This window comes from Vicugna pacos, chromosome 21 (genome assembly GCF_048564905.1).
Source record: "Vicugna pacos chromosome 21, VicPac4, whole genome shotgun sequence".
NCBI lineage: Eukaryota > Metazoa > Chordata > Mammalia > Artiodactyla > Camelidae > Vicugna > Vicugna pacos.
This window is the reverse complement of record NC_133007.1, coordinates 23,161,137-23,408,319: the sequence shown is the minus strand read 5'-3', so window position 1 is coordinate 23,408,319 and position 247,183 is coordinate 23,161,137. Positions and strand designations below refer to the sequence as shown.

General features: G+C 40.2%; 13 protein-coding genes and 1 long non-coding RNA gene across 27 annotated transcripts; 11 read left to right on the top strand and 3 right to left on the bottom strand.

Moving 5' to 3' along the window:
• Nucleotides 1-21,999: 21,999 nt before the first annotated feature.
• CD1D (CD1d molecule) lies at nt 22,000-40,877 on the top strand. 2 transcript variants are annotated; one of them, XR_012062788.1, is made up of 8 exons: nt 22,000-22,124; nt 22,437-22,703; nt 23,193-23,471; nt 23,995-24,273; nt 25,019-25,118; nt 25,212-25,575; nt 39,320-39,375; nt 40,743-40,877. XR_012062788.1 is itself a non-coding variant. In XM_015249076.3 (6 exons), the coding sequence occupies exons 1-6, from the start codon at nt 22,064-22,066 to the stop codon at nt 25,231-25,233; spliced, it is 1,008 nt and encodes a 335-aa protein (XP_015104562.1). In that variant the 5' UTR covers nt 22,000-22,063; the 3' UTR covers nt 25,234-25,655. The 2 variants fall into 2 exon arrangements, 1 of the variants encoding a protein (XP_015104562.1); XM_015249076.3 differs by lacking the exons at nt 39,320-39,375; nt 40,743-40,877 and having other exon boundaries at nt 25,212-25,655.
• A 5,786-nt stretch (nt 40,878-46,663) lies between these two features.
• LOC140688074 (T-cell surface glycoprotein CD1a-like) lies at nt 46,664-50,622 on the top strand. 2 transcript variants are annotated; one of them, XM_072946313.1, is made up of 7 exons: nt 46,664-46,760; nt 47,340-47,534; nt 47,843-48,109; nt 48,724-49,002; nt 49,208-49,486; nt 49,801-49,891; nt 50,062-50,622. In XM_072946313.1, exons 2-7 carry the CDS (start codon nt 47,474-47,476, stop codon nt 50,102-50,104), a joined length of 1,020 nt encoding a protein of 339 aa, XP_072802414.1. In that variant the 5' UTR covers nt 46,664-46,760; nt 47,340-47,473; the 3' UTR covers nt 50,105-50,622. The 2 variants fall into 2 exon arrangements, with proteins under 2 accessions (XP_072802414.1, XP_072802415.1); XM_072946314.1 differs by lacking the exon at nt 46,664-46,760 and having other exon boundaries at nt 47,334-47,534.
• Nucleotides 50,623-55,010: 4,388 nt separating this feature from the next.
• LOC140688075 (T-cell surface glycoprotein CD1a-like) lies at nt 55,011-62,771 on the top strand. Of its 4 annotated transcripts, XR_012062786.1 has the most exons (8): nt 55,011-55,205; nt 55,514-55,780; nt 56,395-56,673; nt 56,879-57,157; nt 57,491-57,581; nt 57,753-57,865; nt 59,164-59,735; nt 60,848-62,771. XR_012062786.1 is itself a non-coding variant. In XM_072946315.1 (6 exons), the coding sequence occupies exons 1-6, from the start codon at nt 55,145-55,147 to the stop codon at nt 57,793-57,795; spliced, it is 1,020 nt and encodes a 339-aa protein (XP_072802416.1). In that variant the 5' UTR covers nt 55,011-55,144; the 3' UTR covers nt 57,796-58,323. The 4 variants fall into 4 exon arrangements, 1 of the variants encoding a protein (XP_072802416.1); XR_012062787.1 differs by lacking the exon at nt 59,164-59,735 and having other exon boundaries at nt 60,848-61,788; XR_012062785.1 differs by lacking the exon at nt 60,848-62,771 and having other exon boundaries at nt 59,164-60,841.
• A 2,933-nt stretch (nt 62,772-65,704) lies between these two features.
• LOC116277639 (T-cell surface glycoprotein CD1a-like) lies at nt 65,705-73,236 on the top strand. Of its 4 annotated transcripts, XR_012062783.1 has the most exons (8): nt 65,705-65,879; nt 66,212-66,478; nt 67,104-67,376; nt 67,583-67,861; nt 68,196-68,286; nt 68,458-68,570; nt 69,869-70,440; nt 71,553-73,236. XR_012062783.1 is itself a non-coding variant. In XM_072946311.1 (6 exons), exons 1-6 carry the CDS (start codon nt 65,819-65,821, stop codon nt 68,498-68,500), a joined length of 1,014 nt encoding a protein of 337 aa, XP_072802412.1. In that variant the 5' UTR covers nt 65,705-65,818; the 3' UTR covers nt 68,501-69,028. The 4 variants fall into 4 exon arrangements, 1 of the variants encoding a protein (XP_072802412.1); XR_012062784.1 differs by lacking the exon at nt 69,869-70,440 and having other exon boundaries at nt 71,553-73,234; XR_012062782.1 differs by lacking the exon at nt 71,553-73,236 and having other exon boundaries at nt 69,869-71,546.
• Nucleotides 73,237-76,376: 3,140 nt separating this feature from the next.
• Nucleotides 76,377-79,725, top strand: LOC140688073 (T-cell surface glycoprotein CD1a-like). Its single transcript, XM_072946312.1, has 6 exons — nt 76,377-76,602; nt 76,913-77,179; nt 77,797-78,075; nt 78,281-78,559; nt 78,893-78,983; nt 79,155-79,725. The coding sequence occupies exons 1-6, from the start codon at nt 76,542-76,544 to the stop codon at nt 79,195-79,197; spliced, it is 1,020 nt and encodes a 339-aa protein (XP_072802413.1). The 5' UTR covers nt 76,377-76,541; the 3' UTR covers nt 79,198-79,725.
• A 12,181-nt stretch (nt 79,726-91,906) lies between these two features.
• On the top strand, nt 91,907-97,765 carry LOC102534798 (T-cell surface glycoprotein CD1b-1-like). Of its 2 annotated transcripts, none has more exons than XM_015249077.3 (6): nt 91,907-92,127; nt 92,371-92,637; nt 93,320-93,502; nt 94,214-94,492; nt 94,887-94,980; nt 95,620-97,765. In XM_015249077.3, exons 1-6 carry the CDS (start codon nt 92,067-92,069, stop codon nt 95,639-95,641), a joined length of 906 nt encoding a protein of 301 aa, XP_015104563.2. In that variant the 5' UTR covers nt 91,907-92,066; the 3' UTR covers nt 95,642-97,765. The 2 variants fall into 2 exon arrangements, with proteins under 2 accessions (XP_015104563.2, XP_006215676.3); XM_006215614.4 differs by having other exon boundaries at nt 93,320-93,598.
• Nucleotides 97,766-108,523: 10,758 nt separating this feature from the next.
• Nucleotides 108,524-112,050, top strand: CD1E (CD1e molecule). Of its 2 annotated transcripts, none has more exons than XM_015249082.3 (6): nt 108,524-108,689; nt 108,978-109,274; nt 109,882-110,160; nt 110,404-110,682; nt 111,071-111,179; nt 111,309-112,050. In XM_015249082.3, the coding sequence occupies exons 1-6, from the start codon at nt 108,539-108,541 to the stop codon at nt 111,475-111,477; spliced, it is 1,284 nt and encodes a 427-aa protein (XP_015104568.3). In that variant the 5' UTR covers nt 108,524-108,538; the 3' UTR covers nt 111,478-112,050. The 2 variants fall into 2 exon arrangements, with proteins under 2 accessions (XP_015104568.3, XP_072801996.1); XM_072945895.1 differs by having other exon boundaries at nt 108,524-108,701.
• Nucleotides 112,051-113,099: 1,049 nt separating this feature from the next.
• On the top strand, nt 113,100-190,326 carry LOC102535553 (T-cell surface glycoprotein CD1a-like). 2 transcript variants are annotated; one of them, XM_072946309.1, is made up of 7 exons: nt 113,100-113,446; nt 114,878-115,033; nt 187,407-187,673; nt 188,381-188,659; nt 188,866-189,144; nt 189,479-189,569; nt 189,740-190,326. In XM_072946309.1, exons 1-7 carry the CDS (start codon nt 113,425-113,427, stop codon nt 189,780-189,782), a joined length of 1,137 nt encoding a protein of 378 aa, XP_072802410.1. In that variant the 5' UTR covers nt 113,100-113,424; the 3' UTR covers nt 189,783-190,326. The 2 variants fall into 2 exon arrangements, with proteins under 2 accessions (XP_072802410.1, XP_072802411.1); XM_072946310.1 differs by lacking the exons at nt 113,100-113,446; nt 114,878-115,033 and adding an exon at nt 186,557-187,086.
• Nucleotides 120,375-121,358, bottom strand: OR10T2 (olfactory receptor family 10 subfamily T member 2). Its single transcript, XM_006215617.2, has one exon. It carries the CDS (start codon nt 121,320-121,322, stop codon nt 120,375-120,377), a length of 948 nt encoding a protein of 315 aa, XP_006215679.1. The 5' UTR covers nt 121,323-121,358.
• LOC102535294 (olfactory receptor 10T2-like) lies at nt 132,469-133,413 on the bottom strand. Its single transcript, XM_006215616.3, has one exon. The coding sequence runs from the start codon at nt 133,411-133,413 to the stop codon at nt 132,469-132,471; it is 945 nt and encodes a 314-aa protein (XP_006215678.2).
• LOC102535050 (olfactory receptor 10K1) lies at nt 144,938-145,879 on the top strand. Its single transcript, XM_006215615.1, has one exon. The coding sequence runs from the start codon at nt 144,938-144,940 to the stop codon at nt 145,877-145,879; it is 942 nt and encodes a 313-aa protein (XP_006215677.1).
• On the top strand, nt 156,249-157,190 carry LOC102535296 (olfactory receptor 10R2-like). Its single transcript, XM_006215708.3, has one exon. It carries the CDS (start codon nt 156,249-156,251, stop codon nt 157,188-157,190), a length of 942 nt encoding a protein of 313 aa, XP_006215770.2.
• A 25,656-nt stretch (nt 190,327-215,982) lies between the features above and the next one.
• Nucleotides 215,983-220,014, bottom strand: LOC140688072 (uncharacterized). Its single transcript, XR_012062781.1, has 2 exons — nt 219,719-220,014; nt 215,983-216,014 (listed from the first exon to the last, which is right to left on the bottom strand). It is a non-coding gene; the product is annotated as an uncharacterized lncRNA (long non-coding RNA).
• Nucleotides 217,212-246,875, top strand: LOC102536045 (T-cell surface glycoprotein CD1c). 3 transcript variants are annotated; one of them, XM_072946306.1, is made up of 9 exons: nt 217,212-217,380; nt 217,642-217,932; nt 218,612-218,890; nt 219,099-219,377; nt 219,721-219,811; nt 241,450-241,542; nt 245,555-245,615; nt 245,824-245,971; nt 246,795-246,875. In XM_072946306.1, exons 1-8 carry the CDS (start codon nt 217,323-217,325, stop codon nt 245,914-245,916), a joined length of 1,245 nt encoding a protein of 414 aa, XP_072802407.1. In that variant the 5' UTR covers nt 217,212-217,322; the 3' UTR covers nt 245,917-245,971; nt 246,795-246,875. The 3 variants fall into 3 exon arrangements, with proteins under 3 accessions (XP_072802407.1, XP_072802409.1, XP_072802408.1); XM_072946308.1 differs by lacking the exons at nt 245,555-245,615; nt 245,824-245,971; nt 246,795-246,875 and adding an exon at nt 229,652-229,790 and having other exon boundaries at nt 241,450-241,544; XM_072946307.1 differs by lacking the exons at nt 241,450-241,542; nt 245,555-245,615; nt 245,824-245,971; nt 246,795-246,875 and adding an exon at nt 219,961-221,434.
• The last annotated feature ends 308 nt before the right edge of the window (nt 246,876-247,183 follow it).

Sequence of the window (247,183 nt, the reverse complement as noted above, 5' to 3'; positions counted from 1 at the left end):
GCCAGAGAGGGGGAATGAAAGAAACTGGATAGAAAAAAAAAGAAGAAAGTGCAGAACTAGGTTTTATAGAAGTCAGGAGGCTATATGGTGAAAGAGGGGGAAGAGAGAACAATCCTTTTCTTTGTGTACCTCAACAAACAGTTTGGTGCTGGCTGTGAGCAGGGCTCTGTGGGCTCTGTGCTGGGGATGCCCTAGCCAAAAACCATCTAGATGCTGGGGGAGCCAGTGTGGGAAGACACAGATATACAGGTAAGCAACAGGGCAGGATGACATCAGCCTCTCTCCCACCTTCCTGTGTTCCTCTGCTTATTCTCATCCCTCCTTCAGCTCATTCCAGAGTACTTTGCCTCTTCACCTCTCCTTCTGTTCCGTACTCTTCTTTCCATTCTCAGGCTCCCTTCTCCCCTTGTTCTGACCCAAGCTGTTTCCTTTGTATCTTGCTATTTTGTTACTTGGCCACCAGATAGTGTTGCAGGGAAAGCTATGTTAGCAGGAGATTTAGTAACACAGAATGCCCCATGCCTGGCCTTCATCCTTGTGTGAAGAAATGTCTGTTAATTGTCATCTTGTTCCAGGACTCTGCAGTCTCTCAACATTTATACGCACTGCTTGTGCTACAGTCACTTGCAGGTCTTTCCTACGCAATGCTTCAGAATCGTGAAACGCCATGCAGCTCAAATTGTCTTAATTATTCTGCTGTCTATTGAGTGATGGGAGGAATCTGAGATTTGAGAAGTTAATCTCATGGTTGGCTCAGTGGTAGAGTGCATGTATGAGGTCCTGGGTTCAATCCCCAGTATTTCCATTAAAAAAATAATAATTTCATGAAAACAGTAGACAGGAGGGACCCACTGATGTGTGATGTGACATAGAACCTTGTGTAACTGGGGAAGATAAGCCTTAGCATCTGTTTTTTTTTTTTTAAGAGTGCCTTAATGGATTGGCTAGGCTAGAGTGGGAATATTACCTTTTCAAAAGATATTTTTGAACTGTTTAATCAGATCTTTTTATTCCCGTAGTCTATTCTCAATTGTCTTATTGGAGGCAATGCAGTTGGTGGGTGGGAGTTGACAGATTTCCAAATAATAAATAATCTAATAACCGTGCTTATTTAGTTTAAGAATGCTTTGCAATGCCTTTGGGCAGTAGATTTACCTCTGAAGGTGTTTATGACTAATACTACTTCATTTGCATCCCCACTTTTGAACTGGCTTCAGTACTGCTCTGTTATCTCTGGGACCACTTCCCACCTTCTTGTGCGGAAGGATGAGACTGACCAGTCAAGGAGCACACAAAAGTTGCTATTGCTTTTGCTTCTGTCTGGTCTCCTGGCTGCCAATCTCACTCCCCTTCCAGGGCATCCGCTTCACTGCCACAGAGGGACTGTCACCAACCACAAATCTGAGCGTGTCTCCCATGTAAAGCCGTTCAGTTGGCAGCTCCCTAGTTGGCATTCCAGGCATCCCTTCTCCACTCCCGACTTTCATTCCACTTTATCTCAACATCTTTATCTTCTCAGTACTCTTCCTGACTTAATGATTCAGAAATACGAAATTTGCAATCCCCTGACTATGTTACTATTTTATTTTTCTCTCTGTTGTTTTCTTTGCCCAGAATGCCCTTTCCCTTAATCCTTGCCTTTCTACATTTGCTGATCTTTCACAACTCGGCCAGAGGAACACGTCTTCCAAGAAGCCCTAACAGCTCTCTTCTTCTGCCCAGGGTAGATGGGTTTCTTCTCCTATGCCCACTCCTTCTATCAGAACAAAATGTATTTTTGTATGTATGACTCTCTACCTACCAGACGGTAGGTCCTTTGAAGCTGGTTATAGGAAGGGCTGTCTGCCTGGCGTTTGAGAGTACGTGCCTTGGAGTCAGTCAGACCCAGGTTTGAATTCCAGCTCTGACGCTTGCTGGCTGTACGTCACAGAACTCACTGGGCCTCCGTCCTCTTCAGTAAAACGGTCTAATCTTGCTCATCTCTTAACTGGGCTTGAGTCTTGCTGCCTGCCTCATACTGGCAGTTCCCCGGGGTTACACACTGTCTCCCCAGGTGACTCATAAACCTACTGAGGGAAGGATTGTTGGGGAAAGACACTGTATAGTGGAAGGGAAAGCAAGAAAGGGAGACAATTTTACTCAAAAGAGGAGGTGGTACTCTTGAGTTAGTTTTATTTTGTAAGAATTCTTGTGGAGCCTAATGTAATTTTTTCCTGTTGCAAATGGAATCATTTTATCCTCTTTTCTTTTAGACCCCAGAATTCTTTTTAGGCCCCTTGAAAGTTTTCCCTGGGTGACCTGTGTGTTTCAAACATAAGTCCATGCAAAGAACTATAATAAGACACAATGATATGATTAGGGACTGTCACGAGCAAGGCTTGGCAGAGGCAGTGTGTGTGTTTGTGTGTGTGTGGAGAGAGATGTAGAAGGTCAGGAGAGTAACTGCCATAAATGTAGGCCCCCCTCTTTTTCCTGACCAAATGAATATTAGGGGACTCCAGAGAGAACAGGGACGAGGGAAGTGAGGGAGAGATCAGAGGGACCCCTAGGAGACCCACCTCACCTAGAATATGCCCTTCCCTACCTAGGAAGCATTCCTGGAAAGTACAAAGCTGCCTCTTAGGGAAGGGGTCCTGACTGGTCTCCCTCCCCCTTGATGCACCGTGACTGCAGCTTTACAGATTGTGAAATAAATAACATGTCTAAAATCTCACCCTTGTAAGTGATAGAGCAGAGTAAAGAACCGAGGTCTGCTTGACTGTTTGGTAGTGGGGGTGACCCTGGAGTAGAGTCCTTGGCATTTCTGGTGTGTTCCCTGAGCTCCATAGGGAAGGGCTGTTGGGATGCAGAAGTGAACATGGACATGGGGGACATACCTGCTCAGTGAGGACACCATGTGCTGCTGTCTCCTGTCCTCCCCTTATGCTGTGACTTGTGATCACTCTGACCCCCCCCCCCCCCCAGTGGTGATAGACTCACTGCAGCACCTTGACCAAAGGGAGGGACACCAAGGCAAGGGAGGCACATTTGGGGCAGAGTAGGACCATCTTGGTCCTTAGGTGTTTTTGAGGACTCTTGTTACTTTTTCTTAAATACCACCCTCTCCCCCTCTTTTTTTTTTTTTTTTTTTTTTTGATCTGGTCATGTGTGTCAGGGATGCAGTGACTGGTGCCTATAGAGGAAGGGATGTGGTGTTCTGGGATCTATGACTTTATCTGCTACTCAGTGCAGGCAGACCTACCCAGGAAATCCTCTCCTGCCTTCTGTTTATTGAATCTGTATTTCCATCTTCAAGAGTCCTAAGCTATCTCCTTCTCTCCCCACTAGGAGCCTTTGCAGGTGGGTCTCCTAAAGATGCTTAAAAAGAATCAGCCAACAGCTTGGCTCATTTCATTTGGTTCTTGGTTTAGCAAAACCCACAGGAAGTCCACTCTTCTCTTCATAAATACAGGCAATAAACATTGCTTTCTGTGCTTTATCAGGCTTGGCTGTTTGATTATAAATTGAAGTTTTTTTTTTCCCCTCCCTTTGATTATAAAAGTAACATATGTATATTGTATGTATTTCAGAAAAATCACGAAACTGTAAAATAAAATGAGCATCACCTGTTTATGTATATACTCAGAGAAAACACTTAACGTTTTAGAGATTTCCAATAGTTTTATGTGCGCATGTATAAAAACTTAAAAATAATATGCACATCTATTTTTAATTAAAATGTTTTTTGATTGTAAACTTAAAAGTTTATAAACAAGGCAATGGAGGAGGAATCAAAGTGTTTGTAATTCTTTAGTTGGCAAGTGAGCAAAATTTTTTTTAGTGCTTTTTTTCTTTTATGAATTCTTAGAGAATAATACCAAACACAACTGGTAAAACAGAGCAGAATTGCCAAAATTGTGAGACTGTGTTATAGAATAAGAAGGCTTGAGTAAGGAGCACAGTTACCGTGAAGCAGTGTTGCTGCCCATGGTTAGGTGTTCTGTGCCCATCATCGCCTGGCTTATGGGAGGGCCAGGAATGTCTAAAAATCAGACACAGGGTGGACAACAGCAGTCAAGGGAAGAAGAAACACATTATTGCTTCAGGCCTGAGGATTGAGTGAGGCCATACACAATATGACTAACCACAAATTTACAAGTTAGAATGGGTCCAGAACAGCATTGTCTAATAAAAATGTAATGGAAGCCATGTATATCACTGAACATTTTCTAGTAGTCATGTTAAAAAGGTAAAAAGAACAAAGTACAGTTAATTTTAACATATTTACCCCAATGTATCTAAAATAAGAACATTTCAGCAAGCAATCAACATTTAAAAAATTGACAGTGAGATTCTTACATTATTTTGTACGTTCAAATTTTTGAAATCTAGTATGCATTTTGCACTGACAACACATCTCAATGCAACTGGTCTGTTTCACATGCTCAGTAGCCACATGGAGGTAATGGCTACCATATTGGATTTGGTAAAGCTAGAAAATGTTGGAGTTTTGTAGTGGGAAAGGGGATAGTGTAAGTGGTTTGGGACTAACGTCAGACATAATGTGAAGGTATTGAAGGTGTGTTTTAATGTGCTGTTGAGCTGTGAGGCATGAGTTGGGTTCATGACTTTAAAAGGGCTGTAAGTTACAGGGATGGACAACATGAGGCAATGCAGAAGGTAGGCTCAAACTGAGTGGCTCAAAACAACCAAATTTGTCAACTTACAGTTCCGGAGGTCTGAAGTCTGAACTGAGTCTCGCTGGGCTGAAGTCCAGGTGTCAGCAGGGCTGTGTGCCTTCTGGAGGCTCTAGGAGAGATTTGCCCTTTTCAGCATCTAAGGTTGTCTGCAAGCCTTGCTCACGACCGCTCCCTCCAGCTCCAAAGCCAGCAATGGTGGGCTGAATCCTCGTGCTGCCATCTCTCTTGACTTTTTTCTTTTTTTTAAATTTGAAGTATAGTCGATTTACAATGTTGTGTTAATTTCTGGTGTACAGCATAGTGATTCATTTGTACATATATATATATTCCTTTTTAAGTCTTTATTATAGGCTATTTCAAGATACGGAGTATAGTTTTGTGTGCTATACCATAGGAACTTGTTGTTTATCTGTTTTCTCTGATGTTTTCTCTGATGTTTTTCTCTGCCTCCCAATTACGTTTAAGCATTCTTGTGATTACCTTGGGCCTATCTGGATAATCCAGGATAATCTCTTTATTTTAAGGCCAGGTGATTAGCAACCTTAATTTTATCTGCAACTTTAATTCCTCTTAGCCATAAAACCTAACATAATCACAGATTCTTGGGACTAGGACATAGATGTCTTTGGAGGGCCATTGGCTGGCTCTGGAAACTAAACCTAAGTTTCTCAGATTTCTATAAACTCCCCATGACCACGAGTTTCATGCATACGATAATACAATGCTTATGTCTGGATTTTTTTCTCATACCAACCAACTACATGGTGTTTTTCCAACACCACATCTCCAACTCTGATACCAACAAGGTGTCCCAAAATTCAATTCAGTTCTGACACTAATTACCTGGAGTTTAAGGACTCAGTCTCCCAAGATGTCCTCACTTCAGACATCAGTTGCAAGTATCAGGTCCTCTGGTTACTTCACACTTCTCTCCTACTTGGATACAAAGTCAGGGGTTCCCACACCCTCTCCCCCTTTCAGATTTGATAATTTGCCAGAATAATTTACAGAACTCAGGAAATGCTATGTTTACAATTACCGTTTATTATAAAGCTTACAAATGAACAATTAGATGAGAAGATACATAAAGCAAGACTTGGAAGGGTCCCAAGGGCAGGAGCTTCTGTCCCCATAGATTTGGGGTGTGCCACCCTCCCAGCGTGTGGGTGTGCTTGCAAACTCGAAAGTTCCCTGAACCCAGCCATTTAGGGGTTTTTATGGAGGTTTCATAACAGGCAAGATTGATAAAATTATTGGCCATTGGCGATTGGCTCAATTTCCAGTCCCTTTCCCCTCCCAGAGGTTGGAACTTCCCCAGAGGTTGGGAGTGGGGCTGAAAGTTGTAAGCTTCTTATCAAGGCTTGGTCTTTCCGGCAGCCAGCCTCCCATCTTAAAGCTATCTAGGAACTTGTCAGGCGTCACCTCATTAGAACAAGAGTCTCCCATCACTCCTGGTATCACTCAGGAAATACCAAGGGTTTAGGAACTCAGTGCCAGGAGCTGGGGACAAAAACCAAATGTCTCTCTTATGCCAAGGAATATAATAATAAAATTGCTATTGTTGGTGTTTAATTTGTACTAGACTTTGTATTAAGCACTTTATATATATTCACATTTTAAAATATTCACAAAAATCCTTCCACTTTAATAAAAAAGAAAAGACATCTACAAAAAAGAAACAGACTCACAGACATAGAAAACAAATTTGTGGTTACCAGGGGAGGCAGGGGGTGGGAAGGGATAAATTGGGAGGTTGAGATTTGCAGATGCTAACTACTATATATAAAATAGATGAACAAGTTTCTACTGTAGAGCACAGGGAACTATATTCACTATCTTGTAGTAACTTATGGCTAAAAAGAATATGAAAACAAATATATGTATGTTCCTTTATGACTGAAGTATTGTGCTGTACACCAGAAATTGATACAACGCTATACACTGACTATACTTCAAAAAAATTTTTTAAAAACCCAAAATAACAGCAACAAAAACAAACAAACAAAAAACCCAACTCTTTTCCAATGAAAAAAAAAATCCTTCCACTTTACAGGTGGGGAAACTGAGACCCAATAAAATTAACTAAGCTTTCTCAATTATCTAGTCCTGTTTATGTTTCTGGCAGAAAAACAAAGTTAATGGCCAATTTAAATAGGAGGTTGATCTGTTTATCTTTATAAAACCAAATTTTAAAAATTGACCTTTTAGGAACTCAAAAGTCACCAACCTGAAAACGTTTGTATAATTCAACTGGACATTTTGTGTCCTGATCACTAGCCAGGTCCTCTCCCTCACCTATACTCTTATTCATTATGTTGCTGTCAAGCAGTAACTGTGACTGGCGTGACATGCTATTGCAAACACATATCATACGGGTTGTCATATCCATTTTAACCATGTGTTTAATTATCTTGACCTAAAACCATAGATCTCCAGATGTTTCTCCGGTAAAGATGGGTTTATTCAGGATCAGACGTGAATTGCAGTTTGGGGTTTGCAACCCACGTGCAAATGCCCCATGGCAGAGAAAGGGAATGCTTTTATAGAGGGGAAAAGGAAGTTGGGGGGAGGCTAAAGTAAACAAAGAGTCCATGGCTTTTCATTGGGTGAGTCCTTTTGTCAGGAAAGAAGATGGATCTTTCCTCTTCCTGTTGAGCTCTGCTGTCCTTGCAGAACTTGAGACCTCCCCATCCAGATCTCTTGTCTCTATTTAATTAAAGTTTCTGTTTGTTAATTTTTCACATTTACTTAATGCTGTGAACCTAAATAAGCCTAGGAAGCAATCATCAAGGACAGCACATTTATTTAGGAACAAAGAATTGCAATTCAGGGTGCAGAGATTCGGGCAGCAACCCAAACTGTCCTGCAAGGGAGTAAGTCAGAGGGTTTTAAAAGCAAAGAAGGGAAGTATGCATTACAAAGAATTTTAATTGGAGTTGGAGGCAGAAGCTAGTCTTGGCTAAACATGATGGATCGCTAAGACTGTCACAGGCGGGAGGTAAAAGTTCATTTCTGTGGCAGGTTACAGGGGTTCTTGCAGAGTCCTTTGAATATGTGTGGTTTGGCCCAGTTCAAAAGTTCATGGTTCCTTCCTGCTGGTGAGAATGTGCTTAAGGTCCCCTCCCCTAATGGCCTCCTGGCTTCTGTTTAGTCTTTTGACATATGTGGCTCCATCTTATTTCACATTTCACAAAGTGACAGCTTTTATTTTCAGCATTTTAACTATTATTTACAGTTAATCAAGGGAAAAAAATCTCACATTTCATTCAGTAAGTTTATTTGACAGACAGCTTATTGACTGCTCAAGACATGCTTTGTAATGTTCTGCGTGTTGAGTGGACAAGAGTGAACACAGCAAAATTCCTAACCTCAAGTTGTGGACATTCTCATGCAGAGTGACAGAAAAGTAAATATGGACTATGACATCAGGTAGTTAAAGATATTCGGAAGAAAATGAAGCAGTGTAGGGAGACAGACAGTGGCAGGGAGGAGGGGTGCTCCCTGTAATGTGGTGTTAATAATTGCTAATATTTGGATGTTAAAAAAAAGAAACCATAGACCCCACGTGAAGTCATTTGTCCCCACAACAGCAAAGCAAGATTTAACTACCTCTCTCAGGAATGTTATCTTTAAACGGACAATCTGAAATTTCCTGATCAGCATGAGTGAATGTGAACAAAGAGGAGCCAAGAGTGTTGTTGCCCACCACCAGCTCTAAAGAATTAAGTCATAACCCGCTGCTGTCGCTGACCAACAGTGCACTTTGAGAGGAAATTAAGATGATACGGGATGTGTACTTTGGACAAGCAGGCTCTTTAGATAGTTAGATGTAAAGCTCAGGATCAATTTGAACGAATCCAGATGCTTGCACCTCCCATATGATGAAATACAATTTGTATTTTCAGGCAGGACAAGAAAATTTAAATGTAAAATCCTCTGTGTCCTTTTGGGTCACCTCCCTCCCTCTCTAATGTGCAGTGTGTGTCTGCATTACACGTTAGCCGGACCTCTTCAAAGATGAGAGAGCGTGCTCAACTGTAAGGATCCATTTTTTTCTTTCTTTCTTCCGATGCTAGCAATGTAAGTTCTTCAAAGAATGGCATTCTTTCCCAACTCTTCAGGGGGTCATGGTGACTTGCTGCTTGCCTTGTATGCACTTACCTGGACTTTATATCTCTGCTGAACTGTATGTAAAATATCACTGTGTCATTTTGATGTAAAATTCTTTGCCTCAAAAGTGTGTCTGACTGTGCCTTCAACTTCTAACAGGTGAGACAGTTCTCAGAGCTTCTGAGAGTCTGTCTCCCAGGTTACAATCCTCAGTTTGGCTCAAGTAAAATTCCCTTCTTTCTTCTTGATTGTTAATTGAATTTTCTTTGATACATACACAGAAAAGCTCTAAAATCATCAATTTGAGATATCTGATCTTTGTGACTAGTCATAATCTGTTACCGAGATGTATTTTTGACTAGACATATTCCCTAGTCAGAAATCATATGTATTTATCTCCTCCCCTACCTCTTTGGAGCAGTTTCCTCAGAGCTACTGAGCTATCTCCCAGGTGATATTTTATTCTGGAAAGACCCTGAATAAAACTGAAACTCACAACTGTCATGTTACGCATATTTCTTTAAGTCAGCATGAGGTAATCTGCATAAGACCCCTGACCTTCCCTAACCTCCTGAAGAGGACGACTGTCTTTTCTTTCGCTAATAACTTTCTTGCCCCTATTTTTTCTGCCTATAGAAACCTGCCATTTTTGCAGCACAACTCCTTGGAATGCATTTCTGTTTACTGGTGGGATGCTGCGTGATTCACGAACCATTGAATAAAGCTAATTAGATCTTCAAATTTACTCAGAGATATATCTATATCTATATCTTTATCTATATATTTTTTGAACAGGGGGATGAGTGTTACAGGCAGAGGGCAACACAGTGCAAAGGTCCTGGGGTGAGAATTTGATTGGTGGTTTTTCAGGAACAGTCAAAAGGCCCATGTGTGGCTATTGCCAAGTGAGGGAGGAGAAAGGGGGCAGGAAATGGAGCCAGAGAGGTAATGATAGGGAATCAGATCCTTCAGGCCCTTGCAAACCATGATCCAGGCTTTTTATTTCACTCTGAGTGAAATTAGAGCCATTGGAGCATGCTGAGCAGATGAGTAATGTGATCTGACATACTTTAAAAGGCTCTCTCTGGCTAACTTAAGAACTTTAGGATGCAAAGTTGAGGCAGAGAGACCAGTGAAGAGGCTATTGCAACAGTCCTAGTGAAAAAAAAATGGTGATATGGACCAGGGTAGTTGTAATGGAGGTGGTGAGAAGTGGCAGGGTGTGAAATATATTTTAAAGGTGGAGTTGATGGATTTCTTGAGGGGCTGGAAAAAAGAAAGGAGTAAAAGGATAATTCTAAGGGTTTTTGTGTGTGTATGTGTGTGTGTGTGTGTGTGTGTGTGTGTTTTGCCTGCGCAACTTTATGAACCACATTGCCACTGATTACAAAGATGAGAAAACTGGTATAGGATGGGTCTGGGGAGAGGGCAAGAATCAGGACCTTGCCTTGGGCAGGTTAGGTACTTTTGTCAAGCTGATGATAATGCACCAAATACGTGCACCATCGTGATCAATCCCAGCATCACAACTCTGTGCGGAGGCTTCACTGCCCATGCTTTCCAGATCAGGAAATCGGGATTCAGGGAAGTTAAGTCTTGTCCAAGGTGGCACAGCTGTTACAAGTTAGATTTGGCGTTGAGACGAGGATTTCCTGTGTGATCTGATATGTTCTCTTAAGCTGTCATATTTGCCTCAGCTTCTCACACTTTGCAACACAACAATAAAGCAAAACAACCACACGACAGACAGTCCTGGCGCTCATGACCTGAATCCCAGACTTTAGCCCCTCCCACACGTCCCAATTTGCTTTTGAGTCTGCTCTCTTTCTCACCTTGTGTTTCGTCCCTTCTTGCCCCTCTGACCTGATTTCTGGGCAGCACTTTTCAGATAATAATTTTTTACCTCATCATAGCTTCTTATAGACCGTGTTCCTTCTGAATCCACTGCAGCTCTTTGATTGGTAACTGGAAATTTTGAAACACAAACTTAATGCCCTTTTTAGTATGGAATACATGTCTCCATTTTCACAATTTGCATGTATAATGCAACTCTGGGTTTTTAAATATTTATAGGTAGCTTTGGAAAAAGCAAAAATAAAAGGTTAATTTTTATACATATTTTGTCCTAGATCCATTTTGCTGGGTTTGTGCTTTGGATGGGAATGTTAACTTTGTTGTGATCATTTTAACTTCCCCTAAACTTAACCACATTAGGAAGCTTAAAATATCAGGCAGTTACCAAACAATTATATTAGGTGGTAATTCTCCACTTTTCCAAAGTGGATGAATCACTAGGTTCCTTTGTACAATTTTTATTTTATTTTTTATTGAAGTGCAGTTGATTTACAATGTTAGTTTCAGGTATACAGCAAAGCATTTCAGCTATATATATACACATTTATTTTCAGATTCTTTTCCATCATAGCTTATTATAAGAAGTTGAATATAGTCCCCTGTGCTGTACAGTAGGTCCTTGTTGTTTATCTCTTTTATATATAATAGTGTGTATCTGTTAATCTCAAACTCCTAACTTATCCCTGTCCTCCTCTTTTATACATTTTTTTCCTCTAAATATGAGTGTTTGCTTCCAGATCATTAGCAACTCGGTAGAGAAACTATATAAGGCATTATAACCTAAAGAGAAAATGAAACTTTTCAACTCAAGGTCAATGTGAAAGTCCCACCATCTTGAAATAGCAACATCAGACAAAGTGAAACTAACACTTAATATTCATTAATTTACTTTTCACTAAGCTGTCTGGAAATATACTTTTTGGTCAATGAGGTACATTTGTTTTTAAATAACAAATAGTAATTGCATTCAACTATTTTTTTTTAAACCAGTAATGCCAGACATTGTTTTGAGTGCTGGGATGTGTAGCAGTGAGCAAAACTGATAAAAAAAAATCTGCCTTCGTGGAACTTAATTTCTAATGAGGAGAGATGTGTTCAGTGAAAAGGTCTGGCGTCAAGAGTGGGGCTTGTCTGACTGTTGTTGGGATTCCATGGTGGAGAGTTTAAAGACAAGGTGAAAGACAGGGAGGGAGTTAAAATGAGAGTTCTGGGGGTGAGACAGGATGTCAAGTTGGAGGGGAGCCAGCCTCTAGGGGTGGGGAGAGGAAGAACTTAGTGTAAAGGCTTTGTCTAGTGGGAAATAGAACTTAAGGTCTGCTCAGTGATCTTTGAGTATTTGTTGAACTGAAAAAAATGATCTGATTCTCTATGTCCAGATAACTTATTTTATGCAGATTTTTGTTTTGTTAAAGACTTAAATAGAATTGTCTATCAAAGGCTGCTGAAACATTGAATCAGAAATATTGAGAGCTAGATATGGCACGGGGGGGAGGTGTTTAGAGACAGCAAATATAGAGTGTGGATAGATGCACACTTTTCTGGACGGAGAAGAATGGACTTCGAGTTCTCCTAGTGGCAGAAGAACACAAGATTTTCAGACTATGACCTTCCTCCTCTGACGGAGGTTGCAAAAGATGCGGTGGGGAAGCCATGACACGGGAGGCATTGGTGTCATGTCAGCTCTTCATCAATAATCTTGTCGGGTTCCCGAGTTCATAGATTACACAAACTGTCCAGTGTTCAGCTGACAAAGTAAGGGCTTCCAAACAGAAGGAAAACCTTGCAAACAGTTTATAGGTTACACAGTGGGAAATGAGCCATTAAGTGGAGAAACATAAAGGTGGCACACTTAGGAAGAAAAGAATGCAAACCATTGTTAATACCAGACATCTCAAAAATGACACTTGAGGTTTTACTAAGAAAATTTAAATAGAAAACTCTACATCGAAAAAAGAAACTTCCCAAGCTAGTGACACACAGACAAGACGACAGCTATGCAATAGCCACATACAGGTTCAGGGTCGGGAGTGATGCAGAGGTTCACGGGTTACCTCCTTCAAAATGACCAGTCACATAGCAGGGAAAGCGATAGATCTCGGATTCAGCAGAGCTGATTTTCTGCAGATACTTAATTTTCTGCTGCTGCAGCTGAAACAATGCCAGGAACCATTAGGAATACCATGCCTTGGAAGTGAAACAATAAACCGAGGTCTATTCTTGGGCAAACTCACGCTTAGCCAGATCAGGGGTGGGAGAGCCAGGGAGAGAGGGGCAGCAGGATCTGGGTGAGAGAGTGGGTAATTCCAAGAAAGGGGAAGGAAACTAGGTATATTTGTTTGGGGAACTAAATAAAGGAAACTGACCTCATGAGAGCAGATGAAAAACTTTCTACATTCCTAGCCTCTGAAGAAGAATATTATGAAAGATTGGGATTCAAGCTATTAATGTATAAAACCAAGAACAATATGGGCCAAGTCTGAAATACTTTTAAAGGAAATTGAGAAAGGAAAAGGAGACAAAAGGAGGCACTGCTACTTTCAATTGGGAAGAGTCAATATAGGGAGTAGAGAGCCGTGGGAGACTTTGTAGAAAACCTGGGCTTTTTTCTCAGGCTGATGTCACAGGCTGATGTCCCCTTTCCTTTCATGGCCCCAGGCTGCAGCCCCCCAGCCTACTTTTTGTGCTTAGGAGTTGCCTCTGATTGCTGTATCCTTTGACCTTCCCTCCCAGGAAGCCTGGCTACCCAAATGGGTGAGATTAATGCAATTTCTTCTTTCCTTTCCACTCCCAAAGACAAGAACAGTGAACCCTCTATTTTTCTATCCCCATGAATTTACTCCTAATCGCTGCGTGGATATATGGGAAAGTTCCAAAGAAGCCAGAATCTTACAAAGATCGTGCAGTCATGGCTTCTGTGCTGTGGTATTTTATTCCCTTATGGCAAGGTATAGGTGTAGGGCAAACTGGTACAGGCAATGGGGGTGATACCTAATTTACCTAATTTGTAGGACTGTCGTAAGAATCCAGATGAAAAATGCATGTGAAGGGCTTAGTATAATCCTGGCATGTGAAAACTGCCCAGTAACTATAAACAATTACAGTTAATACAGTAAAAAGAGACCAGTTTACTTCCCCAAATCTTCCAGCTCACTTGCCCAGTTTCCCACCCCAAAACAGACCCTTAGTGGCAGGACTATTACTCCCTTATGGCCCCTTCTCTCAACAGCCAGGCTTTTACTGCAGGTGCCTTTCAAAATTTTGCCTGGGATTCACGCTAAACAACACGTTTTCCGTCTTGACCTCGTACATACAATTGTTTCACAAAACAATATTTACCCTTTTTATTTGTGAGTCACTCTGATGGTTTCCGTCCTGCGTATCCCAGTCTATTCTGTTTCATTCAAACAGAAATACTTGTAGTGACATAATGAAATTAATGGCACAGCTTTTCATGAGCCTGTCATTCTAGTTTGCAAAACACTGTTTTGGAGGAAATCTGGGCAGAACAAATATTTGCATCCTGAAGACTTTCAGGCTGAGTGAGAACCATGTGACTAGATCTCTGGCCTACAAAAGCAACTGAGTCACCTGAGCAACTCCTTTCACGTTACCACTGAAAACAAAATAGATGTACGTACCAAGTAGAATGGCCAAAATGTGGAACACTGGTAAGGCCAAATGCTGGTGAGAATGTGGATCAGCAGATTTGCTCACGCATTACTGATGGGAATGAAAAATGGAACAGCTGCTTTGGAGGACAGTGTGTAGGTTTCTTTCAAGATTAAATATACTCGTACCATATGACCCAGCAGTTGTGCTCCCTGGAATTTACCCAAAGGAGCTTAAAATTGATTGTCATACAAAACTCTTTACATGGATCATTATGGCAGTTTTATTTGTAATTGTCAGAACTTCAAAGCAATCAAGATGTCTTTAGGTGGTGAATGGGTATGTAAACTTTGGTTCATCCAGACAGTGGAATATTATACGGCACCAAAATGACCTACCAAGTCATGAAAACACATGGAGGAACCTCAAGTGCATGTTACTAAGTGAAAGAAGCCAACCTGAAGAGGTTACATACTATGTGATTCCAACTATATGACATTCTGGAAAAGGCAAAACTGTGGAGATATTAAAAAGATCAGTGGTTACCAGGGGCTGGAGGTGGGGAAAGCAGTGAATAGTCAAAGCACAGAAGATGTTTAGGGCAGTGAAAATACTCTATGATAACATAATGATGGATGCATGTCATTATATATTTGTCCAAACCCACAGAATGTACACCACCAAGAGGGAACCCTAAGGTAAACTATGAACTTTCAATGATAATAACGTGTCAAAGTAGGTTCACCAATTGTAAGAAATGTACCAATCTGATGAGGGATGTTGATAATGGCTATGTATATATGTTGGGGGAGAGGGTGTATGGGAAATCTATAACTGTCTTTCGATTTGACTGTGAAGGTAAAACTACTCTGGAGGTGGAGCATATAGCTCAGTAGTAGAGAACCTGCTTAGCACACGAGGTCCTGGGTTCAATCCCCAGTACCTCCATTAAAAAAAAAAAAAGATTAAAAGATAAAACTACTCTAAAAGAATAAAGTATTAAAACACGAAAACAAAACAAAAAACAAAGTATGTTCAGTTAAATTCACAGTTGGCATATGTTGAAAATAGAAACTTGATCAAAAAACATGTACTGAGCACCTGTGATGTGTCTGACCCTGTGGCTGGCTTTGGGAATACTGAGATAAACGGGAAATCCCCTTCCTCCAGGAACTCAGGTGGAACTGAGTGGAACTCAGCCTAGGTGGGAAGACTGCTAAGTGGACAGTGGTTCCGTGATAAGAACTATAATAAAGGTATGCACACGGGTCTGCAGGGAAAACAGAACCGCCACTAGCTGAGACTGGGTGGTGAGGGGTGCTGGTGAGAGGCATTTCTGGGTGAAACGGCATCAGAATTGATGGATGAGTTGGAATTTGCCTGGAGATGGGACTGGGTAGGTTGGGGAAGGGAAAGTGTTACTAAAAGAAGTTGGATTAAATTCAACTAAAAGATAACAATTATCTACTATGTGCCACACAATTTAAACACATTATCTAATCGCCTACAGAAGCCTCATAGAGGATTCTCATTTCCTAAATAAACTCGTGGGACTCAGAGAGGTTAAATGACTTCCCCTAAAGTGAGGAAGCTGGATTTGAACTTCTCTTTTTAGACTCTCTTAATCCTCTGTGACTCTACATTTAAAAGTGATGTAGGGAAAGCTAATCAGATCTTCCTGCCCAATTTCTCTTAGTGTCATTATGAAAAATAAAACTCTGGGATAAAAAGTACATTATTGCGTGCAGGGAAAGCTGGCCTTCCTCTGAGCACTCCAAACCATTCTGCTTCACGCATAGCACTGGATAGGGACAAAGGAGCTGGAGCCTTCCCTCCCTTTCCCTGCTCTGGGGGGAGACTGAACTCTTGAGTAGTTAAGAACCTGGCTCTGGGCTCAAATCTCATCTCTGCCCACCTCAAACTGCATAACCTTCAAGTTACTTTACATTTTTAACTCTTGGTTTTCTCATCTGTACCATCTTGTTAATCAGGGTACCTAATTTATCAGGCTGCTGTGAGATTCCAAACAGAAAAATAGTGTAGGGCTGGCATGTAGAAACTGCTCAAGAAAAGTTGCACTTTAAGCATTATGCTAAGGAGAGGCAAGTTCACTTCCCTAAACTCAAGTTTCACTCATCGCTTTGAACCTTGGTTGACATGTCATCTTCCCTAAAGCCCGTGGGTGAAACAGAAACTAACCAAAGGGGTCATGGCCAGGGCAGTCATGGTGGATACCCAATTTTTATGCCCTGGATGGTGCTTTGAATTCCTAGGATACTACAGACACATTTAGATTTGCAGTGTGGGCGAGTTCCCCACGGGCCTGAAGCAGAAGGGAAGGCTGGGATAACGGAGTGAGGAAGAGGAGGGGAGGAGAAAGCAGGAAAGGCAAGGAGGAAGGAGATGATTTGGCTGGATGTGGGTATAGATGTTGGGCAGCCAGGAAGAGAAAGAGGGTGAAGGATGAGAGAGGTAGAGGGAGAGGGGGAGGAGGAGGGAGAGAGATAGGGGAAGAAGAAAACAAGAGTAATGAAAGATTCAAGAGATATGGCAACATAAGGTATAAGAAATAAACTCTGGCAGATGTAGCTATGTGTCTGTTACATGTTTACTCTTCAAAGGCATCAGCTTTGAAAATTGTGAGTCACAGAGGGACCATCACAAAAGGGTTGGTGTCCTTTTCTCTCTTGAAGTCAAGTTGGGGATTGGGAGACAGCAGCCATGAAGATGTCTTGTCCTCCATCTTTTGGTTACTCTATGAACCTTGCTCCATTTCACTGGTGGTTAATGTCTCCCTGATACATCTAAGCTATAAGCTTAGATAACCAGGCTACTTGAATCACAGACAATGAAAGGTGAGCCCACAGGATTAGAATTTTGTCACAAAAGCAAAGAATCTTTGAATTACAAGACCCCACTCCTTGCAGTAATCCCTTCAGCATATTCGGTATACTTGGCAGATGGCCATCCAGGTCCAGTAGGGGCATCTTTATTGGCAGAGTTATTTAAAAAAAAAATAATCAGACCATCCTTATTGGATAACTTTAACAGCTGTAAATTTTGTTCACTCTTGTGCTGAGCTCCATTTTGTAGTTTGGTAACTTTCACACACTAGACCTAATGCCACCAGCCAAAGCAAATGAGAAATGAGTGAGTTCCCATTTCTTTAAGAAAGATCTTTAAACACTGGCTGGACATCCACAGTCTCTTAAATTGTTCTTCATTTGATGATTTCAGGCCCTTCCCCATTTTGAATGACCTCTTCTGGACAAGATGCGATTGTAAATGTTCCTCTCCCACCATGGTGCTCAGATCAATTAATTAAACATCATAGTGCGCAATTTCTGGTAACAAGGCAGAGCAAGGCAGTAGAGACTGCCCACTCCTCTAAACACCCACTTCAAAGATTTGTAAATGTTGAGTGAAATGTAACCTAAAGATTCTAAACAACACAGTCCATCTCAAGCCTGCCTATAACAAAGTGAAGCGTTCAATCCATCATAGTAAGAGTGAGGTGACAGAGTGGCAGTCCTTAGCGCCCAAACTCTTGCATCTTCCCATCCATAGAAAAGCACGAAAGTCATTAACTGGAGATGTCTGTTTTTTGGGATTAGCTGCAATCTTTTGATGTTTGACCACATGGTTGCGTTTTTTTGTTTGTTTGTTTGTTTTGAGCAAAAACTCCTATATAGTCTGCCTTCTTACCCCTTTGAAGCAACTCCTCAAAGCTATTTGAAATGCTGTCTCCTAGGCTATTGCCTTCAATAAGGTCCCTGAATAAAATGTGCAACTTTTAGATTGTGCATTTTCCTTCAGTCGACAATAGCCTGTCTTTACATGGTTTAGGTTTGACTCTTTCTCAAGAGGAGGTTTCCCAGGAATCTTCAGTTCTGAGCCTCACCACCCCCCTCCACCCTTCAGCATATTCAGGTGTTCCCTGAGGGCAGTATGAGGGAAGATGCAAAGTGCAGTGCAAAGAACGTGGCATCTGAGAAGAATGCCTACATTCTCCTACAGTCAATATTCACAAGCTGGTGAAAAGTTATGTAAAATCTCTGTACTCAGTATTTTCCCCAGATATAAAATGTGGATTAATACTACCTATGTTCAGTTTTTTTGGAAAAAATACTTGAGTGACTAAACTGTCCCAGGGACCATCCTAGGTACTGAAGACAGCAGTCAACAAAATCAATAAGCTATCTTGTGGGTATTTACCAGGATTAAACAAGACAATGGCTGTAAAGTGCTTAAATAGCTGCGGACCTAGAGAATGTGCTTGGTAATTTTTTTTTGTTCAACAGATATTTACTTAGTACCTACAATATTCTAATCAATGTTGTACCCACTGGGGGTATAGTATTGAAAAAGACCAGGGAAGCAGATCAGAAAAGAAACAGGCAAGACAAATGAGTCATTTGGCTTCAGATAGTGGTGTGTACGATTCACATAAATCAGGAAGAGTGGACCAAAGTACTATGGAGATCAATGGGAAAATTTTATTTCAGAAAATTAAACCAAGCCGGCCAACTGAACAGTCATGTTAGGAGTGAAAAGAGAATCAAGAAGTATTGCCAGGAGTAAAAGGAAAATTGAGCAAATCAACACATGGTGATCAGAACCAATCAGAGAACAGCAGAGAGAGACAGGTGACTCTGAAGCCAGCTTGGGAAAACCAACAATAAGCAGGAAGTGCCCATTGTCTGTCCCACTGGGAAGAGGGGTAAGAGGTTGGGAGGTGGGAATACTCACGAAGCTTTCATGATAACTGGGCTTCTGATAAGGATTCCATAGCCAACTGTATTTGTGGCTATGTGTAGTCAAATCATCTGTGATTCTTGGGTTCCAGGACAACCTCACTCTCATCCAAGCAGTTCCTACTGGGTTTTCTAGCTGTGATGACCTAGAATTATAGACCACCCTAATCCTATCACTCGACCACCTCCTTAGAGTAGGAAGTACAATCTCAGAATGCAGCCATGAGAGAAAAGGAAGTTGTCTGGACCAGGAGCTAGAAGATCAGATTCAGTCAGGGCTCTGAATCATCATCACTGTGTGTTGCACTGGAGAGCCCCATGTGCCCTCTGATTTGGTTTTCTCATTGACAAAGTAAGAATAATGGTCCTTGTCTCTCACAGCTGTAACGGGGATTAAAACAAAATGGCATATGTGAAAGCTCTTTGGAAACCAGAAATACTCTAGAAGCCAAGGACATGATCAATCTAGGGGCATGGATCACAGCCCATTCCTGGGCAAACTGGAAAGTACTGTGCCTGACTTCTCCCTACCATGGGCTGATTTTGAGGCCTCGGGCCAATAAGCACCTCTCTGTGCTTTGGTTTTGTGACCCCCCCCAGTATGTGGGAGCTAGTCTCGCCCCAAAAGTTTCTTCCATGATTCAGTGAATCTCTTCCCATAAGAGAGCAGTGAAAGTTGGAATAGCTAAAAAGCATCTGACTCAACTGACCTTGGGAAAAATATATTTATCTTCAGGTAACCCTAACTTTGGAAAGCTATACTTTCTGGGGTTTCTTGCCTTTGATAAAAAACAGTTTTGGGGTGTGAGTGGGTGTAGCTCAGTGGTAGAGCACGTGCTTAGCCTGCACAAAGTCCTGGGTTCAATCCCCAGTGCTACATAAAAAAAAAAAAAGTAAAAAAAAAGAAAAAGTAATTTCTATTACAAAAAAACTGTTAAAAAACCGTTCTTATCTTTATGTCTGAAAGCATGATAGCACTTGCAAATTATAAGATACAGATAAACTAAACGGAACTGTTCAAGTTTTAAAGGGAAATTTGAAGAGTGCAAAGTTAGATATTTTTTCATGTTTCAGATAACCACTTTTTTTTTTTTAAATATATCCTCATAGCTTCCTTCCTCTCCAGGTGTCTATCTAGTATTTGGGCAATTTGTATCCTGATTTAATCACGCAACCCCTTATTTGTAGCAAAAATAATTTTTCTATGTTATCTCAGACAATTCTGGGGCCATACTAACCACCGTAAGATAGGCTGGGTAAGGGCTGTCTCCAAGAGGCCAGCCTAGAAGCAGAAGCAGGAGCAGGAGGCTGCTCTCTCTGGGGCGCCCTCTACAGCAGAGTTGGCAGAATGGGAAGAAAACAGGATCCTTGAATTCTGGTCACTCTCCAGCACACTGAAGAAGGACACAAAGAGACAGACGCAGAAACGTTTCCATCATTACAAGCTCTGATACATGGAACGAGGAAAGGTTTACCTCTCCGGCTGGCGTACAAGGAGCGGACGTGGGGCTGACCTAATTCTTCTGCCTTTGTTCACACAGTCTGGGAGATCTGGGAAGATGCTCCTGGGAAAATGACTTTTGAGCTGAGGTCTGAGTGGGAAATAACCAGGCATGGAAAGGGGATGAGGGGAGGAGAGGGTCCAGAGCTTTCCAAACAGAGGGGACTGCTTGTGCAAAGAAGCTTTCCTATTAGAGGGACTGAAAGCTATCAGCTGGGCAAGTGAGGTTAGGGAGAGAGATACTCTTAGAGAGCGGACCCAGGGCAGAGCACACACAGTCCTGGAGGCCATATCCTAAGAAAGCTATTTCAGGAGACAGGGCAGAAGCACAGGGTGGTGGTGCAGGGGAAAAAGTCCATAGAGGGACACACGCAGGAGACATTTCAAAAGAGGAGAGTTGCTGATGGACACGATGAAAGAAGTGAGGGTGGGGGGAGATGCCAGGGTGCTGCCCAGGCTCTGACACGCCAAAGAGGGGGCCTTCCGCACTGCGATCTGAAGTGCTGAACCCCTCTGTCCATTGCTCTTATTTTCAGTGTGAGAAGTGGGAAGGTGGCAGTCCAGGTACACACCACAATCTTGTCTCTGTTCTGTAAAACAGAAGCTCCTATTTGAAGAGTGAATGAGTGAGGAGTCAGAGGAGAAAGTGTGCAGGGAGACCCCAGGCAGCAGCGGTGAGAGGAGGAAGAGGGGAGTCTGGGGATATTCCAGCAGAAGGAGAGCGGGCGGACAGCCAGGGAGGAGTGGAGGGTGGCTGGGGGCGGGTTTGGGGGCGGGGTGGGGGGGTGGGAGGTCGGGGAGGAGAGGTGGGATGCTGATAGGAGGAAAGAGGGGCTGGGGACACTTAGATGGAAGAATCTCGGCCTAGTAAACCTGCAAATTATCTCAGCCAACCTCGTCCAATCCTCTCAGTGTAGAACAGAGAAAATTAGTTTTAACGTTATAAGTTTATTATTCTTGTGATATCTGCACTTGGAGAACTTTTGGAAGCCACAAAAAAGGTAAACAAAGTAAAATCACCCATAGTCTCTCTGCCTAGAGAATCCACTGCTAAGACATTGAATTTCCTCCCACTTTAAACATTTTTGGTTTTGTTTTGCAGTTTTAAAACGGTGGGAGTTACACCATAGATGCAACTTTATGTCCTGTTTTAAAACCTTAAATAGCAGTTGTAAAGTGTCCCACACGCTTTCCCTAACGCTTCGATGAAACAGGGGAGTTCGGCAAGCGGGCGGTGAGACAAACCCAAGTGCGTGGCTGAGTCAGGAGTCCCGGGACACCGACCAGGGCTCTTCGCAGCGCAAACACCTAACGGGGAGGCAGACCATCTGGCAGACGGACAAGGGAATCCCTGGACTGGACTGGACTGGAAGCAAGCCAGACGGGAGTTCTGCCTGCGTTCAGGCTTGGAAATTGGCAGCCACAGAGTCCAGGGCGTAGCTTCGGGTGGGTTGGATGGGTGGGCGTGGCGCGGGGAGGAGGGACGGGCCGGGGAGAGGACGTCTCAAGTTCAAGCGCAGCGCCGGGAGCTCCGAGAGGCTCCCACCCTCAGCGGCATGGGCTGCTTGCTGTTTCTGTTGCTCTGGGGGCTCCCCCAGATTAGGGGAAGTTCTGAAGGTGAGTGGAACCGGGGCGCCCGGGTGGAGGCGGGAGGGAGACGGGCTGGGAAAGGGTCCGAGGCCGGCTGCGGGCGGTGGAGACCGATGCACCTCGGAAAGTCGGGAGGAGGCTCGATCCACCAGCCAGAGAAACTGCTGCTCTGCGCTCCGGCTCCCGGGCCCCCAGAAGGGGGAGATCGGCCCAGGGGTGGTAGACCTCACCCGTCCTTCCCAAGCCCATGTGTTTATTTGTTTCTTTCTTCCTTCCTTTTCCTCCCATTCTTTGCCCCCTGCCGCCTCGCTGCGCCCCTCCCGTCTGCGAACTCTCTAGGCCTGCAAAGACATTTCCCCCTCCGGTGCCTGCAGATCTCGTCCTTTGCCAATAGCAGCTGGTCGCGCACGGATGGCCTGGCCTGGCTGGGGGAGCTGCAGGCCTACACTTGGCGCAGTGACTCGGACACCATCCGCTTCCTCAAGCCCTGGTCGCAGGGCAGATTCAGTGATCAGCAGTGGGAGAACCTGCAGCATATATTTCTGGTTTATCGAATCAGCTTCACCAGGGACATCCAGGAATTCGTCACAATGCTGCACGTAGACTGTGAGCTGAGGGATGGGATTCTGGCCGCCGCCGCACCCCCAACCCCCCAACCCCCGCCCCACCGCTGATAAAATTCTTCCATCACCTCACACTTTTTTGGGGCAGTATTTTAAAGAGAAGGCTGCTTTTCATTTTTATTTTTAAATTTATTTATTTTATTGTTCTTTGGGGAGGGGAGGGAGACAATTAGGTTTATTTATTTGTTTAATGGCGATACCAGGGATTGAACTCAGGACCTGGCGCATGCTAAGCATGCGCTCTACCACTTGAGCTCTACCCTTCCAAACTCCACACTCTTCTGATTTCCTCTTCTGCCTGAGAGATCTCAGCTCGATGCCTCAAAACACCCCTCAGTTCCTCCTGCTGCCCGTCGCCTGCTCTCAATTACCTGGACTCTGGGTCCAGTGTAACGGTCACACCAACGTCTTCTCCTCGCCCCCTTCCAGTCGTTCCAGCCCTTCGTTGATCTCTGTCCATTCCTCTCCTCAGATCCCTTTGACATCCAGATGTCTGGTGGATGCGAGGTGCTCCCAGGGAACACCTCAAAAAGCTTCTTGGACATTGCATTTCAAGGAACAGCTATCGTGAGTTTCCAAGGAACTTTTTGGGTGCCAAATCCAGATTCCCCACCCTGGGTGCAGACAGCCTGCAAAGTGGCCAACCAGGATCAAGGGACCAGGGAAACAGTACGGTGGCTCCTGGACTCCGTCTGCCCCAGTCTTGTCAGAGGCCTCCTGGAGACAGGGAAGTCGGAGCTGGAGAAGCCAGGTCAGCCTGCCCCTCCACCGCCCGCCTTCCACTCCACGCTCAGGCTCCATCCGGGCTTTTCTATCCCAGGGTGCCCCTCCCTCTGAGCATCAGGGCAAGAGAAAGACTCAGGTGGGGATGGATAAGGTGTGAGGGTATTTCTTCACTCCACAGACCTTAACTGAGTGCCCTTGGGGGGCCGTGAGCTGAATAAAATAAACACTGAGGGTCAAACAGGATCTCCGCTTCAGGAGGAGGCTGAGAAGTCAGATGAACAATTAAAGCAGCGTTTGAAACACGGCCCTATGTTCCAGCTGAACACAGGGTGCTATAGGAGCACAGAGCAGGAGCACTTCCATGAGGCTGGATCAGGGAATGAGGGTCAGGGAAGGCTTTCTCGGAGAAGCTAACACTAAGGGATGGAAGTTGTGAGAGACTTCATCTCCAGAGGGGAACGTGAAGGACCCAGGAGCCTGCTGTCAGGCCTGGAGCCTCCAGTGCAGAGTCTTCACCTAAAGATCTCTCATTCCCTTGTCGGATGCAGTGCAGCCCGAGGCCTGGCTGTCCAGCGGCCCCACCCCCGGGCCCGGCCGTCTGCTGCTGGTGTGTCACGTGTCAGGATTCTACCCGAACCCCGTGTGGGCGATGTGGATGCGGGGTGAGCAGGAGCAGCCAGGCACTCGGCGAGGTGACGTCCTGCCCCAGGCTGACGGGACGTGGTACCTCCGAGTGACCCTGGATGTGGCGGCCAGGGAGGCGGCGGGCCTGAGCTGCCGGGTGAGACACAGCAGTCTCGGAGACCAGGACATCGTCCTGTACTGGGGTGAGAAAGAACGGGGGCCCAGCTGGGGATGGGAGGACTGGGGAAGGGGAAGGAGGTGACACACCCAGGATGGAGGAGTTTTAGAGTTGAGGCCCCACACCAGGAGGATAGACGGAGGGGATTCTGGATATAGGAAGGAGAGAAATAAAGATCTGAACTCAAAAAGGAGTGAGATAAGATATTTCATATACAAGAAAAAGAAGACTTGGGGGAACCCCACAGATCCAGAAATGGACTAGTGCAGAATCCCAGGAGGATTCATCCCCCAGAAGAGGGAACTGGGGACTTGCAAAAGGCAGGATAACAAAGACAGCTGTGGTTTGCGGAGCGCTGCTTCTGTGCCAGCCAGCACACTGCATGCAGCGTTTCCACTAATCACCCCAATCTCCCTCGAAGCGGGTGCTCTTGTTTCCGCTTTAGAGATGAGAGATTGAGGCTAAGCAAGTAAGTTGGCCAGGGTCTCCTCATTAGAAAGTGGAAGAGCTGGATTTAGACTCAGGTCCGCTTCCCTACAAAACGGCTGCCTTCCCCGTAGGCTGTGTTAGCTTTTGCTGAGGTGAACTGAATTGCGAATGCCCAGACCCCAGAAAAGGTGGGGCAGGCAGACTTCAGAGGAATAGGAGTGGCCAGTGTTAGCCAGGGAGGAAGTAAGAAGCCCCTGGAGCCCTCACATGTGCTCATGCCAGGGCACGTGAGATGGGGCGGGGTCCTGGGCTGAGAGACGCCCTGTTTTCCCCCCAAGCAGGGCGGGGCCAGGCCTCCCCGGGCTTGATCGCTGGGCTGGTGGTGGCGTTCCTCCTGATTCTGAGTTGTGTCGGCTTAGCCTTCTGCTGTCAGCGGCGCCGGTAAGTCTCTTCTTTCCATCTCTTCCTTCCCTCAACCTCTTTCCCCATCACTTCTCTCCCCCTTTCCTTAATGATCTCTGTATTCTCTCACAGCCGCTATCAAGGCATCATGTGACCTGGAACTCAGGATCTCAGGACTTCAGTGCTCCGAAATTGAGGGTGAAAGAGAGTTACTTTGAAGAAGCAGAGAACGGTCGGAAGGCAGCTCTGGTCACACTCTTTGAACACTTTATCGAAGAGGATTGAAGTTCTTTTTCAGTATGCTACAAGTTTGTAAGCCCAAGTGGTCCTGTGAAAAGAGAAGAGCAAGCTCAGATACCTCTCAGGCACAAGCAGATGAGGACTGCGGGGGAAGTGTGTGTGCAGTCCTCGTCTGAATGATGGCTTCTGCAGTGCCCTGGGAAGCACTCCTCCTGTGCAAAGGAAGCAGGCCCCGTTGTTCGTTGTCAAGTACAAAGTAAGACCCTCGCTTGGCTGTAACCCACATTTTTTTTTCAAGAAAAGTGAAAGTCTAGGTTTAAAAGTGAACATGCCTGATATTAATGGGTTGACTCAAACTTTTACGAAATATGCCTCTGCTGGCTGATGACAACCACAGTGGTTCCCAGTTTGTGTCTCTGATATAACAAGTTTATCCTGAATGACATATTGGCAGTTCCAGGACCTAGTTTCTATTGTAAATTTGGATTTATAAAGAGGGACATTTTCTCATTAAAAGAAAATGAGGATGTAAGAAACAGAGATATCTCAAGCAGTTTACTTGAAGTAACTTGATTAAAAGAGAAAAATCATAGTGTATGTGTATTATGGAGTAAAAGCTACTTTCAGTAGGAATATTTCTCTCTAATGGCCAGTCATTTTCTTTTCAGTCTTGAAGGAGACTGGATCCCCCCAGAACAGGCCCTCCTCTTAACAGCTGTTAAGTGAAGCAGTGTATGGAGTGGGCTGGACCGCTCTGGGCAGGCGGGAGCTGTACTGGTGATGTCTGCATCATCCAGCTGTCTTTCTTAGCCTAGAGAAAAGACAGCAGCCGATCAAGAAACGAGAAGGCAAAGTTAAAAGCACCTGTTAGCTATCAGGGAAGTAATCTCTTGGCAGTCAAGGCCCTCAACAATCCCAAAAAAGTGAATCTAAACTTTCGAAGTCTTTGCTTGAGAAAATTAAGATTTGGCATCTTCTATGTTGGGCTTGTAAGTAGAACTCAGGATGTGGGGCCTGCTAGTTTCCAAATCCGTGCTTCTCAAACTGTGGTTTCCTGACCAGTAGCCTCATCATCACCTGGGAACTTGCAAACTATTTTACCAACCCCCCTCAACCTACTGAATGAGAAATCTTGTGAGAGGAGCCCAGTAATCTGTGTTTTAAGAAGCCCTCAGGGGCTTCTGAAATTGAGCTTAAGTTAGAGAACCACTGTTTATAGGCATGTACAATGCTATGCAACAGATTCCTCAGAATGCTAAATGAAAATCTTGGCCTAGGGTTAATCAGGGAAGGCTTCCTGAAGGAAGGGCAATTTGAAGTAGGAATTAGGGAGTGAGGTGAAGCAGCAAATGCACTGTACCAGAGTCTCCTCTGACTCACTTTCTTCCTGTGCTAAATGGAGATAATAATGTCTGTCTTGATTATGCTACAGGTGGAATGTCTGTGTCCTGTGTCCCCTCCTCCAAATTCATATGTTGAAAACCTAATTGGGCATTAGCTGATGGTATTACAAGGTGAGGTCTCTGGGAGGTGATTAAGTCATGAGGTCTGAGCTCATGAATGGGATTAGTGTCCTTATGAAAAGAGGCCCTTATCCCCTCCACCACCAAGTGAAGACACAGCAAGAAGGTTTCCTCACAGAAAGTGGATCCTCACCGAACACTGAATCTACTGGCACCTTGATCTTGGACTTCCCAGCCTCCAGAACTGTGAGAAATAGATTTCTATTGTTTTTTAAGCCACCCAGTTGATGGTATTTTGTTATAACAGCCTGAATGGATTAGGATTATGTCATGAACTTGTTGTGGGGAACAAATGTGTACAAATGTGTGGCAATCTCCAGTGCCTTCAGAAGTGTGGGGCCTGTTACAGTTTTGGGTACCACACTGCCCTCAGGTGATGCTCTTCAGCTTAGCTTCCTCAAGCTGTATCAAGCTTGTGAACCAGTCCCTCTGGCCTCCCACATTCTTAAGGCAAGTCCTTTCTGAAATCTTTTGGGAAATGCTACAGCATGAATTGACAGTAGCTCTGGTGCATTTTAAACAACTTCTATTTATTTTGGAAATAAATGCCTATTTCTCCAGGAAACTGTATCTTCTTCCTTCAAATACTCAGCTCAAGATATCTCAGAAAATCCTAAGATTTCATTTTAGAATGTGTTGATAGTCTCTTTATGGATATCGTGTTCCTTACTGAGTGCTCTCTGAGTGTCAACTTATTGCCACTCAGCTCCAAATTCTCCTTCATTGTGTGCTCAGTGACAATGGATGGAATTCTTCTAATCGTTTCTTCCTTAAAGCAGGTGCACAGAAGACAAAGGAAGGCGCTCTCCTACAGCTTCTGGCTACTGCAGGGTGGGCCAGCAGAGTGGGCGGGAAGGCCTCCTGTGGGATGCCGCCCCAGCCATGTGCCCGAGGCTCCTGGGCACCAGGTAGCCTTGCAGCCTCAGCCCAGCAGTAACCTTCCGATGGAAGCAAGAGGCTTCCTGCCCCTCCCAGTGCCCCATCCCCTCTGCAGACCCTCCCTTCCTTAGACCGTCTGCGGATGGGAAGTTTCCACCGAGTCTCAGTCTCTCTACAGCCCCTCCCTGAGGTCTGGAGGGTTGCTTCCAGCTGGCTCAGTGACTGCTCTGACCTGGACACACCAACAAACTTCTCTGCTACCCAAAGGGCTAAAGCACACCTTCTCCAAGGAGGTCTGTGCTCCAGTCTCGGAGAGGGGTGACCCTTCCAGCTTTATCTGTCTCAGGTAGTCTCCTTCGGCCCTAGGGGTCCATGTAGAGTTTTCTTATACCTTATAGTTCTTTCCCCATTGCAGTTGAATAATTCTATCAAACTTCCTCTGTTTAGCTCTCTGTGAGGTTTCTATTTCCTGATTGGACCCAGGAGGATACATGTGCCGACTTTTGACCATTGACAGGAATCTGTGTGAATTTTCCAAAGCTATTACTTGAATTTATTTTTTTCCCAAGTCTGTGGCATGAAGTTGACCCACTCTGCTGTGTTACTTTACACATATCATAAGAACCATGCCCAATGTAGTTCCATTTCTCCGCTCTTCCTCTCTGTGCATTGTTGTCATAAATTTTACTTTATACATGTGTTTAACTCTACAGTTCATTGTTTTTGTTTGAAAGTTATCTTTAAAATGATTTTAAAAAGAAGAAACAGGGGGAGGGTATAGCTCATGTGGTAGAGAGCGTACTTAGTGTGCACAAGGTCCTGGGTTTAATCCCCAGTACCTCCTCTATAAGTAAATAAATAAACCTAATTACCTCTCTCTTCCGCCTCAAAAATTTTTAGAAAATCCTAAAAAGAAGAAACATGATTGAACATTTCCTGGTGTGTTTACCATTTCTAGCACTCTTCTTTCTTTTCCATAGATCCAAGCTTTTATCTAATGTTTATTTTCTTCAGCCAGAAGAAGTTCCTTTCATATTTCTCATAATGCGATCTTTTGGTGACAGATTCCTCAGCTATTATTTTCTGAAATAGCTTTTACTTTGCTTTCATTTTTGTAAGATATTGGCAGGATATAGAATTCTGATATGATGAGTTGTTTAAGCACCATGAAGATGCTGTTCCACTGCCTTCTGGTTTCCATTGTGACTCTGATTTCTCAGCCTGTAAGATGAGCTTTCCCCTTGTTTGCTTTAAATTCTTTTCTTTCTCTGTCTTGTTTAGAAATTTGAATTTAATGTGCCCTGGGGTGTGTGTGTGTGTGTGTTGGGGGGAGACATGAGAGAGAGACACTTAAGGTTCGTTGAGCTTCGTGAACTTGGGACTCCAGTTGTAGGTGTTTGATCATTTGACCTTTTTACATGGGGTCCCCAAGACCCTTTGAACTTCGACCTCTGTTCTCAACTCAGCGAGATTTCATGCTCTGCTAGGGCTATCCCTCCCTGTGATGTGATTTGAAATTTGCTTCTAAGCAGAAAGAAAGGGGACAGTCGTAGGTTTAACTGAATAATAAGTCACATTTACAGATGAACACTTCTGGGCCCAAACGAGTAACAGAGAAGCTGCTACTGCTGGGTGGAATGCAGCCCCACAAGCACTTGAAGCCCAAAGAGCAGACACTTGCTGCCAGGACCACCACACACCGCCACCTTCTAGGCTGGACACTGGACCAGAGAGAGAGCAGGGGACTTGGGGACTTGCCATCTGATCCCCTCACTATTGTGTTGCAGAACCAGCTGGAAGTTGTGCAACTTTCCCATAAGCTAGAGAAAGTTCTCCTGATTATATTAAGTGAAACTCTCCCCCGTTGTTAACAGTGAGCCAGGGCAATCGCTACAGAAGGGTATCCGCTGATGGACACAGAATGGAGAGAGGCCGTGCCTTTTATCTTTAGTGGCTTGTTTTCAGAACTTGAGGGACACATTTACAACTTCCTTGATCTGCTTGGCAGATGAACATCAACTAGAGGCTTTGTGAAAATTTATTTTAGGAGTTGAAGGGCTGTGGGCTGTGGGCTGTGGTGGAGTAGAACAGAGGTGAGCAACAATTCAAATACACAACTTGCTGTTTGTTGCCAGTACATGTAGGGCCGTCGTAAGGGGCCATTAGACAAGGCCAGTCAACCAAAACTGAAAAAGGGCCAGGTAACAGGACCAACAAGCTCTTCTGCCGAGGAGAAAACAATCCAGTTTGCAAATGAAAGCATGAGGCAGGAAGTCTGTGATGTTTGTGGGGGATGGCTGAGAATCGCCTTGCACTCCATGCCTGCGTCCTGTGTAAACTGCAGCCCGTAGCACTGGGGCCAATGCATTTTGAGTCACTTGCTGTGACCGTATTGGAAAATGTATTTAAAATCTTGAAATGGATTTAACATTTAACACTGGCCTCCGATATCCCATGGACTATAATGAGTTCAGCTGGAAAGATAACTAGAAAATGGTTCAAAATCCATAAGTGAACATACAGTTGTTGGCAGATCGAAGAGACACAAAGCAAAAACAAAAACAAAAACAAAAACAAAACTTAGATTAATGACTGTAATTCCAAACAGAATAGATAGAAATGGAAGAAAGTGGAAAGTTGCAAATATGGTCTGGATTTCAGATTCTAAATTTTAACAGCAGCAATGTCCTCACTGCAACATCCGCCTGACAATCTTTTTGTGAGAGAAGGACACGGACCTGGAGGAACTGCAACTCAAAAATGTGAAGGTGACTTGCAGCGAACAGTTTTTGGTAGCTGCAAAATTGCGTGTGCCGTTACGCATTTTTGACTTTCCAAGTACTGAAGGTGGTAAAAAAGAGACAGGAAGTGGAGGTGAGTCTCACCACCACGATCAAGGGGAGTCCAACACAGATCAGGGGGTCAGCGGCATGAGCCCAGGCAGGGTGAGTGATGCAGGGATGTGGCGGTCGAGTGTCCTGCTGACCTTGCAGCCCTTGGAAAGCTGAGCAAAAGCATCCTTCTGTTGGGCCTGAAAGGCAGCTGAGAAGGCAAAGGGACCCTCAGGGCCCCTACACATGGGAAAAGAAGAGATAAACTTGTATCTTTTCACAGATGATACAACATACACCTAGAAAAGTCAATCAGCCCTGTTTGAAAAAAAACAAAGAACTTGAATTTATAAGGAAATTTTGTCATGTAGAAAAGATAAATATATGAAGATCAAAGGTATTCTTTCTATGAGCAGCTAGAAATAGAAATACAGAGTTCATCCCCAAAAGTGGCAAAAATAGAAGATACTCAGTAATGAATCTCACAGGCATGGTGTAGACCCCCATCTGAAGAAAGCCCTATACGTAGGGTCCTGTGAGTGACAAAAGACATGTTCTGAGTTAATGAAAAGATACACTCTATTCTTGTTTTAGAAGATTTAACTTCATTAAATACCATTTAACTCCCCAGATGTATAAATTAAATGAAATTTTAAGTAGTATTAAAATGGTTAAATTGAAAAAAAAAACAATGGTGGGGGTAAGGAATCTGCCCTTGTAGATATTAAAATTCAGAGTCACTATCATGAAAATGCTATGGTAATAAACTTGACAAAGAGTTGAATAGAGGAGTAGAATAGAAAAGCAAGGGATAGAGCTCAGTATATGGGATTATCTGAGATGTTGTTCTTATCACTGCCAAAAAATTGTTACTGAGTAGGCTGACTGTCCATCTAGAAAAAAATCATATTGGAACTCCACCTTATAGCATAAATATAAATAAATTCCAGATGTATTAAAGATTTATCTCTATTGCTGTAGTTTTATCTAATCTGTTGTTTCTAACTGCTGCATAAGAAGGTGTCTGTCCACCACATGGCATCTGTCACTTTTCCTGCTGAGGGACCAAGTTACCACTGATACCCCACAGTGAAGATCCTCATACTTGTTCCTTTACAGACAAGAACATAAAAGAGCTCTTTAAAAAAGTAATAATCTTTAGGATAAAGAAACCATTTTCTCACAAATGTACTGAGCATTAAATTAAAAGAGATTAAAGACAAGGGGCATAGCCAAGCATCCCCCAATTCAGCAGAGACTAGGAATTGGAGCGTGAAACCAGCAGCACAAATGAGCCCCCATCACTGACAGATCTGGAATGGACCGCCTCAAGGTGGGCTAAATGTTTCACAGTTCGCTTACAAGATAGGAATTAATTTACTCTCCTCTTGTAGCATGGCCATGGAAATGAACCGCTTTGGCATTGGAAGAGCAGCGACCTGTTTCCACCTGGGGGAGGAGGTGGGGATGCCCCATCCCTCCCACCCACACGAGCTACCCTCGGCTGCCACCACAGCAGAGCACAGTCTTGGGGAAGGGAAGACAGGTTGTCTCCCCCAAGAACAACTCATTATTCAGATAAACTAAGTGTAAGAGCTCCATGTGACCAACAATCAGAAACTGGAAGCCCCCCGTGGGGGACCCACCCCCCAGAGGGACAGCGTGCCACTACCTTGTGTGGAGCTGGAGAGCAGGAGGAGGGAAGAAACCAGATCAGTTATAGACAAAATAAACTATAATTTTCTTTGCAATTTGGCAACAATTTAAAGACAATAAGCGATTTTCTGGCTGGGATATAAAAGGATGTAGAAAGATCTTTGTTTCCGTGGTAACGCCCCAAAATTTAGGTATTACTTGTACTTATCTATGAAACCGTTGAAGAGAGGTGGATGTGAGAAAATCCCAGATGGACTGCTTTTCAGAGAGAGGAGCCTTTTACACATGACTGTCAAGCAGTGGCAGTTTCCGAAGGCGATGTTGGAGAAGAAAGCCTGCCAAGACCGAGGCAGAAGAAAGACCGGCAACGTGGGGACGGCTGGAGAGATGGGCATCTAGGAGACTCTTAAAGGCAGCAATGATTTACGTAAACTAATAATTCTTGGTGGCTTCCTGCTCCTGTTTGGCAGAGGAAAGGGCAGTGATGGTGGACCTAGAGAATATATATAAAATATATATAAAAGACTAGTCTCATGCATTCTCACAGTTGCCTAGAAAAAAGGGGCCTTTCTACTATGGATTCAAAAGATGGAACTGAAGTCCAGCCCCCACCAGGATCTGAGATTAAACCTTGACAGGATCACAGAAATTAGTCTTGGACAGGAGCCACTGTGGTGCTGGGAGGAAGGCTAACCAGAAAAAGGTCCATATTAAAAATTGCTGCCTTCAGCCCAGATTAACTTGCAACATGGTGACATCTGAATAATCACTTCCTCACTTTAGCAGCCACTCATTGGACAGAGACTGCACACTCTCATAAACAAAAACAAAGAAAATAGTTGTATCATTAAACCTCCACTGTTATCTATATATAATACAATTCAATATATCATAAAACATTGGGAGATATGTGAAGAAGTGGAACCCATAAAAACAAATCAAAAGACTGCTCTGAAAAATAAAGTCTACTAATTAAAAAAAAATCAAAAGAAACAAATCTACAGAAACCCAGATACCAGAATTAGCAGAAAAGCAGCTTAAAACGAGATTATAAATGTATTTGGCTCGTGGCACTACCTTGGGATGGCTCTGTCCCTCAGGTAAAGATCACTGTCCCTCTTAGAGAGGCTGACTCTGCTGGACTCCTTCTCATCCCGGGCTCCACTAATGACTCCCCCTCCGTGGTCATTAAGGTCTGCAGGTGGTCACAGATGACTGTAATAGGTAAACGATGGCAAAGCTGAGTAACTGAAACAGGAGGAGAAGTCACCTTGACAGGTTCTGATTGGGGAAGCACCTCGAGGCCCCAGAGTGAAGGAGTTCAGTCAGTTTATATCTATTCACCAAACAAAATGTATTTATATAATATTCCAGCTTTGAGACAAATAAAAAAAAATTCCTTTTGGAATTTTTACTACTCTCAATTATAAGAAAATAGGCACACGTTGGAAAATAAAATTAAACTGTAGTTTCTCTATGCGTTATGCAAATTAGTGATGTGACTTTGGGACCTTTTATAAAAGAATGCCACCAAAATAAAAAAATAAATGAAGTACTTGGAAAAAAAAGAATAAAGAAAGGATATTGTCACAGATCCTATTATTAATGGGATAAAGTGGGATTGCTATGAAAAATTTTATGCCAATACATTTAAAAATGTAGATTGAAAGCAAAAACTTTAGAAACAGTTTGCTATAAGAAGAGATAAGAGATAAGAAGAAAAAGAGATAGGATATCCTTTATCTGTTCTTGCGATAAGAAGAAAAAGAACATCTGAATAGCTCAGTGTTAGTAACTTATTATAATAAATGTTAAATATTAAAAATAAAATACAGTTATAAAATATATAATAAACATTAAAATAATTTGTTATTAAAAACCATGCCACAGGAAAACTGGCTCACAAGCCTTGTTGACTTCAATTAAACATTCAAAGAAGAACTACCAATCTTAAATAAAATCTTTCAGAAAACAGAGAACGCAAAACTTCCCAGTTTACTTTGAGGCCAGCATCTCTCTACACGAAAACCTTAGGAAGAAATTACAAGAAAAGAAAATTACACACCAATATTTCTTAAGAACTTTGACACAAAAATCTTTAACAAAACTTAACAAAATCTAGCAATATTATAAAAAGGTTATTATATGTTCACCATGTGGGTTTTATCCTAGGTAAGGAAGATTGGCTTAATATTTGAAAATCAAACATAATTCCCCTCACCATGTTTAACAATATAGGAAAATAATCAACAGATACAAATGAAAAATTGGAAATATTCAATACCTCTTTATGACAAAAACTCACTGTGTTTTTTTTTTTTCCCCTAAAAACCAAGGATAAAAAGAAACTTTCTCGATTTGATAAAGGACATCAACAAAAACCTACAACTATGATTACACTAAATGGTGACATTATATGCTTTTCTTCTAAAGATTGAGAGCAAGGCAAGGATGTCTGTCCTCATCATTTGTATTCAACATCGTAGTGTATGTCTCAGCCTTATTAATTAAAAATTAGTTTTGAAAATTACATCTTGGGGAGTGATGGAAACGTTAGCTATCTTGATTGTGGTGGTGGTTTCATGGGTGTATGCATCTATCAAAATCCATCAAATTGTATGTCTGAAATATGTGTAGTTTACTGTACAGGAGCCATACCACAATAAAGGTGTCTTTAAAAAAGAATTCGTAAGGCAAAAGAAAGAAATTAAAGCTGTAAAGACTGTAAAACAAGAGGCTTTTTTTGTAAAGCTGTAAAGACTGTAAAACAAGATAGCCTATGTAATAGAGAACATTTACTTCTGAGGCCAAAGTCTGAATAGTTAGTATACAGTTTGCAAAGTTTGTGGGAGAAACAAACTAGAAATATAAATAAACCAATCTGGAACAAAGGAATATCAAAGGCTATCTCATTAAAATTATATCAATGAATTAAACTATTTTTGCTTTGCCTAAATTTTAAAATAGATACAAAAGGCAGCAAAACTAACACAAAATAAAATTTATAGTGGAGAAAACTGCATATAGTAACATTTAGATTTGTACAATTCAATCTGAGAAAATTGCATTTTGGTGGAAATAATGGCTACACAGGAAAACTCACAAAAGTAGAACATTCGGAGGTAAAATTCAACATTTGATCTCCCAATTAGTTTATTTAACATGTATAATTTTTTTTCACATGAAAAATAATTGATTCCAATGAATAAGATTTTAATAAAATATACATAAAATTGGGAAAAATAGAATTTCTTTATAGTACTTTTAGAATAATGGAATTAAATTGGTTTAGTGGAATTTACTTGGTATATTTTCTCACAGATATTTTAATTTGAAGATTTAAGTAGAGGAACTCCCAAAAGCTGGCATAAATAGGACTTTTAGACTCCCAAGACATCGTAGGGAACTTATTTAAGGCTGACTGTGACTATGGGAAAAAATATGGGAGAATTAGCCCAGAGTCAGATAAAATCCTTCACTTTCAGCAAAGTCTTATTACAAAGCTGCTATTACAAAGCTGCCCACATCAATGTAGTTTAACTTACAAGGTACCAAAGTGAGTTTGCCTGCTCTTAAAATGACAGGTTAAGATAAGGGCCCAGCAGATGAACAGCTGTTACTGCAGGTGACTGTATATGCACCGCATTTTTGGTTCAGAATGGAGTGAAGCTGAGCCACATAGAATTTTCAGAGCAATTTCTTTTTAGACACCCCTAAAAGGCTGTAACTTGATGCCTGCCAATGTCTATATTTCACCACTAGATGTCACTGGGAGTTAAACAATTACTGAGCAGACCGTGGCATATTGGAAGATTTCCATATTGCTCATAAAACCTGATAGTTTCAGACACCTCTTGTGTCCTGCCTCACATCTTCTCAGCCCACTATTTTCCCTCTAGCCATTGCTAAGGCAGCTGGTTATAGAACCTAACTTCAGCTGTGCTGCGTATTTTTTGCATTTTTGCACTAAGGCTTTTCTCCTGATGTGGTTGGGCCACCTGTGAGAAGCTGCTTATCACATTTGGATGCTTAAAACTGCAACTGTGGAGGAATTAACACACCATGGGGCAATCCTTGACTGTTAGGGGACAGGGGTCATGGCTATGGGCTCCCCTCATATCTCTCAGGCTGACAACACGGGGACTGAATCTGCGTGACTGGTCTGAGGGTTCTAATTGCATCAGATGCTAGTTTTCCATAGTGAAGGTCCCTCTGATAACACATCATTGTGCTGGCTTTCTCTGTTTTCCTGTTGTACCCAGTGTCCCACTCCTAATACCTGGTATCGTGTCCCAGAATAAACTCCTACCTATAAAGCTCCCCGTGTCGGAGTTTACTTTGACTTTCTCTCCTTTCCTATTTTAGATCTGCTTTCTGGAAGGAAGCTAAGAATAACCCACAACCCTGATAAAGAATATTTCCAGCACCCAGAAGTCTCCTTCACGGCTCCACTTCTCAGTCTGTCCTTTTAAAGACAACAAATATTCTGATCTCTGTGACCAGAGTTTAGGTTTTTTTTTTTTTTTAATTACAGTCAGTTTACAGTGTTGTGTCAATTTCTAGTGTACAGCATAATGTTTCAGTCATGCATATACATATGTATATTCCTTTTCATATACTTTTTCATTATAGGTTACTACAAGATATTGAATATAGTTCCCTGTGCTATATGGTAGACACTTGTTTATCTATTTTATATAGAGTAGTTAGTACCTGCAAATCTCGAAACTCCAGTTTATCCCTTCCCACCCACTTTCCCCTGTTGTAACCATAAGTTTGTTTTCTGTGTCTGTGAGTTTGTTTCTATTTTGTAAATAGGTTCATGTGTCTTTTATTTTTTTTTAGGTTCCACATATGAGTAATATCATATGAGTATTTTTCTTTCTTTCTGTCTTACTTCCCTTAGAATGATGATCCCCAGGTCCATTCACATTGATGCAAATGGCATTATGATATTCTTTTTAATTGCTGACTAGTATTCAGTTGTATATATATACCATAATTCTTTATCCAGTCATCTGTTAGTGGACATTTAGGTTGCTTCCATGTCTTGGCTGTTGTAAATAGTGCTGCTGTGAACATTGAGGTGCATGTATCTTTTTGAATTAGAGTTCCCTCTGGATAGATGTCCAGGACTGGGATTGCTGAATCATAGGGTAAGTCTATTTTTAGTTTTTTGATGACTCTCCATACTGTTTTCCATACTGGCTGAACCAAATTACATTCCAACCAGCAGTGTAAGAGGGTTCCCTTTTCTCCACACCCTCTCCAGCATGTATTGTTTGTGGACTTTTTGTTTGTTTGTTTGTTTGTGGATTTTTAAATGATGGCCATTCTGACTGGTGTGAGGTGATACCTCACTGTAGTTTTGATTTGCATTTCTCTGATAATTAGTGATATTGAGCATTTATTCATGTGCCTATTGGCCATTTGTATGTCTTCATTGGAAAAGTGCTTGATTAGCTCTTCTGCCTATTTTTGGATTGGGTTATTTGTTTTTTTTTTTTTGTTATTAAGTTGTATGAACTGTTTATATATCAGAGTTTAGTTTTGATTCTGTTTTTGAATTTTATGTAACTAGAATCATACAATAAGACCTAATTTTGTGTCTGCCTTCTTTCACTCCGTGAGTGTTATTCATGTTATGGCATGTAGCAGTAATTTATTATTTTTCATTGCCATGTAGCATTCCATTGTATGAATATATCACAGCTTATCCATTCTTTGGTGGATGGATATTGGAATTATTTCCAGATTTTAGCTATGTTGAATAATGCTGTTTATTTTTTGTTTGTTTGTTTGTTTGTTTTTGTGGGGGAGGTAATTAGGTTTATTTATTTTTAGAGGAAGCCCTGGGGATTGAACCCAGGTCGTTGTTCATGCTAAGCATGTACTTTACCACTTGAGCTATACCTTCTCCCCAAATAATGCTGTTTAGAACATTTTGTTGTGCATGCCTTTTGTGAACATTAACGCTCATTTGTCTTGGGAATATACATATAAGTGAAATTGTCAGGTCACGGGTTATACATAATTTTTACATTTAATAGATGCTGTCAAATAAGTTATTGTAGTATTTTACCAGTTTACCTTACATCTTCTCCACATCCTTACTCATGTTTGATATTATTAACCCTTTTAATTTTAACCATTCTGACGGAGGTGTGGTGTATTCAAGTGTTATTTTGGTTTGGGTTTCTCTGTTGACTAATGATACTTAACATATTTTTGTGTGCTTATTAGCTGTTTACATACACTCTTTTGTGTAGTACCAGTTTAAGTTTTTAGCTGTTTGTGTGTGTGTGTTTGTGGTAGGGAGGGGAGATCAATCTTTTTCTTACTGAACTGAAGTCCTTTGTAATTTCTATACACTAGTCCCTTGTTGGATATGCGTTGTGGACATTTTCTACCAGTATTTGGTTTACTTTTCACTCTCTTAAAGTGGCATTTTGATGCAAAGAATTTGTTGTTAATGGGATACAGTTTATTGATTTTTTTCATTATGACTATTATTAACTACTCTTGTAAATTATTTACCCCTGCCCCAAAGTCATGAGATTTTCTCCTTATTCCTTGATTCTCAAACTTGAGCAGGCATCAGAATCATCTGGAAGTCTTTTTAAAGCGCTTGCTGTTGGTACACAAACCTCCAGACTTTCTCATTATTTATGTCAGAGAAGAAGCCCAAGAATTTGCATTTCTTACAACTTCCAGATGGTGCTGATGCTGCTGATCTGGGGATCACAGTTTATAAACCGTTGTCCTGTCTTATCTTTGAGAAGCTTAACTATTTTACTTGTTACATTTATATCTACCTGGACTTGATTTTTGTGCATGGTGTGAAAAAGGGGTAAATTTTTATCTTTCCAATGTTAATTAATCGATTAATAACACTGATATGCAGTACCAATTATGTTGTAATTTAAGTGTCCATATATATATATATGTATATGGATGGATCTGTTTCTGGACTACTTATTCTGACCCTTTCTTCTGTAAGTCTATCTTTGTGCCTAATCGATGTACCAAAGTAATCTGAATTATTGTAGGTTTGTAATAAATCTTGATACCCACTAAAGTGACTCTTACCACTTTCTTCTTCTTCTTTAAGTGCATCCTGTGAAAGAAGAGGAAAAACATGTTTATCTTTGGGCTTCATAAAGAAAGGTCAGAATTATTTATACATTTTAGAAAACAGAGATGTCTATTGAAATGTATACACTGGGGCAATGATCATTAATAAGAAAACAGTACAGAATTATAGACTTTTGGGAAGTTAAAGGTTACTTTGATAAGCCATAGCAAGAGTCTCTGAAGTCTAGATATTTATAAGTCCTCTGTTAAGAAGACACATTTGAAAGTCAGTAAGACTTTGAAAAGTAAAAGAGGTAAAATGAAGAAGAGTTTGAAAAGGGAATATTTCCAGTGTTATGGGATGAATTGTGTCTCCATAAAATTCATATGCTGAAGCCCTAATGCCCAGTGTCTCAGAACGCAACTGAATTTAGAGATAGGGCCTTTAAAAAGGTAATTAAATTAAAATGAAGCTGTTAGACTGGCTCCTAAATCTAATCTGAACGATATCCTTATAAGGATCTTGGACTTGTGGCCCCTAGAACTGTGTAAATTTTTGTCGCTTGAGTCTCTCCATCTGTGGTACTTGTTACAGCAACACTAGCAAACTAATACATCTGGTGTTGGCAAAGTTTTCTTCTGAAAGATTCATCAATAAGCAAGATGTCGACTGAAATAAAATCACACAACGTGAGAGTTGTGAGTTAAGTTTTACTTGGGACAGAATGAAGACTAGAGCCGGGAGACAGCACCTCAGATAGCTCTGAGGAAGTGCTCCCAGAGGCAGGTGGGAACTCAGTATTATATGCGATTTTAGTGAAGGAGGTGCGTGCGGTCAAGCACACACTGATGCAGAGGCTTGGTGCTAGTCACGAGGAGCAGATGTCACTATGAATGATTTTAGTGCTTTTTTAGATATGAAGAGATGCAAGAATTAGGGCTCATAAAATCTTCCCATGAAAATATCTAACTATCGGAGGGCCTGTTTTGCCAGTTTCCCCAGAGCACAGAGCACCTCGTTCCTGATCTCCACCCTGAGCGCCTTGCAGGGAGTGATGGAGGTCAGCGGCTGCTGTGGCTCATGATTTAATCCAAGCGGAGGTAGACGGCAAGTGCCAGCGTGATTCAGCCCTTCAATCCTTGTAGAGGCAGAAGGCAAATGTGCCAATTTTTACATGGCAAAGTAAACAAGCGCAAAAGCAGTGCAGGATAGTAATTAAACTTTGAGGCAGCATTTCAGAACATATTAGGGAAAAATCAAAGTCCTCGTAAAGTGGTTTTTGTAAGGGATGCTTTTAAGGAGGACTTTGAGTAAACATAGAGCAAAGAATGTCTTTGCCTACTTTTTATCTGATTATAAGGGTCCTCACAAAATAAACTGAGATTAAAAGGGTATTAAATGCAATTGGTAAAAGAAGAGGCACCTAACTGATGTGTAAACTATTATCCTTATTGTCTAGTGATTCCTGAAACAGGTGAGAACCATGAAGCAGTACGGCCAAGAAAACGTTCTCTGATTGCCCAAGAGTCTCATCAGCATCTCACAGAGGAGCTAGAAGCTGATATCTAACACACAACGTGTTCCGTGTGGGGCTCATCACGTAGGTTCCATTTCAAACCTTCTTGATATCTTTACAAATTTCCAAATTAAAAACTGCTTGAGGTCTTCTCCTGGATGTACACAGTCTCTCTGCCTCAGTCCTGCATGAACTGCAGCCTACATTTTGGAGCTCCAATTGAGCAGGGCCATGTGAGCAGCACGAATACAGGTAAAATAGATTTAAGGAGGCACAGAGCCCCTGTAGTTTCTCTCCCAAGAGAATTATCATACTCTACATTTACAGTTGATTTACAAGTTTCTTTCTCTAGAGTGTGAGCTTTTACCTTCTGCTCTTTCTCATCTCAGTATTTAGCATGCCCCTTGGTATTTATTCAATACTGATTGAATGATTAAGAGAGAACTGAAATCTAAGAGAATTGATTTATATTCTAAGTTACTTGCGTCTTTGAGCTGCTTTCTTTGCTGTGAAGAATGTCGATTATTTCTCAAATTCATTAATTTTCTTTGGAGCTTTTGTCTTTCCTGAACCTAAAGATTAATGGCTTTCATTAATTCTGGAAAATTCTCAGCCATTACTTACTTCTTCAAATGCTTCCTCTTCTCATTATGTGTTTTGTCTTCTAATGAAATTCTTATTAGGCTTCTTTTGGATTTCATTTTAGCTGTCATATCTCTTAACTTCTTTTTTCCATATCCAACAGCTCTGTAGCTCTGTATTGCACTATCGGAAATTCTTCAGATCTCCCAGTTTAGATATATTTAAAAATTGCTATCTCTTTTGGTTGCTTAATCCATGCATTGAGTTTTTAATTACAGTATGTAGAATATTTATTTCTAGAGGCTTCATCTGCCTGGTAGTTTTGGTAATGTCTCTTTCTCTTCTGGTGTTACTTCTTTTTGTATCTCTAAGCTTTTAAGATATCGTTTCCTCTATGAGTGATTTCTTGAGAGAGCTAAGCTATCGTTTGTTTGCTTGCCTCCTTCCATTCACGATGAATCATTTCTGTGTTCTCTAATTTTGGATTGTGGCCTCATATTAGGAAAGACTTTATGTGTGGAATCCTTTGCAGCTTGAGTTGGAGGTGGTTCTCTTTGCTTTAAACTTCACCAAGTATCACAGAGATATCACAAGCTTGGAATCACCTTTTACTTTAACTTATTGGATTGTGTATTCCAGGATCACACAAGTAGAATATTTTTGCGCTCCAATCTCAGACTTGTGATTAATTGTGAGTAATTCTTAGAATGAGAAACAAACAAACAAACAAGCCAATATTCAGTGAATACACAGACAAGCGTGCTTCTTTCCCTGTACAATTAGGTGGATTTTTTTCGAGTCCATTTTGTCACTGAGATGAGAGTATAACAAAAACCTTGGCTGCAAATTTCCCTTTGTTTGCCTGGTCTCGAGGCCTTATCTCTTGATCTAAGTGACCACAATAACCAGACCCCTAGGAAACCCACACAACGTTGTGTGTGCCCAAGTGTTGGTTTCTGTCTGCCTCTCTGGCTTCCTGTTTCGGCTTTCTTTGGTACCCTAGGGGGTTTCCCTTATTTCATCATGAGTGCAGCTCTGTATTCAAAAAAGAGTTGAAAGGCATCTTAAATCTTGCATTTTTGGGTCTTTGTATTACATGTCTTTTCAAGTTATGCAGTGTGCCATCTAGCCAGAAATAGCATCCATAACTGTGTTTTATATATTTACACACGGAAATTCAAGCATTTCATGAGAAGACCATGCTTTAGGTTTGCAAGTGAGTCAGAAAGGAAGGACTGAGATTAGATAGAGTGGGTAGGGACCATGAGAAGATGGAGGGGAGGTCCCGGGGGCTGAGATAGAGGCTAAGTGGAGATGACTGGGAAGACATGGAGGAGTGAGAAAGAAGGAGGGAGAAGCAGGGTGGGGAAAGAGGAGAGCACATGGGGGGAAGGAGCCGCAGGACAGTGAGACACAAGAATGCTGGAGCCAAAAGTCATATTGGAAAATATTCAGTTCTTCAACCCAGCCGTTTTCCAGATAAGGAAACTGAAGCCAGAATGCTGATGTGATTTCTCCAATTCATTGTATCCATCTGGGGGTTCATCTTAACTCTCAGTCAGGAGCTCTTTTTAGAGGAAAAGATTTGCTGGGAGTGAGAGAAGCACACAAACTAGATGCAGGAATTGCTGCTGGAGGCCTGAAAGGTGAGAGACACGCTCGACACAGAGTGGTAGGGAAAATGAGGTCCGTACAAGGCAGACGGTAGAAGAGAGTGGATTTCTCCAGCAGGGGAGATGAGGTTTCTGTGGGTGGGGAAGGAGGATGTCTGGTGAGTGTGTGAGACCCTGTGGGGAGGGGAGCTCACATCTGGGTCCTGAGAAGGGCTTTCCAGGGGAGGGCGGAATTCAAGAGCTGTGAGGGTGTTTGGAGGAGCATCAAGTAAGAGCTGTGAGAGAGAACAAGAGCATGCTGGTGGCCTGAGCACCAGTGAATGGAGAAGAAGAACCCCAGGGAGGTCTGGCGACACAGGGAGGAAAGCTGGACTCCAGGGAATAGCTGAGATGGCCTGCCTGCCTGAGTTCTAATCAGGGTGTGTCCCACCCATCCCAGTCTTCTTCTCTGGGGTTTTCTGGTCCAGGGAGCACACATCAGCAGTGACCTGTGTAGCCATCTCCGTCTCTCTCAATTCCTTAATTTTCTCCCCCATCCCCCCGCCCCCATTTTATCTCTCAGTGTTAGCCTCCAGTTCTGCCCTTTCTCAGTGCCCCGAGTTCTCAGTGTCCCTCAGCCAGCTCCTGGGAAGCCCCTCTCCTTTCTCCTCTGACCCTCATCCACCACAGCTGAGTGCACAGTCAGGAGTGGAGCTGGCTGGGAAAGCTGCAGGTCCGCAGTGGGACCACAACCCGAGTATCAGCTGCTTCCTCCTTCCCGATGGGGAGCAATTCTGCCCACAGGCGCTGTGCTCACGAGGCTTGTGGCTCTGCTCTACTTCTCTTTCCAATCTCTTCCTCCTCCCCTCCCGCCTCTGCCTCCCTCCTCTTCCTCTTCCTCTCCCCCTCCTCCTCCTCCTCCTCTTTGCCTCCCCTCTGCTCCCTCCTCCGTCTGTTATGTCCCTTGGTGTCTCTGACCAGCTCCCAACCCATTGGTCCCAGACCTACATTCCTCATTTAACTCTCTCCTCTCTCCACTACTCAAACTCAAGCTGCCTCCTCCTCGCTTTTCCCAGTCCACACTGAAGGGCATAAGCCCTGGTGATTACATAATTTTAGGGGACCCAGTGCAAAATATAAATGTTGGGCCTCATACTTACGAAGGAAGAAAAAGTGCTTTTAATGATTCTAAAATACAAACCTAAAATAGAAACCTTTCTTTTTTTTTTCTTTTTCTTTTTTGAGTTTAGCCTCTCTCTCTTTCTCTCTCTCCCTCTCTCTTCTCAATCCATCTGGTGGAATTTTCTGGTTTATTTGTTTTTTTTTTAATTGAAGTATAGTCAGTTACAATGTGTCAATTTTTGGTGTACAGCACAATGTCTTAGAGATGTTTATTTGTTTTAATTTGCTAATGTCACTCTCTTGGGCAAAGGGACTCATAGGGCAAGTGTTGACCCTCTTAGGCACCTGGTGGCTCCTCTCCCTTTGTTTTTTTTGTGTATGTGTTTAATAATTTTTGGTCACTTCCTCCATTGCCTGCTACCTGCTCGGGAGAAGGAGTAGGGGCATTATCTGTATTCTGGGTCAGTCTCGTTCTTAGGCGGATGCATTGGCTTTGAGTTTTGGTATTTGGACCATCTAAGTGTTCCTTAATAGTTGAGGTGCAGCCTCTAATAGTTGAGGAGACGCTGTTTTAGGGTCCCTTCCCCACCTTTCTTCTTCCTCCAGCTGCTGTGTGTCTTCACCTGTGTCCTGAAGGCAATAAATAGAGCTTTTAACCCTTGCACCCCTCCCCACCCTGTCCCTCTCCAGGTTAAGTCTTCCCCATGTAGGAGATGGGGAGAAAGATCTGGTAGGTGCCTCCTGCCTGTCTCATGCAGTAGCTGCTTTCAAACCTCCTGCTTGTGCCGTGAGAATTTCTCTGTCTTGTACAGGAGCCCCTGGTGAGGTCCATGGGAAAAAAACCTAGAGATACAAGTGAGTTTCTCGTGTCTATGACTCTCAGGGGTTCTATATACTCATGTTTCCTTTAGTAATTTGTTAACAGTTTTAGCTGAATTATTCTTACTGGCCTATATAACATTGAGCATCTGTCCCAAGTAAGCAAGGGTTTATACCCCCCGTTTCCTTGGAGGAGTCTGTCTTTCCCTAGATTTTGGGTTATTTGGCTTCCCTGATACTTCAGTTGTTGTGATGGGTTCGAGGAAATTTGTGATTTTGGTAACCCAGCTTGTAAAATTTGCAAGTATTCAAGTGAAGCTCTTTGTAGATTTCTATGTTCTAATGTTAACTTTCCAAAATGTTTTCTTCCTTGAGTTAGCATGAGATAATTTCCTTTTACTTATAAACCAAGAAATAACAAAATAAATAGCCAAAGTACACTTATCCAGGTGATAAAAAGCACAAACGATTATTTAAGAGCCTTTAAACAGTTATAAACACCATGAAAGAGGAAGGCCAGCATGTCCAGGAGAGACCAGCTTGGGGTAAGGCAAACATAGAACATTCAAGCAAGACCAGTAAGAAGAGAATCTTGGATAAATGGTTTCCAAATACTCTATTAACTTCACTTCCTACAATTATCAGTGTTTTTTCATTATAGACATTGACCCAAAACAAATGGACTGACAAATATTTCTCCAGCAAAGACAGGTTTATTCAGAATCAGCAGAGTTGCAGTTTGGGGTCTGCAACCACGGGGAGCCACATGAAAGCTAGAGAGCTCTCCCTTCAGGTTTCTCAACTCAACTTAAATGAGATTTTTGTTTATTCATTTTTCACATCAGTAATAGGAGATTTACAGCAGGACCCTTTGGGTTAACTTCATGCTTACTAGCATATACTTTATCCTGAGTAAAAGTGTATAAGTTTCTCATTTTATCAAGTAGGTTACAAATAATGCTTTCTGATGGCTTTAAAATGTTTTTATGTTGGAGATCGTCCTAATTTTAAAAAATATTGGATGCCTTTACTGAATTATGCAATTACTCAAAAATATTCATGGAGCACGTATCACTTGCCAGGTACTCTGTTAGGGGTTGGGGGTCCAGTAAAACAGGGGCTGTTAATAATGAGAAAGCCACAGGCTCAAAATGGCATCACTTGAGCTAAAGCCCAGGAAATCAAACCTAGATTCAATACGTGACTTAACCGCAGTTTCAACCTTCCCCAGAAATGTAAACGTAATCAACCAGCTTGGATGTTCTGGTCAGCACCAAGGAGGTCATCTGTCAGGGAGGCCCTCTCCTGTCCCGGGGGAAGAAGAAGCAATCTGCATGATAAAGTCCTTGCCACTCCCTTCCCCCTCAAAAGATGTCCTGGCCAAAAAATGACCCTTTCTTTTCTTTTCCACTTCCTTTGTCCCATAAAAATGTTCCATTTTGTACTGTTTCTCTGTGTGATGGATAGGAAGTTGCCCAATTCATGAATCCCGGAATAAGGCCAATTAGATCACCAAGTTTTCTCAGTTGATTTTTTTCGTTGTTAACAGGATATAGATCTAACACCCCAAGGCAACATCTGAAGTCAAGATCCTGAGTGGGCAAACAAAACAGTTAAGGGTCAGCTCTTTAGAAAATATTGCTTCAAGCAAGCTTTTATTTATTTATTTTTTGTCTAGAGTCTAATATTATAATAAGTCTCAGCACACTAAGGTTTATATGTCTTGTTTTATGTGTTTTTATTCCCAAGTAGACTAAAATCTCCTTGAATAAAGTGATTGCGTTGTCAACCACTGTACGTTCACAAGTGTAACAAGATGCTCGAGTCCAGGCTAAGTGGCTGTTTGGTGAGTGAGTATCTGTCAATGCAAGTCAAAGAGAGGGCGTTTTCCTGTGTATGTGCCAATGTTCCTGTGGTCTCTGTGATGGCTACTGGTCCCTCCCTAAAATTAACGGAGAATATGTGATGGATTATACTGTTTCTCAGGGCGATCATAAGGGATTCTGAAAAAGCTAATAAAGCAAACAAAAGAGAGTAAGAGATGTGAATGAGAGGAGGAGGGGGTGAGGAAAGGGAAGAGAATATCTGAGGAAATAATCAAAAAGGCAGAGAGGAAGACAGAAGGACAGAAAGGGGCAGGGGCTTGCGAACCTTAGCCAGGCCACTGGGAAAACATTTAGTTTCATGCCTGTATTGTATGAATGAGAAAAGAGGCCTTAAAAGCACACTGACTTTTCAATACCACCTAAGACTTGGTCCATAGCAGCTAAATTAGGGGACGGTGAACAGGATGGAAGCTGGCGACAATAAGAGAAGCTTAAAGCCAGAAAGGAGATTCAGGACAGGAGTGGAAATGAGCATCTGAGTAGGTGGTGCAGGGTTTAGGGAAGGAGCAGGCTTTCTTTCTTTTTTTTTTTTTTTTCAGACGTTGACTAAAGGGAAGGTTGGTCTGTTGGTAGCAGAAGGAAGTCAGAACAGAGGTATTGTGGGGTAGGTTTGTTCAGAACAGAAACCAAAGACCAATTTTTCTGAGCAAAAGAAAAAACATCTGCAAATGAAATGCTGTTTCTGCCGCTTCCATTGCTGCTGGCTCTCCTCCCAGGTGCTGACAGCGAGGACGGTAAGAGCTCTGGCAGCTGCCCAGTTGGGTGCAAGAAGGGGTGTGTGTGTGTGTGTGTGTGTGTGTGTGTGTGCGGTGGTTTCCCCAACCTGGAGGTTGATGGGATCAGGTAAGTTTCACTCCAGCATCCCTGACTCGAGGTCCCTGTGCGCTTTTGAAGGTTGTATACACCAGATGGGACCCTGAGGCAGGCAAATTTCTATGGTTTCGCTCTTCTTTAGATACGAAGTTTCCCCTCTGTGGCACCTTTCCTTCTCCATTTTCTCCTTCTCAGTGCCCTTTCTCATCTCTCTGTTCTTTTCCCACAGGCTTCCAGGAGCCAGTCTCCTTCCACGTAATGGGGATCTTATCCTTTTACAACCGTTCCTGGGAACAAAATGTGGGCTCGGGTTGGTTGGGTGAGTTGCAGACTCAGGGCTGGAATAGCAGCTCTGGCACTATCATTTACCTGTGGCCTTGGTCCAGGGGCAACTTCAGCAACGAGGAGTTGACAGAGGTGGAAACGCTGTTTCGTACATTCTTCATTAACTGTGCTCTGACATTTCACAACCGCATCGTTCAATGGCAGCTTAAATGTAAGTTCAGGTTCTTCAGTGAGGATTGGGGATATGGGGTGTGTGTGTGTGTGTCAATGAGTTTCTTATTCCTCTGAGAAACAGCCTGCACTCATTTCTGAACCTTCTCTCTCCCGAGCGTACCTCCCTCATTGACCGCAGGCTTGTGCTCTATCACCTTCCCTGAGTGCTCACCTGTGACCGCCCCTCTCCCTGGTCTCCAAGCACATGCTCTCAGCTTCCTCACTCTATGACCGATGCCTTAAGGTGTGGTTTCCTCCCCCATGTAATCTCTTCGACAATCTCTGTCTATACATTCAGTGTAACCTAGAGCATTCCAAACAGCCAAGGTTATTGTAATCCCATCTCTCTCACACTGAGTCCTTCCTTATCCTCTCACTCACACCGTTTACATTGTCTTCTTCAAACACTTTGCGCCGTCCTTTTTGTCATTCATCTCCTTCTGCATCCCTAATTACCACCAGTTCTCCTTTTCTGAACCTCTGATCAAACACATTTTTGCTTTTTGTTCAAATTTTCTAAACTCCTCCCTTCTGCTTCTTTCATTTTTTGATGTTAAAATTTTATTTTATCTTTTCACTCCTTTCCTCTAATTTACAGCCCCTCTTCCCCAGATCCTTTTGATATACAGGTAGCAGGAGGCTGTGAGCTGCACTCAGGGGAAGCCTCTGTAGGCTTTGTGCATATTGCTTATCAAGGATCAGAGTTCCTGAACTTCCAGAACAATTCATGGTTGCCCTCTCCAAAGGGTGGAGATAGGGCTAAACTTGTCAGCAGTCTATTCAATTTGGACCAAGACAACCTGGAAATAACACAGATGCTGCTCAGCGACACCTGCCCACGTTTCCACCTGGGTCTTCTTGATGCAGGGAAGGCACATCTCCAGCGACAAGGTCAGTCCTACACCTGCCTTCGAAGAACTTTCTGTTCTAAAATCACCTATCCCACCATGCCCTTCCAATTTAGGACAAGAAGGAGGCAAGGGGGAGAGGGGATAATGGGTGGCAGGTTCCTAGAGGCGGGAAAGGTGTGTCTGTCTAAAGTGACCTTAGAGTCTGCCTCAGAGTCCTCATCTGATGTCTCTCCTGTCCTTGGCAGTAAGACCAGAGGCCTGGCTGTCCCCTGGCCCCAGTCCTGGTCCTGGCCGTCTGGTGCTGGTTTGTCATGCCTCTGGCTTCTACCCAAAGCCTATTTGGGTGACGTGGATGCGGGGTGAACAGGAGCAACAGGGCACTCAGAGAAGTGACGTCGTGCCTAATGCCGACGGGACGTGGTATCTTCGGGTGTCCTTGGAAGTGGAAGCCAGAGAGGCTTCTGGCCTGAGCTGCCGGGTGAGACACAGCAGTCTGGGGGACCAGTACGTCGTCCTCTACTGGGGTGAGCAAGGACTGGGGCCCGGCTGGGAATGCGGGTAGGTAGTCCTTGAGCTGAGGACGAGAGTTAGATGACATTTTGAAATCTAGGGATTCCAAACTGAAGACGAATACAAATAAAAATAAGTAATATGTGGGTTGACGATGAGAGCCCTACAGACATAGGAAGATGTTGCGCTTAAAGAAGGAATCGTCTCTGAGGGAGGAGGAGAGAAGAAATAGGGAGAAAGGAGTCTAGGGAGCCAGACACTGGAATGAACAAAGGAGGAGCAGGGACATGCAGTGAAATGACACCACTGTGTGCACCCGGATCCACAGTGCACCGCAGCTCCGTGGGCTGGATCTTCCTGACAGTGACGGTGCCCCTGCTGCTCCTGCCAGGTCCTGCCTTTTGGGTTCGGAGGCGCCAGTGAGTTCTCCGTGTCCATCCTTCCTGCTCTTTTCCCCACTCCCCACTTGTCTGCCCATCTTTGTTTTCTGTCTCTTTCCTCAGTGCTCCTCCCCCCAGAGCCCTCCCTCTTCCCCCTCAGGTGTCCCCTACACCCCATGTCGAGTGACTTCCGTCTCTTTTCTTCCCAGGACACTCTATCAACCTGCAAGCTCTCGTCTCCCTTTGGAATGAGATGCCAGCAGCTCAGGAGCTCACAGCCCGGTGATGCTGGCCTTCAACTATCTGTGTACAGCTTTTCTTGTTGTTGTTTTTATTTCTGCTTAATAATCAGTTGTCACTATGAGCAAAGTGTGATTTTGCAGGATTTGTGGTTCTAGCCTGGGTTATTGGGCTTTAAAGTTCAAAATTTAAATTCCAAATGTAGGAGGCCCTAGGGACACTCACATGTTCAATTATGAATGGATTATCAGGCGTATTTCAGATGTCACTTCCTCCAGAGAGCCTTCCCTGATTCACAGGTGGAGGCAGTCTCTGCCTTGTCTGAACTCCCATCACAGTTTGACTGGACCTTGTTAAATGTCCTCCTCACTTCAGACCCTTCATTGTGCCTATTTAGTCCTGTTTTCCCCTTCTAATTTTTAAGCTTCTTGACAGCAGAGTGCATGTCTTTTTACCATTTGTATCCTTGGCAATGTGTCTTCCCCGCACTTAATACGTTCTCAATAAATTCCGTGCTGCACTTACGCTGACTTTATAGTCTTTGAAAATTCTTTTCCTTCCTGTCATCTTTGTAGTAGTTGAGACATTTGTTCCTCTTCTCGTTAAATGTGTTGTCACTCGGCCAAGAGACATGACACTTTCTTAGTTCCTTAGTGATTTCTCTAAGGAGAAACACAGTTGTGACTCTGATTGTTCTTATTATTTTACTCTCAAGAACTATTGCGGTGAAAGTATTGCTTCAAGTATTGTAAACAGAAAGAGGAAGGCAGAGTGTGGTCCCGTATCATTCAGGGTGGCTCAGGGACAAGGAGCAGATTTATCACCTGGGAGCTTGTCAGAAATATGGAATCTTGGACCTCACCTTAGACTTACCAAACCATAATCTGAATTTTATGAAATCAGCAGGGGTTTCATAGAGGCAGTAACATCTGAGAAGCAGTGATGGGGTGACGCCTGAGAGGCAGTAGTGTGAGTGTGTCCCTGAAAGAAGCAGATGAGCGATAAAAGAGAACAAGAGTGCTGATGCTCAGCACTGAAGGAGATGACATACAGCATGCTCACTACTCACGGATGCTGTGCTAAAGCCACAGGAGACACTGACTTAGTGAAACCCTTGTCATTGTTCCTACGGGACATATAGGGTTAGGTTCCAGTGAGCTTCTGGTCACCAGATTTTTGTCAATTAATGAACACATAGCCTTGTTTTATGTGTGTTTCTGTGTATATGTATTTGAAAATGTTTACTTTATTACGTACAGTATTTTTTAATAATAAAACGCCTGCCAGGAAGTGTTTAACCTGTTCCTGACCCTGGGTAATGGGATCATAAATGTGTTTGGCTTTCAGCCCCACAGCTGCACTGTCCTCTATGCTTTTAAAAACAGCAAACAGCCACCAGTCATCATCTGATGAAGCCACCAGTCTGGCTCCTTTTCCACCTCGTCCAGAGCTTCAGCAGAGCGTTATGGACGTGACCTTAGCACTTTCTGGATGTCCCATCTCCTGATCACTTTACGAAAATGGAGATCAGTGAATTTCCTGTCCTTTTGCTGGGTTTCCTGCCCCGTTGATTCATTACCAATGAACTCACGGCCCGCAGCCCTATGACTCACCCCTGAACAAAGCGCATGTACACGTGCATTTTCTCCGTAAGGCACATCCCAGCCTTCCTGAGTGCGGGGAGCACTGGGCAGCACCTCAGCGATCTGCTTCAGGGCCGCCCTAAACAGCCAAGCACCAACAGACAGCACAGAAATGCAGACACCCCCCACCCACCATAGACACCTACACAGTCCCAGGTAACCAGTGGGCCCTGGAGGGACCAAACGTGCTGGTGTTCCTCCGTCCCAGCCTCGACCCCTTGGACTTGTTCCCTCCCAGGACCTGTAACTAAGTGAGGTCCTGCCAGACCGGAGTCCTGGGTTCCCCGCCCCTTGGGGACAGGAATGGGCATGTCCAGGAGGGCTGGGGGCCACTGAGATGTTCCACTGTTTTGTGTATTGTTGCTTCTGTACCACAAACTGTATAAAATAGGGGTTTGTTGCAAAAAAATTCTTAGCAGTGAAAATTGTTGTATTTTAGTTTATAAAAGGATGGCTTTCTCTTCCATAAAGTTTATACTGAGCAAAATTAGCAGGTAGAAAATTGAGAGAAGTATTTGAAGTTTTAAAAATAAATTTCATACATACATATAAAAATCTATTTCATACCTATATACACAGAGTAATAGGGGAAGGTCTTGAAAAGAGCTCTGAATGAAATACATAAGTAAGAGAAGAACCCATAGAATACCTTTTGTTGAAATTAAAGTTGCACTCAAACTCATTGGTAATTTGAGAAATGCAAATTAAGACACTATGTCATTTTATACCACCAAATTGGCAGCGTTAAAAAGCTGTGGAAGTACACCAGAAACTGATGCAACATTGCAAACTAACTATACTTCAATCAAAAAAGAAATAAACTATTAGGCTTAAAAAAAAAGAAGAAGCCCAGTGTTTGCAGGGATGTGAAACACATAGACATCCCCACACGTTGATGGTTTTGAGGTAATTCTGGAGAGTTTGTGGTAGTAACTGGTCTAACGACGTACATGTTGGCCCTGCAATCCCACTTCTGAATGTGTGTAATGGAAAATGTTGAGCAGATCCAGGAGGGACCACGTACAAGGATGCTTGTCACAGAGCTTTTATGGTAGTGAGGTGCTGGAATCATGCTAGATGCTCATCTCAATGGGAACACAGAAGTAAAACGAGGTAGATACACACTAGGGGATTTTGTGCGGCAGGTAGAAACAACAGACTAGACTGAGTAACACAGGAGGCCTCTGAAAGAGTGCTGAATGAGATATATTAATAAGTGATGCATATGCAGGATAATAGCAAGTGTGAAAAATAAAGCTGTGTATATCACACAATACCACATTTGATAAGAATGCACAGAGGATAACACATTAATACATTAGAATGTGGGGAAGACAAAGCTATGGGGATTAAAAAATCAAATGTTTTACAGAGGAAGTGTGCTCAGAGCTATAAATGGAGGATGATTAACTCAACAATCTGCACTTAAGACTCCAAAGACAAAGCATACACAACAAAATAAAAATTGGGAGATGCTTGATGACTGAATTGGGATGGTGGGTTGCAACGTGAGTAGTTTCTATTGAGGGAAAAATATAAAAATATATAATATTGTATAAAATGCTTGGATATCTAAGAACAGAATCAAAATATCTGCCACCTCAAAACCCTCTGGAAATGTCAGGGTGTTTATACTCATCCAAGGCTACAACCCACAAACTTCTGGTCAATTAATCTTTGACGAAGGAGGCTAGCATGTACAATGGAGTAAAGACAGTCTCTTCAGCAAATGGTGTTGGGAAAACTGGACAGCTACATGTAAATCAATGAAGTTAGATCACTCCCTCACACCATGCACAAAAATAAACTCAAACTGGCTTAAAGACTTAAACATAAGGCCAGACACTATAAACCTCTTAGAAGAAAACACAGGCAAAACATTATCTGACATACATCTCAGCAACGTTCTCCTAGGGCAGTCTACCCAGGCAATAGATATCAAAGAAAAATAAACAAATGGGACCTAATTAACTTACAAACTTTTGCACAGCAAAGGAAACCATAAGCAAAACAAAAAGACAACCTACTGATTGGGAAAAAAATATTTGCAAAAGATGATACTGACAAGGGCTTAATTTCCAGAATATAAACACAGCTCATGCAACTTAATGAGAAAAAAGCAAATAACCCAATCCAAGAATTGGCACAAGGCCTAAACAAGCAATTCTCCAATGGAGAGATACCAATGGCCAAGAGGCATATGAAAAAATGCTCAATATCACTAATTCTCAGAGAAATGGAAATCAAAACTGCCATGAGGTATCAACTCACGCCAGTCAGAATGGCCCTCATTCAAATGTCCACAAATGACAAATGCTGGAGAGGGTGTGGAGAAAAGGGAACCTCCTACACTGTTGGTGGGGGTGTAGTTTGGTGCAGCCATTATGGACAACAGTATGGAGATTCCTCAAAAAACTAAAAATAGACTTGCCATATGATACAGAAATCCCATTCGTGGGCATAGATCCAGAGGGAATCTTAATTCAAAAAGATATACACCTCAACGTTCATAGCAGCACTATTTACAACAGCCCAGACGTGGAAACAGCCTGAATGTCCATCAACAGATGATTGGATAAAGAAGTTGTCGTTTATTTATACAACGGAATAATACTCAGCCATAAAAAAAATAAAATAATGTCATTTGCAGTAACATGAATGAAACTGGAAAATGTCATTCTAAATCAAGCCAGAACGAGAAAGAAAAATACCATATGACATCACTTATAGGTGGAATCTAAACAAAACAAAACAAAACAAAACAAAACACAAATGAACTTATTTACAAAACAGAAACGGACTCACAGACATAGAAAACAAAGTTAAGGTTACCAGAGGGGGAATTAGGTGGGAAGCGATAAATTGGGAGTTTGAGGTTTGCAGATACTAACTACTATATATAAAATAGGTAAACAACAAGGTCATACTGTACAGCACAGGGAACCATATTCAATATCTTGTAGTAACCTGTGGTGAAGAAGAATATGAGAATGAATGTATGTATGTTCCTAAGTGACTAAAGTATTGTGCTGGACACCAGAAATTGACACAACATTGTATACTGACTGTAGTTCAATAAAAATATATTAAAAAGAAAAGAATTGGTGCACAGAAGTTAAATTAAGGGAAGTTGAAGAGGATGGAAGCTTGCGACACGGAGAGAGGCTGGGAGCCACAGAGGAGAGTCAGAACTGCAGGGACACCGAGCATCTGAGCAGGAGGTCCAGGCTTTAGGGAGGAAGCATGCTTTCTTTGTTTTTTTTTTTTTTCTTCAGAAAATGACTAAAGGGAAGGTTGGTCTGTTGGTAGCAGAAGGAAGTCAGAACAGAGGTATTGTGGGGTAGGTTTGTTCAGAACAGAAACCAAAGACCAATATTCCTGAGCAAAAGAAAAAACACCTGCAAATGAAATGCTGTTTCTGCCGCTTCCATTGCTGCTGGCTCTCCTCCCAGGTGCTGACAGCGAGGACGGTAAGAGCTCTGGCAGCTGCCCAGTTGGGTGCAAGAAGGGGTGTGTGTGTGTGTGTGTGTGTGTGTGTGTGTGCGGTGGTTTCCCCAACCTGGAGGTTGATGGGATCAGGTAAGTTTCACTCCAGCATCCCTGACTCGAGGTCCCTGTGCGCTTTTGAAGGTTGTATACACCAGATGGGACCCTGAGGCAGGCAAATTTCTATGGTTTCGCTCTTCTTTAGATACGAAGTTTCCCCTCTGTGGCACCTTTCCTTCTCCATTTTCTCCTTCTCAGTGCCCTTTCTCATCTCTCTGTTCTTTTCCCACAGGCTTCCAGGAGCCAGTCTCCTTCCACGTAATGGGGATCTTATCCTTTTACAACCGTTCCTGGGAACAAAATGTGGGCTCGGGTTGGTTGGGTGAGTTGCAGACTCAGGGCTGGAATAGCAGCTCTGGCACTATCATTTACCTGTGGCCTTGGTCCAGGGGCAACTTCAGCAACGAGGAGTTGACAGAGGTGGAAACGCTGTTTCGTACATTCTTCATTAACTGTGCTCTGACATTTCACAACCGCATCGTTCAATGGCAGCTTAAATGTAAGTTCAGGTTCTTCAGTGAGGATTGGGGATATGGGGTGTGTGTGTGTGTGTCAATGAGTTTCTTATTCCTCTGAGAAACAGCCTGCACTCATTTCTGAACCTTCTCTCTCCCGAGCGTACCTCCCTCATTGACCGCAGGCTTGTGCTCTATCACCTTCCCTGAGTGCTCACCTGTGACCGCCCCTCTCCCTGGTCTCCAAGCACATGCTCTCAGCTTCCTCACTCTATGACCGATGCCTTAAGGTGTGGTTTCCTCCCCCATGTAATCTCTTCGACAATCTCTGTCTATACATTCAGTGTAACCTAGAGCATTCCAAACAGCCAAGGTTATTGTAATCCCATCTCTCTCACACTGAGTCCTTCCTTATCCTCTCACTCACACCGTTTACATTGTCTTCTTCAAACACTTTGCGCCGTCCTTTTTGTCATTCATCTCCTTCTGCATCCCTAATTACCACCAGTTCTCCTTTTCTGAACCTCTGATCAAACACATTTTTGTTTTTTGTTCAAATTTTCTAAACTCCTCCCTTCTGCTTCTTTCATTTTTTGATGTTAAAATTTTATTTTATCTTTTCACTCCTTTCCTCTAATTTACAGCCCCTCTTCCCCAGATCCTTTTGATATACAGGTAGCAGGACGCTGTGAGCTGCCCTCTGGGGAAGCCTCAGCAGGCTTTTGGCAGTTTGCTTATCAAGGATCAGAGCTGCTGAGCTTCCAGAACAAATCATGGTTGCCCTCTCCAAAGGGTGGACATAGAGCTCAGCTTGTCAGCGTTGCATTCAGTTTGGACCAAGGCACCCAGGAAATAATACACAGGCTGCTCAGCGACACCTGCCCACGTTTCCTCTTGGGTCTTCTTGATGCAGGGAAGGCACATCTCCAGCGACAAGGTCAGTCCTGCACCTGCCCTCGAAGAAATTTCTGTTCTAAAATCACCTATCCCACCATGCCCTTCCAATTTAGGACAAGAAGGAGGCAAGGGGGAGAGGGGATAATGGGTGGCAGGTTCCTAGAGGCGGGAAAGGTGTGTCTGTCTAAAGTGACCTTAGAGTCTGCCTCAGAGTCCTCATCTGATGTCTCTCCTGTCCTCGGCAGTAAGACCAGAGGCCTGGCTGTCCCCTGGCCCCCGTCCTGGTCCTGGCCGTCTGGTGCTGGTTTGTCATGTGTCTGGCTTCTACCCAAAGCCTATTTGGGTGATGTGGATGCGGGGTGAACAGGAGCAACAGGGCACTCAGAGAAGTGACGTCGTGCCTAATGCCGACGGGACGTGGTATCTTCGGGTGTCCTTGGAAGTGGAAGCCAGAGAGGCATCTGGCCTGAGCTGCCGGGTGAGACACAGCAGTCTGGGGGACCAGGACGTCGTCCTCTACTGGGGTGAGCAAGGACTGGGGCCCGGCTGGGAATGGGGGTAGGTGGTCCTTGATCTGAGCAGGAAAGCCAGATGAAAAATTGGAATTTTGGGAACTCCAGACCCCAGAGGAACACAAATGAAAAGTAGAAATATGGGAGTTGAAAATGAGAGCCCCACAGACATAGGAAGATGTTGCGCTTAATGAAGGAATCATCTCTGAGGGAGGAGGGGAGAAGAAATAGGGAGAAAGGAGACTGGGGAGGCAGACCCTGGAATGAACAAAGGAAGAGCAGGGCCATGCAGTGACACCAAGAGTGGGTTTGAAATGACACCACTGTGTGCACCCGGATCCACAGGGCACCGCAGCTCCGTGGGCTGGATCTTCTTGGCAGTGACGGTGCCCCTGCTGCTCCTGCCAGGTCTTGCGTTTTGGGTTCGGAAGCGCCGGTGAGTTCTCCGTGTCCATCCTTCCTGCTCTTTTCCCCACTCCCCACTTGTCTGCCCATCTTTGTTTTCTCTCTTTTCCTTCACTTCTCCTCCCCCCAGCGCCCTTCCCTCTTCCCCCTCAGGTCTCCCCTCCACCCCATGTCGAGTGACTTCCGTCTGTTTTCTTCCCAGGACACTCTGTCAACCCGCAAGCTCTTGTCTCCCTTTGGAATGAGATGCCAGCAGCTCAGGAGCTCGGGATGTAGCTAAACTCAGCCCAGTGATGCCGGCCTTCAACTCTCCATGTACGACTTTTCTTGTTGTTGTTTATTTCTGCTTAATGACCAGTTGTCACTATGAGCAAAGTGTAATTTTGTAGAATTTGTGGTTCTAGCCTGTGTTATGGGGCTTTAAAATTCAAAATTTAAATGCCGATTGAAGGAGGCCCTAGGGACACTCAGATATTCAAACATGAATGGATTATCAAGTGTATTTCAGATGTCACTTCCTCCAGAGAGCCTTCCCTGATTCACGGGGCGGGGGGGCAGTCTCCACCTTGTTAAACTCCCATCACAGTTTGACTGGACCTTGTTAAATGTCCTCCTCACTTCAGACCCTTTGTTGTGCCTATTTAGTCCTGTTTTCCCCTTCTAGTTTTTAAGCTTCTTGACAGCAGAGTGCATGTCTTTTTACCATATGTATCCTTGGCAATGTGTCTTCCCCGCACTTAATACGTTCTCAATAAAAATCCATGCTGCACTTGTGCCGAATTTACAGTCTTTGAAAATTCTTTTCCTTCCTGTCATCTTTGTAGTAGTTGAGTCATTTGTTCCTCTTCTGGTTAAATGTGTTGTCACTCGGCCAAGAGACTTGGCACTTTCCTAGTTCCTTAGTGATTTGTCTAAGGAGAAACACAGTTGTGACTCTGATCGTTCTTATTATTTTACTCTTGAGAACTATTGAGGTGACAATATTTCTCCAAGTATTGTAAAGAGAAAGAGGAAGACAGAATGCAGTCCTTTATTATTCAGGGTGGCTCAGGGACAAGGAGCAGATTTATCACCTGGGAGCTTGTCAGACATATAGAATGTTGGACCTCACCTTAGACTTACCGAATCATAATGTGCATTTTATGAAATCAGCAGGGGATTCATAGAAGCAGTAACATGTGAGAGGCCCTGATGGGCTGACGCCTGAGAGGCAGTAGTGGGAGTGTGACCCTGAATGAAGCAGATGAGCGATATAAGAGAACAAGAGTGCTGACGCTCAGCACTGAAGTGAGATCGAGGCCAGGAGATGACATGCAGCACATGCTCACTACTCACGGATGCTGTGCTAAAGCCACAGGAGACACTGACTTAGTGAAATCCGAGTCATTGTTCCTACGGGACATACAGGGTTCGGTTCCAGTGAGCTTCTGGTCACCAGATTTTTGTCAATTAATGAACACATAGCCTTGTTTTATGTGTGTTTCTGTTTATATATATTTGAAAATGTTTACTTTATTACGTACAGTATTTTTTAATAATAAAACGCCTGCCAGGAAGTGTTTACCCTGTTCCCGACCCTGAGTAACGGGATCGTAAATGTGTTTGGCTTTCAGCCCCACAGCTGTGCTGTCCTCTGTGCTTTTAAAAACAAACAACCACCAGTCATCATCTGATGAAGCCACCAGTCTGGCTCCTTTGCCACCTCTTCCAGAGCTTCAGCAGAGCGTTATGGATGTGACCTTAGCACTTTCTGGATGTCCCATCTCCTGAGCACTTTACGAAAATGGAGATCAGTGAATTTCCTCTCCTTTGGCTGGGTTTACTGCCCCGTTGATTCATTAACAGTGAACTCACGGCCCACAACCCTATGACTCACCCCTGAGCAAAGCGCGTCTACACGTGCGTTTTCTCTGTAAGGCACATCCCAGCCTTCCTGAGCTCGGGGAGCACTGGGCAGCACCTCAGCGCTCTGCTTCAGGGCCGCCCTAAACCGCCAAGCACCAACAGAGGGCACAGAAACGCAGACAACGCGGCACTAAATAGATCGTGGAAAGGACGTGTTTACAGTCTGAGAACTGAAACCAGAAGGCTGAGCACCACCTTGTTCAGCCTCACCTGGGAACTCAGGAGCCAGGGGACAGTTTGTGCCACTCTGCACCTGTCCATGAGTGACTATGCAAGCACTGTGAGTACTGCCGTGAGGGTTACAGAGAAATGTGAGCAAGTCGGCAAAATAGCAGATGCAGAATCAGAGAAGAGTGAAGGTTGACTCTTTGTGACCAGTGGCCCCAGTAGCAGTGTGAGTTGAGGTCTGCACGGATGGACTTCAAGGATTCACGAATTAACTCAACAAGTCATTCTCCGGCGCACACCATGTGGCAGGGACATGCTGAGCCTAAAGGTGTCGGGGAGAGCCAATCACCACTGTCTTCTGAGCTGGAAAGTTTTGTCTTCCTAATGTGCTTCTACAGTTTACTGTTTTCCTTGTTGTTTCTATCTTAGTTTGTTGGTGCAGCAACTTATTTGGGTTGAACTAGGAGAAAGGGACTTGGCTCCAAACGGTTTAGGGGCTGAGAGAGGGGGCCCTGGGCGATTGCGACTCTGCCTTGAAACATGCCTCTTCACTTTCCTCTTCCTTTTCTTCTATCCTCGAAAATTGGTTTCTTGACCTTTTGCTTTCTTCTCAGATGTGTTTTTATCTTGTTGAACTCTTACGCTGTCTCCTTAACTGTGACGTCCGGATCAATCCCCGTCCTGCCCTCTGCTCATGTATTTCTAACAAACCGCTGATCAGGAATCAAAGTGCGGGTTCTGCTGCTGAGTAAGCGAGGGACTGTGGAAAGGCTCCCCGATCCTCATTGTTCTATTTAGTTAAATGGGGACAAAATATATACTCTTAGGGTTTTCATAAGGATTCATAGCATCTGTATTGAATAAACCATGAAATGCCTTGATAATAACATTTAAATGATCCAAATGCAAAATATTTTCCATGGATTTCCTCCTGACATAATTAGTTAGTTCATTCTTTCACTCATCACATATACAGCTTTTTCTATTTTTATGGTAGTTATATTCACTGAGAGTTATTCTAAAATGTCTGAGAAGCAGCTGTATCTCTAAGTATTTAAAATACAATGAACAACCCTTTCCTCCAAGCTCATTCCTTTTTTGACATCTATATTTAATTATCCAGAGTCAAACTTCAGAAACCTGTTGATTTTCTTTCCCAGCATTTTGTTGACCAAGTGATTCTCTACAAAACCTCTGACAATGATTTCTCCCTTCCCTCATCAGCGGGCGTTCTGAACCTCATAGAGGATGAACACAGAGCCCTCCTCCCTCCTGGCGTTCGTTCCTGTTGGTTTCCTCAACCAACCCTCTGCCTCAGCCACAGTGGGCTCACGTCAAGGGGACAGAGTTTCTGCTAATGGAGAATCATCTCAAAAATGTATCAAGACCCTAGTGAAACATGGGAGGCACGTTTGTAGTTGCACTGGGAAGAAAATAGAAGCTAACAAATAAACTCTTGGGATGTCACAATTGGGAGGAGTCGACTGTACCGTCAGAATTAGTAGGCAGACCAGGGAAGTGGGCAAGTGAGTGACGAGAAAGCTGTTTCTTTTGTGAAAATGTGTCAAGTTCTGGGCATTGTGGCTCGTGGCTCCCCCACCTCCCCTCCTGATCACTTGATAAAAAAGTAAGTAGATCAAGTTGAAAGAGGAGATACTTTAAAGTGTGAAATTGTTTTGAGTAATTAAAGTGTGTAAGTTAGTATTTGATGTTCTCCTGTGTTATTCAAGTTTAAATTTGTTTTTGATGACATGTATGAGATTTTTTTTTTTAAAGGAAATCCAGACATGTGACCAGATGGCTATAGTTCCAGCTTTGGAAATGAGAGAAGATTTAACGTATCTTGGCATCATCACGTTTATAAATATTTAAATTTGGTATTTATAATCATTTGATTATGTCTTCTTCAGTTATTAATTATTTTAATTGCTTGTGGGAATCTTAAAAAATCGTCTTCATAAGAGAGGAAGGTCTAAAGCAGCTGCAAACAGCCCCCATGAGGTATATTTAATTGTGAGTGTTTAAAAGCATCTCAGTGCAAATCAAATACAAGATGTCTGCCTAGTATGACCTTCTGTCTTCAGTAGAATACTAAGAGTCCCAGTTAGTCCAGTGAGGCAAAAAAATAAGGAGGACTCAAAAGAGAAATTAAAGAGAAAGTAGTATTTGGAGATCATATGATTGTATGTGAGAAAAGAAAGAATAAGTAAAATGTTGGGAATAATATGAGAGCTCAGGAATGATCTAGATAAAAATTTAACACATGAATGAAAACTCTGGAGACTTCAAGAGAATAGGTATACTTTTTCAGATGCTATGATTTCTACCTAGAAAACTAATAGAATAAAAACTGAGCCATTAGAGCTAAGGTGAACATTTAACAGTGTCTCTAGGTGCAAAATAAGTATTATAAATCAGCACTTTTATTTTTAATACAAGTAACAAACAAAATAAGATACCATTTATAATATTAACAAAGTCCGTAATACAGCTGAATATTGACTAAAGAGAGAATAAAGAAATATTCTACAGAGAAATTCTAAAACCAATTGGGATCATGAAATATTTCTCATTAATAGTAGTCATACAGAAGAAATTAGTATGATAATAAATTATGATTCTCCTTAAGAAAATTCTTAGTGACAATTCTGATTGAATTTTTCAAGGTGCTGAGTAAACTTATGTTTTATATTATATGGAAGAATAAATGAATACATAGATCTAAATCACTTTAGAAAGAGAGGAGTAAAGGTTTATTCACAATGGGATAAAGTCCTGAATGCAAAAGACAATACTAGAAAGTTAGTAGCTTATAATGTAGCAAAATATTATTATGATCTATTGCTGCAGAATTATTTCATAGATTAAATTCCCCACTGAGAAACAGTGGAGTCTTAGGAGAAATGGCTTATGGTGGGTCGTCCCCCAACCTCCCATATAGATACATACACAGTCCCAGGTAACCAGTGGGCCCTGGAGGGGCCAAACGTGCTGGTGTTCCTCCGTCCCAGCCTCGACCCCTTGGGCTTGGTCCCTCCCAGGACCTGTAACTAAGTGAGGTCCTGCCAGACCGGAGTCCTGGGTTCCCCGCCCCTTGGGGACAGGAATGGGCATGTCCAGGAGGGCTGGGGGCCACTGAGATGTTCCACTGTTTTGTGTATTGTTGCTTCTGTACCACAAACTGTATAAAATCGGGGTTTGTTGCAAAAAAATTCTTAGCAGTGAAAATTGTTGTATTTTAGTTTATAAAAGGATGGCTTTCTCTTCCATAAAGTTTATACTGAGCAAAATTAGCAGGTAGAAAATTGAGAGAAGTATTTGAAGTTTTAAAAATAAATTTCATACATATATATAAAATCTATTTCATACCTATATACACAGAGTAATAGGGGAAGGTCTTGAAAAGAGCTCTGAATGAAATACATCAGTAAGTGAAGAACCCAGAGAATGCCTTTGGTTGAAATTAAAGTTGCACTCAAACTCATTGGTAATCTGAGAAATGCAAATTAAGACTCTATGTCATTTTATACCACCAAATTGGCAGCGTTGAAAAGCTGCGGAAGTACACCAGAAACTGATGCAACATTGCAAACTAACTATACTTCAATCAAAAAAGAAATAAACTATTAGGCTTAAAAAAAAAAGAAGAAGCCCAGTGTTTGCAGGGATGTGAAACACATAGACATCCCCACACGTTGATGGTTTTGAGGTAATTCTGGAGAGTTTGTGGTAGTAACTGGTCTAACGACGTACATGTTGGCCCTGCAATCCCACTTCTGAATGTGTGTAATGGAAAATGTTGAGCAGATCCAGGAGGGACCACGTACAAGGATGCTTGTCACAGAGCTTTTATGGTAGTGAGGTGCTGGAATCATGCTAGATGCTCATCTCAATGGGAACACAGAAGTAAAACGAGGTAGATACACACTAGGGGATTTTGTGCGGCAGGTAGAAACAACAGACTAGACTGAGTAACACAGGAGGCCTCTGAAAGAGTGCTGAATGAGATATATTAATAAGTGATGCATATGCAGGATAATAGCAGGTGTGAAAAATAAAGCTGTGTATATCACACAATACCACATTTGATAAGAATGCACAGAGGATAACACATTAATACATTAGAATGTGGGGAAGACAAAGCTATGGGGATTGAAAAATCAAATGTTTTACAGACGAAGTGTGCTCAGAGCTATAAATGGAGGATGATTAACTCAACAATCTGCACTTAAGACTCCAAAGACAAAGCATACACAACAAAATAAAAATTGGGAGATGCTTGATGACTGAATTGGGATGGTGGGTTGCAACGTGAGTAGTTTCTATTGAGGGAAAAATATAAAAATATATAATATTGTATAAAATGCTTGGATATCTAAGAACAGAATCAAAATATCTGCCACCTCAAAACCCTCTGGAAATGTCAGGGTGTTTGTACTCATCCAAGGCTACAACCCACAAACTTTTGGTCAATTAATCTTTGACGAAGGAGGCTAGCATGTACAATGGAGTAAAGACAGTCTCTTCAGCAAATGGTGTTGGGAAAACTGGACAGCTACATGTAAATCAATGAAGTTAGATCACTCCCTCACACCATGCACAAAAATAAACTCAAACTGGCTTAAAGACTTAAACACAAGGCCAGACACTATAAACCTCTTAGAAGAAAACACAGGCAAAACATTATCTGACATACATCTCAGCAACGTTCTCCTAGGGCAGTCTACCCAGGCAATAGATATTAAAGAAAAATAAACAAATGGGAGCTAATTAACTTACAACCTTTTGCACAGCAAAGGAAACCATAAGCAAAACAAAAAGACAACCTACAGATTGGGAAAAAAATATTTGCAAAAGATGATACTGACAAGGGCTTAATTTCCAGAATATAAACACAGCTCATGCAACTTAATGAGAAAAAAGCAAATAACCCAATCCAAGAATTGGCACAAGGCCTAAACAAGCAATTCTCCAATGGAGAGATACCAATGGCCAAGAGGCATATGAAAAAATGCTCAATATCACTAATTCTCAGAGAAATGGAAATCAAAACTGCCATGAGGTATCAACTCACGCCAGTCAGAATGGCCCTCATTCAAATGTCCACAAATGACAAATGCTGGAGAGGGTGTGGAGAAAAGGGAACCTCCTACACTGTTGGTGGGGGTGTAGTTTGGTGCAGCCATTATGGACAACAGTATGGAGATTCCTCAAAAAACTAAAAATAGACTTGCCATATGATACAGAAATCCCATTCGTGGGCATAGATCCAGAGGGAATCTTAATTCAAAAAGACATACACCTCAACGTTCATAGCAGCACTATTTACAACAGCCCAGATGTGGAAACAGCCTGAATGTCCATCAACAGATGATTGGATAAAGAAGTTGTCGTTTATTTATACAACGGAATAATACTCAGCCATAAAAAATAAAATAATGTCATTTGCAGTAACATGAATGAAACTGGAAAATGTCATTCTAAATCAAGCCAGAACGAGAAAGAAAAATACCATATGACATCACTTATATGTGGAATCTAAACAAAACAAAACAAAACAAAACAAAACACAAATGAACTTATTTACGAAACAGAAACGGACTCACAGACATAGAAAACAAAGTTAAGGTTACCAGAGGGGGAATTAGGTGGGAAACGATAGATTGGGAGTTAGAGATTTGCAGATACTAACTACTATATATAAAATAGGTAAACAACAAGGTCATACTGTACAGCACAGGGAACCATATTCAATATCTTGTAGTAACCTGTGGTGAAGAAGAATATGAGAATGAATGCATGTATGTTCCTAAGTGACTAAAGTATTGTGCTGGACACCAGAAATTGACACAACATTGTATACTGACTGTAGTTCAATAAAAATATATTAAAAAGAAAAGAATTGGTGCACAGAAGTTAAATTAAGGGAAGGTGAAGAGGATGGAAGCTTGTGACACGGAGAGAGGCTGGGAGCCACAGAGTAGAGTCAGAACTGGAGGGGAAACGAGCATCTGAGTAGGTGGTACAGGGTTTAAGGAAGGAGCAGGATTTATTTTTTTAGACATTGACTAAAGGAAATGTTGCTCTGTTGGTAGGAGAAGGAAGTCAGAACAGAGGTATTGTGGGGTAGGTTTGTTCAGAACAGAAACCAAAGACCAATTTTCCTGAGCAAAAGAAAGAACATCTGCAAATGAAATGCTGTTTCTGCAGCTTCCATTGATGCTGGCTCTCCTCCCAGGTGCTGACAGCGAGGACGGTAAGAGCTCTGGCAGCTGCCCAGTTGGGTGCAAGAAGGGGTATGTGTGTGTGTGTGTGTGTGTGTGTGTGTGTGTGTGTGTGTGTGTGTGTGTGTGTGGTGGTTTCCCCAACCTGGAGATTGAGAGGATCAGGTATGTTTCACTCCAGCATCCCTGACTCGAGGTCCCTGTGCGCTTTTGAAGGTTGTATACACCAGATGGGACCCTGAGGCAGGCAAATTTCTATGGTTTCACTCTTCTTTAGATACGAAGTTTCCCCTCTGTGCCACCTTTCCTTCTCCATTTTCTCCTTCTCAGTGCCCCTTCTCATCTGTTTGTTTTTTTCCCACAGGCTTCCAGGAGCCAGTCTCCTTCCAGATAATCGGGATCTTATCCTTTTACAACCGTTCCTGGGAAGAAATTCTGATCTCAAGTTGGTTGGGGGAGTTGCAGACTCATGGCTGGGATAGGAGCTCTGACACTGTCATTTACCTGTGGCCTTGGTCCAGGGGCAATTTTAGCAATGAGAAGTTGATGGAATTAGACAACATATTTCGTACACTCTTCAGTATGTTTGTTCAGATATTTCACAACCGCATCATTCAATGGCAGCTTAAATGTAAGTTCAGGTTCTTCAGTGAGGATTGGGGATATGGGAGGTGTGTGTGTGTGTGTGTGTGTGAATGAGTTTCTTATTCTTCTGAGAAACAGCCTGCACTCATTTCTGAACCTTCTCTCTCCCGAGCGTACCTCCCTCATTGACCGCAGGCTTGTGCTCTATCACCTTCCCTGAGTGCTCACCTGTGACCGCCCCTCTCCCTGGTCTCCAAGCACATGCTCTCAGCTTCCTCACTCTATGACCGATGCCTTAAGGTGTGGTTTCCTCCCCCATGTAATCTCTTCGACAATCTCTGTCTATACATTCAGTGTAACCTAGAGCATTCCAAACAGCCAAGGTTATTGTAATCCCATCTCTCTCACACTGAGTCCTTCCTTATCCTCTCACTCACACCGTTTACATTGTCTTCTTCAAACACTTTGCCCCTTCCTTTTGTCACTCATCTCTTTCTGCATCTCTAATTACCACCAGTTCTCCTTTCTCAGAACCTCTGATCAAACACACTGTTGCTATTCGTTCAAATCTTCTAAACTACTCCCTTCTGCTTCTATCATCTTTTGATGTAAAATTTTTATTTTATATTTTCATTCCTTATTTCCCCTAATTTACAGCCCTTCTTTCTCAGATCCTTTTGATATACAGGTAGCAGGACGCTGTGAGCTGCACTCTGGGGAAGCCTCAGCAGGGTTTGTGCAGGTTGCTTATCAAGGATCAGAGTTGCTGAGCTTCCAGAAGAAATCATGGTCTCCAAAGGGTGGAGGTTGGGCTAAGCTTGTCAGCAGTCTATTCAATTTGGACCAAGGTACCTCGGAAATACTGCACAAGCTGCTCAGTGACTCCTGCCCACGTTTCCTCTTGGGTCTTCTTGATGCAGGGAAGGCATATCTCCAGCGACAAGGTCAGTCCTGCACCTGCCCTCCAAGAACTTTCTGTTCTAAAACCATCTCTTCCCACCATGCCCTTCCAATTTAGGACAAGAAGGAGGCAAGGGGGAGAGGGGATAGTGGGTGGCAGGTTCCTAGAGGCGGGAAAGGTATGTCTGTCTAAAGTGACCTTAGAGTCTGCCTCAGAGTCCTCATCTGATGTCTCTCCTGTCCTCGGCAGTAAGACCAGAGGCCTGGCTGTCCCCTGGCCCCAGTCCTGGTCCTGGCCGTCTGGTGCTGGTTTGTCACGTGTCTGGCTTCTACCCAAAGCCTATTTGGGTGACGTGGATGCGGGGTGAACAAGAGCAACAGGGCACTCAGAGAAGTGACGTCGTGCCTAATGCCGACGGGACGTGGTATCTTCGGGTGTCCTTGGAAGTGGAAGCCAGAGAGGCATCTGGCCTGAGCTGCCGGGTGAGACACAGCAGTCTGGGGGACCAGGACGTCATCCTCTACTGGGGTGAGCAAGGACTGGGGCCCGGCTGGGAATTGGGGGTAGGTGGTCCTTGAGCTGAGCAGGAAAGCCAGATGAAAAATTGGAATTTTGGGAACTCCAGACCCCAGAGGAACACAAATGAAAAGTAGAAATATGGGAGTTGAAAATGAGAGCCCCACAGACATAGGAAGATGTTGCGCTTAATGAAGGAATCATCTATGAGGGAGGAGGAGAGAAGAAATGGGGAGAAAGGAGACTGGGGAGGCAGACCCTGGAATGAACAAAGGAAGAGCAGGGACATGCAGTGACACCGAGAGTGGGTTTGAAATGACACCACTGTGTGCACCCGGATCCACAGGGCACCGCAGCTCCGTGGGCTGGATCTTCTTGGCAGTGACGGTGCCCCTGCTGCTCCTGCCAGGTCTTGCGTTTTGGGTTCGGAAGCGCCGGTGAGTTCTCCGTGTCCATCCTTCCTGCTCTTTTCCCCACTCCCCACTTGTCTGCCCATCTTTGTTTTCTCTCTTTTCCTTCACTTCTCCTCCCCCCAGCGCCCTTCCCTCTTCCCCCTCAGGTCTCCCCTCCACCCCATGTCGAGTGACTTCCGTCTGTTTTCTTCCCAGGACACTCTGTCAACCCGCAAGCTCTTGTCTCCCTTTGGAATGAGATGCCAGCAGCTCAGGAGCTCGGGATGTAGCTAAACTCAGCCCAGTGATGCCGGCCTTCAACTCTCCATGTACGACTTTTCTTGTTGTTGTTTATTTCTGCTTAATGACCAGTTGTCACTATGAGCAAAGTGTAATTTTGTAGAATTTGTGGTTCTAGCCTGTGTTATGGGGCTTTAAAATTCAAAATTTAAATGCCGATTGAAGGAGGCCCTAGGGACACTCAGATATTCAAACATGAATGGATTATCAAGTGTATTTCAGATGTCACTTCCTCCAGAGAGCCTTCCCTGATTCACGGGGCGGGGGGGCAGTCTCCACCTTGTTAAACTCCCATCACAGTTTGACTGGACCTTGTTAAATGTCCTCCTCACTTCAGACCCTTTGTTGTGCCTATTTAGTCCTGTTTTCCCCTTCTAGTTTTTAAGCTTCTTGACAGCAGAGTGCATGTCTTTTTACCATATGTATCCTTGGCAATGTGTCTTCCCCGCACTTAATACGTTCTCAATAAAAATCCATGCTGCACTTGTGCCGAATTTACAGTCTTTGAAAATTCTTTTCCTTCCTGTCATCTTTGTAGTAGTTGAGTCATTTGTTCCTCTTCTGGTTAAATGTGTTGTCACTCGGCCAAGAGACTTGGCACTTTCCTAGTTCCTTAGTGATTTGTCTAAGGAGAAACACAGTTGTGACTCTGATCGTTCTTATTATTTTACTCTTGAGAACTATTGAGGTGACAATATTTCTCCAAGTATTGTAAAGAGAAAGAGGAAGACAGAATGCAGTCCTTTATTATTCAGGGTGGCTCAGGGACAAGGAGCAGATTTATCACCTGGGAGCTTGTCAGACATATAGAATGTTGGACCTCACCTTAGACTTACCGAATCATAATGTGCATTTTATGAAATCAGCAGGGGATTCATAGAAGCAGTAACATGTGAGAGGCCCTGATGGGCTGACGCCTGAGAGGCAGTAGTGGGAGTGTGACCCTGAATGAAGCAGATGAGCGATATAAGAGAACAAGAGTGCTGACGCTCAGCACTGAAGTGAGATCGAGGCCAGGAGATGACATGCAGCACATGCTCACTACTCACGGATGCTGTGCTAAAGCCACAGGAGACACTGACTTAGTGAAATCCGAGTCATTGTTCCTACGGGACATACAGGGTTCGGTTCCAGTGAGCTTCTGGTCACCAGATTTTTGTCAATTAATGAACACATAGCCTTGTTTTATGTGTGTTTCTGTTTATATATATTTGAAAATGTTTACTTTATTACGTACAGTATTTTTTAATAATAAAACGCCTGCCAGGAAGTGTTTACCCTGTTCCCGACCCTGAGTAACGGGATCGTAAATGTGTTTGGCTTTCAGCCCCACAGCTGTGCTGTCCTCTGTGCTTTTAAAAACAAACAACCACCAGTCATCATCTGATGAAGCCACCAGTCTGGCTCCTTTGCCACCTCTTCCAGAGCTTCAGCAGAGCGTTATGGATGTGACCTTAGCACTTTCTGGATGTCCCATCTCCTGAGCACTTTACGAAAATGGAGATCAGTGAATTTCCTCTCCTTTGGCTGGGTTTACTGCCCCGTTGATTCATTAACAGTGAACTCACGGCCCACAACCCTATGACTCACCCCTGAGCAAAGCGCGTCTACACGTGCGTTTTCTCTGTAAGGCACATCCCAGCCTTCCTGAGCTCGGGGAGCACTGGGCAGCACCTCAGCGCTCTGCTTCAGGGCCGCCCTAAACCGCCAAGCACCAACAGAGGGCACAGAAACGCAGACAACGCGGCACTAAATAGATCGTGGAAAGGACGTGTTTACAGTCTGAGAACTGAAACCAGAAGGCTGAGCACCACCTTGTTCAGCCTCACCTGGGAACTCAGGAGCCAGGGGACAGTTTGTGCCACTCTGCACCTGTCCATGAGTGACTATGCAAGCACTGTGAGTACTGCCGTGAGGGTTACAGAGAAATGTGAGCAAGTCGGCAAAATAGCAGATGCAGAATCAGAGAAGAGTGAAGGTTGACTCTTTGTGACCAGTGGCCCCAGTAGCAGTGTGAGTTGAGGTCTGCACGGATGGACTTCAAGGATTCACGAATTAACTCAACAAGTCATTCTCCGGCGCACACCATGTGGCAGGGACATGCTGAGCCTAAAGGTGTCGGGGAGAGCCAATCACCACTGTCTTCTGAGCTGGAAAGTTTTGTCTTCCTAATGTGCTTCTACAGTTTACTGTTTTCCTTGTTGTTTCTATCTTAGTTTGTTGGTGCAGCAACTTATTTGGGTTGAACTAGGAGAAAGGGACTTGGCTCCAAACGGTTTAGGGGCTGAGAGAGGGGGCCCTGGGCGATTGCGACTCTGCCTTGAAACATGCCTCTTCACTTTCCTCTTCCTTTTCTTCTATCCTCGAAAATTGGTTTCTTGACCTTTTGCTTTCTTCTCAGATGTGTTTTTATCTTGTTGAACTCTTACGCTGTCTCCTTAACTGTGACGTCCGGATCAATCCCCGTCCTGCCCTCTGCTCATGTATTTCTAACAAACCGCTGATCAGGAATCAAAGTGCGGGTTCTGCTGCTGAGTAAGCGAGGGACTGTGGAAAGGCTCCCCGATCCTCATTGTTCTATTTAGTTAAATGGGGACAAAATATATACTCTTAGGGTTTTCATAAGGATTCATAGCATCTGTATTGAATAAACCATGAAATGCCTTGATAATAACATTTAAATGATCCAAATGCAAAATATTTTCCATGGATTTCCTCCTGACATAATTAGTTAGTTCATTCTTTCACTCATCACATATACAGCTTTTTCTATTTTTATGGTAGTTATATTCACTGAGAGTTATTCTAAAATGTCTGAGAAGCAGCTGTATCTCTAAGTATTTAAAATACAATGAACAACCCTTTCCTCCAAGCTCATTCCTTTTTTGACATCTATATTTAATTATCCAGAGTCAAACTTCAGAAACCTGTTGATTTTCTTTCCCAGCATTTTGTTGACCAAGTGATTCTCTACAAAACCTCTGACAATGATTTCTCCCTTCCCTCATCAGCGGGCGTTCTGAACCTCATAGAGGATGAACACAGAGCCCTCCTCCCTCCTGGCGTTCGTTCCTGTTGGTTTCCTCAACCAACCCTCTGCCTCAGCCACAGTGGGCTCACGTCAAGGGGACAGAGTTTCTGCTAATGGAGAATCATCTCAAAAATGTATCAAGACCCTAGTGAAACATGGGAGGCACGTTTGTAGTTGCACTGGGAAGAAAATAGAAGCTAACAAATAAACTCTTGGGATGTCACAATTGGGAGGAGTCGACTGTACCGTCAGAATTAGTAGGCAGACCAGGGAAGTGGGCAAGTGAGTGACGAGAAAGCTGTTTCTTTTGTGAAAATGTGTCAAGTTCTGGGCATTGTGGCTCGTGGCTCCCCCACCTCCCCTCCTGATCACTTGATAAAAAAGTAAGTAGATCAAGTTGAAAGAGGAGATACTTTAAAGTGTGAAATTGTTTTGAGTAATTAAAGTGTGTAAGTTAGTATTTGATGTTCTCCTGTGTTATTCAAGTTTAAATTTGTTTTTGATGACATGTATGAGATTTTTTTTTTTAAAGGAAATCCAGACATGTGACCAGATGGCTATAGTTCCAGCTTTGGAAATGAGAGAAGATTTAACGTATCTTGGCATCATCACGTTTATAAATATTTAAATTTGGTATTTATAATCATTTGATTATGTCTTCTTCAGTTATTAATTATTTTAATTGCTTGTGGGAATCTTAAAAAATCGTCTTCATAAGAGAGGAAGGTCTAAAGCAGCTGCAAACAGCCCCCATGAGGTATATTTAATTGTGAGTGTTTAAAAGCATCTCAGTGCAAATCAAATACAAGATGTCTGCCTAGTATGACCTTCTGTCTTCAGTAGAATACTAAGAGTCCCAGTTAGTCCAGTGAGGCAAAAAAATAAGGAGGACTCAAAAGAGAAATTAAAGAGAAAGTAGTATTTGGAGATCATATGATTGTATGTGAGAAAAGAAAGAATAAGTAAAATGTTGGGAATAATATGAGAGCTCAGGAATGATCTAGATAAAAATTTAACACATGAATGAAAACTCTGGAGACTTCAAGAGAATAGGTATACTTTTTCAGATGCTATGATTTCTACCTAGAAAACTAATAGAATAAAAACTGAGCCATTAGAGCTAAGGTGAACATTTAACAGTGTCTCTAGGTGCAAAATAAGTATTATAAATCAGCACTTTTATTTTTAATACAAGTAACAAACAAAATAAGATACCATTTATAATATTAACAAAGTCCGTAATACAGCTGAATATTGACTAAAGAGAGAATAAAGAAATATTCTACAGAGAAATTCTAAAACCAATTGGGATCATGAAATATTTCTCATTAATAGTAGTCATACAGAAGAAATTAGTATGATAATAAATTATGATTCTCCTTAAGAAAATTCTTAGTGACAATTCTGATTGAATTTTTCAAGGTGCTGAGTAAACTTATGTTTTATATTATATGGAAGAATAAATGAATACATAGATCTAAATCACTTTAGAAAGAGAGGAGTAAAGGTTTATTCACAATGGGATAAAGTCCTGAATGCAAAAGACAATACTAGAAAGTTAGTAGCTTATAATGTAGCAAAATATTATTATGATCTATTGCTGCAGAATTATTTCATAGATTAAATTCCCCACTGAGAAACAGTGGAGTCTTAGGAGAAATGGCTTATGGTGGGTCGTCCCCCAACCTCCCATATAGATACATACACAGTCCCAGGTAACCAGTGGGCCCTGGAGGGGCCAAACGTGCTGGTGTTCGTCCCTCCCAGCCTCGACCCCTTGGGCTTGGTCCCTCCCAGGACCTGTAACTAAGTGAGGTCCTGCCAGACCGGAGTCCTGGGTTCCCCGCCCCTTGGGGACAGGAATGGGCATGTCCAGGAGGGCTGGGGGCCACTGAGATGTTCCACTGTTTTGTGTATTGTTGCTTCTGTACCACAAACTGTATAAAATCGGGGTTTGTTGCAAAAAAATTCTTAGCAGTGAAAATTGTTGTATTTTAGTTTATAAAAGGATGGCTTTCTCTTCCATAAAGTTTATACTGAGCAAAATTAGCAGGTAGAAAATTGAGAGAAGTATTTGAAGTTTTAAAAATAAATTTCATACATATATATAAAATCTATTTCATACCTATATACACAGAGTAATAGGGGAAGGTCTTGAAAAGAGCTCTGAATGAAATACATCAGTAAGTGAAGAACCCAGAGAATGCCTTTGGTTGAAATTAAAGTTGCACTCAAACTCATTGGTAATCTGAGAAATGCAAATTAAGACTCTATGTCATTTTATACCACCAAATTGGCAGCGTTGAAAAGCTGCGGAAGTACACCAGAAACTGATGCAACATTGCAAACTAACTATACTTCAATCAAAAAAGAAATAAACTATTAGGCTTAAAAAAAAAAGAAGAAGCCCAGTGTTTGCAGGGATGTGAAACACATAGACATCCCCACACGTTGATGGTTTTGAGGTAATTCTGGAGAGTTTGTGGTAGTAACTGGTCTAACGATGTACATGTTGGCCCTGCAATCCCACTTCTGAATGTGTGTAATGGAAAATGTTGAGCAGATCCAGGAGGGACCACGTACAAGGATGCTTGTCACAGAGCTTTTATGGTAGTGAGGTGCTGGAATCATGCTAGATGCTCATCTCAATGGGAACACAGAAGTAAAACGAGGTAGATACACACTAGGGGATTTTGTGCGGCAGGTAGAAACAACAGACTAGACTGAGTAACACAGGAGGCCTCTGAAAGAGTGCTGAATGAGATATATTAATAAGTGATGCATATGCAGGATAATAGCAGGTGTGAAAAATAAAGCTGTGTATATCACACAATACCACATTTGATAAGAATGCACAGAGGATAACACATTAATACATTAGAATGTGGGGAAGACAAAGCTATGGGGATTAAAAAATCAAATGTTTTACAGACGAAGTGTGCTCAGAGCTATAAATGGAGGATGATTAACTCAACAATCTGCACTTAAGACTCCAAAGACAAAGCATACACAACAAAATAAAAATTGGGAGATGCTTGATGACTGAATTGGGATGGTGGGTTGCAATGTGAGTAGTTTCTATTGAGGGAAAAATATAAAAATATATAATATTGTATAAAATGCTTGGATATCTAAGAACAGAATCAAAATATCTGCCACCTCAAAACCCTCTGGAAATGTCAGGGTGTTTGTACTCATCCAAGGCTACAACCCACAAACTTTTGGTCAATTAATCTTTGACGAAGGAGGCTAGCATGTACAATGGAGTAAAGACAGTCTCTTCAGCAAATGGTGTTGGGAAAACTGGACAGCTACATGTAAATCAATGAAGTTAGATCACTCCCTCACACCATGCACAAAAATAAACTCAAACTGGCTTAAAGACTTAAACACAAGGCCAGACACTATAAACCTCTTAGAAGAAAACACAGGCAAAACATTATCTGACATACATCTCAGCAACGTTCTCCTAGGGCAGTCTACCCAGGCAATAGATATTAAAGAAAAATAAACAAATGGGAGCTAATTAACTTACAACCTTTTGCACAGCAAAGGAAACCATAAGCAAAACAAAAAGACAACCTACAGATTGGGAAAAAAATATTTGCAAAAGATGATACTGACAAGGGCTTAATTTCCAGAATATAAACACAGCTCATGCAACTTAATGAGAAAAAAGCAAATAACCCAATCCAAGAATTGGCACAAGGCCTAAACAAGCAATTCTCCAATGGAGAGATACCAATGGCCAAGAGGCATATGAAAAAATGCTCAATATCACTAATTCTCAGAGAAATGGAAATCAAAACTGCCATGAGGTATCAACTCACGCCAGTCAGAATGGCCCTCATTCAAATGTCCACAAATGACAAATGCTGGAGAGGGTGTGGAGAAAAGGGAACCTCCTACACTGTTGGTGGGGGTGTAGTTTGGTGCAGCCATTATGGACAACAGTATGGAGATTCCTCAAAAAACTAAAAATAGACTTGCCATATGATACAGAAATCCCATTCGTGGGCATAGATCCAGAGGGAATCTTAATTCAAAAAGACATACACCTCAACGTTCATAGCAGCACTATTTACAACAGCCCAGACGTGGAAACAGCCTGAATGTCCATCAACAGATGATTGGATAAAGAAGTTGTCGTTTATTTATACAACGGAATAATACTCAGCCATAAAAAATAAAATAATGTCATTTGCAGTAACATGAATGAAACTGGAAAATGTCATTCTAAATCAAGCCAGAACGAGAAAGAAAAATACCATATGACATCACTTATATGTGGAATCTAAACAAAACAAAACAAAACAAAACAAAACACAAATGAACTTATTTACGAAACAGAAACGGACTCACAGACATAGAAAACAAAGTTAAGGTTACCAGAGGGGGAATTAGGTGGGAAACGATAGATTGGGAGTTTGAGATTTGCAGATACTAACTACTATATATAAAATAGGTAAACAACAAGGTCATACTGTACAGCACAGGGAACCATATTCAATATCTTGTAGTAACCTGTGGTGAAGAAGAATATGAGAATGAATGCATGTATGTTCCTAAGTGACTAAAGTATTGTGCTGGACACCAGAAATTGACACAACATTGTATACTGACTGTAGTTCAATAAAAATATATTAAAAAGAAAAGAATTGGTGCACAGAAGTTAAATTAAGGGAAGGTGAAGAGGATGGAAGCTTGCGACACGGAGAGAGTCTGGGAGCCACAGAGGAGAGTCAGAACTGCAGGGAAACCGAGCATCTGAGCAGGAGGTCCAGGCTTTAGGGAGGAAGCATGTTTTCTTTGTTTTGTTTTTTGTTTTTCTTCAGAAAATGACTAAAGGGAAGGTTGGTCTGTTGGCAGCAGAAGGAAGTCAGAACAGAGGTATTGTGGGGTAGGTTTGTTCAGAACAGAAACCAAAGACCAATTTTCCTGAGCAAAAGAAAGAACATCTGCAAATGAAATGCTGTTTCTGCAGCTCCCATTGCTGCTGGCTCTCCTCCCAGGTGCTGACAGCGAGGACGGTAAGAGCTCTGGCAGCTGCCCAGTTGGGTGCAAGAAGGGGTGTGTGTGTGTGTGTGTGTGTGTGTGTGTGTGTGCGGTGGTTTCCCCAACCTGGAGGTTGATGGGATCAGGTAAGTTTCACTCCAGCATCCCTGACTCGAGGTCCCTGTGCGCTTTTGAAGGTTGTATACACCAGATGGGACCCTGAGGCAGGCAAATTTCTATGGTTTCGCTCTTCTTTAGATACGAAGTTTCCCCTCTGTGGCACCTTTCCTTCTCCATTTTCTCCTTCTCAGTGCCCTTTCTCATCTCTCTGTTCTTTTCCCACAGGCTTCCAGGAGCCAGTCTCCTTCCACGTAATGGGGATCTTATCCTTTTACAACCGTTCCTGGGAACAAAATGTGGGCTCGGGTTGGTTGGGTGAGTTGCAGACTCAGGGCTGGAATAGCAGCTCTGGCACTATCATTTACCTGTGGCCTTGGTCCAGGGGCAACTTCAGCAACGAGGAGTTGACAGAGGTGGAAACGCTGTTTCGTACATTCTTCATTAACTGTGCTCTGACATTTCACAACCGCATCGTTCAATGGCAGCTTAAATGTAAGTTCAGGTTCTTCAGTGAGGATTGGGGATATGGGGTGTGTGTGTGTGTGTCAATGAGTTTCTTATTCCTCTGAGAAACAGCCTGCACTCATTTCTGAACCTTCTCTCTCCCGAGCGTACCTCCCTCATTGACCGCAGGCTTGTGCTCTATCACCTTCCCTGAGTGCTCACCTGTGACCGCCCCTCTCCCTGGTCTCCAAGCACATGCTCTCAGCTTCCTCACTCTATGACCGATGCCTTAAGGTGTGGTTTCCTCCCCCATGTAATCTCTTCGACAATCTCTGTCTATACATTCAGTGTAACCTAGAGCATTCCAAACAGCCAAGGTTATTGTAATCCCATCTCTCTCACACTGAGTCCTTCCTTATCCTCTCACTCACACCGTTTACATTGTCTTCTTCAAACACTTTGCCCCTTCCTTTTGTCACTCATCTCTTTCTGCATCTCTAATTACCACCAATTCTCCCTTCTGAGAATCTCTGATCAAACAAATTTTTGCTATTCGTTCAAATCTACTAAACTACTCCCTTCTGCTTCTATCATCTTTTGATGTAAAATTTTTATTTTATCTTTTCACTCCTTCTCTCCTCTAATTTACAGCCCCTCTTCCCCAGATCCTTTTGATATACAGGTAGCAGGACGCTGTGAGCTGCCCTCTGGGGAAGCCTCAGCAGGCTTTTGGCAGTTTGCTTATCAAGGATCAGAGCTGCTGAGCTTCCAGAACAAATCATGGTTGCCCTCTCCAAAGGGTGGACATAGAGCTCAGCTTGTCAGCGTTGCATTCAGTTTGGACCAAGGCACCCAGGAAATAATACACAGGCTGCTCAGCGACACCTGCCCACGTTTCCTCTTGGGTCTTCTTGATGCAGGGAAGGCACATCTCCAGCGACAAGGTCAGTCCTGCACCTGCCCTCGAAGAAATTTCTGTTCTAAAATCACCTATCCCACCATGCCCTTCCAATTTAGGACAAGAAGGAGGCAAGGGGGAGAGGGGATAATGGGTGGCAGGTTCCTAGAGGCGGGAAAGGTGTGTCTGTCTAAAGTGACCTTAGAGTCTGCCTCAGAGTCCTTATCTGATGTCTCTCCTGTCCTCGGCAGTAAGACCAGAGGCCTGGCTGTCCCCTGGCCCCAGTCCTGGTCCTGGCCGTCTGGTGCTGGTTTGTCATGCCTCTGGCTTCTACCCAAAGCCTATTTGGGTGACGTGGATGCGGGGTGAACAGGAGCAACAGGGCACTCAGAGAAGTGACGTCGTGCCTAATGCCGACGGGACGTGGTATCTTCGGGTGTCCTTGGAAGTGGAAGCCAGAGAGGCATCTGGCCTGAGCTGCCGGGTGAGACACAGCAGTCTGGGGGACCAGGACGTCGTCCTCTACTGGGGTGAGCAAGGACTGGGGCCCGGCTGGGAATGGGGGTAGGTGGTCCTTGATCTGAGCAGGAAAGCCAGATGAAAAATGGAAATTTTAGGAACTCCAGACCCCAGAGGAACACAAATGAAAAGTAGAAATATGGGAGTTGAAAATGAGAGCCCCACAGACATAGGAAGATGTTGCGCTTAATGAAGGAATCATCTCTGAGGGAGGATGAGAGAAGAAATGGGGAGAAAGGAGACTGGGGAGGCAGACCCTGGAATGAACAAAGGAAGAGCAGGGACATGCAGTGACACCGAGAGTGGGTTTGAAATGACACCACTGTGTGCACCCTGATCCACAGGGCACCGCAGCTCCGTGGGCTGGATCTTCCTGGCAGTGACGGTGCCCCTGCTGCTCCTGGCAGGTCTTGCGTTTTGGGTTCGGAAGCGCCGGTGAGTTCTCCGTGTCCATCCTTCCTGCTCTTTCCCCCACTCCCCACTTGTCTGCCCATCTTTGTTTTCTCTCTTTTCCTTCACTTCTCCTCCCCCCAGCGCCCTTCCCTCTTCCCCCTCAGGTCTCCCCTCCACCCCATGTCGAGTGACTTCCGTCTCTTTTCTTCCCAGGACACTCTGTCAACCCGCAAGCTCTTGTCTCCCTTTGGAATGAGATCCCAGCAGCTCAGGAGCTCGGGATGTAGTGAAACACAGCCCGGTGATGCCGGCCTTCAACTCTCCATGTACGACTTTTCTTGTTGTTGTTTATTTCTGCTTAATGATCAGTTGTCACTATGAGCAAAGTGTAATTTTGTAGAATTTGTGGTTCTAGCCTGGGTTACGGGGCTTTAAAATTCAAAATTTAAATTCCGAATGAAGGAGGCCCTAGGGACACTCACATATTCAAACACGAATGGATTATCAGGCGTATTTCAGATGTCACTTCCTCCAGAGAGCCTTCCCTGATTCACGGGGCAGGGGGGCAGTCTCCGCCTTGTTAAACTCCCATCACAGTTTGACTGGACCTTGTTAAATGTCCTCCTCACTTCAGACCCTTTGTTGTGCCTATTTAGTCCTGTTTTCCCCTTCTAGTTTTTAAGCTTCTTGACAGCAGAGTGCATGTCTTTTTACCATATGTATCCTTGGCAATGTGTCTTCCCCGCACTTAATACGTTCTCAATAAAAATCCATGCTGCACTTATGCCGAATTTACAGTCTTTGAAAATTCTTTTCCTTCCTGTCATCTTTGTAGTAGTTGAGTCATTTGTTCCTCTTCTGGTTAAATGTGTTGTCACTCGGCCAAGAGACTTGGCACTTTCCTAGTTCCTTAGTGATTTGTCTAAGGAGAAACACAGTTGTGACTCTGATCGTTCTTATTATTTTACTCTTGAGAACTATTGAGGTGACAATATTTCTCCAAGTATTGTAAAGAGAAAGAGGAAGACAGAATGCAGTCCTTTATTATTCAGGGTGGCTCAGGGACAAGGAGCAGATTTATCACCTGGGAGCTTGTCAGACATATAGAATGTTGGACCTCACCTTAGACTTACCGAATCATAATGTGCATTTTATGAAATCAGCAGGGGATTCATAGAAGCAGTAACATGTGAGAGGCCCTGATGGGCTGACGCCTGAGAGGCAGTAGTGGGAGTGTGACCCTGAATGAAGCAGATGAGCGATATAAGAGAACAAGAGTGCTGACGCTCAGCACTGAAGTGAGATGACATACAGCACATGCTCACTACTCACGGATGCTGTGCTAAAGCCACAGGAGACACTGACTTAGTGAAATCCGAGCCATTGTTCCTACGGGACATACAGGGTTCGGTTCCAGTGAGCTTCTGGTCACCAGATTTTTGTCAATTAATGAACACATCGCCTTGTTTTATGTGTGTTTTTCTTTATATGTATTTGAAAATGTTTACTTTATTACGTACAGTAATTTTTAAATATAAAACGCCTGCCAGGAAGTGTTTAACCTTTTCCCGACCCTGGGCAACGGAATCGTAAATGTGTTTGGCTTTCAGCCCCACAGCTGCGCTGTTCTCTATGCTTTTAAAAACAAACAAACGAAAACCAGTCATCATCTGATGAAGCCACCAGTCTGGCTCCTTCACCATCTCTTCCAGAGCTTCAGCAGAGGGTTATGGATGTGACCTTATCACTTTCTGGTTGGCTCCACACACAAGTCAGTGAATTTCCTCATCTTTTGCTGGGTTTCGTGCCCCATTGATTCATTACCACTGAACTCACGGCCCACAACCCTATGACTCACCCCTGAACAAAATGCATCTACACGTGTGTTTTCTCCGTAAGGCACATCCCAGCCTTCCTGAGTGCGGGGAGTACTGGGCAGCACCTCAGCGCTCTGCTTCAGGGCCACCCTAAACAGCCAAGCACCAACAGAGGGCACAGAAACACAGACACCCCCCACCTACCATAGATACCTACACAGTCCCAGGTAAACAGTGGGCCCTGGAGGGGCCAAACGTGCTGGTGTTCGTCCCTCCCAGCCTCGACCCCTTGGGCTTGGTCCCTCCCAGGACCTATAACTAAGTGAGGTCCTGCCAGACCGGAGTCCTGGGTTCCCCGCCCCTTGGGGACAGGAATGGGCATGTCCAGGAGGGCTGGGGGCCACTGAGATGTTCCACTGTTTTGCCTGTTGTTGCTTCTGTACCACAGACTGTATAAAATTGTTGGGGTTTTTTGCATAAAAAAATTATTAGAAGTGAAAATTGTATTTTACTTTATAAAATTAAGGCTTTCTCTTCAATAAAGTTTCATCTGAACAAAATTAGCAGGTAGAAAATTGAGGGAAGTATTTGAAGTTTTAAAAATAAATTTCATACATATATGTAAAATCTATTTCATACCTATACACACAGAGTAATAGGGGAAGGTCTTGAAAAGAGCTCTGAATGAAATACATCAGTAAGTGAAGAACCCATAGAATGCCTTTGGTTGAAATTAAAGTTGCACTCAAACTCATTGGTAATTTGAGAAATGCAAATTAAGACACTATGTCATTTTATACCACCAAATTGGCAGCGTTAAAAAGCTGTGGAAGTACACCAGAAGCTGACACAACATTGCAAACTCACTATATTTCAATCAAAAAAGAAATAAACTATTAGGCTTAAAAAAAAGGAAGAAGCCCAGTGTTTGCAGGGATGTGAAACACATAGACATCCCCACACGTTGATGGTTTTGAGGTAATTCTGGAGAGTTTGTGGTAGTAACTGGTTTAACGACGTACATGTTGGCCCTGCAATCCCACTTCTGAATGTGTGTAATGGAAAATGTTGAGCAGATCCAGGAGGGACCACGTACAAGGATGCTTGTCACAGAGCTTTTATGGTAGTGAGGTGCTGGAATCATGCTAGATGCTCATCTCAATGGGAACACAGAAGTAAAACGAGGTAGATACACACTAGGGGATTTTGTGCGGCAGGTAGAAACAACAGACTAGACTGAGTAACACAGGAGGCCTCTGAAAGAGTGCTGAATGAGATATATTAATAAGTGATGCATATGCAGGATAATAGCAGGTGTGAAAAATAAAGCTGTGTATATCACACAATACCACATTTGATAAGAATGCACGGAGGATAACACATTAATACATTAGAATGTGGGGAAGACAAAGCTATGGGGATTAAAAAATCAAATGTTTTACAGAGGAAGTGTGCTCAGAGCTATAAATGGAGGATGATTAACTCAACAATCTGCACTTAAGACTCCAAAGACAAAGCATACACAACAAAATAAAAATTGGGAGATGCTTGATGACTGAATTGGGATGGTGGGTTGCACCGTGAGTAGTTTCTATTGAGGGAAAAATATAAAAATATGTAATATTGTATAAAATATTTGGATGTCTAAGAACAGAATCAAAATATCTGCAACCTCAAAAACCTTCTGATTGAAAATGTCAGGGTGTTTGTAATCATCAAAGGCTATAGATTGGGATAAACTTTTTATTTTACCACTGGGTGGCAGTAGAGCTCAAAACGGCTAGGCATGCTTGTTACTCACAACTTGGAAGTGCGAAAGCCCGCAAATTATCAAACAGCTTGCAGGCTCATGCTTAAATTCACGGTACATTGTTATTTCTAAGAATAATTGAAAGTTACTTACAAAAACATGCATATAGTATTAAAAATATAATTAAAAACATATCATAAAAATATAGGAATTGCATCCAAGGACAGTAAGTAAGATGAAGCCAAGAATGGCATAATTAAGAAATAAAGTGTCATGATACCCTGTACACAGGGTATATGTGGGCCACAAATTACTAGAGGACAGTAAAATGGCCAAGGCAGGATCAATTACATATCCACAGTGCCTAGAAGAAACTGACAAATAAGGAAAAGTACCACTCTTCGTGGTCCTGGGGCCACATGGAAATTTCTCCCATCAGTTCTCATAGAGAAGAAACTATTTGCTGAAGTGAACAGTGTTCTCAGGACCATTCTTTCTGTAAATGTTATGAGGTTCACAGGCCTGTTTGTTTTAAGTCTCTTAAAGGAAGGTGAGCATGTAAGCCTAAAATCAAAAATGGGGAAAGTAACTCTACGCAACACGCAGGATCTGGTCCATGTGTGCTGCCCCCTGGTGTTCTGGCAAACTCAGTGGCAGATCTTACATACTCTGCAGGAATGGGTAGACTCTAAGTCTCCCATAAATATTGTTTATGCTGCACTAATTTGAATTATTTTTTTAGCAGCAGAGACTTCTAGTTATGTACTCTGACATACACCTTACGTATGACAGTTTTGTATTATCTTTAAATGCAGAGCAGCAACTTTAATGATCAGTGGAGCTGTTGGTGGAACTGGCAGTTTGAAAATTTTTTGTGGCTGTTGGAGGTCTACTCAAAGACTCACTGTCTGAATCTCAGGTTTGCTCCCAGGAGGCTGACGGTTTCTGTAGCGAGGGCCAAGATTCTTCTCGAGATATAATTTGGTTTTGTTTTAATAATAAAGAGGCACTTCTTGGTCTACCTACAACTCCGTCCATCCTCAGTGCACACCCAGTTGTACTGCAGAGAAAATGCCAGGTATGACTTTAGAAAGGGAAATATTTAATATGAGCATGAGCCCTAATTTGGGTAGAAAGGGTCCTGAGACAAACACCCCTGGTCTGTGAACCATGGTATTTCCAGGTGACCTCTTTGAGTTACCAACTGCACATTAATGTACCTTAGTAGACAGATGGGTTGCCAAATGGTGTTATATAGCAAAGCCCCCTGATTGTCTCCCGGAGTCTGTTTTGCACTTCCTCAAGGATAAATCAACACTCAGTCATTAGCTGGGCACAGTAAAAGCTACATCTCTCAGGCCTCTGTTTAGCTGGTTGTGGTTCTGTGACTGCGGTCTAACCAGTGCAATGTACAGCTTCTGCAAAGTGGGTGTGAAGCCATGGCACGGGCAGGGGTGAGCTCAGCTTCTTCCTTTACCCTTATTGTCAGCTAATAGGTGGGTCTGATGGAAGGAGCTCCGGCAACCAAGGTTAATAGCTTTGGTTTATGAAATGTTCACCTGCAGCTCTTTACTTTTCTTACTGCAATAACATATATGGATTATGTATTTTTTGCCAAGGTTAAATCAAATTTTTGACAATGACACCCATGTTATCTGTCTTTAATTTCATTTTTATCTGTATATTTTCCAAGGCAAGTGAGAAAATGCAACCAGCCATTCCGAAACGTATATGAAAAGAAACATGTTAGAAATCAGGGTGGACTTCTGGAGAAAGGGTAGAATGAAATATTTCGTAATTCATCTCACTGTGATAAATTCAAAGGAGGAAAGGAAACTATCGATATTGAATCTAGAGGAGAGCTGTAACTTAAAGCAAAAGCAAGGAAAAATCTACAATTTAGAATAGAGTAAGTTGGAGTAAATCTTTAGCATGATACATTTTCACTCATTTCAAATAAGATGGAAGGTTGAAGTCTGTAGTTTAGGATGGTAAGTTTAATTCAGAAGAGAACGCCTTGTGTGGGAGCATCCCTATGCTGTGTGTGTGCCCAGTGGCTTTGCTGGGAGAGCTGGATGTGAAATGAGCACGGGGCACACCTTCCCGCAGGCGATGCTGGCAGCTCTCACCTTGTGGGGAGTTTGGGCTGGAGATGGAGCGGCTGGAGCCAGAACCTGGTGTGAGCTGGGGTTTCTCTTTTTATTATTATTATTAATTATTTAATTTCCTTTTTTTTTATTTGGGGGGTGCTTCTCTTATGTTCAGTGGCTGGTACCTCCCTATTGAGGGTGGGACCAGGTCCCAAGGTGCTGGAGCAGAAGTTCTGAGGTGGTTCTGTTCCCTCTACGTGTGCACTTTCCCCCCTCCCAGCCACAGCAACTTTGCCCCAGAGGGGAGTGGTGCCGGAGCAAGAGGGGCCAGAGTGTGCACCGGTGTGGGCGGGGGCGTGCACTGGGCCGGTCCTGGCACACCGGCCAGAGCTCGAGACAGCTCTTGCTCCGCCACATCTGTGAGCACCCGCCACGGCTGCCCTCGCCCCTGCAGACGCAGTGCTGGGTCTGAGTCGCCTCTGTTCTCCCAACTGCATTCTCCCTTCAGCAATGGCAACGACAGCTTTCACCCTAGTGGGGAGCTGTGTTGGGTCTTGAGGGGCTGGGGTGGGCAGTGGGGTGGTTGAGGGGAAACTGGCCAGAGTCCTGGGGATTGTCAGTCTGCTTCCTCCCTCCCGTTCCTGGGAGTAAGCAAGCATATTTGGGTTCTTCTTCATGAGTGGAGTCTCGTTTTCTTACAGCCATCGTCTAAGTCATCCACTGGTTTTCATACCATCTAAGAGGATTTGTGTCCCTGGTGCCGGACTCCAGGGTGCCCAGTATGTGGTTCAAACCTCTCCCTCCCCAGGGAGGATCTCGGAGCTTATGTAATTGCACTCTTTTTCTGTGTCTCCTCCTGCGGGCTTAAGTCCTGACCTGATGGCTTCTCTTCCCTTCCTGCCTGACTCCGTGTGGATCTCTCTTCACAGCCTTGGTTGTAGAAGAGTCTTTCTGCCAGTCGCCTCCAATTTGTTCTCAATGAAAATTGGCTCCACATGTAGATGTGGTTTTGATGCGGTTTTGCAGGGAGGTGAGTTCAGCATCCTCCTTCTCTGCCGTCTTCATCTCCTCCCCTCTATGTACTATTTGTATTTGGCTTTTTATTTACTGCCTAGCATATGGTTATATGTCATCCATGTTGCTTCTCAGTGTTATGAGCAGTCTATTCCTTTTAATTATTCGATAGAATTCCATGCATGAATACACTGTATTTTGTTTTTTATCCATCCACTCTTCGATGGTCATTTGGTTTATTTCCAGTTTGAGGCTCTTCAGATCAAGCCATCATTGTTTTGTTTGTTTCATCTTTTGTGTGTGGTTCTTTTCTTTTCTTTTTTTTTTTTTAAGCTACCTGCCTGGACAAATTCTTTCGGTTCTGGCTGCCTTGCAGTTTGTAGCCACTGATGTCTCTGCTCATTTTTAAAAAAATAAAGATCTCTTTTCTTTCTTCCTTCTTTCCTTTCTTCCTTCTTTCCTCCTCTTCCTCCTTCTCCTTGTCTCCCTCTCTCCTGTTAATCTTTCTCTCCTTTTCTTTCTTTTTCCCGGCCTCCTGGGAACCATCCCTAAGTCAGCACAGCTTGGTGGTAGCCAACGATTAGTCAGAGGTAATGCCTTGACACTTGAAACCGGTCAGGCTTCTACCTTTTGCTAAGGGGATGCGTGTGGGCTGGAGCACACACTTACCATTAAAGCAGTTTACAAATCTGCTCTGGCTTTTACTTTTTCTCTGTGCCAGGTGCCATGTTTGGCCAGGGAGAAGTAGGTAACTGTGGTCCTCTTCCGTCTCTCCTTAGTTTGTGCGCAGCTTCCAAACCTCTGGGAATAAGTGGGAGCTTATCAAAGTCCACGATGACTGTGTCACTTCCCAGATGTCTTTGTTAACTTTTTGCTGGTCTCTTTTTTGCCTTCACCAGCATTGCAACCTCAGGAGCTGTACTGTTGACCTTTGAATTTTGCCACAATTGCTATTGTTTTCTGCAATCTCCCAGGGCATGGGGCTCCTTGTGGGGCACCGAGTTGGGGGTTCCCTTCTGGTGGCAGCAAGACTGCTGGTCCTCAGCTTACAGCATCACCAAGCCAAGGGAAGGGAGGGAGCAGCCCTGTGTTAAGTGGACCCCAGTGCTGTTGCTGAGGTCCTGGTAGTTCTTCTTGAATAAGCCCTTCTCAATCTGTTGTATGGCTTTGGTCAATTTCTAGAATTCTGAAATGGCTTATTTTGAAAATTTTGTCCCATGTTATCACTGCTACTTGGAGAAAGGATTTGCTGAGCTCCTTACCCTGACATTCAGGATGTCCTACTCCATGTAGACATTTCACAACAAACAAGAGTTTCAGTTCCGAAAAATGGGCAGCAAAATGCCACAAGACATGTAATCACTTATCAAGTTGGTGACAGAACACAAATCAGGGACTATTTCAAGCGACTTTAAAACACAGCAATTTACTACGTCCAGGGAATAAGCTGTAGGATCAGAAAACAAATCATAAATTATGAAAAATTATATTGTTGGTGGTCAAGCTATTGCTATTCTAAGACCAGCATGAGCGTACAGTCTAGTGGGATACAGTGCACAGCAGGACAGGGGACCTGTCCAGAGTACAGTGTACAGTGGGGCTGGGTGGGAGCATCATTGTGTTGACTCACTGGGAACCAGGACTTTCTGTGTGGGAGAAGAGAAGCTGATGTGAGATAGATGAGTAAAGCTCTGTAGTTTTAAACTTGAATTGAAAGTGTGAATATGAAACCACAGTATTTATCCCTAAAAATAAGAAAAGGTCCCAGCCACTGAAAAAGCCCAGAAACCAAGTCTGACCTGGGATTTTAGATAATGGCTTCCACAACATATTTTCTCACTAAAAGGAACTAAAACACTTTGGAGAAATGGCTAATTTCAAGTTTGGGGAAGAGAATTTCTACAAGATTCTGGAACAACTATGCCACACCAGGAAGTCCTGGAGAGCTAAGGAATAAAGATGAGTTGAAAGGTCAGAAGTGGCTGACTTGAAAAGAATCCCATATCACAGACGGGACAACGTGAGCCTGAAGAAAAACAATGGCCAGGAAAGAGTCAAGCATTTCAAAAGTGTTGAAACTCACGAGTCATGCAGTCACGCAAAAACTAACTCATTGGTCACCTAGGAGGCTATACAAACAATTCATTCTCTTGAAAACTTGTAAATAAATGAAAAGAATTAACTATTTAATCTGTTTTGGTTATCTCAGGGTAATGAGATAGCTATTTAGGAGAATATATCTTTTTTTTTTAGAAATATTATAAGTTAGAAAGAAGATGTGATGCCTTTACATATCCCCTAGAGAAATGCCGGGTCTAGGTCAGTTGTCCTCAGGGTGTGTTCAGGGTGCCTGGGGGTTCCTGACGCCCTTTCAGAGGGTCCATGAGTTCAAAACTATTCTTGTCACAGTACTATGATGTTATTTTAGTGTACATTGTTTCCTAGAGACTTTATGGCATGTAATGCTGCATCAGATTGTATTTGGAAGCAGGTATGAAAATATAGCTGTCTTCTATAAGTCAGATGTTAAAGAGGATTGCAAAAATATTTCAAATATTCTCTATTACTATTAGTATATTTTTATCTTAAGTAGTTAATAATACTATTTAAAATATTAGTTTTTACCTCTAATACAGTGTCTATCTATCTGCCTATCTATCTGTCTATCTATCTATCTCTCATCTATCTATCTATCTATCTTTCTACCTCTCTATCTAACTATCATCTAGCTAAAATTCCATCCTTCACACACTGCTGGTAGGAATGTAAGTTGTTCCAACTGCGATGGAAAACTGGGAGCTACTCAGAGTTAAACACTGATTTAACCATTTCACCCAGCAATTCAAACGCTAGGCATAATATCCATAACAGTTAAAAATATATGTTCAAACAAATATTTGTACAGGGATGTACATAGAAGCATTCACAGTAGTGAATAGTGAGTAGTGAATGGAAAGAAACAGCCAAACGTCCTTCCATTAATCGACCCATTAATAAACAGAATGTGGTATATATACACAATGGACTGTGACTCAGCCAAGGAAAGGAATGTGCGTGATACAAGCTGGATGCACCTCAGAAACATTACGCTAAGTGAAAGAAGCCAGGCCCAAAAGGGCACATAGTGCATGATTCCCTTTATATGAGGGGTTCCGAATAGGTACATCCACAGAGACAGAAAGAAGATTGTTGGTAAGTAAGAGCCTGAGGCGGAGGAGAAATGGGAGGGGATGACGGCTTAATGGGTATGGGATATTCTTTGGGAGTGAAAAAAAGTGTTTTGAAAGTTGTTGGAGCTGGTGGTTGCACAACGTGGTAATGTATTAAGTGCTACCGAATCGTACACATTAAAATGGTTAATGTTATGTTATATCTCACCTCAGCAAAAAATGAATAAGCAATTATGAGATATTCACACTGTAATATGAAACTCCAGAGTCTGAGATGTTCCATGAGGGAAGAATGGAGGAAAAAACGGAAAATCTTTACAAAGAAAACATTGCCCAGAAAGTAATAACAAATTGACAGAAGTTTTCTCAACAATCGCAGATGCAAGCAAACAATAAAATAGAATTTGATAGTAGAATTTGAATTCCAGATCTACCTGCACGGGTATCTGTTACTTAGCTATAAGGATCATATGGACCTCACTTAAGAGAAAGACAACAACAAAGTAAACCTACAGGGGCAGTATCATGTAAAGAACAAAACAAAACAAAATCCAGAAACATCCAATTTGAATTGAAGGGTCAATAAGGCAAAAATGCATTGGGTTTGCCGGTCAGTCTGTCTCAGAAGTTTAAACCTCTCTGCATCCAAGTAACTGGGGAAGCAGGTACGTTTTCACTGAAAAGCTGTCTCTTACAGATCAATTTTGAGGTTTACGTGAACGCTTTAGAATTTATGGATCCTGGACTAGATTAAGCCCGGTAAGGTTCCTAAGCTAAAAGGGAGTCTGTGAACTCACTTCCAAGTTTGGGATAAGGTGGGAGGGGTGATGACAATTTGGATGGTGAGAAGGTAGAGTAGAGCCATTATAGGTGCAAACAGTGGGCAGTCAATAAATACCTGTTGGAAAAAATGAATGAGTGCATAAATAAATAAGTAGATCAAAATATACTTGTCATTTTTGGATTTATCCTTAACTTTTATTACCTGTTTAAAATCACCAAACTTAAAATAAAGTAATACCATAGGCTACTTATGTGTTTTACTCTCCTATGTCTGGTTTAGTATCTTGTCCAAAATCCAGAAATAGCAAAATTAAAACCACCACATCAACAAACGAATACTTAGTAAGAGTTTATTGTGCATATAAAAACAGCTCACAAACTGGGAGCTCCCAAAGTCAAAGGGTGATATAAAGCTCAGGGGCATGAAGTGCTAGGATGACTTACAAAGTAAAAATGAGGAAGTGATTAATCTTTACAATGACTGGTTGTCACGGTGGGGGGTTTCCAGATGGCAGGGGATTGGTTAAAAGTGATTATCTCTTACCATTTTTGGGAAGATGGCTTTAGTTTCTTTCCTAATTGTCAGAGCCATTTACAAAAAATAACCTAGTTTGAGTTTCACTTACATTCATGAAATATGCTAGATTTAGTTATTCTTACATGGCTTATAAATGTTTTTGACTGCTCAGGGAATTCTCACATCCGGTCTCCATTTGTATTTAATTTCAATAATCTTTAGGCACTGTGGCCAGGACTCAGACCCTCTAGGACTGCACACAGGAGCAGTCCTCAGGCAGTCACTAGATACCAGCTCCCTTGGGCAGCTGCCTTATATACTTCAGTGGAAGGTCCTCTGTTGTCCTCAGGTCTGCAGAAATCTTACCTTTGGATCCAAGATGTGCATCTTCTTTGCTTTTGGGATAGATTTTAGGATCCTTGTTGTATTTACTGTTGTTAGGAACTTGGGGAAATCAGAGGTAAATTTTCACCCTTTAATTCCTACACTCTCCATCCACTTTTCACCAATAAAGGCAGGACCTTATCTTCTGAGCCTCTTGATGGGCGTAATCTTGACTTTAAGATATTTGTTTCCACTCAGGCTTTTGTTCTGGAAGTTCCCCTCCATTGAGGGAGGAGCCTTTACAGATTAGTGTGGAGTGGCTTATGTAAAAATTGTTTTGAGTGCCCCTCTTTCTGGCCATCATCTTTATGTTCTGGTGAATGTTTTAGTGCCGTTAGTCAAGTTTCAGCCAAGCAGGGGACAATGACAGTGATAGCAACAATGGTGCGAGGAGCTCAAGTGCACTTTTCCATTGTCTGACTCCCTGAAATGGGGCTGGAGTTTTCAGAGCCTCCCTTTCTTTGTGATTCTCAGAGCATGCCTCTCTCTGAATGTACACCAGGGTATTGTGAGCACTCACCTGGATCCATTTGGTATTCTTTCTGAGGCTAACTGCCCACGTCACCATCAGTGGTACATTTGCTGTGTGGGAGAATTAATCTACTCATTCTGCTTGCACACCGCCAAGTTCTTAAAACGTGTTCTTGCCAGTGAATCAACGGTGCATCGTATCAGCTGAATCTCAGGTGTCCTACCTTAAACTCAAGGCTTACAAAAAAGAAAAAAAGATGGAATGTAATGATATAAAGGCAGTTAATGTTATATCTCTGTTGTTATTTGTTACAGAAAGTGGATTAGATTATATCATGTATTGGATTCTAGGGATATTGTTCAAATTTACGTGCTTTAGAATTTGAAGAGTTATTCTGGATTTTACAATTAGGTAGTGATAATCTTGGATGAAGTCTAGTCTTCATATTGTGAGTGATTTATATCCGGGAATTAAGACAGCCTACATTATTATTTTGCATTTTCTTATCTATTTAATTAGGATCATTTAGTGAAAACCTCTTTCACTGGAAATGTTTTACTACCACATTTCTGCCAGATACTACATATCCGTTTATTTTTTTCCTGAGTGGAGGAAAATCCAAGAGTTATCCTTAAAGCTAACATGTTGGTTAGAGTCCAGATATTTTGCTCAGTGGATGCTAAATATATTGGCAGTGGGGAGGAAGGTCCAGTTGGGTGGATAAAACAAAGGAATCCTTCTACAGACTACACGCTTAGCAATTGTTTAATATTACCCTCTTATTAAACAGATGTGGAAATAAAGGATCAGGGAGGTCAAGTTAACTTTCAGCATCACCTGGGGGCTTTCCAAAGAGTAAGAATAAAGGAAGCTGAAGTCAAGGAAACAGCTGGAAGTCAAAGAGATTTAAAAAAAATCTCAGAGGCAAAGGCTGGTATGGAAATGAGAGGCAGAGTGGGAGCCCAGAATGTGGGAGGCGCAGTTTGCCTTTGATGCGCAATGTGGGTGAGGAAGAGATTTGTCCGTTGGAAGAGAGAGGAAGTCACTATAGAGTGCTGAGAAAAAGTTTTGCTGAAATTAGAGGTCAAACACCAGCTTTGAGAGTCAGAAGTTCTGCTTCCCGGTGAAATGCAGCTTCTGTCACTTCTACTGCTAGCAGTTATCTTCCCAGGTGGTGACAATGAGGACGGTGAGTGTTACTCCGGCAGCCCCCAGCACGCGTGCAGGGGGTCTGGATCAAAGCACGCTGCACCTGCCACTAAGGGTCTGGGCCCTCCCGTCTCCAGCCCTCTTCCCCCATTCGGAAGGTTGGGGACAGAGATGACTTGGGGTAGGCAAATGTCTCAGGCTCTATGTTCTTCAGACTCTGGGTTATTTTCCACTCCATCCTGTGTCTTCTTTCTCCTAATTCTGATCATTCCACTACCCACAGCCTTCCAGGGGCCGACCTCTTACCATGTCATCCAGATCTCACAGTTTGCCAACAGCACCTGGGCGCAAAATCAAGGCTCAGGCTGGTTGGATGATTTGCAGATTCATGGCTGGGACAGTGAGTCGGGCACTGCCATTTTCCTGAAGCCCTGGTCCAAGGGCAACTTCAGTGAGGAAGAGGTGATAGAACTAGAGGAACTATTCCGAGTCTACCTTATCGGATTCATTCGGGAAGTACAGGACCGTGCCAGTGAATTCCACCTGGAATGTGAGTACAGCCTTCTGATCTGGGCAGATTCACAATGACTTTTCTCTCTCTCGGTTCAGGCTCTTACTCCTTCTGATCTTGGTCCCCTCCTTCCCACTCTACCCAACCGTGGGCACACACTTCTCTAGCATGGTCACCAGTTCTGACTCCGTACCTCCACAAAGTGTCCCAGATTCCTCCTGTTTCTTGGACTCTTGTCCGATAGATGACAGTCCTCATTTATAAACGTTTCTGGCTTGTTTGTGCCTAACTTGCTTCTCTCAGACTCCAAGGAAGAAGCCCTCACTTCTCTCCTATCCTGTGCCTGAGTAAACTGAAGTATGACTTCTGCCTCCTCCAGTCCATCTCCTCAAGCACCTCCTGCCTGATCCCTTCTCTCAGTGTAACTCTCCCTGTCACCGTGGGATGCTGTACTGACTCCATCACACGTGTGGATGCAATTCTCCCCTCCTGCCGGCCCTCCATCCTTACAGCAGCCCATCTCCACCACGTTTGACACACATACCTTTCCTCAGGCCTCTTCTTTCTGAGAAGTCGCTGAATACTGCAACTGGTTTTGGGGTCATCATTTCACACCTCAGACCTTTCTGCTGAGCCAAATCCAAGGTCCTACGTCCTTTTCGGATCCCTTTCTTTCTTGTTTGCTTTAAAATAACTTTTCCTTTGTTCTCCTTCTATTCAGATCCCTTTCTGATCCAGGGCATAGCAGGCTGTGAGCTGCATCCTGGGAAGCCCACAGTTAGCTTCTTGAGAGGCGCTTTAGGAGGACTGGATTTCCTGAGCATCAAGAATGACTCCTGTGCACCTGCCCCAGAGGGCGGCAGCCGGGCACAGCAGTTCTGCACGCTCATCTCTCAGTACCAAGGTATTTGCGACACTGTTGCGAAGCTTCTTTTGGAAACCTGCCCTCAGTATCTCTTCGGTGTCCTCGATGCAGGGAAGGCGGAACTGCAGAGGCAAGGTTAGTCCTGTCCTCTCCTCAACACTTTTCCCTCTCACTTCACACAGCCTTCTTTAAATTCAAGAGTAGGAGGTAACTATACAATCTTGATGCTCTAATTTGATACTTCATCATCTATTTCTAAATATACATGAACAAGTTCCTTTTTAACTATCAGATATTTTTTTTCCAGGGTTGCCACTTTATTTTATTTTAAATGTGCAGTTTTCAACAACAACGAAAAACATTTATGAGACATACAAAGAAACCAGATTGTATGGTACACACAGGAGAAAAGAACTACCAGATATTTTAGGTCATTTCTTTTTCTCCTTAAAATTATAGTTCCATTACATGTCCTTACAGACTTTTATTCTAGTGTAATTTAAAAAAATTCTTGTTTTTTTTTTTTTTTTGGTTTTTCAGCTTCCTGATACCAAAGGTTCCAAATATTAAAAATTTCTTCTGGAAAAAAAAAGAGTAGGAGGTAATTAAGTAGGAGGTAATTAAGGCTTAATCAACAGATTATTTGGTTCCCAAAGGAGTAGAAGAGGTTGCTGTCCAAACTTATGGGTTTCCCAGTCCTTATACTCTAGAGTCATAATCTGACACTCTCCCTGCCTCTTCCTGCCCCAGTGAAGCCAGAGGCCTGGCTGTCCAGTGGCCCCACTCCCGGGCCCGGCCGTCTGCTGCTGGTGTGCCATGTCTCTGGCTTCCATCCAAAACCCGTGTGGGCGATGTGGATGCGGGGTGAGCAGGAGCAGCCAGGCACTCAGCGAGGTGACGTCCTGCCCCAGGCAGACGGGACGTGGTACCTCCGAGTGACCCTGGATGTGGCGGCCAGGGAGGCGGCGGGCCTGAGCTGCCGGGTGAGACACAGCAGTCTCGGAGACCAGGACATCGTCCTGTACTGGGGTGAGAAAGAACGGGGGCCCAGCTGGGGATGGGAGGAGCTGGTCCTCCAGTATAGAGGGAGGACTGGGGAAGGGGAGGGAGTTGATGAATGAGAGAAGGAGAGAAATTGAGATTTATTTCTGGGACTTCAGTCCCAAGAGAGATAAAAATAGATGATCTAAGGTACAGAAGAGGTAGGTGTGAAGGACCTGTGGACTGGGTGAGTAGGGCAAGGGGGAGAGACAAAGGATGGCTGTGAATATATGATGTCTGGGCATCTGAAAGAGGGAATTGGAGATGCCAACACATCAGAAGCAGATGAATGTGTTGCTGACACTCAGGTGGGCAAAGGAAGGCCAGGAGAATTAATAATGCATCTTGAAGTGACATCCCTGTGTCCTCTCCCAATTGCCAGGACGTCCCACCTCCATCGTCCTGATAACTTTGGCGATAGTGGTGCCGTCCTTGATCCTTTTGATCTGTCTCGCATTATGGCATTTTAGGCGCTGGTAAGTTTTCATCTTTAATGTGTCTTTTCTGTCCATCGTCTCACTCTTTTCCTCCATTTTATTTAGTACACCAGTTTAGCCTCAATATTTCCACCAGACCTTTTCCCCTTCCTTCCCAACTCCCGTCTTTATGTAAATCTATTTTTTTTTAATTGTGGTAAAATATCCATGACATAAAACTGACTGCATTTGCCATTTTTAAATGTGCTGTTTGGTAGGATTGAGTACATCCACATTTTTGTACAACCGATCTCTAGATCTCTTTCCATTTTGAAAAACTAAAACTTGATACCCACTAAACCACACCTCCCCATTCCTAGCCTCCCAGGCCCTGGCACCCCCCATTTTACTTTCTGTCTCTATGAATTTGACTACCCTAGGTACCTTGTACAAGTGGAGTCATCATTTTTGAGACTCACTTTTTCACTTAGCATGTAAGTCCTCATAATTCACCCATGTTGTAGCATGCATTAAATTTCTTTACTTTTGAGGCTGCGTAACACATTTTTTCAACCATTCATTGGTTCATGAACACTTGCATTGATTCCGCCCTTTGGGTACTGTGAATAATGCTGCTATGAATATGAGTGTACAAATATCTCTTACGTAGAGCAATTTTTTTGCTTGTGTTCTTAACAGGCCATATCAGAATATCTCATGAGCCCTCACCGTGTCTCTTTTTCCGTTTGGAATAAGTACCCAGAAGCCCAGAGGCTCAAGTTATCAGCTCAGAAGTCAGTCTCATCATGTTTCATCAAATAATCATCAGATTTGATCAAATCAGAGCTCCCATAGGTTGCAAGATAAATCGTACTTCATACACTGCCAGAAAAATAATTTAAAATTGTACATTTATTATCAGACGATATAAATAGGATCCACTCGGATTTCATAGATGTGAGATGTGAAAAAGAATGTACCTTGGAATAAATGAAATGATGTACACAGCTTAATGGTGATATCCCTTTGGCTTCTTATTTTAAAACTTTTTTTTTTTTTTGGCTGGCTTCTGCTGAAATATCATTTGTCAAAGTCAGCTAACTATACTTATGCTGAGATAATTGTATTTGCAGAGATGCTGAGCATTTTCAACCTAGTTTCTCTGCCTCTACCTGGATGCTTTTCTAACCACGAGACCCAGCTGACATGCTTCTTCCTCCAGGAAGCCCTCCTTAGTGCTACAGTGGAAGTAATCATCCCTTGGCTTGGTGGCCCATTTTACAGGCTACCTGCAACACTGCAGTCATTTTTGTTTTCCTTTTCCTTCTACTGTTAATTCCTTGAGAGAAGGGCTTGCTGTAGGTGGATTCCTGGCAAGATCTCTTTACTTGCACATGTATTTACTTAGTAAAAATAATCTGAGTTAATATAACTGCCGTATTAATGGTCTTTTTTTTTTCTCTCCAAATCACCTTCCTTCTTTTTGTTTCTTTAGTTGATATTCTGCATTTTCCTCTTACTGAAATATTCTCACACAGCAAACATTATTATGTTCTCCTTGCCTCTGCCCTGAACTTCTCTGGAGAAAACGACTTGTGCCCATCCTATAACGACAGTTCACGTATAAACATTCATCATAAGGAAGCTGTTCCTCATTTCTCAGTGAGAATGAGTGAGAGGCGGGATGGGTAAGGGGCACTCGTGCAGGTGGGTTGGTAAGTGTTTAAGCAAAAGACTCCAGAGGGCTTTTCTTGCTCTTGGACTTTGATATCTGTGCTGTATCAATTCAGTTATATTTCTTGATTTATGTTTACATTAATTTATTCTTTTACTTATTCCACAGTTTTCTAGAAAACTCATTCTAATAAAACAATCCAAACTCATTTTAAGTAAAGCAGCAGGAAGCGTGAGGAGAGGAGATTTGAATATATTTTTTTTATAGGACTTAGGAAGAGAAGGCAGAGCACACAAGCCACAGATATTAGAAGTACTTCTCCCACCTGGAAATTTTAGGCCAATATGGACTTTAGGATTTGAGCAGGGTAGGAAATGACTTGAAAACATCATTTTCTTCCCTCTCCATCAGTACAGCTAATGAGTTTAACTGTGACCTCTGGATGAATGACTTTCAGAAACAGGCTTTCAGTCTTAAAATACAAGGGCCCTTCAACACTCTTTGTATGAGAGTATGTGTGCATGTGTGTGTGTTCGTGTGATTTTTGCTAATACATAGACATATGTTAAAATATTTTGTCCTTGTTTCCAGCACCCATGTTGTTAACTTATTAAGTTTAATGTTTTATCTGTAAATCCTTTTGGATTTTCTATGCATACTCTCATGACAGCTCTAAATTAGGAAATTTGAATCGTTTCTTTTCAAGTCTCATGTTGTCTTTTATTGCATTTTCTTGCCCAATTGCACTGGCTATGAACACTTGTACACTGACGAATAGAATTGACAACTGGCATCCTCATCCTTTTACCTGTATTGGACAAGAATTATTCAAGAGTTTATATTACTTACAATAATTGCTGTAAGTGTGTCATAGATACTTTTTATCAGATTGAGAACACTTTCAAAGTTGCTAAATGTTTCTTGATGTTATCATTATTACAGTGGATAGCTGTTGAATTTTATTAGCCTCGTGTTCCGCATTTCTTGAGATGACAAAATGTTTTATATCTCTTTTTCCTTTTAATATTGTGAGTCACACTTATTGATTCTCAAATGATAAAACAAAATTGTGTTTCTGAAGCTTGTCTGTCTTGTTCGCAATGTATTATGTGGATTCAGTTTGCTAATATTTTGTTTTCAATGTTTCTTAAATTCTTATAATTTCCTTGTCTGCTATTGGTATTGAGGGGTTTTTTTGTCTCATAGAATGAGTCAAGAAATCTTTCCTATGTTTCTGTTCTCAGGGAAGATTTCTGTTATTTATTTTTTCATAAATACTTGGTAAAATTCAGCAGTGAAGACGTGTGTTGGGAAATTTTTTTCTTTTTGAGGGGGGAGTTTTAAATTTCACAGCTAATTAAAAAAAATTAAAAGAACTCTTTTCAAGTTGTCTATTTCTCTTTGTGTCAGCTTTGGTAAGTTATGGTTTTAAAGGATTTGTCAAAGGTGTTCAAATTTCTAATTTACTGTTGGCTTGTGCATAATATCCTCCTTTTATTATGTTAATGTCTATGGGGTTCATAATTATGTTTTACCAGATCTTAGAAATTTGTCCTCTCTCTCTTCTTTGTTCTTTCTCTCTCTGATCTTGATAGGGAGATAATCAACTTTATACATTTTTCAAAAACTAAGATTTGGTTTTGTTGGTTTTTTCTACAATCATATTTTCTTTATTATTTCCTTCCTTTTATTCTCTTTGCATTTAATTTATTGTTATATAAGGATTCTGCTCACCAGTTCCAATGTGTGAGGGAGAGGGTTTCCCCAGGCATCCAACAAGCAACACTTCAGACTAGCTTGGGTGTCCCATAATTCAGCTCATTTCTGATACTATCTATCTGGAGATGGCATCAGATTCTGCAGGTTAGGGGTTCAGACCTACAAGACTGTGGGGGGCAGTCAGACTTGCCAATCACAGAAAGATTGGGGGTTTCCATTATCTGTTTCTTATGTTTGATTAATTTTCTAGAGTGGCTCACAGAACTTGGAGACACATTTACTTATTATATCACTGATAAAATAGGCAAATTGATTAAATCATTAGCTATAGGGTTCAATTCAACCTCTAGTCCCTCTTTCCTCTTGAGATGTCAGGGGGTGGGACTGAAAGTTCCAACCCTCCAATCACACTGGCTCCACTGGCAATCAGCCCCCATCCTTACGTTACCTACGGGCTTTCCAAAAGTCACCTCATTAACTAACAAAAGACACTTTGATTGCTTTCAACAGTTGGGAAGTTCTAAGATTTTAGGAACTCTGTTCCAGAAATGGGGACCAACACCAAATATATATAATTATAAATCACAAATCACATTGTATTACTAATTTTTTGATGTAGATGTTTAAACAATTTATATTCAGCCATTATTTCCTCATATATGCTTTTAAGGCTAAAAAGGAAGGAAGACATTACTATTTTCTCAAGTTACAGAGATCATTCGTGTTGATAACGATAATGATGGTGGTGGTGGTGGTGGTTCTAAAGATACTATGGGCTAGTGTTTTTTATATGTTTCTTAAATGCTTTCTTACACATTCCTCATTTAATCCTCACAATAACCCCATGAAGAAGGTAATATAGTTGTCCTCATTTCACGCACATGGCTGGCACAGCACACAGAACTGTGTGATTTTTTCAAGTTACAGCCACATAAAGCAAGATGGCCTAATAACACTCTTGTCTCAATTTCTTTTTTTGTGTGACTCTGAGAAAAGAAGAATTTAGAAGAACGTTTTTCATATAGTATTAGAACAGGAATCAGGTGACTTTAGAACCTGAAAGTGGGCTTCAACTTAGAGAGCTGATTTATAAGGAAAAGTTAGGGAAGTGGATGGCAGGGACAGGGGTGTCACCGACATGGTTTGTGTGGGGTCCACAGACATCTGGCAGATTCCTGTCCCAGGGGTCCTCAAGCGTCCAGTTGCTGCCCTTTAAAGATAACAAAGAACATTCCTTTCTTAATACCCACCTGCTTTAGCTGAACTAACTACTCTAGACAATGATCAACCTTACGGTGACTGAAAGCCTGGTCACCAGGACCGGTCACAACCCGCTACCCAAATCCCCAGCCCTACCCTCTCGGGACCCCCGTCTCTTCCCTGTTACCTCAGTATCAAACAATCAGAGAATTGTGCACGAGCCAACCACGGACCCCATGACCCCTTTGTGCCTCATGTCACATCAGCACAAGCAGTAAAAGATCACCTTCTCTTATAAAAGACCTCAGCAACCGACCCTTGGGGCACACAGACACCTCTCATCTCTGGCCCACTGCTGCCGTGACAGTGTATCTGATAAGCAACTTTACTATCTTCATCCTTTGTCTTTGGTAAATTCTTTTACTGCCCACTTACAGCCCACTGAAAACCACAACATTAGGAGAAGAGTAATAGCAGTTCTCAAAAAACCTAGTAAAGCCCGAAGTATAAATGAAATAAACATAATAAATGAATACACTTAAAAATGGAGAAAAGAAGCAAATCTTTCTTACAGAAGAATTCCAGATTATCTAGGAAGCAGCTTCCCTTCCAGGATGTGGAGCTTCATTCTCTGCCCTCAAATGCGGGCTGGACTTAGTGTCTCCCTTCCAGTGAACAGAGCACGGAGGAGAAAAGAGTAACTTCACAGAGGGAAAACCTGGTAGATGCAACCTCAGCCAAGTGGTCTAGATTATCATTCCCAGTCGTAAATCGTGCTGACACCGTGTGCCCTGACGTGCCCTGATGAGAAGGGCATGTCACGTCTGTGGTATTCTTCCCTCAAACCCACAACCCCGAGCTAATCCTGAGAAAAAAAGACAAACTCGAAGTGAGGGAAACTCGACAAAATTGTGGCCAGCGTTCTTCAGAACTGTTCAGGTCACGGAAACAAGGAAAGATGGAGAAGCTGTCACAGATCAGAGAAGACAAAGGAGACGTGAGGACTAAATGCAGGCTGATGCCCTGGAAGGAAACTTTGGACAGAAAACAGAAGTTAGTGGGAGAACCACTGAAATCTGAACAAATCCAGGCTTTAATGATGATGTACCAATGTTAATTTCTTAGTTCTGGCAAATTTACCTCAGTTATGTAAGATGTTAACTTTAGGGCCAACTGGGTACATCATTCTATATTATCTTGCATTTTTTTCCCATAAATCTAAAATTACTCCCAAAATAAAAAATAATTTTAAAAGTCCTAGTAAAGTCTAAAAACAAACAACCCTAAGAAGTAGGCCAGAGTTTATACAGTCTATGAATTGATAAGACGACCTACACAAGAGTATGTCACATGTAATGGCGCTTCCTCTAGGATATAAACTACGAACAACTAAAAAGAAATTTCTGGGAGAACGAGCAGTGAAAGAAAAACTTAAATTAGAAATGCATGAACACCATGTCAATTTAATAAGAATGAAAAATATAAAAGTTGAAATTCAGTATTAAGTCTTTTATTCAAATACTTTTCACTAAAAACCTTCATGAATCTGTTAAGAAGTGTCAACTCTCCTAGCTGAAGATGATCAGAGGAAAGGTACTCAGGGTAATCAGAAACCAGCCTTATGCAATGACGACTCCCATCTTCTGCTGTACTTCACTAGTCAGTACAACGAATTAAGAAACTGTTACCTTTAGCCATAAACTATAAGACACCATGGACTGGGTGGTGTGGATGGGGAAGGGTAGGGCCATCCAGCCTCCCTAAATGAAGCACTGAGGTCACCACTCAAGTGCGTCAGGGGTCCTCGCCTGGGCTGAGAGGTGTCTTTCTTCAGGATTCAGACATGAGGGAAGGTCTGGCTTATTTGTGGGCTGGACACACTGGAATCACAGAAAGCCTTAAGAATGTGGATAAAAATGGAAAGGTATTGTTTTCAGTTTAAACACTAAGACTGCTCTTTCCAAAATCAAATCAAATCAAATTAAACACCATACCATTATAGCAATAGAATAGAACCCATCCATCACACAGACAGTTCTGTTAGATAGCACTCCTCCAAGATGTGGGTAGCATAACTCAAAACACCTTAAGATACATAATAAAAGTATGACTCAAAGTGGGCGGAGAAAGGCATGGATTTCCCCAGCATTTTGGGGGCCTCAGAACATGCTGTACCACACTGGAGCATGTGGGCCCAGTTCACGTCAATAGTCATGACTATAATGGCCCGCGACATGCAGTGGCTGAGGGCGTGGAAGATGGCTGAGAAACTTACACACAGGCTTTCAAAAAGTGGAGGTTAAATGGACTCATTGGTAAGTTCATGGAAGACTCACAAAGGTGCTCTAAGAAATAATTATTTAAGACTTTGGGGGAATCTGAAGGTAATCCAATAAGAGGTAAAGGCAATGATCAGAGTGATGCGGGTTAGTACTGCCACAGAGAGCTTTTTGATCTCTGTTACAACTCTGTGGTTGTCAGGGACAAGAGTGGCTTCATAAATTCACATGAATGGAATTTTTATCTAAAGGAAAATCTCTTCGAAAAAGAATGGACCTCAGAAAGAAAATGCCGCTGGACTTCAGAATTAGATTTGGGAGGAAAATGCCTGAAATATATAAACCTCCTGGAAATTAATCACAGGATGGAGTTGGCTGTGTGGGCAGAGTTGGAAGATTGAGCAGTTACTGAGTAGATAAATGAAGCGTAGAAATGGCCCAATTGTGTGATCACACTGAGCAGTCTGTGCACTTTCTCTCCTTTTTCCTGCACCTGTGAAGATAGAGCAACATGTTCAAATTGAAAGATGAGATTTTACTGTACAGTGGTTGGTTGGTTGGCTATTAAATGCTTATAGATGTAATAGGAGTTTGTGTTATTTTATATCTCTGTTAACATTTTATTAAGTTGGCATTGTTTATTCTAACATTAAATTTTGTAAATCAGACTTCTTTGAAGGAAATTCTGGACGGCCAGCGGCTGATTACAGAGTTTTCAACGGCAGCAAATTGAACACTTCCTTACATTTATACGAATGTATATTCAAAAATACTATTCTAGGTGATTTCCCCTCATCATTTTCTTACTTAGGGAGATTTCTTTGTGTAAAGCCACATCTCGTAGTATGTCTCCAGCGAACTTTTCAGTTTTGGCAAGCAGGTTAACAAGAGGGGATCTGTGAGTGTGACTGTGGGACAGCCCCAGAGCAAAGCAGAGGAGGGGGACTTTCTTCTCAGAAGAGACCTGGCCACAAACAGCAAGCAAGCAAGAAGGGAACAATTAAACCATATTATGCACCCCTAAATTAAGGTTAATGAAATAGTTTTTTCTTCGGAATTCATCTTCTGCTTGATTTTAATTCAGAAGTAGTCTCATGAGTGACTTTGTTAACTGTTGTGAGGTTGTCATCAGAAATTTAATTCTGCTTTGCTCAGCTCGTTGTGGTAACTCGTGGCTTCAGTAACCTCAAAACTGCAAAGTGGTGTGTAGTTATTACACCCTTCTAACAGCGCAATTTCTTGTGGAATACTGAAATTATTTTCTTCCCTAACTTATTTTTGCTTTATTTTTATTTTATGAATGATTCTAAAGTTCTTCAAATTAGTACAGTTGCTTGTAGTACGTCCTAGACCATTTGAATCTCATGACTGTATAGTATGTTTTTTATAGGGTAGTATGTATTCTGTTCAGTATCTACCCTTCTCTACAGTCCACAATGGTATGAAACCAAGGTAGCTTTACAGAGTAATTTATAGCTTTAAATATATTTGTGGAGAAGAAGAAATACCAAAAATAAATAATCCAGACATTTACTCAGGACGCAAGTGAAAAAAAATAATAAAATGAATCAAAAAGTGTGGAGGAGAGCAAACCTCATGGCTTTAGAAGGTTGTACTCAAGCACTTTGAGCCAACAAGTCTCAAAGATCCTTTGCCAATGGATCTTTGTTTGAGTTGGAAAGAGCGTTCAAAGATCAGGAAGTTTGCAAGTCAGCCATGATTTTTATTTTCCCCTCCACTATCTTGTGCATCTCCTCACAGCGTGTGCGCAAGCCTCATATTCACCCAGGGACCTGCAGAAAGCTGGGATGGGTTGCTTCTGGTCTCTTTTGAGCGTGCATGCAGCCCTGCTCTTGTGTGCATCCTTCCAGACTTCCAGGAATAAGTGGTAGATTATCCATGTCCCCACAGCCATCACAGTCACAGGATCTCCCTCTACATTTTCTGATTAGTTTGCAGGTATGTTGCTCCACCCAGTGTTAAATCCTCATGCTAACTGAGAAATTAACCTTTTCCATTTGTTTGCCTTTGAATTTGCTATTGTTTTCAATGATGCCCTTGGGTTTGGCTGTTTTCCCCTCTCTCTAAGTCACGCGAGCCACCTTCAGCAGGGAAGCTTCTGATTTTCATGGCTTTCCTGCCCTAGTAGGACTGCACTGAAGAGCCGGGCACGGGAAAAAGATGGAGCAGCCTGGGTTAGAGCCACAGCTGTGCTTAGCCCAGGTTCAGCAGTTTTTGTACTATAAACACTTCTCAATTTGTTGTATACCTTTGATCCATTTCCAGAATCTTGATATGATTGTTTTTGAAAATACTGTCCAATTTTGTCATTGTTTTAGGGGAAGAGGATTAGCTATGCTCCACACTCCACCATTCTGGAAGTTCCCCATTCTAGAGAAATGAGGGGGTCAGAATTGCTGCAGCATCTCTTAGTCTGCATGGTGTTAGGATGCGCTCTGAATATTCTCACGTACCTAAGGGCTCGGTGTCACGCACAGAAACAAAAACTTCAACAGAGGCCTGATTCAATGTTTAAAAGGGCCTTCAAGGTCTACAGAGCGGTGGTGGGTGTAGCATAAGTGAAGTAGTCAAGCTTCAGCTCACATCTGCCTAACATGATGGGGATGGGGGAGGAAGACCCTGTGATACCCAGATGTTGCACAAAAGGCTGTCATTCTGAAAATGTTGGCCGACTAGCACATAGGAACCCCCTGCTTCAATGAATTGATGGAGCGCTGGGCTCTGACACATTTATTATTGAGTCTGAGATTTGCAGGTGCTGCAGGCTGTCATGAGTGAATCGCACCATTATTAGACGATCAGCCTGCTGACTGTGTTACCTTGATGTAAACATGGTACAGCTTTCACTAGTGTGTACTATGGGGTTCGGTGAATAATCACGTCCATATTTTTTGGTTTGGCTTTCAAGAAACGATATACTTAAAAAAGAGAAGCAGAGTTTAATGATAGTTGAGAAATGCCGTGTTATGAAATACATGTGAATTGTGGACTTTTTTAGTTTCTCAGATGGGATAGACTTCCTCTATTTACTTGGTCTTTGCATGCATTGTGTTTTCTTTTCCAGGTTAACTCCTAATCTTCCTTCAGAACGCAGGGCTGTCATCACTTTCTGGGACTCCTTTCTGGGATTTTGTCCTTTCCTCTTGTTAATGGTTATCATAGCACTGTGCACTTCTAAATTCAGTGTTTATGGCACCTGTGTTTGTACAGTCATCTGTGTGGGTGGTTTTATTCACACTCAACTTCACCAGGACAAAGACTATATCCCTCCTTCCTTATTCTTCACTGGCTCTCCCACTGTATTCTCAGCTCTTAGTAAAAAGCCTGGCATATAGTAAGTTCCCAATAAATATGTCATGAATGAAGGAAAGAATGAATAAATGAACAAATTCAGGAGACTTGAACATATTCTATGACACAAGTGATATCCTTTATTAAATTTAAATTAAAAATATAATTTGAAAAAGAGGGACAGATTTACAGATGCCTACACTTCTTCCCATGGTACCGTGTGTTTGGCAGGTTCTGTGTCATCAACACCCCTTTGTAATGACCTTTATGCCAGGAAACACCTGACTACTTCTGACTGGAGCCTTCGTCTCAACCTGACCCAATCTGCACTGTGCGTCTCCCTACCATCCTTCCCAAGCCTACGCTGTCCACCTTCGTGAATAGCACCACTTTGTCTCCTCTGGGTCACACTTCTGTTGGATTAACCCTGAGGACCTCCATGCTATGTTGTTATCTCCACCCTGTTCCATCTTCACCAATACCACCTTTGCTCAGGTTACTCAAGTCACCTGTCACCTTGGTCTCATTACTCTCTGATTCATTCTCCAGTTAATCTCACTGGGGTTTAGGGGATTTTCCCAAATGCCATCTTAAGCACATCACTCTCACATTTAAATGCCTTCATTAGCTTGAAAAATGAGACAATTCTTCAGCATGGCACACGTAATCAGGGCTTACCAACACCTCCTGTTTTGTCTCTTTTCTTTTCTCTCGTCTCTAAGCGCCAATACCCACGTCTCTCCTAGGATAAGTTTCTATGCATCTTCTACCTGTTTTAACACTAACTTTCTAGTATGCTTTACTTTGTAGTAAGGCAAATGCTCCCTTTATTACTCTTTAGCTAGAAGATGTAGGACCTTATGCTTTAATTTTTCCAGATAAAGTTTAAAATAAATCTGTCAAATCAACCTGAACCTTCTGTAGAACTAAGAGGCTGCTTCTCAAAATACATCCCCACCCCCTCTCTGCCTTCCTGTGCAGGTGATGCAATTGATTCTTCAGTTTGTAGCAAGAACAAAGGAGGTGCTGTTGGGGGTCTACTTGCCTCAGTCCCTGATCTGCTTCTCTTGCAAATACAGTGTTTTCAGGCTGGAATATCTCCCCAGGCGAACATGGCTCTGCTAAGGGAGAAGTTCTTGGGTTACTGTCATATGACAAAAATGTCTTGCTGCCAGAAACTTGGTAAAACCAGTGGTAATAAATGATTATCTACTTAATTACCATCATGTTTTATATGTTTTCACTTATGTTTATGGTATTTGCAGGCACCCTCTTATATTAGCATCATTTTTCCTTTGCATATGTACTGGGGTGTGGATTTTGAAGCCATTTTATTTGCTTTCTTTTTTGAAGGACTTTAAAATTTCTCTACAGAGGTTGGATCCTTTCATTGTTTTCTGACTTGATAATGGATTTATTCATCTTTTTTAAACACACATTTTTAAACATCTTAATTGTTTTAGAGATATGAGCTAAATGTGTTTTTGCCGCCTTGATTTAATCTCGTTTTCTGTAAACATCATAATTTAAACAATTTTTCTAATTGATCCTATTTTATATTATGCTCTTATGATCAATAAAATGTGATTTGAAAGAAATCTTATTTATCTCCTTTCTTTTCATCTCCCTTCTCAGGTTTTGGTGAATTGATATGGAATTTAGTTTTTTGATGATGATTCTTTTTTCTGAAATACTAAACAAATGTGTTAAATTTTATAAGTTCATTTTAAACAATTATTTAGAGTTAGCTATGTATTTTTAAAATAATTATATATTCTTGCATCATTTCTTGAGTTCTGTATTCAGGTTAGTTTTTGGTTTTACTTGGATAATTTGTTCCGTGAAAGGACTTACGTGGCATATTCTTTGACTTTTTAATGTTCCAATATGGATTAATTTTGCTCTCATCAGAGAATGATAATTTGCTTGAATAAAAACATTTAGGATTATCTCATTACCTCAGAGTTCTGAAATACTTCCCCACAGCATGGTACATAAGGTATCGGAACCCAGGGCTAGTCTCTCCTTTGTAAGCAGCCAACTTCTGGGTTTTTTTTGTTTTGTTTTGTTTTTTAATTCTTGGAATTCAGAAACAATATCAGGATGAGACTGAATGTGGACTTTTTCAACAATTCTGATCACTATCCTGCAAGCTCTCTCTATAAAAAATAAATACAGGTTTTAGTTGGATTTTGTATTGTTTTCTCCAAAAAAATTCTCTCTGAAATCTTAGTGTCTAGCAGATATCTTAGCATCAGGTAGGTGCTAACCAAATGTCAGTTGAATGAATAAATGACAACCAATCATAAAATGATGTTTCACCTGCCTTCAGTCTGCCACAGCAAACGTCAGTGAAAGGAAAGAAAATAAAGACTCAACTCAATAATTGATTCTCCTGTGAACACTCCAGTCCCATAGAGAGTAACCTCCCTGCCTCCAATCCAACTTTTTTCTAGTTGGCCACCACCAGGGAGACACCAGTGCTCCCAGGCCATGAACTGTGAAGGGAAGGCTGCTTGCCCACCCATCACACCCAGAGTCAAGCTGGTTCATCCACCTGTAGACACATTCAACTCATTTGTGGCAGGGTGGGGATCCAAGATCCCTGTATAGTCCCCATTCATACAACAAGACTGAAACTCTACCTGCCCGCTAGCTCACCACTTCCAGGTCAAAGCCAGTCATAGACCCCTTCAACAGCGATAACTGGTCTGACTGGGGGAACTGAGAAAAGGGTATTTTTCCTAGATTAACTGATAACCTGTATTACCACCGCTGCCCCTTTTCCACTGTGGATTGTGCAGATTTTCCTGTGGGTTATACAGCTGCCCTCACAATGCCTAGTGCCTTCAGATAATGATTTTGAGAAGAGCAGAGTGAAGAGACAGCGGGGAGACTGAGGGGACAGGGAGAACTGGCAGGACCAGTGAGAAGAGTGAACGTAGACGCTAAAGGAGAAAATACTGGGTAAGTAGAGAAAGACAAGGAAGACCAAGAATTTAGGGAAAGGGCGGCCAGGCAGCAGACAAGCAGAGGACATCACAGAGAGAAAAGGGATGGGGACGCTGTTGGAAAGGCCACGGGGCATGACCGTTCACCTTCTGTCACTTCTTTTCACAGAACAGGACATTGAGAATCCAAGTGTGGACTCAATTTCTCCAAGGCCAAAAGAAATGAAAATTTCCAGCCACACCACAGACTGCAGACTTCGTCATTAACCAGGAACTGGGGTGACAGAGGAGATCAGGAGGATGCCGGCAGGAGCAGGAAGAAATCTGGAGGCCAGACAGTGGGAGAACGCCTCCAGACAGTGGGAGAACTGGAGGGGAAATGAAAGACTGTGTGGGAGGCCTGTGGCTGGGGGAAACTGAAGGGTTTCTTGGCAGGGAAGTGGGCAGAGGCAGAGGTTTGTCTGTGTGCCAAGGGAAGTCAGATGAGAGTGAGAGAGGGCTTAGAGCAGAGCCCATATCTGCGTTCTGAGGGCACTTGCCTGCTGAAACATCCTTTGCCTGACAGAGCTTCGATGCTGCTCCTGCTGCCCTTGTTTTTCAAGGGACTTCTCTGCCATGGGGAAAGCGCAGAGGGTATGATCCCAGGTGGAGAGATGCCTGTAGTTGGGCACTGCAGGGTGGAGAGGATGTTCTGGGGAGGACCTGGGGAAGGGAGTAAGGCTCCTACAGGATGCCTTTGGAGTCTGTATGCCAAGCAAGTGTCCAGGTGAAGTGTTCTTGCCCCCAATTCAGTTAATCTCTCTGATTTTGGGGAGAAGAAGCTGGACCATGGGGAAGGGGGGATGGGTATGTGTGCAAACTGTGTAACCATCTCCATCCTTCCTCTCCACCTTGTCTCCATCCTTTTATATCCTCCCTCAGCTCCCCAGGTTCTAGGACCCCATCATCCAGCTGCAGAAGAGCCCCCCTCCTTCCGCGTACTCCAGACTGTTTCCTTTGCCAACAGCAGCTGGACGCACACCGATGGCTCAGGCTGGCTGGGCGAGCTGCAGACTCATGTCTGGGACAGTGTCTCGCATACCTTCCTCTTTCTGCGGCCCTGGTCTCGGGGCAACTTCAGCAAGGAGGAGCTGAAGAGCATCCAGGCAGTACTGCAGCTGTACTTCCACGATTTCCCTAGGGTGGTGCAGAGCTTTAGCAGGCAGTTTCAGTTCGAATGTGAGTCTCTTGTTCTGAAGGGTAGATGGTGTACGGGTCCTGACCCTCATCCAAACTTCCTGACCTTATTCCTTGTCCCCTTTTGGTCGCCCTCCCTCCTCGGCTTCACCCTTCACCACCTTCCGCACTCTACCCCTCGCCCCACCATAGACACAGCCGGGCCTTAATGAATACAGCTCTCCATCCCTGAAAATTCCCTCATGCTCTAAACCTTGAACAGCTGTCTCCTCTTGAACTTCTATGCACCTTTCCTGGCCTCAGGTTCAGCCTTTCTTCGCCGAGATTCTGCCCCTCCTTTCTTCCTGGTCTGAGTGTTCACAGAGTTCCACTGGTGCCTAACCACTCCCCAGTGACTTCTTCCAGATCGTCTTCTGTTTTTCTAACAACTCTCCTATCTAGCCCTTCCCCATTAATTATTTCAAAATACCTTTATCATCTCCAAAATGTCTTCCCACAAATTCCCTCCTTTTTTCCTGCCCCATTGTTAGTCCTCCATGAAATTCCCCAGAACTTTTTCCTCTCTTGCATCTCTTCACTTCTTAGGTTGCTTACGCCCCTATTCTGTAATCTTTTCCATGTTGATTCTCTCTTCCTTTTTCACCCCCAGACCCCTTTGAGGCCCAGGTATCAGCTGGCTGTTTAATACATCCTGGAAAGCCCTTGGAAGCCTTCTTATATGCAGCATATCAAGGATCAGATTTCCTGAGTTTCCAAGGAAACTCTTGGAAACCATCTCCAGGAGCAGGGAGTCGAGCTCAGAACGTCTGTAGGGTGCTCAGCCACTACCGAATTATTAAAGAGGTCGTGCAGAGCCTTCTCGATGACATCTGCCCTCGGTTTCTGGCAGGCCTCCTTAAAGCAGGGAAGTCAGACCTAGAACGCCAAGGTGAGCCCAACTCTCTCTCCCCTCCTATTCCTAGTGTTTTAACTCTTGTATTTAGTTTTCTACTCTGTGCTATCATTTTGAAATACATAGTAAGAGGCTGCCAAGTGACATGTGTGGGTTTAGAATGATTTCCTAGAAAAAGAAAAGGAGTGATTCCTCAAATTGCTAAAGGACCCTGAGTCACTGCACTGTGGCCTCAGGTGCCCTTCTAAAGCCCATTTCCTGTCATCGTCTCCCCTCTAGTGAAGCCAGAGGCCTGGGTGTCCAGAGGCCCCGCTCCCGGCCCCGGCCGTCTGCTGCTGGTGTGCCACATCTCTGGCTTTCATCCAAAACCTGTGTGGGCGATGTGGATGCGGGGTGAGCAGGAGCAACGAGGCACTCAGCGAGGTGACGTCCTGCCCCAGGCTGACGGGACGTGGTATCTCCGAGTGACCCTGGATGTGGCGGCCGGGGAGGCGGCCGGCCTGAGCTGCCGGGTGAGACACAGCAGTCTAGGCGGCCATGACATCATCATCCACTGGGGTGAGAAAGAACGGGGGCCCAGCTGGGAGACGGCAGGCTGCCTAGAGTCCAAGGGCTAGTGAGTAGAGCTCGGGAAATGGCTAGAAACGCCATGCACAACAGGATAAAAGTGGGAGAAGTGTGGAGGATGACTGCAGTTGAATTTCAGGAAAATGCTAGTAGGAGTTAGAGATACTAGACAGAAAAGGAAGAAGGATCTATGGATTTGGTGAAAGAGAGAGGGATGGGAGAGACCAGGGACATAGAATCAGGAGGAAGTGAAATGAGAGCTCTAGAAAATACAGATGAAAACTCTGGGGAAGTCCCACCCCTGTGAAATGAGAAGCATTAACTGCGGCAGAATAGAGAGAACTTTATAGACCAACTTCCTTATTTGATCCCCAACTAGGTGGATACTCCATCCTCCTGACAGTGGCCTGTTTGACAGTGATCTGTTTAGCAGTGATAGTCACCCTGGTCATCTTGGTTGTCGCTGACTTACCCTCTAAAAAGCAGAGGTGAGTCTTTTCTTCCAGTGTTTCTTCAACTTCTTACGAACTCGTTCTTCTTTCCTCTATTTTCTTTTTCCTTCCCCCTTTCTCTCTGATTTCCCCTTTTTTTGAGATCAAGATCGTCTTCTCCCACAGCTCAAATCAGAATGTCCTCTCTGCCCGTGTCTCCCACCCTGCTTGTCCCACAAGAGCCGACACCCAAGACCCCAAGAGTTCGGGACATCAGCTCTCTTTGGCATGGGAATCGTGGATCAAAAACAGACCCTTAAAGAAACTGAAAGCCAGCTTAAAGCAACTCTGGTGATGCTAGTTTTACCTTCCATATAAAATCCTTTTCTCCTTGTTTAAAAACATGGTTCATACCTATAAACAAAGCATGATTTATTAAAACAGCTTGCTCTGGTAGAGATTCTGACTCTTTTGGAAATCCCATCTTCCAGCAATATCTTTTCTGCTTTGGCCACATGTTCATCCCTGATCCTTCAAACTCTAATTCAAATGCCTTTTTCTTCAGAGCTTCCCTGAATTGCTCACTTAAAAGCTGTATGTCCCACACTGGACTGTTCTTCCTAAATACACTCATCTCTTCCTACCCTGAACAGTGACTTTTTTACATTGCTGTGCTTTTCTCTCATTTGCCTGAAAGTAAGATTTAGGTGTTTATATTTGTGCCCATGACAAAAAGTCTTCCCTGGATTCAGGGCTAACATCATGGGCATGTGACCTGTGCAGCTGTTGCCATCTTGAAATCTTACTCACTTTTGCAGGAGAGATAGTGCATTTTCATTTTATACTGGCCCTACAAATTACATAGCTGGTTTGGCAGGAATTAGATACTTCTCAATAAATGCTGACTGAAATAAATGTATTGTTAAATAAAGTGATGTTGTCTTAATCCCTTTCCTCATTGGCATCTTTGCATCATTTGGCTGTGCTCTTATTAAAACTTTTCCTCTCTCCCTTTGTCTCTCACCAGAGGTGAAGGAGGCAAGTGAGTGCTTCGGACTCATAGCCATTGTGGTATTTGTGCATCTTCAGAAATACTTAAAGAAAATAGTAACACTTGAGATGTCTCCTGTCAAAGTCAGGGTGCGGTTAGGCTGACATCCCAACTTCTCTGAGATTGTGAGTCACCATGTGTGTCTTTGTGGATGCACATATTCAGCAGATAAATTCATATTTTGGGAAGTTAGGAAGAAAACATGGAGACTGAGGATAATTTTTATGAGCAAAGCCAAGGCAAAGAAGGAAAAGATTGATCAGATGCCAGTTTAGTTGTGTGTTTACCTTTCTTTGTTATTTTGATTTATCATTATAACGGTTAATTATAGCTTATTTTCTCCTTTTAAATATGGATTTTAAAATGATCTAATTGCTTTAATTGAGATACATTTGATCGAGCCTGTTGGAGAGGAGGAAGCTGTTAAGGTTCTGTGTTCATACTGATGTCCAGGCAACATCTTCCCTGGGATGAGATAATTGGGCAGATTGTGTAGACTTCTTAGTGGGAATTTAATACGTCATACGGGACCTTCTCAAGTTAACAGATGGGGTTCTACGATCATTTACATATGCATGTATATGTATGACTGAAACATGATGCTGTACACCAGAAAGGGACACAATTGTAAACCAACTACCCTTCAACTAAAAAACAAAACAGGGATAACACCTCCCGTTCCTGCCACCTATAAAACCAACAAAGTAACCAGCTTTGCTAGCAGGACAATCATGGAGCTTACTGTATTTTGATGTGTACACAAATGCAGTTGGAACAGTACGAGATGCCGACAGCGCTGCGGCCGCCTCGGAGGGCAGCCTGTCTGCGACGCGCCTGGCTCCCCGCGAGCAGGCGTTTCTCATCAGGCGCACGTCGGGCAGCCGCTCGAGGGGTCCTTGCGGCGGCGTCCCGGGGGCCTCCGGGGACCTTGGCGCCGGACGGAGGCGGCGGGGTGAGAAAGCCGTCGGTGAGGGCTTTGGAAAAAGAGATGGAGGGGATATTCTTGGTTGTTGGTAAATTTCTCTAGGAACAGCTTTGACTGTTGGAACACTGATGGAATACTGGAGTCCAGAGTCAGAAAAGCACAGCGGCCATATATGCCCTGGACTTAGAACATGTTTATCTGAAATCTTCCATCTAATGCACGGAATGAGCTGAGCATGCGAAAGACTTGAGTTAAGTGGAATGACATAAACTGAAACGGGGACCCAGGCTTCCAAGCACACCACCTGCAGATGAAGGAAGATATTTATGCAGCACCTGCTCTGGGCGGGTGAGTGCGGGGGGAGAGGTACTACTGTTAAAGGCTTTTTCAGGCTACCCACAGAAGGTAACTATCCGTCTTTGGGACTTAGACTTTACCCTTAAAAATTAAAACCAGTTTACAGTTTTTCTTCACTGGCCATTTTCTCATTCATACTTTCCTCTGTAAATAGACCCATCATTTTCCTAGTCCCTCAAGATCGAAATTTTCTTCTCTTTGCTTCATCATTCTTCCTGAGTAGCCAATCACCAAAGCCGTCTTTATAAGTTCTCTTACACTCCATTCCCTTTTGCATCATCCTGATCCAGGTGTGAACACCACTGGCGAAAATGTAATGAAAATCAATGATCCCAGTATCTGTAATGCAATGACCTCATATTGAGCATCAGCTTGGTTATTACAGCCAATAAGAGAAGTACGTATTTTATGGTTAAAGCTGATTGGATACTTAAAAAAACAAAAACAAAAACAAAAACAAAAACAAACTTAATTGGAACCTGCTGCAGGCCACTCTTCTACATACTTTGTACATATTAACTCATGTAGCTCTGGTTACCATCCTGAGGCGGATACCATTATTCTCATTTTACAGATGAGGAGACATTAGTTACATAACTAAGTATTGTAGGCAGTTTTGCTTCAAAATCTATGCTTTAAACACGACACCACACAGACAACAAATAATTATTAGACGTCCACCATGGATAGGTGCTGTGGTAGGTAATGAAATACAACAGAGGCGCAAGAGTAAAGTATCCTTACACAGAGAACTTACAGGATGGTGGATCGCAGGTTAAAAGTATATAAAAGTATATAAAAATACTATACATAAGGTAATGATGTGTGCTGTAATTAAGAAATGAACTGGGGAAAGGAGATCAAAGAGAAAAATGGGCCACTATTTTTAGAATGGTGGACAGAATGGGCCACTCTAAGAAGATGGCTTTTGAGAAGAGACCTAAAGCAAGAACGAGAAACAAGCCATGCCATATTTAGGGGAAGAGCATCGCAAACAAAGCAACTACACATGAGAACAGCATTAGACTGGGTGTGTTCTGAAATCTGTAAGAACTCCAGCACAGCTGCATTGGAGTAAGTGATGAGGAATGGTAGGAGAAGAGGCCGTAGAGTTGGAGTCAGATCAGAAAGGAGCCTTACAGGCCGTGGCGCAGTGACTGAAAGTCACTGGACAGTTTTGAATGAATGTGTAGCAGTTGTTAGGTAAAAGGAGATGAATTCTTAACTACAAATTTTATCATTGGATGACTACAAAATTGGACACAATTGCGTCTATACCCAAATTGCAGTGACCCTGATCTGCTTATTGCATATGAACTTAGTCCTGCTAAAAGCATGTCTCTCCTATGCTCACAAACCAGATTTTCAGCATTGGTTGCCAAGTGGCATCTGATTTGTTTGTTTTTTGTTTTTTCTCTCTAGTTTATACTTCCATTTGCCAACTGTCTGCTGCCCACAAGATTTCTAAGAGCAGCTTTATAGCTTCCGCTGCTGCCATGGTGACAGTGTGTCCTTTCCCAAAGCATCTGACCAATCCTCTGGTGCCTTTCGAAGGGCTGCTCCATACAGAGGCACAAGGTATGGCTTACCCCTCAGTTCTCTGTCTCATTTGATGCCCAGTTCCAGGAGCTGCTGTGCGTGTGTCTAATCTCCTAAAGCCTCTTGTGTACGCTAACGTCAGCTCTGACTCTTACCCATCTCTTGGGATTCAGTAAAGGATCTCTTAACAACTTTTCCTTCAGTTTCAGTTGGCTGGCCAAATTATCTAGTTAAGTCATAGCAGCAAATGAAATCATATAGGTTGCAAAGGATTCACATAGACTCAATTTGAACCGAACATGTTAAAAGATCTAAAAAGTATTTTCAATCTCTGTCGTTATTTAAAGTGTCCCCAAAACACTAGAAGCGCATGTGCTTACCCCTAAGTTTTATATGTGCCCAGAACTGAGAGTTTACATTTATACAAATTCCCTTAAATGTAGTTGTCAGTGTATAAATTCCTCTAGGGGAGGTAGTTACTTCCATTTTCTGTCAAGAAAAATCTAGGCTACCAGTAGTCTTCAAATGAAGAGCAACAGTGATTCTCAAAATGTGAAATAAAGTATGTGAACGAAAAATACTGCAAACCATATCAATAAACAAAGAAGGCTGAAACCATCAAGCCATCAGCGGCTGGCGCCACCCCCCAGTGAAGACAAGCCTGCAGCCCAGCCTCTGCAGCCACTCACAGTGGTGCACCCTGAGGGGACTCAGAATAAGAAAGGACAGGATACTGGCCCTAGATAGCTAGGTGCTTGTCAAAGGAATGAATTCAGTGAGCCCAAATGTTTGCTTCCTTCCATAAATAGAAAGGCACTAAATTCTTTAACCTGAGATGCCTGCTTTTCTTTAGATAACAAGTAATCTTTTAATGTTCCAGCTACCTGGTCTTTGTTGTAAAGCTCCTATATATCCTAGCTCCTCCCCTGCCTCTTCGGAGCAGCCCCTCAGAGCCATCTGAGAGGTGGTCATCCCGGCTGGAGTCCTCCCGCCAAATAAAACATAACTCAACTTTTAGGCTGCGCGTTTATTTCAGTCTACAAGTATTTAGTTACAAAGCAAAAGATGTGTGAATGTTACAGTATGTGTTTAATTTTTTATTGATTTTTAATAAGTAGGAGTGTTACATACATACATTCTGTTAATTATACTTTCATGCATGCGTGGCTGTTTGTGTAAGCGGGCAAGACTAAACAGAGGAGATAATAAGCCAAGTAATCACAGGAAAAGTACACTGAATCAAATATAGGAAAGATTTGTACCAGCAATAATCATCTATGTAATAAGTGTTTCCAGAAAACCGGCCTCTGTACCCCGATAGTCAAATTGAGAGTCAGAGGCAGAGTTTTGGGGGCATTAGATAGGAACAGCTTTATAGCTTTGCCAGGCAAAGGGAGTCACTGCAGGCTGATGCCCTAAAGACTGTGAGCCTGCCTTGGGGGCAGGGTCCTGGGGTTTTATAGAAAAATGGGAACAGGAGGGTGATAGCAATCAGGGTGTGAGCAGGGGCTACATTCCTGTCATCTCAACAAGAGCTCGGTGTCGTTATGGAGGAATTTAGGAGAGTCTGCCCGTTTTCTTGAGGTTCAGTCCATGACCTTCTTTCAAGACCCCTAGTGTAAAAGGATAAGTTATTCTAAGAAAAGTGCGCACAGGGAGGGGAGCGTGTTAGTCATGAGGTCAGTTTAGCTGGAATACAGGCCTGAACCACTCAGTAGTCATCTTGTCAGTTTTCTTCTCTTTTGAATCCCCACTGTCAGTTCATTCCTTGCATTTCTGTGGAAAAAGGGAAACGGGCACCCATCTCCTCTTTCTGCTTCCTACTGAATCGGGGCATTGTCTGGGGATTCTTCCGATGGAAGGAGCGAGCATGATCATGCCAATTCTTAGGGGGTTTTAGAAGAGTCTCAGTGGCCCTTTTACAGAGACAGGAATACAACGAAGTATGAGTGGAACAAGTAAACAGGAAGTCTTTACGATTGATTTGTTATCTTTGCTATTATTACTTCTCTTGCCTGAGAACAATTTGTTTTTGGTTCCCTTAAGATCATTATCACTGAGACCTGTTCAAGGGCAAGCATTGTGGCCAAGTTTAGATCACAAAATGGCTTAGGCCAAAAGTGGCCTCCCTTATGTCAAGAAAGCCATGCCTGGTTTTCTTTCTCTGGGGACCTTCTATCTTATCTGCTTACATTTTCAAATACACTCAGCTGAATCTTCATTACTTTAATTCATATCCTTATTCATATTTTTATTCTTAGTCATTTTCTACTTCTTTTTATTACAGTAGAAAATATACATAAAAATTAAAATGCTACCATTTTATTTCAAAGAAATACGTGCACACATAATTTACATAAATTCCTAGTATAGTTTCCTTTAGAATTTGCCTGCCTTGTGTTTCATTAACTTTTACCAATTTCATATATTCTAGGCTTTATGATTAGTTGTGTATTTAGTGCATAAATATATAGAGGAATTGTGAGTGTTTAATGTTTGAAGGAATACAGTTTGATATATTCAACTTGTTACTGAAATGGCTTTACGGCAGTCCAAATTTTATTGAGTTTTCCCATCCACAAACAAAAGCCTAAATGGACAATAAAAATATATTCAGATTTTAAATTCAAATTCAGTCCAAGGAAGTAGGCAAGAAACAAATGCAAAGCCATCTTTTCACTGTCCTCTTCTCCCTGCAAACATCGGCCTGGAGAAATGATCGGAAATGAGGTCTTAGAGAAGTGAGCCGTCAGGTAGCGTCTGGTCTTGTAGGTCACTCTTGAGACTCACTCCTTTTCTCTGAATAGGGTGGGAACCATTTGGAGATTTTGGTCTGAGAAGATACATGATCTGACTTGCTTTTCAAAGGATCATTCTGACTGTTGAGAATAGACTTGGGGACAGGGACAGGGTGGAGGCAGCAGGACCAACGTCAGGCCTACTGGAGTAACTCAAGGAGACGACAGTATGAAATCACAGTGCTAGAAGGGGGGGTGGTGAAAAGAGACTTGAAACTGTGTGTGTTATGAAAATTAAGCCAACAGGACTTGTTGATAGATTCTGTTGTTTAAAAAAAAGAAGTCAGGAATGACTCCAGGTTTTTGTTTGAAGCTGGAATTCCATTCGGAATTATAATAAGCTAAGCTGGATAAGATTATGGAAGGAACAGATCTGGAGGGCAAATGGAGGATTTGATTTTGGATGTTTAATTTAAAATACCTGTTAAGATTCAGAACCGAGAGGTCAAACAGGCCACTAGGTTTAGGTCTAGAATTGAGATGTATCCGTGCTAAAGACACTTATTTGAGAACAATAACAAAAAGTGTGAGAACTCCACAGTAGTGGAGACAGTCATATATATATAGATAGTTGGAATCCAGTGTTTTGTGTTGTGGGTAAGGCTGAGGGCGTAAGGGAAGGAGTGGCCAGTTCTTCCTGAGGATTGCAAGAAAGGCTTCAGACATCCCACTGAAGGTGGAGTTCCAAAGGTGATCATACACCAGGCCTGCTCTGGGAGGTCTCCGGTGAGTGAAGGCACCGAGATCAACAATATTCAGTTTTGAACGTTGGGATTCTAAGTATTTGGAAATACCTGAATCATAAAGCATTGCCAAAGAACAGGATGAGACCAGGGAACATTTGTTACTTGTCTGTCACAAGAATGGAAATGGAAAATAAATGTTTAGTAGCCTTTACAGCAATTCAACAAAGTAATTTTATGTATGTTAATCTAACTGTAATACAAGAAAAGTTCTTGTATTTTTTTAAAATTTTGTTTTTGAGATAGTTCATTTTCTTTGTTTTTTTCCAAAATCGTTGGTGCATAATACATTTTGAGGAAAGTTGGTTTTTCAGCTCACAGGCATAATTATGAAGAGGTGGGCATGGTCATATGAAAGACTGGAAATAAGGAGTTGGACATATAGGCCTTTGCATGGCATGCTGCAGTATCTAAATGTGATCTCAGAAGAAATCCAAGGCTGTGTGTTAAAAATTTTTTTTTTATACTTAGAAAAATTTATTTCAAGCGCATGACAAAATTCACTAGTGTCAATTGACTACGCTTCAATAAAAAATAAGAATTAAAATAAAAAAATAAAAAAAATTACTAGTGTTCTCTCAGATAAATCAGCAAGGTGATGGACTAATAAAGAAGTGCAGGTTTCAGGGATGGTTTGGAATTGGAGGAGTGATAAATTTGTGAAACAGAATAATTTATGAAGTAAGAGTGATTATAATTTCATTTCACAGTTTCGTAAAAGCATCACGGCCAAGTCCTTTTGCACAAAGGACATCTGTAAAAGGATGATCTGAGATGCCAGGTGTGCAGACATTAGGTCAGAATCAAGGAGAAAAAAAAATGAAACAAACAATAGATATACAGCTTTGTCTAAAGTTGAAATAACATGTTTTCACCCACCAACAACTAACTTTAAGTCAAAAACAGGAACAAGAGACAAAGAAGGTCTTTATTCAATGATAAAGGGGGCAATTCATCAAAAGACTATAACAATTGTAAATATTACTGAACATCGACACACCTAAATGTATCAAATGATTATTAACATATGAGAAAAAATTTAAACAAACCACGATGAAAACAAAGCAAACCTACAAACAAAAAATGGAATGTGTTTAATTTATAATTAACATAATAAAAATCAAGTATTAAATTCTGAAGAAAACCTACAACTCTGGTAGTATTGGCCAATGTTCTTGTCACTAGAAAACCCAGTTCCTAGTATTGAAATATTGGTCCCCATTTAAGGCCTGGTTCAAGTTTCCTTTATTCTTAGTTCACTTATTCCAGTTTTTTTTCAGAAGAAATAAATACTTGTTCTTTTGGTTCTCATAACTTTGTTCATATCCTTTAAACAGATCTCATTATCTGGCATTATTACAGTTTTTTTCATTGTTTGTCTTTCTACCTACCCAGTCTTCCACCTTCATAAATTATCCATTTATTCCTCTTAACTTTTGTGCTTTGCATGGAATCTGGTACATAGTGTGTTTACTACTAGGTGAATGCCCGGGTCCTAGATAAGATGCTCCCAAGGACTTTAGATCTTATCCTCTCTGTCCAACCAGAAAAGCAATCCTTGGCTACCTTTCATTTTAAGTGCTGTGTCTTCCCTTTAAAGACAACTATTATGCCTTCTTTTTTTTTCCCAAGTGTTTTTTTTTTTTTTTTAACCAGGCATTGGACAATACAGCATGTAGATTGACTTGCACTTTTTCTGGAATAGGAGAAAAGAAAAAGGTAACAAGGGTCCTAGTCCTTGGAAATACTGTCCAAGTCATGACCGAACTGATGAAAGGACAAAGAAAGCGTCAAACCTTTGACTTCTTCTGTGACTTCCCTACTTAATTTTAGAATTTGTTAGGCCACCTTGGTTGCCATAGGCATTCCCAGAACTCTTTTCAGTGCAGTCTTCACCTCCTGGTTCCTGAGACTGTAGACTAGAGGATTAAGTAGGGGGGTAACCACAGTGTAGGTCACTGCCACCAACTGGTCTTTGTCTGAGGCAGACTTGGATTTGGGTCGAAGGTAGATGATGGAGGCACAGCCATAGTGGACAAAGACCACAGTGAGGTGTGAGGCACAGGTGGCAAAGGCCTTCCTTTTGCCCTCAGCTGAGGGGATCTTCAGGATGGTGTTAACGATGAAGCCATAGGATATGAGAATTAACAGGAAAGGCGCCATGATTACCAGGATGCTGAGGCTGAATAGAGCCAATTCTTTTACATGGGTGTCTGTGCAGGCCAACTTAATAACAGGTGCCATGTCACAGAAATAGTGGTTGACCCTGTTGGGGCCACAGAAAGGCATGTCACGGATGAGGTTGGTGGCCACCAAAGCAATAAGGAAGCCTGTGACTCCCGACAGAGACGTCAGCCCCAACCCTAGCCTTTTGTTCATGATGAGTGTGTATCTCAGGGGGTGGCAAATTGCCACATAGCGATCATATCCCATCACAGCAATGAGAAAGCAGTTGGTGCAGGCAAAGCCAAGGAAGAAGAAGAGCTGGGTGGCACAGGCCATGAAGGAAATAGTCTTGGTGGCTGACAGCAGGTGGACCAGCAGCTGAGGGATGATGACAAAAGTGTAGCAGGACTCAGAAAGGGAAAGGATGAATAGGAAACCATACATGGGAGTGTGCAGAGTCCTGCTGTAACGTATAACAGCCATTATGGTTGCATTGGCCATCAGGATTGTCAAGTACAGGAAAAGAAAGATGACAAAAAGTAGCAGTTGGAGCTCCTGCAGGCTAGAGAAGCCCACCAGGATGAACTGTGTAACCACAGTGGTTCTGTTGAGAACTTGCATCTGGATAACTTCTGTGAATAACTTTGGAGAGATAAAACGAGGATTATACTTGTACAAAGAACACTTCCCCCATGCCTTCACTTTAAGTGTCATATTTTCAGATCCAGAGTATTGATCTCTCTCTCTCACTTGCTCTCAGTCTATCTGGATATAGATATTCCTTTTGATAATTAAAAAATATTAATCTCCAGTAATAGGAGAATGATTCACTATATTATAGAAATACAAAAAGATTAAAAGAGACAACCATTTGATATTTTCAAAGATTATGTAAAAACATGAGAAAGTTCTCCTAGTTTGTAAGAGAAGAAGCAAGACACAAAGCCATAATTATAATAAGATTAGAGCAGGTTTTAATTTGCTTTCTGATATATTTTCTGAATATTTAACAGTAAGCTTTTTAAATTTGATGATCCTAAATATACTTCATTTTTATATAGGTCAGAATATTTCCATCTCTTTTTGGCTGCTATCCAAACACAAACAAGAATAATTTGCTACTTCTAAAAATAATGCTGTTATTTTAAAAAATTGCTTTTAAAATATTCACATATGTAAATTAAGCGTGCCATTTATAACATCTGTTTGCCCAGATGATTATTGGTAGCTTGACACACTTGTCCTCTGACCACTGGCAGTCACAGTGAATGGCCTGCTGGGGTGGGGGCAAGTAAGGGAAGCACATATCAATCAGCGAACAAATAACTTACAACCAGTGGACAGCAGCAATAATAAAAGCAAACATTACGACTATTACTACTACTACTACTACTATTATTATTTTAAGTTCAACAACAATTCCTGGCTGAGAACAGTCAAGACTTGAGTCCAACTCATCGTTTGACATACATCAGGAGGCATCTTAGAGAAGTCCAGGTGGGAGTGGTGATTTGAGGGAAAAGGAGGATTTCTCATGCTGTGATTAGTTAACCCAGTTCCATTATTCTTTTTTGAGTGGGACAGTTTATGACACTTTTGTTTTTAGAGACAGAACAGAACAGCCACTTCGCGGGTCCTGATTTGCCTCAGGAAATGGACAATCTCCCCAATGTTCTCTCCACATCACACCCTTGAAACATTTTCTACCAGTTTATAGCTCAGTTAAAACATGAGAGGGAGCAGTTGAAACTGTCTCTTGAAAGCAAAAAATTTCAGGAACTAAATTTAAACATTTCCTTCCCTTAATTTTATACAGTGCTATTTGATATGTGCTTTCAGTTAGAGATTATTATGTCTAAACAATTTTATTGCTATACATGTTAACGAAATAACATACATCATCTATTTCATAATAAAATAACAAAATCTATTTTAATTTTGTCTTTAAAAAAAAACTGGTCAGACCTTATGGTACTCTGGGCTTTTGAGATGATGGAGAAGATTCTTAGGCAACTTTGGTGGATACCCTCATCCATGGGTCTGTGTCATTTGCTCTGTTTACATGTATCTTTTTGTTTCTGCATCTTCTCTTCTTATGTATTTATTTATTTAATAGAGGTGGAGGTACTAAGAATTGAACCCAGGACCTCATGCACGCTAGGCATGCACTCTACCACAGAACTATACCCTCCCCTCTGCATCTTCCATTCTTGATACTTTACTATCCTCATTATAATTTTGAAAAATGTTTCTTTTTCTAAGTTTCCATATTCCAGAATCTTATTTTTTTTTTTTATCTTTTAGTCCACTTTGGTGCTCAATATCCATTGTAATCAAGCGAGCGCAGACAATATGTGGAGTCACTTAATACGCTGTGAAGTGATATGACTCCTTGTCTTACAAAATAAGAAATTGAGAAACAGAGATGTTATGGTACCTGTCTGAGTACACAGCATATAAAAATGTTTCTGATTCTAGATGCCACATTTGAAAATCTTAACTTCTAATCTTCCCTCCTAGGTCTTTGCATTTCATCTTGTTTCTTCCATCTTTTCTACCTAATTCCCCAAGGGCTCCTGATTCTCAGATTCTGCAAGGTAAATTGGTTTGTCTTCTGCCAAAGACCCTTCTTTCCCTTTCTGGATATGTCCTCTTTCACCTTTGAAATCAGTGCCTCTCATCTTCTTCACATTTCTTTAGGATCCCCAGTGGGATAAATTTCTTTACCTGTTGTTTCTTCCAATATTTTGTTTAGAATATTTGAGCAAAGCATTCTACTTCATGAAGATCAAACTGTGAGGATGAAACATACCTGTGAGATGTGATCAATTGAAATGATACTTATTTGTTGATGAGTGAAATGAATGAAATAAAGTGAATGATCGTTATAATGACATTTGCCATATATTATTATTTCATGGTGTTTGCCATATGACTTACATAAATGTAATTTTAAAGAACAAACATTATCTTTATCAAAGGAAAAGAATGTCTAAATTATTTTCCCTGTACTGTATGTCTTTTTGTATTCTAGTATGTGCATGCTGTCTTAATATGTCAATTTCTTTCCTTAATATTGCAATTCACTTAACTAGCTAATTATAATTACAGTATAAAGTTGTTAAAGCCTGTGCATTAGAACATGGACTCAGGAACCAAAATGCTAGGTCTGAATCCTTCCCCTGCCATTTAGAGCTGTGAACTTCAGTGTGACTCGGTTTCCTCATTCATAAAACATCAGTTACACTAGAGCATGTTATATAGGATTGTTATAAGAATTAACTTGGGTAATATTAAGTAAAGTGCTTGAAACAGCACCTAACACACAGCAATTGCAATCCAAGTGTTACCTGTTTTTGTCTGTGTTATGCAACCCATGGAGCTGAGAGGCAGATATCCCAGCCTTGATAACTGAGCAGGAGGAATCTGCTCCTCTGACCTCTGAATCACAGCAGAGTTCCCTTGCATTTGACTCCTATGCTCTCATCTTTGCAGTTCTTTAATGAATCTACCCTTTATCATCTAAAAAGTCATTAATCTTTGGGTTCTATCTTTAAATTCTAGTACTGTTGTTCTGTATGCCTATGGAGTTGTGGAGCACAGGCGTAAAATCTGGACCACAAGGCTATGACATTCCTGCCCATGAGTAAAATAGATTGATGATCCCTTGGGATAGGAGTGGAGAAGGACGCCTGCAGCTGGAATAATGGAGGAAATAAAGGGAGCAAGAAGAATGCATCTTTAATCTTTAATCTCTAATAGCTAAAAAGCGGTGTAGTGAAGGAAAAGAGACTATCTCAGGAACTTCACAGTATCTTATAGTCTAGGCACCCAGGGCCCTAATACTTCCACTTTCAGAATCAGGTTCAGAAATCAGATATAAACCTGCACCACTCAGCATCTGCCAACTTGCTGGCTACTTTAATGGCTATAAAATGTAAGGAGTTGCTTGGCGTGATACACGGTGTACATTCCCTTTTCATCATCTCTGCATGGTTCCTTTACTTAGGTAGTTCCACATCCCTGCTGTCATAACCCTTTTCCCCTGCATCAGACCTTGCAGAAAACAAGATGCTTTCATGTAAGCCACCTCGTTTTGACCCTCACAGCCCAGTTGACAGGACAAGTGTTTTTGTCTCCTTACAGGTAATGCAAGGGCACTAATACATTTATGTATTTTCAAAATTCCCTTTTTCCAGTTTTATTGAGAAATAATTGACAGGTATCACTGTACAAGCCTTCTAACTTCTAACCCACTTTCTGCCCATCACATTTTATGCCACTTATTTTTTACCTTTCCAGAAGAGTATCTGCCCGGTGCTTTTTCCAAGGGACCAAAGCATGGTTCCGTGCCGCTTGTTCCAGTAAAACTCACGTTACCATTTCTGACTTTTCTGGAATAATCCAGTTTTAATGATCCAGTGCTCTTTTTGTTTTATTTTGTTTTTTGGGGGAAGAGGTATTTAGGTTTTTATTTATTTTTTAATGGAGGTACTGGGATTGAACCCAGGACCTTGTGCATGCTAAGCATGCAATTTACCATTGAGCTATACCCTCCCCCACCAATGTTCTTGAATTATCAAATTTTATAATTGAGATATGTTCTCTCTAAGCCTTAGGTTAGGAACCTATAATGAAAAGAATATGAAAATGAATATATGTATGTATATGTATAACTGAAACATTATGCTGCACACCAGAAATTGACACAACATTGTAAACTGACTATACTTCAATCAAAAAAGACTAATATTAACCCCCCCAAAATTAGGAGGGTCAAGAAGATGTTGCTTAATTTTACCACCAGTTTTATCATGAGTTTTGTGAATCAAACTGTTTTTAACTTCCTGCTAAATCATCGGCTTCTTTTCCAGTGATTCAAAAAAGAATTTAATTTTACCTAAGATAGCCTCTATTCTTGCCCACAGCCATAGTACTGCTTTTATACCTTTTTCTTGTGCTGTTTCATGTATTTATATAGCCTACTGTTTTCTGTGTCAAAGTCCCCTTCACGGCCCATGTTCTTCAGTACACCTTCTCTGACTGCTGGAGCCCACAAGATGCTCTTCCTCTTCATAACACTTAGAGATCTTAAAATCATACTGGTGTGATAAATAGGTTAGGTACTATCTTATATTACTTTATAAATAATTTGTATTTCTTATCTATCTATCTATCTATCATCTATCTATTTATCTATATATCTATCCAATCATATCCCTCTGTAGATTATTTCTTTGGGATAGGGACCATAACAGTGTATTCTAAATGACCTGCTGCCCCCACCACAATATGGGACACATAGTGGACTCGAAACAAAACTTAATAATAAATGACGGCATGGTTTAATTCTCCTTTAGTCTCTCCTTTAATTCTCCTTTAGTTTTTTCATATACTATGATTTTTTTCCCCTAGAATGTGCTCTCTACTCTTGACTATAATTCATATCATACACAATTTAAAAATAATTCTCAAAATCATCTTTTTTACAAAAAGACATCTATGCTGATGAGCTTTCCTGCCCTCCCCTCCAGTTACTTTTAGTACTTGATTTCTCAGCATTTCAATTTCATATAAGGTATGGTATATGTGTATAAATGTTTCCATTTGTGTGGGTGTGCACATTCAATAGGAGTAAAAGTTTCTTTTATTTCAACAAAAATAGCACAATCAAATTTACTTTGATATCGAATTCTTTTCATAATACTAAAAACTATTATGCAAATACTTTTAAACCTGAAATCGTTGGTAGAAAATGTTTCTTTCTTCAGGTAGTAACTGACAAAGAGAATACACTTACCTACTTATATTCAAATGATCAAAGAAGTTAACATATGACTTTGAGTTTGAGGACTTATAGTCTTGTTGGTCTTTTGAATGTGGAAAGAGACAGCAGTAGAAGGTTACTTGTAAAAGCAATGACATCTGTCCTGAAAGATTAAATGAAAAAAAATGCCCTGAAACATTTCATAAAGGGTTTATTTGGACAATTAGATGCCTAAACCTTTTAAAGTCTTAAATAAGAGGCTGAAATTAGCCCAATCTATAATCATACATCAATTATTCAGGTTCTATAATTAGGCTGGAGAGTATTTATAGCCTTGTGGGATTCTGAGGACTAGGGCCCTCTGAGACAAGGAGAGTTAAAGCAAAAGATAAAATAAATGACTAAACTTGGTCAAGGACGTCTTATTTAATACCGGAAGGGAATAGCTCATATGGCAAAAAAAAAGAAAAAAGAAAAAAAAAAGAAAACTTCCTACTTCTGTAAAGCACTAAAAATGTAAATAATGTAAATAAGAATTCTTTTAGCATGAGGGAGTTTAGTTGCTTTTAGACAAAAGGTTGCAAAACACTGAGATACCAAGAGAAACCAAGTTCTCGAACCTGGAGACTTACGTGAGGACTGATTTGATAAAGCATAAGAGATGAAAGCAGGGGTTGTTGAATGTAGGTGTGCTTGGCACTCTGGGGGATTACCCTGGTAGTCTCTGTTCTGCTTCTATACACGAAGCCTGAATAAAATGTCAAACAACTGGATTTCTTAGTTCCTTTAAGGGAACGACTTTTATTCAGCAACCGTTCATCGAGTGCTGTGCCTTGGAAAGCACTGTGTTGGTACTACAGTGATACAAAGATAAGTAAGTTCCATGAATCCACCTGATCTGACAGGGAGTCCTAACCACGTGTAATAAGAGACACCCGGAGGCATGTGCCCATGGAGAGGACGGGACGGCTAGAAAGACGAGTGCCTCATAGTGAAGACCCTCTTGAACACAGTCAGGGCTGAGATTTGGCCAATGACTAAGAACAAAAACACTGGAAACAAGAAAGCTAAGTAGAAACTACTGAATGTTTGTGCCTAGGATATTCAAAGGAGAAAGAGTGAAGAGGATGAGAGAATTTGTTTCTGCTAGTGGCTACTCTGGCTATTTGAACAAATGCTCTTTCTGAAAATAACTGAAGTTGCTGGGGAATATTAAAACCTTTTTCTTGATATATATTTACCAGCTGAAAGTACAGCAGGGATTTCCAGGTCAAAATCTGAGAGAAAGCAAGAGTCCACGAGGACATTTACTTATCTGGTTAGAATTACAACCCCAGCTACTGATATGTGGGAATCACGGATGAGGCTGACAGAAATTAAAATCCAGGGCCCACCAAAACAGGAGTCAAAAAAATAAGTCTACTTTAAGCTGGAGTCTGAAGGAGGACACCTTGAGATAAACATGAAGTGGAACTAAACGCATCTTTCAGCCCACCGTTGGGAGGTCCAGATGGGAAAGTTGCTTGGAGGCTGACCAGAGACGTGGGTCAGCGGTGGGGAAAATAGGTCCATTCGTGAGAGGTTGTAATCAGTAGGCCCTCATTCTGATTTGCATCGCAAATTTGCATCACCACTTGGCTCAAGAAACCTCAAGCTCTGGATTTAAACTGGTGGTTCCTCTGAGGATCTGCCAGACACACAGATTTTATCTGGTGAAGAAAACTTTATTCAGCTTCTGGAAAAGAACAAAATAGAAATTATAAAAATGAAAGCAAGAAGAAAAACATCAAAAGAAGGAAGAAATAAAGCTGTCTTTCTTCATAGATGATATGATTGCCTATGTTGAAAATTCCAAAGAGTAGGCAAAAACAAAACAAAAAGTAACAAAATCCTTCTGAAACTAAAAAGTGATTATAGCAAGATTGTAAGACATATAATTAATACACAAAAGCCCATTTTTTCCCCTATGTACCAGCAATGGACAGTTGGAATTTGAAATTAAAAACACGTATCATTTACATTAGCAACAAAAAAGAAAAAAGAAATAGGTATAAGTCGAACAAAATATGTACAAGGTCTATATGAGGAAAATTATAAAATACTGATGAAAGATATTGAAGATCTCAATAAATGGAGGAATATTCTGTCTGTGGCTAGGAAGACTCAATAGTGTTAAGATGTCAGTTCTTCTTGTAGATTCAATGCAGTCTCAATCACAATTCCAGCAAGTTATTTTGTGGGGTGGTAAGAAACTGATTGTAAAGCTTATATGCAAAGGCAAAAGACCTAGAGGATTATTAACACAATATTGCATATTAACCACATTTTGTAGGTGCTTTGATCCCTTTGATGGGCCTAGATGACTCTTTGGGACCTTGACGACCAGGGAGGGACTACTCCTTCTAACTAGGGTTAGAGTTTTCCAATTCCTGGAGATAACAGAGGACTTTCCTTAGAGCATGTCCTTCATATGCAAACTAATCAGTCCAGAGCCCATAGCTCCTGCTTGTCTAGTGTTTCATGTTCCTACAGTATCCTCCTGTCCTAGGCATGGCATCCCCACCTCCTCTTAGGAACTGTGTGTAATAAACTCTCTTTTCAATGGGAATTGTTTCCTGATAAGTCAGCCTTACCATATCTGAAAAACAATGAAATCTACATTTTAAAACATATTGAGAGGGGAATAAAATTGGAAAATTGATACTACCTGACTTCAAGATTTACTATAAAGCTATGGTAATTCAAGGGAGTATGGCATTGCTGAAATAATAGAGAATAGAAAGAGAAATGAGCATCCTGCCATGAAAAGGCACTGAGTAACCTTCACTGCATATTGCTAAATGAAAGAAGCCAGTCTGAAAAGGGTGTATATGTTGTATGAGTCCAACTATATGACTTTTTGGAAAAAAGAAAACTACTGAGACAGGAAAAGATCACTGGCTGCCAGGGGATGAGGGGAGGAGGAGGAGGAGGAACTTAGGGCATGTTTAGAGTGGTAAATCCATTCTGTATACTGTAATGGTGAATATATAACATGATGCATATGTGAAAGTCTGTGGAACTGTACAATACAAAGAGTGAACTCCAAAGTAAACGATGGACTTTGACAACATCAGTGTATCGATATTGGTTCAATAAATCTAACAAATGTAGCACAGTAATCTAAGATGGTCTTAATAGGAGGTACTGTGTCTGTGTCATACTCTTGGTATTTTCTGTGCAGCTTTCTGCAATTTTTCTAGAGAAAAAAAGAAAAACATCAGATTCTCACTGACGTTATATGTGGAGAAATGAGGTGAGAGAAGTCAGGGTAGAGATTATGTTCGGGATCACAATTCCTGGGAAGAGGCACAGTGGAGCCTTTTGGAGTTCTCAAAAATTTATTTACCTGCTAAGTTTAATTTGTAAAAATCAATCAAGTTATACACTTAGGATTTGTGTATTTTTTAGTTTGTATATTTTACTGTAAGTAATATATTTACTAGAATTAAAATATACAGAATAGGAGTTCCCTCTGTGGGGACTGGACCAGAATATTTCAGATCAACTCAGCCACTAGGAACAACTAGAAACGGTACAAAAATTTTGGGAAAAAATTGGTTTGAAGATGTCAGGACTCTAACAAAGGATTAAGGTTTGGAATAAAAGCAAGACACTTGGAGAGAGTGTTCTGATATTTGGGAGGCGTTTACCTCCTAAGGAGAATCTGTCAATTCTGGAAGAGACTACCAAAAAGTAGAGAGATTGAGAAGCATGGTACTAAAAGACAAAAAGTACAGTTTGTAAACCATCGAAGAATGGACTGGTGCACTTCCCAGGCTTTGGGATGAGATCCCAAAATGGAAAATAATAGGAGGAGGACTAAATAAGAAATTGACTAGCCAGCCTTCCCAGGAGCTGGAGCCTAGTTTGAAATAGCCTCAAACCCTGGCAGACCTGTGCCAAGACTCTAATATCTAATCTATGTAGGTCCCCACTCTGGCCTGTAGATCATGGTGGCATTTTGGGTCTCTTGGAATCTGCATAATTTTATAGACAGTATATAAGATTCCCCAGAAGGCTGGTAACATATGACTCTTTTTGATCTAGTCTATACCAGCAGCAATTGCTGGGTCCTAGCTTACTATTGTTTGTTGAATTTTCAGCTGTAGCTCTTTATCCCTTTCTGTGTCCTCTGCCCTGTGACTTTGCAGTTCGTCCTATTAGATGCAGAGTATAATCTCCACCACAGAAATTTGGGCTTGATATTGGAATTTACAATGGCCAGTGAAATATGGGCAGAAGGTACAGTTTGCCAGTTTCAAGCTTTAGCCAAAAGACGCACTGCAGGTTTTCTCCTACCACCATGTCCTTTTAAACCCGGGCTCTAGAATGAAAATAGCTGGTGCAGATCTGGTCCCAGCCTAGCCAAAGGGATCAGACCCAGGAGGCATGAAACTTGAGGCAGAGTCATCACACTGAGGTCAGCTTAGATCAGCCAACACTAATGCAACCCGCCGACACGTAGCCAGACATTTTTTATTGTGGCAAAAAACATAAAATTTACTGTCTTAGCCATTTTTAAGTGTGCAGTTCAGTAGTAGTAAGTATATTCACATTGCTGTAAAACAGAGCGCCAGAACTTTTTCATCTGGCAAATCTGAAACTCCATAACCGTTGAATAACAACTCCCCTTTTCCTAAGTGAAATAAACCAGTCATAAAAAGACAAGCTAGATATACTGTTAGGCATTTCCTCGTTTAATCTTTATAACAACCATGGTTTAATTATTCCTGTTCTGTAGAATTGCAATTATTGGTACCCGCTCGCTCAGGAAGTATCTGAGGAAGCTTATTTTAAAATCTATGTTATGTGTCTCTGCCCCCAGCACCAGCCCCCGAAGCAGGAGCTCCTAAACTACATGCTGCTCAAGTGGAAGGCTGAGAATGAACATTTATGAAACCAGTTTCATATAAAATTCTGTTTTATTGAAATACCCCTTTAACAAAACCCAGAATAAAAACAAAACTCAGCCAAAGAAATATAATCCACCTACATAGGTGACTGAAATTTGGTTATTTCTTACAGTGAGACATGAAGGAAAGAAGAAACAGTACTTCATTACTCTTTGCCTATAGTACCTAATCTAATGCCTTGCACATAGTAGCAGATGCATAAACAGAACTCTGGAATGGTCAGCCTACTTTCACACTGATCTGACATTAAGTGCAATCCTAGTTTAAGGAGTGAAGATAGGAAAATGAAGGGAGGTGAAGAGAACTAATATTTTTTAATGCCCTCTCTCAGAAGAGGACCAAATTCCTCTACATCTGTTAATTCCTCTAGTTCTTACAGTGACCCGCTGAGAAGGTATTTTAGGTCTTATGTTACATAGGCAACAACTGACTACAAGAGAGGTTAAGTTTGGCCCATGCCATGTGGCTGGAAAATGACCCAAGTCAAAAATGATCCAAATCAGTATTCAAACTTAGGTTTTTATGATTTCAAAGTCTGTATTTTCTACTCTACTATCAGCCTTATAGAACTTCAGTTCTCCCCTCATCTATCTTGTAAGTGAATATTCTTTCTGTCTATAAATAAGTTATTTATTATAGATATTAGTTCTTAACCTCAAAAATATATAGAAGCACTTGGAGACTTAAATAGCATTCTCCACTGTTTCCTTCAGTGTAGGAAGAGTATGAACAGGCTGGGCATTCTCAGAATTAATGCAGCATTTTGTAGTGTTGACCTGAGAAAATGTACAGAATGTACAAAAATAACATGGCTTGAGCCTTGAAAGTTGCCACATTCATTCAGCTTCCTGGAGACCAAATGGCACAGCCTTTACAGTGAATACAGGCTAAACACAAAGAAGGACTTTCCAATAAAAAAGTTGAAAACAGAAAGGTCCTCCTCTCTTTTTTCTTTTTCTTTTTGGCAAAAAAGGGATAGGTATGTTTATTAAAGTTCCATCCAGGGCATTTTCATGAATATAACTTTCCTGACCTATCAACTCACTCACACAGTTTTGGGAGGTGAGTACCTACCGAGAACCCTTCTCAGAGCTGTCTTCACTTCTTTATTTCTCAGTGTGTAGACAAGGGGGTTGAGCAGTGGGGCGATCACCGTATAGGTCACTGCCACAAGCCGGTCCTTGTCTGAGGAGTAAAGGGATGTGGGCCTCAAGTAGATAAAGGAAGCGCAACCATAGTGGACAATGACCACTGTGAGGTGGGAGGCACAGGTGGCAAAGGCCTTACGCTGTCCCTCCACTGAGGAGATCTTGAGGATGGTGGAGACAATGAAGACATAGGAGATGAAGATCAACACAAAGGGAACCAGCAACACCAGGATGCTGAGGAAGAAGATAACCATCTCCTTCAAGTTGGTGTCTGTGCACCCCAGTTTTATGACGGGGGAAATGTCACAGAAAAAGTGGTTGATCTGATTGGAGGCACAGAAGGGCACACTAAACACCAGGACGTTGACAACCGCAGAGACCAGGAAACCACAGAAGCTTGAGGCTAAAACCAGCTGTGTGCAGGTGGCTCGGTTGACAATGAGTGTGTAGTTGAGAGGGTTGCAGATGGCAGCACAGCGGTCATAGCCCATCACAGCAATTAGAAAACAGTTGGTACAAGCCAAGCCCACAAAGAAATAGAGCTGGGCAGCACAAGTGGGGACAGAAATGGTCGGACTCGTGGAAAGCAGGTTGGTCAGCATGCTTGGTACGATGACCAAGGTGTAGCAGGTTTCAGAGCAGGAGAGGACAAAGAGAAAGAAGTACATAGGGGTGTGCAAAGTCCGATCCAGACGAATGACAGTCATGATTGTGGTATTGGCCATCAGTGTGGTCAGGCAGACCAGTAGAAAGATAAAGAAGAGAAGGATCTGCAGATCCCCCAGGTTTGAGAAGCCTATAAGGATGAACTCGGTGATCGTGCTCTGGTTCTGTCTCTTCATCGATCACTGGGAATCAGATTCAGACGTCCTGAAACTGACAACAAAAAGGATTTGATAAAAGTGAATGCCCCCAAAGAAACCATGTTTGTGTTTCTGTACAAAGTTGATGATACTGGTCTGACAAAGTGAGTAACAAACAGGTTAAGCACACTGACCGGGGAGTGAGGGGAAAGCAGGAGGCATGAGGAGCAGTGACGTAAGTAAATTCCCAATTCAACGATATCTGAAGAAATTTATTTTTATGTTTATGAGTTGCTTCCGTTTCTTTGTATTCCTATTTGCACAGAAGGTCCATACTTAGTGCGCTAAATCGAGAGGTGCTTTAGAGCTCTTCTCATCTAATCCTGCCATTTTATTGAAACTGAGGCTCAAAAGGTTAAATCATTTGTTTAACCCACATGAGCATGAGAGTCCTGAGAAATCACCTATCTTCAAAGCCATTTTATGAAAATATGAATTAGGGGAAAAAAAAGGAATTGAAAAGTCATCTAGCCAGTCCCTCATACACTTGACACAAATCCTACTTGTTTATGTATAATGAAGTATTTTCATTTATTTAAAGGTGTTGAGGTTTATTTACCCATGATCAATTGTGAAGCCTTGGAGGTGGGCTTAGAGTGATCCCACATACTGGGGTTTCCCTTGTCATGAGTGCATGGGAATTTGGGATTAAGAATCTAACTAAAGGTCAAATAATGCTCAGAGCATGACAAGGCTTGGGCGGACACCTTCATCCCTTTTGGCTTCTACCTCTGCCCTAACCTCTGTTGCCTCCATAAAGTTCTCAGAGCAGCTCTCACCCTTATCTGTGGGAAGACCTGGAGTTTGATTCAGAGATGACGTAATTCTAAAACCTTTACACTAACCTTAGAAAATCATACAATCTTCATATTAGAACAAAGCTCAGGAATCTTCTAACTTAATCTGCACCTAATTCTGTGAGCCTTTTAATATAAATCTGGAAAGTATTGTCCAATCACTGTGGTCAGGTTCCAGTTGTAAGGAACCCAGTATGTCACAAAGCAGACTGCTGTCTTCCTGGGTGGCTTAACTGGCTAAACCTTCTTATTCTGAGAGGAACCATGCCTCCTTGAAACATCCACTCTTCGTTCTTGATTTATTCTCTGCAGATACTCACGAGAATATTAATTCTTTTCTATAAATGACAGCCTTTTAGTTAATTGGAATAAAATGATCATATGTATTTATGGGCCTTATTTTCCTCCTAGTGTTCTTAGTTCTCTCAATTATTTCTCCATGATTATCTGGAATTCTCTGTTCTAATCACTATTTCAGGCCATTAAATCATACTTTCACTCCTCAGTTGTAAGACAAACTGTCTGGTCCACAGCCATCGCACATCATTAATTTCTGTCTCTCTATCTTTACCGGTAACCTACATTTCTTTTCCTACTATTCTTTACTATTCACGATTAATATGTATCCATCCTTCAAAACCCCAGATTAATATTTATCTCCTAAAAGGATTCCCTGTGTAGTTCTGAGACTTTGACTGCTGTGTGCATTTACTTCTCTGTCAGTTTGTTCTGGGATCATTTGTTGGCATGAAAGCATAGTGTGGCCAGAAGGATGCCGTCTCTGGAGCTAGGCTGGCTAGGCTGGGACCATGTCTGCCACTGACTAGCTTTATGATCCTGTAGAAATCACTTCCACGTGCATCTGGTTTTCGTCTGAAATGGCAATAATAATAATAATGATAATAGAAGGAAACCATTTTAGTGAGTACCAAGTGCTCACAATTATGTTCCTAAATCATAGTAAGTTTTCAGTAAGTGTTAGCTCTTAGTTCAACCCCTTCATGTTATAGACAAAGAAACTGAGGCCCAAAAAAGTAAAAGGTAAAGATCTAGGTTGTGTAGCTACTTAAAGCAGAGGTGATACTATACCCCAAATATCCTGAACTGCTCGCTGCAGGACTATGCATTCTAATTAACCAGGGTTTTATTTTTAATATTTCCTTTGTACTGTGTGCTTGTAAACCAGTGGCTTAGGAAATAGATCAGGGTCTTTACTCTGTGATTTTCACACAGACAGTACACTTCCCACTTCTAGCTGCTCCTAACTCTTATTCTTCCATCTGCAATACATTAGGTACATTTTTTTCTTCTGCTAAAGTACACATCTGTCCTGCTATCCAGGTGGTTCCTATTCTTTTTCCTACTTTAAGTCATTATAGGAATATTTTTCTGGTTTACGCTCTCTTAGTCCTTCTTTAACTCTAATCTCTCTCCGTATTCAGGTGGTTGGACTTTGTTCAGCTGGATCTCTGCCTTCACAATATTGTCTCTGTCTGTGTGTTGCCCCCCTGAACCCTGGTGCTATGACCCACTTCACCTGCGTATGGTTTCCACCAGTTCTGCTTTTGAATCTTTCTTTAGTACCCAACATATTTGTAGGGTGGACTGATAGGTGGTCTTGCTAAGAGAAAAGAGTTGGTGAAATATAACACAAAGGAAGCACTTACTTTATGAGCAGAGTTCTGGCACAATCCCAGGTTTCTTTATCCTGTGTCCCATCAAAGTATAAAGAAAGAGAGAAATGGGCAAATTTGGAAGAACATCAGGCAGTATTTTTTTTTTCCAGAATTGATTGGGGAAAATCTAGGAGGTAAGATTAGCCCTTCCAGATGAGAGAAAGCTCTGTTCACTGGCTGGGCTGGAGCTAAGTGGACAGATGCAGCCTTAGCAGCTCTGTGTCCCTGAAGGCAGATGCTGCAGCAAACCCCGGATCTTATAGAGTTAGTGTGCTCCAGGGGATTGAGGCCTTGAACAGAGGGACTCCTTTGAACTTAAAGTACAGAAAATACCATATACTATACAAGAATTTGGGACAACTGGAATCTTCTTACACTACTCATGGGAATGTAAAATTGCAACATTTTGCAAAACATTTTGATAGTTTCTTAAAAAGTTAAACATTCACCTCCCAGTGACCAGGCACTTCCGCACCCAGGATACTTTAAACTCATGTCCACATAGATACTTATACACAAATATTTATAGAAGTTTTACATATAGTGGCACAAATTTCTAGAACAGTAAAAGTAAAGAAAAACAAAACATGGTATTTCCAGACAAATTCATTGAGCAATAAGAATGAACAACTACTGATACACAATAAAATATGGATAAAATCCAAAATTATTGTGCTGAATAAAAGAAACTAGACAAATTTGAATACTGTATTATTCAGTTTATATACAATTCTAGAAAATTTCAAACTAAATTGTAGTAAGAGAAAGCAGATCAATGATTACCTATAAACTGAGAAAGAAGGAGGAATGGATTATAACCAATGGAAGTCAAGAAAATGGGGAAACAGGAACAAAGATCTGTTGGAGCAGATATCAGAATGCAAGATCGTAGACTTAAACCCACCAATGAAAGGAAACACTTCAACTATAAATCAACTATAAATTTTAATTGATGTCTGAACACATCAATTAAAAGACAGAGCTGGTCAGACTTTGATAAAAAGTAAGACTCCAATTATATGTTTTCTACAAGAAGCTAATTTTCTAAATATGAATTTTCAGATAACAGTAAGAATTTAGGATAAAAAAGCACAACCTTTTTATCATTAGAAAGCCAGAGTGACTATTTTAACATCAGATAAAATGGACTTCAGCATAAAGAATATTAACAAAAGTAAAGGTGAACATTTTTAAAGATGAAAAAGATTGAGTAAAAAATCTGATGATCAAAAATGAATATTCATTTTATAAGTTCAAAAACTGGGAAGGAAAAAGTGACAAGATAAAACAAAAAGAAGCAGGCAGTTCCAAAATGTCGGTGAAGATTTCAATATTCTCTTTCTGTAATTGATAAAACAAGTAAAAAATAAGTTAATAAAAAATTATATGTCCTTTCCTTAAAAATAATGCCAATCTTGACATAATTGATATTTAAAAAAATACCACACTCAACGATAGCAGAAAATTATTTTTCATCAAATGCACTTAACATATTTGAAAAGGTAGACCACATCCTGGGCCATTAAAGATGTGTTAGGCGATTTCTAAACTCAGAATCAATGGAAGATGTCTATTTTGACTGCTTTAAGTCAATGTTGAACTGAAAGTACTAGCTCATGCCATGAGGCAAGGCAAGGAAAAGGTAACTGTAGTGGAAAATAACTGAAACTATACTCACAGAAAATGTGATTATTTATATAGAAATTCCTGCAAAGTAAAAAGCTGATAAAACTTTTTTAATAAAAAAAGTCCGGTAAGTGAATTTAGCAAAGTTGTATGATGTACAAAGAATAAAATGTCATAAGTTGATGTAAAAAACAGAACTGTATTTCTTTACAATACCAACAAAAATGTGAAACTGATACACAAAAGCAATGTAAAATGCCGTCAAAACTACAAAATAGCTTTATACACTGAAAACTAAAAAAAAAAAGAAAAGAAAAAAAAAAGAAAAGAAAAACCATAGAAGACCTAAAAAAAAATACAAAGTTATAGCATGCCAATAGATTGAGAAACTCAAAATAGTTAATATGGCAATTATCCTTAATCTGATTTACTGTCAAGCACAAGTACAATACAGATACAAAGCATAGTTTTCTCTAAAAATTGAAAGGTTGATTCTGAAATTTATATGGAAATGCAAAGCACACAGAATAACCAAAACAATTTAGAAATAGATGAAAACATTTAAAATAGAGGAGCACAAGTTGGCAAGATGATCCTGATTTCAAGACATACTATATAGCACAACATTGACCAGGTGGCATTGGCATAAGAATAGGCATAAATAAATGAGAGGTGGAGAGGTACCAACTTCCAGTAACGAAATAAGTGAGTCACAGGGAAGAAATGTACAGAATGGGGAATGTGCGAATGTAGTCAGTTACGTTGTAATATCTTTGTACAGTGACAGATGGTAACTAGACATAATGTGGTGATTGTTTTGTAATGTAAAGAAATATCAACTCACTATGTTGTGCATCTGGAACTAACAGTAGTTCATTTATACTTCAATTAAAAATATGTAGACACTGGGAATAAATGCATCCAAATGCTAATAATGGTTATCTCCAGGGAGGTGGGGATCATGGGTGATTGTTCATTTTTAATTTATGCTTTTATGTATTTCTAGTTATCTGTAATGAACATGTATTGCTTATAATTAGAAAGCAGATATTAAAAATTAAAAAAAAGAGTAGGTACATGAATCAACATAACAATGCACAATATAGAAATAGTACCATGCGTGTAAGTTCAATAGATTTTCAACAAAGTTGCCTAGGTATTTCAATGAAGAAAGAATCGTCGTTTCAGCATATTCTGATGGAAATATTGGATATACGTATTAAGCAGTATAAACCTTGACTCTTACCTATTCTCATATGAACAGTTTAACTAAAAAAAGTCAAAACTGTACACATTTCAAAATAAAACATAAGAGAAAATATGCAGCTTGGAATAGATATGTATTTATTAGTAGAAGGAAAACATAAAGAGAAAAAATGATAAATTGAACTATATGAAATTAAAAACTTCTGCTAATGTACAATTAGATAATGTTGATGGTTGTGCAGCTCTGTAAGTATATTACCCACTGAACTGTACACTTCAAAAGTGTATATTCTATGGTATGAAAATTCTATTTTATTTAAACTATTATTAAAAAGCATGATTAATAAAATGGAAAAATAAACCATAGTAGGAGTACATATTTGCAAAATATATATCTGATAAATGACTTGTATTCAGATTACAAAAATAACTTTTACAAAGGAAAAAAAAAGACAAACTAATTAAAACATCACAAAACAAGATGTACCAATAGCCAAGAGCACATGAAAAATGATCAACATGATTAATTTTCAAGAGAATACCCGATGAAAGTACAGCAAAGTGTCCCTATACATTTAAGAAATTTAAAATAATGAGCACACCAAGAGTTGGCTAGGATGTGAAAGCACTGGTACATTCATAAATTGCTGATGGGGATTAATTGTGATACAGCCTCTTTGAAAAATGGTTTGGCAGTTTATAAATAGTCAAACAGCCATTCTACTCCTAGGTACTCACAAAGATAAATGAACATATATGTCTACATAATGACTTAGAAACTAATATTCATAAGAATTTTATTCTTACTAGCTTTAAACTGGAAATAATCTAAATGTCCTCAGTAGTTCATGAGATGAATAAATTGTGATGATTAGTAAATGGGATACTCTTAAGCAGTAAAAAATTAACTAATAAATTCAACAATGTGAGTGAGTCTCAAAAACATTATGGTAAGTGAAAGAAATGACACAAAAATTTATATACTGTTTGATTCTATTAATATTAAATTCTGGAAAAGGGCAAACCATATCAACAGAAAGCAAGATTAGTATTTCTTTTGGGCCAGGGCTGGGTAGGGCTGACCACAAAGGACAGGAGGAAACTTTTAGGGTTGTAGAAATGTTTCATAACTTGATTGGGTGGTTATTGCTTGGATGTATTTATTTGTCAAAACTCACCAAACTGTACATTTATTTTTTTATTTAACATTTTTTTATTGAGTTATAGTCATTTTACAATGCTGTGTCAAATTCCAGTGTAGAGCACAATTTTTCAGTTATACATGAACATACATACATTCATTGTCACATTTCAAACTGTACATTTAAGTGAAGAACATTTTAAAGAAGTCGTGGTATATTTATATAATGGAATACTACTCAGCCATAAAAATTAATAATGCCATTTGCAGCAACATGGATGGACCTGGAGATTGTCATTCTAAGTGAAATAAGCCAGAAAGAGAAAGAAAAATACCATATGATGCCACTTATATGTGGAATCAAAAAAAAAAAAAAGACAAATGAACTTATTTGCAAAACAGAAATAGACTCTCAGACATAGAGAACAAACTTGTGGTTACTGGTGGGGGACGGTGGTGGGAGGGGATAAATTGGGAGTTAGAGATTTGAGGATACTAACTGATACATATAGAATAGATAAACAAGTTTATACCATATTGCACAGGGAACTATATTCAGTATCTTGTAGTACTTATGGAGAAGAAGAATATGAAAGCAAATATATGTATTGTTCATGTATGACTGAAGTATTGTGCTGTACACCAGAAACTGACATAACATTGTAAACTGATCATACTTCAATAAAATATATATATATATATATATATGCAAAAAAATTAGGAACATTTTATAGTATTTAAGTTAAACCTCCAAAAGTTTAAAACAAGTATTTTTTGATTTACAATCTCATTTAATTAATTAATTACCTCATTTATTTTAAATTTTAAACTTCATTTGTAAAATAAGCAATTTAATGATAATGCTCAGCTAGACTTAAAATTACTTGTTAAAAATTTAGGCTTTTTTGCAGACCACCAGATATTCCTGATTAGAATTTCTATGGACAAGAATCTGGGAAGATGAATTTGTAATTAAGATCCCTTTTGATTCTTATAATCGCTAAAGTTGAGAATTACTGGATAAATACCCCAATTTCCTGACCTAAAATTCAATGAAAAGTTTCCACTTGGTTTCCTGCATTACAGCGTAAACCGTAGTGATTTGTTTTTCAGAATCCATCACAGAGGGACTCCATTTCCAGTTCAGACATAGGCTAATTATGCTCGTGGCTCCTGCTCCCCAGGTTCCTCAACTAAGACTACCTTTGAGAAACTGGAAACATTGTTTTTCCAAAATAAACTTGACTTCTAATTAACCTGAAGACAAAGTGTTCAGGGCAGCAGATGAAGCCTCAGGAGTCCAGTGATCACAGTATGTGCATCTAGTAACCACTTCCCATGTGGTTCCAAGAACTGCATGAACTGCAGCTTCTCAAGACAGTGATTTTGGCTGGACAAGCTGAGCGTCCTGATGAATAGGGGAGACTGTTTTTATTGATGCAGATGAGAGCTCCTGTCTCAAGGCAGATTCGCTCTCTTCTGTTACTTCCTCAGGTTCTGTTTTTTGGTTTAAATCTACTTTCCTAAGGAATAGCAGATACTGAATAGCTGCTTCTATCTTAATTGCAAGGAGAAGAGCAATGTAGGTACTTACTGAGCAGGGGGAATATTGATCTAGTCTGGGGCTTTATGGGGTCTAGACCTCAGTGAGGGGTAGTGCTTATGGACACCTCCCCCTAGTGCAATTCTGGATAGTGGCAGGGTTAAGAAGGAGAATCAGGGGCTGCTTTTAACTCCAAGCACTAAGAGTGATTTGTCGTGGTCCGTATACTTCTCTGAATTTTTCTTGATAATTATACTGGATCATTTCCCTCCCAGCTAGACCCTTCCTTCCTTTCTTCCCTCCTTCCTTCCTTCCCTCCTTCTTTCCTTCCTCCCTCCCTCCCTTCCTTCCTTCCATCCTCTCTCTCTCTTCTTTCCTTCCTTCCTTCCCTCCTTCCTTCCTTCCTTCCATCCTCTCTTCCTTAGTCTCTCTCTCTCTCCCTCTCTTCCTCCCATCCCTTCACTCCTTCCTTCTTTTTCTTCAAGATTTAACTCATGATTAAATGAAACAAGTATTTATCAAATCTCTGCTTCTCTTTCTGCTGTCTACTCAAGGATGTATGATTTAAGCCATGATTGAAAACTGACACTTACACTCCATTTTAATAAAGCAGATTCAGAGTGTTCATGTATACCTAAGAATATAAGAATTCCACTTCTTTATATCTGAGGCTGCCTACATAATTTCTCCCAGCTATTTGATTGATACTGTTCCTAAGATGAATATTTGAATATCTCAAGTTTTATACCTGAAAAGCATATAGATTTGCCCCCCTTTTAAGATACACTGTACCCTCAAGTGCTTGGTCACTATTTAAATTTAAATTACATAAAATCCCTGTGGAGTATCTAAGGAATTAGAAAAAAAATTAGAGAGTGTCATCTCTAAGGATCATAACCTGAATTCCATCCATGGGCTCTAAAATATCATAAGGGGACTTTAGGGGACATCTAACTAGAGAACCTTGGACCCCATGAGTTGAGGAGGCTCTTAGGGGCAGCCCTCAGCTGATGCTCTAAGTCAAGTCTCCTTCTGCATGAAACTGTGCAAGGAGCCTCTGCTTAAGTGCTTTCCATGCATCCTTACAGTTTATTAGTTATTGTCCTGTCCCCTTTAGTTTTAAAATAAGGAGTCTGAATATCCACATTAAGTACCTTACCTGAAGTTGCACGGAGCTCAACCTAAAATATAGATATTCTCATTCCAAATTGAGTGATCGTTCCCCTTAGTTTCATAGCCTGTGGGTATTTGGCTGGAAGATTTTATCCTTCTGCTCTTATATCTTTCTTTCTGTAGTACTGACATAACACATTGTGGTGGTCTTTGATATGTTCTTGAGCTGATGGGGGCTGCCTTCTCAGATAAATTGTGCTGCTGGGTTTCCATACACCATGAAAAGGGCAAATATATCAATCACATCTCATTTAGACTGTGGAGTTATATTAATAGTATATAAAAAAATCCACTTAACTGAAATCAGCTCTCATGGGTCTGAGTGACAAGTAATCCAAATAGTTTTTGTTTGTTTGTTTGTTATGGCATTGGGGAGATACAGGTACTCCTTCAGAATCATGTAATCCTGGCTTCTGTGGTCTAGACTACAAGTCATACTCAGTGGAGTGAGGATATAGTGGGGATTAGACATGGATTAGTTGAAAGGAGAGCTAGAAAAGGCTTGGGAAAGTGATAAGATAAGACAGTGTTAAGCAATGACCATGAATTTAGATTTCCCTTGATGTCTTGAAATAGATGGAAATTCATTTGTCTAGGTGGAGGTCTTATAAAGAAAGTGTCTCATCAGTTCACCATTCTTGATATAGAAAATATATAACTAGTGTACATGTGTATGTATATATATGTGTATATATACGTATATATGTGTGTGTGTATATATATATATATATAATGGGGATACACACAGTATATACATTCTGTGTATTTATATGTAACAGACATATCTTTATAGTTACAGAATGAAAAATTTCTACTGTTCGTGTAAAGAGCTTTAAAACCAGTGTATGTGAGTTTCCTAACACTAACTTCAAATAAATGAATAATTATACCTACTAAGTTTAGGACCAGTTTCTAGTAATTAAGAAAAAGCAAAAATTACCACCTCTAAATTATAGGAATAGATAAAATGAGTTTCAGAAACTTCCAGTCATTTACCTTAAGGTCTAGAAAGCTAAGGTTAGCTATTGACTAGAAAAATGCAAAAAAAAAAAATTCTGGTAGCAGATGTAAATGATTCTGGAACACAGAGTGATGTAAAAGTATACAAATATATTGAGAAGTGTATAAACAACGACTGGATGTGACCAATACGTGTTAGGTGATTTTTCATCCAGAGAGTTTTTCCTTCTTAGGCTTGGTCAGTTGGGAAACACACACGTGAAAAAATTATCTCATATAAGGCCTAAAAATGACTTTAGAAATACTCCTTTCTAGCAGTTTGCAAACTGTGTTTAGTAGCAGAATCTCCAAAAGGAATCTTACTGATACAGCAAGATATAAAATATATAAAGCCTATGATTTATATTAGGAGTTGGAATCTGGAAAACTGCCCAATTGTCCCATTCTCTCTCACTTTCTGTGACAAACTTGGCCATTTTTGTGAAACTATTTTTCCACGTTTCTCTGAGGCAGCTAAAATGGGAAAAGTGAAGGGTGGTACAAAATGACCTAAAGTTAATGTCCTTTTTTTTTTTTTTTAAATCTACCTTAGTGACTCTTAGTTCCCGAAAGAGGAGAATATTTGTTTAAACTAATGTTATCTTCTGTTCTGTCCTTGGCTCAGTGCTCTACTTTGTGGACCCTCCAGAAGTGTTTCTGATTAGTCTGTTGTTGTCATTTTGTTAGAAATAACAGTAAAGGTTTTTTCCTTTTTTCTTATTGTTTTGGGTATTGACGTAAAATTGTTGTAATGAACAATTGACATGATGTATGTGATATTCTCACCACATATCTTAGCATATAATAAGCTGCCAATAAACATGAATCCCCTCATTCTTTTGCTCAGAGATCATCTACTTCTTCCTTTCCCTTCCCATTTTCTGGTTGATAATCTGAAGTTCACATACTGTGTCTGAGCACTGCTCATTCTTTTATTCCACGCTCTGATCAAGTTCAGATAGCTGAAGTTAACCATTATTCTCAGTTTTGGAGAGCTGGTTGCCTTGGGCTTGTAGTGAGCAAGAAAAACACAATAATTCATTAGATAATTCATAAGTAAGCTACAAGGGAAACCTAATAGACCAGTGCTTAATCCTCTGCTAGAGACAGAACATTTTCTGAGGCTCAGACAAAGCCGCCTAACTGGTTGCCAGTTATCCTATTCTGTGTTTAGCCTTAATTCTTATTTCAGCAGATATTTCTTGGAGGGAATGAATGAGTTCCACCAAACGTTTAGAAATGCCTGCCAGCTGCAGACTTTGCGCTGAGTTTCCCGTGCATTTCTCTCTCCCTGGAGCCGGGCCTCTGGCTCTGGCTCTGGCTCTCCTGTGCAGCAGTGACCATGGAGTGGGTCAATGAGACGCTGGTGAGAGAGTTTGTCTTCCTCGGCTTCTCCTCTCTAGCCGGGCTGCAGCGGCTGCTCTTTGTTGTCTTCCTGCTCGTCTACCTGTTCACTCTGGGCACCAACGCCATCATCATTTCCACCATTGTGCTGGACAGAGCCCTGCACACCCCCATGTACTTCTTCCTTGCTGTACTCTCCTGCTCTGAGACTTGCTACACCTTCGTCATTGTACCCAAGATGCTGGTGGACCTGCTGGCCCAGAAGAAGACCATCTCCTTCCTGGGCTGTGCCATCCAGATGTTCACCTTCCTCTTCCTAGGCTGCTCTCACTCCTTCCTGCTGGCAGCCATGGGTTATGATCGCTACGTGGCCATCTGTAACCCTCTGCGCTACACGGTGCTCATGGGACATGGGGTGTGTCTGGGACTAGTGGCTGCTGCCTGTTTCTGTGGCTTCACTGTCTCATTGGTCACCACCTCGCTGGTATTTTGCCTGCCCTTCCACTCCTCCAACCAGCTCCATCACTTCTTCTGTGATATCTCTCCTGTCCTCAAGCTGGCATCTCATCGTTCTCGCCTCAGTCAGTTGGTCATATTCATGCTCGGTGTGTTTGTCTTGGTTATTCCACTGTTACTCATCATGGTCTCCTATGTCCGCATCATCTCTGCCGTTCTAAAAATTCCTTCTGCTGTTGGAAGATACAAAGCCTTCTCTACCTGTGCCTCCCATCTCATTGTGGTAACTGTTCATTATGGTTGTGCCTCTTTCATTTACTTAAGGCCTAAATCTAATTACTCTTCAAGTCAAGACACTCTAATATCAGTGTCCTATACCATCCTCACTCCTCTGTTCAATCCAATGATTTACAGTCTAAGAAATAAGGAATTCAAATCAGCCCTTCGAAGAGCAATCATCCAGACTTCACATCCTGTTAATTAAAGAGCCAATACAGTTAACTGTATGCCTGTTATGTGCCAGGGAGCATGTGTGCTTTCACACATTTTCTCATTTACATGTTGAACACACACTGTAACATAAGGATCTTTAATATATGAGGAGAATGAGACTCAAAGAAGTTAAGATATTTTGGCTTTCTACCATCAGAGAAACTCTAAGAAATCTATATAGATGTCGGAAAGAATTACTCATTTCTAGAACAAATTTTATTGTATTTCACTGCTGTAAAGATTGATTATTCAAAAACAAATGTGTCAACAGATGAGTGCAAATGCATATCTAAGGTGCTGTGAAACAGAATAAAGGAAATCTCATTTAAAATGGAGTCAGAAGGCCAGAAGGGCCTTCACACAATATACCTCGACATCAATTACAGACCTGTATAAAGAAAGAAATCAATTACAAACCTCAAGAGGAGGAATTCTCCTTGCCCAGCAACAAGCCCAGCCAATGGAAAGTACTGCCCCAATCTAAACTCCCGCTTCCCGCTAATGGAGTTTTGTTCAAAGTAACCCCTCCCAACTTTCACTCTTTTCTCTACAAAGTACTGTTTCTCTTATTGGCTTGTTAGAAACTTGCCTATAGTTTTTGCTGTAGCATGCTTGTCCCAAATTGCAGTTTTCTGCTATTGTCAAGTAAACCTATTACGCTGGTAAAAGAACTGGCTGTTTCATTTTTTAGGACATCACTGTCTAGTTCCATGGAATAGCAGAGGGTAATCTGACTATCTATCTGTTCTTACCCCTCCTTCTAGCAGTTCTTCCTTTCATGACGACAACAGGCAACCTTGGTACCCTCCATTCTGCAGCTAAGCTTAGAGGCTGTTGTTTGTCCCTGATCCACCATCCTCAACCTACATATTGGAATATCTTTTCCTTTCTTTGGGATTATTCTGTCCTTCCTTTGTCTGAGATTGGAACCTCATTATGGAGTCTACTTCATATAAATATATATATTCGTGTCTTCCCCATGGTCTCCTGTCTTAGCCCCACATCCGTTCCCTGCACATCATACTTATTGATTCTCTTCCAGAAGCTACTAATTGCACAATTGCTGAAGTAACTCAAGTAATCTAAGCCAAAGTATTGAGTCAATATTAATGATAGAGAGAGCAAGAGTTCCCTAATGACCAGAAAATCCATGATAAAATCCTGAATGACTTCCCTTGCCCTACAAAATAGAGCTAAGGATCTTCTATTAGCAAGAATTTATCATCTAGTTTCTGCCTACCTCTCTGACATTATTTCTAAGATTATTATTACCCATTTCTCATATGTGCCTAGTTGTGCACTCTGAAGCTAATCGACTGTCTGCTGGTACTCAAAGTGGTATTCCCTCTATATTCTGCTGTTTGTCACATTCTCCCTCTTCTCTGCGGAATAGCTCTTGTCCTCTATTTAAATTGCATGTTTCAAGATTTCCTAAGCTACTCTCTCACTGTCCCTCTAAAACCTCTTTTGTCTCCTTATTAGAACCTGCCCATGCTAGTAGGCTCTGCGTTTTTTGTGTTCTTACAGCCATCATGATCTATTTTTATTATATGTTTTATTATTTCAACAAATGTTCATTCATTGCTTAATATGTACCAGATACTACTCTAGGTATCAATGGTAAAAAACACGTGTGGTCTTTGCCCTCTAGAACTATGTCTGCTTTGAGACAGTCTCATTAAAGAGGTAAACTCAGGGAAAAATAATTTACCAGAGGTTTTTAAAGGAAAAGCATATGTAGGTACTAGGGGAGGAAATACAAGGGGAGAAATCTAATTCAGATTGAATAGTGTGGAGCTGACATCCCTAGGAAACTGATGTAGAATGCATAAACTGAAGAGTAAGTAGGAGTCATTAGGTAAAGGGGATTGTTTGGTGAGATTCTTTTAGACAGAAGGAGCAACACGTATAAAAGCCCTGAAGCAAGAAAGAGCTAGATGAGTTGGAGTTAAACAAAGAAGGCCAGCATACGAGTTTTTTGTCTCTCCCTACAATGAATTTAAATTTCCTGAATTTTTTATTAAACATAGCCCTCTGGATCCTGTTTCTTGTAAAGTGCTTGGAACAAAAGAGATGTTTGTGTTAAGAATAGCGTTGCCTATTCTGCCATTTTCTGCTGCCAAGCTCGCTTAGCTACCTTCATGTCCCGTCTCGGTGAGGGTCAACTCTGTCCGCTCCAGTAGCCAAGCACCTGAAAGCAGCTTCACCCCTCTGTTATTTTTTTCTTCCCTACACCACACAGTGACTCAGTTACTAAGTCCTACAAATTCTATGGGTTATGGGTTTTTCCATCGTATTTACTCCTTCTCCATTTCTGCAGTCTCATCCTGTCTCCTTTGAATCATTGTGAGAACTTCAGAACAGCAGTAGCAGAACAGTAGGACTCCTATTCTCATTCTGGCTCTCCTCCCACCTTGTGAGGCTGTGACCCCCTTCTTCTTGAGCTAGTTGAAACATAGTTCTCTGAACATGGTGGAAGGTCAGGGTTACAAGAGGCTTTCCAGACAGCATTTTACAAGACAAACGTAGGGCCACTCGTAGGGACTAATGCTGGCTTGGAGGCTTCATTGCAACGGCCAGAATGTCAGTCCTGGGACTCTTCTCTGTGGAGTGGACTTTGGTTTTCTCCTCTACTGTTTCATTGCAACTGCTCTGAGATCTAAAGAAATTTTTCCCTCAGGCCCAAGGGGAATCAAACACAGAAACATGCCTAACTATTTTGCCTCACAGTAACAGTAACAGCTTCTGTTAGATAGATGTGTTTTCCTTAACCAAATCTGTCCAGTCGCATAACCAAATAATGCTTTGTTCACGAAGGGAGGGGGTGAGGTAGCATGCAGGAATCTGCATGAATTCATTCTTAATACTAACTCTTCACTCAATAAACTTTGCATTTAGATTCCTGTAAAGTAAGAGACTGGCATGTTTCTATTTCAGACAGTATAAAACTGAAAGTTTGAAAATTTATTTATTGTTGTCCTGAAAGCTGCCTGTCCCTGGGCAAGTAGTGTACCCTGTCTGAACCTCACCTGTCATATTTGTTATAATAACTTACATAACTATGTTGTTTTATCTTTTATAAACATTTTAAATTAATTTTTATTCATCTAATATTTTTGTTCAAATTGACTTCCTTTTAAACATATATACTAGTTAATTCTTTGCATTGATATCATTTAATTCCAAGGTTTGATTACTCAAATTTTCTAATGTGATTAAAATGAATATATTAGGAGTTATCATCATAATAAAAGTCCATTTACCACCCATCACCATATAAAGTTGTTACACTGTTAGTGAGTATATTCCTTATGTGTGCGCGTCACTCCTGTGACACTTATTTTATAGCTGAAAAATTTGTACCTTACTTAATTCCTTTTTTTGTCTGCCCTTCCACCTCCCTTTCCTTTTGGAAACCACCAATTTGTTCTCTGTATCAATGAGTCTCTTTCTTCTTTGTTTTGTTTGCTTGCTTTGTTTTGTTTTAGATTCCACATATAAGTAGAATCATATGGTACTTGTTTTTCTTGGTACAGTATGCAGCATGCAGTAGATCACTGATAAATGTTTCTTAACTGTCTTTGAATAAATGACTGCTCTACCTGGCTAAATAGAACACCTGAAAGTACGCATGAAAATGTAGTAATATTTGTGTGGAAATTATCACAGTATGGTAACTTTAGAATAAAGATTCTAAAATTCAGGGAGTGACTGCTGCTAGTTTTTTAAGGCATAGCATCATTATGGTGTGTTTTATCAGTCAAGCACTCATAATCCGGACCACAAGCAGGAATATTCAAGGGGAAGGGACATAGACCACACACCTTATTGGGAAAAGGCTCAAAATGTTTGTGATTATTTTAAATTTTATATGGTCTTCTCTCTGATTATAAATTGTTTGCATTGTTACCATTTATAATATATACCCACTTTCCCCCCTAAGACCTCTCAAAATATCATCCAATTACAGCATCTGGCTAACTCTTTCAAGGTCCAGGATCTTGTGATCTAAATCAAATCCACATTCATGTGAGTTGCTTTAAGTGTAGTTCCTTCCAGTCTGAAGCTCTAAAGTGATCTAAAGATGCAGGCTGTCTGCCCCCGACACACCTGGAATACAGTGGTGTGACAGGCATAGGACACCTGCAGTAGACACCCCCTTTTGACAAGGGGGAAATGAAGCACATGGCAGTCACTGGTCCGCAGGAATTCTGAAACCCAGCTGGGTACATGCTGACTTTGATTAGGACTTGGTCCTATTTTATGGGAATGATTCTCCACGTGTCTTTGTTCTAACCTGTAGGATCTTTTTCCTCGTCTCTGTTCATTCTTTCTTATCCACAAGACGTGGCCAATATTTGCAGTTGAGTGTTTGTCATAGCCTCATTACTCCCTGTAAGAAAGAAGGTTGGGGGTGCTAAGATCTTTTTATTTTTATTGTTTCTGTCCCCTTTAGCACAGGTTGATATAATTCCTTAAAAAAAAACTTTGTGGGTTTCTTATGTATCAACTTATAAAATTAACTTCACTAAAGTCATACTCACATTCTCTTCTTTATTACGGACTACCTGTGAGGACGATGTGTGACCATTCCCTTAAAATTAAAAAAAATCTGTCATTTAACTTAGAGGATTTATTCCCTTAGGATCCATAAAAACCTTATTTGGCATGGACTAAAATATTTCTGAATTCTCATAAAGAGTCTTACAGCCACATTCTTGAGATCTTTACCCTGAGACAAAGGTTTACTGAAGCACCTTGAATTTGATCTTTTTCCGGAAGCCGTTTCTTACTTTGAGACTCTTCCTAGAAATTTCCAGTGGACATTCTATTAGTTTTCTAAGTACTTTTTGTGTTTTCCAGGTATGGTACGTCCAACTTCCCAGCAAAGCATATAAGTATCCCCTTTTTACCAAAGTATAAGAGCAGTTTCCTCTGTGTTCTTCAGATGCTTACCAAGAGTTGCCTCAAGCCTTTCCACCTTTCAGTTGCGGACTCCTTAAGCCTTTACAGATTCTCCTGCCACCAATTCCAAACTCAATGCCATATTTTTAAAGTTTTAATTACATCAGTACCCTGTCTTTAGATATCGAATTCTGTTCTAATTATATATTGCTCTATAGCAAACTATCCATAACTTTTGCTGTTAATGTAGCAATACTTACTCGTTTTGCACACAAATCTACGATTTTGTCAGGGCCCCAAGGGGACAGCTTGGGTGGCTCAACTAAGACTGAAGGACTCATTCACAAAATTGCTCACTTATGTTGCTGGTTAATTCATGCCAACTGTTGGCTGTGTGCTTATCTGGAGTTGTTGTTCAGGACATGGTTTCTTATCACATGAATTTTCTAAGTGCTGTTTGGGGTTCCATAAAATCGTGGTGACTAGGATACAAAAGTGGATGTTCCAAGAGACGTGAAGTAGGAAGCTCTGGATTCTAGAGACCAGAGTTTATAAATCAATGTAGCATCACTTTTGCTATAATCTGTTTGTCAAAGTAGTCATTCAGACTACCCAGGCTCAGAGGGAAGAGGCAATACACCATCTCTCTAGGTGAGGATGTAAAAATAGTGTGTGGCTCTATTTCATCTTCTGTATGTCTAGAGAAAGGTAAAGCCTATAGATCAATCTTCTCAGCAAAATAGTTCCTGAAGATCTAGCCATGTCCCAATCTTGGACATAACTGAAGGAGACAGAAGCCACCCAGTCCTAGTCATCAAATTCTTAATACCTTGCAATTTTCTCCTCCTGTTCCATCCCTATAGCACCTCTGATAAAACTTACACGAGAGCAGTTCACATGAGCCCCTTCAGAGAGTCATGCATGAGTGTCTAGCATTTGTCCATTTATGGCCCAGGTGTCTGGACTCACTGGCAGAAGGAATGAATGTGCAATCTGAAATTGGGAGGAAATTCTACTAAAGATAGGTCTCAGCTAACACCTATAACAGGGCACTATCACATTTTACTCCACAAGCCAAATTTTCTTTCTTTCTTTATTGAACAGATGTCAGTCATGCTCACATTATATTCCAGGAACAAATGAGTTTCCCATGTGTCTGGAAGACTTATGCTGCCTCTGCTACTCTAATATTCCACCCCCTGTTATTTGTACCTTTCTTCCCCGCTTCTAGCTTTCAGAAATGAGAATGTTAAAAGGATCTTTTTCTCCAACCTGAGAATAAACATTTAGAGTCAGTAGGCAGGGAAACTCAAAGAAGGTAGTTCCCTTATGTCTGTTTTAACAAACAGTGCCCAGAAAACCTCCATCTCCATAATAAGTCCCCAGAGAATTTCTAAGAGGAAACCAGCTAACTTGCACAGTGCATTAAAAAGGGCCTTCTCTTTGGCCAGCTAATTCTCATAGTGTATTACCACAGTTCTACCTGCTAACTGGGGAAATTATGGGCAAGTATTGAGCACCATGTGGTAATTAGCTCCCTATGGAGACAGGGATCTCAATAACCAACCAAGACATTGAGAACATCACAACGTAAAAAGGAAAGACCATTGGTGATACTCATTGAGAAAATAGCTAAACTGCCCATGGATAAAGGCACAGGTGATATTTTTCTATGGAATGATGTAGATAGTTTTCTCACACTGATGTAGAGAGTTTGTAGGAAATGGAAAAAAAATTTGGGGGCCCTATGACAAGGAAGATAATTTTGGCAAATTTCACCTAGAAGCCATAGATATTTCCAGAAAGTGTCTGGAGAGTGAAGACACATGCATGTCACTGGATACTAGAACTCTGGTTTAAAGGAATGTAAAAATTTTATTTTATTTACGGACATTTATTTCCTTCTTGAGAAGAGCAGTGACAATCTGGTCATTTATATGTTTTTCAAATTTAAAAATTGTTGGGTTTTCCCTTGAGCGAGTGATCTGTTTTCACCTGGTTATTAGCGGTGGAAAATAGAAAATCATAGAAATGGATGAAGGAAAACAAAGGATAAAAATGAAGGATAAAAGGAAGGCAGGGCCACAGGATAAGTTTTGATTTTTTTTTTCATAGGGAGATACAGTATTAGAAAGAAAGAAAATAAAAGTTTATATAGAATATGGAACATATGGAGAACATAGAAAGTGTGTTTACTTAGGAGGCATGTGATGGTTCATAGGGGACCAAGCTGCTATAAAGTGTACTGATTGATACCATTACTAATTCATTAATGGACTCTTTCATTTACTTACTCATTGAGTCCTTGTAGTCCATATATGCCACTTATTTAAGTGTTAGGTTATGTTTCAAGGATACACAGGGAATAAATTGTGGCCTTTATCCTTAAGGCTGTCAAGTCTATTGGTGAGATAATCAGGAAAAAATGATTTTGATATAATATGTTGAGTATTTTGATAAAGACACCTGAAGGAAGCTTTAAGTATGCAACACACAACAAACTATCCCTGGATGGTTTAAAGTTCAATCACTGATGACTTTAAAATAAGTTTAAAGAATGAATGGGCCACAGATGAAGATAAAAGGAAACCGGAGGATGAGATTTCTGTTTCTTTCTCTCTCACTTTCTCTCTCAGAACAGAAGTCTTGAAATATGAAGGCGTAGGCAGAAAACGGTAAGTATTTCAGTGCAATTCCTGTGTAATAAAGATTTAGAGGATAAGGTTGTAAATGTAGATGGGGAGGATAATTGGTTGCCTTTTTAACTAACTAAAGGATGTTGGCTTTACCCTATAGGTGATGAAGAGTTACTGAGCAAGATAATGAAAGATCAATTTACTCTTTGCACTTGTTAAGACAATTTAATTACTCTATTTTTCCTTTTCTTTTCCCCTCTTTTCATTTTTCTAAAGCTTTTTTGTTTTTTAATCTATAATATCTTCCTTTCCAAACTCAGGACACTATCTTCTGTTGACTATTTTTTGCAGCACCCTAGAGCAAGTTAAGTACAGTCGAAATTATTGATGGTAGATTTATTTTCAAACTTTGGTTCCCACGTGAGTTTGAAAAAGTAGATGACATATTGCGAGAGTTGGTATGGGAGGGTCGTGGAATAGCCATTGATTAGTGTGGCCTTCCATTTCTTTCAGAAATTCCAGCTTTTGGGGGATAACTATTCATTGTTCTTTCTGAGGCTGATTCTGTAAAAGAGAAACTCCTCAAAGAAAGGAGACCAGCAGATTGGAAAAGTAGAGATGATATTTCAGGAAGAATACTAGAGGAGACTTTGTTCCAGTTAAATGTTCAGTGTGTACTGCCTGCTCATACAGTTTAGAGAGAAGGCAATTCAAAGTTACCAAAATAGGAGTTAAAGCTCTTGATTCTTGTCCTATTTCAAAATTTTGCTAGACCTTTTTCCAAGCAAATGATCAAGTAATAATAGAAATTGTGTTTTTTGTAAAGGACTTTAAGACCAACAATAGGGTACTTTTAAAAATAAAATTAAAAAGATTGGTTAGTGAGATAAGGTGAAAACCACTTGATAATCAGAAAAGAAAATGAGATGGCAGCAATTTTTAATGGGTCTTTTGTGCCTGCATTTTGAGAATGTCTGAGAGTTTTTTCATCCCAAAATGTTGAAGCAGAAGGTTAATATTGTATGCTAGATTAGTATCAAGGGAACAAGTTTAGAAAATCTCTGAAATCAAATGCCATCTATGTTTACATTTTGAAATAATTTAGAAAAGAAACTGGGATCATCGGTCATTTGTTTTTTCAACACGTTTTCAGGTACTTGATTTTTACTAGACACTGTGGTATGTGTTGAGATCAGTTTTTGGTCTCCAGTAAGTTACATTTGTGGAGACCAGGACAAACTCATAATACTAGTGGCAAAGCAAGTAAGATTCTAGTGATTGCTAAGGAAACCCAAAGAACGTGATAAAGCATGATTAAGAAGTTGTAGGAAGGATCAATGAGTACGTGTTATTTTAACTGAGAATTTAAAGAAAGTCTCAAAATGAAAAGAAGGAAAAAACCACAATAACAAACATAAAACATGGGCTATTTCCAGAGTTTGAGAGTAGTATAAAAAAATTACATGATCAAATTTTCTCAGTGCTAAAGTGCATGCCATGGACTCTATACTGGCAGTCATGAGTAGAAGGGTACATTTGGGAAAAGTGTGAAAGACTGTAGTTGTTTTGACTTTATAGATCATTGTGGGTTATTTAGTTTTGTTAATAGGGTAAGATTTGTCCTTTTGAAGTACAGCTCTGTGGCCATTATGGAGGGTAAATTAGAGTGGGATGAGATAGAATCCAGAGGATCCATTTATAATGATTAGGGTTAGTCCAAGTAAGAGCTAATTTCTGGCAGGAAAGAATAAATGGACCCTAGAAGTATTACAGAACAAAACAGATTGGAGGATGAGAGTTTCATGTGTTTATACATGTCTCAGAAATTTACAGCTTGGATGACTAAGAAGCTTTTGAAACTTTATTGAGATACAGAATCCAGGTAAAGGAACACATTCGGGTGTGAGGTTGAAGAGGATAATAATATTTTAATTAAAATATATATAATCTATTACCAGCAATAATTACCATGTAAGAGGCCTTAGGGAAAGTGCCTGAGACTTCCTACTTAGGAATTCAGAGATAGATCCTGGGAATGATAGACTGTTGGGTCTCCAAGTCAGGTATGTCAAGGTGAAGACATAGGACCAAATGGGCAACTGATGAATGCTGAATCTAAGCTAAATTATTCTAGCAACTCATTTTCTGCAAGGGGAAATTGGACCTAGTACCCTATAAGAATATCTAGAGGAATCATAACACTAGCTCTAAGTCAGTAACAGTAGCTTTAATCCAAATTAATTTTAGTGAATGATTGTATGGAACTAGGATATATGGTTAGGAATGAAAAAGAACTCTGTGCTTTGAGGACAGGCAGCACAGAACAGTTCAATGGATGTTGCCCCAGATGAGGAATGTATTAAAAGCAGATGGGAACTGGATCTTCAATTATTACTGTTATTGCTTATGGAATATATGCATCGATAATATGAATAAAACTATGACCACTTAAAGCCATAATTAATATAGATAAAGATTTTTTTTTGAGGATTAGATTACCAGCAATTAAGCAGAGACTATAAAAGGTACAAAGGAAGGTGATTGAAGAATAAGCTTTATTTGAGCCAATGTTTGTACATTTCATGTGAACACTTGTCCCTATATGTATTACTAAAATCATTGGCAGATAAATAGCAGTATGGTGCACAATAATTTAGGGTAATATCTGAGTAGTTTACAATCTTTCTTTATCCTTGCATGCCTTCTCTTTCAAACCAGACAGTGCTAGCTACTTTGCGAAGGTAAAGTCTCCCTAATTTCTCACTTTCAAAGTTCTCTGGACCCAGTCACATTGACTTGACTGTGTGGGATCAACGCTCCATGGCCAATTCCTCCTGCGTTACCGAGTTCCTCCTGCTGGGCTTCTCCAGCCTTGGGGAATTGCAGCTTGTCCTTTTTGTGATCTTTCTCTGCCTCTATTTGATCATCCTGAGTGGAAACCTCACTATCATCTCAGTCATCTGTTTGGATTACAGCCTCCACACACCCATGTACTTCTTTCTAGGTGTCCTTTCCACCTCTGAGACCTTCTACACAATTGTTATCCTGCCCAAGATGCTTATCAATCTGCTGTCTGTACTCAGGACAGTCTCCTTCATGAGTTGTGTCTTCCAGATGTACTTCTTCCTTGGTTTTGCTGTCACCAATTGCCTGCTTCTGGGAGTGATGGGCTATGATCGCTATGCTGCCATCTGTCAGCCTCTGCACTACGCCATTCTCATGAGCTGGAGGGTATGTGGGCAACTGGTAGTGACTTGTATTCTTGGTGGTTTTATAGTATCTCTGGTGGGAACAACTTTGGTCTTTAGCCTCCCTTTCTGTGGCTCCAACAAGGTCAATCATTACTTTTGTGATATTTCACCAGTCATCCGTCTCGCCTGTGCTGACACCTACATCAATGAACTGATCATCTTTATCTGTGGGGTCTTGGTGCTAGTTGTGCCTTTGATTTTCATCTGCATCTCTTATGGATTTATTGTCTCCACTGTCCTGAAGATCTCATCAGCTGAAGGCAAGCGGAAAGCATTCTCCACCTGTGCCTCTCATCTCATCGTGGTCATTGTTCACTATGGCTGTGCGTCCTCTGTCTACCTGCAACCCTCAGCCCAGTATACAACAGGCACAGACAGGCTGGTGACAGTGACTTACACCATCATCACCCCACTGTTGAACCCCATGGTATACAGCCTCAGGAACAAAGATGTACAGCTGGCTGTTCGGAGGATGATTATGAAGACTAGGTTTTCTGTTAAGTCTTTTTAAAAAAAACATTTCCAACAGTACACACACATTTGGGCCAAATGTTTCACTATTTAAGTCATAAAAGTTTGTAGTCTGTTTATCTGTATAAGTCTGTGCCCTTGGATGAGTTGTTTGACGTTGTGGGGCTGTAATGATCTCTTAAGTAAAGCAGACATGGTAATATGTTTACCTTAAGGTTGAGGTGAAGATTAAGGGAGATAGGAAAGTATCTGTTACTAAAGAATAACTCTCCTACTCTTCCTCTTCTTCCAGAGATAGTTCTCAAAAGGGTCTCAGCAACCATTATCTCTTGTCCTGTGATTGGCTTTTTAGTCCAAATCTCTATTGTTCCTTTTTGTTTAAGGTTATGTTCAGTTTAAAATGAGGTGCTCAGGCCTGAATGTGGTATAGATACTGGAGTATGACATGATGGGGGAAAAGTTATTGTAACGGCAATTAGAAGACTAAGCTTGATATTATTTAGGTCATGACTTTAAGAAAACCATGGGTGTTCTCCAAATCTAATTTTTAAATATGGAAAATTAGGGTAATATAATTTTTCTCATTTACTTCGCAGGGATTTTGTTTGTAACTAATAGATAGGAGAATGCACATGTAACATGTAAAGCTGCACAGAATGGAAGACTGTAATTATATTAATCATGGCTTTGCCCCCATCTCTACAAGGGCATGTTATTTCTTTGGTTTTCAAAAAAAAAGAGATATTTCTTGGTGCCTTTTCTTACCACTCCTTTCAACCACTCCTTATGTAACAGAAGATACACTATATAAATGAATAGAAAATAATAACCATCCAATCCTGCCTCAGGCCTCAGGCTGACGAAGATGTCTACATGGTCTTCTACCCTAAATGTATTAACAAGAGGAGCTCCCAGTTTCAAATTTGTCATCTGAGTATATAATATAAGAAAGTGAAGGGCTTGGGTAGTCATCTTGTCTACCATTTACCTGTACAGATATTCCTTCATCAGTATCACCAAGGGAAGCCAGCCTGCACTGACTGGATATCACAAAATGTACATTCCTGTTGTTTTCAGCTCTCATTTTGTTATTTCCCCTCATTTTAATTAATAACATGCCTGTCTGTGATTTTCACACTCTCTCTCTCTTGTGTCGTACAGTGAGTCTAATCTTTGGTTCACAGGTGCTTAAGACAGTTATGATGCTAATGTGGTCCTTTCCCATTACTCCAGCGACCTGAATTTCAGACACCTTACCTTCTTGTGTGCAGTCCTCTACACACACTGCCATTTATCAATATTCTTTTTAAAGCTTAGTGAATAAAACTGAAGTTTATATTGCATGTGTGACCTCCATTTTCAGGGTAAAATGTCACTGTATTCTCCCTTGTTATTGTTATCTAGTTTTCCAAATCAAAGTTTATAAAATCATCAGTAATGTGCTCATGTTTTAAATTATTACCTCTATTCCTATCTCCCATTTTCAGTCTTTGGATTAAGCCTTTTATTATTATGTTCATTCCTACTAGTCAAGTGATTAAGGCATTTAAGTTACTACATTTCTCTATAAGTACAGCATCGGTCATCTCCATTATTTTGTTCTTTTTTTTTTTTCCTTCCTAATAGGTTTGCAAGTGTCATTTATTACCCAAACATTTTTTAAGGAATGGAACATTTATTTATTATAGATAATTCTTTATTGATATTTAAATAACTTCTGATATTTAAATAGTTTTTTTGTGTGTGTTAGTGAGAGCATGTGATTGGTATAAGTTCTATTTTTAGAATTTATTGAATTTTTATTATTGGTTTCTTCCAAATTATTTCTGGTGAAATATTTTCATTTGGATTAAAATGTTTGTATACATGTTACAGATAATATTTTAATTTTGTTAATTAAACTATTCTACTATACGATATCATTATTTGTTTTGTGTATGTGTGACCTGTCATGGTTTAGTGGTGCAGAATCCAAATACTTCACTGCCTTTGTAATTAGTAGCTTTCCATTATATTTCTAACAATAATGACTTTTTAGTTTTGTTATGGAATCTGTATTCTTTAATTCTAAATAAACCTGTTGGGATTTAACATATGTTTTCTGCCCCAAAGTGTTGCAAAATGATGTTAGGAGTATAAAAAACGTAAAAGCACTCATCAAGAAGGTTGAAAGTAAAGGACAGTACACAGACGATACCACAAAAATTATAGAAACAAGCAAAAAATGGTTCCAAGGAGAAGAAAGAATGCTGAAAATAGACCTGCACAAGGTGGGAAACCAACCAAAAGCAAACCAATTCACAGCACATAACTGTGTCTGAACAATTGAGTCTCTCAGATGACACTGAAAAGAGTAAGATTGATTTAATGTTCTATGAGGAACACAGCTTCTCAGTCAGTGCTTCTTGAATCATCTGCAGTGAAGGACCAATTAGTTTTCTTTCTCCATTTTATCACAAGCCAATGCTTCAGCAAAACACAATAAAAATGTATTATTAGAAAATGAAATGAAAAATCTAACTGTTCTATTCTCTGTTCCAAGAGATGTGTCCACAGACTAGATGTTTCAGAAATATCAAATTCTATAAAAGTTGCTTAATACTTACATTCAACTCCTAAACCCATCTTGTCAAAGTCAGTAACAAGGAGCTCACATATTGTAAGCTGTCATCTGAGAAGCATTACTTTATATTTCATCCATGCCAGGATGAAATTGGAGACATTTTTAATGGCAGTTAAACCAGAGGAGTTCCAGGCTAAAGGTACCAGGCAGAACTGGGGCAAACGTGAGGAGCTGTGCCTAAAACAGAGGCTTGAATCTAACTGCCCTGGTAGCATGGGGCATCACCAGCTCATTTCTCGCACTCAGACCCCGGAAGGTTGACGGCCAGCCTTAAACAATTCCATTGGGGAGCAGAAGGATTTCTTTCTGCGGCAAGTGACTGTAAGTTAGGGGTCACCTCCACAAATTCAGTAATGTTGCTCTGCCTGACTCTCCTGCATTGCAGCCCGCAAGTTCACAACGGACACCCACGTACAGAGAGGTTTTAGCAAGCTTTTTTGTGCCATAGTCTGGACTACATCTGAACATCTGAGGATTGCCAGACATTGAAAGAAGACTTGAACTTGAAACCCAGAGATCAAAACATAAGAGCAAAAAATTCTCAGAGGAAACATAAAAAAATGCATAGAATAGAAAATATTAAAAGTAATTTGGTCATATAAAATATATCACCTCGTTGAAAGAACAGTATATTTGCATTTTTTATGGAAACAAAACACACAGAAAGAAAGTGTACAAATCATGATTGGCATATCAATAAATTATTACAAAATGAACACGAAGGGGTCACAAATAAAATATTACAAACACCGTATTACTCTTTCTCTGTTTTCCAACAGAAACAACACTTGTGGCTTCTAATGTCAGGCATTAGTATTTGCCTGACTGCAAACTTTGTAACTAACAACAGAAACCTAGGAAATGCGTTCTCTAGAATTGTTTTTATCTTTTTTCTCTATTTTTTTCCTCTCTCCTTGCATCTACTGTTCTGTTATGGCCTTGTCTATCATGTTTGCTCCATCTTATTTTCCTCCAGGTTTGCACTCCACTTGTGAAATGGTTTTTCTTTCATGTCTAGCTGCTTCCTGATGCATTCCTTCTCTTTCCAAAACTTTTCTTCCTCTAACCACTCACAACTGAGTTGTTTTGAATTCTCATCTTTGCTGATATTTCGGATATTCTACACTTCTTAAATTTCTTTTCTTTTCTTATGAAATATCTAGTTAGTTTTCATCTATTTTGCGAATATACCTTTCAGGCTTTTGCAGATTGTGTTCCCTGGGAAGCACGTTCTGAGAGAGGCTGGCATGTAGGATGTTTATTAATAAATGCATGGGATTAACACTATGGAACGAGGGGGAAGTACTGGGCAGGGAGAGAAGGCAAGCTGAAAGCACTCTTAGTGACAGGCTCAGCTGGCCCATCGGTGAGCTCTGTGGTGCAATGACCATTCAGACGTGTCCTGAGTTGGGCCAAGATGGCCACGAGTTTATAAATCTGCATCAATCCGTGTTTGGGTGTGGGCTGCTCTGGGAAAGGGTGGTACTTTGGGTGAGGTGTCTGCGTTGCTGCCCAAATGTCTGAAGAGTCAGACAGCTGAAGCCTGCCCACCCCCAGCACTGCCATCAGCTGGGGCAGCAAGTCCTTTACTTGAAGGAGAGTCTGTACGGTGCATCTTGGTTTTCACTGTATGGGCACAGTTATTTCCTATAAGGATGTTATTTTGCTCTTTTTTCTTTTCTCTTGTAATAACTTTATATGGGATCTGAGCACGCTCTTTTTCTGGGTTCATGTTTACGTGAGACTGATTTTCTTGTACTCTTACAAGGGGTGGCTGGTCTAGCATAGTATTCCTAGTTTTGTAACTGTGGGGCGCCCTCTTGTGTTGTCAAAAGAAAGTATTCGACTCAGTTGGAGCCTGTGAGCTTTTCCTGTTTTGGCTGGTGTTCTCTTAAGCTGTTGCCATTGGAAGTTGTCTTTTGTTCTTGTTGTTCTCCTGATACTAGGAGTACCAGAAAAGGTTGGTCTTTTTCTGTACTTTCTCTTTCACAATGTTTAATATCGTATTTTGAGTTCCTTGAGTGTATTTTGTTGATTTGATTTTTTAAAATGTGGCTTTGGGAGTCTTCATGGACAGAGAATACAGACTTGTGGTTACCAGGGGGGTAGAGGGTGGGAAGGGATAGACTGGGATTTCAAAATTGTAGAATAGATTAACAAGATTACACTGTATAGCACAGGGAAATATACACAAAATGTTATGATAAGTCACAGAGAAAAAAATGTGACAATGAGTGTGTATATGTCCATGAATGACTGAAAAATTGTGCTGAACACTGGAATTTGACACAACATTGTAAAATGATTATAAATCAATAAAAAATGTTAAAAAAATAAAAAATAAAAAAAAATAAAGGTACTTTGAGAGGAAAAAAAAATGTGGCTTTGGGAGTCTTAATCTCCCTTTGGATTCACATTTTTCCTTATCTCACTTTTAAATTAAGGGATAATTTACATAAATTAAATTTAACTACTTTAAGTGTAAGTTATTTGTGAGTTTTACAAATGCATTCACACATTCAACCACCACATCAATCAAGAAGTATATTTTTGTCATTTGCAAATTATTTTATGCCACTTCCTAGTTGACTCCCTACCTTGAGATAACACAGTATTGATTTCTTTTGCAACTCTATTGAGAGAGATTGACATATGATGTGTGTAAGTTTAAGGTGTACAAGCTATATTTGATATGCTTATATGTTATGAAATGATTACCCCTCTAAAGTTGGTTTAACAGTTCCCTCATCTCACGTAATTACCTGTGTGTGTGTGTGTGTGTATGGTGAGAACATTTAAGTACACTTTTTCAGCAACTTTCAACTACACAATATAGTATTGTTAATTATAGCCAACATGCTATACATTATATCCCCAGAGTTTATTCATCTTCTAATAACTGGAAGTTTGTATCCTTTGTTCAATATCTCCCAATTTCTCCCACTGCCCAGCCCCTGATAATCACCATTCCACTCTCCATTTCTATGAATTCAGCCTTTTAGATTCCACATAAAAGTGAGACCATCAGTATTTGCCTTTCTCTGTCTGACTTATTTTACTTAGCATGACGCATTCGTGGTCCATTCATATTGTTGCAAAAGGCAGAATTTCCTTGTTATCACTGAATAATATTTCATTATATATAAAAATAACATACAGAGAATATATATATCCATAGTACTTTGTTCTTTTTATTGCTTTGTAGGATTCCCCCGTATGAATATGCAAAAATATATTTATTCATTTATCTGTTGATAAGCATTTAATTTGTAGCCAATTATTGGTTATTATGAATAAACCTGCCATGAACATATTTGTGAAAGTCTTTTTGGACATAGACTTTCATTCTTCTCCCTTATGTGTCTGGGTAGATATATCTTTAACTCTAGAAGATGCTGCCCAAATGTTTTCTGTAGTGGATGTGCCACATAACACCCCCATGAGTTGTGTCACACGCTTTCCAACTTGTGGTACTACGAGAGTTTTAAAAATGTAGTAGCCATTCTAGTGGGGTAAGTAGTAGTATCTCATTTAGTTTTATTTTGTGTTAACCTGGTACCAAATTATGTTGAAGAATTATTGTAATTTTATTAACTATTCATGTATCTTTTAAGTAAATTGTCCTAGTCTTCTGCACACTGTAACAAAACCGTCCTTAAATTAGTGAATTCCAGTAGCTATTCATATGTACTGGACTAAAGCTGTTTCTGAGACATACGTATTGTGAATAGTGTCCCCGCGTCTGTAGCTTGCATATCTGTTTTCTCAGGAATGCCTTTTAATGAGAATGAGCTTTTAAATTTTGATTCAATTTAGCTACAGTTTTTTTTTTTTTATGCTTAGTGCTTCCTGTGTCCTGTCTAAGAAACATTTTCCTAAGCCAAGGTTAAATAAACCTTCCCCTACATTTGTACCTGGAAGTTTTATAGCCTTAGCTTTTATTTATGGTGTGAGTTCCATTTGTTTATATTTCCTCTCTTAACCAAAAATATTGAGGCATAATTTAATACAATGAACACACCCGTTTGACGTACGTAGTCTAATATGTTTTGATAAATGTGTATCTCCGTAAATGCCACCATGATCAAAATATAAATCATTTGCATCACACCCAGATTTTCCTTTATGCCCTTCCTTGTTAGTCTCCTACACCACCACCAGGCCTGGGAAACTAATGATTGCTTCTGTCACTAAAACTTTGTTTGACAGACTAGAATTTCATGAGTAGAACCACATCGTATATACTTGTCGCTTTCCTTGATGAAAGATGCTGAATATATTTTTGTTTGTATATTGTCCATCTCTTTATTTTCCTTAGTGGAGTGCCTTTTCAAAACTGTCATCCATTCTCTAATTGGAATGTCTCTCCAAGTTTTTGATTGAATCATCTGTCTTCCGATTGAATTATAGGCATTTGTAATATTTCTAGATATAATTTTTTGTCACATAGATATTATGGAAGTATATTCACCATGTTGTGATTTGTTATTAATTTTCTTCCAGTGTCTTTTGAAAAGCAGAGTTTAACCTCATAATTACAATAAAATATTTTATGCAATTACATGTTTTTGCTAATTACTACTGAATCATTGGTTCAGTTGGAAATCAATGCAGGAACAATAAAATTATATAACTATTTTAAGAAGAAAATTTAATTTAAGAAGTTATGCGCCCACAAATATTTGGAAGGTGTGAAAGTATTGAGAGTCTTCTGCCACTGGAATGAGTGATTTCAAAAACGTATGGCACTAGCTGAAAGCCACAGGACAAGGGAACCCTGCCCCTGCTGCTGCTGCTGCTGTCACCACTTTCACAGACTTCTTTCAACACTTGCAAACTGTAGGAGCAGAAACAGTCTAACTCCTATAATGTACTCTCAACACTCAGATTCTTATTATTTTGCTTCTCTATATAAGCAAGAGAAAAGAAAGATGCCCTCAACAGTGCCTTCCATTTTACTCCCATGATGAAAACCAAGCAGAGGATGAAACTAAAATAGAGGAGAAAGGAGAGCTAAGAAAATCAATGAATTGAGTCTCTGATGATGTCATAGTCTGTGATTCACAACTTGCCTGCAACTCATTTGATGTTCTGATGTATGTTCAGATATGGGAGCGATGAATTCCTTTTCCTTTTTATGCACTGAATCCAATTTTACTTGGATTTTTTTTCACTTTTTGCAGTACAATAAGACATAATTCATCCTGGAACCATTTCAAGTATTTCAGTCAAGGGACAAACCCTACCTCCTTCATCTCTTGCCATAGCGTTGGGTAAAAAGACCTGTGGAATCAGTCATACATTGCTCCAACTTTTATTCTATCTAGGAAGAATTTTGATTAAATTTAAATGTAGAGCTCTGAGCCCAAGAATCTCTGCGCCTTTTCACTTGCATCACCAGAATGGAGGTTTAAGACTGTCATGTCCATTTTTCCTGCTGTTTGGATAAAGATAGCTTACGAAAAATTTCTGATATATAATACTAGGAACCATTTCTGAACTGAAAGAGAAAATTTAGCACATGGAGTGAAAGTAAGTCAAATGAAAGGGAGTAAGAGAAAAAGATTTATTTATTCATTCAATAAATATTTATTGTTTAAGAGATGGGGCTGAAACATTTGGCAAAACAGGAAAAAAATGGCTGTGCAGATTAAAAATAGACATATAAAGGAAAAATATATTCATAAATGCACATAAAATTGAGATAAATCTTAAACAGAAAAAATAAATGATACATGAGGATGTTTTTCAGGGGTGACCTCTCAGTCAAGATTCAGCTCTATGATGCAGTGTAAGTCTCTGAATTGAGCCCTATCTGATCAGATTTGTGTTGAACTTCCCAATTATTTAAGCTAATAGAATCCCTTTCTTATGCAAGATTGTACTGTGCTGCTTTCATCTGAAAACCAAAGATACTGAGTAACACCCTGCAGTCTTTTTTTTATAATACAATTTGAAAGATATCTTCTTTTTTCTTTCCATTTCCATCTGTCATTTATGTGCAGAGCCCATTTTGTGCATTGGTCTGGGTTCTCCAGAGAAACAGGAAAAATAGAATATATGAAAAGAGAGGTGGGGGAGAGGTTGATTATAAGGAATTGGCTTACAAAATTATGGAGGCTGAGAAGTCCCAAGTTCTTCAGCTGATAAGCAGGAAACCAGGAGAGCCAATGATATAATTTTGGTACAAGTCCAAAGACCTGATAACCAGGAGAACCAATGATGTAAGTTCCAGTCCACGTCTAAATTGTAAGGCAGAAGACTAATGTCCCAGTTGAAAAATAGTCAGGCAGAGAGAGAATCTTCTCTCACTCAGAATTTTTGTTCTATTTAGACCTTCAAGGGGTTAGATAGGGCCCACCCTCACTGTGGAGGGCAGTCTGCTTTTCTCAGTCTATTGATTCAAATGTTAATCTCATTCAGAAACACACACACACACACACAGAATAAAATATAACTAAATATCTGGGCACCCCATGGCCCAGTGAAGTTTACACATAAAATTAACCTCAAGAATGTAAAATAGACATTGGAAATGATTTCTGATAGCAACTGCTGGAAAATACAACTAAAACTTATGCTTCGTATTGTTCATATGGCATACTTGGAAGTGGTACCTGATTACACTGGAAACCTAAGAAAGCCACTTTAGAGTAGTGTGGACCTGGTGTTTTGGGGATGAAGTCAATGAATGTAATACGTAACATGTATAAACAAAACTTTCTTGGAGACAGTGTCTCAATTTAAGTTCAATTTATATACTTTTCTCTAAATATGGAATTAAAGGCTATCCAGAGCTATTTCTTTGTTTGCATGGATAAATCATATTGGAATATTTGAAATGGAATAAGTTTCATACTAAGTTCACTGGAAACCTGAGTTAAACTCTGATAAAAAGGAATGGTTATAGTAAACATCTTGGAAAAGTAACTTCAAGTGCAGGAGAATGAGATGAGAGGCCGTTCCTCCACAACAATAGTGTCGAGAAGTGATTCTAGAAATGAGACCAAGTACAGTATTTTCAGATTTATTCCTGTTCCAAAACCTCTGAGGTCTTTGAACAGGTTTCTTTAAAGGGTTTTGCAGCACCAAGGCTGAGGACTTGGCTAACACCCCGTGGAGAGATGTTTATTGGGGAAGATGCACTGAGAAGACCAGATGGCCGAGAAACCCAGGAATTGAGCAGATGTTAGGAGGGACAGTTGTGCGCATTTGAAAATTGCTGGACGCGGCCGTAGCTGCTGTGAGTGCTCTGTTGGTAGCCTCTAAAAATGGTATAGCTGGAAATAAAAAGACTCTGAGTCAGGAATCATCTCATTTGAGGGTTTTCTGCTGCTCTGAGGACCGCTGCTGGGGACTGCCAGCAGGAGCATCTCTGCTGGGAGCCAGTGAAGGGGTCTGTGACAGAGTCGAGTGGGAAGGCCTTGATCTTAGTGCGTGCGATGCTCCCTGCACCTCCCCTGTAGTCAGTCATGACTCATGAGGGAGGGTAGAGACAGTAAATTTTTCCACATCTCACCAAAGAGGAAGAATTCCAGAGAACTTGAATATCTAAAAAGTATGTTTGCTGAGTCCAGTGGCAGAGAGCTAAACGTTTAACCCCATTTCAGATACAGGATCTGAAACCAGTGGCATGCAAATGTAGAACTGGCACTTGTTTGTTTTTCTCCAACTCTGCATCCTCTCTCATCTGTTGTGAGTTTGTGTATCAGAGAACTGCAGGAAAGAATGAGGGTAATTAGGGGTCTAGCTAACGCCTTTAGGATGCTACCTGTAGGAAGTTAATTCTGTCCTTGAGGCAGATACTTGACTAGAGGTCTTTACATCTCTCGGAAGTTAGGAAGAAGCAGAGTAAAACCTTGTGACCTGCGTGTAACCACTTCACAACTTCCCTTCAGTCCTCAGATCTGCTCCTTGCTGCTGTTCTGTGAGGTCTCAGTTATGCCAGTCTCCCTCTCTGTCAGCCATCTCTGAGAGACTGACTCCTCTAGGAAGTCTTCCCTGGATGATTGAAACAGAAAGGGCAGATACCTGTCACTGTCTATCAAGAATGTGCTTTCAACATTTGGTTCATTCAGTGTCCATTCTCAAATTTCATATGAAACTATTCTCTGGTGACAGTGGTATATTAGAAAAGTCTAATAAGTGGTGAGAGAGTAACAGAAGTGAGTATATAACTGAGATGTCTTTCTTAGACTTTCTGCTGTCTTCAGACCTCACTATCCTAACATTTGGGGAACAAATAATCTACTGCGTAAGCCTCAGAGATGGGAACTGAAGAGGTAAACAAATCACATTTTTCAGGGATGATCCCAGTTTTATTGTTGTTGTTGGTCATCAGATGATGCATAATGAATTATGAAAAGCCAGAGCAACAATAATAAATGGGCACCCATGAGAATTGGGGCCTAGCTCATGTTCTACAGCTTTTAGGCTGTGTGACATTGATATATGAGTAATCGAATTATAACTATGCAGTGTGATCTGGTAGGTTGTGGGCTGGGTCTCTTTCCAAATTTCTCCTTCCAAGGCTTAAAATTCCACCTTCCCTTTCATGGACTTACATAATACCTTTTACAGATGCCATCTAGAAAATCAAATATCTAGTCATCAATATATTAAACAAATATAGCAATTTGTATTTGTATGCAATGGGCAATACAAAGCTACCCCCAGAGTACTTACATTCTAGTATTTGAGAAAGCAGAGGCTGCTCTCTTTCCTGATGCATTCCAGTACACAATAGGAAGTTGCTAAATAATTAAAGGGAAGAGAAATTTCATATCACTCTTATCGTTGGAGACCCCTCTATTATCATGCCCTTCTATGTCTTTTGTTGTAGACTTTGTTTTAAAGTCTGTTTTGTCTGATACGAGTACTACTATCTGGGCTTTCTTTTTATTTCCATTTGCACGAAGTATCTTTTTCTATTTTATTTTTAGCCTCTGTGAGTCTGAGGCACTGAAGTCAGTCTTGTAGGCAGTATATAGATGGGTCTTTTTTTTTCAATCCTTTCAGCTACCCTATTTCTTTGGATTGGCATGTTTAGTTCATTACATTTGACATGATTATTGATAGGTATGTACTTGTGGCCATTTTATTGCTTGTTCCCTGGTTGTTTTTGTAGTTCTTCGCTGTTCTTTTCTTCTTTTAATCTCTTCCCTAGTGGTTTGATTATTTTCTTTAGTGCTATTTTTGGGTTCCTTCCCCCCCTTTTTTGAATATCTATTGGCGATTTTTGACTTGTGGTTATCATGATATATACATATATATGTGTGTGTGTGTGTGTGTATACATATGTTTTAAATTTATAGTAGTTTAGTTCAAACACATTCTAAGAGCCCCACATTTTTACTCCCCTCCATGTTTTATGTTTTTGATGCCTTTTTTTTATATTTTTAGATGCCCTTAACTGTTTAGTTGATTTTATGACTTTTGTCTTTTAACTTTTGCAGTAGTTTTTTGTTTTACAGCGATTGATCCAGTGCCTTTAGTATATATTCTCCTTTACCAGTGAGACTTTTTCCCTTCATATACTTTCTCATTTCTTGTTGTAGCCTTTCTTTTTGGCTTAAGAAAGACTTTTTAACATTTTTTTGTAATGCCATTTTACTGTTGATGAACTCTTAGTTTTTGCTTGTTTTGAAAACTCTGTTTCTCCTTCAGTTCTGAATGATAACCCTGCTGGGTAGAGTATCCTTTGTTGTAGTTTTTCCTTTTTTTTTTCTTTTCAACACTTTAAATATACCATGCCATTTCCTATCGGCCTGTGAAATTTCTCAGGCTGATAGCCTTATGGGGATTCCATTATATGTTACTTTTTTGTTTTTCTTTTGCTGCCTTTAATATTCTCTCTTTGGATTTAAGTTTTGTCATTTTGATTATGATATATCTTGGTGTGGGTCTCTTTGGGTTCATCTTATTTGGGGTCTCTGTGCTTCCTGGATCTAGATATCTCTTTCCTTTTTCAGGTTAGGGAAGTTTTCAGTCATTATTATATCAAATAGTTCTTTCTGCACCTTTCTCTCACTCTTCTTCTTCTAAGACCCTTATAAGGCAAATGTTAGTGTGCTTGATGTTGCCCAGATGTCCCTTAAACTGCCCTCATTAAATTCTGTCTTTCTTTTTGCTGTTCTGATTGGGTGATTTCAGTTATTCTTACAGGTAACTTATGTGTCCTTCTGTATCATCTAATCTGCTGTTAATTCCTTCTTGTGTATCTTTTAAAATTTTAGTGATTTTATTCTTCAGCTCTGATTGATTCTTTTTTATATTTTCTATTTCTTTGATGAAGTTCTCACTGTGTTCTTCCATTTACTACTGAGTTCAGTGAGCATCTTTATGAACATCGCTTTGAACTGTTTATCAGGTGAGTTACTTATCTTTGTTTATTAGTTTTTTCTCTGGGATTTTATCGCACTCATTCATTTGGAACATATTCTTGTCTTCTCATTTTGTTTGAATTTCTTTTTTTATCACTGTAAAATTAGGTGAAAAAGTTACCTCTGCTAGTTTTGACGGTATGTCCTCGTGTGGGAGTGTCACTATGAAGTTTGTTTATACCCAGCGGCTTTGGTAGGGAAGCTGGATCTGAAGCAAGCACAGACTGCGACTTCTCCCAGGCAGTGCGGATGGCCACCACCTTGGTGGAGGGTAGGGTTGAGCCAGAGGGGCTAGGGTGTGAGAGCCTGGTGTGAGCCACAGCTTCTCCTGCAGCATGATGGTGATCATCACCTTGGTGGAGTGCGGGCTGGAGTCAGAGTGGTTGGAGCTGTACCCCAGCATGAGTGGCCGTTTCTCCTGTGAAGCAATGATTGATGGTGGTTGCTGCCTTGGCAGGAGTGTAGGCTGGAGCTGGAGGGCTAGATCCACAGCCTGATGTGAGTCATAGTTTCTTCTAGTGTACTGGCAGTCACTGCCTTGGTAGGGGACTGGGTCAGAGCCCCAGGGGTGTTCTGTGACCATGATGGAGTGAGACAAAAATATTTTTAAATATTTTAAGCACTAGATATTAGAAGTTTAATTATTAAAATTTTTGGTAGGACGTGTGAGGCAGTCACATAGAGTTAGCAGATAGAGATTGGAGTTCACAGAGGACAAAGAGGGTATTTTCAGGGCAGAGGACTAGAAAGAAATTAGCACAGTGAGAGAGCCCTACATATTAGCAAAGGGATTTCATTAAGTCTTTGGCAGAGTACTGGTCTGCACGGCCACTAGAAAAACTACCTCTTGCAGAAGTGATAAACCAGACAATTCCTAGAGTTCACAAAGAGTTTGTGTTTCTGGTAACCAGAGTGGAAAGGCTTTCCCTTAGTAGTAGTGTTAAATCAGCACTGGCCTTAAGGCTGCTCTGATGTGCCTTAAGAAGCATAAAAGAAGGCTTGAAAGGATTGAACTGATGAAACACCACCACAACAGAACAAAATACGAAAAAATATGAAATCTATAATTTTCTACATCTAAATAAAAGATACTAGGCATTTAAAGATGCAAGAGAAATATAATCCATAAACAGTAGAAAAATTATTCAATAGAAATAGATTTAGAAATGACAGAGATAAGAAAATTAGTAGACAAGGATATTGAAATGCTCCTTATAGTTATGTTCTTTATGATCAAGAATGAGAGGAAAATGTGAGCATGATGAAGAAATTAGTGGACAATGTTAAAATTAATTTTTCTCTAATTTTTAATATTTCTTGTTGGTCAGCTCTACTAGAGACAATTTGTCTCTATTTTTATTCATCTATGGATAAATTTCTTTGTTTGAAGAATAACTTTGGAAGCTAAACAAGACAAAATTCCTGACTGACAGTCTTTCCCTCTCAGCACTTTGGATATTATCCAGCTGCCATCTAATACCCATGTTTTCTGATGAGATCTTATTGAGGATCCATTGTATGTAATGACTTGCTGCTGTCTCTCTGCTTACAAGAGTCTGTCTTTGGCTCCTGACAGTCTGATTATCATGTCTCTAGATATGATTCTTTCTGAGTTTATCTTTCTTGGAGTTTGTTTAGCTTCCTGGATGTGCAGATTCATGTATTTCATCAAATTTGGAAAGCTTTTCCTATGTGTCTCCAAATATTCTTTCTTCCCTTTCTTTCTTTCCTCTCCTCTGAGGACTCTCATTATGCATATGTAGTAGTATTCTTGATAATGTCCCATGGGTCTGTGGAGTGATGTTTATTTTTATCCATAATTTTTTCTCATTCCTGATTATAGTTGGATAGTCTCAACTGGTCTATCTTTGAGCTTATTGATTCTTTCTTCTGCCAGCCCAAATCTACTGTTGAGTCTTTATTGAATTTTTCATGTCAAAAACAGTTTTGATTTTTTTTTGAAAATTATTTTTATCTGTTTTTTGATATTCTGTATGGTGGACCATTGTTCCTGTACTTTCCTTTAGTTTTTGGACATAGTTTTCTTTAATTTTTTAAGCATATTTATAATAGATGATTTAAAATATTTGTCTAGTCAGCGTATTATTTGTTCTTCCTAAGAAATAGTTTCTAGTCAGTTTCTTTTTTCAGTGTGTAGGTCAGACTTTCTTGTTTATTTGCATGTCTCATATTTGCCATTGTTGTTGTTGAAAACTAGACATTTTAAATGTGTGGCAATTCTATATTCCATATTTCCCCAGACTCTTTCAAACAGAAGGGCAGAGTGGCTGCAAGTCTGGCTGGCATAAGTACAGCTGAGAAGCTAGCCATCCAAGTGGCCCCTGCCAGCCACTGTCATAGAGTGGGTGACAGATGGCAAGGTAGTGGTCCAGCGCTATGACACCCAATAGGTAGCACTCAGGCATGCCCAAGGAATAGAAGATATATAGTAGGACAAAGCACACAGCTGAGATGGGCGAATGCCCATGGAGCAAGGTGTGCAGCAGCATGGACACTGTAGTGCTGACGTACCAGAGTTCCAAGAAGGGGAGGGCGCTGATGAAGAAGTTAATGGGCATGGACAGTCCCGAGTCTGCCTGAATCAGGACAGTAATGAACAAGTTTCCTGCCAGAGTGAGGAGGTAGATGCATTCTTGGGTGTCTGCAAGAGTGAAAGAGTTCAGGATGCCTGTGGTAGTGAAACCGGAAAGGATGAAAATTTGGGGGTTCACACATGGTTGACGTGACCATAATTCCTAGAAAGGAGGGGTAAAGTGAGAAGATTAACCATGTGAAGATTCTTCTTGAGAAATTTCCCCAGATCCAAAAGTATAGAACATATGAGACAGAAAATAACCTACATGATAACTTGCCAGTTCACCTCACCCTTCAAAAGAGGAACTGAAGATCAGAAGGCAGAAGTCATTTGCACAATATCATGGTCTGTTGCTGACAGATTTGGAGTGGAGTCCAGGTTTCCTGATTCTGTACAGCCTAGAACTTTTCTGGTTGTATAGAATGTGACTCCAGAGTCTTAGGCTCCTGGATATTCTCCTACACACCCCATCAGGAAACAGAAGAGAGAGGAGAATTCTCATGCTCATCTTCTTATAGTCCAAATGAAATGCCCTGTGATTCTTTAAAGCATATCCACCTGCGCCATAATCCTCTGTATCCAATAACCAGTTGTATTTAACTGTGGAAAAAGGAACACCTAATTTCTAAAATGTAATTGCTAAGGTCCTTCTGGGAGCCTCTCTGGAATTCAGGAATGTTCTCAATAAGAGCTGAAGGAGGAAGAGATGAGAAAGGAAAGGGATGTGAACACTCTGGGGAGAGTCCCTCAGAGCCCGGAATCATAAGGCAAGATGAGGAATCAGTGAGCAGACACAGCATATTTTGAGAAGATATTCCCAAAGGGAATTACATACTAGGAGGTCTCTGAGGGGCGTGTGTGTGTGTGTGAACTGATGAAGTCAGGACCCTCTGGTATCAGTCTAGAAGGGCTGCAGTATAAGATAGAACACACTCCCTTTGGGAACTGGCTTTCTAAACTTGCTTTGCCACTAACTCAAAGTGAGCATTAAGCCTGACCATCTCTCCTGTCTTCATCTCACCTTGCTCTTGTCTAAAATGAAGTTTAATTAGGTGACTTATACAGCCCCTTTCAGCCCTGGTAGTCTGTATTTCTCTAAAGCTACTGAAAAAAGTTGAGGGGATGAGGATGGACATAGGAGATCTACACTAATTTCCCCCCAGTTTTTTTTCCTACGTATCTAACAGGTCTCCCCCAGGAAAGGTCAAAGCCCCCTCTTAGTCCTTTTCTTTAGCTCCTCTCACCTCTGCTGTACCATCCTTGCCCGTTTCCTGACTTTTTGACATTAACACTTGTATCTTCTTCAGTGTCCTTTCTATTTCCAATACATGTCCCCTCTTACATCTCATGTTGCTGGAAATGCTGTCTCCCAGGGGTTCCTAGCTGTATGTTCCTTGGGGTTGTTGGGGGTGACTAGTTTTCAGTAGGGTTTCCTCTGAGGCAGGAAGTTGGGCACAGAAAAGTGAAGCAGAGAAGGTCTATTTCTCAAATGACTTTTCTCAACTCTGCCACCCTGATCGCTGGGATCTGGAATCCAGTCTCAGGGACATTGCCTCCTCCGGGCCACCAGAACTTTTTGCAAGTTCCATGTAGCTTTCTATGGGAAGGGACAAACCAACTTGAATGAACTTGTGCACACAGTGAGAGTCACACATTGAGCACCCCAGAAATGAATTTAATTTTTAAAAAATTCTCCTTGCAAGAAGATTTCTCATCCAGCTTCTTTTTCTGATTGCCACTAACCTCATCACTATATAAACACAGTCAACATGGGTACCATTATCACTTCTGTGCTGAGCATCTCCACTTCCATTACTCCCACCACTATCTCTTCCTTCATCATGTCCTCTATCATCTATTCATTGGTTCAGTCATTGTTTATTGAATCTCTAATGCTCTGGTCCAACTACACTGTTCTAAGCCTGCATTTCCAGTGTTACTATCATTACTTTTATCACCACCACTATTATTGTCATTACCCAGGACTCTCTCACAAAGCTTATTCACTTTTTAAGTGGTCACTTTTATTTAAATCCACATCCTTAATATTTTCATTAAAAATCTTGAGACTAGCAGCTGAGCTCTAACCTCGGCTGAATACTATCTGTTAACATGTACTTGGATGGACATGGAAACCAGGAAAATAATAAAAGGAAAGCATTTATCTATAGGAAGTAATGCATTTCAGTCATTCATAAAGCCAAATGAACTTTTTCTCAGAATTAAAGGTGGAGATAATGCACTTGCTAAATTAAATTTAAGACAAACAGGTAGCCATAAAAGATGAACCGGTCCATCTACACTAAAATGAAGGAGATCATCGAATTTTCTGAGATCCAACTGGAGAAGCTTCTGTGAGAGCTGGAGATTTTGAGCAAAAGGAAACAAAAGATATTTGCTTCTGAGAGTGCTAATGTAACTGCAGGATTCCAAGAGTGTCTTTGAGAGAATAAATCTCAAGTATTTGGACAATCAGAGAGTCTCCATCAATCTCAACCAGCATTGAGCCTACATCCCACTTCATCTGAAATACCTGACCTCTCTCCAGGATGGGCAGTGGCAACTACTCTTTGACTAAATTACTGCGTCCTCTGCAGTCCCAGACACCAAGGGACGCTTTGTTTTTCTCCTTATTTTGTGGATCTGTATAGATTAGCCATCTGTCTAGACTCTGCAAATGAATAACCGTGCTGTGTTCAGAGTTATTTTTAGTTCTCTCTATATTCACACGCCATTGGAATTCCCGTATTTCCTCTCTGTGAGGCAGGCTCCAAAACAGACTTGCTTCTTCACTCGTAGTGTCCAGTTGCATATCTGAGTGTCTTGGCACCAACTGACTAGATTGGAAGGCTACCCAAGTGACATAAATACCTGAGCACAGGACTGATAGACACCATCCAGAGTCAGCAGTGCAGAAATCAGAGATGTATGCTACAGAGCCGGAGGCCTGCCTAGCCAGGAAAGTTGTGTCTTCTCTTTTACGTCACCACCTCTCAGCATCAAGTACTCACCTTAACATTTATTCTGTATCAGGGATGGAACAATACAAGGGAACAAGACCTCACACCTCCATCAAGTAATTGATGATTTGGGGAGAAAGATGACATCTAAAGTTACACATGCTTAAAACTTAAGTGAAAAAAATAAGACTGATGTGTTCAAAAATTCGTTGTGGATATTTGAAAAAAGTGTGTTTTAGAAATTAGAAATGAATAAATAAATCATTGATTTAAAGTAATGGCATTATAAGTAATTTTAAATTTTTACGTGCTGTATTTCTATGTAGTACATTCTTCAAAAGCATAAGTTAAAGTTTAGAAAAATTATGTCAAGTATAACTAAAATAATGTGAGGAATATTAGAAATCACAGTCACTCATTTGTTCCTTTATTTAATACACCTTTTAAACATCCTTTATGCCCAGGCCTTATGCTAGGAACTGGGGAAAATGAGTTAAATAAAACACAGTCCTTTCCCTTGTTTACTATAGAGTTTTGGAGACAGACCCTCAAATAAGCCAATTATGTAAAAAATGTAAGTTTTTTAAACATAAGAGAAAATTTCAACCTCATACAAATGAGATAAATTTGAAACTTGAAACTATAACAAGGTATCATTTCTCAATTTTCATACTTACAGGGGTCCAAAAGCTCCAAAATACTTTATAGAAGATACTTTGTGGAAACACCATTTATCCATTGCTGATGAGAAAACCAAATGCCATAATCCTTTTAGAAGAAAATTTAGGAATATTTACCCAAATTACATATACATTTGCCTTATGACCCCCAAATCCTGTTCTTAGGAATTTGTATGCATATGTATGAAATGATGTATATACAAGATCATTCATTATAGTTCTGTATTTAATAGCCAAAGATTGGGGCAACACAAGAGTCCTTTAATGGAGGACTAGTCAAGTTAAACACACAATGGAATACTACAGAGCTACTTTTTTAAAAAATGGGACAGTGTTTGCTACAAGACAATGAAAAAGTCTCTAAGATTTATTATTAAGAAAAAGAAAAGCAAAGATAGAACAAAATGTACACTATGAAGCCTTATGCTTAAGAACAGAGGATTATAAAATATTCTTATCTTCTGAGTTTTGCATAGAGAAATACTGTAATCATACAGGAAACACTACTCAAGTGGTCTCCACTCAAGGCAAGGTGAAGACGAGGAAGGAGCAGGTAGGTTGAGAAGTCGGAGTGGCAAGTCTTCTCTATGTAAATACTTTCAGATTGCTTTGAGTTTTGAATTCTTTAAGTATATTATCTGTTGAAGCAAAGAAATTACATTAAAAAATATTAGTTCAGGGAGGAGGGTATAGCTCAAGTGGTACAGTGTGTGCTTAGCATGTATGAGGTCCTGGGCTCAATCCTCAGTACCTCCTCTAAAAATAAAATAAACCTAACTGCCCTCCCCCCACCCAAAAAATGTTGTTCAGTGACATGCTGTGGTCATACGTCCTTGTTTGCCTCCGACAACTCTGGTTTAGTATGCCTGATGTCTTAGAGTATTTTTTTTAAAATCCTTATCATTTTATTCTGTGAATTATAAAGGAATACAACCATTGCAAAACATGTATTCTCCAAATTAGACTTAATGCTTATCATAACTTTTTAGCCCAATTTACTGTACACCTGATGCTTAGACGACTAGACATTATTTTAAATGTTGGACAGATGAATTATTACTCTGCAGACACAGATAAACCAACAGTATATCTATGTATTTTCTGTGTTCCTGAACTTTAAGATATTTGCCCTTAGATTAGTTATTGATAACACATCCTAATGCATTTGTGCTCAGAAAACAAACTGTATAAACGCTCTGCGTGATAGAATGTTAGCCTTAACGCAGTGTAGAGCGAATGGTCTGATTGTGGGATATTTCAGTCCTGGCTTGTTCTCATTGTCTCTCCTGCCACAGTCATTATCCAGATGTCGCCAGGGGAGAAGTGGCCAAAACAGGGCCTTCCTTTGGGCACTTGTTTCTGTAACACATTTTTCATATCATAGTGCATAAAAAGTAATAATACTTATAGAAAACACTTAAGTGAACAAATGCTGCTTCCTGCGGAGGCCACCAGTCCAGGGGTCCCAGTTCCCTCGGGCTTTATGTTCTGTCTAGAAGGCATGTGTCAGGAGTCAATTACTCAGTGCCCCTGTTGTTTATGTCTATTGAGAAGCTCTGCACTAAGGATGATCTAAGCTTTACATTCTAAAGGGAAGAGACCTGAGGGGGTTGCAAGAGCACCAAGTTTGTAAAATGAAATGAAAGGGAATTTGGAACTATGAAAAACCTAAGAAAAAGATTATCTCTTGGTGGGGTTGTAAGAGGGGCATTTAAATCTCTTATCACACCCATTTGACTCTTCAGAGTTCATTCATTTATAAATAAAACGAATAAATGAATGAATGAATGAATTCTTAAGAGTCAAATGAGTGTGATAGAGGTTTAAGTGCCCCTCTTACAACCCCAGCAGGAGACAGTCTCTTAGATTATGGAGATTAGATTGTGGTCCTGGGATTAAATCCATGTCTCTTTACTCTAAAAGGTCGTTATCTTTCTATTTTTATTTTTACAGAGAAACAATTAAAATAATTTTATAAAGAACATTCATTATTCATACAGTGAGGTATCTCTGCCAAGTTCTGGTCTTGACTTAGTCACTAATGGGCTGTGGCCCTTCGGTAGCTCATGTCCCCTCCTTGGCCCTCAGTTCACTCATCTGAAAAACATGAGAAGGCGGAACTGAACCATCTCAGCGGAGGAACTGGTTGAGGAGCCAGGGTAGAAAAGAGGGCATAGGGAGTGGCCACAGCTGTGGATCCCTATTTCTACTTCCTATTTTACGCTGTTTTCTACTTTGTGCTTATCTGTTTTATGTATTATGGTTCTAATGCTGTTTGTCTGTTTGAAAATATGGGGTCAGATGATTTCCTGGTGTTTTCTTTGATACTTCAAGCTGGGTTCTTCTTGCTTGGGCTGCATAGCAATTGCTGAACTAATGTGAAGAAGGAAAGAGGATTCCTTGTTCCAGGACACCTGCCTACCAGCTGCAAACACAGACAAGGGCGCATTCTGAACAGGTGGAATAATTCAGTGCCCTCGAGAGAGAGTCAACAAGACGAGGGCCTCGGGCATATGGACTGAGGTCCAGGAACCAAGGGCTAGATGATGGCAAAACTTCATTAAAATCTCCTATTGATGGTGAGGGGCAGAGAGGATGGGGAAACTGAGGCAAAGTCTGAGATCCCTGATATACTAATGAAGCTTCTCTTTCTGCTTTATTTCACACAGAAACTGGGTACTTTAAGAGACTAAGGATGAGTCTTTTAGTAGAGCCAGATACCGCAGTTCAGGGAAGGCAAAATCACAGTAATGATAGATTTAACATTTTCTGAATCTCCTGTCTCTAACTGTGTCTCCAACTTATTCCTCCTTATATGGCTTCCTTTCCATCCAGTCTGGACTGTTATTAATTATTGAATGCATATCGCTACCTACCTTATATTCATCCTTTATATAAAATGTTCTCATCATTCTCTTCACCCAGGCATGATCACTAGATCTTTTAAAAAATTAATTAATTAACTAATTAATTACTTTGGGATAATTAGGCTTACTTATTTGTTTAATGGAGGCACTGGAGATTGAACCCAGGACTTTGTGCACACTAAGCGTGCACTCTACCGTGGAGCTGTACCCTCCGCTCTAGATCCATCAATTTTGCTGTGATCCTGGACCAGTCAGATAACCTTTCTGAGCCTCAGTTCATATACCTACTATAGAGTTACTGCTGCTCCTACTCCCTTGTTGGAGGTAATATACAGGTATCAAATTAAATTGATGGTTGGTCTCAATGGGCTGAAAGATAAGGCAATTTTGAGTGTCATTTCAGCTGATCTGAACTAAATTAGGGCTAGAAATCCCCCTCACAGTGAAGTCAGTCTCTGTACTGTAGGCCTCAGGCTTCTATTTGAAAAACAGAGAATAATAACATTTGTCCTGTCCTGCTGAAACATGACAGCTCTCGGTGGTGAGCATTGAAGAGCTGTACCTATGTGCGGGTCTGGAGGAACTCTGTACGTGGGGAGGAGTGCAGACAGCATGGCACCTCTGCTCAGAGGCCCGACAGCCCAGGATGAGCCTGGAAACCTTCGAGTCATGGGTGCAGAGCCAGTCCTGGATTCTCCCTCCTTCTCACTTAGGTCTCAGGCCGTTGTATTGACCCTCCACGTCCTGAGCCAATCCAGGCTTTTGCTCCTATTTCCCTTTGGTCAAACAGAGGAGCCTCGGCCCCACCGCTGAGTTATCACCACCACACACAACTGTTTCCAGGACCTGGCTGCCTAGACGTCCCCCAGGGAAGCATGAGAGACAGACCGAGCCAGCTAAGGACATCCTTCCCCAAAACGTCTCTTCTGGGCAACTCAGGGGAACAGAGCATCGGGCTAACAAGTTGCCTAATGAGAAAGCAGACAAGCTGCTTAGCTGAGCTGGGGAAGCCGGAGGGTGAGGCGAGGGGACTGTTCCCTGGAGGGGCTCTGCCTGCTTAATGAGGCAGACCCTCAACTTCCATAATTATCAACACTTTCTCTGCAGAGGCCTTCCCCGCTCCCTGAGTTGTAGAGCAAGGAGACTTGGGGAGGCCCCAGTTTTCTCCTCGTGCCTCCCTCAGTTAATACTAATTGGGAAGATGAGAATGCAGACCACAGCATCAAAAAAGCAGGGCCAGAGCACAGCCCTCCTAGGAGTCGTCTCCCCAGGCCCGCGGGAGACACCAGCCGCCCAGCTTTGCCTGAACCTCCAGAAGAGCGTCTGTTTGCTACATTCCTAGGAAGCACCGGGGAGGGAGACTGGGAGTCAGGGGGTCTGGGTTTTAATCTAGGCTCTGCCACTAACTCACTCTGACTCACAGGGGGTCACACACCTTTCCTGGGCTATGTAATATTTTAGGTTCTCAGTCTTTTCACCCTAAGAATCTTTGCCATAGGCAGTTTTTCTGCACAAAGAATTGGCCATAAGACAATTTTGCCATAAAAGAAAAAGGCAGTGCACATCTGGACTACATTTAAATATTCTATCACATGCCCAGTCCTCATGTTTCACCAAATCATCTAAGCCAGGTTCTGTGCCAAACACCAAAATTCTATCTCCATCATATTCTCCACTATCAAATTGCAAAAAGGATTCACCACTTTCAAGAAACTTATATTCATCCGGAATCATATGATCATTCTTTTGGGAGGATAAGAGAAACTTGATTCTTCTTTTGCCTCCACATTCTAATATTGTGTGATGCATGTGGTAATGACAGAATTAGTGAACAAGCTGTTGTATGTAAATTAGCAAAAAAAATCAATAATTACTGCCTTGAAGACTGGAAGATTGTGGTAAATTACAGTTACTTTATCTTTTAAGGCAAAATTGCCATGCGGACAGTTTGTTCTGTGGTGAAACTGCTTGCAGCAAAAATGTTTATGGTGAAAATACTGAACACGATTTAAAAAAATTTTTTTAATTGAAGTGTAGTTGATTTACAATGTTAATTTCAGGTGTATAGTGAAGCGTTTCAGTTATACATATACATACATATATATATTTTCAGATTCTTTTCTATTATATGTTATCACAAGAAATTGAATATAGTTCCCTGTGCTATATAGTAGGGCCTTGTTGTTTATCTATTTTATATATAGTAATGTGTATCTGTTAATCCCCAACGCCTAATTTATCCCTCCCACCCTCTCCCCTTTGGTAACTATAGTTTATTTTCTATGACTGTGAGTCTGCTTTTGGTTTGTAACTAGAATCTGTATCTTTTTTTTTAGATTCCACATATAAGCGATATCACATGATATTTGTCTTTCTCTGACTTACTTCACTCAGCATGATAATCTCTAGGTCCACCCATGTTGCTGCAAATGGCATTACTTCATTCTTTTTATGGCTGAGTAGTATTCCATTGTATAAATACACCACATCTTCTAATGTGTCGCTTGAGGCCTGTGTTTCCTTACTGATTTTCTGTCTGGATTATCTGTCCATTGATGTAAATGGGATGTTAAAGTCCGCCGCTATTCTTGTGTTACTGTCAATTTCTCCTTTTATGTTTGTTAACATTTGCCCTTTGTACTGAGATGCTCCTATGTTGGGTGCATATATATTTACAATTGTTACATCTTCCTCTTGGATCTATCCCTTGAGCATTATGTAGTGTCCTGCTTTGTCTCTTATAACAGTCTTTATTTTCAAGTCTATTTTGTCTAAGTATTGTGACTGACTTTCTTTTGATTCCCGTGGGCGTGGAAGACCTTTTTCATCCTCTCACTTACAGTCTGTATACATCTCTAGATCTAAAGTGCATCTCTTGTAGGCAGCAAATACATAGGTCTTGTTTTTGTATCCACTCAGCTAGTCTATCTTTTGGTTGGAGCATTTAGTTTGCTTACAGTTAAGGTAATTATCAGCATATATGTTCTTATTGCCATTTTGTTAATTGTTTTGGATTTGTTTTAGGAGATCTTTCTCTTCCTTTTCTTCTTTTGTTCTCTTGTGATTAAGTGACTCTCTTTAGTGTTATGTTTGGATTCCTTTTCCTTTTGTGTGTGTATATCTATTATAGATGTTTGGTTTGCAGTTACCGTAAAGTTTTAGGATAACTTTCTGTATTATATACATGATTGCTTTAAGCTGCTGATCTTATTTTCAAACACACTTTGAGTATCCTGCACTCGCACTCTCCTCTCATGATTACTGTTTTTGCGCTCACGTTTTGTGTCTGTTTTGTGTTTCTCTTAACTGTTTATTATGAAAGCTAGTGACTTCACTGCTAATGTCTTTTACCCTTCCTACTAGTGTGTGAGAATGACTTCCTGCCTTTCCTGTATGTTTGCCTTTACCAGTGAGCTTTTCCATTTTGTAATTTTCTTGTTTCTAGTTGTGGCCTCTTCTTTTCTGCCGAGAATTTTTTCCTTTAGCATTTGTTGTAAAGCTGGCTTGGTGGTGCTGAATTCTTTTGCTTTTGCTTGTCTGTAAAGCTTTTGATTTTTCCATCAAATATGAATGAGGGCCTTGCTGGATGGAGTATTCTTGGTTGTAGGTTTTTCCCATTTTGTCATTTTAAATATATCATGCCACTTCCTTCTGGCCTGCAGAGTTTCTGCATCAAACTCAGATGATAGTCTTATAGAAGTTCTTTTGTATATTATTTGTCCCTTTTCCCTTGATGCTTTTAATATTCTCTCTTTATCTTTAATTTTTACTTTTTAATTATAATATGTCTCAGTGTGCTTTTCTTTGGGTTAATCTTATTTTGGACTCTGAGTTTCCTGGACTTGAGTGACTTCCCCAGGTTATAGAAGTTTTCAGCTATTATCTCTTCAAATATTTTCTCTGGCCCTTTCTCTCTCTCTTCTTCTTCTGGGACCCCTATAATGTGAATGTTAGTGTGCTTTATATTGCTCCAGAGATTTCTTAAACTATCTTAATTTCTTTTTATCCTTTTTTCTGTTCTGCAGTAGTGATTTACACTATTCTGTCTTCTAGCTCACTGATCTATTCGTCTGCCTCATTTAATCTATTCTTGGTTCCTTCTAGTATATTATTCATTTCAGTAATTGTGTTCTTCTGCTCTGTTTGATTGTTCTTTATACTTACTTTTTGTTAAAGACGTCTAACTACTCACTCTTTGCATCCATTCTCCTCCCAAGTTCTCTGATTATCTTCACCACATTACTCTGAATTCTTTCTTGGGTAGATTGCCTATCTCCTCATCACTTATTTCTTCTTCCAGGATTCTGTCTTGTGCCTTTGCCTGGAACTTACTCCTCTGCCACCTCATTTTGTCTAAATTTCTACTTGCATTTTTATGTAAGTTCATTATGTTTCTCAGCCTTGAGAAGCGGCCCTCTGTAGGAGACATCCTAGGTCTCCCAGAAGTGTATGCTGCTCTCATCACCCAGGGGCCTGTGGCAGCTGGTCCCAGAGTAAATTCTGGCCTGTGTTTGTGGAATTGTTTTGCAGGTTGCGAGATCAAAGTTTTCTAGCTTCTGATGTCTGCCTCCTGGTGGGTGAGGCTGGTCTAGAGGCTGGTGCAGGCTTCCTGGTGGGAGAAGCTGGTATCTGCCCACTGGTGGGTAGAGTTGGGTCTTGGCCTTCTGGTGGGCAGGCCGTGTCTAGAGGCATCTGTGGGATCAGCCATAGGTAGTGTCTGCTTATCGGTGGAGATATGTTTCCACCTGGTTAATTGGCCTGAGGAGTCCCAGCTCTGGAGCCTAAAGGCTGTTGGGTGGGGCCAAGTCTCTGTGCTAACGTTCAAGCAAGATATCAGCCTCCCAGAAGGAGAGGTCATTCACATGAACACCCCCAAATATGTGCCACCATGTCCATGCCCCCAGGGTGAGCCACAGCCACCCTGCCTTCCCCAGGAGACCTGCAAGCTCAGCAGGTAGATCTGACCCAGGTTCCTATGAAAGTACTGCTTTTATCCTTGATTCCAGTGAACATGAGATTTTCTGTGTGACCCTTAAGCCTACAGTCTGATTCCCCAAGTCCTGTGGGGCTCCTGTAACCACGCCCCACTGGCCTTCAGGGCCCAGCGCTCTGGGGACTCCTCTCCCCGGTGCTGAAGCCCCCAGACTGGGGTGCCTGATATGGGGCTCAGAGCTCTCGCCCCTGCGACAGGACCTCTGCAATATGATTATTCTCCAGTTTGTGGGCCCTTCACCCAGGGGGTATAAGACCTGATTATATCATGAGTCCCCCCTCCTACTGGTCTCATCATAGTTTCTTCTTTATATTTTTAGCTACAGAAGATCCTTTCTGGTAGTTTCTAGCCTTTTTTATTGCTAGTGTTCTGCAGTTATTTGTGGTCATGGTGTGTCTGTGAGAGGAGGTGAGCTCCAGCTCCTTCTACTCTGCCATCTTGAAAGGAAGTCACAATTTTTTAATCTATAAAATATATGTAAAATATGAAGGTTGGATTTGATCACATAATTTCTTTGAACTATAACTTTATGAAATATGATAAATGATGTGTTTTTCATTCTGATATCCAGGGTAACAGCATCAAGAAACAAGAGTGTAATATCCTTACTTGTGTTTAAGGAAAAAGCTTATTGAGTTTGAAGGCAGTAAAGAGAGAGTCAGATAAATATATGGCCCAAAAAACATCTCACCCCTCAAGAAGAGAGGTGTTTACCATCTGAGTTTAAAGAAAGGTATTGCCACACTTGTTTGCTCTTTCAGAACATGTTTTGAACTCTCATTTCCTGTTTAGGAAAAACAGTATCATTTTCTTTTAGGAAAAAATGAAGCAGTGTTGATCTTCTGCCCATCCCACATATATGATTCTTGTCTCATGACTGTCAGGCAGGACCACAAAATCAGAATTATGAGGCAGTTTTCAGCATTGGTAATGGTACAGAAGAACATGTAGTCAGAGAAGTTTGGGATTGAATCCCAGTTCCACAAACTAGCAGTTGTAAATTTTAGTGCAATTTAACTAACTCCTTTTTGCCCATTTTCAAAACTGAGAAGTTAATAATACCTACTTTTAAGGTTGTTGGGAGAAATAAGATACTTTATGTTGGCATATAGTTGGTACTACAAGAATAAACCCTACCTTTGTTGATTGCAATTCTTATCAGAATTATTGCTGCACATCTAATACCTAACAGAAACAAAAAGATGTCTCATAAATCCATAAGATTATCAGTTTTTTTAAGAACTCAAGAAAGGCCTAATATTCCAAACAAGTTTTAGTTCTGTGGAGTGACAGTGTCTCTTCAAAAACCCTGCAACCACTTACAGACTGAGCGTTTATAAGGGGTCAGAATCACTTCCGAAACTGACCCAAACTCAGTTTTCTTTGAGAATCTGAGCTCTTCTTCTGACAAGGGGCCAGCAGCCCAGAATGCTTTTCTTAGTTGTGGCCTAGAAAGAGATCATATCTAGGACAGCTGAGGTCTCAACTAGTGCATACCAGTGTTAATGAGTTATTCGGAAAAATCAGGGGGTCACCGGAGAGGACTGATCAAAGCCTGGTACAAAGAATAAGTTCAGTTAATATTAAGTTTCTGTTCTCTCTTTTAGAAACGTGCAGACTACAAAATCCTTATCATAGTGTGATCACTTTTCATCTTACAGGATTGCATATAAGCTCTGATCTTCCTGTGTGTTCTATTGCAAAGAAATCTTTAATTGCCTTTAAATACCATAATTGCCTTTAAGTACCAGAACATATCATTTTTTAAAAGAGACTTTATTTTTAGAGCAGTTTTACATTCACAGTAAAATTAAGTGGCAATTATAGAGCTCCCGTATACCTCCTGCCCCCCCACATGAGCTGCTTCTCCCACCACCAATATCCCTCACCACCAGTGATACGTTTATTACAATTGGTGAACCTACACTGACACATTGTTATCACCTGAAGTCCATAGTTTACATTAGGGTTCACACATGGTGTTGTACAGCCTATGGTTTGGACATATGTGCAATGACATGTATTCACCATGATGGTCGCTTTCAGTATAGTTTCATTGCCCTAGGAATGCCCAGTTATACCTATTTCTCCCCTGGTACCTAACCCCTAGCAACCACTGATTTTTTTACTGTCTACATACTTGATTCTTCTCTGAGAATGTTGGAGAATTGATGATAGTTTATACTGTTTCTCGGGGCAATCATAGGGGATTCTGAAAAAGCTAATAGAGCAACCAATGAAAAATCAGTGATGTAACGAGGAGGAGTGAGGCTGAGAAAGGGGAAGAGAATACTTGAGGAAATATTCAAAAGGCAAGAGAAGAACAGAGGGACAGAAAGGGGCAGGGGCTTGTGAACCTTAGCCAGGCCGCTGGGAAGACATTTAGTTCATGCCTGTATTGTATGAATGAGTAAAAAGGCCTTAAAGGCACATTGACTTTTCAATACCGTGGAAGACTTGGTCCATAGCAGTTAAGTTAGAGGAAAGTGAACTGGTTGGAAGCTGGTGACGATGAGAGAAGCTGGAAGCCAGAGAGGACGGTCAGAACTGGAGCGGAAATGAGCATCTGAGTAGGAGGTCCAGGGTTTTGGGAAGGAACAGGTTTTCTTTCTTTCTTCCTTTCTTTTTTTTTTTTTTCAGACATTGACTAAAGGGAAGGTTTGTCTGTTGGTAGGAGTAGGAAGTCAGAACAGAGGTATTGTGGGGTAGGTTTGTTCAGAACAGAAACCAAAGACCAACTTTCCTGAGCAAAAGAAAGAACACCTGCAAATGAAATGCTGTTTCTGCAGCTCCCATTGCTGCTGGCTCTCCTCCCAGGTGCTGACAGTGAGGACGGTAAGAGCTCTGGCAACTGCCCAGCTAAGTACAAGAAGAGGGGTGTGTGTGTGTGTGTGTGTGTCGCACATGTTTGGCACGTGTGTGTATGGGATGGTTTCCCCAACCTAGAGACTGAGAGTATCAGGCAAGTTTCATTCCAGCATCCCTGACTCCAGTCCTTTTGCTCTTTTGAAGGTTTATATAATGCATGGAACCCTGCTGAGATATCTGTGGCTTCGCTTTTCTCCAGATTCCGAGTTTCTCCTCTTTGGCACTTTTCTTTCTCCATTTTTTCCTTCTCAATTCCCCTTCTCATTCTCTTTGTTCTTTTCCCACAGGTTTCCAGGAGCCGGTCTCCTTCCAAATCATCCGTATCTTCTCCTTTTACAACCATTCCTGGGAACATTCTCTGGGCTCGGGTTGGTTGGGGGAGTTGCAGACTCACGGCATGGATAGCAGCTCTGACACTGTCATTTACCTGTGGCCTTGGTCCAGGGGCAACTTCAGCAACGAGGAGTTGATGGAAGTGACAAGGTTATTTCAGACATTCTTCATTAGATTTGCTCAGGCATTTCACAACCATGCCATTCAGTGGATGCTTCACTGTAAGTTCAGTTTCCTTAACAGGGGCTGGGAATATGGGGTGTGTGTGTGAGGGGGGGTGTTTTGTGTGTCTCAATGAGTTTCTTATTCCTCTAGGAAACAGCCTCCACTCATTTCTTGTAACAACTCCCCGCCATAGAGATGCAGTCATATACCTTAAGACAGGCAGTGTAATCCAGACCCTGATTCCTCAAATCGTTCAAGACTTCTGCTACCTACAAACGCCTCTCTCGTTGACTGCAGCCTTTGCTTTATTATCTTCCATGAGTGGTCGCCCCTTTCCCTGATCTCTGAGCAGATAGTCTCAGCTTCCTCACTCTGTGGCTGACTCCTTAAAGTGTGATTTCCTCCCCCATTCAATCTCCTCAGCGACCTCTGTCTGTATATTCAGTGTAACATACTGCATTCCATTCACCCTAGATTTTTATAACCCCCGCCATCTCACACGAAGTCCTTCCTTATTCTCTCACCCGCACTGTTTACGCTGCCTTCTTCAAACACTTTGCCCCTCCCTTTTTGTCATTCATCTCTTTCTGCATCTCCAAATACTGTCAGTTCCCCTTTCTCTGAAGCTCTGATCAAACCAGTTTTGCTTCATTCCCTCAAATCTTCTAAACTCCTCCTTTCTGTTTCTATCTTCTTTGTGTTCAACTCATTTTATTTTATCATTTTCATTCTTTTTCTCTAATTTGCAAACCCTCTTCCCCAGATCCCTTTGAGGTGCAGATAGCAGGAGGCTGTAAGCTGCGCTTTGGAGAAGCCTCAGTAGGCTTTGTGCAGGTTGCTTTTCAAGGATCAGAGTTCCTGAGCTTCCAGAACAATTCATGGTTGCCTTCTCCAGAGGGTGGAGAGATGGCTCAGCTTGTCAGCAGTCTATTCAATTTGTACCAAGGTACCTCGGAAATACTGCACAGGCTGCTCAGCGACACCTGCCCACGTTTCCTCTTGGGTCTTCTTGATGCAGGGAAGGCATATCTCCAGCGACAAGGTCAGTCCTGCACCTGCCCTCCAAGAACTTTCTGTTCTAAAACCAGCTCTTCCCACCATGCCCTTCCAATTTAGGACAAGAAGAAGGCAAGGGGGAGAGGGGATAATGGGTGGCAGGTTCCTAGAGGTGGGAAAGGTGTGTCTGTCTAAAGTGACCTTAGAGTCTGCCTCAGAGTCCTCATCTGATGTCTCTCCTGTCCTCGGCAGTAAGACCAGAGGCCTGGCTGTCCCCTGGCCCCAGTCCTGGTCCTGGCCGTCTGGTGCTGGTTTGTCATGCCTCTGGCTTCTACCCAAAGCCTATTTGGGTGACGTGGATGCGGGGTGAACAGGAGCAACAGGGCACTCAGAGAAGTGACGTCGTGCCTAATGCCGACGGGACGTGGTATCTTCGGGTGTCCTTGGAAGTGGAAGCCAGAGAGGCATCTGGCCTGAGCTGCCGGGTGAGACACAGCAGTCTGGGGGACCAGGACGTCGTCCTCTACTGGGGTGAGCAAGGACTGGGGCCTGGCTGGGAATTGGGGGTAGGTGGTCCTTGAGCTGAGCAGGAAAGCCAGATGAAAAATTGGAATTTTGGGAACTCCAGACCCCAGAGGAATACAAATGAAAAGATGAAATAGAGGAGTCGAAAATGAGAGCCCCACAGACATAGGAAGATGTTGCGCTTAATGAAGGAATCGTCTCTGAGGGAGGAGGAGAGAAGAAATAGGGAGAAAGGAGACTGGGGAGGCAGACCCTGGAATGAACAAAGGAAGAGCAGGGCCATGCAGTGACACCGAGAGTGGGTTTGAAATGACACCACTGTGTGCACCCGGATCCACAGGGCACCGCAGCTCCGTGGGCTGGATCTTCTTGGCAGTGACGGTGCCCCTGCTGCTCCTGGCAGGTCTTGCGTTTTGGGTTCGGAAGCGCTGGTGAGTTCTCCGTGTCCATCCTGCCTGCTCTTTGCCCCCCTCTCCACTTGTCTGCCCATCTTTGTTTTCTGTCTCTTTCCTCAGTGCTCCTCCCCCCAGCGCCCTCCCTCTTCCCCCTCAGGTGTCCCCTCCACCCCATGTCGAGTGACTTCCGTCTCTTTTCTTTCCAGGACGCTCTGTCAACCCGCAAGCTCTCATCTCCCTTTGGAATGAGATGCCAGCAGCTCAGGAGCTCGGGATGTAGTGAAACACAGCCCGGTGATGCCGGCCTTCAACTCTCCATGTACAGCTTTTCTTGTTTTTATTTATTTCTGCTTAATGATCAGTTGTCCCTATAAGCTAAGTGTAATTTTGCAGGATTTGTAGTTCTAACCTAGTTTAAGGAACTTAAAATTTTCAACTTTAAAAATTTAAATTCTGAATGGAATGAGGTCCTAGGAACCTTCCCGTATTCAAATATGAATGTATAGCTAGACTTATTTCAGGTAACACTTCCTGCAGAGAACCTTCCCTGAGGCACTAGTGGAAGCTGTCTCTGCCTCGTCTGAACTCCCACCACAAGTTAACTGTAGTTTGCTAAGTCTCCCCCTCACTTCAGACCCCTTCTTGCAACTATGTATGTCCCTTTTCCCTTATAATTATTAAGCTTCTTGAGAGCAAAGTCAGCGTTTTTCTACTATTTGTGTCCTTGGCGAAGTGTCTTACCTGCATGTACTACATTATCAATAAAAAAATATGTATTGTATTTTATACTGAATTTATAGCCTTTTTTATTCTCTTCCTTCCTGCCATGTTTGTCGTAACTGAGACCTTTGATGCTCTTCTTCTTTTAAATTGAAGTATAGTCGATTTACAGTGTGTTAGTTTCTGGTGTACTGCATAGTGATTCAATTATTATATATGTATCTATATACCTATCTCCTTTTCATACTCTTTTTCATCATAGACTCCTACGGGGTATTGATTATACTTCCCTGTGCTATACAGTGGGGCCTTGCTTATTTATTTTATATATAATAGTTAGTATCTGCAAATTCCAAACTCCCAGTTTATCCCTCCCCACCTGCTTCCCCCTCTGGTAACCATGTGTTTGTTTTCTATATCTGTGAGTCTGTTTCTGTTTTGTAAAGAAGTTCATTTGTGTCATTTTTTTAGATTCCACATAGAAGTGATATCATATGGTATTTTTCTTTCTTTTTATGATGTACTTCACTTAGTATGATAATCTTTAGGTCCATCCATGTTGCTACAAATGGCATTATTTCATTCTTTTTTATGGTTGAATATACATATATACACACCACAAATTCTTTATCCAGTCATCTGTCGATGGACATTTAGGTTGCTTCCATGTCTTGGCTGTTGTAAATAGTACTGCTATGAACATTGGGGTGCATGCATCTTTTTGAATTAGAGTTCCCTCCAGACACAGAAGTGGGATTGCTGGGTCATATGGTAAGTGTATTTTTAGTTTTTTCAGGAATCTCCATACTGTTTTTCATAATGACTGCACCAAACTGCATTCTCACCAACAGTGTAGAAGGGTTCCCTTTTCACCACATCCTCTCTAGCATTAATCATTTGTGGACTTTTTAATGATGGCCATTCTAACTGGTGTGAGATGATGCTTCATTGTAGTTTTGATTTACATTTCTCTGATAATTAGTGATACTCAGCATTTTTTCTTGTGTCTGTTGGCCACTGGTATGTCTTAATTGGAGAACTGTTTGTTTGAATCTTCTACCCATTGTTTGATTGGGTTGTTTGTTTTTGTTATTGAGTTGTATGAGCTGTTTGTATATTCTGAAAATTAAACCCTTGTCAGCTGCATCATTGCAAATATTTTTTCCCATTCTGTAGGTTGTCTTTTCATTTTATTTATAGTTTGCTTTGCTGTGCAAAAGCTTATAAGTTTAATTAGGTCCCATTTGTTTATTTTTGCTTTTGTTTCTATTGTCTGGGTAGACTCCATAGGAGGACATTGCTATGGTTTATGTCAGAGAATGTTTTGCCACTGTTCTCTTCTAGGAGACTTATGATGTTTTGCCTTATGTTTAAGTCTTTAAGCCATTTTGAGGGGTGTGTGTGTGTGTGTGTGTGTGTGTGTGTGTGTGTATTACATGAGTGTTCTATCTTCACTGATTTAAATGTGGCTGTCTAGCTTTCCCAATACCACTTCCCTAAGAGACTGTCTTTTCCCCATTCTAGATTCTTCACTCTTCTGTTGAAGATTAATTGACTGTAGGTGTGTAGGTTTATTTCTGTTCCGTTGATCTATATGTCTGTTTTTGTATCCATACCCATGCTGTTTTGATGACTGTAGCTCTGTAGTATTGTCTGAAGTCTGGGAGGGTTATTTCTCCAGGCTTGTTCTTTTTCTTCAGTATTACTTTGGCAATTCAGGGTCTTTGTGATTTCATATAAATTTTAGGATTATTTGTTCTAGTTCTGTGAACAATGTTCTGGGTAATTTGATAGGGATGGTACTAAATCTGTAGATTGCTTTGGGTAGTATGGTCATTTTAACTATATTAATTTTTCCAATCCAAGAGCATGGGATAGCTTTTCCATTTCTTTAAATCATCTTTAGTTTCCTTAATCAATGTTTTATAGTTCTCCACACATAAATCTTTTACCTCCTTGGTCAGGTTTATTATTAAGAATTTTTTGTTGTTGTTGCAATTTTAAAAGTGCATTTTTTTCATTTCCTTTTCTGATATTTCATTATTAGTGTAAAACATGCAACCGATTTCTGTATGTTAATCTTGTATCCTGCTACCTTGCTGAATGTGTCTATCAGGTCTAGTCATTTTTGTGTGGAGCCTTTAGGGGTTTGTGTGTATAGTATCATGTCATCTGCATGTAGTGATAATTTTGCCTCTTCTCTTTTCATTTGGATCCCTTTTATTCTATTTCTTGTCTGATTGCTTTGACTAGGACTTCAAATACTGTGTTGAGTCAGTGGTGAGCGTGGGCATCCTTGCCTTGTTCTAGATTCTAGCGGGAAGGCTTTCCATTTTTCATGGGTGAGTGTTATGCTGGCTGTGGGTTTGACATAAATAGCTTTTATTATGTTGAGATATGTTTCCTCTGTACCCACTTTGGTAAGAATTTTTATCAAGAATGGTTATTGAATTTTATCACATGCTTTTTCTGCATCTATTGAGATGATTACGTGATTTTTGTCCTTTCTTGTGTTGATGTGGTGTATCACATTGGTTGATATGCATATGTTAAAGCATCCTTGTGTCCCTGGGATGAATCTAACTTGATCATAATGTACAATCTTTTTAATGTAATTTTGGATTCAGTTTGCTAACATTTTATTGAGAGTTTTTGCATCTATATTCTTCAAAGATATTGACCTGTAATTTTCTTTTTTGGTAGAGTCTTTATCTGGTTTCAGTATCAGGCTGATGGTAGCTTCATAGAATGAGTTTGAGAGTATACCCTCCTCTTCATTCTTTTGGAAGAGTTTGAGAATGATGGGTATAAGTTCTTTGTATGTTTGATAGAATTTCTCAGTGAAGTCACCCAGTTCTAGACTTTTGTTTGCAGAGAGTATTTTTTTGTTTGCTATTATTTTTTTTAACTGATTCTGTTTCACTTTTAGTGATCAGTCTGCTCAGATTATGCATTCCTTCTTGATTCAGTTTTGATGGACCATACGTTTCTAGAAACTTGTCCATTTCTTCTAGCTTGTCCAGTTTGTTGGCATATGATTTTTCATAATATTCTCTTAGGGCTTTTTGTGTATTTGCAGTATTGGCTGTAATTTCTGCTCTTTCCTTTCTTACTTTGTTTATTTGAGCTCTCTCTCTCTTCTTGTTGGTGGGCCTGGCCAGAGGTTTGTTGATTTTGTTTACTCTTTCAAAAAAACAGCTCTTGGTTTTATTGATTTTTTTCTGTTGTTTTTTAACCACTATTTTATTTATTTCCTTCTTGACTTTTATTACTTCTTTTCTTCTGCTACTTTAGGTTTTGTTTATTCTTCTTTTTCTAATTCTTTAGATGGTAGATTAGGTTGTTTATTTGAGATTATTCTTGTTTTTTGAGGAAGGCCTGTATCACTATGAACTTCCCTCTTAGGAATGCTTTTTCTTCATCCCATAGATTTTGTGTAGTTGTATTTTCATTGTCATTTGTCTCAAGGTATTTTTAAAAATTTCTTCTTTGATTTCATCATTGACCCATTTTTTTTTTTTTAAATTAGTATGTTGTTTAGTCTCTGTGCAATCTTTTTTTTTTCTCAGTTCTCTTCTTGTGGTTGATCTAGTTTCATGCCACTGTGGTCAGAAAAGGTGCTTGAAGTAATTTCTATTCTCTTCAATTTGTTGAGGCTTGGTTTGTGTCTGAGTATGTGGTCTATCCTAGAGAATGTTCCATGTGCACTTGGAAAGAATGTATATTCTGTTTTTTGGGGATGTAATGTTTCGAAAATACAATTAAGTCTAACTGTTCTATTGTATCATTTAGGATCTCTGTTGCCTTATTGATTTTCTGTCTAGAAGATCTGTCCAATGATATTAGAAGGGTGTTGAAGTCTTCTGCTATTACTGTATTCCCATCAATTTCTCCCTTTATGTCTTTTAGTATTTGTTTTATGTATTTAGGTGCTATACTGGGTGCATATATGTTAACAAGTTTAATATCCTCTTCTTGCATTTCTCCTTTTATCATTATATAGTGTCCTTCTTTGTCTTTCTTTATGACCTTTGTTTTAAAGTCTGTTTTGTCTGATATGAGTATTGCTACCCCCGATTTCTTGACATTTCTATTTGCATGAAATATCTTTTTACATCCCTTCACTTTCAATCTAGGTGTGTTCTTTGCCCTAAAGTGGGTCTCTTGTAGGCAGCATATTGTATGTTCTCATTTTATTATGCAATCTGCCACTGTATGTCTTTTGACTGGAACATTTAATCCATTGACATTTACAGTAATTATAAACAGTTGTGTGTTTATTGCCATTTTAAACCTATTTTCCAGTTGATCTTGTGTTTCTTCTTTGTTTCTTTCTTTTTCTTGTTGTTTTTCCATTTGTGGATTGACAATTTTATTTTGTTTTATCTTGATTTCTTTCGTTTTAGTTTTTGTGACTTTATGGTTTTGATTTGTAGTTATCCTGTTTTTCAAGTATGGTAACCCATTACTATATCTACATTCTATTCTTTAGACTAGTAATCATAAAGGCTCAGACACATTCTAAAAAGAAAAACGTCCACACTTTCTTGCTCCTTTCTCCCACATTTTATGATTTTGATGTCCTCTTTCAGATCTTCATGTTTATTCTTATGCTGTTCATTGTAGTTGTCACATTTCCAATTGTGATTTTCTCTTTTCTGTAGATTTTTGCTTTTTTTTTTTATTTAGAATAGCCCTTTCAATATTTCTTTTAGGATAGGTTTAGTATTTCTGTATTCTTTTAGTGTTTGCTTGTCTGAGAAATTCTTACTATCTCCTTCTATTCTAAATGATAATCTTGCTGGGTAGAATATCTTAGTATGAAGGTTTTTCTCTTTCAAAACTTTAAGTATATCTTGCCATTCCATTTTGGTCAGTAACATTTCTGTAGCAAGTCAGCTGAGAGCCTTATGTGGGTCCCCTTGTTACTAACTCTTTGTTTTTCTCTTGCTGCCTTTAGCATCTTCTGTTTAGCTTTAACTTTGGCCATTTTAATTATAGTATGTCTTGGTGTGGGTCTGTTTGGGTTCATCTTGTTTGGGACCCTCTGTGCTTCTTGTACTTGGATATCTCTTTTCCTTCTTTAGGTTTGGGAAGTTTTCAACCATAATTTCTTCAAATACATTTTTGACCCCCTTTTCTCTTTCTTCTCCTTTTGGGACCCCTATTATGCATAGATTGGCATGCTTTATATTATCCCATATGTCCCTTTATAGTTTTGTTTGTTTGTTTGTTTTCGGTCTGATTTCCTGATTGGGTGATTTCCATTATTCTGTCTTTCAGATCACTTATTGGTTAATTTGCATTATTTAGCCTGCTATTTATTGCCTTTTTAGTTTGGCTTTCATCTCAGCAATTGAATTTTCTGATTTTAATTGGCTCCTCTTTATAGTATCTATTTCCTTTTTATAGTAATCTGCATTTTTATCAATGACCTCTCTTAATTCCTTCAGTGCTGTTTTAGCATCTTTTTGAACTCAAGTTCTGGTAAACTGTAGCGGTCTATTTTCACGACCTCTCCCTGGGTTCATCTGCTGAAACCTGAGCTTTGACAGCCTGTCCCAGCACACAGCATCTGCCATGTGTCTCGAGCTCGGGAATGCATAGACCCTCTGTGCCAGCTTCTCTCTATTCTTTCTGCTGCAGGGCATTGCCTGCGCTGTCCTCCAAGCTTCTGAAGCTCCCCTTCTGTCCCAGCTGACTTCTCCACTGGAAAGGGGACTTCCTAGGGTGAGGACACTTTTCTTCTTTCACTGCTCCCTCCCTGGGGGCAGGTCTCATCAACTGTTTTTTTTCTCATACACAGCTTCATGAAGAGTTGTCTTATAGTTCCACGTGTATAAGATCTGCCAGAGTTTAGTAGGTATTTTGTGAGAATTGCTGTACATGTAAATGTATTTTTTGATATATTTGTGGGAGACGGTTAGCGCCACATCCTTCTACTGTGGCACCTCTATTCAAGCCCCTCCCTTGATGCTCTTTTTTTTCTTTTTTTGAGTTATAGAAAGAATTTTTCAAGCAATTTTAGGATTACAATAAAAGTGTAGAATAGAATTTTCCCATATAACCCTTGCCTCCACGTATGCATAGGTTTCCCCCAAATCAACACCACTCACCAGACTGGTACAATGTTTTGAAAAGGATGACCCTATACTGACACATCATAATCACCCAAGGTTCATAGCTGACCTTAGGGGGCACTCTTGGTATTGTACATCCTATGGGTCTGGGATGCTTTTTTTGTTGAAAAGTCTTCTCTCTTGGTCAAGAAACCTCACACTTTCCTAGTTCCTTAGAGATTTCTCTGAGCCCCTGAGGAGAAACACATTTCTCCTGACCATTCTTACTACCTAACTCTGGAGAACTATTGGGGTGAAAGTATTGCTCCAAGTATTCTAAACAAAAAGAGGGATGCAGAACGTAGGCCCTTATTATTCAGGGTGGTTCTGGGACAAGGAGCAGAGTTGTCAGCTTGGAGCTTGTTAGAAATAAAGAATCTTGGACCTCACCATAGGCTTACTGAATCATAATCTGCATTTTAGCAAAATCAACAGGGGATTCATAGGAGCATTAACATTTGAGAAGCACTGATAAGGGTGATGCCTGAAAGGTAGTAGTGTGAGTGTGTCCCTGAAAAGAAAAGATGTTCAAGAAAAGGGAATGAGAGTATTGATGCTCAAAACTGAAGTGAGATCAAGGCAAGGGGATTACATAGAACACATTCTTGCTATTAATGGACATTGTATTAAAATCACAGGAAACACTGACTTAGTGAAAACTGAGCCATTGCTCCTAAGGGAAATACAAGGTTGCTATCTGATATGCTTCTGGTCACAAGATTTTTGTCAGCTAATGAATACATAGCCTTGTTTTATGTGTGTTTCTGTGTATATGTATTTTAAAATAAGTTATTTATTATATGCAGTATTTCTTTATAATAAAACACCTGCCAAGAAGTGTTTAACCTTTTCCTGATCCTGGGTGATAGAATCGTAAATGTCTTTGGCGTTCAGCCACACAGTTGTTCCGTCCACTGTACTTTTAAAAACAAATGAACAAACAAACAAAAACCAGACATCATCTCATTAACCCACGATTCTGGCTCCTTTCCCAGCTCTTCCATGGCTTTATCATAGCATTATGGATGTTACTTTAGCAGTTTCTGGATGGATCCACACACAGATCAGTGAATTTCCTTTTCTTTTCCTGGATTTACCACACTGTTGATTCATTAACACTGAACTCATGGCCCACAACCCTATAACTCACATCTGAACAAAGTTTATCTGTACATGTGTTTTCTTTGTAAGGCACATCCTAGTCTTCTGGTGTGTAGGAAGCACCAGACAGCACTTCAGCACTTTGCTTCATGGCCATTTTAAACAGCAAAAGCACCAATAAAGAGCACAGAAAATGCAGAAAATGGAGGCACTAAACAGACCATGAAAAGGACACATTTTAAATTTGAGAACTGAAACAAGAAGGCAGAGCATCATCTTGTTCACCCTCATCTGGGAACTCAGGAGGTGGGTGACAATTTGTGCCACTCTGCACCTGTCCATGGGTGACTGTGAAAGCACTGTATTGATGTGAGGGTTACAGATAAATGTGAACAGGCAGGCAAATTAGTACATGCAGAATCGGTGAACAGTGAAGGTCAACTCTTTATGACTAATGCCCCCAAATAGCAGTAGGAGTTGAGATCTCCATGGATGGACTTAAGTTGCTTTAGGATTCATTAATTAATTTAGCAAATAATTCTTAAGCATTTTACCATGCAGCAGGGACATACTGAGTATAAAGTGATGGAGGAGAGAAGAATCACCACTGCCTTCTGAGCTGGAAATTTTTTCCCTGCTAATTTGTGTGTCTTCGGAAAAAATATCTGTTTAGGTCTTCTGCCCATTTTTGAATTGAGTTTTTTTTTTTATATTGAGTTGTATGAGCTATTTATAAATTTTGCATATTAACCCTTTTAACCCTTTATTGATCATGTCATTTGTAAATATCTTTTTCCATTCGGCAAGTTGTCTTTTCATTTTGCCCACGGTTTCCTTTGCTGTGCTAAAGCTTTTAAGTTTAATTAGATCCCATTTGTTTATTTTTGCATTTTTTCCTCAGAAGGCAGATCCAAAAAAAAAAATTGCTACAATTTATGTCAAACAGTGTTCTACCTATGTAGGACTCTCCTAGGAATTTTGGGTTTTGGTCACAGTTAAGTCTTTAATCCATTTTGAGTTTATTTTTGTATATGATGTGAAAAAAGTCCTAATTTCACTTTTTTACAGGTAGCTGTCCAGTTTTACCAACACCACTTACTGAAGAGATTGTCTTTTTCTCATTGTATGTTCTTGCCTCCTTTGTCATAGATTAATTGACCATGGGTTCACATCTACTTTCTGTTCCGTCCCACTGCTCTATGTGTCTGTTTTTGTGCCAGTACCATACTGTTTTGGTTACTCCAGCTTTAAAATGTAGTCTGGAGTCAGGAAGCATGATACCTCCAGGCATGTTTTTCTTTTTCAAGATTGTTTTGTCCATTCGGGGTCTTTTGTGTTTCCATACACTTTTTAAAATAATTCTATTTCCATGAAAAAGACCATTGGTATTTGGACAGAGATGGCATCAAACCTGTGGACTGCCTTGGGTAGTGTGGTTATTTTAACAGTATTAATGCTTCCAGTCAATGAACACAGTATATTTGTCCATCCAGCTATGTTGTCTTCAATTTCTTTCATCATAAGCATCATCACATTTTATAATAACACATAGAAACAGAAGGATAATACATTCATACATTAGAATGTGGGTAAGAGAAGGGACTGGGGGGTAAATCAATCAAATTGTTTACAGAGGGGGTCTGCTCCGACCAAGTGATACCCATGAACCATAAGTGAAGGAGAATAATTAACTCAACAATCTGCACTTAAGACTCCAAAGGCAAAATACAGCACAAGAAAACAATTGGAAAATGTTTAATGATGCTCTACAGAATAGAAACTAAATTGGGATGATGGGTTTCATAATAGTATTTTCCTAGGGGAAAAATAAAAGTATATATTGTATAAAATACTTGTATGTCTAAGAAGAGAATCAAAATATCTGCAACCTCATAACGCCTCTGAAAAATTCAGGGTTTTTATAATTGCCAAAGGCTATAGATAGGGACAAATTTCTATATTTAACCACTTGGGGGCAGTAGAGATTAAAACAAAGTTTCAGTATTTTATTACTCAAATTTTAGAAGTGTTAAGGCCACCAAATATCAAGCTACTCAAATTAATACTAACTTGTCTCTAAAAATAATTGAAAACTACTTATAAAAACACCCATGTAATATTAAAAACTTGTCAATAAAAATATAGGAATTGCATCCAAGGTCAGTAAATAAGATGACGCTAAGAATGGAGTAAATTAAACAAGTGTCATGATACCCTAAACGCGGGGTGTATGTGGGTCACAAATTACTAGAGGACTGTAAAAGGGCCAAGACTGGATCAATTACATATTCACAGGGTCTAGAAGAAACAGACTAATAAGTTGTTCAGGAAAAATACTGCTCTTCTTTGCCCTGAGGCCACAAGGAAATTTCTCCCACCAGTTCTCGTGGAGAAGAAACTATTTGGTGAAGTGAGCAGTGTTCTCAGAAACATTCTTTCTGCAGATTTTACGAGGTCCACCAGCCTGTTTGATTTAAGTTTCTTAAAGGAAGGTGATCGTGTCAGGCTAAAATTAAAAATGGAGAAAGTAACTCTACACAACACACAGGATCTGGTCCATGAGGGCTGCCCTTGATGTTCTGGCAAACTCAGTGGCAGATTTTACATCGTCTACAGGATGTAAGCCTCCCGTAAATATTGTTTGTGTTGAACTAATTTGAATTACTTTTTAGCAGCAGAGACTTTTATGTTACGTACTCTAATACACACCTTACGTACGACAGTTTTATGTTATCTATTAAAAGCAGAGCAGTAACTTTAATAATCAGTAGAGCCCTAGGTGGAATTTGCAGTTGGAAATTTCTTGTGGCTTTCTGAAATTTACTCATGGACTGTGGTTTAAATCTCAGGCTTGCGCCCAGGGAGCGGATGGTGTCTGTAGCGAGGACCAAGATTCTTCTCAAGATGTAATTTGGTTCTTGGCCTCCCTACCGCTCTGCCTGTCCCCAATGCATATCCAATTCTATTTCAGGAAAATGCCAGATACGACTTTAGAAAGGGAAATATTTAATATGAGCATGAGCCCTAACTTGGGTATACAGTGTCCTAAGAAAAGCACCCCGGGTCTTGGAGATTTGAACAGTGTTACTTCCAGGTGACCTATTCATGTGAAACTGGTTACCAGCTGCGCATCTATCTACCTAAAATGATAAATGAATTGTCAGGTGAGCTTATATGGCAGAGACAACAGATCGTCTCCCGGAATCCATTTTGCACTTCCTGTAGAATTAATCAACTCCCCAGTCATCAGCTGGACACAGTAAAAGCTGCATCTCTTAGGCCCCCGTTTAGCTGGTTGTGGTTCTGCGACTGAGTCTAACAAGTGCAGCGCACAACTTCTGCAACGTGGGTATGAAGCCGTGGTGGGGCGGGGAATGTGCTCAGCATCTCCCTTTCCCCTTATAGTCGACCAACAGGTGGGTTTGATGGAAGGAGCTCCGGCAACCATCTCTTAGAACAGAATGACCTTTGGAAGGAAGACCAAGCATGGTAAAGATCAAAAGAAAACAAAGCAAGACAAAATTACAAAAAACACCCCAAACAAAAGAGGAAACTGGAACCCATTCCCTGTCTCAATGAAATGCCATAACAACCCTGACTTGCTTACCTCCAGTCCTTCAACAAGAGACAGAAAAAGATAATCTTTACAAAGATATTGTTCATTTGAATTTTCCATCAATTGCAGTTAAACTCCATCCTAACCAGCCCAGGATATTAGCTGAATATCAATTTAAGTTTGATACCTTTGGTTTATGAAATGTTTACCTATAGCTCTTTACTTTTTTCCTTGTATTGACCTACATGGGTTATTTATTTTTTGCTAGGGGTAAATCAAGATTTTGACAACCACACCTGGATTACCTCTATCTGAATTAATTTTTATCTGTAAATTTTCTAAGGCAAGGGATAAAATACAACCAGCCATTATGAAATCTATATGAAAAGAAACATGTTAGAAATTGGGGTGAACTTCTGGGAAAATGGCAGAGTGAAATGTTTCATAATTCATCTCACTGAGATAAGTCCAAAGTAGAAAAAAGAATTTTCTACATTGAATCTAGGGAAAAACTGTAACTTAAAACAAAAACCAAGGAAGATCCATAAGTTATAAACAAAACTGGAATAAAATTTTAGCATACATTTTCACTCATTTTGAATAATATGAAAGGTTGATGTCTACAGTTTAGGAAGACAAGTTCTATTTAGGAGAGAATTAACAACAACTTCTGAAGACTTTGTTAGAACTATGGAGAAAAAAATATTATCGAAATGGAGAATAAATTGATGTATGATACGCTTTTGCCTTTAGAAATAAGGGTATGACTACATAAGTCTTTGACTGTTGTGTGCAGTGGCCCACATGGTTCAATGTGGTGTTTTTTTCCAGTTTTTTTTCTTCCTTTTATCTTTTTAATTATCATTTTTGTTGAAGTAGAGTTGATTTAACAATATTAGTTTCAGTGGTACAACATGGTGATTCAATATTTTATTGATTGTACTCCATTTAAAGTTATTATAAAATAATAGCTATATTTTCCTGTGCTGTGTAATATATTTGTTTTACTTATTTATTTTATACATAGTAATTTGTATCTCTTAATCCCCTAACTCTATTTTGTCCCTTCCCCCTTCTCTCTTCCCACTGGTAACCACTAGATTGTTCTCTGTATCTCTGAGTCTGTTTCTATTTTGTTGTATTTATTTTCACACCATATATAAAAATAAACTCAAAGTGATTTAAAGACCTCAACGTAAGAACTGAAACCATAAAATTCCTAGAACATAGGCGGATCATTCTTTGACATAAATCTTAACAATATTTTCTAAGGCAAAAAAAAAAAAAAAAAAAAAAGAAGCAACAATTGTTACGGAAATGACAGGCCAGCCAAGAAACAAGCACCACTCGGAGGGTTGGAGTACTCAGATGTATTACGCCGGTGGGCTCAGAGGGGCTTCTGCTCCGAAGCTCTGAGCACCTCCAAGACGTGTGCATGAGGTTTTGTAGGGTTAATTACAAGTATGGGCTATTAGCCAATAAGGCTCAAACAACAAAAAGCAAGGAACCAGTACACTGAGGCTTATCAATTCGGAACAGATCACGTTACTGACACTTGTTGAACTTGGATTTACGAGTTAGCTTGTTAGCCCAGTAAACTGACACTAAACTTCAGATTTACGAGTTAGCCCAGCAGAACTCAGATCAGTAATCCGACACTTGTTACACTTAGATTTGTGACTTAGCTTGTTAGCCCAGCTGGGCTTTTCCTTCACGCAATCAATAAATGAGACCTAATTAAATGTAAAAGCTTTCGCACAGTAAAAGAAGGCACTGACAGAATGAAAAGACAACCTATTAAGTGGGAGAAGATGTTCGCAAATGATAAAACTGATAAGGAGTTAATACTCCAGATATATAATCCTGGTGGTTTTATATGCTGTGCACCCGCCTTTTTGTTGTGACCCGTAAAGGCCATTGCAGGGGTTTGCATCTAGTGTCCATCTGAGGGTTTACTGTGGCAGGTTGCTGCTACTCAGGATGGCTTTGTCCAGGTCAAATGGCCATCTTTATAGTGAGTGTCAGAGGTCAGTTTCTGAGGAAGTGCACTCACATGGACGTCTGTGTGCGGGACACCTGCTGGGGAGTGCTCCCAGGAACAACAGGACTGAGGAGAGGGGGAGGTCGAGCTGTGATGCAATGTCAGCAGAGGATTTGATAAAGTGATGGAGAGTTCTGGAGCTAGGATGGCCTTTCAGAGATTTCCTAAAACCAGGTAACGGGCTGTGCTTTTTACTCCCACATTTGGTGTGTGCTCTCCCCAGGGAAGGGATGTATCCTTGGACAAAGGAACTCTTCCACGGAAGGCAGTTCCTGGAGAGGAACATGTCGGTGGGAGGTCAGCAGCCAGTTCTCCCTGAGGCCAAGCGTGTTTGTCTGGAAAGGGTAGACTGTTGGTCCCACAGCATCTACGGATGGATGCGGGCAAGCGTGTGTTTCTATGGGACCAGAGATTTCTGAGGTTTAAATAAACAAAGTCAGTATTGAAAACACAGTCTGCAAAGCAAACCTTAGGAAATGTGCATGAGATTCTACAAGCAGTGACTTTCAACTGGAGGTTTCAGGAGGAATGGTTGAGGCAGAATCTGTTCAAGGAATCAGACAGCTCTTAGATATGGATTATTTTAAAGCATTAGGGAGCAAAACAATTAGTGCCAGCTTTTGCCTTTAGGTGTGAAGCCTAGATAAGACGCCCCAAATTTGGTTCCTCTCCTATATTACTTTGACCTGGTTTCATGGTCCAGGAGACCTAAGAAGGAGCTAACCTGGAGTTCACATGATTTGTACACAGGCTTAGGGGTCACCTGCCCACTGCAGAGTTTCCATTTGCCTGTCCCAGGTTTCTGAGACAGAAATTGAGCCTACACACATGGAAGGATGGTAGGTTTTATTAATAAACAGTTTAAAAAAGAAAAGAAGAAACAGGAGACCATCTGCTTCTAGAAATTGTAGACTATTTCATTTGGACCAACTCTCTTGTCAAGGACAATTAGAAAAAAGCAAGAAAATATAAAATAAAATCTGTCTCAAGACATTAAAGAACCAACAGAGGAGAGATGAATTACTGGGTCAGTATCTAGGAGAAGACAGAAACTCACAGAATGAGCCCTGCACTGGGGGCTGCTTTTCCCCTGAGAGCATCTACGGATTCCATGAGAGGCAGCTAAAGAGCCTGAGAAAACAGACAAAGCTTCCAGCAGACTTGCAGATCTTCAAAGATATCACTGGAGCCTACATTTTGGGTTGTGATCTTAAAGGGCTCCGTCTAGGAGTAAGCGTGAAGCAGAAGGGGAGTAACCTTTGCAGAGATTACAACTCAGCTTCAGGTTATCTTAACTCTGAAATTTATAAGGTGATTTTGTATTGCCAGTGCTCCTAAATGATTCTGGAAGAAGATATTTTATCCTAAGCCCCAAAATCATTTCTATATTTTTATATGTAAATGGTATAAACTCAAAACCAAAAATACACCTGGAAAAAAAAAAAACACCCTAGAAACACAGGGACAAAGTGAAATGAATTACAGCAAGAAGAGAGTGCAGAGAACAAACACAGACTTAGCAGGGGCCCAGATAGACAGTTATCAAGCACAGACTTTAAAATAAGTAGGCCAAACATGCTCAAGGAGCTAAAAACAACACTGAGAATTTTGGCAGAGAAATGGAAGTTATAAAGAGAGAATAAACGGAAATTCCCTAATAGAAATACGAAATAACAGCCAAAAAAAAAAAAAAGGGTGGTGTAATAGCAGACAAGACCTTGCTAAAGAGAGAATTATGAACTGGAACATAGATTGGAAGAATATATCCAGAATGGATTTTGGAAGGACAAAGGATGGAAAATACAAAAAAGACAAAATGTGTAACTGAAAGGTTACCATGGAAAGGTCAAATGTGTAGCCAGAGTCACAAAATGACAGAAAAGCGCATGAAGCAGATAATGGTTACGATGAAATAACAGGTGAAAACTCTCCGAAATGGAAAGAGATTTTCAAGAATTCCAACGAACTGGGGCACTCTTTAGCGAGAAGATAAACTGTTACAGGGGGATAGAAAAACTAATTATGATGTTAGAAGTCCAAATAGTGGTTATGTTTAGGGAGGAGAGATGCAGTAATTTTGAGAGTAGCCTAAGGAAATCTTCTGAGGTGCTAGTGATGTTCCTACTTCTTGACCTGAATTGCATAACACAGGTGCTTTCTCTTTGTGGTAAGTCAATGACCTTCATAATTTAACTGTGTACTTTTTGGAATGCTCATCATATACTTCAGTAACAAATTTAGGAAACGATAGGAGGTTTTGAAACATTCATTGCACACCGATTTTTTTAATTGGTGAAAAAACAACCAGATTCTGGTTGCTTAAAAAAAAAAAGCCTCATCTACTATTATATAATATATAATATTATTATTATTAATCATTTAATTGATACTAAAAATTCTTTGGGATGAAAAAGTTATCTGATGAATGAGAATGAGTGAAAGATCGCCAGAGTTATTCTAGTTAATAGAATAGGAAGTGAAAATTCCTCAACATAACCTGAATATAGTATTTTAAAATGCAGTGATTAAATTATATAACTATGAATGCTGTGGGACCATGAAATATTGGCATGCTGTAAATGAACACAAAATGTGGGTGATTCAGTGTTTGGCAGGACAAAAATCAAGCATCAGAGCACTATCCAAGAAAGTGTATTAGAATTCTCCTCAGTTGGCAAATATTGCAGCAGATTAAGTCAACATTATGGCAGGACATTTATGCCGATGACTAACATTAGCAACAAATAATGTAACACAATATTTAGGAGATGAAATGCAAAACAAAGCCCTTAAGGCTATAACAGATGTGATGAATCAAATAATTTTAAATAAGCTAAGAAATGCTAAATATTTTCCACTGAAGTTTGATGATATAGCTTCAGATATGAACCCAGTGAAATAGAGAATTATTAGGTTTGTGTATTTCTAAGTGCCTATATTTCCACATAAAACATTTTTTTGTGTGTGTGCTGAAGAGTTTTCCCAGCATGTAAAATGACTGGAAAATAATTATACAAATCGTTCATATTACAAGTTACAAAAGCTGAATATAGACAAAATGATTTAAAGAGTCAGACACAGGGAAATATATACAAGATCTTGTGGTAGGTCACAGCGAAAAAGAATGTCACAATGAATATATGTATGTTCATGTATAACTGAAAAATTTTGCTCTACACTGGAAATTGACAACGTTGTAAACTGACTATAACTCAATAAAAAATGTTAATAAATAAATAAAGAGTCAGATATATGACAGTGCCAACATGCATGGAAAATATAGCATCTGAAAATCAACCAGCATCAATAGCATCTGAGCATCTTAGAAAAACTATGGAAGTATTCTATATTCTTTTACCTGAGCACATTCTTTTTAGCATTGTGTTGAATAAAAGTCTGTCATTAACTGGGGAGGGTATAGCTCAGTGGTTGAGAGAATGCTTAGCATGCACAAAGTCCTGAGTTCAATCTCCAGTATCTCTGTTAAAAATAAATAAATAAACAAATATAGATAAATAAACCTAATTACTTTCCCCCAAAACTAAAAGAATAAAATAAAAAATTTAAAGTCTATCTTTAAATAGTCTTTTAAAATATCATACAAAAATAATACTATTGCTTTTCAGTCTCAACCAAAGATTAGAGTGTATTGAAAATATAAATGAATATAAAATTGAAGCCATTGTTGAATATATGATGAAGAAGTTGAATTAATACTATCATGGGATTAGGAATGCAGTTTGTGGAAATCAGCAATATTTCTTTAGAAATTTTGAAAATATTAATAAAGTTATGGATTCTAGAAAATAAGCCAAATTTATACTTCCAAAAGTATCCTTTAAATTATGGGTTTAGCACGAGTTTGGCATGATATTTTAGTAAAATTAATACCATACACAGAATGATAGAATCCTAATTCAGCGTACTTAAGGAATTACAATTAATTCCTTGCAAGCTTCAGAAGATTTAGTCTTTAAAGACAAATGAAGTGATGATGTCAGTAATAACCTATCACTGATGCTAATAAGTTATAGTTTTAAAAAATTTTAACTCCAAACCTTATAATATAAAGTCAGTCTTTGCATGATGGTATGGGACTATAAAAACTGAGCATGCAAGCTGAAATCAAGCAAAAAGACTTTAATAATTAATGGAAAAATTCTGATGACTCTGTTACCTTTAAAATTTTTGTCAAAACATTCAAATCCCTCTTACTGTCAGTTATAAGTATATAGGAAAATAAAAAATAATAAAACTAATATGAATTTAGCACACTACCCTTAAAACACAATAGAAACATCCCGAATTGAAATGTCTTAATTCTTTGTAAAAATTTACCAGGAGTGGTTTGAGCTGTGCTTGCTTTATTCTCACCATGTAACTTACAGACATGGAGTATATTTTCCATTCCTTGGTGAATTGTTGTAATCCTTTCTATTTGGATCAAGTTCCAATGTTTTACACTTTGAGTTTTCAATGTTGGGGAATATCTCTGAGAGTTCCTTAAATGTGAAGTTTTCTACAGGTGTCATTTCATCTGCGACACCTTCATCTTTTTTGTCACGATCACTCTCCTCATTTATGTTTCTAAGTTTGCCTTCACCAAGTTCCTTTAGGTTCATATCTATAATTCCTCAACCAGTGGCAGTGTCAACATTGCCCAGGTCAGCTATTTCTTCTACGACTTCATTTACATTCAATCCAAATCTCACTTCCAGCATTTCCATTTTCATCTTGATTGGTCAATTCCCTCTTTCTGTTATTATTTATGTAAAATGTCACATGGATTCATTATTGAAATACAAGGAGACAACACAGGTACACACTTTGCTATCTGCACATGGAACAGAATAACAGTCACAGACAAACTTTGAAAAACGTGTTGTAATGGTCAATGACGTCATTGATTACTGACTGCATGTTTGTTCGTTTCATGGTGATTCATGGAATGAAGAGCTAATAGTGAAAGTCGAACTTTATTTAATTACTAACATTTAATATAATGTGGCAACTGAAATTTGAGCCATGTTTTGGGGGGATTGTGTCATTTAAGTAAACCATGGTAACTGAAAATTTGTGTATATTGAAATTGTGTAAAGCAAGGAGTGCTGATAGTAGAAAAAAGAAGATTGCACTGGTTGTGAATCCTTAGAAATTAGGTTTTTTGTTTGTGTCTTCCGAGTGACCAGGTTGGAACATTTTTTTTTTTTTTAGTTGTGAGCTACTTAGCATTTAAAAGACACAACAGAAATGACAATAAATTTCAATTTTTAAAAAGCTGAAAAAATACCAGAAATAGCACATCATACAGAAACATGAGATAATTCTGAAATAACTGCGTGACATACCTCTAAAATACTTTCCTCTGTGTGTATAGCTGCATGCATATTGATTGCCTCTTCATATGACACTCATTTTGTAACATGTTCTCCAGAGAACATGAGACACTAATCCAGTCTGGCTCCAGCATAAATTGATCAGATTTGGTTTTCTTTTTAATTGATTATTTAGGGAAACTTCTTTTAGCTTCACAATTTTTTGCTATTAATCTAACATTAAAAAAATACTTAGGATTTATTTTTCATTAATTTTCAAAGTAATAACCAGCTCATTGTTGAAAATATAAAAATTTAGGGAAATTTTTTTCATTAAAAAATGTGTTTTTTAATTGAAGTATATAGTAGATTTATAATTTTGTGTTAATATCTGGTGTACAGCATAGTGATTCATTTATACATATGTACATATATTCCTTTTCATACTCTTTTTCATTGCAGGCTATTTACATGGTATTGGACATAGTTCCTTGTCCTATACAGAAGGACTTTGTTGTTTATCTATTTTATGTGTGGTAGTTAGTATCTACAAATCCCGAACTCCTAATTTATACTTCCCTACCCCCTTCACCCCCGGTAACCATAAGTTTGTTTCCTATGTCTGTGAGTTTGTCTCTGTTTTGTAAATACGTTCATTTGTGTTGTTTTTTAGATTTTACATATAAGTGGTATCATATGGCATTTTTCTTCCTCTTTCTGACTTACTTCACTTAGTATGACTATCTCCAGGTCCATCCATGTTGCTACAAATGGCATTATTTTATTCTTTTTTATGGCTGAGTATTATTCCATTGTATGTGTATATATATATATATACACACACATACACAAGTATACATATACATATGTATACACATACATATATATACACATATACATGTATATACACACACTATATATATATATATATATACACACACACACCACAATTTCTTTATTCAGTCATCTATCAATGGACATTTAGGTTGCTTCCGTGTCTTGGCTATTGTAAAGTGTTGCTATGAACATTGGGGTGCATGTATCTTTTTTGAATTAGAGTTTCCTCCAGATATATGCCCAGGAGTGGGACTGCTGGATCATATGGTAGGTCTCTTTTCAGTTTTTGAAGGAATCTTCATACTGTTTCCCATAATGGCTGCACCAAACGACATTCCCAAACTTTTTATTTGTTCTGTTTTGTTTTAAGACTATTTTTTAGAGCAATTTTTAGGTTTACAATAAAATTGAGAGAAAAACATACAGATTTCCTATATACACCCTGCCCCCACACAATCATAGCCTCCCCATTATCAACATCACTTACTGTAGTCGCACATTTTTACCAAGGATAAATCTACACTGACACATCATAATAACCCAAAGTCCATAGTTACCCTAGGGTTCACTCTTGGTGGTGTACATTCTATAGGTTTGGACAAATGTATCTTTCATTTAATATCATGAAAAACATTTTCAAAGTTGTAAAATTCCTCTGTGCTCTGCCTATTCATCCCTCCCTGCCCTGAACCACTTTTAAAATACTAACTTATTAGTTTGGGCATTCCAAAGTAAATTAATATTTTTTACTGTTAAATTCACGTGATTAAGACTTTTCTAAGAAAAATTTAAATTTTCTGGCCAGAGCATAAGGATTACTTGTTACCTTCTTGTTTAGTAGAATGAATTTTTTTCCAGTTCAGTTTCACTGATGGTGTAACAGAAAGTCTCATATCCAACTTGTATCTTTTTTGGTCTCAAGGCTTTACCGCCTCACCTATGTGGCTACTGTAGCCAAAGGCCTTGGGAACCAGCTCCTGGCAATGCCCTGGGAAGCCCAAGTGTCAGCTTCCACTTCCCACTCTGGTTTTCAGTGTCTCATTTGACTTGCTTCTTCAAGATTTCCTTATCATCTTGTGAAAGTGTATGCATGTATAAATAATTTTTAACTATAGTTTATCCAGTATATATCCACATGTTTTGTAGTAGTTTTTTGTTGTTGCTGTTGTTCATTTCCTGGTTTATGTCTTACAGAAAAATGCATCTTGCCTGTCAGTCATATATTTAAGCACAGAAATCGAAGGGTCAAGTGATAAGGAAATGCTTTAGATTTTGAAATTTAGCCAAGGTAGTGAGCAGTGGTTAGAATGAATGGACAGAGAGATTAGGAAAGATGGGTGATCAGAGAGGAGACCCTGGGGACTCGGGTTAAGGGTAAACAGAGAAAAATATGGAGCCATAGGAAAGTAAGAAATGAGGTCCAGGAGGCAGAGAAAGGAGAGACTACGTAAATGAAAATGAATGTAAGCACAGACCAAGTCAAAGAATGTTAAAATTGAAGCAGAAGTAGAGAAATAACAAGTTCTTTCCATCCAGTCACTTTATGGTGGGGGAAACTGAGACCTAGTACAGTAATCAGTGCTTTCCGGTAGGGGGCTTATCCTAGATCCCAGCATGGAACCCTGTCCACTGTGGTAGGTGGGAGAGGAAGGAGGACACACAGTGGAGACAGAGACTGCTTTTGCAAACCAGGAAGGGTGGAGAATCACTTGAAGAAGTGCCAATAGGGAAATGAAAGTCCCAGTAAAAGCCTTGTAGTTGTGGGAGGCAGTAGGGTTTCTCAAGTAGGGAAGTGGGCAGAGGGTGAGGTTTCTGGAGTGCTGAGAACAGGGAGGAAAAATCGCCCATGGTGGTGAACTTGGGGGAGTGCCAAGCACGAGCGCAGGCAACAGTGAGCATGAGGACACCTGTGGCTTGAGCACCAGTGGGGCAAGAAGAGGGAGTCTGGGGAAGGCTGGCGACAGAGGAAGAGTGCTGAGAACCCCAAAGGATAGCCAGGACCCTCCAGTCAGGCTGGGTTCTAATCAGAGGATGTCCTACCCATCTCAGATTATTCTCTGGGGATTGTGTGTGTGCAGAGGGCCTCTGTAACCACCTCCTCCTCTCCTGGTGCATTTCATACAGATTTCAGATTCTCGGCTCTATGTTCATGAGTGCACACTGGGACAAGTAGTCTGTCAGTTTCCCTTCTCACAGAACGCACTCCTTCCACCTCCGCTACCCTTTTTGCTGAGGAATGATATATAGGAGCCTTTTTCTATAAAATTGACATGCTTAGGAGTTTCATGAAAGTAATTGCAGTATTTTAAGCATGAGCTTAACATGATCAGGCTTGCATTTTCTGTAGCAACCCCGAATCAGAGTGCTGAATAGACACAGAGAGGGTTTGGATTACGTGGTGCAGGTAAGGAATTGTTGCAATGACCTGGGTCACACTTGACAAAAGCGCAACTAAATAGCAGTGAGTTAGAGAGGAAGAGGTGGATTTTACAAATTGTGGAGAGAAGAGTCATGGTGACTGTGAGGAATAAAGGGGATGTAAGTTTGCAGAGTGCAGGCTTCTAGGTTTCCATTTGGACAGTTGGATGGGTATTGCCGTGTCACGGGATGGGACTGTCACCTATGTTTCTGGTTTCCCTGAAAGAGAATTTCCCCTAAATATTTTTTGTTTCTTTTTTCATTCCTTTTTTTTTTTTCTCCATGAGAATAGAGTGAATTGCATCATTAGTCAGTCCAGGACAGGAAGTGGGTATAGAATATGTCCTAACACCCTCTTCCCGCCCTTTGCCTCTGGAGCCAAGTTGCCCTCAGAAGTGTCAGTTCTGCTTTCATCTTCCATGCCCTGACTTGACCAAGAACAGGCCCTCAGGTGGGGGTGCTCTGAGGTTTTTCAGCATCGTCTGGGCTAGGTGAGTGTGTTAGGCCGCCTGGGCTGCACAGCAAAATGCCACAGCCTGGTTGACTTAAACCACAGACACATTTTCTCACAGTTCTTGAGACTAGAGGTCCCAAGACAATTTGGTTTCTGGTGAGTCTCTCTTCCTGCCTTGCTTGCAGACGGCCACCTTCTTTATGTGTCTTAAATGACCTTTCCTCAGTGCACATGGAGAGGTGGGAGTGGGGGCTAGAGAGAGAGAGGGGAGGCAGAAGAGAGAAAGTGTGCTCTGGGGTTTCTTCTTATAAGGCTCCCTCTTAGGACATCATTTAACCTTAATTATTAGAGGCACTGTCTCCAAATACAACCACCCTGAGGATTAGGACTTCAACACATGAATGGGGGCCACAAATAGTCAGTTTATAACAGTGAGTAAGTCAGTCCACTTCATTTGATTTTATTTCTTTTTTTTTTAACATTTTTTATTGATTTATAATCATTTTACAATGTTGTGTCAAATTCCAGTGTAGAGCACAATTTTTCAGTTATACATGAATATACATATATATTCATTGTCACATTTTTTTCTCTGTGAGCTACCATAAGATCTTGTATATATTTCCCTGTGCTATACAGTATAATCTTGTTTATCTATTCTACAATTTTTGAAATCCCAGTCTATCCCTTCCCACCCCCTGCCCCCTTGGCAACCACAAATTTGTATTCTATGTCTATGAGTCTATTTCTGTTTTGTATTTATGCTTTGTTTTTTTTTTTTTTTTCGATTCCACATATGAGCGATCTCATATGGTATTTTTCTTTCTCTTTCTGGCTTACTTCACTTAGAATGACATTCTCCAGGAGCATCCATGTTGTTGCAAATGGCGTTATGTTGTCTGTTTTTATGGCTGAGTAGTATTCCATTGTATAAATATACCACCTCTTCTTTATCCAGTCATCCATTGATGGATATTTAGGCTGTTTCCATGTCTTGGCTATTGTAAATAGTGCTGCTATGAACATTAGGGTGCAGGTGTCATCCTGAAGTAGGGTTCCTTCTGGATATATGCCTAGGAGCGGGATTCCTGGGTCATACGGTAAGTCTATTCCTAGTCTTTTGAGGAATTTCCATACTGTTTTCCACAGTGACTGTACCAAACTGCATTCCCACCAGCAGTGTAGGAGGGTTCCCCTTTCTCCACAGCCTCTCCAACATTCGTCATTTGTGGATTTTTGAATGATGGCCATTCTGACTGGTGTGAGGTGATACCTCATTGTAGTTTTGATTTGCATTTCTCTGATAATTAGTTATATTGAGCATTTTTTCATGTGCCTATTGATCATTTGTACTTCTTCCTTGAAGAATTGCTTGTTTAGGTCTTTTGCCCATTTTTGGATTGGGTTGTTTGGTTATTTCTTATTAAGTCGTATGAGCTGCTTATATATTCTGGAGATCAAGCCTTTGTCAGTTTCATTTGCAAAAATTCTCTCCCATTCTGTAGGTTGTCTTTTTGTTTTACTTATGGTTTCCTTTGCTGTGCAGAAGCTTGTAAGTTTCATTAGGTCCCATTTGTTTATTCTTGCTTTTATTTCTATTGCTTGAGTAGACTGTTCTAGGAGAACATTTTTGAGATGTATGTCAGATAATGTTTTGCCTATATTTTCTTCAAGGAGGTTTATTGTATCTTGTCTTATGTTTAAGTCTTTGCTCCATTTTGAGTTGACTTTTGTGTGTGGTGTAAGGCAGTGTTCTAGCTTCATTGCTTTACATGCTGCTGTCCAGTTTTCCCAACACCATTTGCTGAAGAAACTGTCTTTATTCCATTGTATATTCTTGCCTCCTTTGTCGAAGATTAGTTGACCAAAAGTTTGTGGGTTCATTTCTGGGCTCTCTATTGTGTTCCATTGGTCTATATGTCTGTTTTTGTACCAATACCATGCTGTCTTGATGATTGTAGCTCTATAGTATTGTCTGAAGTCTGGGAGAGTTATTCCTCCAGCCTCTTTGTTTCTCTTCAGTAATGCTTTGGCAATTCTAGGTCTTTGATGGTTCCATATAAATTTTATTATGATTTGTTATAGTTCTGTGAAATATGTCCTGGTTAATTTGATAGGGATTGCATTAAATCTGTAGATTGCCGTGGGCAGTGTGACCATTTTAACAATATTGATTCTTCCAATCCAAGAGCATAGGATATCTTTCCATTTTTTAAAGTCTTCTTTAATTTCCTTCATCAATAGATGGCTTCACTGGGGAATTCTACCAAATATACAAAGAAGAACTCATACCAGTCCTTCTCAAACTCTTCCAGAAGATTGAAAAGGAGGGAATACTCCCAAACTCATTCTACAAAGCCACCATCACCCTGATAACAAAACCAGGCAAAGACACTACAAAAAAAGAGAATTATAGGCCAATATCACTGATGAATATAGATGCCAAAATCCTCAACAAAAATATTAGCAAATAGAATCCAACAGCAAATAAAAGATTATAGATCATGACCAAGTGGGGTACATCCTAGGGACACAAGGGTGATTCAACATATGCAAATCAATCAATGTAATACATCACATCAACAAGAGAAAGGACAAAAACCACATGATCATCTCTATAGATTCAGAAAAAGCATTTGATAAAATTCAACACCCATTTATGATAAAAACTCTCACCAAAGTGGGTATAGAAGGATCATGTCTCAACATCATAAAAGCTATATATGACAAACCTACAGCCAGCATAGTACTCAACGGTGAAAACTCAAAAGCTTCCCACTAAAATCTGGGACAAGACAAGGGTGCCCACTATCACCACTCCTATTCAACATAGTCCTGGAAGTCCTAGCCACAGCAATCAGGCAAGAGAGAGAAATAAAAGGGATCCAAATTGGAAAAGAAGAGGTCAAAGTGTCACTATATGCTGACGACATGTTACTATATATAGAAGACCCTAAAAGGTCCACACAAAAACTATTAGAGCTGATCAAAGAATTCAGCAAGGTAGCAGGTTACAAGATGAACTTTCAAAAATCAGTTGCATTTCTTTACACTAACGATGAATCAACAGAAAAAGAAAGTAAAGAAACAATCCCCTTTAAAACAGCACCCAAAGTAATAAAATACCCAGGAATAAATCTAACCAAGGAGGTGAAAGGCTTGTACACAAAACACTTCATTTGATTTTCAATCAACAACATTATTTGGATTACATACTTCTCCAGAAGCTTTTTGAGAAGTAAAGTTGTCAATGTGATCCATATATCAAATGCTTTATATCTTTATCTTATTTGGATCTGAACTCAGGAGGGGGAAAGCATGCTAATTACTGGCTTCAATAATATTAACCAGTGTAGCTAGATTGTGTTTCAGTTAAATGAACTGGAGGATCTTAGATGCTAAACACAACAAAGTATATTTCTCAACAGGCAAACTCCGGGTAAGCCGGGGAGCTCTTCTGTGTCTTGTAGCTCTTCCATGTGGAACAGATGACCTCCAGGCTGGCACTGCAAGGCAGAATGATCAGATGCAATAGTTTACATGGTCAAACCTGGAGGTGGCTTACATCTCCAGCACAACACATTCCATCATTCAGAACTAGGTCACGTGGCCCCACCGCAATTACAAAAGAGTTGGAGAACTGTGTTTTTCTTCTTGGCCTATGGGGGGAAAATGTGCTGAAAATCTAGCATTATCTTCTGAAACCAGCTGTATCTTCTGAAAGTCACAAACAAAGAGTTTACCACTGAGAAGAAGACTTCGTAAAGATGAGATCTGGTACTTGTGAGCAGTTTGGATGGGGCTTAGATTATGTATAATTCTTGGAGGAGTTTGTAGCTCATAGAAATTACCAAATATCTGTGTCCCTAATAGAAAGTACTCATGGTGTGTAGCTTCAAGTTTTATTAATGTTGATAAATCTGAAAGAGAAATGACGTTATAAGTGGGATTTTAGGTGCCATTCAGTAATTACTTAAAGTTATTAAAAGGGTACTATAACAATGAAATACTGCCTAGATCTTAAAACAATTTTGTGTTCATGTATTCATATACATTAACCAGTCAGGATCATTGACAAATCACTAACTACTTCTTAAATGCTCTACCTAAATAAATTCAAATATTAAGGAATGCTACTCTTTTTGGGGGACAGTGCATTTCCTAACTACCATAATCCAACATAGTTGTACAGTGCACAGAAGTTTTGCATTCAGGTTGAAAAGCATTCTGCTCTTTCAAGACTTCAAATTATGGACATTTTGGGGTTTAGGCAGTGAAAATGTTCCCTAGAGAATATTGTTCTGAGCAGCCTTGTATCTCAGATTCTAGACACTGAAATGGCAGTCATCACAATGAATGTTGACTCTGGTTTTACATACATCTTCTGTTGAAAGCTCCCTGATAAGAGGGACTACATTGTCAATCTCTGTGTGTTCTCTTACCTACTAAGATACTTGGTACCAAGCGTGTGTTGAGTAATTTTTTTGGTAAGTGAACATATGTATTAAACTCAACAGGAGAGCTTATTCTTTATGTATTTCATGGTCCTATGCACTCTGGGATGGCTGCAATTTCATCTCTAAGTGTAATAGAGAGCTGGCTGTAGTTTATACAGTGGTGTAAGGCAATCCCAGAAGATCTGAGAAAGCACATTTTCCTATTTATAAATGAGCCAGTGAAAATTAAGAAATAGGAAAGGTGGAGGAAGATGGAGTGAAAGGGACTACTTCAAGTACAATCAAAAGGAGAAGAGTAGAGGGGAGTGCCCGGAAGAGGAAACGTGATGGAGAATGGAGAGAGTTGGGCAGAGAAACTGGAAGAAGTGTGATCTGTTCATACAAGCAGGCCCTGGGGAAGCCATGTATTTTCAGTTTTTCATTTTACCGATGCAAGTCCCAGAGAGGTGATGTGATCTTTCGATGTCACGTACAACTTTGTCCAAGGCAGTTGAGGAGAGAAAGTAGACAGAATGAAGGCCCTTGATGAGGGGAGTAGCTGGAATCCAGCTAGAAGCTAACCTCAAGTCAGAGCTGAAGGGGAAATGAGAGCCTGAGTAGGAGGCCCAAGGCTGAGGGAAGCAGCAGACTTTTTCTGTCGTAGTCAGCGGTTGGTCATTGGTGGGGAGGATTTTGCTGGTTGACAGAAGAAGGAAGTCAAATAGAGACACTGAGGGGTAGGTTTGCTGAGAACAGAAGGAAAGAAAGGAAGGAGTAACATCTGTAAATGACATGCTGTTTCTGCATCTTGCATTACTAGCTGCTCTCTCAGGTGGTGGCAGTGCAGACGGTAAGAACATCTGTCAGCTGCCCAGCCGAGTGGATGTGGGTAGAGTGTGGTGGGCTTTCCCAAGATGGGTCTGGATTCTAAGGGTACCAGAGTGCTTACAATCTGAGCATTCCTGTCTCCAGGTCCAGGTTACTCTTTTGAAGGATGATGGTAAAGCATAGAGCCCTGGGTCGGGAAAATTTCATCTTCAAGGCATTCTCTCTGCTAACTGATTCACTTTCCATCTTCTCTCCTTTCTGCTTGTCCCATTTTCCCTTGAAGTACCTGACCATCTACTATCCACAGCAGTCCAGGAATACACCTCATTCTATGTGATCCAGATCTCATCCTTTGCCAACCAGTCCTGGGCACGGAATCAGGGCTCTGGTTGGCTGGATGAGTTGCAGACTCATGGCTGGGAGAGTGAAGCAGGCAAAATAATTTTCCTGCGCCCATGGTCTAAGGGCAACTTCAGCAATGAGGAGTTGACACAGCTGAACATGCTATTCCATGTCTATTTGATTGGAGTAAATCGGGAGATTCAAGACTATGCCAGTCAACTGCAGTTTGAATGTAAGTTCAATTCATTCAGTTAAGGGTTTCTTCAGAAATTTCTTCTCTTTCTGGAAAACATTCCCACACTTTTTGGGACCATTTCCATTTTTTCTACCCCACCATAAAGCTCTTTATGCATACATATCTTGGGGGTTATTATGGATGTTGACTTAAGATTTCCCACACTCTTGCTCCTTCTGGACTTGTTTTATCTTGTGCTTTTTTTTTTTTTTAAATCTTTCCCCAGGGGTCTCTCTCCTATGGCCTAAAGCCCAGAGGTACATGATTGTCCCACTCTGTTTGAGCCCCTTAAAATATGATCTCTTCTTCTATTCAGTTTTTTCAAGCGTATACCCAGAGTCCAACAACCACTGTGACCATTGCACGCACCCGGGAATGTTCTGTTCTTACCCCTCTCACACGAGCTCCTCTTCCCCCTCCCCTGACCTGTACCACGTACTTCCCCTTCCACCTTCCCCTAACTTGTTCACGTGAAAGCCTGCATTCTTGGCACGCATCCCTGCGCCCCTTTCCCCATTCCACCAATTCTTCTCTTCCGTGTCCCTGATCTTTGGCTCACCCTCACACCCTTATAAAATCTTCTCATTGCTCCATTTTTAACAGAAAGCCCCAGGTTCTTATATTGTTTCTCTCATTTCTTCACTAATCTGTCTTTCTGCTTCCTCTCTTTCCCCAGACCCCTTTGAGTTACAGATGAGAGCTGGCTGTGAGCTGCGTTCTAGGGACACCATAGAAGGCTTCTTCCAGGTAGCCTTTCAAGGATCAGATTTCCTGAGTTTCCAAAGCATGTCATGGGTGCCGGCTCCAGAGACTGAGGGAAGGGCCCAGAGAGCCTGTAATCTCCTCAATCAGTATGAAGGCATCAAGGAAACGGTGCATAAGCTCATAGGAAACACCTGCTCCCGATTTCTCTTGGGTCTTCTCGATGCAGGGAAGATGTATCTCCAGAGACAAGGTTAGTTCGGCCTCTTGTAAGATTTTCTTATGTCTTGTCTCTGTCCACCATCCCTTCCAAAATTAGGACAAGGAAGAGTTTAAAAAGGAGAGGGGTTGGTGGGCAAAAGGGTCTTAGAGGAAGATAGTATGTGCATATTAATGTGGGTAATTTGTCCCTAAGCTGCCTGTTGGAGTCCTCATCTGAATACCCTTCATGCCTTCTGCAGTGAAACCCGAGGCCTGGCTGTCCAGTAGCCCCATCCTTGGGTCTGATCAGCTGTTGCTGGTTTGTCACGTCTCTGGCTACTACCCAAAGCCTATCTGGGTGATGTGGATGCGGGGTGAACAGGAGCAGTCAGACACTCAGCAAGGTGACATCCTGCCCAGTGTTGACGGGACCTGGTACCTTCGCGCGATCCTGCACGTGGCGGCCGAGGAGGCAGCTGGCCTGTCTTGTCGGGTGAGGCACAGCAGTCTAGGAGACCAGGACATCATTCTCTACTGGGGTGAGTACGATTGGATTTATAAGGGTGCAAAGGTGGTTCTTGAGCCTGGGAGGTAGGTCAGAAGAAAGTCTCATGATGCCAACATTAAGTGAGAGAGATACTAAGAAGGAATTAACAGAGGTGTTTTCAGAAATGTAGGAACGAAACATGAGGGACACTCAGATGTAAGAGATTTGTGGGGAGACGAGGAACCCTTCCCTGAACAGGTATGAGAACAGAGTGACTAAACAGGATGATGGTTGGGACTTGCAGGCAGCGCTTATGTCAAGGTAGGGAAATCAGTGGATGGAGGAAGGTTGGCAGTGGGTTTATTGTGACATCTGTGTCCCTCTAATACTCACAGGACATCACTTCCCCATGAACTTGATCGCCTTGGCAGTGATTGCTCCTCTAGTGCTTCTAATGGTCCTTGCATTATGGGTTAAAAAGCACTGGTGAGTTCTTTGTGTTTCTTCCTCTCGTCCCAATTTTTGATTTCAATATTCCATCTTAGTTCTCTTAGCTTCCATATCTTGATCACTCCCTCTTATCCTCAGGCACCGCTTCCAACTTAGAGTTTCTCCCCATTTCTTTCGTTTCACAGCTCCTATCAAAGCATCCCATGAGTGTCCTCACCACGCCACCCTGATTGGAGTGAGAATCCCGCAGCCCAGGAACCTAGGACACCATAGTGATGTCATCCTTTCTCTTCTGCATTTAATTTTTCTTCTGTTTCTGCTTTATAATCATTTGTTAATATAAACTAATTTAATTTCTGTAACTCTCTGTGGAATACCTTCCTTGTGATCTCCATTTATTCAATAGAACTCACCCTTCAAAGCCCACTTCTGATGTCACATTCTCCAGAGGGCTTCCCTGGTCCGGAGGGGGAAGCAGTCTCTCCCTGGTCTGAACCCAGACAGCACTTCAGCTGTACCCTGCTCCATGTGTACGCTACTTCTTGTACTGAATTGCAGCTTCTTGGGTCTTTCTTCCCCTTTTAGTATTTAAACTCCTTTGGGACAAGGATTATGACCAATGTAGCACTTAACTACAATGACCTGCATGTAGTCAGTGCTCAGCGGAAATCAAACCAGAACCAACCAACCATATCCAAGTTGGATTCGCTGCCATGTTGACAGGCTTTTCTCATTATCTTCATTCCTGACATCGTTGTACTATTTGAAACTCTGCTGTTTCCTCTCTTGTTTAAATGTTTTCACTTGAGTAGGAAATTCCATACTCCTTTAGGTTCCTCACTTTCTCTCTAAACTCTTAAAGAAAAATGCAGTTTTGCTCCTTGCCAAATTTGTTTTCTGAATACATTTAGTCAACTCTTTCCAACGTCTTCCAAACACAAAGAGAGAAAGAGTGTGCAGACCACATGTGAAGGGATGTGTCACTGAATGGTTAAGAAAAAGGAGCCAGAAAGTGGTCCTGGAAATGAGGGTGGGATCAAGGCAAAGGATGTATGTGGAAAACAAACCCCCCAGATACGCTTGCCTAGACGTTGATTCCTTTAAGTTTCATTCACTAATCAAGTACTATTGGTTAAGCACTGAATACAAGACAGGCATATTCACTAACTTGTAAACTGGTCGGGGAGAAAACTATCGAGACTGTACTTACTTGCTTGAAGTTACGTTTAATTCTTCACTCTGTCCTTTTCCTTTTTACTGGCCACAATTTTTTCCTGTTTCTTTTTAAAAATTTGAATCGACTTTACAGATGTAAAATTTATATACAATAAAATCCATGTATTTTAGGTGTACGGTTCCGTTCATTTTGACAGATGTATAAACCCATGGACGCATGATCACAATCAAGATACAGAACATTTCCATTACCCCAATATCCCTTGTACCCATTTGTATTTAAACGCATCACCAACCAGGCATCATTGCAACTACTGGTAAGCGTTATGCTAGGTACATTTAGATTTGTCTTTTCTGTAATTTTACCAAAATGGAACAAATTGTATATACTCTTTGTAGCTGGAATTTTTTTCCACCTAGCATACATTAGTAAGTCATCCATGTTTCTTATCAGTGTATTGGTCGTCTATTCCTTGTTTTTGCTCAATAGAATTCCATGTATGAATATACTATATATATATATAATTCTCCATCCACTCTTCAGTGACTATTGGGTTTGTTTCTAGTTTGAGGCTCTTCAAATAAACTCATTATTGTTGTTTCATCTTGACTTTCTTTTTTGTATTTTTTGTTTGTTTGTTTAGTTACCTGTCTGGACTAATTCTGTCAATTCTGGCAGCCCGGCTGTTTGTAGCCACTGAAGAATCATTTTTAAATAGATCTCTTTTCTTTCCTTCTTCCCTCCCCTTCCTTCTCCCTCTCCCCTTCTCACTCTCTTTCTACTTCTACTCTATCTTTATTTCTGTCCCCACCCCCCACCCCCAGCCTTCCCCTCCCCCTCTTTCTATTTTCCTTTTCTTTTCCTGGCCTCCTAAGAGTCCCTCCTGTGTCAACGTAGCTCATTAGTAGCCAGTGATTTGTCACTGGTTGTGCTTTTAACTTTAACCGGTAAAGCTTCCATCTTTTGCTAAGGGGATACGTGCACACACTTACCATTCAAGCAGTTTACAAATCTGTTCCCCGGCTTCTGCTTTTCCTCTGTGCAAGGTGCCACGCTTGGCCAGGGAGAAGTAGGTAACTGTGGTCCTCTTCCGTCTCTCCTTAGTTTGTGCGCAGCTTCCAAACCTCTGGGAATAAGTGGGAGCTTATCGAAGTCCACTGTGACTGTCTCCTTTCCCAGATGTCTTTGTGAAGTTTTGGTTGGTCTCTTCTTTACCTCAAGCAGTACTGCAGCCTCAGGCAGCCGTCGTGCGGTCCTTTGATTTTTGTCGCAGTCCTTACTGTTGTTTACAGCTTGCCTGGGCGTAGGGCTTCTCTGTGGAGTTTCAAGTTGGGGGTTCCCTTCTGGTGACAGCAAGACTGCTGGTCCTCCGCTTACAGCATCACCAAGCCAAGGGAAGGGAGGGAGCAGCCCCATGTTAAGTGGACCCTGTGGGAGCCCATGATTGGGTTAACAAATTGTAACAGATCCCAGCCGCTTATCTCCTTAAAGAAGATGTGCTTAGTAACTGCCTTGAGGTTTTAGCAACGAGCCAGGCCCTCGGCTATAAAAGCTGGGCGTGCCTGCTGTTAGATAGTCTTCTATCCCCAAAACAGCCTTGGGCTGGAATGGTAAACATGTTACAAAAAGCTGCAGACTCAGAGGTGAGAAGGCTGGTTAGCCAATGACGGATAAGGTCCCCTGAGGGGGGCAACCTAAGACGGGCACAGCCGCCTGAGTCCAAGTTGCCAAGCAGCTGATTCTTATACATTCCGCCCCGATAAGCTGAATCCACACTAACACGATTGCCAAAAAGGGTCTCCTGACCTTGAGGCAAACACCAACAATAAACAAAGCCTTTGTACTCATTGTGATCCCACCCTGTCCTTCCCTAAATTCCTGCATTCCTCCTTGGACTGTACTCAGTAAATATGGGAGATTTGAGAGGCTCGTGGAGTTGGCTCCCGACTCGCTCTCGCTCTCTTGACTTTTCCACAGTCTTGAGTAATTCATTCCGTCTCGGTGGGACTTCTGCTGGGCAGAACCCACAACTGGTGACGAACCCACAGGACCCCATTGCTCTTGCTGAGGTCCTGGTAGTTCTTGAATAAGGCCTTCTCAATCTGCTTTATCCCTTTGGTCATTTTCCAGAATTCTGAAATAGCTAATATTGAGAATGTTGTCCCATATTATCGCCGATTTCTGGAGAAAGGATTTACTGAGCTCCTTACTCTGGCATTCAGGATGTCCTGGGCATTTCACAATATTATAAATCAAACAAACAAGAATCTCAGTTCGGAACAATTGAAAGCAAAATGCAACAAGGAGATAACCACTTATCAAGTTTGTGACAGAACACAAGTCGGACTATTTCAAGCTACTTTAAAGCATAACAATTGGCTTATCTCCAGGGGATAGACCCAAGGGGCAGAAAACAAATTGTAAATTGTTTTCAATAATCATACTGTTGATGGTAGTGATTTTATTGTTATTATAAGACTATCATGTGAGTATAAGTTATTGAAATTTAGTGCATAGTGGGACAGGTGAACAGTAGAGTGTATGGTTGAGTTAGGTGATACCTAATTGTGCTGATTCACTAGGAGTCAGGATTCTGTGTTGGAGAAGAGGAGTTAATGTGAGATAGATGAGTAAAACTCTGTAGCTCTAAACTTGAAAGTGTAAGTATGAACTCATCACTAGGAAAAACACAGATCCTGCCACTTAAAAAACCCAGAAACCACACTAGATTATGTCTTCCACATAATATTTTTCCACTAAAAGGAGCCAGAGCACCTTGGAGAAATGGCGAATTTCTAGTTTGGTTCAAGAGTCTAGAACAACTTAGCCACAACAGAAAATAATGGAGAGCTAGGTTATGAAAGCACATTTGAAAGGACTGAGAAGTGACTCATGTGGAAAGGACCCCATGTAGCGGATGGGACAATTTGAGCCTCAAGAGAAACAATGGCCAGGGGATAGAGTCAAGGATTTCAAATATGTTTGAAATTCCTGAGTCATGCAGTCATGCAAAAACTAACTCATTGTCACCCAAGAACTTATATAAACAATTCATTTCATTCTCCTGGAAACTGGTAAATAAATAAATGGAAAGAATCAAGCACTTATTCTGTCTTTGGTTCTCTCACAGTAATGAGATAGGTATTTATGAGAATATATCTTTTTTAGAAATACTCTAACTTGGGAAGAAGATCTGATACCTTTACTTTAAAGATGTACCAGATCTAGGACAATTGTTCTCAGGGTGTGTTCAGGGTACCTGGGGGTTTCTGACACACTTTCAGAGGGTCCAAGAGTTCAGAACTATTCTTTTAACAATACTAAGATGTTATTTCAGTGTACATTGTTTTCCAGAGACTATACAACAGGTAATATTGCATAAGATTGTATTTGGAAGCAGATATGAAAATACAGCTGCCTTCTATTGTCAGAAGAATTGCAAAAATATTTTAAAAATGTTTAAAGTTGCAAAGCCCTTATTCTCACTGTATTTTTTAAAAAATTAATTTAATAAAGATATATTTAAAAACTCATTCAGTTTATTTTACCTTAAGTTAGTGAATAAATATATATATTTTAAAAATTATTAGCTTTTACTTCTAATATTCTACCTACCGATCTACCTATTTATCTGTAATCTATCAAAAATTCCATCCCTCAGACGTCGTTGGTGGGAATGTAAAATGATACAAGTGCAGTAGTTTTGCCAAATTTACCACAGTTATGCAAGATGTTAACTTTGTGGGAAACCGGGTAGTACTTTCTATACTATCTTGTATCTTTCCTTTACATCTAAAATTATTTTTAAAAATTTTTAAAAAGTCCTAGTAGAGTCTAAAAAAAAGTAGGCTAGATTTCATACAGCATATGCATTGATAAGATGGCCAAGTGTTTTTGCCACATGTGATGGCACTTACCCTGAGGGCTTACACCCTACGATATAAACTAAGACCAACTAAAAAGAAATTCCCTGAGTTAAGAGTAATGGAAGAAAAATTTAAATCAGAGGGAAATTCCTTGAACATGAATGAGACCTCAGAGAGAAAACGCCACAGAACTTTAGAATTAGATCTGGAAGAAAAAGAGCTGGAATACATAAACCTCCTGGAAATTAATCGTAGGAAGGATTGGCTGTGTGGGCAGGGTTAGAAGATTAAACAATTGCCGAGTAGATGAATGAAGCTTAGAAATGGCCCAAATGTGTGATCACATTGAACCGTCTGAGCACTGTCTCGCCTTTCTCCTGCACCTATGAAGAGAGCAACACGTTCAAATTGAAAGATGAGATTTTTATTGTATAGTGCTTGGTTGGTTGGCTAGTGATTGCTTATAGATGTAATAGGAATTGACGTTATTTTTTACTTTCTGTTAGCATTTTACTAAGTTGGCAGTTTTTCCTAATATCATTAAATCAGAAATTGTCAATCAGACTTCTTTGAAGGAAATACAGAATGTCACCAGACGATTACAGAATTTTCAACAGTAGTAGATTGAATACTTCCTTATATTTATAAAAATCCATTCAAAAATACTATTCTAGGTGATTTCCCCTCATCATTTTCTTACTTAGGGAGATTTCTTTGTATAAAGCCACATCTTGCAACATGTTTCCAGTGAACTTCTCAGTTCCGGCAAGCAGGTTAACAAAAGGGGATCTGTGAGTGTGACTGTGGGACAGCCCCAGAGCAAAGCAGAGGAGGGGGACTTTCTTCTTAAAAGAGACCTGGCCACAAACAGTAAGTACTTCAAGTCAAAACGGATTAGACCCTAATGGAATTTTGGCAAGCAAGATGGAATTAACTACACCACAGTATATACTAAAAATTAAAATTAATGTTAGAATCTTTCCTTTGGAATTGATCTTCTGCGTGACCTTCATTTAGAGAAATCACAGTAAGGATTATGTTAATTGTTGTGAGGTTGCTATGAGACACTTCTTTCTGTTTCGCCTCAGGTCGTTGTTGTGATTTGTGGCTTCAGTAGCCTCAAAATTGAAACCTCTTGTTATGGTTATTTCACCTGTGTGACAGTGCAGTTTCTTGTGGAATACTGAAATTATTTTCCTCTCTGACTGATTTTTGTTTTATTTTATTTTGTGAATGGGTCTAAAATTCTTCAAATTAATACGGTTACTTGTAGTATGTTTGGCATATGTCAATTGAATCTTTTGACTGTATGTTATGTTTTTTGTAGGGTGGTATGTATTTTGTTCAGTATCTACCTTTGTCTATAGTCCATGATGGTATTGTGAAGCCAAGGCATATTTACAGAGTATTTCATAGTTTAAAATGTGTTTGTAGAGAAGAAGAAATGTTGGAAATAAATACTCTAGACATTCACTCAGGAAGCAAGTAAAAGAACCATAAAATGAATCAAAAAATAGAGAAGAAAGGAAATAATCATAAAGGCTGTATCATTAAAATAGAAATTAAAACATGTGTAATAGAACTACCAAATGAGACATAGACAGCTTTTTGGAAAAAAATAATAAGATACAAAAGTAAATTCTAAAAGGATTGATAAAAAAGATAAACACAAACAATATTAGGATTTAAAAAGTGGGTGCTCACGGATGCAGTGAAGAGTAAGCCTAATAAAGGAAGACTGTGTGTAACTTCATTTCAGGTCATTTGAAGTCAAAATGAGATGGAAAATTTTTTTGAAAATTATAAATATTCAAATAAGACCTACAGGAAAAGAAATTCTACGTACACTTGTTACCTTAAAAATGGAAGCTGATGGTAAATTTGTGACTAATCTAAAAGGTCTCAGGCCGTTAACGGTAATCAGTTTCAAGATATACAATAATGGAAAACAACTGAAGTCACTTTATGAGGCTAGAATTTCACAACGCAAAAACTCAGCAACCTGACGAGATTACTTGAACATAAACAAAGCGAATCAATAAACCAAAGCAAACAAATAAACCAAACACCTAATAGCTACGATCCAATTTTACTTACGGATTGAAGAATGCTTAGATACAACATGTAGAGTTTTTACTAGGAGTGTAAGAATAATTTAATGTTAGAAAATCCGTTAATGTGGTTGTCATATTAATAGATTAAAGGGGAAAGAATGAATCATCTGATCATCTACTCTACTCGCCCAATAAAATTCTCAATAAAATTAAACATACATTGATGAAAAAATTTTTTACCCATTTTGGATTAAAAGGGAGTGTCCCTTGTATAGCTAAGTTTAGCTGTAACCAATGCATAGCAAATATACATAGTAATAACAATTTTGAAAACTTACCATTGAAATTTGGAAAAGGACAAGGGTGTCTGCCCTTGTGATTGCTACTCAAAATGATTCTAAAGTGGTTCTTCCTAATTCAGTGAGTCTATAAAAATAAAAGATATAAAGAAAAATGAGATTGTCATTATTTGCATAAGCTATAATTTGCTCTACAGAAAAACTGAACAGTAGGGAAATTAACTTAAAAAATAAAATAATTCAACAGTTTATCTGGACAAAATATCAACATGCTAAATCAATAAAACGTTAAAACAAAATACTGGATTGAGTCCCATTTATCGAAAATAATATTCAGCATGAACAAGATAAAACAAAATAAACAGAAAAAAGCTTTATTGGCAGGAAAAACAATTTTTACAATATATGCTGATGTAAAATTAATACAGATGTTACATATTTGTTAACTTTGTTCCTTGTATTCATCAATTTTTGATGCTATTGTGAATACAAGAAATGTTTCTCCATATTTTTAGATCATTAATTTCTCTCAACAACTTTCTTTAGTTTTCAGTGTACATGTCATGCATTTCCTTGATTAAGTTTGTTTCTATGTACTTATTTATTTATTTTTATTGAAATATAGTCAGTTACAATGTGTCAGTGTCTGGTGTACAGCATAATGTTTCTATGTATTTTATTGTTTTTGAGGCTTGTGTGAATGAAATTGCTTTCTTAATTTTCTTTTTGATTATTTGTTGTTAGCGTATAGAAATATAACTGATTTTGGTATATTTATCTTGTGTCTTGCTAAGAACTTAATGTACTTTGAAATTTGAGAATTTCCATCTATTTTAAAAATATTTTCTATTTCTTTAATTATTTTCTCTACTTGATGCATCATTATTATCATATTTTCCTTTAATTTTTAAGTTCTTAAACATGGATTTTTTTTCATTGAACATATTTAATGTTCATTGCTTTCCAGCTTTGAAGTTTATTTATTTATTTATTTTTTGCTGTGTCCAACACTAGAGCAACATCAAAGATGTTTGTACTGATTTCATTTCTCCCTGTGTGTAGTCACACTTCCCTCTTCCTTTTTAGTCCCCCTTTTTGTTGTTGAAAAATGGACATTATAGATGGTATATTGATTCGGATCTTCCCATGTCATCACTGTTGCTCTATTTCTTCATATGCTCATTATTGGCTTGCCTGGACTAATCAGTACAGTCTGAGTCTCCCACAGTATCAGGCCACAGATGTCTCTGCTAATGTTTTTTTTTTTTGTAATTCTTGTTTGCCTTTTTAAGCCTGGCTTTTAAGGGATCACTGCTGGATCAGCATGGCTTAAGAAGGTCGTGCTCAAGCACTTTGAGCCAACAAGTCTCCCACCCTTTGCCAATGGATCTTTGTTTGAGTTGGAAAGAGCGTTCAAAGTTCAGGAAGTTTGCAAGTCAGCCCTGATTTTTACTTTCCCCTCCACTTTCTTGTATCTCTCCTCACAGCGTGTGCGCAAGCCTCATATTCACCCAGGGAGATGCAGAAAGCTGGGGTGGTTGTTTCCAGTGTCTTTTGAGTGTGCGTGCAGCCTTGCTCTTGTGGGCATCCTTCCAGGCTTCCATTATTGCCTTTTTATAGATAAGGAGACATAGGTCATATGACTAGTTCCTTCAAAATCTATGCTTTAAACAATACATTACACACTCAACAAATAATTATGGGACATCTACCGTGTGATAGATGCTAAAATAGATAATGAAATACAGCAGAGGGACAAGAGTAAAATACCCTTACCCACGGAACTCACATGACAGTAGAGGTCAGGGGAGATAGAAAATAAATTAAAATATTTGAAGTGATGACATATGCTGCAATTAAGAACTGAATCAGGGAAAGGGGATGAGAGAGAAAAATGGGTCATTATTTCCAGGATGGTGGACAGAATGGGCCACTCCAAGAAGATGGCTTTTGAGAAAAGACCTAAAGCAATAGCAAGAAGCATGTTATGCAGTGTCTAGGGGAAGAGCGTTCGAACAATAGGAACTAGGGATAAAGTGGCATGATACTGGGTGTGTTCTGAAAGCTAACAGTATCGACATAGCTGCATTAGAAGAAGTGGTGAGGAACGTAGTGGAAGAGACCACTGAGCTGGAGTCAGATCATAAAGGAATCTTACAGGCCACGGCACTGCGACAGAAAGTCATTGGAAAGATTTTAATGAATGTGTAGCAGTTGTTATGTAAAAAGAGATAAATTCTTACACACAAGTGATACTTGGCCTCATCATTGAATGACTGTAAAATCGGGCACAATTGTATCTATACCTGAATTACAGTGACCCTGCTTATTGGGTACAAACTTAGCCTTATTAGAAGTATGTCACATCTATGCTCACAAACCAGATTTTCAGCATCAGTTTCCAAGTGGCTTCTGACCTTCTTTTTTTTTTTTTCTCTCCACTTTATGCTTCCACTTGCTGACTGCTTGCTGCCCACAAGGTTGGTTGGAACAGCTTGATGGCTTCCACTGCTGCTGGTACCCATAGTGAGAAGATGATATATTCTCACCTGTTTCTCCCAAAGCATCTGACCAATCTTCAGTTACCTTTTGGAGGGATGCTCCAAACAGAGCCATGAGGTATGGCTTACCCGTCAGTTCTCTGTCTCATTTGATGCCCAGTTCCAGGAGCTCTGTGCTTGTGCCTAATCTCCTAAAGCCTCTTATGTACAGGAACATCATCCCTGGCTCTTACGCTTCTCCTGGGATTTAATACAGGATCTCTTAACAGCTTTTCCTTCAGTTTCAGTCGGCTGGCCGAATTAAGTCATAGCAGCAAATGAAATCATACAGGTTGCAAAGGATTCACATAAATTCAATTTGAATGTAGCATGTTAAAAGAGTTAAAAAGTATTCTCCATCTCTGTTATTATTAAAAGTGTCCCGAAAACACTAGTGGAAGCACATCTGCCTACCACTAAAATATCATATGTGCTCCAGAACCCAGATGTTACATTTAAAAGAAAAAAAGGGAGTTTCCTTTAGGAGAAGTAGGTGCTTTTCATTTTGTGTCAAAAAAAATCTGGACTACCGATACTCTTTAAATGAAGAACAACAATGATTCTCAAAATATGAACTAAAAGTATCTCGTTCCAAAGCAAAAGATGTGTGAGTGTTGTCGCATATGTTTAATTTTCATTGATTTTATTAAAAATGCTACATATGTACACACTTTCTATTAGTTACAGTTACACAGATATTTGTGTAAGCAGATAAGACTAAACAGAGGTGATAATAAACCAAGTAACCGTGGAGAAGTACACATTGAATCCCATATAGGAAAGTTTGTTTACCAGCAGTATCATCTACATAGCAGCCCGGTGAGGAGAGGGCTTCTGCAGTTGATCACCAGAGATGGCCACACACAATACCAGCTACAAATAAAGTTCCAACATCAAAAATTAGTCAAATATTTTAAAAAGGAGAACTAACCATGCAAATTAAATATTCATATCCGCATCCTAAGAGACATATATTTGAGATGTCTCTCCTAGTTTTATCAATTATTAAGGACTTTTGTGTAATAACTGTAATAAATGCCATAATAATTTTACTGATGTTTACCTACTAAGTAAATACATCACAATGATAGTGTGATATCTCAGGTGATGCCAGATCCTCACAGGTTAAAAAATAATAATCTCTGGAAAATTATCACATTAAAAAAATTAAAGAGATATAGAAGCTATAGACCTGAAAATTCTGTGATAAAATAATCAGAATTTTATTCTTAAATATACTCAGCTGGATCTTCATTACTTTAATCCTTGTCCTTATTCATATTTTTATTCTTCGTCATTTTTACCTCTATTTTATTAAAGAAGAAAATGCAAATGAAAATTAAAATGCTACCATTTTATTAAAGAAGAAATACACAAATACACACACATATAATTGATATAAGCTCACATTGTTTCCTCTAGGATTTGCCTTCCTAGTGTTTCATTGATTTTGCCAATTTCATATATTCTAGGATTTATGATTAGTTGTGTATTTAAAGCATAAATATATAGAGGGATTGTGAGGATTCAGTGTTTGAATGTATTCATGTTATTACTGAAATGGCTTTAAGCCAGTAAAAATTTTAGTGAGTTTTCCCATCCATACACAAAAGCCTCACTGGACAATAAAAATATCCATCAACAAGTCAGTCCAGGGCATGAGGCAAGGAACAGACGTGGAGTCATCTCTCCATTGTCTTCTTCCCTCTGCAAGTCTCTGCTGAGGGAAGTGGTCAGAAATGAGGTCTTAGAGAAGTGAGCCTTCAGGTAGCGGCTGGTCTTGTAAGTCACTCTGAGACTTACTCCTTTTCTCTGAATAAGGTGGGAACCACTTGGAGGTTTTGGTCTGAGAAGAGATACGATCTGACTTGCTTTTCAAAGGATTAGTCTGACTGTTTTGTTGAGAATAGACCTGAGGACAGGGACAGGGACAGGGACATGGTGGAAGCAGCAGGACCAACATCAGGCCTCCTGGAATAATTCAAGAAGAAGATGATAGTATGAAACCACAGTGCTAGAGGTGGGGGTGGTGAAAAGAGACTTGTAACTGTGTGTGTTATGAAAATAGAGCCAATAGAACTTGAAAGATTCTGTTTCAGAAAAAAACGGAAATCAGGAATGACTCCAGGGTTTTGTTTTGAGAAGATGGAATTCCATTTGGAATACAGTAAACTAAGATAGATAAGACTATGGAAGAAAGAGATTTGGAGGGCAAATGGAGGATTTGGTTCTGGATGTTTATTTTTTTATTAAGGTATAGATTATTTACCATGTGGTGATAGTTTCCGGTGTACAGCAAATTGGTTCACATATGCAGTCTATATCTGTTTTGTAAATAAGTTTATTTGTGTCATATTTTAGATTCCACATATAAATGATGTCATATGGTATTTGTCTTTCTCTGTGATTTACTTCACTTAGTATGATGATCTCTAGGTCCATAATCCATGTTGCTGCAAATGGCATTATTCCTTTCTTTTTTATGGCTGAATAGTATTCTACTGTGTATGTATGTATGTGTGTGTGTGTATACCCAAACTTCTTTATCCATTCACCTGTCAATGGACATTTAGGTTGTTTCCATATCTCGGCTATTGTAAATGGTGCAGCCAAGAATACTGGGGTGCAGGTGTCTTTTCCAGTTAGAGTTTTCTTTGGTTGTGTGCCCAGAAGTGCAATTGCTGGAGCATCCAGTGACTCTATTTTTAGTTTTTTAAGGCTCTTCCATACTGTTTTTCATAATAGCAGCCCTAATTTATATTTTCACCAATAATGTAGGAGAGTTCCCTTTTCTTGGATGTTCAGTATGAAATGCCTGTTTAGATTCAGAGTTCAGAGGTCAAGCAGTCACTAGGTTTAGGTCTAGAGTTGAGATGTATCCATGCTAAAGACACTTATTTGAGAACAATAACAAAAAGTGTGAGAACTCCTGCACAGTGGTGGGGACAGTCCTATGAACATAGTCGGAATGCAGTGCTGTGATTGCTGGTCAGAAGCAAGTGTTTTGTGTTGTGGGTAAGGGCATAAGGGAAGGCGTGGCCAGTTCTTCCTGAGGATTACAAGAAAGGCTTCTTGTAATGTGCCACTTCAACTAAGAGTTGAAAGGTGATCGTACACCAGGACTTCAGGGAGTGCACTGAGATAGACAATATTTCAGTTTTGAATGTTGTGAGGATACTAAGTGTTTGCAAATACCTGAAGCATGGAGCGATGCTATTCAAAATGTGGTCCAAACAGCAGAATGAGACTAGGAAATATTTGTAACAAGATAAGCATAAAAACTGAAAGTAAATATTTAGAAACTTTCATAACAATTCAACAATTTTGTGCATATTAATTAATAGTAAAACAAGAAAATTTCTTGTATCTCCTTTTTATTTTGTTTCTGAAATCATTCATTTTCATTGTTTACAAACATTTGGTGTATAATAAACTGGGGGGAATATTGCCTTGCACCTCACAGAGATTGAGAAGCACTGACGTAGATTATGAGGAGGTGGGCATGGTCATATAAAAGACTGGAAATAGGGAGCTGGACATACAGGCCTTTGCATGGCATGCGCAGTATTTAACTGTGATCTCATAAGAAATGGAAGGCCGTGTGTTTTAAACTATTTTTTAAAAATTCTTAGAAAGTTTTTAGCTCAAGCGTGTGACAAAATTTACTAGTGTTCTCTCAGGTAAATTAGCAAGGGATGAAATAATAAAAAAATAAAAGTTTCAGAGGTGGTGCAGGATTAGAGGAGTGATAAATTTGCGAACAGAATACATATAAAGGAAGAGTGATTATAATTTCATTTCACAGTTTCATAAAAGCATCATGGCCAAGTCCTTCTTCACACAGGATATCTGTAGAAGGATGATCTGAGATGCCAGGTGTGCAGACCTTAGGTCAGAATTAAAAAAAAAATGAAGCAAATGACAAAGATACAGCTTTGTCTAAAGTTGGAATAACATGTTTTCAACCACCCCCCCCAGCAACTAACGTGAAAGCATAAAACTGTGTCAAACAGAGATCTGAAAGCACACGAGTTCTGATTTTAAACATTGCCAGGGGAGTTTCCTCCTCCAAGTTGTAAACAAAGCTGATGACCCAGTTCACCCATTTCTTACACTGGGGATGTTTTAGGTTTTTTTTTTGTTTTTGACACACAGAAGAGTTTTTGGTAAAGATGAACTACAGTGTTTTCATTTTAGACAGTTAACTGGGTCTCATGCATAGACTGGTTTTAAGTGGTCAATAAAGAGATGTTTTCAGTGTTTACTGTGTAAATTGAGAAAAGACTGAAGTAAAGCAAGGGGTGAAGTTTAATCCTGGGTACACGATCTAACCTAAATTAGAAATTAAACAGCATATCATTGGGGAAAAAAATGTCAGTCTGTTGCCGAGTACAAATTCATTCTGCTCGCTGCACGACAGGCCAATGAATCGGGAGATGAGGTATTGGGGCAAGGAATAGCGACTTTACTCGGAAAGCCAGCAGACCTAGAGGATCGCAGACTAACGTTTTGGAGAACCATCCCGCTCTAGTCAGAACACAGGCTCCTTTTATACAAAAAAACAGGGGCGGGGATGTGGTTGATTGTTGCAATCTTCTTGCTGCAGGCGTGCTTTGTTCTTGCAGCCATCCTTGTGGGGAAGGTCATGGTGTCCCTGTAAACCTCCATCAAAACGAGTTGTTCTCATACCTGCACCCCAATGTTCATAGCAGCACTATTTACAATAGCCAAAACATGGAAACAACCTAAATGTCCATCAACAGGTGACTGGATAAAGAAGATGTGGTATATTTATACAATGGAATACTACTCAGCCATAAAAACCGACAACATAATGCCATTTGCAGCAACATGGATGATCCTAGAGAATGTCATTCTAAGTGAAGTAAGCCAGAAAGAGAAACAAAAATACCATATGAGATCGCTCATATGTGGAATCTAAAAAACAAAAACAAACAAAAACAAAGATAAATACAGGACAGAAATAGACTCATGGACAGAGAATACAGACTTGTGGTTACTGGGGGGGGGGGTAGAGGGTGGGAAGGGATAGACTGGGATTTCAAAATTGTAGAATAGATAAACAAGATTACACTGTATAGCACAGGGAAATACACACAAAATGTTATGATAAATCACAGAGAAAAAAATGTGACAATGAGTGTGTATATGTCCATGAATGACTGAAAAATTGTGCTGAACACTGGAATTTGACACAACACTGTAAAATGATTATGAATCAATAAAAAATGTAAAAAAAAAAAAAACGAGTTGTTCTCTACTACACGTCTGTGTCAAGACAGAGAGAAAATTACTTTCTGTGTTCTTTGTCTTCACACTTCCTTGAAACTTAACTGAAGTTATGCTCACAGTTAAAACATTCTCTTGGCAGTCACTGGGTAGGAATTAAGGGAGGCTCTAAGCCTGTGCTTGGCCCACAGTAAATTGCACCTTGGGACCATCTTTACGGGACTAGCACTAGGAAAAAATATTATTGAAAATATTATTGAATAAAAATATTATTGAAAGAATTGTCTTTAGGAGACCTAAGAAAACAGTCTTGAAAATATATAATAGAAGCAAGAGAAAGTTAAAGATAACTTGGAATTTTGATCTGGTTTAAAAAGATAAAAAGGGTAATGGAAAATTTCTAATTACTTCAATTTAAGCATTGCCTATAGCAAAGATGATGGCCCCTATTCTTAAGGACAGTAAGAACAGTTTCACTAGAAAAGTGGTAACTTTTAATAAATAACCTGTTAGCAATAAATGTGTCCGAGGAAAAAGAACTAAAGATATTTTAAGTGTTTCAGATAGAAATTTGGAAATATTCAAAAGAGAATGGGCAACAGTAATTAATATTATTTTAAATGTCCAAGTTTATCAAATATTTGGCAAAATATTAGTTTTTTTTTCCAAGAAAGAGGCTCTATCCACAATTTAAAAGCCCTAAATAAGTGGGTCTTCTCACCCAGAGAATGGGCTTCTAGTGTCTAGATTAACCTTTCAATTACATGGTGCCTTCTTTCAAATAAATGTTCAGTTCATGAGAAGTTGCTTATCAACTTGAAGCTGAAAACATAACAGCTACCTCTCTTAATTAATCTGCCTGAATTAAGTGTCTGAGATAAACAGTACCAGAAATGTGGACATACATACAGAATGTATCTACTTTGAAAACATTGTGGAGGGTTGTTTAATGTGGAATTTTGGAGATGGAATTCTCCACTTTCCATTTGAAGGTGATCAGCCAAGATAAAAGACACACCCTTAGTTTGTTCTTCACCTTGATTTTGTTTTAGAAAATATCGTAAACCTCTGAATTCTTTATTTAATTTTAAAAATTGCCTGCTACCTTTATATTACTGAAGAACCCAAAACAAAATATCAAAAGCCCTTCACTTTTCTAAGAGTAGATACACAGGACCTGTGAACATGCAGTATTTTGTGTGGTGGTGAAGAAGCCATGTACTTCTCTTTAGTGACAAGATATTGGATTAAGCTCAAATAATTCAGATATTGCTCATGGCTGGGTGCCAAATGTTTTGTCACAGGATGCAAAGGGATTCACGGAGGAGATACAAAGAGACTTTTGCGATCTGAGAGACTTCAATCCCACTATCAACCAACTTGACCTAGCTGACGTAAACGTTCCATCTAACAATAGCAGAAAGCATATTTATTTCAAGAACACAGGGAACATTCACCAAGAAAGACCACATTCTGGGTCATTAAACAAATCTCCATATATTTAAAAGAATTGAAATCATATGAAGAATGTTCTATGATCACAATATATATCAAGCAGTTCTTAACATCTGAAGACAGAACCACACAGCAAGCAATAATAGTAGGAGACTTCATTACCCACTTTCAACAATGAATAGATCACCTAGAATGCAACAACACTGATGAACTCAGAGGACACTGTGCTTAGTGAAATAAGCCAGTGAAAGAAGGACAAATACTGCATGATTCCAGTGATATGAAGTATCTAAATTAGTCAAACACATGGAAACAGAAAGCACAATGGTAGTTGTCAGGGGCTTGGGGCAAGGGTAATGGGGAGTTTCTGTTTAATGGGTACAAAGTTTCAGTTATGCAAGATGAAAAACTTCTAGAGATCTGCTCTACAACATTTATTTATTTTAATCCATTCAGCTACTCTATGACTTTTGTTTGGATAATTTAATCCATTTACATTTAAAGTAATTATTGTTAGGTAAGGACTTACTACTGTCATTTCATTAATTGTTTCAGACTGTTTTGTAGTCCTTTGTTCCTTTCTTTCTCTCTTCCTTTGTGAATTGATTTTCCATAGTTTTATGTTTTGGTTGCCTTCTCTTGCCTTTTGTGTATTTGCTGTAGATTTTTGCTTTGTGGTTACCATGAGGCTTAAATAAAACATCTTATAGTTTAAACAGTCTATTTAACCCTCATAACTTAACTTTGATCACATTCAAAACCTCTACCATTTTACTCCCCACACCACATTTTATGTTTTTGGTTTTACAAATTATATCTTTTTCTATTGTTTATTTATTAATAAATTATTATAGATATAGTGATTTTTATAGTTTTTAACCTTTATATTATAGGTAAGTGGTTAACACACCACCATATTCAGTGTTAGATTGTTCTGAATTTGACTATATACTTACATTTACCAGTATTGTATATGTCCATAAACTTCTTGTTAATAAGCCTTCTTTTATCTCATTTTGAAAGATTCCATTTAGCATTTTTTGTAAGGCAGCTTTAGTGGTAATGAAATATCCTCAGCTGTTTTTTTTTTCCAGAATATCTTTATTGTTCCTTCATTTCTGAAAGACAGCTTTGTTGGGTCAATTTTGTTCTGTTAGCACTTTGAATATATCATCCCACTCTCTTCTGGACTTCAAAGTTTCTGCAAAGAAATCTGCTGATAGTCTTATGAGGGTTCCTTTTTTTATGAGAATATTTTTTTCTCTTGCTCTTCAAAAAATTTTCTTTGTCTTTGAGTTTTGACAGTTTCATTATATGTCTTGAGGAAGATCTTCATGTGTTGAGTCTTCTTAGGGATCTGTAAGTTTCTTGAACAAGATATACAAGTTTCTCCCCATATTTGGCAAGTTCTCAGCCATTATTTCTTTAAACAAGCCTTTTGCCCCTTTTCTTCCTTTCTTCTCTTTCTGGGACGGCAATAATGCATAGAAGTTTTCTCTTGATGGTATCCCATAGTTCACATAGGCTTTCTTCACTCTTTTTCATTCTTTTTTCTTTTTTTCTCCTCTGACTGGATAGTTTCAAGTGACTTTTCTTTGACTTCACAGATTCTTTCTTTTGCTTGAATAAGACTGATGCTACTGATCTCTATTGCGTTTTTATTTCATTCCTTATGTTCTTCATCTTTAGAATTTGTTGGTTCCTTTTTGATTTTTATCTCTGTGCTTAACTTTTTGTTTTATTTGTATTTTGTTTTACTAATTTCACAGAATTGTCTTTCAGTGTTTTCTTGAGCTCACTGAGGTTTCTTAAAACGACTGATTTGAGGTATTTATCAGGCAAATTGCAGTCTCTGTTTCTTTGGGGCTGGTTACTGGAAAATTATTGTGTTCTCTTTGTGGTGTCATGTTTTCTTGATTTTTCATGTACTTGACTCTTGTACTGCCATCACTGAATCTGAAGAAGCAGTAGCCTCCTTCCATCTTTGCTGACTGCCTTTGGGTGGTAAATCCTTCCTGTCAGCTGTGCCAAGAACTCTGAGGTCTTTTGAGACATTTTCTATGGATATGCCTGCTCCACACTATTTATTTCCTGTTGCGGGGAGGATTCCTTACAGTGTATTCCTTCTCTCGATCCGTAAAGCCAGTCTAGGTGCTGACAGCCTCCCATTTGCTTACCCCAAGGTGATGCTGATTGCCAAAGTTTATGTGGTTTCTCTCAAGCCTGCAGAGTAGGGTTAGTTTTGCAGGATAAGAGCCTGCAAAGGCTCAGTTTCATTGCTCTCATGGGTACGCAGGGAGCTACTGAAACAGGCGGAGAGGATTCTTTAAGTGAGATATGCAGAGTATTGGGGATACCGTTGGGCCAGTCGGAAGGATCTGTAGGTGAGGTGTCCCCAGAAGCTCATGGATGGGCTTCCTGATGGTGTCTGAAAAGTGGTTAGTACAATCCACATCTCTCTGATACCCTCTGAAAGTGCTGGCTGCTATTTTCCCAGCCTTTCCCTGACCCCCGATCATGCAACGCACCACAGTATTCTGCATGGGTCAAGAAAAAGTTGGTTTCTTCGGCAGTGTTTTACACAACTAGGAAGCTGGGTGCTCACTCGTATGTTCCCACTTTCCCCTGAAGGGGATATCATGGGTTGAGGTGGTCTCTTTTTGGTACTGTGTTGTGCCAAGAGGCACCCTGGGGGAGGGGTGAGGCAGGTAGAGTAAAACTTCTCCTGTTACCCTATTCAGTGCATACAATATATATTTCTTTCCCAGTCGAGTCGTGGAATCTCAGACTTCCACAAAGGTACTCTCAACTGTGGGTGATTTTCAAAATCAGTGTTCTTTGGGAGAAAGATGGTAAAAAGATGACTATTCTGTCATTTCGTTAAAGTCAGTCCTATCAATTATTATCATCAGTAATATCATCATTATCTTCATAAAATAAAAGTCTCATCAGATAATGTCTCGGATTATAAATTCTTCAATACTTTCTAATGGATTTGAAGGCATATTTTAACTCCTTAAGTTAAAATTCTTACCAAAGTACTCATTGTCCCAAATGATGTTCTGCTTAATGTCTCATTACCTTTACACACACACACACACACACACACACAAACACACTCCTCAAATTTATTCTGTTTCATTAATTGTCTACCCACTATTCTGCCTCTAAAACTTCACTCAAGCATAAACACTCCTAAGAAGGCCTTATTAACCTCCATAACCTAACTCACATTTCTCCGCCACGTGCTCTCAGGGTGACATACACATTTTACATGCACATCTCTCTTGTAGCCCTTCATCAGGGCACAGTGCAGTCAAAGCTTTCTTTGCCTCCTCCAATAGGAATTACATTTCCTAAGGGGGAACTATCCTTATTTGAGCCCACATCGCCTGAATAGAAAACATTTCATAATGAAAGTTAGAACTAAGTGTACGCTTCTGGAATGAACAAATACGTAAATGGTGTCTCTAGGCCCTTCAAGTGAGAATTCCCATGCTACGTTGCACCTCCTGGAGTTGCTTTCTGCTGCTATCGCTGCTGCAGCTATGCCAGCCCATTGCTCTATCATTTCTCAAAACATATTCTTCCTCTTTGAAATAGAGGCTAGAGTGCAGGATGGAGCACAGGAAATTCTTGCCTCCAACCAAGGGATGAAAAACTACAGGGGAAGCCCATGGGAGGGGATGCCAGGTCTTTCCTGCTGAGTGTCAAGCAGCCTCTGGATTTCCAATGAGCCACCTCCCTAGGGAGTCTAAACTAGAAAACTAACAAATTCCCCTAGACTATTGTGTGATTCGTTCTTTGGCAAGAGATTCTTGAGGTCCATTTCCCTCTTGGATCATAGTGCCCTGTAGAGGGAAGGCAGGACCTGTTTCAGGAGCAATGCGGTAATGGCTCCCTAGGGTGCTGGGTAGTGAAATTACCAATCAGGACATTTACATTAATGCTCATAACCAGAAAAATGCCCATTAATAACTCATTAAGGTTGTAGCTAGGTTAGGCCATTCAGATGGGGGGCCCAGTGAGCACTGTGCTTGGGAGTGTAGTGGTGAGTCTTTTGTCATTGGTTTGAACAATTTTAAGAGAACTGGAGGAAGATCTGTATGGGAATACTGGGAATGGTGCTATATACAGCAAATTATAAAAGACAGGGCAACTGCATTCCCCTGGAGCCCAGGACTCATATTTTGGGGAACATGAAACTCTTTCACACTGGTGACCTGGGCTTCCTTATTTCATAGATAGCTTAAGGAAAATGACTCATTAAATTATCTAAAATGTCAGAGTATATTTATGCTGTCTCATAGATAACAACTAATTATGCCTTTTATCTTATGTCCAGTTCAGAAATTGTCAAGATATTTTACAAAAGTAGTCTATGTATACATGATATACAAAGATCGGGGGGTGGTAACAAGGAAAGTAGCTGGATGTGGATCCAAGATAATGTTGAGGTGAAGATTTTAAGTTTAGGAGAAAGGAGAAACTTTAGAGATACTGCAGAATGGTCGGTCACAGGAGGTATCTGTAGTATCAATCTCCAGAAGGAAGCAAAGAAGGAAATTATTAAGGCTTCTTATGTGTAATTCCAGGCTGCATTTTAATTTCTGCTGTCTGTTAATCCTCATAATATTCTAAATTTCAGAGGAGAAAATTGAGATTTAGGAAGATTTAATTACTTACTCAAAGAAAATGCTGAAATAAGAATATGAATTTGTGTCTTTTTATCTCATATCTAGTACTTTCTTCACAATATGAATCTATTTCTAGCTTCTTTGCTCATTTAATAACTTTACCAGCTGCATGACAAATATATATATATATATATATATATGTATCCTTACTGCCCAAATGACTCTCCAGTTGGTCTTCCCAGATCAAAGGAAGTGGAAGCAAAAATCTATAGATTCCTGCCTTGAATGATTTTTTTCCCCTTAATTTTCCCCTTCAGGCCCTATCATAAAAAAGGAAAGGCAAACAATGCTGAAAATAAAAAGTGTCATGAATATATACATGTTTTTCGTTTTCAGCAATATTGATTCTCTTCAGATTCCTCTTCTGCTTCTAGAGAATAATCAGTCACGTCAAAAACAGCAGATATGGGGATCAGGGGTCCTGAAAAGGTAAGAAAAAGTTCATTTTCCAACAAACTTGTCAGCTCATTTCTGCCATATTTGCTATGGTCATAGATCTATCTGCAAGACAGAGTGAGAAATACGTTTTAATTCCAACCTAACGTGCACGTGCGCGTGCACACACTCCATGTGAAAGAGAAGATTCACTTCCAAGAAGGATCACTCATATATTCTGTACTTTCTCCAATGGTTTCTCTGTCTCATCTATTCTGTTTGTGTATTAAAACTGCTGGTGTTGACCATTAACTTGATTCTGTAACCTCAGTGATGGGATAGGCATAGAGTTTCAAAATCACTGTCTTGGAATGGCTGATTTGTTTAGAGAGGAACCAACCCAGCAACAACAACAAAAAATGATAGTCAAAAAAAAATCGCACCTCTAGCAGCGTGCTTCCTACATAATGGGTGATATTTTAAGCACTTTACATGTGCAAGTACATCGAATACTCACAGCTGCCGTGTTTCAGATAAAGAAACTGTAGCAGAGTAACTTTTTCATGGACACACAGTCACCACGTGGAAAAACTGGGACCCAAATCCAAGCTACCTGTCTCCAGGTTCCATACTCTCACCCACTATGTAACACTGACTTCTTAAACTTAGTACTATTAGTTCATATTATGACTACAAAATGTTTCTTTACTATAAATACATCTTCATGCAGAAATCTGCTACAGTAGGATAGATTTTCAAAAATGAAATTACTGGAAAAATTGAATGAATATATTCAGTGACCTTAATACAATTTGATGAATTTCTTTCCATAAAATTATAACCAATTGTGAATCCTATTATCAAATACTTATATGACAGGCTGGTCATATAATTCATATCACTACTGCTAATTTGATGAGTGTAAGTGATCTTTTAGTTTAACTTGCATAATGTTTTAAATGCAGTAAAACTAATTTTTATATATGTGATGCATTTTATTTTTATTTTATAAACCATATGCTTAATCCAATTTCTACACTAGAAGTTATTATTTTCTCCATCAGTTTGGAATAAAATTTTTATTATTATTAACATTTTGAATATAGCTTTGATAATTTTTATTTATTGTTTGTCCTCTAGTATTTCTGATTGTCCTTTTGTTGAAAATATGTTATTTTATACAGTCAAATTGTTGGTTATTTACTACTCTGATAATCCTTCCTTAGCGTTAAGCTTAACTTTTCAATTTTTCCACCAACTAATATCTTTTTTCTGATTTTTTTTTGCATTTTTTATTGACATATCCACAAGAATTTTTTTTGAACATTATATGAGTTGGAGATTTACACAGAGTTTTTTCTATTTATTAAAAAAGTATTTATTGAGCTATTATCATATTTTAGGGACAGTGTATGTGGCACTGAGATCATCTCATTTTTGAAGCTTTGTTTAATTTCTCTATGAAACAGTTCAGGTATACTAGAGATTTTTTGAGGACTAGCTGTCCAATAATATCCTTTATTTTTCTAAAGAGATGTGCTTATAATCAATAACCATTTTTACTTTGACTGGGAATTATTTTTCCAGAAAATTATTCATTTCATCTAGATTTTCAAGTTTCCTTGTGAAGATTTATACAAATGATTCTGAGATTTGAACATTTCTTTCCTAAAATGGTTGTTTGCCTTGTCATTTTGTGCTTTGTATATTTGTATATTGTGTGTTCTATCTTTTCTCTTTTTTTCAAGCTAAAGTAGTAGTGGCTTGTATGTTTTGCCATTTTTTTTTCAAAGATACAGTGTATTTGTGTATATTTGTATATATTTTAGTATTTTTCTGTTTTCTATAGTATTTTATTTGTATTATTTTCTATTTCTGTTTCCCTTTAATTTAGTGCTCTAGTTCTAAATTTCTGATGTTTTATAAAAATGTTTCAATCCTCTGGTCAGGTATAGAATCTTCACTTCTATTTTTTGTATATATTTATGGCTATATTAATTGGGGTTTGAAGCTGGGTTGAGCATTATTATCATGGTAAATCTTAAATTGGCACACTAGAAATGTAAATAATTTATATTTAAAATTATTTAACCAAAATGTTTTGAAGATCTGTGATGTGTCCCAGAAACACTTAAACATCCCAAAGAAAGACTCAAAACAGTGAAAATTAAATGGATTCTAATGTTCCAAAGGTCTCCATTTAGTGATTAAAATAGGTAAATATATGAAAATTTTAATCATCAATGTATCTAAATATCCTTCAAAATAACCTTTTAAAAATAGCTGATATTCATGCATTTTATTTGTACAAATTGATAGAGTTGTGTGATTATTACCACAATCAAATTTTAGGACATTTTCGTCATCTCCAAAAGATACCTCTTACTTGTTTGCTGTCAAATTCCATTCTGTCCTCATCCCAAGGTTACAACCAATCTGCTCTCTGCTGATATATATTTTCCTTTCCTGAACGTTTCATATAAATAGAATTTCCAGTGTGTGGTCTTTCGCACTAGTCTACCATCATTTAGCATAATGCTTTTGAAGATAATTTATGTTGTGGTATATACCATAGTTCATTTCTTTTATTGCTGAACAGTATTCAATTTCATGGGCATATTAGATTTTACTTGTCCATAAATGTATTTGTTCATAAATTGATAGACAGCTGGATAGATTTTTTTCTTTTGAGTGTTATGAGTAATGCTCCTAGGAACATTCACATGAAAATATTTATGTGGATAGTATTCACTTCTCTGGTATATTCCTGGGAATAAAATCTTTGTGTCATTAGGTAAACTTGTATTTACCATAAGAAACTGCTAAACTTTTTCAAAAGTGACTGCATAATTTTACATTTCCATCAGCAAAATATGAAAGGTTTGGTCCATCTACATCCCCACCAGCACCTTTTCGTGTCTATCTTAAGTATAATCATTCTGGTGCATGGAAACAGTCATCTCACTATGGTTTAATTTGCGTTTCCCTAATAATGAATGATGCTGAACATATGTTCACATACCTACTAGCTACTGATATACTTTGATGAAATGTCTCTTGAAAGAGTTTGCCCATTTTTTAACCTGCATGCTTCTCTTATTTTAATTGTTAAATATTATGTATGTATTTTAGCCATAAATCCCTTACTGGACATATGCTTTGCAGATATATTTTTCTCTGTGTGGTGTTTTCTTATGTTTCATAATGGTACCTTTTGAAGTGTGTGTTTCTGAACTCTCACTTCTGACCATTGTCTGTATGTATAACTGTATGCCAGTGTCATACTTTCTTAATTAGTGCATCATTTAGGGTGAATTTTGCAATCGGGAAGTATAAATCCTCCATCTTTACTCTTCTTTTTTCACAATTATTTTAGCTATTCTATTTCCTTCCATATTAATTTTATGATCACTTTGTGACTTTTTACCAAAAAGTCTGTGTTGAACATAGTGATCCCTTTGCTCATAATTTCCTCATAATGTTGAGTCTTCAACCCATGAACATGGGTGGTCTCTTCATTTAATTAAATCTTCTTTAATTTCTCTCAGTAATGTTTGGTGGTTTTCTGTGTATATGTCTTGCACCCCGTTTGTTAAATTTGATCCTAATATTTTTATGCTATTAAAAATAGTTTTCTTTGTTTCATTTTCACACTGTGTGTTCCTGCTTGTAGTAGACAGAATAATGGTCTTTCAAAGGTGTCCATGTATCAACTCCAGAAACATGTAAATAGGTTGGTTACATGATAAAGGAGAAATAAGATTGGAGATAGAATTAAATTTGCTCATCCTCTGACCTTCAGCTAGAGAGACTATTTTACATTATTCGTGTGTGACCATGTAATCACAGTGTTCTCAAAAGCGGAAGACAGGATCAGAAACAGAGAAGGAGATGCAACTTTCCTGGATTTGAAAAAGGAAGAAGGGGACCATGAACCAGAGGCAGCTAAAAACTGGAAAAAGGCAAGATTCTTTCCTAGCACCTCCAGAAAGGAACACAAGCCTGCATATTATTGATTTTTATATCCATGTACCATAACGCATTTATTCTTTCCTCTTCTTTTCAGGTCTTGGCAGAAAACCTCACAATGGTCACTGAATTCCTATTGCTGGGTTTTTCGAGCCTGGGTGAGATCCAGCTTGCCCTTTTTGTGGTTTTCCTTTTTCTGTACCTAGTCATTCTCAGTGGCAATGTCACTATTGTTAGTGTTATCTGCTTGGATAAAAGCCTCCACACACCAATGTACTTCTTCCTTGGCATTCTCTCAACATCAGAGACTTTCTACACGTTTGTCCTTCTACCCAAGATGCTCACCAATCTTCTTTCTGTGGCCAGGACAATCTCCTTTACCTGTTGTGCTACCCAAATGTTCTTCTTCCTTGGTTTTGCTATCACCAACTGGCTGCTGCTGGGAGTGATGGGCTATGATCGTTACGCTGCCATCTGTCGCCCTCTGCATTACCCTATCCTTATGAGTTGGCAGGTGTGTGGAAAACTGGGAGCCACCTGTGGGATCGGCGGGTTCTTGGCCTCACTAACAGTAGTGTATTTAGTTTTCAGCCTCCCTTTCTGTAGTGCCAACAAAGTCAATCATTACTTCTGTGACATCTCACCAGTCATTCGTCTGGCTTGCACCAATACAGATGTTCATGAATTTGTCATATTCATCTGTGGGATTCTTGTACTCGTGGTCCCATTTTTGTTTATCTGTGTTTCTTACATCTGCATTCTGAGGACTATCCTGAAGACTCCCTCTGCTGAAGGCAGGCGGAAAGCTTTTTCCACCTGTGCTTCTCACCTCACTGTTGTTATTGTTCACTATGGCTGTGCCTCCTACATCTACCTGAGGCCAACGGCAAACTATGTGTCCAACAAAGACAGGCTGGTAACGGTAACATACACAATTGTCACTCCATTATTAAACCCCATGGTATACAGTCTCAGAAACAAGGATGTCCAAGTTGCTATTAGAAAAGTGTTGGGGAAGAAAGGATCTCTAAAATTATATAACTGAAATTCAGTTCAGATTCTGTAATGAACAGAGCTCTGCTTTTTCACATGCATATTATATCTGTAACTAACTCATTGAAGTGATAAATCTCTCTGAGATATGTGTCATAAACTCTGTTTTTCTCATAGTCCCTTTATGCCAATCTGTAAGGTATTATTTTTCAGTTCCTGAGGTAGAATCTCAGGTAGTTTCTCAAATCTATATGTCAAGTTTACTGTGATAACTAAAGCTCTAAATTTTATTTAATGCTAAATATTTCCCCTTGTCTTGCATTGGAATTACTTAATCGGTGAAGTCTGCATCCGGCCAATGGAAGTTGACTTGTATATCAGCTCTGTCAGCTATCACTGCTCTCTCTACTAACTTTTGTGACTGGTGCTCAAGGACTACACTGGGGAGAGAGAAGGAAGAAGTGGGGGAAGTTCTTACGTGATGCTACTGTCACTCTCTGGCTGCTTCCAGGGCTTTGCAGGTGTGTACTGAGTCTTTGTCATGTGCTGAACTTTCCTGAGTTTCTGGAAGAATTCCCTTGGAGTTTTTCCTTGGGGTTTTTATAACTTCTTTTTTTGGTGACAGGGTTGAAGCTGCATCTGGCTGACAGCTTGTGAATCTGCCTCTTAATTCTGAAAGTCCACCAATTTTCTGAGTCACATCTTTTGGAGGTCTTATTGGGCAAATCCACTT

Excerpts from the sequence above, each read along its gene's own strand:
- CD1E (XM_072945895.1), top strand. The coding sequence starts at position 108,539 with ATGAGAGTGAGAGAGGGCTTAGAGCAGAGCCCATATCTGCGTTCTGAG. Across the intron at positions 110,161-110,403 it reads GTCAGACCTAGAACGCCAAG|TGAAGCCAGAGGCCTGGGTG; the intron begins GTGAGCCCAACT and ends TCTCCCCTCTAG. Across the intron at positions 110,683-111,070 it reads TGACATCATCATCCACTGGG|GTGGATACTCCATCCTCCTG; the intron begins GTGAGAAAGAAC and ends ATCCCCAACTAG.
- LOC140688074 (XM_072946313.1), top strand. The coding sequence starts at position 47,474 with ATGCTGTTTCTGCCGCTTCCATTGCTGCTGGCTCTCCTCCCAGGTGCT. Across the intron at positions 49,003-49,207 it reads GGCACATCTCCAGCGACAAG|TAAGACCAGAGGCCTGGCTG; the intron begins GTCAGTCCTACA and ends TGTCCTTGGCAG. Across the intron at positions 49,487-49,800 it reads GTACGTCGTCCTCTACTGGG|TGCACCGCAGCTCCGTGGGC; the intron begins GTGAGCAAGGAC and ends CCGGATCCACAG.
- LOC102535294 (XM_006215616.3), bottom strand. The coding sequence starts at position 133,413 with ATGAAGAGACAGAACCAGAGCACGATCACCGAGTTCATCCTTATAGGC.
- LOC102535553 (XM_072946309.1), top strand. The coding sequence starts at position 113,425 with ATGCAGCACCTGCTCTGGGCGG. Across the intron at positions 188,660-188,865 it reads GGCATATCTCCAGCGACAAG|TAAGACCAGAGGCCTGGCTG; the intron begins GTCAGTCCTGCA and ends TGTCCTCGGCAG. Across the intron at positions 189,145-189,478 it reads GGACGTCGTCCTCTACTGGG|GGCACCGCAGCTCCGTGGGC; the intron begins GTGAGCAAGGAC and ends CCGGATCCACAG.
- LOC102534798 (XM_006215614.4), top strand. The coding sequence starts at position 92,067 with ATGCAGCTTCTGTCACTTCTACTGCTAGCAGTTATCTTCCCAGGTGGT. Across the intron at positions 92,638-93,319 it reads CAGTGAATTCCACCTGGAAT|ATCCCTTTCTGATCCAGGGC; the intron begins GTGAGTACAGCC and ends CCTTCTATTCAG. Across the intron at positions 93,599-94,213 it reads GGCGGAACTGCAGAGGCAAG|TGAAGCCAGAGGCCTGGCTG; the intron begins GTTAGTCCTGTC and ends TTCCTGCCCCAG.
- LOC116277639 (XM_072946311.1), top strand. The coding sequence starts at position 65,819 with ATGCTGTTTCTGCAGCTTCCATTGATGCTGGCTCTCCTCCCAGGTGCT. Across the intron at positions 67,862-68,195 it reads GGACGTCATCCTCTACTGGG|GGCACCGCAGCTCCGTGGGC; the intron begins GTGAGCAAGGAC and ends CCGGATCCACAG. Across the intron at positions 68,287-68,457 it reads TTTTGGGTTCGGAAGCGCCG|GACACTCTGTCAACCCGCAA; the intron begins GTGAGTTCTCCG and ends TTTTCTTCCCAG.
- LOC140688073 (XM_072946312.1), top strand. The coding sequence starts at position 76,542 with ATGCTGTTTCTGCAGCTCCCATTGCTGCTGGCTCTCCTCCCAGGTGCT. Across the intron at positions 76,603-76,912 it reads AGGTGCTGACAGCGAGGACG|GCTTCCAGGAGCCAGTCTCC; the intron begins GTAAGAGCTCTG and ends CTTTTCCCACAG. Across the intron at positions 77,180-77,796 it reads CGTTCAATGGCAGCTTAAAT|ATCCTTTTGATATACAGGTA; the intron begins GTAAGTTCAGGT and ends CCTCTTCCCCAG.
- LOC140688075 (XM_072946315.1), top strand. The coding sequence starts at position 55,145 with ATGCTGTTTCTGCCGCTTCCATTGCTGCTGGCTCTCCTCCCAGGTGCT. Across the intron at positions 56,674-56,878 it reads GGCACATCTCCAGCGACAAG|TAAGACCAGAGGCCTGGCTG; the intron begins GTCAGTCCTGCA and ends TGTCCTCGGCAG. Across the intron at positions 57,158-57,490 it reads GGACGTCGTCCTCTACTGGG|GGCACCGCAGCTCCGTGGGC; the intron begins GTGAGCAAGGAC and ends CCGGATCCACAG.
- LOC102535296 (XM_006215708.3), top strand. The coding sequence starts at position 156,249 with ATGGCCAATTCCTCCTGCGTTACCGAGTTCCTCCTGCTGGGCTTCTCC.
- CD1D (XM_015249076.3), top strand. The coding sequence starts at position 22,064 with ATGGGCTGCTTGCTGTTTCTGTTGCTCTGGGGGCTCCCCCAGATTAGG. Across the intron at positions 23,472-23,994 it reads GTCGGAGCTGGAGAAGCCAG|TGCAGCCCGAGGCCTGGCTG; the intron begins GTCAGCCTGCCC and ends TGTCGGATGCAG. Across the intron at positions 24,274-25,018 it reads GGACATCGTCCTGTACTGGG|GGCGGGGCCAGGCCTCCCCG; the intron begins GTGAGAAAGAAC and ends CCCCCCAAGCAG.
- LOC102535050 (XM_006215615.1), top strand. The coding sequence starts at position 144,938 with ATGGAGTGGGTCAATGAGACGCTGGTGAGAGAGTTTGTCTTCCTCGGC.
- LOC102536045 (XM_072946306.1), top strand. The coding sequence starts at position 217,323 with ATGCTGTTTCTGCATCTTGCATTACTAGCTGCTCTCTCAGGTGGTGGC. Across the intron at positions 219,378-219,720 it reads GGACATCATTCTCTACTGGG|GACATCACTTCCCCATGAAC; the intron begins GTGAGTACGATT and ends TAATACTCACAG. Across the intron at positions 245,616-245,823 it reads GCTGGGTTTTTCGAGCCTGG|GACAATCTCCTTTACCTGTT; the intron begins GTGAGATCCAGC and ends TTCTGTGGCCAG.
- OR10T2 (XM_006215617.2), bottom strand. The coding sequence starts at position 121,322 with ATGCAAGTTCTCAACAGAACCACTGTGGTTACACAGTTCATCCTGGTG.